Source organism: Mustela nivalis (genome assembly GCF_964662115.1).
Source record: "Mustela nivalis genome assembly, chromosome: 16".
Lineage (NCBI taxonomy): Eukaryota > Metazoa > Chordata > Mammalia > Carnivora > Mustelidae > Mustela > Mustela nivalis.
Genome location: NC_139035.1, coordinates 12,118,228 through 12,406,585, shown reverse-complemented (window position 1 = coordinate 12,406,585; position 288,358 = coordinate 12,118,228). Strand labels below are relative to the sequence as shown.

The following is a 288,358-nucleotide window of genomic DNA, read 5'->3' as shown; positions in this document are numbered from 1 at the left end:
CAGCTATAAGTTATGTGAAATACAAATACAGATCAAACATTTCTGCTGCAAATTTAGCATTTGAACTGAAATGTGCTCTGAATTGAAAAATACATGCTAGATTTAGGGATTTCACATAAAAATGTGAAACATATAATTAACTGCTATTGATCGCACTGTTGAAACACTAATATTTTAGAGGTATTTGGTTAAATATATGCATTATTAAACTTAATTTTACCTCTTTCTTTTTACCTTTTCGCATGACTACCAGAACATTTAAACTTATGCATATGGCTCACATCTGTGGTGTGTATTGTATGTATTTTTTTACTTTCCAGTTTTATTGAGATAAAGTTCATGAACAACGTTGGGTCATTTAAAAAATTTTTTTATTTAAAGATTTTTACTTATTTATTTGACAGACAGAGATCGTAAGTAGGCAGAGCAGCAGGCAGAGAGAGAGAGAGAGAGGGAGGGAGAAGCGGGCTCCCCATTGAGCAGAGAAAATTATCCTAATTTTAGATGGAAAAAACCAAAGTGTGGAGCTGTTAGACAACTTGCCCAAGGTACACAACCAGTATTGCCAGCGACTAGACTGAAATTCAGGCTGCCTGGTTTCAAAGCACAGGTTGTGAAGCCTCTACTCTAATGCAGAGTTGCCCATAAAAATATAATGATCTAGGGGCACCTGGGTGGCTCAAGTCATGATCCCAGGGTCCTAGGATCGAGTCCCACATTGGGCTCCCTGCAGAGCGGGGGAGCCTGCTTCTCCCTCTGCCTCTGCTGCTCCCTCTACCTGTGCGCTAGAGTACTCTCTCTCTCTCAAACAAATAAATAAAATCTTAGCAAAAATGAGGATAATAAGAGTTCTTACCTCGTGGGGGTGGTTACAAGAATACTTAAACTGTGTTTGGCCCATGTGGAATAGCAGCTGCTGTAGTCGTCATGATTATCTATGAACTCTGTGACCTTGAAAGCTCCTTAGCCACAACTTACTAATATCTAAAATAGTGACCACAGGATCTGCATCACAACATATCTTCCTGAACTAATGAGATAACGTATGCAAAATTGCTTGACAGGAGGTAGGTGACCACCGAGTGTTTGGTGGAATCTTCTAGATCTTAGCTGGCATTCAGAAGGCTCTGTAATCTGGCTCAGCTCACCATTCTTAAATTCAATAGTGGGTGTGAAAGCAGGTGCAAACCATCAAGTGCCCTTGAGTTGTTAAATATTATTTTTATTGGGGTGTCTGGGTGGCTTAGTCGGTTAAGCCTCTGCCTTCAGCTCAGGTCATGATCCCAGAGTCCGAAGATCAAGCCCCATATTGGGCTCGCTGCTCAGTGAGAAGCCTGCTTCTCCTGCTCCTCCTACTTGTGATCTCTAGCAAATAAATAAATAAAATCTTTTTAAAAAATAAAAAATAAAACATTATTTTTATTATTCTTTACCATGAAACTCCTTGTGTGAGTATTTGGTCCCTAAACTAGCCTTTCTTGGGGCCTCCTTAATTCTGCCTTTTATCATCTAGACTGAAGGCCCATTCCTCCATGAGGCCCTTAATGTGGACTCCAGTCCCATTATGATCTCTCTCTCCTCTAAATTCCTGAACTATTTCCCACCCATTGTGTACATTTGGCATTTAATCATATCCTATCTTGTATTGTTGTTTAAAGTAATCATGGGTATGTCTCTCTGATCAGGTTAGAGTGTACGTTTTATAATTTGTGCATTCCCCCAATAGCACATGATAATTTTTTCAAGAAATATTTGGTCAATGAGTGGGAACTATTGGAAAAATTATGGGGAATAAAGAGTTCTGATGGGAGAGAGATCCCCGTATCCTGTACAAAGAGTACAATGAAGAGAGGAAGTTTAAAGCAAAACTTTGAGATAAGCATGAAAGAGCCAGACAGAGCTGATATGGGAAGTGAGAAGGGCAGAGGGTGTAGGACACAGCAAAGGTCAGGGAGCAAAGTGGACCTCCACCCTGAAGGACAGTCCTAGAACTCAGGACACAGCTCCTTCTTCCCACAGTCCCTCGGAAAGCTATCTCTAACCACATCCGAATTTAGAAAGTGATACAAGGTCTCATCCCAATCAGTTCTCTTGCCGATTCAGATGGTTTATTCCCAGACCTTCCTTCCTCTTGCCCTGGGAGCGTTCCCCACAGCCGGGTATTTAAGATGTTTGGAAATCCTTCCCTCTGCATGAGTTTTGCTGACCACCTGAAAGTGAATGAGTTCACGTATCCTTTTCTCCTATCGTCCGCACTCACAATTCCCCTGAGGCACTCTTTCAGGAGAAGACACCCTTCTGCCTGGGTCATTGTAAAGTCCAAATACAGTGTCTGTTAGCAGGTGGCCCATAACCACGGCATGAACTAATGTCACATGATTGATTCCTGTTTGGGCCACTGTGGAGGAAAAACACCGTTAATGTGGAGAGAAAAAAGCTGTTGTTCAACCATGACTCATGGATTTAACTCTCAACACAAGGTTCAAGTTTATTTTGCATTCTTGTTGCTCCAAGGTGAGGGTGAACTGGAAAGGAGAAAGGGAGGCAGCATGGTGGGAGTCAGGAAAGGTATGATTCAGGCCTTAACACTAACTTTAGTGTGAGTTTGGGGACCAACTCATTTGGATTTGCAAAATACAGAGGTGCTGTCCCATGTCAAAATTCTGTTATTCTAGGGTTATACTGTTGTCATTAGGTATGATGCATTAATGACAATCATACCTAGAAGGGGATGGACCCTCCCTGGGGAAAAGGGCCAGTCGTCACTGGACTTGGGGAGGTAGAACATCTCAGACCTGGCTACCAGGCTCAGGGACTCATGACTAACAGAGGCCAGCTCACAGGAGGAGGCATCAGACTGTCTTCATCACTTCTTCATGCTTTCTCCATCCACCCAGATACAACCAGTCTCTTTCCCTCTCTTTCTTTCTAACTATTCCCAGCCCCCAAGCTGAAATCTGATTACGTAATTAAGCACTCAGTAAGTGTTCTCCAATGCTGATTTTTAATGAAGTTGGCCAATTCTGCTTCCTGTTTTGAAAGACACAAACCCATTTAAAAAGCTAGTCTGTGCCCCCAATACCCACTGCTTCTTAGAAACCAAATAGGCATTTTAACCATCGGTTTAGAGTAAAAATAATCATATGTAAATAGGTTAAAGTTCTCACAAAAGAGATGGTAGCTGTTAAAAACAGAAAAGCTGGTAGCAGGACAGCATTGTGATGGCAAAATAAAAAACTAGTACCGGTCTGTCGGTCTCTCTCACTCTCTGGTAGATCCTTCCTATTCTTAGTTTGTTCTAGGTTAATGCCAAAAAGATCATGGATATGGTGACTCTTAGAGCCTGCTTTTTTCATGGGATTTTGGAGTGGCACCTAAGAGATAACTGTAAGAACTTTGAAGGCAATTTCCCAACAAATCACTTCTCAGTCTCCTGAGTACCTTTGGAGACCACCTTGGGATGAATTCTAGAAATTCATGTAGAGGCCTTCAAGCTCTACACCAGGCCCACTCATGTTCCTTGGTGGAAGTAGAATCAGGTTGCCCTTCCCAGTCTTTCGGTGTGCACACTGAATAGTACAAAAGGAAAAGAGAGAGAAAGGTTGTAAGAGTAAGGGTGTTGGGAAAAATGGTGGACATTTGCGAGCGTGTTGGAGTTTTTCTCCATAAGCTCTTCTGTTTTCTCACCCTAGATCCGTGACTACCAACCACTGAAGGATTAAACTCTAACACTATTACTTCCCTACTTAAAATCTTTCATCCGCAGGTCATTCACCGCTGTATCCTTGACTTGCCAGTTCAAAGTCCGTCCTGCCTGCGTCTTTAAACTCATTTCTCAACACTCCCTGCCCCACCTTGTGGCTCTCTCCTTTCAGTGCTTCTGCCATCCTGAATTCCCTCTCAGGATGCTCTTTCCCACCTTCTTCGCCTTCCATCTAATGCTTGTTCTTAAAGAGAAGTCAGGTGTCACCATTCTGGATACCCCCTTGAGCTTGGTCTTTCTCCTCTGTTAGCTCTGAGCACCCAGGGAAATCTCCATCATGGTCTTCATTACAGGGTTCTGTAATGACTTCTTCACTTTACCATGTCCCTGACTAGATTGGACCATAAACTCTTTGAAGGGAAGACTATGCATGAACCATCATTGTATTTCTGGTGTCTTGCCCAATTCCATTCATTTACAGAAGATCAGTATGTGTTCAACTAGTTGATTAGGTATCAGTTGGGGATAGAACTATCTCAAACAACCAGTGCCATAGAATTCAGTTGGTTTTGTCTCCAGTTCTCTCCTTGGCACAACCTTAAGCTCTTTGGGCACACTCTGACCTGGGCCCTGTGTCAACACAGACTCACACTCTTTTCTCCATCTAGACTTGGACTTATCAGCTTTGAGGGAGACTCTTTTGGAAATCTGTTTCCTGCTTAAACCCACCTGGTTCTTTCCCCTCATCTCTTTGCCCCCCTCATACGTGTGCTGCTGTATTTTGGGTGCATGTTTCTGAGTCTACTTCTGCTTGCGTACGTATGTTCCCTGCCTCATCCACTCAGGTCAAAGTTTGACAGATGACCATGGCTCTCCACCAAGCCCTCTGCAACGCTGCGTGCAGAGTGCAAGTTGCCTCCTTCAATGCTCCAACACCTGGGACAATTCACAACCCCTATGGTCTGTCACCATCACTGCAAGAGGCCAATTTGTACAGCTTTCCCCCTAGCTCTTCATTTCCAGTGAAATGAAATATACTGATCTCTGTACTAGATCCACACTGAGCTGCTGAGCACTTTCAAGATTTCACTTTTGTTCAGGGATGTTTGGTGAAGTGATATGTCATGACTTCAACAAGCTTAGAACAATGACACAAAACATGATATTTCAACTGGAGTGAAAAACACCTCTAACCATGACTCAATATACCTTTTGGGGGAGAAGGAGTAAATATTGAAGTTTGACCTTTTAGGGATTGGGGATTAGTAGGTCTCTACTACTAGAAAACTATCTTTATATAAGGTGGTAACTCTTGACCATCTATCTGTGGGGTATATGCTTTTATGGCTTACTTCTTAAATTTTCTTTCTTAAAAGAGAAGACTATGTTAAACCACTTTTGTTCTTGTGCAGTGGTGTCCACTTGAGAAATGCTGACCAAAGTTAGGACTACCATCTGTGACCACAGGATGGAATGGGAGTGAACTAGCCCACGAAGGAATCAGAAATGTGACCTTGGCCCTATTACCACTCACCCAAGTAGGAAATGGGCCTAGAGGAGCTTGGCCTGGCAAAGTTGGAGCTTGATGACCACGAACTTGTGAAAGAGTGGACCCTGTGAATGACCAGTTCCAAGTCCCTGTGGCTTCTGGGGCAGTCTGACCCCAGATCCCTGGTCACTGGCTTCCTCCCCAAAATAGTTTCCTATTTGAAATGGTCTTCCCCGCTTCGGCAAGTGGGAAGCTAAATGCCTTTCAAGCAGTGTGTCATGATGGTTAAGAGCAGGGGACAGAGAATGAGGCATATCTAGCCTGCCTCCCAGTGCAGCCACCTGGTTGCTATCTGGTCTCGGGCAGGTAGCTTAGCATCTCTAAACCTTATTCGCTCATGTTTACAAAGGGGATGGTGACAGCACCTACTTCATGTGTGTGCTGGGGGATTAAATGAGAAAAGCCATGTGGGTGCTGAGCCCTGTGCTGGGCGAATGGTTGTACTCCCTCAATGGCAGCTCTTCTACCTATGTTAGTGACATTAAGAACAGTAATGATAAGAAGTCATATTTAAAATGACGAAGGCAAGTCAGGGCCCAGGTCAGCTGTACCCTCAGGTCACCCCCCCACCCCACCCCCCCATCCCGCCCCGGTGGCTCCTGCCTGCCTTCTTCCAAGGTGACCCAGCTTGGCACGGCCGGCTCGGCTCAGGGCTGCTGAGTGAGGTAAGAAATTCGGCCAGGATCAGGCTGCCTGAGCTTGACCCCGCAGCTCCAGCTGCGGGAGGAGGAGCACAAGGGGCAGGGGAGAAGCGGGGAGTTAGTAGGCTGGCCAGGACTCTGGCGAGGAAGTGGGTTTGCGGTGGGGTGAGGGCGGGGTAAAGGGAAGGGAAGGGCAGAGTTTGAGAAGGTTCAGCAGGAAGGAAGGCAGTTGAGAAAAAAAATAATCTACCTTGTGTCTTATTGGCCCCTTGTTATCGTTTTCTGGAAATGAAGAATCAGAAGGAAACCAACACGAGGCTTCTGGGGTGTCTCAAAATATCAGGCCTTTCTCTCTGATGTTTTTGGGGGGAACCACAGGGGGTGTCTCACTAATGTTCTATCCCCAGTTCCAAAGAAGGAAAAAATGGGCTGTGTTTTAAAAAGTGGTCAGACTGTCAGACCAAGGGCTAATGTGCCTTTTTAGCCCAAAAACTCTGGTTGCACAACCCAGTGTTATTTCCACAGGCAGCTGAAGTAATTCTGCTCTTGAAATCCTGCCCTCAGTGACTCTATTTTTTTTCTTGTTTGTTAGCTCAGTGATTAAATAATCATGGCAGAACAGTTCCCCAGTTTTGTGGGGCACGGACCTGGGCGGTCATCAGCAGCTACCACGCGTTTCCAGAACAAGTCCTATGTCCGGGTGCTGGGGGCTGGAGTCATAGAGCTGGTCCCCACCCTCAAGGAGCACCTGGTCTAATGCCCTTCCCCAGCCTTCAGTTAACCAAGCAAGATGCATGTTGGTGCAGACGGAATGACCCACCGGAGCTGTGCCCGAGGGAACCCCGAGAAGGTTCTCCTATCATAACAGGAAGCAAAAGTCACAGGAGAGCAGGATTTCAAAAGCAGGATTTCTTCAGCACCTTGGAAACACCCACTTGCCTGCCCACTGCCCCTCAGTTTCCCCTCTTATCTCTGCTCAATGACTCACTGTTCTAGATCTTTCTCGGACTGGACTTCAGTTTCCAAACTTGAATCAGGCTTTTTGTTGGGGAGGAGGGAAGGAGAAATAAAAGATTTCACCAGTCAACATATATGACTCTAACTCCTCCTTTCCCCCACGAAACGGCTTATCGTTTGGAATAGTTTATTCTTTGAAATATCAGAGCTCAGCGGTTCGTCCTCACCTCACCTTTTGTACATTCCAAACCAACCCTTCATCTTCATCTTCAAAATCAATCTGGGTTCCTCCTCTCTCTTAAAAGGTACCACCATCCACCCAGCTGTTCAAGCTTTGACCCACACCTGCCAGCTTCATAAGTAGGCACCGACAGGGTGGGCGGATTCTTGGTTCGTCTGAAATGTCACTCCACGGGCTCCTCGTCGCAGTCACCCCTGTAGAGTGGCAGCCTTTATCACTTCCTCATGCCTGGACTCAATAACAACCCCTTGCGGGCTTCTCAGCTCACTCCGTGCTGCCCGGTATGTCAAAATTAATTCACCCAGAGCACAGATTTCATCACTCCCTCTGCCGCACAGAAGCCCCTTCGTGGCCTGTGGTGCCAAGTCCAGCCACACATCCAGCCTGGCATAACCCACATTCCTCTGCGGTCCGGCTGCCAACTTCCCCAGACAATCTCCTCACTCCCCAAAAGACACCCACTGCTCCCACCAGGCTGCTTTAATAGGGCGCTCTGTTTGGTGGGGGACAGATGCTAACTCATGGGAAGGGAGAGATGGTGAGAGGCAAAGAGGGGGGAAGTATTCAGCACCATCTCCTCCACCCACCCTTCTAGCCCTTACCATGAGCACCCTCCTGGGAACCACTCCATCTGTGTCTGGCCACTCTTTAAAAAACAAACAAGAAAATCCCAATGCTTTTATCATGGAAATTTCCAAACTTACATGAAAAAAACCCCTTGTGAACCCATTTGCCAGCTCCTATAGCCATCAGTTTTCGCCATATTTTATTTCATGGATCCTCCTTCCATATTTGTAGGGGTGGGGACATTTTAAAGCAAATTCCAGACATTATGTCAATTTATTCCCCAATACTTTTTTTTTTTAACACAGCCGCAATGCCATTCTCGCACCCAATAAAATTGCTAATTCCTTCCTACCATCTACCTCTCAGTCTATATTCAAGTTTCCCAGATTGTCTAAAAAAATCACTTTCAGAGCTGAGTGTATTTAATCAGGTTTCAAACAGCAGTGTACTTTCTCATTGCACTGGCTGGTGTCTGTGAGTTCTCTTTCAACACCTTTTGAACTTTTTCCTCCATGCCATTGACTAAAAAAATCAACAGACCAAGTTCACTGTCCTGTACAATGCCCAACAGTCTAGATTTGGCTGATTTTCTCCTTGTGGTATCATTTACAGACCACTCATTTCTACCCTTATATGTTGCCTTACACCGTCTTTAACCTAACTTTTGTGTGAGTATGCACTGCTACTTCCGGTGCAAGTACAAGCTCCCAAAGAAAAAGTGTGTTTGTGTGTGTGTGTGTGTGTGTATGTATCTGTGCGTTTTGGTTTCAGTGTTATGAAGGGTAGTTCACATATCAGATCCTCAAATAAATACTTGCTAAAATAGCTTTTATTAAGCTCTACTGTCTGCAGAATTGTGTACTGTAGAGAGACATACAGAAAGAAAGAGATTCCTAGCCTTGTGTTTCCTGTGTTGTTAATTACATAAGACAGTGGTTCTCCAACTTGAACAAGCATCAGCATCAACTGAGGGCTTGTCAAAAACCAGGATTGCTGCACTCCAGTCCCAGAGTTCCTGATTCAGTGAGTCTGGGATTGGCCCTGAGAATTTGCATTTCTAACAGACTCCCAGATGATGCTGCTGGACCAGGGAACATTGAGAACCACTGATATCAGATGTGAGCTTCAGAAAATCTTCTACAGTTCCTGGGGCCCGTGATGCAGTTTTGATTCCCAAGGCTGCCTACTTCTGCGACATGGTCGGTGACTTGGGTTTTCTAAACCTTTCAGTGGGGAGGAGCTACTTTGAAGATACATTTTCTGGTGGAGAGGGGTGAGATAAGGGAGCGGACTGTGGATAGAGGAGTGCCTTGCTCACATGGAGGGAAGGATCCACTAGGTCCTGTGAGTCAGGAAGTTTGAGAGGAGCAGGCAGCAGGGGTCTGGACCCTAAAAACCTCAAGCCAGGGGCTCTGCATATAAAATGTATGCATGCAACTTTGTCCTGTACAGGACTGTCACAGGCAGGATGGGGCTGAAGCTTTTTGCTCCTGCTCTTTTTCCAGTGGTGCATCCAGATATGGATGGAAAAGATGCCCTTTGGAAGGAGTGGGGAAAAATGAGAAAACTCAAAGTTTTTTTGTTTTTGTTTTTTTTAAAGATTTGTTTATTTTAAAGAGAGAACAAGAGAGAGTGAGGGGAGAGAGAATCCCAAACAGATTCCCCACTAAGCACAGAGCCCCATGCTCAGTGATACTGAGCTCATGACCGGAGCTGAAATCAAGAGTCGGATGCTTAACTGACTGAGCCACCCAGGCGCCCCAAACTTGAAAGTCTTTTAAGAACATCCTGGAATCAAAATCATTAAATAAAAAAAACCTTGTTACTTTCCCTATTCCAGACTTATGTCTTTTCCCGAAGATAGTAGTGTTTTCTTTATCTCACTCAATAACAGAATAATTTGTGTTATTTCTTTTTGTATCCCTTACCTCATTCTTCAGGGACAGACTCCCTTATCTACCTCTTAAATGTGGGCATTCACCCTGTTCTAGACTTGGCCCTCACCACTTCCCACTATACATCTTCTCCCAGAGAAATATTAGCTACTTCTTTAGCTTCAACTTTCCACCCATATATTCATGGCTCTCCCCAAAATATCTACAGCCTAGACCTTTCTCTTGAGCTCCAGACTGTAACTCCAGCTTCCTGCTAGATGCCTCTAGGTAGATGCTCAGTATGTCCAATCTAATTTGTTTTTTCCATCTCACCATTTATCCCTTCCACTGGCCTTGGAACCCCCATCGTCCAAGATGGGGTCACCATCTCTTGAGTTGTTCAAGCTTGAGATCAGGGAGTTCTCTTCAAATCTTCTCTTTTCCTCACTTGCCCTCTATCTGATCATTCATCAAGCCCTGTCTTTTCACTCCTGCAATGTTTTTTAAAGTTTAGATCCTCCTTGCAATCTCCCCTGCCTTTGACTTAGTTTCAATCCTCATCACCTCTTTGCTAACGAGATGCCTCCTTGCTAAGGAGGCACCACATTCTTACTATGTGCCAGGAGCAGTGCTCAAACACTTAGCTACCTTCTCTGATTTAAGTACAAGTGCCATCCCCGTTTTACAAAACAAGAAAATCAAAAGGCTTAAAGATACTGAGAAACTTGCCCAAGGTCCCCTGCTCACTGGTAAGTGCCCTGTACTGATGTGGGGGAGTGTTAGGTGCATATTGGAAACAACTGGGGAGATTTTAAAGCCTACTCTTTATCCCATCCACATCCCAGACCAATTGAATCAAAACACCAGCTATTTCTACCACTTTCTACCCAGATGTTCATGTCTCTCCCCAAAATATCCCCAGCCCAGACTTATTTCTTGAGTTCCAGGCTCCTTCCTCAGGTGATGCTCCTGGGCAGTGGGGGTTGAGAAACACTGCTTGACTGCCCCTATGCATAACTACTTACCCTGCCCTCCATCCTGCCCCACTTCAAAGCTTCCTCCAGAATGCTCTCTAGCTGTCCTTTCAAAACCCCACCAGGATCATGCTACCCCAGGGCTCCCCTGTGCTGGTGCAATGAAGCAGATACATCTCAGTGGCGCATCCAGACCTCCACGGTCTGACTTCTCATCTGTGAGCTCCCTTCCCTTACTCTCTACTTGCAGCCACACCACACACTTGAGACTTCTAGGACTTCGCACGTGCTGTTTGCTCAGCCTGAAGTGGCCTTTCCTGCTTTTCTCTCCCCCAGCTTAACTCTCTAGCAAAAATGTCATCTCTACAACTTCCCCGGGGTAGTGTTAATGGCTTATCCTTTGTTCTCTTTGTAATTTGCCTCATTACTCTGAGCTGCAATGATTTATTTACACCATGTCTCTTTCAAAAGACTTTGAGTCTCTAGAAGAGCTTTGTCTTGCTCATGTTTACCTGCATGATCTAGCCCGAGTTAGGCACTCAGTAAATGCTGAATGAATGAATGAATGAATGAACCAACTTCAAGACTCTTGCGGTGTAAGCTGCCTCCTGTTGTTGGGCTGTATGGTCAAGAGCAGAGTCTTTGAGTCAGTTGAGACCAAATCCAGGTTCTGCCCCTTGACTAGTTGGTCAGCCACTCCCTAGAGGCTAACTTTATCCCCCCTTTAAGGTTAGTCTCTTCATCTCTGAAATGGGCATTTTGATGGTCCCTGCCTCGCAGAATGGCTCTAAGGGTTCAATGAGATTAGTCCATAGCACTCAGTAATGTCCATTATTATTATTTGCTTAGAAAACAGCTTTCTAGTATATCATTTGATACCACTTATGAAAATTACAACTTTATGTGTGCACGTGTGTATATGTATGTATATACATACATATACATATATTTACATATATGTAAATATATGCATATGTGTGTGTGTGTGTAGAGAGAGAGAATATATAGATATCTGTATCTATATATATAAAGAGAGAGACATGGAAGAATGCTTGCTAAGGTGACATTGAGTGGGTTTTTTCCACTTACATTCTTATTTATTGTTAGACTGTTTTACAATAAATATTGATTTATACACTTAGCCACTTCAACTCTCCAAATACAGACACACACACACACACACACACACACACACAAACACACTCTAACCTATAATACGCATATACAAACCGCTCAAACACACACATTAAACACACAAACCCAAATACTTCCTCAGGAGACAGAAACTCTGAGTCCAGAAGTGACCAGGCGTCGGGCCCGTGGAGAAGGTGCCTATGGAGAGGACGTGCAGAGCTCAGGCCATCTCTGGCTCTCAGCCAGGAGGGAGGGGCGGGCCCTCTGCCAACTGTGGAACCAGGAAGTGACATTCCAGTTCATCCAAGCCTTCAAGTAAACACCCAACCTGGGCGTCTGGAGAGAGTACCCCCCACCCCCTTTATGAAATGTGGCCCCTTGGAGGCACAGCCCAGCTGCACGAGTCTGTTTCTCAGGGTGGAGCAGAGGGGTGAGGAGTGGAGACCTCAAGCCCACGGCGGCACAATGCACAAAGGACAGTCAGGAAGTTTCCAGGGTAGAAAGGAACCAACTAACTGCAGTCAGAAAATGATTTATTTTTATTCCCCAAAGTTCAGGAAATACAAGAGGAACTGGATAGAAGGAGCTCCATCCCACAGTTTAATTGGAAGTTCTTTATTTTTCTACCGAAAGAGAAAACTTGCAATGATTTTTGAACTGGCTTTGATGCTCAAGCCTCAGTCTTGCTGGAGTCTGATAACAGAGGTATTACCCCCTTCAGCCTGCTCCATGTTGACTTGTGTCGTGACCAAGAAAAACCAGGTGTCCCATGGCCTTCAGAAATCAAACTTACTTTCCCGTGGAAGGGAGCAAGTGATGCCAAGTATTAGGACAGAAATGAGGGAAATTTCTGGACCACGGGCAGCTCCAGTGTCTGGCCCCAGGACTGCATTCAGGGTTAGAGTCAGTGTGGGGAGGTCACAGGTCAAGGAAAAGAAGAGGGAATCCCCAGTTCCCTAAAAAGACATGATCTCCGCCCTCAGATATTCACATTGTACTTGGCGAAATGAAAAGGGCACTTAGGAAATAATTAGAAAAAAGTCTCCTATTTCCTTTAACCTTCTATCTCGGGCAGGGTAGACCCTGGGTTCTGAGAAGTTTACAGAAATATGTCACTGACCAGGGCCACCACCATGTGCAGCCACAGATGTCCCACCTCCTTCAACACTTATGCTAAGGATCCCATTCATCACCGACTAAAAGAAGGAGTATAACATGAATGTCCAAAATTTTACTAACTTGCAGCCCTGGTGAGTGAGGACTCCAGCCCTTCCTTTCACAGCCCCAAAGTTCGTTTGTTCCTTCTTTCCTTCCTTTTATTAAGATATCATTTACACACCACAAAATCTACCATTTTCAAGTGCACCGTTTAGTGGATTTTAGTATATTCACAAGGTTTTGCAATCATCACCACTAATTCCAGAATGTCGCCATCACTGAAGAAGGAACTCTGTCCACGAAGCAGTCCCTCTTCTTCCTCTCTTGCCGCAGCCCCCGGCAACCACTAATTCTACTTTCCATCTCCCTGGATTTGCCTGTTTTGCACCTTTCCTGTAAATAGAATCATATACTACGTGGCCTTTTGGACCTGGCTTCTTTCAGTTGTGTTTTCAGGGCTCATCCGTTGGTATCGATGTCTCAATACTTTATTCCTTTTCTCAGCCCTTTCTGGGCATCCCAGATGGTTGTTCCAATGTGCTCAAGCCCAAGTCTGCTCGGGAACTTCTGCCGGGAAGTCACTCGGGAGAAGTGCCTCACAGAGGCCGCCTCTGGCCACTCAGAAGATGTCCTTGTCTCCTCTCGGTAGTGGTATTATCTCCTAGTGTTCTTCAAACTGGAAACTGGTGTTAAATGATCTTCAGTTCCTATCAGCCCTTCCCTCTCTGCACCGGGGCTATACCGTGTGCGGTTTCGGGAACCTGGTCTCCCTCCCTGCCCAGGGGCTGCCCCTGTTCCCCGGGCCTGTAGGAAGACCCCACTCTCAGCTTGTAATGACAGTCTCCTCTCCTGCCCGAAGGAGGGCCTGGCCTGTTCCCTTATCTCTCTCTAGTTCACTCGGATCCTCAAGACCAGGGCGGAAAGGGGCCCAAGACGAAACAAGCACACCCTAAAACAAGAATGGAGGTGAAAGTGACCTTTATGGATGTGTTTCTGGGAAAACCCAGCAGGGGTATGGGAAAGTAGCCTGGGGTATACGTGGAAGCCAAAAAGGGAGGGAAATCCAGGGAGGTCCCACAGAGGGCAAGTGGAGCTCGGTCCTGCTGGGGATCAAGGGTGCAGGCAGACCTTGGAGCAGGTGTTGGTCCCTTGCCCCTGTCAGTCACTTGTGGGGGGGCTGTGTACCTCCCGGGCCCTGAGCTTGCAGGTTCCCCTGGCAAAGGATGTCCTGACAGCCTGAGGGCAGCCCTCTGTGGTGGAGACCCAAGGGCTGGCTCTTAGAAGTGAAAGCACACAGGCTCAGCTACCCTCCTATTCTTTTTTTTTTTTTTTTTTTAAGATTTTATTTATTTGACAGAAAGAGATCACAAGTAGGCAGAGAGACAGGAAGGGAAGCAGGCTCCCCGCAGAGCAGAGAGCCCGATGCAGCGCTCAATCCCAGGACCCTGAAGATCATGACCTGAGCCGAAGGCAGAGGCTTTAACCCACTGAGCCACCCAGGCGCCCCCTTCCCTCCCATTCTTGACAACTCCTTGTCCCCCACACATCAGCGCCACGCACAGGCCATCACAGAGCACCACGCTGAGACTCAGCAGCTGTTAGTTAACAGCTGGATGATAGCTCGGTTGATGGCTCGTCGATCAGCCGGCAGACGAACTTCATTAGAGCCCTCAAAGTAATTTTCTTTACAACCACAAAACCCTTGAAAAAAATAGAGGATATTACACACATCTCTGGCTAACCCTTTGCTGCTTCCAGCACAGATTTTGGGAATGAACGCAGATGAAGGCGACAGCTGCTGGGCTGGGATGTAAGTTTATCAGATGTCAACTAGATTCGGACGTTCAGCGAACTCAGCTTCATGAGGTTCTAGGTGAGGAACTCCACTGTCAACCAAGTGTTCCAAGTCTGATAAGCCAAGGATTCAGGCTCCTGTTGTAACTCCCAGCCTGGGTTCTAGAAGAGTCCCTCTCTGGCATCTGGAATGGGCATCATCTTCCTCGTTGTCTATGTGCACAGAAGCCGAGGGAGCAGCGACCAGGGTCTCTGACTGACTTAGGCATGTTACTGAACCTCATTATTGTTCTGCTTTCTCTGCTGCTTTACCAAAGTCCCAAGGTCAAGGTAAAGATTACATCAGTGGAAGTGAAAGGGCTTTGGGAAACAGACTCACCAAGGTAATGGATTGTTTCTTTGAATGCCTTTTGGCTCTGTAAAAGGAATCTTGGGCAACTGAGAAGAGTTTCAAGGAGTGAAGTCGAGAAACTTCCCTTGAGACCTTGGGGAGGTCTGAATCTCAGTGGGAGGTCACCAGGAGACCAGACCTGGCCTGTGCCCGCCCACTCACTGACCTGTCAGGCTCTAGCACGAGCGCTCAGAAGAAGTCCACCAGGGGCCCCAGCAGCACAAAGATGTAAGGAGAGAAGGCAAAGGAAGACTATAAGATAGGATGTGGGGAAAACGAAGGAAAGTTAACAAGAGAGGGAAGGAGTAGGAAGCAAAGAAGTCAGGGGCAAAGGAGAGACAGGAGGCAGAAGTGGCCATGCTGGAGGGGGGTGGGCACCCTCCGAGGCTGCTCCCCGGATGTCTGCAGCCTGCACTTCCAGGTGCTGGCTCCACGATGGAGGCCACATTCTCCACATCCTTGTCACAGTCCTGCCTCACCCTCTGGCTACCTTCCCACATCATTTGAGGAGGAAGTCCAGGAGGGTCTCCAAGGCAGTATGACCTTGACCCCCCACCCCACCCCACCCCACCCCACCCCACTCGTCCTGCAGGCTTTGGGCAGAAGGTGGTCAGGAGAGTCAGGAAGCTGAAGGTCTGATCTGGGCCGGCAAACAGAGGGCCCTCAGTGAGTGTGCCAGCCTGTAAATTGTCCTTTTGTTTCACAGGCTTTACTGAACACGGTTTAACTTCATGTGACTGTGCTATTTCAGGAGGAGTAAATATTGCCGGCAGTCTGTTTAAAAAGGCCAGTGACCTGAAATGTGTGTGTGTGTGTGTGTGTGTGTGTGTGTTTTCCTTTTCTTTTCCATTTGAATTATCTCCAAAAGACAGGTCTGCCCAAGCACCGTGTTGATTTAATTCCCTGGCTTTTATTTCTAACTTTCCCTTTCTGTCTCGTGATATATGGAGCTGGCAAACAAAGGGAGAAACAAGAAGGGGACAAAGACACAAGCGCTGACCTAGGCCTGAGGGAAGACGGGGAGATGTCCAGGGTGTAGCCCGGAAGAGGGCAGGAGCCATGGGCTCTCTGCTGCCTTCGCTGCTTCCGGAACTGGTTTCTGACCTATAATTACAGCCTCTTTCCTCCGATTTCCTCTGTGAAAATAGCAACATTCAGACTAAGCGCAGAATAGACAAAAGCCCTACGTAAAGGATCAGGGATTTATAAATACAGTTAAAATGATAGGATTGTTACCCACAGCCCCCCACCACCCCCACCCCCCGTCTAGTTCTGCAAGAGTGGGCTGGGAAAGGAGGGCATGGTTCTCGAAACTTGTCTCAGGGCCTAAGCTACCCACACGCACTCTTCCAGGGGCCTTGTCAAGGAGAGGTTTGCTACAGGTTTTTTCTCACTGGTTGTCCATCATTGTAAGAGCAGATGTCTCTTGCCAGATGCATTCTTCTCTCAGGAGTTTTAGGTAGACTTTTTAAGGATTCTCACTCACCATCTGATTGTTCAGGGGGAAGAGGATATCCTTATTTCAGCAAATACCTCCTACTCTTCTGGATTTTCCTCCCAGACAAACACTGTATTCCCATTGGACTTGTCATGTTCTTACAGGGCCCAGCACCCTGGTCCCGGCTTACCCATGCAGGCCCTCCCACAAAGATCTCTTAACTTGGGACAAGTAAGAGATCACCAGGAAAGTTCCTGCCTGGTGATAGAGACTGTCAAGTAGAAATATGGCCATGGAAAGTGGAGTCATCCTGTTGCAGTGAAAGACAATGAAGAAACAGGGTCCAGAGGCAGAGACGAAGGCCTGTCCTCTACTGAAGTCTTTGTTCTCATGGTTCCTAAGGCCTAGCTCCATGTATCCCTGATCTTCGCATAGTTTAGATACTCAACCTTTCCTTGAATTCTGTGAATTAATACATTCCCTTTTTTGCCTCAACCAGTTTAAGTGGGGTTTTTGATGTGTGCAACCAAAACTCTTGACCAATATGATAGCAGCAATGCCAAGAATTCTCCAGGGAAGTTGACAAACCAATATTATCCATGCAGCTCCTCAAAACTGGTTTTGTGAAGAGCTGAGAACAGCGTTTATACCATGCTGACTTTGACTTACTGTCACTATTTCCCAGAAAGATGAGTCTTGGCAAAAAGAGCAACAATACTCCAAGCAGCATTCATGACCCAGCTGCTGAAGAAGAGGAAGGAATCTGGGGACCGGACTTGTGTCGGGGCCTCTGTCTTCATGTGTCATCATGCCTAAGCTTTCCAGAGAGGAGGTTTCCAGAAAAGAGTAGCAGAATTATCTTCCTATCACCCACCACAATGTTTCAGCTCCCACTCTGGGGTCTACTACAGTAGTTAAATCCAACTTCCATGCCTGCCTGTTCATAGAGCCAAAGAATAGTGACTGATCATGGTCAGCATAATGGCCCTTCCTATGCTTAGAGCTGTCACCTCCACCGTAAATGACTGTAGTCCTTTCTGCATCAACAGAGCAGGTGTGACGACCTGGCATGACGGGGTAGAATGTGTCCTGGGCTGGGCATCAAAGACCTGCATTTCAGCTGTGTTTGTGCTACCAGGCACTTAGAAAACTACCTAAGTCCATGGGTCCAATTTCCTCATCTGCTAAATAAGAAATTGGGTTAGATCATCTCTAAACTCCCTTCTTGTTCTCATAAGTCATTATTCAAAGGTAAGTTCCTGGCCTGGAATCTATGAATCAATGAATACTATTTGCTTCCCACCAAAAGCAGGAGGGACAAAGAGGAAAGAGAACAAGACATTCAGACATTTTTTTTCCCCTCATGTTTAAGGTAAGATGAATCTTTTTACAAAATTAGGTTATTTCAACGTACTATTAGATTCTTAACTAATCAAGTTTATTACACAAGAAATACATGTTTCCTATAGAAAATGTAGATCTAAGTAAGTAAAAAGGAAAGAACTTAATCTATAAACCATCCTATCAAAGATAGCCTCAATTAATATTTTGTGTGTGTAAATGAAAAAGCTTTCTGTCCACATATATACATATTTTTATGAAAATAGGATCAGAATATCCATTTTGTTTTTCAAGCTCGTCTTAATGACATACTGAAAACATCTTTCTTTCTATGTTAATAAATATACTTAAATTGATTTTTTTTTTTTAAGATTTTATTTATTTATTTGACAGAGAGAAATCACAAGTAGATGGAGAGGCAGGCAGAGAGAGAGAGGGAAGCAGGCTCTCCGCTGAGCAGAGAGCCCGATGCGGGACTCGATCCCAGGACTCTGAGATCATGACCTGAGCCGAAGGCAGCGGCTTAACCCACTGAGCCACCCAGGCGCCCTTAAATTGATTTTAATTGCATTGATTTTAATAGCTAAATAGCAACCTGTTGTTTGGGTGTACCTTAATTTATTCAACCCATTCTTTATGGCTGGATAATTTTATTTTTTATTATGATAAATAATCATATATATATATATATATTTCATGCATATATATACTTTGTGTGTGTGCGTGTGTGTATGTATATATTTTTTTAAGAGTTCTGAGTGAACAGACAATACAAATGAATATGATTTGGGTTTCAGAACAGCGACATCCTTCCTTGTGGGCTCATGTGTTAGTCAAGTTCTTTTGGGCTTCAGGGAAGCATTTGACTCCTCTGTCCCACATGACCTCCCACCACCCTGGTCACAACCGATTGGACTGGCATTCTCTCCTCCCCAAAAGCAGCCACCTGGAGGCTGGCCAAAGGCCTACGAGGGGCCTGGCAGGAGTCCTGCGTGCTGAGAGGGAGTCCTTTCCTGGGTGCTGCTGGCCAAGCTGAGCAGATTCTCCCTCAGGGCATCGCATGCTTGATGGTTGGGTGACCTCTGTAGGAGGGGCAGGCTCCGGGACAGATCTGTGGGGTAAGCCCCATGCACTGAAGTCACTAGTGCATTCATTTCCTACCACCTGGGAGAAGAAGGAATCTCTTCCCGTGTGATGGCCAGGGTTCACCTTCTCCTGCTCCAGGTAGCTTACGGAGGAGGACGAACATGGTCTTTGCAGCCTGAGATCCCAGGTTTGGATCCCGGCTCTGTACTTCTTACTGTGTGGTCTTAGGCTCCTCTCTTAGCCTCCCTGTTTCTGAGCTTCCACATGTAAAAATAAGGCCAATAAGGTCACCTACAAAAGGTGCCTGTGAAAATGAAACGAGTTAATGTATGTCAAAGCCGTGCGAAGAGTGCCCAGTCCACAACGGGAACGGTTATGACTCCGGCTCTGCTGGTACGTTTACTCTACCTAGACTCTCAGGAATCTTAGGAGTTTACAGGTCACTGATATCTGCAAAGACACAATGATGACTTCAGATATCCTGCTATCATGAGTTTACTCTGGAAGTACTTCTGTTCCTTCCACCAGTTTCCTAACCTCCTTAAGGGCTTGGGCTCTGCCTTAGTTTCCCCCACTCCCCACACAGTGCCTTGTGCAGGGTGAGTGCCCAGTACATGATCAGTTCTGCCATTAAGTGTGAGAGCGTTTTCCAGGCAGCCCCAGCACAGCCAGCTTGGACCAGCGTAGTGGTCAGCCGGGCCAGCTGGCCAGCCAGCCCTCCCCCACCGCAGCCTACCCAGAGCCGCTGTCCCAAGCAGCCACCAGCAGCCCCAGTGGCAAGTAGAATCTTGGTGCTCAGGGCAGAGCTGCAATCTCAAGACCAGAAGTTGTATCTGATTCAGTTTGCAGACTTAGAAAAAACATCCCTGCCAAAGTGACCCAGAGCCTCCTCGCCATGTGCCAGCGCTGACAAAATACGGGGTTACGATCCGTTTGGGGGGTTCCTCCCTCCAGGGACACCTGCTTGTTTCTAGTTGGGGGGTGTCTCTGAGGCTAGAGCCCTGGACAAATAATGGAATGAAGGCACCGACACAGGCCACCAAATGTGGACGTTTAATGTCTGATGCTGAGCAGCTCCTGGAGCCCTGGTTTCCTGTTAGCTGGAGAGAGGCTTAGCTGAGCAGGGCAACTAGAAAGGCAGGAATTCTGGAGGACAGGCAGCAAGTTTAGTACAAAGGTGTTAGGGATTATTCAGCATTTCCCTGTGCCAGCATTAGGCTGGGTGTGTTGTGTAGTATTAATAACAATAACAGTAACAGCTAACACACACATAGCACCTGCCAGCTACCATTCTAAGCATCTCGCACATATTAGCTCATTTAACCATTCCTCCGAGTCATTGGAGTAGGTAGCACGATTAATTCCATTTTACACGCGAGGAAACGGAGGCACAGAGAAGTAACTTCCTTAAGTTCCCACAGCTATTATTCAGTGGCACACCCGGACTCGTACTCCATCCTGCTCTTAAAGCTTTTTGATTAACTGTTAAGTACGATCGTGTATGCACGCGCACATTCAAATCTCAGAGGAACTCGTAATAGCTCATAGGTTAATGTGGACCCATTTTATGGAGAAGGAAACTGAAGCCCAGAGAGGTGAAACATGTTCAGGTCACACAAGCAATAAGGGGTAGATTTCACCCCAGGTCTGTCTGGCCGCATGACGCCTCGACACAGAGAAGACCACGTAAAAGGACAGGAGAATGCTCCGTGGCCTTGGGGAAGGAGGCCACTGAAGACTGAAAGAACTGGAGATGTGACGGTCGGGTCTGCTGGAAGTAGCATCAGGCAGAGCAAAGGAGCCGGCCCTCTGAGTCCTGGCTCTTTGCTGCTTTAGGCCCTACCAACAAGCTTGCTGGGAGAGCGACCCGAAGTCCCATAGCACATCCCTTTTAGAAAGGTGAACCCAGCGGAGCCGAAAACTGGCTCTAAACAAAGCCACATCTCCAAATGGAAGAATCTCGAAGCTTTTCTCACTCTTCATGCTCACTTTCTAAGCCATCTCATTTTTTTTTTTTTTTCTGTTTTTCTCTCCCCGCTGAGTTTTTTCAGTCCCCCTTCAAACGATCTCTGGCTCAAGATCATTAAGATTCTAGAATCACAGAACTGTAGGGAACCTTAGCAGTGATCTAATGTCCTTCGTCAAGGCTTCTCAAGGCAACCGTTGCTTCTCATTGTATGTTTAAACCATTTCTTCCTTAGGGAGAAGACTTGCCCCTTGTTAATGGGACTGAGGACCTGGTTAGTGGTGGAGCTCCTTCAGCCACTTGCCTGGAATCGTGCAATGGAGGCTGATGCCGAAGCTGCTTCGGCTGCCTCTAGAGAGATGGCTTTACCTGCCAGCTCCTTACTATAGGCAGCAGCGGCAGCCAGGTCCTCACCGGGGAGGATTACAGGGTTGAACCCTCCTTTTCCAAATCACAAGGAGGTCAGGGAAGATCACCAGGAACACAGAAATCATAGGCTCAGTTAAGAAATTCACAGATCCTTGGGGTGACTGGGGGGCTCAGTCAGTTAAAACGTCTGCCTTTGGCTCCAGTCGTGGTCCCACGGTCCTGGGATGGAGCACCATGTCGGGCTTCCTGCTCAGGGAGCCTGCTTCTCCCTCTCCCTCTACTGCTCCCCCTGCTAGTGCTCTCTCTCTCTCTCTCAAATAAATAAATAAAATTCTTTAAAAAAAATCCACAGCTCCATAATGGTAATACCGTGAGACTGTACTCACGGATACCCGTATATAGCTTTATACAAGCACAAAGCATCCAGAGACCTCACCAAGGAAGGAACCCAGGAAAAGAAGCAAGGCCTAGAGAAACTGCAGGCCTGGAGGCAGGAGGGTTTATTAGCTGAAGGCAGGTGACATGGGTTTTGCAATTCAACTTTCCCCTTTCTACCTGGGGGAACATAATCTGTGATACACCTTGGCATTCTCAGACTTTGTTCTCACCAGGCAGCTGTGTGATTGGGTGGGTCCCCACACTGAAGAGGAAATGAATGAGTTATATTTTGTAAAGTTATACTTTACAGATTCTTATCTCCTTGTCACCTTATCAGCACCAAGCCTTAACTGATGCCCCAGCTCCTTTCAGATGGCGAGGAGGAGGAGGACAGGTCCAATGGAACGGAGGCTTATGTTGACCTCAGCGTCTCTGGTCCTATTCACTGTGGGGCTGGGTTCCCGGCTATGACACTGCTGAGGCCCTAGGCTCCCAGTGAGGAGAAAGAGCCACGGCACCAACGGGCACTTCAGGACACCGATGACCTTAATTACACGCCAGTTGTCTCTTCATGGAGGCTAACAGCTAGCATTAGATAAGTGTCTGCTAAGCGTCAGGCACTCCGATGACTGCTCCACACGCCTTCCCCTGTGAATCAGTACATAGTTATCCCCATTTTGTAGATGAGGAAACCAGCAGAGGTGAAGTCATTGTGCCAAGGTTGTCCCGTTGTATTGTGATCTCCGCAAGAGAAAAGCCTGCTTTATTATTGCTGCCTCCCAGAACAGTGCTAGGCGTCGAGACGATGTTTAGGAAGAAGTTTTTGAATGGGTGGATGAATAGGGAATAAATGGTGAAGCAGAGAAGACTGTATTTTACAGAAAGGTTTTCCAGGCTGACTGAAAGAACTGTAATAACCCGCAGCTCTTTTAACCTGGCTCCGTGCATTTGCCATTGATTGTCTTCTGTGGGAAGTGTCTTACTACTCTGGGGGTGTGCAAGGTTGGTTGCTAATTTGGGAATGCTTGTGAATCCTGGGCCCAGAGTCATGACCAAGGCTGGTGAGTCATATTCCCCACAGGAGCACCCTACACACTGGCTGTCAGAATAAAGCAGAAGTTGCCATCTCGTCCCCCGCTCTGCCTGTCTCATTTTACCTTCTTGAGATGACGAAGGATGTTCTGCAGAGGGTGGGGTCAGGGTAACAGTAGACTTTGTGATATTCTTGCTCTCTGGAAACCTGAAATTGCACAAGCTCTGTTGGAAGCCTCACATTCCACTGGAAGAGTCTGTCCTCCCCCTAGGATATCAGTGTGACCCTCTAAATGGCTGTGGTATCTTTATCGTAGGCAGTATCTGCGGGAGCTCCGCTAGGCCATTCCAGGCAGGTGCATATAACCTGCCGCCAGGAGACAGTTAGCCTCTGTAACAAAGGACACATTTCCTCATTCCTTACTCAGAGAGGAGTTTAAAAATATAAGTGCCCCCGGGAGAGGAAACACATTGATTCAAAGTCACACAAAGTTGCAAAAAGCTGATGGCAGGCCCTTCTGGGACAGAAAGAAGACAGAATTGGGGGGAATTAAAACCAGGGCAGGAGAGGTTTGGCATCAGAGACTGTTGGGTACTTAAAATACAATCTGGGGCGCCTGGGGGGCTCCATCGGCCTCAATCTTCTGCGTTCGGCTCAGGTCATAACCTCTGAGTCCTGGGTTCGAGTCCCGTGTTGAGCTTCCTGCTCAGTAGGGAGTCTGCCTCCACCCCTTATACAAATAAATTAAATATTTTAAAAAATTCATATACTGACTCGCATTCACATTGTGGGTTATTCAGGCTCCATTGTGTGGCTGGGTCTCTCAGGGGGAGAAATATAAAGCCAGAGAGAAAAGAGAAAAGGTCTTTTTTTTTTTTTTAAAGATTTCATTTATTTATTTGACAGACAGAGATCACAAGTGCGCAGGGAGGCAGGCTCCCGGCCGAGCAGAGAGTCCGATGCAGGGCTCGATCCCAGGACCCTGAAACTGAAGGCAGAGGCTTAACCCACTGAGCCACCCAAGCACCCAAGAAAAGGTCTTTGGCTAAACTCTATCACTTGTTACCTGTGAACAATACTCGGATCAAGTTCTGGTAAACGGTGAGGCTAAAAGTTAGAGATTTTCATTTTCTCTTCCAATATGAACTTTCATAAATTCTGCCATCCTCTTTCTTATAGAGAGCCAAGAGTGTGTATTATCTGGGTGTGTGAAGACACACGGATTCCATGAGTAGCCCCATGACACTCCCAAACAGTTCTGGAGGCTAGAAAGTCCAAGATCAAGGTGATGGCCTACTCAGTTCTTGGTGAGGTCATTCTTCCTAATTTATAGATGGCCACTTTCTCACCATGTCCTCCCATGGCCACTCTTCAGAGTGTGTATGTCAAGAAAGAGCTTTGGTGTCTCTCTCCTCTTCTTCTAAAGGCACCAGTCCCATCATAGGGCCCCACCATCATGTCCTCATCTAACCTAATGACCTCCCAAAGGCCCCACCTCCAAATACCATCACACTGCTGGATTAGGACTTCAGCATAGGAATTTGGTGTGGGACACAGACATTCAGTCCATAACAACTACCAATGTAACAGACTTCAGAGAGCCTCTTTCCAAATCTGTATTTTTCCCCCCTTGAATGATACACTCTTGGCCAATACTAATATTTTTTAAGTATACTAAGACTAAACTAATTAGAGAAATAAAAAAATTAAATATCTTCATAACAACTAGCAGAGCTGTAGAAATGCAATTCATCAGTCCCTAGGGTCTCTCCCCTCCACCACTGCTGGTCAAAGAGGACCTGCACTATTTATTCGTGGTAAGGAAAGCAATTAAGATCAGGGTCTCTAGAGTGAGAATGATCTGGGTTCATTGTGATTCTAGGGCTTCCTACCTATGACCTCTCCAAGCTTTGATTTCCTCATCTATAAGATGGAGGGAATGATAATAACTTCTATCATTATGTACAGTTTTACAGGCATGTGAGGGTTAAATTAAATAATACATGAAATCCCCTTCTGCAGAGCAGACACTAAATATATAATAGCGATTACTATTTTGCTGCGGTTGTTATTCTTGGACACGATACTTAGGTCTTTCTGGCTCATATGTGTTCTTTCTACCATTAGGTTGAGACATCCAAGAAGCAAGAGTTAAGTTTCCCCCAGCAGACTCCCTCTTACCTTCCTGAGTTTATAAAAGGTCTCCTGCTTCCTGTAGCTCATGGAGCAGCCAACGTAGGGTTCTGCCCTTGGACAGCCTAAGAACTAATGTTCTGACGACTGGGTAGAAGGATTCTTCCAGAATCCTGAACTCCTGGTAAAACTTGCAGCACAAGGCTGGCCTTGTTTGCTAGGAGGCCAGGAGATCTTCCCCTCTCCAACCCCCCCGTTCCACTCCGGTGAGCACAGATCTTCATCTATACCTCTTCACCCCGACCTGCCTACTTCCTCGTACATGACACCTCACCCCTGAGCCCACTTCACACACTGGCCTTCAAGGGTGATCTTTCCTTCATTTCAGCTTTCATTTCTGCCAGGATGCCCTGGGGTCTGTCATCCGAGCAGGCATCTTAGAACATACCCAGTACCTCATGGATGTGTCACCTGTATAATTACCAGAGTAGAAGCAGGTGTCATTCCTCCCCTGCCCTCATCATCCTAACCATACCCAGTGACATCAAAATCTGTTGTACGTCTTGGCCCTGGACCCTCCTCCTCCCTGGGCTGATTGCCCATTATGTCTTTTGGAAAGCTTTCTGCCTTCTTCCCCAAGCCAAGGGCGCCTGAATTTACCTCTATCATTACCCACTGCACTGGACTGATTTGTGTCCCTATCTTCCTCCCCCATGAAGCCAAGTTCCCAGAAGGCTGGGGCATGTGATATTCATCTCGGTATCCCCAGCACTTAACATTGTGTTTAAAACATAGTAAGCATGCAATAAATGTTGAAGAAAGAAAAAGGAGGGAAGAAAAAGGTAAGCAAGAAAGAAGAAGAAAGAAAGGATAAGAAAGGATGAGAGGCATAGGATGGAGAAAAGAGTGGGAGGAGGCTGGATTGAAATCTGTGGGATTCCCAGTGGCCCTGAGCATTGACGCTAAACCCCCTCCTCCTCCATATTAAATCTTCCAACTTTTCCCTCCCTGTTAATATAAAAATAGAATGAGTTTATATACACTCATTAAAATAGTTGGCTAAATAATCATGATGGTTCCTGGAGTCCTTGGCCATCAGCAGGCCCTATAAAGGACTCTAGCTGATAGCAGGGCATAAAAGCGTCATCAAACACAAACACTGTCCTTTTTCCTGGTTACAGGCACACAATCCATTCAAAGGTCAAGGTCAGTCACTTGTGTACGTGAGGCCTCTACAGCTGACAAACATTTCCCCATACATCCAGGGAGAGGGGAGAAGGACCAACAAGCTCTTAGGAATTCCCTGCCGGTCATAATAACCTTACAGATGTCTCCACAAATGCAGAGAAGCAGGAGCCCAGAGAGGTAAACAGCAAAACAAAAAAACAGCCAGATAATCATAAAAGTGTCCACATGTGTACACACACAGACACACTCAAGGGAGTTTAACTTTCCTGATACAGTTTTGCTGAAATTAATCATTAAATGGCCCTGTGTACCTTGAATAGAAGCCAACTGCTCAGCCAAGGGAGGTGACAGAGAAGCGTATCAACAGAATCAACCTGGAATGCAGATTAGGCAGTCCACCGGGCAGATAATCTTGAGTTTCTTGCATTAACTTTTGATATCTTGTCTGCCTTTGTCTAATTTAGAATTTTAAAGATGGATTAGGTATGAGATCTGGAGAAAGTTTGCTCTACAAACCTTGGCTTATCCCTGTCAATTGGGTCATTGTTCTCTCTCGACTGAACAGAAATAATAGTTGGACCCTGAAGCCTGAGCTACACTCTGCTGGTTGTGTTTGGAGGACAACTCCTCTTGGCTTTGGGAGCTAATTCATGTGTTCTCTCCTTTCCTCAGAGCATGGCTCCTAATCAACATCATGAAATCTCTGGGTACAAAGAGTGTGTATCATTCACTTTGCGGTCAGGAATTTCATTTCATCAGGGTGGAAATCGTGTGGGTTGGGAGAATTGGAAAAATGAGTGTAGTTGTAGAAAGAGGTAAATAACTATAGATTACTTTTTAAATACTGTCACGTGTTAATCTAGTCCCTGGAGAGAGAGAGAGAGGGAGAGATTAAAGTAGAGTTAGCAGCAAGTCTGACGTGAGCCAACCTAGCACTCGGGCGAGGAAGGCAGGAAATGGGAGAAAGGGACATGAGAAGGAAGAAGGCACATGACACAGCAGAGAACAGTCCTCCCCAAATCCAAGGAGAATGGGGGCGTCCACGAGATCAGGTGGTCCTCCCTCAGGCACCTACCAGGTCTGGATGCAGATGGCTACCTGGGCCCACCTTCTTGCCACTCCTCTATTTTTTCCTCCTTCCCTCCCTGACTCTTCCTTCCATCCACTTTAATTAACCGTCTGCCCATGAGGTACAATGCAGGTCATGGGAAAATGAAGGAAACAAAAGTTCCTAACCTCGAGTTATTGAGTAGGAAGACTAGTAACCAACGCATTTGACAAATCAACAACGCAGTCACATCCCAGCGCCAGTGGGGCCTTGCTGGAAGCTGTGGCCCTTCCCACCTGAGCCCAAGGCAGCCCTCCATGTAGCTGTCTTCAGGAACAATGAGCTTCTCAAACTTCTGCACACCTACAGCTCTAGATGAAAAGAGAACGAGGCATTTCAACTAAACTCAATGTAAGCATGTTGATTGGATCTTGTTGGGGGAAAAAATCCATTAGAAGACATAGAACAGAGGGCCTGGGGGCGCCTGGGTGGCTCAGTGGGTTAAAGCCTCTGCCTTCGGCTCAGGTCATGATCTCAGGGTCCTAGGATCGAGCCCCGCATCGGGCTCTCTGCTCAGCCGGTGGGGAGCCTGCCTCCTCCTCTCTCTCTGCCTGCCTCTCTGCCTACTTGTGATCTCTGTCTGTCAAATAAATAAATAAAATCTTAAAAAAAAAAAAAAAAAAAGAACAGGGGTGCCTGGGTGGCTCATGGGTTAAAGCCTGTGCCTTTGGCTCAGGACATGGTCCCAGGGTCCTAGGATTGGCCCCGCATCGGGCTTTCTGCTTGGCAGGGAGCCTGCTTCCTCCTCTCTCTCTCCCTGTCTCTCTGCCTACTTGTGATCTCCGTCTGTCAAATAAATAAATAAAATCTTAAAAAAAAAAAAAAAAGAAGAACATTTTGGAAAATTTTATGTAGATGGGGAATTAGGTGATTTAGGTGGTTATCATTAATTTTCTTAAGTATAATAAAGACGATTGTGAATATGTAGGAGAACATCCTTATTTTTCAAGAGATAGGTATTGGAGTATTCAGAAGTCATGTCTACATCTTACTTTGAAATGGTTAAGAGAAAAATATATTTTTGTGGCAAAATGTAAACAGCTGTAGAATAAACAATTGTGGAATTAAGGAGACAATGGGAGTGCCAACTGTGCTGTTCTTTCAACTTTTCTACACATTTGAATCCTTCCATGGCAAAAACGATGAGAGGATTCTCACCACTGGTTGGCGGTTTCACTAAGGATTTCAGGAGAATAAAGTCATTTGTGTGTCACTTAGCCAATAAATCCCCACAGGTCACATTTACCATGTACCAGGAAATTCGGAGTAAACATGGGTTTTCTCCTTGAGGCCACACAGCGACATTGCATGACGGGCTTCTCTCTACGGATGGAGCAGGCAACCGAAGCTTGGCGGGAGGAACCGCTTGCTGCCTATCCCACGACCCACAGCTGGTAACTCTCAGTGCCAGATCCCAGCTTGGCTTTGATCTGGGTCCAGACTACCCACTCTTAACTGCTACTCTCCACCCACGGCCTTCTGGGAAACACCTTGACATGCAATGGCTGGGTGAGGTAATGGTGACAGAAATCAGTACCGTGAAGGGCCATCTCTCAACCTGTGAGTACAAACAACCATTGTGAGAGTCTTTCCTGCTTTGATAGACAAGCAGGGCCTCCAGGGGCTGCCAGGGTAGGAGAGCCCATTGGTGAGGGAGCACAGGGCGGAGAAAGAGGGAAGTGGGGAACAGAAGCATGGCTAACCCTACGGACCCACAGCGGTTTGGGGGCAGATTAAAGCTGTTAGGCAGATATTTCTGTCTGGAGCAACAAAGTGTTTCCCGTGTAGTAGAAAAGTCGCTGCAGTCAAGGCCGCTCCACATTACTACTGAAGGCTGGAAAAAAATCAGAACTGAGACATAAAATGATGATTTCTTCCCTAATGGTTTCTTTTTTTCTTTTTTTAAGATTTTATTTGAGGGAGAGCAACAGAGAACATGAACAGACAGAGGGGAGGAGGCAGAGAGAGAAGCAGACTCCCCACTTAGCAGGGAGCCCGATGTGGGCCTCGATCCCAGGACCCCGGGATCATGACCTGAGCCCAAGGCAGATGCTTCACTCAGGCACCCCACTAACAGTTTCTTAATCAAGGTGTCATTATGTCTAAAGTTCCTACTGCTGACCCACCATCCGGGACATGCACTGTGATTTCTGAGAGTGAGGCTGGGCCGTGTTGAGTCATCTTTACCCTCTCACCCCCTTATGACCAGAGCCAGAAAGAGTGGAGGGCAGGCTGTGCCCAGCCTATTGGCGTCTATAGGAATTTCAGCCATGCCTTCACCTTACTTGCCCTCTGCTCCAGTCTCCTGACTAGCCCGTGCACAGGGCAAAGCCACAGCTCCACGCTAGCCTGGCAGACCCACCATGGAGGAAACCCGGGTCAAGTTCTATTTTGCTCTTGGTGTAAGAAATGCAAGAGTTAGAAAAATCATGTAAAAAGTCAAAAGGATGTCAACTTTGCAAACACTGGTCTCCCAGGGATTTGGTATTGGAACAAAAGTTACTTCCTTCTGTGCCCTTTTCATACAGCCAGGCTTTTCCCATGAGGACAGAGGTACCTCAGAACACCTCTGTCTGGAGGGTGTTTCGAGTAACTCAGGACCAACTGTTTATGTAGGGGGCAAAGGGTCTCCTTGGACAGAACTTGGGGGCTGCCTCGGGGAAATTTATTTTGTTTAAACACACATGATTGTGCCAAATGATTTCAGTGCCTGTTTCTAGAAGCTTCACAGTGTTGTGACAATCACAGAGCTTCCCTCAGCCCCGGAACAAGGGCAGCCCACACCGAAGCAGCCCTCGGAAGACAGAGGTGAGGTCAACTCTGATGATTCCTGTGAAGCAGAATCCATTTCAACTGAGGCAAAAAGGAAATCATTTCCCCAAAGGCAGAAGGCTGCGGAAAGGACAGCTAATTTAACAATTCGCAAATGTGGGCGCCTGGGTGGCTCAGTGGGTTAAGCCACTGCCTTCGGCTCAGGTCATGATCTCAGGGTCCTGGGATCGAGTCCCGCATCGGGCTCTCTGCTCAGCAGGGAGCCTGCTTCCTCCTCTCTCTCTCTCTGCCTGTCTGCCTGCCTCTCTGCCTACTCGTGATCTCTGTCTGTCAAATAAATAAATAAATAAAATCTTAAAAAAAACAAAAAAAAACCAATTCGCAAATGAAAGGTGCTCCTAAGGGGAGAAATGGAACAATGGGAAAGTATTTGTTGAAATAAATGGTTTGCATGGGGCATTGCCTCCTCAAGGTCTCCCTCAATTCACCTAGTTCTCTTGCCTTGAACCCAGCTTGCACCCCCTCCCCCAGCTGTGAGCATCCCACTGTTGCTCTTTCTTCCTTGCCTGTAAGCCTCAGTGCCCCCCGCCAACCTACCCACCAACCCCCAGCGCCGGTCCCCATCCTCCGGCTTCTCTGAGCTCCAAGACTCCATTTTCTCAGCGATCTTTCTAAAAGTACGCATGAGCCCCTTCCTCTCCTGCTTCAAACTTGTGGCTGGCCCCAGATCCCCTACATGAAGAAATCCCACACAATCTGGCACGGAAGGCCTTCCGGATCTGTCCCCTGCCCCTTCTCCTAGACTCACCTTCTATCCCACCCGGCATGCTTCTTTTGTTCCAGTTACACAGACTTCCCTAAATTCTCACCCTGTCTTTAATAGGTTGTCTCTATTCATAACCTCTCACTCACCATCCCCCCCATCCAGAATGTCATTCCTCAGTCCACAGACAACACTGAAACTTCAAAACTCTGCTCCAACGTTCCATCCTCAATGGACTCTGCCCAGAACTACCTTCTTTCTCTCTCTTTCTCTTTTTCCACACCCCAGATGCTGTACACACACACACACACACACACACACACTTTCTCTCCATGCCCCCAGGTTCCTTCCCCAGCCACCCAAACATCTCACCCCTTTCCAAGGCTCGGCTCTGTCCTCTGTTCACACACCTGCTGCCCACACAGGCCGTGAGCCCTTCCTTGAGGACAGGGTCCACACCGTGCTCTTCTTTGTGTTTGGTTCTTAGCACAGTGTCAGCTGCCCAGTAAGGACTTCATCATGTGGAAGGAATCTAGACTCTAGATCCTCCCCAGCCAGCAAGGACAGGCTCAAATTATGCCTTGCTTCAGTCTTTCCAGACACCCGACAGGAAACATTCCTGCCTCCTCGGAACCCTGTATCCTATATTGTCTGTAAATTGTTACTTCTCTCATATATATATTCATTCCTATATATAGGAATATATATATCGGAATATATAATAGGAATATATATGAATATATATATGAATATAGGAATTATATATAGGAATTATATATAGGAATATATAATCCTATAATATATTCATATATATATATATATTTAGTATTTGGTAGGATTGAAAATATTTGTCCTTTGAAACTATACTAGGCTCTCAGTACTCCCTTTCTTCCCCGATCCGTCTTTGGTTTTGTTTAGGAAATATTGTTGATTAATTAATTTGTCAGTGGTCCTTTAGGACATCAACACCAATTGTTTCATTAACGTCTCTTCGTTCATAGAGAAAATATAGCCGAAAGACTGACTTCATTTATCCCCTGTTAAGAAGCCCAGCGTTTCCGCAAGCTGAATATTCTGTATTCGGAGGTTGCAGGGAAGCCATGGGCTAATAGAATAAAAAGGCCTGACCCTGGGCCCTGGCCACCTTCTCCATTGTCTGTCCTTCTGCTGGGCCCCTTCCCAGGCTGGGCTGTTTCCCTTCCCAGGGCCAAAGGATTCAGGTTTGCACATTGAAGTCCTCTTTGATTTTTCTGGGGATAATTTTTTAGTGTCTGGTTCTCTGCTGTCCCAATGATGTTTCATCAACAAGGCTGATAGCTCTCTACCTTACCATGGCCCTATGACCCTAAGTGAGGAAATTCATAGATATCGCTTCTCTCAAAGTGACCTTGGAGAATTTTTTTTTTTTTTTTTTTTTTTGTCTCACCATTTCAGAAATTCTAAAAGACATATCTGGGGAAGGAGAAAGCTATGTAGAAGAACTCTTACATAGCTTCCACCTTCCACTTCTCTGTATCACCAGCTCCCTGAAGACACCAGTTGCCTGGAAGCTTTTGGCGAAGGACAGTGGTTTGCTAGACAGTGTTCCTGGGCTGCACTGGCACAACCTCAGAGTGGCCTCAGAGTTGAATCAGACCAATGGGAAAGCAGCTGGTGTCTCTACCACCACTCTCTCTCCAACTCTACGACCCTGGCTTATCCTCTGTAGCCATCCTGACATAAAGTACCCCTCAAAGACTTTGGCGGAGGGCCAAGTATTTGTTAGTTGATAGGAAGGAGTCTGGTTTCCATGTCAGACTTTGGTATAGGCTCCCTCCCACCATCCCTCTTGCCCATACTCTTCACATCTTGCAACGGATGGTGGGTGAGATAGGAATCCAAAACCACACCGCTGTTCAGAGTCAAGCAGTGGCGAGGCATTGAGAGTAAGACGGCAAGGTCTGGGACTACTTGCTGGATAGATGGACACACGTGGGTCCAGGCCAGTCTAGGAAGGCCAACATGACATAATTACCATTAAGCAAAGATGGGCTCAACCTAGTCTCCAAGAATCCAGGAGCTTCTCCTAGGCAGTCAGCCAGAAGGCTAATAGCATCTTGGGGTTTTGACAGGTATGGGACCTCAAGCTGGGGGCCTAGGTCCTGGGGCAGGAAATAAGCTATTGGATCTTATAAAGGGAATGCTGAATGATCAGGCAGGGGCGTGGTTCAAATAGACTAATACAAAGCAGATTGATAACGAGGAATCAAGATACTGAAGTTAAATCTTGCTCACCAGCTGCAGAGCTGCCGTGGTGGTGGGCAACAAGTAGAGAGACTAGAGCCATGCCTGATGCCAGACCTGGGCAAGACTTGAGTTTGCAGGTAGAGTCCTCCCTATTCCAGATGACCAGCACCCTAAGGAGAAGGACCACGTGTGACTCACTCTCCAGTCAGTAAGTGCCTGGCACATAGCAGGTGCTAACTAAACACTCATTGAGTGGATGACCCTTGTGTAGGTTGTTGGGGAGAACAATGATGATGCTAGCACAGCCTTCTTCAATCAGAAAAGCAGAGTTAGTCCCTAGCCTGCAGGGAGCACCATTACCAGAGCTTTGTCTGGACCCTTCCAACTCTAGCCTCTGGACTTATTTTTTTTTTAATTTTTTTTCTGCATAACAGAATTCATTGTTTTTTGCACCACACCCTGTGCTCCATGCAATACGTGCCCTCCTTAATACCCACCACCTGGCTCCCCCAACCTCCCCTGCCCCCGCCCCTTCAAAACCCTCAGATTGTTTTTCAGAGTCCATAGTCTCTCATGGTTCAACTCCCCTTCCAATTTCCTTCAACTCCCATCTCCTCTCCATCTCCCTATGTCCTCCATATTATTTGTTATGCTCCACAAATAAGTGAAACCATATGATATTTGACTCTTTCTGCTTGACTTATTTCGCTCAGCATAACCTCTTCCAGTCCTGTCCATGTTGCTACAAAAGTTGGGTATTAATCCTTTCTGATGAAGGCATAATACTCCATAGTGTATATGGACCACATCTTCCTTATCCATTTGTAGCCTCTGGACTTATTTTAACAAACACTGTAACGCTTGTCTCAGTCCAGCAAAGTCAACTGACTTAATTCTCAACTCTAAGAGGTAGGTTCTTTTATTAGCCCCATTTTATAGGAGACAGAAGCACAGAGAAGTCAAGTAACTTGACCAAGGTTTCTTGGTCAAATGATGGGGTCTGGTAATGAAACCAGGCATTTTGGCTCTAGAGCCTGTGCTCATGTAGACTAGCCTCTAGAGGATCCAGACCCATCACTATCCATGATTTGACATTTAGGTAGTGCCGACCTCTGTGAACTTCCAGAAGCCATTCACTACTCCTGTTAAATATCCTGGTAAGTCTGAGCTGGTGGCAGTGGCTACCAGATGTGGAAATGCTTCCCACTGCCGTAGCATGTCTCTGAAATGCAAATGAGACACAGCTTGGGAAAGCATTGCCTAGTAGAACTCCTCCCTGCTCTGGGCCTGGACTCTATGTCAGGGCCAGCTTCACCTGGCTGGAGGCTGTGCACTCACACAGGTCTCGGCGCTCAGAAGGACCTGCTTGGTGTAACACTCTTCTGTCGCCATCTTGGAATTCCTTACAATTTTTGAACAAGGGTTCTGAGATCGTTACTTGGCACTGAGCTCTACAAATGATGCAGCTGGTCCTGCTTGTGTTTTTATGTGTCCATCAGATTCAACCGGATTTCTTTTCACTCACCCTCCCTTTTTTGCTTGCAGGAATCAGACTCTTACGCATAAATTCAGGGCTCCTGGGTGGCTCAGTCAGTTGAGTGTCCGACTATTGATTTCGGCTCAGGTCATGATCTTGGGGTGCTGGGATGAAGCCACCTGTTGGGCTCTGTGCTGTGTTTGGAACATGCCTGAGATTCTCTCTCTCTCCTTGGTTCTCTGTCTCTCCCCCTGCTCACACACTCTCTAAATAAATTAATAAATTAGATCTTAAAAAAATACATCTGTAAATTCCTCTCATTGTTAGGTGTTAAGAGAGCATGCAGGTCAACTCCAGTTTTTAAGAGTCTCTTATCTTAATCTGCTTCTCCTGAAGCCAATTTGAATTTTTCTCTCATAAGATCTTTGACGCTGATCCTTCCCCCATCCCTCCCACCGTCTCCTCAAACTGAGATCTTAATCTTATAGCTCCCTGCCCACCCAGGAGAGAGATAAAGGACTGAGCCGAGGTGGGCTGTCAGGAAAGAGACACCCTGATTCAAAGGGACCGTCCACAGTGTTACAAGATAAATGGAGGCATAGTAAACTGTTCAGGAGTTTAATGTAAAGATCAATTTGGATTAGGCAGCACCAAACCAGAAGTGGTTAGGAGTGCACCACCAACGGGAGGAAAGATATTTATGGCGAAAAGTACAGAAACAAAGAGAGAAAACTTTTGGATTGGCCTTAGCTTAAAGCCGAGTGGGCTGCTTGTAACTGCTTGTCCTTAAGGTTTTGATTTCTGGTTTGCTTTCACAGGCTGCAGGGGCATTAGAGCCACAGAAGTCTGCTGGCCTCCTTGCTTAATTAATTTGAGAGTAGTCTAGATTTAAAGAGATTTTAGAGACACACTGACCAAACTAATGTGTGCACTTCGTTTAGGTTCTGATTCAAACAAACCGGTTGTAAGAAGATATGTCTTAGATGACCAAGAAACACTGAATACGGACAGGGTATTAAAGGATACTGAGGAATCGTGCTTTTTTTGCAAGTATGCAAAAGGCATTGCGGTTATGTAAGAAAATGCCCTTATTTCTTTTCGAGATGCAAAGTGAATTATTTAGGAGGGTTGTGACATGGTATCTGGGGTTTGCTTTAAGATGCTTTAGAGGAAAGAAGGTTTGGAGAGGGAGGGAGATGAAAGAGCTCTGGAAAGCACTGAAGCTTGTTGACGTTGCAGATGAGGTTTCTTGTACTCTTGTCTTTGTTTATATTTGGAAGTTGTCCTAATAAATAGTTAAACATGAAAGAGAGGAAGAGTGAGAGAGCGCATCTCGACCACAGTGTGCCCAGAAGAGCAGAAGCAGATGTTTACTGTTGTTCTCTTTTCCTGGCTCAGGGGAGTCTGATCTCTGAATGAGCTGTTTTTCATGTGTGTAGATGACTCTCAACTTGACAATGTCCTCCGGAACCTCACCTTCTAGAGCCGGATCCGTGACAGTGGGACTGGCTCTGCTCACCATCCTCCCTCCTTCTCCTGCCTGTTCCCTCTCGTGAGTAAGAGCTTATGAGGATACTAGTATAGCTGGAGCTACAGAGGCTCAAACTTGTGACCTTGACTTACTAGCCTCCTTCCCTCATTTCATCACATCCAAATCCTATTCCTTCCCCGGGCCTCGTTCCCATGCCACCTCCAGTGTGAAGCCTTCTGTAACCACCCGGCCTGGCCTATCTCCCTGTCCTCATCTCCCACAGCAATTACAGTCCAGCATCTAGCATTTAACCCATCTATTTTGTCCCGAGCTGTTCTTGGATAATTTTGCGCAACCCATTCTTCTCTCCCCTGCCTTCTAGCCCGGCAACGTTCAGGGTGGTCTGAACAGCTCTATTCCGCACTGAGACAACAGGACAGCGTTTGTGTGTATGTTTATTCACTCATTCTCCAACCACTGAGCAGCTACTATGTGCTAGGCATGGTGCTAGATGCTGGGGATTTGACACTGAACAAGATAGATCCGGTCTCTGCCCAGCAGTGCTTTCTGTTCAAGGTGAGAAGACATTAATTAAGTTCACAACAAAGTAGTTCCTGACAGTGGTGGTGAGTGCCGTGAAGGCAGCGGTGCTCTGAGTATGCCGAACCGGGGACCTGGCTGGTTTGAAGAGTCAGGGGGGTTCCCCCATAAGGAAGTGACCATAAGAAAGGACTTGAAGGAAATGTAGTAATTAGCCTGGCGAGGAGGTGGGGAGGAGCGTTCCAGGCAGAGGAAACAGCACAGGGGAGGCCCCTGGGGGTGGGGGAGGAGTCTGGCGTTCTAGAAGTCCAGTTTTACTGATACACAGAGACCAAGATTGAACATAAGCGTGCTTCTGGAGTTGAGATGAATTTTTAAGCACATTGGAACTGGGTTCTTATGATCATGTGAAGTAGATTATTGCGTAATAACCTCCCCTTTGTTCTCGTCTCCCTGCATTCATGTCTCTGCAATGTGTTCCTTTCCCACAAGTGGCAGAATCTGTTTCTCTATCTGTTGAATCTGGGCTTGGCTGTATGACCTTATTGGACAAATGGGACACAAGCAAATTTGACAAAGAAGAAGCTCTTGCTGGAACTCTGGATAAGCGTGTGAGCAAGCCTGTTCCTGCCACACTGAGGATAAGAGGGACTATAAGAAAAGAAGCTCTGGCCACACCCTTGGTCCAGCATTCCACTTGAGGGCCCCGGATATATAAGTGAGGCCATCTCAGACCATCTAGCCCCAACCAAACCAGCCCGGACCAGAAGAACCACGCTAACAACCCACAGAATCGTGAACTATAATAAATATGTGTTATTTTACATCACTAGGTTTTGGGGTAGTTCATTATGAAAAGCTAACTGATATATCATCTTTGCAGCTCCCATCTTAGATACGCCTGGCAACCAACTGTTTCCTACATTCAAAGCATTTGTTGGGGGCATGAAAATAATAAAAATTCAAAGGTTACAATCTAGTCGGAGAGATGTCTTACCTGTAAAAAGATAAGTAACACTGCAGTTCAAAATGAGAAATGCTAAGGGAATTCTATCAATAGTGCTATGCGAATAAGGAAGAAGAAGTGATCCCTAAGGCAGAGAAAATTTCTGTAGGAGCTGGAACTTCCACTGGGTCTTAAAGGGCCCTGATTTAATCTTAGGTGATTGGAGAGGAACAAGGGGGGTGGATCTCCAAGACAGAAGAATGCAAACAACATGTTCAGGAAGCCGGTGAGCAGTGTGGTTTGGCCAGAGCATAAAGGAAATCAATGAGAGATAAAGTTGGAAAGGGGGGAGGCCAGGCTGTGGAGAGCTGGAAACCTGGGGTTAGAGGGGATAGGTTTAGCAAATAAGAACACAGGGTGCTCAGCAGTATTCAGGACATAATAATACTAAAAAATGACTTGTTGCTTATTTGAAACTCAAATTTAACTGGAAGTTCTGGTTTTTAATCTGGCCACCCTAGCTAAGGTGGCACTCAGTTGCCTAGAGAAAGAGATAAAATGAGTGAGTAACATGGGCAGGATGTAAGGCAATAGAGTAGGGTGGGGACCATGGCAAAACAGTGAAAGCGCACTTACTCCACTGAGGGGATCAGCTCGAATTTACCCCTGGCCAATTGTTGCCAAGTGAACATGTAGGTCCAACATTTCCAACTCGTCCAATTTTCTCAAGTGAAGTTGAAACTTTGCATTTCTATGTGAAATCTCCTAATTCTTGAACATAAACGAATACTTCCACATTTTAAAAAATCTGTGTGGGCAAACCAAAACATGTCTGCCAGCTGTATCTAGTCAGAGGACCTCTGGTTTCCAATCTCTATTTGAAGTCTCAGATACCTAGTTTCGTTTTATCACGGTAACATATGCCTATAAAAACGTCAAACATCAAAACATTAAGGTGAATGGGAAAGCTTCTCTCCCTCTCCTTTCCTCACATCCTACTCCCTTTCCCCGAGGGAGCCCCTGTCAACAGTCTGGACACACGACGCTAAGGATTTTGAACTTTATAACCTGAAAGCTGGGGTAAAGACAGAATCACAAATTCTAGTAGACCTTTCGAATCGATGTACCAAAAGGTATGTGTGTAAGGAAATGCGCACAAGAATGTTTATGGCTGTGAAAAATTAAAAATGTCCTAATTCCCATTTTAGAGAACTGTATAAATAAACTGTGATATATTCACGACAAAATCCTCTAAAGCAGATGAACTAGGTATTTATGTATCAAATGGACAGATTCTCAAAACCATCAGGGGAGTATAGAAAATACATTACCTAAAATTACTTTCTCTATTTTTATCTGTATTTATCCATCTGTCTGTCCATTGATCGATCAATTGATTGATCTATCCAGTCCAAGTATAAAAATATAAGCCAGATGGAAACCTGTCTAGTTCCCTATAATGATTTCCTATTGCTGCTCTAACTAACTGATACAAACTTAGTAACTGGAAAAACACCGCTCTATTATCTTACACTTCCTAAGGTCAGAAGTCTGCATGGGTCAGCAGGGCTGGGTTCCTTCTGGAGGATCTGGACAGAATCCTTTCCTGTTCCAGCTCCTGGCGGCTGCCCACATTCCTTGGCTCTTGGCCACATCTCCTCAACCTCTGCTTTCATCATCAGGTCTTCGCTGACTCTGACACCCTCTAATAAAGACACTTGTGATTACATTGGACTTGGTTGGATAATCCAGAATAATCTTTCCATCTCAAAATCCGTCATTTAGTTACCTCTGCACATTCCTATTTCCCACGTAAGGTCACATATCCCCAGTTTAGCACATGGATACCTTTGGGGGGCCTTATTCAGCCATGATCATGTTTATCTGGGGAAAGGGGGCAAAGAGGATCGGGGAGACAAACTTAAGAGAACTTCAACTTTGCCAGTTTTTACTTCCTTGCTTTATAAGTCTTCTGAGACAAATATATCAAATTGTAATTTTCCGGTTATGGGTGGGAAGTGTTAGTTACATTGTTCCCTGTGTGTATACTATTCCTGCTATTAATTTTGTTTCAAAATTACCCAAAAAAGCAAAAGGGGGTTAGGAACGGAATGTATTTTCTCCTACTTTATAGCCAAGAAAAGTGTGCTGTGTTACTGTGTGAAACTATAAGGGAAGAATCAAGAAGGAAATGGAAGAAAGAAGGGAAGAAAGGAAAAGAGGAAGGATGGAAGGAAAGGAATGAGGGAGGGAAGGAAAGAAAAAGAAGGAAGGAAGGTTTTTAGATCAGACAGAAGGGGCCAGAGAGAACAGCTAGGCTGGTGGTTGTCTCATAGCCCGGGGAAAGCCTTGCCTGGGACAATACTTCAAGACATTGCTGGGGCCAAGATTGAGGCCTTTGAAGGAAGCCCCTCCTTCTACTCGCCATTATCCCTGCCCCCACCCTCAACCAAGACACATCTGTTTTTATCTGATTTTTAGGATGGCGTTTTATACAACATGTCATCATCCAAAAAGATGTTGAGTAAATACATACAGACACACACACACAGACACACACACACACACACATGCCCGAATACACAATTACACACATGCTTACATACACGATTTGAGAACCACTAACCCGTCCCACCCTGCATTAGTGTGTGATTGGGGAATCAAAATCTGGAAAAGATCAAGTGACTTGAGACCGCATAAAAGGTGTTACTATCTCAGTAAATCTCTTTTCTTTGTGAGTCAGAGACCAGGCTGTTATAAACCCACAGAGGAAAGCCTTAAGATTTTCCAGTAACTGGAATTGTTTTATCTGAACCCGTTTCCTGGAATCCTGGATTCCTAGGACAGGGGTGGGGAGACAATGAAGGAGCGGGTGTTTCTTGAGGAGGAAAGATCCTTTTTCCATCCTCTCTGCTTCCAGAAGAATATAGAAACTGCTGAAAAGAGGGTTATTAGGAAGGGAAGGAAGAGTAATAAATCTTTAAATCTAAAGTTTAATTAAAAAAAATCTGGTTTCCTCAGAGCTCAAGTGGACACAGAGAGTTATTTTCTCCTCTGCCTCCTTTTCTCCTCTTGCTTTTATTAAATATATGTTTTCCTTATTCTGTCTTTCCAAGCCTGCTTTTTGTCTCTCTCTTTTGTTTTACTTTTTTATTATATTTTATTTGATGTGAAAGGATTGGGCTGGAAATCATCCCTCCCAGGCGTGGGTGTGTGTGGTGGGGCCTCCATCCCAGAGGAGACTTCGCCAGCGGCAGAGTGACAGCTGTGTAGCAGTTCAGAGGGTCCGTCAACACAGAGGAGAGCAGAGGAGGCAACCAGTCAGCCCCAGGACACCTGCATGGCAATGTGCTATGCAGCACAGAACACAGAGTGAAGACATCCCCAACTGGGGGCCATCAATCTCAAGCTTCTGAAGAGATTTTTCCCCGCAGCGGTCTAGTAACTTGATGTCTGAGTGAAGAGTTGTATTAAGGTGTTGACCTCAAACCTCAAACCAGTATGTATAGATTAGTTTTGGGTGTATTGAGAGAACTGGTAACTAACATTTTTTGGACCTGTAACTGTTGGGAGACTGCTATTGTCCTGGGCATTTGCAGACTCTAGTGGGACCTGTTGGTGTCCCCACTCAACTTCCATTTCTCCCTATCTTCCTTGCTAACTGAACCCTGATTTTTTTCATCAATTCTTTCCTTTTGAGGGTCAGAGAAAGGTGACCCGTCTCCAATACCAAAGGTAGCTATTAATGGGTCTAAGCTAATTATCATATTTCCATTTCCCTTGATAATGGCTGGCTTAGGAAAGATCACGTGATACAATTCTGTCAGAAATCATCCTAATTGATGTTTATAGTTAGTATTTATCACCTTTTAAAAGAAGATGTTATGTATTTGTTTGAGAGACAGAGAGAGAGCACAGACGGAGAGTGAGATGGAGCAGCAAAGTCCCCAACGAGCAGAGAGTCTGATGTGGGCTTTGACCCCAGCACCTTGAGATCATGATCTGAGCTGAAGGCAGATGCTTAACCAACTGAGCCACCCAGGCGCCCTGCTATCTCCTTTTTTTTTTTTAATAGATTATGGGTTAAGAAATGCATTTAAATTATTACACTTGATAATTAGCTTAGCCCAAATTCAGTATAGTTTTGATTTGATGGAAGAAGATGAAACGAGGCAGCACCTTAACAGCGAGGGCAAAATTTTGTTCGCCAGGGCCTAGTACGGTGCTTGGACATAATAGCCATTTTGAACAAATTAGCCCAGATCCCAGGTTTATTTTTTGCCCTATGCTACTACATTAGAAGTGACAAGTAACTTCTATTTCTTGCAGTATAGTAGGCCAGATATTCTTTAAAAATCCCATCACTACCAAATACATAAATTATCTAAAAATACTTAAAATTTTTTTTAAATTTTTAAAATGTACTGTTGAGCTGATATGCTTGTGTGTGCGTGTGTGTGTGTGTGTGTGTGTGTGTGGACATGCAAACACATGCATACACTCACAAAGAAACAGAAAAACTGAAAGACAAAGAAAAAACAAAAAACAAAAAACAAAGGAATAGCAAATTTAGAGAGGTAAGTGAATATTAAAGCCAGAAGCACCCTGAGGAAAATCTCTCAATTTCTAGCAACCACAGATCCCACAGAAGCTGAAGGCTCAGATCAGAGACTCCAGCTCAAAGCTGGGCTTCTGAAGGGCTGAACCACAGTGTGAGAGGGGCACCTCCAAAGGGACTTAACAATGAACTAGGTGTGTTGGCTTTTGCTCTCAGTTTCGGAGGGAAAAAATGTCTCCTGAGATATGTGTCACCCTAAACCAGCCCTCAACTCAGTCTGGGGTTCAGATTCACCCTACTTGTGTATTCTGGAAATCTCCAATTGAGAACCTCATTTTAATTGATCCTGGGTACTCAGCCATCAGAAAGGATGAATACCTAACTTTGCATCAACATGGATGGGACCGGAGGGGATTATGCTGAGGGAAAAAAGTCAAGCAGAGAGAGTCAATCATCACATGGTTTCGCTTAGTTGTGGAGCATAAGGAATAACGTGGAGGACATTAGGAGAAGGAAAGGAAAAGTGAAGGGGGGGAGATCGGAGGGGAGACGACCCATGGGAGACTGTGGACTCCAGGAAACAGACTGAGGGTTTTGGAGGGGAGGGGGTGGGGGGATGGGTGAGCCTGCTGGTGGGTATTAAGGAGGGCACGTACTGCATGGAGCACTGGGTGTTGTACATAAACAATGAATCATGGAACACTGCATCAAAAATTAATGATGTCCTGTGTGATGACTAACACAACACAATTTTAAAAAACAAGTATTTGATCCTGAGTAGATAGTGATTCCAAGTGCCCAGAAGAAGCAGATGTAAATCCTCGATGGAGGAAAGATACCGCCCTCAGCCAGGCCACAGAGTATTCCATCAGGTAAAGATCTAACAAATATCAGCTCGCAGTTTTCAAAAACAAATCGCTAAACACACAAGGAAATAAAATATCGTGAATGAGAGTCAACAGAAGAATCAGGTTACAAAGACTTCAGATACTGGAATTATCAAAGCAGAATATAAATTAAATATATTTAGTGTCAGTGGAATAAGAGAGAAGTCTTGGGGGTAGAAAAAAGCTGAGAGAAGGAAGAGGATGTTACGCTTGCTTTCGTTTTTTTTTTTTTTTTAAACATAGTTAACATAGTTAACTAAATACTCAAAAGATCCAAGGACATATGCATGTTTTTAAGATTCTAACCATGCAGAATGTAAGGGAATTTGAAATGAGAAAAAGAATTTCCTAAGTGTTAGGGTGCCTGGGTGGCTCAGTGGGTTAAAGCCTCTGCCTTCGGCTCAGGTCATGATCCCAGGGTCCTGGGATCGAGCCCCACCTCGGGCTCTCTGCTCAGCAGGGAGCCTGCTTCTCCCTCTCTCTCTGCCTGCCTCTCTGCCTACTTGTGATCTCTGTCTGTCAAATAAATAAATAAAATCTTAATAAAAAAATCATTTACTAAGTGTCTCCAATAGAAAGCTGTGCATGGTTTCAGGTGTACCCTTTAGGATGATCTGATTCTAGCCTTTCATTGTCTCCGATTTGTTTTACAGCTCTGGGAAGAGTTGAGTGCAGATAGCAAGGCAAAATAATGTTTGTCCATAGACACCGAAGTGAATTCTGGCCAGTGGAGAGACAATATCCCCCTCTCCATGCTAGAAAAACCAGTTTTGCATCCATTTACAAATTCTTTTCAATATTCCTGATCCATAAATGTGTCATCCTTTGGATCCCTTTGAACCAGGTGTAACATCTGCCTCATCCTCTCATGAGTAATGAGTTTAAACAATATTTAATATGTGCTCATTTGATATCTGCAGGAGAGTCACGATTTTCACCTTTTTAAAAAGTCATTCTTAAAATAAGAAGCACAGCAACATAGTGTAAAACATGAAAAGTCTCCTTCCTTTTCAAGCCTTGGAAACCCACTAATAACTTGGTAATCCTGGAGAGCAAGGTGGAGAAAAGGTGGTGACCAGTCAGAGGGCTCCCCTCCTTCTGGGCAGAGTCTACCACTGTCCTAGAGGCTATTCCCAGAGTTAGTTTTGCTCAGTTTTCTTTGGTGTGGGACCCTCTGGGTTCAAGTCATGGCTCTGGCAGTCAACAATCCAATGGCGCACACAGTGTGGCTTTAGAGAATGCCTCTTTTGGGGGTCCTTCACCAGGCTTTCTCATTGGAACCAGCAGGAGTTTATTAAAACACAAGGGCACAGGCCTTGCAGGCCTCGTACTGAATGGAAAATGCTAGAGGCTGGGCAGACTTATTTTCCCAAGAAGGGAGGGGTATCAAACAAGCCACAATTGGCCCCCACCTTGGCTGGCACTGGTTCACCAGAATATTGTTATCTGTGGGGTGCCAAAAATCCAATAAGACCAGGCAATATGGTAGGAAAGGTGCAGGCTTTGAAGCCAGGCAGGGCTGTGATGAAATTCAGGCCCAGTCCCTTGCTGGCTGTGTGACTTTGGGGAAGGTGCTTCATCTCTCTGAGCCTGCTTCCCTGTCTGTGTAGTAGAGATCATTAGAGCTTTCTTTAAGCCTTTGGTGAGGATTAATTTAGGCCCAGTGGCACCTGGTGGTCAGCCAGTATTAGCATCACTTGTCTTCTTAGGATGGAGCTGCATGGAGCTGACATTGAAGGAAACTGCATTTTCTGCACGAGGAAGAGCTGCCATGATGTTGATCAGAGTTCCCGGTGGGTGGGCCACTGAGAATTGGTTCCAGCTCACAGGTGCTTGTAGTAGGGGGGCTGGTGGGGCAGTGACAGGCAGTGTTGGCAGTCAGGAGTGGTTCATTGGCTTCTTCCTTATTAAAAAATAAACTCCTGTCCATTTCCAGAAGCAAGGAGCCTTCATATTAGGTATTCTCTCCCTACAGAACATCCTATCTGGGCTGAATCCTACTGAAGAGAGTGGAGAGCTCTGTGGCTGGTGGTGGTGGTGGTTGGTTGGTGTTCCCTTCAACCCAACCAGGGGAAGAGTCCCTGTGATGTCTCCCTCCATTCACTCCCTGAGTTGCAGTCTTGTTACAAGATAATCTCATTCTCAGCTTTGAATGATGTGAATGACAGATTCACACACATGACACAAAACAAAAAGTAACTCACAGCCAGAAGAAAAGAGGTTCTGAAGCTTCTTTGACCTCATGGAGATCAAAGTCCATGCAATCCTTCCCTCCCTATTTCCCAGATCCCACCTCATCACCCCCGCAGGGTTCCCCATCTGTCCAGGCAAGGAGAAAGCCCTCAAAGGGGAAATCTCCCCCGCAGCTCTTGGGGTCAACCAGCTCAAGATATGGTCAGTCTTTCCCAACATCTTTCTAGCCACATGACATTCTAACGGGGGATACTGGGAACGGGGATGGGATGAGGTGGAGCTTGGAAATCAGTTTCAGTTTCTTTGCTGTTGTGTCTGTGTTATTCACATGATGACTTTTCTTGCTCTGGGGCTCTCACTGACATTTTGCCTTTATGTCTGATCATTGATGCCTCTTGCCTTGTTTCCAAGAGCACACGCACCCCATCTCTGTGTCAGATGTGCAGCAGAAACATCCAGGAACCCCTAGTGGAATGTGAGCTTCTTACCCATCTTATTCCCCTTCACATCCCCAGCACTTAGCATAGTACCCGGCACCAAGATGGTCCTCAGACATGGTGCTGAACCAGTGGCTCCTTACTGCCCTGGAAGTGAGACTCACTTAGAGATGGGCAGCTCTGTTTCTCTAAAAGGTGGTTCTGTCCATCCTAACTGGGCAAGCGGAAAAACAAGAGGTGGTTTCCAGCTTGAAACCATGGTTTCCATGACCTCTAAGCTTCTCCCCCCAGGCAATGCGAAACACTTGGGATTTGGAACCTGAAACCTAAATTCAAGAGACAGACTTCCCACTTACTAACTGCATAAACCTTGGGCCATTTTCTTAAGCCTTCTGGACTTCAGTTTGTTTATTTACTTGTTTCCAGGAAAATACAATAAGAGTTTTCTTTCCTGCTCCATAAGCAGAGAAGTCGTGACAATTACAGAGATAAGGTTTATGAAAATGCTCTATCAAGAAGCATATGGGGACACCTGGGTGGCTTAGTCGGTTGAGTGTCTGACTTTTGATCTCAGCTCAGGTCTATGCTCAGGCTTTGATCTCAGGGTCTTGAGTTTGAGTTCCACAGTGGGTGTGCAACCTATATAACCTATATTATATATATATATATATACATACATATATATATATAAACATATGCATATATACATATATATGCATATAAAATATATATAAAATAAGTATATGAATGACAACTGTTATTTTTTATGAAGTGATTTTACTAGAGGGTTCCAAGTGTCATGGTTCCAAGGTATTAGACACCCATTATACGTCAGGGGTTTCAGTAAGTGCCTAACAGAGAGGCGAAAAAAACACTATGAAGGTGCCCAAAGAAATGAGCCATTCACAGACCGCGCCCAGTCTGGGGGTGTTCTGGATGCTTCTGTTGCTAAAGCACCCCATAACCTTTCATCCTGTGGAGTCTGAACCTGTAAATAACACCCAAGTCATTCTTGTTTTGCTTCAGGACGCCCCCAGGCCGAGTGTGTGAATGGCTCCTTTCTTTATACCAGTACCAATCACCATCTCCGGGAATGCAGACCTTCCTTGACTTATAATGGGGTTACACCCCAATAAACCCAATGTAAGTTGAAAACATCGTAAGTTGAAAATGCATTTAATATATACCTAACCTACTAGACATCATCGCTTAGCCTAGCCTACCTTAAACATGCCCAGAACACTTCCACTAGCCTACAGTTGGCCAACATCATCTAGCATAAAGCCCATTTTATAATAAAGTGATAAACAGCTCATGTAATTGACTGGATACTGTACAGAAAGTGAATAACAGCATGGTCGTCTGGGTACAGAGCGGTTATCAGTGTGCCGGGGGTTTACTCTCGTGATTGTGGCTGATGTTAACATCACGAGAGTACCATATCGAATATTGCTAGCCTGGGGACAAGATCAAAATTCAAAGTATGATTTCTACTGAATGCTTATTGTTTTCTCATCCAAGCTGAACCATCTTAGATCGAGGACCGGCCATACTGAGAAATAACCAAGCATGATCCCAGCGGAAGCCGCGTGTGGCTCACGGACCCTGCGTGATTTCAAGCATCAGAGTCCGTTCTAACAGTAAAAACCACACTGGGGAAAATTAATAGACAAGCAAGGTTGTTGATATTTCCCTCCTCTCCCACTTCAGATCAGATGCTATAGATATGCCAAGTCCTCTGCTGGTAGCCAGCCCCGCTGCGTCCTGGCACTCCCCGCCTCCTTCTTTGCTCTGCGTGTCGTCCCCCACACAGTTTTGCTCCCAGGAGTCTATCAGAAGCAGTGGGTGAGGGAAAAGGAAGAGCAAAGAGAAAAATTAAGAAACTACCACTTTTGTTAGGAAGCAGTGTGCTGTTTTGGATTGAAATTTGTCTGAAAATAGGCCATCCAGCCACGCAGACAATGGTCAATCGTATGTGAGCACCGAAAACTCAGGCAGATCTTATAAACATGGCAGTCAACGTGCACGTAACCCGTGTGTACTTGGAGATGGTGTGAGGAGACCCTAAGCACAGCCTTCATGGTTAAGACGCTGGGATTGAGCACTAGCTCTGCTGATTACTAGTTAGGCGACCTTCTCTATGATTCGTTTCTTCCTCTATAAAATAGGAACAATCCAGTACTTGCCTCATGGACCATTGTGAGAACTGAGGAAAACAGACTCTTCATTATAGTGGCCTGAAGGGAAACAGTGACCCTCATCAGACCGTTTTCCTCTGCTTTCCTCTCCCCTAGTCCATGACTTTCTTCTCCTCTCTCACGGCCACACCTGATTCAATGCAGACTCCTCCTCCCTCAAGGCATCGAGCCCAAAGGACTTGCCCTCTCCTCCTTGTACTGGGCGGGCAGGGGGGGAGCTATGTTCTTGGCTTTGAGACAGATTCTTAAATTGTCTTCTGCAGTTGCAAGTGACTCAGTCGTTGCTTAGAGATTTAATTAACCAGCAATAAGAGGCTTGAAACAGATAGACCTCTAGGGACTTTTGCTCTTCTTTGGTTGGCTGCGAGCAGGGTGAGAATGGAACAGCAAGGAAACTTCCAGAATTTCACTGACCAATATGGTAGCCACAGAAGCTACTGATCGCTTGAAATGTGATTGTCCAAATTCAGATGTGCTGTAAGTATAAAATACATACTGGATTTTGAAGATTTATATGAAAAAAATGCAAATTTCTCAACAATTTTTTATATTGATTGCAAGTTGAAATGATAATATTGTTGACATATTGGCTTTACTTATTTTAGTGTAGCTACTAGAAATTTAAAATTGACCAATGTGGTTGCTGGATACTGCTGTTCATAACTTAATAATGACTAATAACATGTCAGCATTTCTAAAAAGTGACTTTAACGTAAATCTCCTTTTACCTTTATGAAGTAGATATTATTATAACACGTGATCAGATAAGGGCAGCAAGACCACAGTCCATTCTGTGTTTGGACAATCAGTAAACTTGCCTGGTTGGAGCAGATCTAAGCAGATAATCAGATGGAAGAACACTGACTTGGGAATCAAACCTGGCTTCTCATCCTTCCTATAGCATTAAATAGCTGTGTGACTTCCAGTAAATTACTGCCCCTCTCTGAACCTCAGGTTTTACTTGAAAAATAAAGAGACTGGGTAAATTAGAATTTAAAAGTAGGAAATTAGTAGCTGATGGGCCAGATATAGCCACAGATTTGTTTGAGTGTTTTGGCGGACACAGTGTTAGAGAATTTACGTGTTTACATACTTCTAGGTAGGGATCAGGTTCTCCCACTGACCGGGGCTCTGAGCATTCCCTTTGGACTCACAATCCACCAATTTACACACTTTCATTACCTGCCTCAAAAACTAGAAGGCACTTGAGTTTGCAACCCTGGGCTGCAAATTGGTTTTTTTGCACTCTCTAAATGAATAAAAAAAGATTTTAAAATCTTTTTAAAAAGTAAAAAAAAAAGTAAAATCTTTTTTACTCATTTAGAGAAAGCACCCATGTGTGTATATGAGGGTGTGTGCAAGCTGGAGGGTGTGGTAGGCAGAGGGAGAGAGAAAATCCCAAGCAGACTCCAACGAGCACGGAGCCTGAAGCAGGCCTCGATCACAGGACCTCGAAACCATGACCCGAGCTGAAATCAAGAGACAGACTCTTAACCAACTGAGCTACCCAGGCACCCCTTAGTTATAAATTTTAAACTCCAGGTGGAAGAATTCCATGGAAAGACTGCTGACCCTTCCTTCTGTGCATTCTAATGCCACCATTGTTAGAGCTGGGTGGCCTTCAGTAGTGGTCACCAGTCTACTCCAGCCCAAATTTTGACTTCTCCTGCTAGTACTTTTTTTTTTTTTTAATGACATTACCATCTTGAATTTCTAACAAAAACATTATATCTTCCTATAGAATCATAAATATTAATCTAGAAGGAAACTTAAAAAAATAATCTATTCAGGGGTGCCTGGGTGGTTCAGTGGGTTAAAGCCTCTGCCTTCAGCTCAGGTCATGATCCCAGGGTTCTGGGATCGAGTCCTGCATCGGGCTCTCTGCTCAGCAGGAAGCCTGCTTTTCATCCTCTCTTTTTCTGCCTGCCTTCTGCCTACTTGTGATCTCTGCCTGTCAAGTAAATAAATAAAATCTAAAACAAATTAACCTATTCAGGGCAAAACTTTCATTTTATAGAGGAGGAAACCAAAAGAAATTGAAAGCATATAGTGCTTTTATACTTGCGTGTGTCAGTGACTCTCTCATCTGTCTTGGCAAATAAGACAAAAATAAGCTATTTTTAATTAAAATACTATGCAATGCCTTTACATGAAACCCAGGTAGAATTTTCTCCTTGTTCTCCTCCTTCTTTTTTAAATAAAAATTCAATGGGATGGCTGGCTAGGAAAAGAAATAGTAATCTAGAACTGCTTCCCTCCCCTCATGGTTATGCTATATAAGACTTGCAACCCCAAAATAGGTAAATGTAACCCATGCAATGCAAGTACATAGCTGAAGGATTTTAAAGCACTGAAAGAAGCCTTTTTGCAGGAATAATAGCAATTTGGATGCGAGCTACTCCTTCTGCATATTAAACACAAGTCTTTGTGTCTTTCACCTCAGTAGTGTGAGAAAGCAAAATCTGATTTGATAGAGGATTAGGAAAAGACCATAAATAAAAGGGTGTGTTGTTTCCTGAGGGACAATCTTCCTAATGGCGGTCTGCCCAGAAGCCCTTTCTTCTTGGCTGACCCACAGGACCAGGATACGCTGCGTAACCAGACTGAGACCTGGGAGCGTTGGGGAGAGACCACAAAGCGGATGGATGCCTCCAGCCTCCAGACTTGAGCCAGTCCTGACGCTGAAGCCTGACTGGTCAGTGCTGCTGTTGAATAAACACAGTCACGGAAACTACACGTGATCTCTGCATGGAGAAGCTCGAAGTCAGCCATGGAACAGATCCGTCCCAAGCTTAGCCAGTCACAGGCACCGCAGAAGTGTCTGAAGGAATGACCACCCCCCTGTACTGCTTCCAGGCTTCTCTTGCCAGGAGAGTCGTCTCATCTTGGGTACACGGCTGGATTTAGGCAAAGAATAGCTCCTTGTGTTTTTCCCAAACACATCACACATCGTGACCATGACCTCTACTCTCAGAAAGCCAATGTCCAAAAGGCGAAAAGACAGACCTGTTTTTTGTCCACAAAAATATAAACAGGTAAATGCTAGAGGTCGCCTTAGGGATTCAAGGAGGGGGAAGCAAAAAACAGCCTTTGTAAATGGCAAATGCCAATCTAACCAAGCCAAGTTCACAAAAAAAGAAAATTAATAGTAAAATGGTTTGGGGAGATAAAGGTTTTCTCAACCGTCCCTGTCCTTTTCTCCTTTGTCACTTTTTTCTAGCAGGAGGCTCTTAGTTTGCCTGTTTCTCCAACAATTTGTCTTTCAAGATGCCTCAGGGAATCCCACTTCTCTTAAGAAGCTTTCTCTAAGCCTCCAGTCCATAGACTCTCTGCCTTTACCATCTGTACTATTCGTTTGTCACTTGAATATGGCCTTGAGTTGCTTTTTACTATATATTTTTTAAAGATTTTTGTTTATTTGACAGACAGAGATCACAAGCAGGCAGAGAGGCAGGCAGAGAGAGAGAAAGGAAACGAAGCAGGCTCCCCGCCGAGCAGAGAGCCCGATGCGGGGCTCGATCCCAGGACCCTGGGATCCTGACCTGAGCCGAAGGCAGAGACTTTAACCCACTGAGCCACCCAGGCGCCCCGCTTTTTACTATATTTATACACCTGCGCCTCAGCTTCCTGACTTGACTGTAGACCCTTCCCCGGCTGGGTGAAGTGTGAGTGATGAGTCTCGCTGAGCTGAGCGCTGAGCTGGGCAGAGCTCTCGAGAGGAGACCAGGTCAACAGGCCCTCCATCAGCCATGGCCCAGGGCCTCCCTGCTTCCCCTTCCCAGCATGCCCGGGGACACTGCTTCACTGACCACACCAGTTTCCCTTCTTTGTGGCCAGATAGGAACCACATTCACCTGTCCCGCATTTTCCCTCACCAGAGGGCCAAAAAAGAGATGTTTATCTTTTTATTCAAGAGATAAGTTATCAGGGAAACAAAGTATTATCAACTGTTTAGGGAGGTTTATAATAGCAATTGCGGTTATCCAGATTACTAAGATTCTCTCAGAAAACCAAACCTTTCCCTGCTGAACAGAGCTAGACCGTTAAGAAAAACAAAATAAAAATAAATAAAAATAAAACTGAACCAAACAAAAACAGGAAACAAAGAAAAACCTTCCATAGTTTCCTTCTGGAGGTATTTAAAAAACAAAAACAAAAACACAGCAACTTGTGTTTATACAATCCACAAGTTAAGTGCAGGTAGGTTCATAAAATAAGCATTAACAATAAAATTAAGTCTGGGCTGCAGTGTCTCGGTGGCTCTGTTGGTTAAGTGTCGGACTCTCGGTTTGGGTTCAGGGCATGATCTCTGGGTCCTGGAATTGAGCCCCGCGTGGGGCTCCGCGCTCAGTGCAGAGTCGGCTTGAGGTTCTTTCCCTCACCCTCCCCTCCCCTCCTCCCTCTGCTTTTGTATGCGCTCCTGCTCTCTCTCATAAATAAATATTTAAATAAATGAATAAATGAGTGAATGAATGAATGAATGAATAAATAAATAAATAAAATCTTTCAAGAAAAGCTACAATCCAGCCTGAACTGCACACTTAAATGGTTAAGATGGTAAATTTTTTGCTCTGTGCATTTTTACAATTAAAAAACTTAAAAAAGTACAGCCTGCATATAACATCAAGAAGAGGAGCATGTTGAAAATGGACAACGTGAGGGTACAGACCGACGGTTGAAGACAGGTGAAGCTCTTTCAACCTAACTGAAGGCCAAGGGCAGTCAGTATGCAAGCAACACCCCAGGTTAGGTAAGGAGGAAAAATCACCATTAAAATTAAGTATGGTACAAAGTTGGTATAAAGTTAGGCACTTGTTAGGAAATGAAAATTGTCCTTGGAATTCCAATGGGATTGGGCACATAACTAAGTGCTAGATTCATGAGATGGCTGTTTTTATTTATAATTTTCTGCCTTTGAGAAAGAAAATGAGGTGGAGTCGAGAATGATAATAATATTAGTCGACTATGTGACTTCATTCTTTTCCCCCTAAGTTAAAAGTCAGAACATGCCAAGAACATAAAATTCCAGCCAGACCAATGAGATAAGGGACAGAGGAAGGAAATCCTCACTCAGACCGGGTGTCTTTGATGGGCACATCTGCAGAGAAAGTCGAACAGCCCTCCCTGCTCAAGACATTCTTTAAAAAGCTTCCCCATTAAACAAGATGGGATCAGGAGGGAGACAAACCATTGAGACTCCTAATCTCACAAAACAGACTGAGGGTTGCCGGGGGGAGGAGGTCGGGATAGAGTGGCTGGGTGTTGGACACTGGGGAGGGTTTGTGCTATGGTGAGTGCTGTGAATTGTGTAAGCCTGATGATTCACAGACCTGTACCCCTGGGGCAAATAATACATTATATGTTAATTAAAAAAAAAAAGTTTCCCCATTGTTGCAGCATCTCTCAAACGTATCTGACTTGGGAACACTTTTTATACATAAGATATTCAGAAAAATACCTATGGGAGCTCCTGAATGCCATCATAATAATGATGATAATAGCTAGCATTTGCTGATACTTACATGCCAACACTGTTCTAAACACTTTAATATATACTGACACTGGGGTACCTGGGTGGTACAGTTGGTTGTGATCTCAGGGTCCTGGGATTGAACCCTGTGACATGCTCCCTGCTCAGCACAGAGTCTGCTTGCCTCCCTCTCTCCCTGCCCCTCCCCCTGCTCGTGCACTCTCCCGCTCTCTCTAAAATAAATAAACAAATAAATCTTACCTATACTGACATTTATCCTCAAAGCAACCTGCAAGGTAGATATTGTTAATATCTCCCATTTTACAGATGAGGAAACAGAGGCACAAATTGACATGGAGTAAATTGTTCAAGGTCACAGAGCTAGTGAGGGGTCATGTCAGGATTTGAATCAAAGTAAAGTTTGAGTCTAAAGCCTGTGTGGGCCTTAACCACTGTGGAGGACTAAATGACTATGTCCATGATCCCCAAAATCTGTGTGTCGAAGCTCCAGCCCCAATGCGATGGCATTTGGAGATGGGGGGCTTTGGGAGGCAAAGGTTTAGAAGAAGTCATGAGAGTGGGGTCTCCACGATAGGATTACCACCCTTACTAAAAGAAGACATAAGAGAACTCTGTCTCTGTCTGTCTGCCTGTCTCTTCTTTGTCTGTACAAAGAAGAGGTCATGTAAGCACACAATACGATGGAGGCCTCAGAATGAAACCCACCTTGCCAACACCTTGATCTTGGACTTCCAGCTCCAGAACTATGAGAAATGAATTTCTGTTGAATAAGGCACCAATTTATGGTATTAGTTACGGTGGCCCAAGAAGACTAAGACAACCGCTAGACTACATCCTCATTCGGCTCAGCACAGGATTGTAAGGAATGGGTGTGTAATGTTCAGGCCATGAGATATACTGAATAGTATGACAACGAATGCTGAAATAATACACAAGATGCCTTACTGGCGATGATTATAGACTGGTAAGCTCTGCTACCTTCCCTAATCTCCCAGTGAAGCATGCAGGGCCTTGCCTGCCCCTGGGGCTTGCTGGACATACCATTTCTAAAGGCAAGGGGACACTGTAGGGTAAAAAACCATACAAATATGTTCAATATCTTAAAAAAACTCAACACTTACTTTTAGAGTACTTTTAGAGTGACATAAAAATTGCAAAGATAGTACAGAGAGTTCCTGTATACCCCTTGCTCAGTTTCCCCTATTGCTCAGAGGTTATAACTAGCATGGTACATTTTTATAATTAATGAACCGATATTGATACATTATTACTAACTAATGTACATTCTTCATCCAGATGTTCTTAGTTTTTACCAAATGTTCTTTCTGTATACCAGGATCTCATCTAGGATGTCACATTACATCTACTCCTCATGTCCCGAGGCTCCTCTTGGTTATGACTCTTTCCTAGACTTTACTTGTTTCTGATGACCCTGACAGTTTTGAGGTATAGGGTCAGGTATTTTGTAGAATTTTCCTCTCTTGAGATTTGGCGGATGTTTTTCTCATGATTAGGAGAATTATAAGTTTTTAGGAGAAGGAACACAGAGGCCAAGAACAATTTTCACCATATTGTATCAAGGGTATATACTAACAACATGACTTCATCTCTGTTGATGTTGACCTTGATCGCATGAGGTCGTATTTGTCCGATTTCTCCACTGTAAAGTTACTCGCTCTGCCCCTTTCCATACTCTACTCACTGGAAGGAAATTACTAGGCCCAGCCCACACTGGAGGAGTAGGGAGGTACACTTGACCTCCCTGAGAGTGGGGTGTCTCCTTGGCCCTGAGGACGCCTCATCCAGGGAGGAGAGATGCAAATGGAGGAAGCATGTTCCTCGGTACAGGACTATACCAGGGTCCCTCCTGCCTGGGCAGACAGATACCTTTAGGGAAACAGGATGCATTTTATAAGAATCTAATCATTGTCGTGGATAAAATACCAATGGAAGTTAGTACGCATTTGGGGTACACGAAAATAATGTAGGCATAATACAAATTTGAAGGTAGCATCAAGCCCACACCTTGGGAGTTCTTCCGTCGAGTAAGACCAGGTGTCCCAACAGGTGATTGTCACAGCTTTCAGTCCTAGCGGTTACTGTTTTTTTAACCTTCTTGCCCACTCGGGCCCTTCCTGCTTGTGGCTCCCCTGGTGGCCATAGTTCCCGACATGCCGGGTAGGGCTTCCGCTGTGTCTTCTGAGACCCTTCCTTACAGACGCATTTTCTTATTCTTCTTCATCTTTTGTTGTTTCTTCTCACCTGCTTCCCCACACTCTCAGAGCCTTTCTTCTGGCACTTTCTCCAGCAGACCTGCCACTTTTCCGGTCCTATTGCCCTTTGCCGTCAGCCCTCAAGCCAAGCCCGTGCTGCTGGTCCCGCAGCTGCTCCCTCCGGCTCACATGCTCCCGAGGCTCTCACCTTTCCTGCTGCTGGAAAGTGCCCTCCCTGAGGCCTGCCTTCCGTAATGTGCAGGAGTCTTCGGCCAAATCCACACAGCAAGGGAAGCTATTTATGCCTTTCGGAAATCTCATCATTTGGGCAGGAAGTGACCGACTTCCTGGCAAAGAATTCCCAAGAACATCTTCCCAGGGGGAAGAAAGAGAAAACATATCTCTGACGTACATAAATGGTTTCCTTACTTGTCAGGGGCCCTGCCCCAGCCCAGTGATACAGCTCAAGGCTGAAGCGCTCCTGCCGGTGACAGAAGCCCACCCTGTGTGACCCATTTAGGCTTGGGGCCTTGGATGTGGCAAGCGTGTGGCCTCGCCTGAATCAAGCTGAACTTCCTGGGGCTGGAACCCAGTTTCCTATTTACTCTCTCGGCTCCTGTTGATCTTTTCACAGGATGCTGCCAGACGTTGGTTAATGCCTGAAAGTTAATTTTTTGCTACAGCTGAGGATTCAACGTACGTCAGAATGCCGAGTCAAGCAGATCAAGGATGGGGTACGGAGAGGTATGCGAACTTTCTTGTAGAAGAACAGCCCCTCGTGGAGCCAGAAACTACCCTCCCACCCTCCTCCAAGAACATCCATGAAAACCCCCAAAACAAAACAATTTACGGTATTGACTGGAACATACAAGAACTTCGTCTCAGGATTATGTAAGAGATGAAAATAAACTAGGCTCTTTTCAGAGTGACACGATGATGTAAAAGGACCAAAGGGCCAAGAATGAGTGCTCTGTCTCTGGTTGTTGGAGAAGCTGTGAGGGCTCGTTATACTCTAGCAATGACCAAAAGTAAAGTCCCTGCTGACTTTGGTGTCATACTGAGCCTTAATAATAATTTTTTCCCAAATATTTTAGTATAAATTCTAGTAGTCAAAGACGTGCCTCCAGCTGGAAAAGACTAAGAACCACCGCACCACTGCCGTGAACACTCAAGAGCACCAGCCCCAGGGGCCAACTGAAACACGACGGCTGCTCTTTGGGGTAAAATTTCCTCTTCTTGCTGGAACCTTCTTGCCCAGAATTGCTGGCTTCCTGGCAACCCAGAAAGCTTGCTGGTCAAAGATTTTTCTCCTCGGCTTGGTAGTTCCAAGGTATAGTCTAATCAATCTAATTAACTAATTTGTGCCAACATGCAAATGACATTGGTCCCTTCCCTCCATTCACCATACGTTTTTGTGGCAGTCTCAAAAGACCCTATCCCACTAGTGCCTGTGAAGGTGGAAGACTGACATACAACGAGAACTTGTTGAGGCAGATCTTTCTGCACAGGTGTGCTTTGGGACCCTCTTGGTCTCTCCTGGCACACTGGCTGTTCTCTGTATACAAACAGTGCTCACTGTAGCTATGGGCCTGATGGGCTGGCTGACTGATAGACTTCTGGATGACAGATGAAGGTCCAAAGTTGTTTTTCTCAGTGGTGTCTTTTAGGATGGTGTTCAGGAAGATTGTCTTGGAGGAGTGTCTGGTATAGACAGGATTCACACCATAACTCCCTTTCCCCTTGAAAACCTGAAGTGTGGCCCTGGCTGAACCAAGTGGCTTTCCTTCTCCCAAATCAGGAGGTTGGGAGACATACTATTCACCTGTGTCGGTTGAAAAGTTCCATCTATTGTTTTCTATAAGTCCCATTTGTCCTTTCTTTCTTTCCTCCTCTTTGTCTTCTTTTGGATTGATAATTTTTTTTATGATTTCATTTTATTTCCACTATTGGATTATTGGCTATAGCTCTTTAAAAAATTTTTCTGGTGGTTGCTCTCTATGGTTTACAACATACATCTTATCACAATCTACCTTCAAATAACTTTATAATTTTATATCACTTCACATATAGTGAAAGCAACTTACAACAGTTTATTTCCATTTCTTCCCTCCTATCTTTTATGCTGTTGTCATACAGTTCACTCCAAAATTGGCTATAAACCCCAAGATAGACGTTGTAATTATTTTTACATGAATCAATTATTTTTTAAAGAAATTTAAAAGCAGGATAATTTTATTTTATAGTTGTCCTACTCTTTGACATTTCTGGTGCCCTTATTCCTTTGGGTAGACTAAATTTCCATCACCTTCCACCTGAAGAACTCCCTTCAACATGTCTTCTGACAACAGATTCTTTTGGCTTTTCTTTGAAAGTGCATTTATTTTTGATTTTGTTTCTGAGAAGATATTTTCATCAGGTATAGAATTCTAGGTTGATAGTTTTTATTTTCAACATCATAAAGAAGCTCTGCTGTCTCTAACTTGCAAAGTTTCTGACAAGAAGAGTGCTATCATTCTTGTCTTTTGCTCCTCTGTACATTCTTTTTTCCTCTGACTACTTTTAAGATTTTAATTTTTATCACTACCTTCTAGCAATTTATATGGTGTGCCTTCACAGTTTTCTTTGTTTATTCTGCTTGAAATTCATTGATCTGCTTGTATCTATAAGTTTATAGTTTTCAACAATTTAGATAAATTTTTAGCCTTATTTCTTCAAAAATTTTTTCTATTCTCCCTTCTTTCCTGGAACTCAAATTACAGGAATGTTACACTTGATACTGACTCATGGGCAAATGAAGTTTGGTTTTTTTTCCACTTTTTTTTCCTTTGGACTGTTTCTATTGCTATGTCCTTAATTCATTGATTTTTTTTTAAAGATTTTATTTATTTATTTGACAGAGATCACAAGTAGGCAGAGAGGCAGGCAGAGAGAGAGGAGAAAGCAGGCTGAGCAGGGAGTCCGATGTGGGGCTTGATCCCAGGACCCTGGGATCATGACCTGAGCCGAAGGCAGAGGCTTTAACCCACTGAGCCACCCAGGTGCCCCTTCATTAATCTTTTATATTATCTGATCTGTTTTTAATTCCTGTTGGTATATTTTTCCTTTAGGTATTGCATCTTCCATCTCTAGGAACTTTATTTAGATCCTTTTTGCATCTTGCACTTTTCCCTTCATTGTGTTTATGTTTTCTTCTATCTTCCTCAGCATGTGGAGCATATTTACAATAGCTGCATTAATGGTCTTGTCTGCTAACTCCCTCGTTGGCATCATTTCTGGGTCTGTTTCTACTAGCTGATTTTTCTCCTGGTTATGGATAGTATTTCCTTACTTTGATGTATGTGTGGCAAGTTTTGCTTTGTTGTGGGACCTGGTAAATTATATGTGTTGGGTACTGGATTTGTTGCTATCCTTGAAGCAGTGTGCTACTTGTTCTGGCATGAAGTTAAGTTCCTTAGAGTCAGTTTGAGTCCTGCAAGGCTTGCTTTAAGCTTTGTCAGGGGGCTTCCTGAGCAACAGTGAGTTTCGAGCTAAGTTAGCACCACTGTTATGACAATGTCCTCCTGAGGACTCTCCCTGAAGCTGTGTGTGTTATGAGGTCTTTCCACTCTGGCTAAAGGGAACAGAATTCTGTGGGCTCCAGGAATTGGTTATGGGTAGGGGGCGGCTCTTGCTTTCCATTCTTCTGCTCTCCCCTCTATCCACCCTTCCTACCAGCTTCATGTGGGATTCTTTCACAAATGCACGAATCAGTACTCAGCCAAACCCTTGCTCTGTATTCTTTCAGAGCTCTTGCTCTGGGTACGTCTGTCCTCTTGGATACACTGCCTCTCACACTCTAGCCATCTTGGCTTCCCTGAACTCCAACCTCTCAAGTCAGTAAGACCATTAGGCTGTTTGGGTTCTGCCTCCTCACACTGTGTCCTGGAAACTGTCTCCAGCTAGTAAGCTGAGGAAACATTGGACTGACCTTGTTTTTTGTTTTTTGTTTTTCCCTTCTCTAAGGGACCAGAGTCATGTGCTATCATCCAAGGCTTGAAACGATTGTGTCATAGTCTGTCCAGATTTTTAGCTGTTTAAGTTAAGAGAGTAAATACTTGGAGTCCCCATTATTCCATTACAGCCAGAAGTTGGGATATAATGATATAACATATCACATTTTACGTCGTGATGTTTTTACTTAACAGTAGATGTTGGTCATTTTTCCATTTTATCGTATAATTTTGGTAAACATTGTTTTAAACCGTATATGTTCATGTACTTATCAGCTATCAGTTGAGTATGCTCCAGGCTCTGAATAAAGCAATGAACCAAACAGGCAAGAGGTTTTGCCACTGTCACAGAGGTTTTGCTCTAGTGGAGGGAAGACAGGTTAAAGATAAGAAATAAATGAGCAAACCACAGAGTGGTAAGAGCTATAAATCAGGGCAATGTGTCCGAGAGTGACAAGGACGGCTATTGAAGATGGGTGTTTAGGGAAGTCCTCTCTAAGATATGGAACCTAAGCTGTGACTGATTGAGGCCCAGCCTTGGGCAGGGTGTGCCAGGTGGAGGGAACATAGCTATAGGAGCACTGGGGAAGTAGCAGGCCCAGCATGCTGGAGGAACAGAGAGGAGAACCGTTCAGTGAGAGTATAGTGAGCAAGGGGGAAGAGTGGTACCAGATAAAATCAGGGAGAGAGATAGGGACCAAGTCTTTATGGGGCAAAAGATACCATGCAAGCACATAATTTCTTTACTTAGTTATACCATTATATAATGAACATATTTATCCTGTCCTGTTGAAACTTAGTTTTTTACATTTTGAAATGTTTTATCATAAATGACACTGCAGCAAACGATCTTTGTTTTCTCTTTTTTCTTTCTTCTTTCTATAGTTTGTATTCTTTTCATATGGTAACATTCCAGGACTGGAATTAAAGAGTCAGAGGTTTTGTAGTGGAGGCTGTTGATACCCTGGGATCCCTTTTGCAGTCAGAGGAGTCCTTCCTTCAGCCCCTGCAGGGGCTTGACCCACTGGAGCCACCTTCCCGAATGTCTGGGAATGACAACCCTCCACAGCTTACAGGCCAGTGACTCACTAGTATGGGGATATCAAATCATTCACCTCCTTGCCTCCACGCAGGACAAACTGTGATGCCATTTATACTCAGGAGCTCCCAGAAGAACCAGGTTAAGGCCACATTTCTCCTGAAATGACACTCCTGCTTAACTTCTTCCCTTTCCCTATCCTGCTCCCCTCCCTCCTTTCATGCCTCTCCTAGAACACTCTCTCCAAAAGTCACCTGCACATGAATCTGCACATGAGGTCTTCCTCCAAGGGAACTCAACCTGCAACAGGATATGGACCTTCTGAAAATTTCTGACTTACTAAATCCTAATTAAGAATTCTATCTGTAGAGGGGTGCCTGGCTGGCTCAGTCAGAAGAGCGTGTGACTCGATCTCGGGATAGTGGGTTCGAGCCCCACGTTGGGTATGGAGAATACTAATACAAATAAATAAACTTAAAAAAAAAAGAATTCTATTTGTAGAAACACTATCTTCACTGAACACAATATGAAATATACCATTCGTATGAAGGGAATGAAGGAGGTGGGAGGTAAGTATTGAAGGACACTGAAAGGCCCTGAGGTGAAGGACTAATTGTTGCTGATGAAGATTAAGATTCCATCGGCTTTGGACAGGTAAGGAGCACAAGTCTGTGAAGACTTAGGAATAGCCAGACTCAGCCTCAATGAGAGTAGCTCATTTGATGACACCCAGGTGAACTCATTGTCCCTGTTCTCAGCAACAATGAGAGCCTGCCCATCACCTCGCTGGGCCCAGAGCACATATCTTATTTTCCTCTGAAAGAATCTGCCATTTGATCCCAGAGGCCCTCTGGCTTTAGAATAAGATGACAAGAGAACAGAAACACTAAAGCCAGGAATGGGAGCAATGGTCAGAAGAAAGATAGGGACAAGAAGAGAGATGAGAATGAGGGCTCAGACCAGGGAAGGAAAAGTCAGGGCATTCTGACCCTTCAGTCATGATTCTTTTTTCTCTCTCCTCTGTGGATAAAGACAACAGTCCACGAAAAGCTTAGGATCAGCCGTGGCTATCACTCCCCCAACCTCCTCCCCAGCCCCTGCTCCTCTTGCCCACTCCCCCATGTCCCCACCACCTCCCCATCCTTTGAAGAAAGGATCTTGGACAAAGGACCCCATGCAGAGTGTTTAGAAGGACCCTCTTATTGAGAGTCTGGGCAGATTCCAACCTGGCTTCCAAAGTAGATGGTAATTCTACTGCCAAGCATTTCAGAAGAGGCCAAGATCTAGAATCATTAACAAATTCATCCAGACATCAGGAAGCTGAGAAAAGACGATGTGCAGGAAGGCTGGATTCTTGGGCTAGGTTTACCTATGTCAGGGTGAGGACAGCAGGGAGTAAACACAGTAATCCCCCCTTATCCATGGTTTTGCTCACAACAGTTTCAGTCACCCCTTGCCAACTGTGGTCCTGGAGCAACGATCCTCCTTCTGACGTGTCATCAGAAGGTTGGCAGTAGCCTAATTGCAATGTCTGTGTCAGTCCCCTCACTTTATCCCATCACAGAGGCATCTTTTCATTTCACATCATCACAAGTAGGGTGAGCACAGCACAATGAGAGAGTGTGAGAGGATGATCACATCCATATAACTTTCATTACAATGTATTGTTATAATTGTCCAGATTTAGTATTAGTTATTGTTGTTCATCTCTTTCCGTGCTGAATTCATAAACTTCATTAGAGACAAGTATGTGTAGAGTACATATACAGTACATAGAGGGTTTGGTACTATCTGTGGTTGCAGGCATCCACTGGGGGTCTTGGAACAAATCCCCCATGAATAAAGGAGGGCTGTGAAACACATCCGAATACGCCCCTATGTGCTGTACACACAGTCCTTCAGACTCTAACATGGCATGTCCCTTGAGTTGCCCAGATCCATGGATGGGTCTCACTGAGCAAGTCAGAGGTCTAGGAATAACTGAAATTTGCACAGGACTTTACAGCTTCCAAAATACATTCATAAACATTATTATTTAGCAGCGTCTCATCTGTAAGCCCTAACTCTGGTTATGCTGTTGCTTTCATTTCTCCCAATGAGCACATGGGGAGCCAGAGCAGTTAAGAACTTGCCCAAGAACCGGTTGCCAAGAGGCAGCAACCCTTTTCTTCTAAATAAGCATAGTCTGAATCTTGTATAGTTCTCACTCTCTCTGCCTGCTTTGTCCCCCTCTCTGCTCACTGGAGTCTTTCTGCGTCCTGTTGTTCAGGGCTACGGGATCTGATAGCCTAGGGAAGGCACTAGGGAGTTGGCCATTCATGAGTTCCAGAGTCCACTCTCTCTCTCAAGGTCTCTCTGTACTTACTGGATAAGGAGCATTCAAGCCCACCCTTTTTATTTTGGGGTACAGCTCCCAGCTTCCTGGACATAAGAAGAACTTCTTTCCCTCCCTGATTTGCTCCTCTGTGACTCCCAAGATGGCAAGGCCTCTCTACACTGATGGGAACATGGAAAGATGGCAAGACCCGAGAACATACCCTTGGAAGCAACAACAGTGAGCCTAGATAACAGCCTGGATAGGAAGTGAGTGGGGGGGTTCCACTGGCCGTGGTGAATGTTAATTATTTTTTTCTTAACCCTGCCCCACTGGTTGCCCTTTCTTCTGCACCCCCAGAGCTGCCTACCTAACTAATCTGGGAGGACGAAATGCCATTTCTTTCTCTTATTACCCTAAATTAAGTATCATTAGGAAGGTAAACGTTCTGCCTAAAACAAATAAATCACCTCACACAGTCCAGAGAGAGATGTAAATTATGAAAATTTCTATATAATCGGTCTCTTGGGATTATCCACACCACTGTCGATTTCCCTAGCAGGAATAATTGAGAATTAACATACAAAATGGACTCACCTGACGCCCAGAGCCTCGGGGTTTACACTGACTTGCAGACCAGCTGTGAAGCTGCCATGGAAGGAAGTCTGTGGTGATAGCATTTGGAAGGATTTGTCATCCCGAGGAGCATGGTGGTGGTATTTTCAGCATTTGCAAGCTCTGAGTCATAGCAAACATGCTGTGTGGTGGGGATAGACCCAGCTCTGGATTGGATGGCTTCCCAAGGCAGAGTCAACCAACAGGCCCGGGAAGCTCGTTAATCTCTTTGGGGCGTCAGTACCATAGCCAACCCAAGCCATCGGTGAGCGCCAATGCACGGCTAAGATTCCCAGGCTGGGACGTGTGGGGGCAAGACTTGCCCAGAAAAGGATATAGTAGAGCCTCGAGACGAGAGCCCACTCCCCGGCTCCCAGGAACAGAGGCAGCGTAGTCCGGGGAGGGCAATGATGGTAGCAGAGGAGTGGGAGCCGGAAGAGGACGAGTGACGTGTACCCCCTCAGAGGAGTCATGCCTGCCATCCCTTGGCACCGCAAAAGCAAGTCACGCAGCCGTGTCTGTGCCTGCAGTTCTGTTGGCTAACCTGAGAGGTCTCTGGAGGGGGATTCCTGCTTCTCTGGTCAGCAACGCTGAGCACTGAATTTGGAGCAAGAGCCCTACCTCGGGTTTGGAGGCTAAGATACAAGGAAGAAGAGGCGTTTCCCCCTAGGAATTGCTGTGGCAATGCGGGGAGGGTTCTGGGTCAAACGCCAAAGACCCGGGAGGTATCTAGGGGAGGCTGTGCCGGTGCTTTGCCAACTAGCGTTCCGCCCGTCCCTCCCATTCTGCCACTCCAGTTTCCTGGAGGAGATGGGATGAACGCATCCGAATGTACCAACATGAAGCAACAGGAAAGGTAGTGATGGAGTCGGGTCTCCACTTTTCCGTCTTATGCGTGATCTTTGTAGGCCTCAGCAGGCCCGGACCACCGACAGGAGGGCTGAAGCCTGGACACCGCACCCAGAGGGCCTATGTGTGGGAGAAAACAGGTGATTGGAGTCCAAAAGCGCTAGTTACACAGAAGACTGAAAGGAGAAAACGCTATGAAAAGAACTCTTTTTCTCTTACCCGCGGCTGAGAATCTGAGGAGAGACTCTGCTCTTGTTTCGGTCAAGATGTGAACTTTCTGAAGGCTGAGAAGATGATTCAGGTGTTCTCTCTGGAGAGGTGATTGGCGTGGAGAGAGGGGCAGGTGCAGGTGGTTCAGACTGGTTTGGGACTCACTGTCTTATCTATAGTGACGCAGGAAGCCGAGGCCCCGGCCTTCTGTGGGCCCCAATCCTGTGACAGGTTTCGCTATGCAAACTCGCAGGCCATTGCCATGCGGCTGCTCTGACGGGCCTCCGCAACTGCTCCATTAATGTCTCAGGGGAAGATCATTTGGGGGGTCAAGATAGGGAAGGAGGGAGTTCAGGTGTTCTCCAGCTAAGCAGATTCAGCCAGGGCCAGGAAGGTTTTCTAGAAAAGGTGGATTTCAAATCTGCTTGACTGAAAAAAGGAGCTCTCTTCCCTCTCATGCATCATCTACAAATGCTTCTTGTGTACAATGACCTTGTCGGCAGTGGTTGTATATCTTTTAAACATTCAAGTTGGTCAATCTCCTTTGATAGATCGTGGTGAGCTGAGGTGTGGAGGGAGCTCGCACTGCCTGAGGAGGCCGGGTGGCACCCTGACATGTGCTCGGCTTTGTTGCCAGAAAGAGCTGGGCTCCAGCCCTAACCTGGGCCGCTGATGAGTCATGGTTCCTTGAAGAAGTTGCTTGACCTACCTGATTCCACAAGATCCTTGATTATAGAATGGAGACGGTCCCTCCATGAGGAGGGAACTGAGAATTAAATGGGACGGTAGACAGCACCAGGCCAAAAGTAGCTTCAGGCGTTTCATTTCTGTGTGTGTCAGAAGAGTAGTGGGAGGGCAGGACCTGGATGGAGCTCAGTGACAGGTGTGCCCGGTGTAGGGCCTTCCCTGTGCTTTCCTTTAATGGAGTGCCATTTGGAGGGGCGCCAACCTGAACCGAAGTGCCTATCCGAGATGGTAGCTCGTCCAGAGACTCCTCCACATAGAACCAGTGGTGGGTCCGGGATGCGCGAGCTACGCAGCCCATGTCTCAGCACACCCTCTGGCAAACAGGGCCATCCCCAGGAGCCCAGGCTCCGCAGCTGTGCATGGACAACACATGCAACATAGACGTGGGATCAAAGCCCAGAGGTGGTACCTTGGCCCTGCCTGTGGAGTGTCTCCTTGGGACTGATGATAGAGAAATAAAAAATAATATTGAGGGGGACTTATTAGTTAAGATCACACGCACCAACTTTTAGTAAGTACTCTTTCATTTTTCTTCTGACTTTTCAGTATGACTTAGGGGTTCTTGTATGAGGATGTGACCCTCGCAGCTGAGTGTGTCAAGCAGGAAAGAGGAATCCGAAGTCCCAGCTTCCAGCTCCAGCACTTGTAAACCAAGAGAGACCTTGGGTAAATCCTTTCATCTTGCCGAGCTTCAATGATCTCATCTGTAAAACAAGGGGGCTGACAGAGATGTTGTTGGGATCCAATAAAATAAGGAATGTAAAGGCCCTTGATGAACTGGGGGCCAAAGGGATATACATGGTAGCTTGCTTGTGTGTGTCAGATGTCATTGACCTTCTGCTTGAAGCGTCTGTAATTATCGGGTTGACTTCCTGCACTATTTAACATCTGAGACTATTTCCTTTTCGGCTCTTCAATCCCTACCCCAGTCTCCCTCCTCCATCAGCTCAAAAGAACTGAGACCTTGTTGACCCCATTGAGCCTGTGGCAGGTCAGACGTTCCTGAATGGTCATTACGGACTCTTGGGGACAGAAGGGGATGATCCCAACTTGCTGGTGTGAGCAGGAGAGTCTTTTCTCATTGCCCTGCAAACCTTCTCAAGACTTAGGTTGTTCCAGCCTTTCCTTCAAGAGAGGTCAAGAGAAGAAAGAAAAGAAAAGAAAAAGGAAACACGAGAAGACTGAAGAAAAGGGGGCACAGGAGTGTAGGGGTATGGGATGGTAACTGTCATGGCGTCCGAGTTGCTGGACCCACCAACTGTCCATGAAAGTTTTGAATATGACAAATGTTTCATGTAAAGTGTCTCAAGTCCCCTCTCTTTGTCTTGCTCATCAAACACTACCAAGGTTGCAGAAGACAAGGCTATAGCCACATGACATGAAAACTAAGAGGGTGTGCAGTTTCTGGCCATTCTGTGTGAATGTGACTTTATGGTCACTTCCTCATCTTGCTTTTAGCATAAACCACCCTGTCCTACCAGTTTTCTTTCACTAAAAAATAAAACCACTTTTCTGACTATAAAATAATACTTACAGGAAACCTATGTAGGAAATGATAAGAAAAAAAGACTATAATTCCACCATGGCCAACATCTTGGGCGTATCTCCTTTCACAACCACAAAATGTGGGTGATGACACGTATACAATTTTGTGTTTTTTCACTTAATGTTATGCCATGAGAAATTTCCTGTCACGCTGAAATTCTGAGAAAATCATGGATTTTAATGGCTGTAAAATGTCCACACGTATAGATGAATCATAAGTTACCGAACGGATTCCCTATTGTTCAACATTTAGACTGTTTTTATTTTTTTTTCCATTAAAAATAACATAGCTATTAATATCCTTCTACATAAGGGCCCATGCCTCTAATTATTTCCTTAACATAAATTACTAGAAATAGAACCAGTGGGTCAAAAGAGAAGGAATATTTTTAAAAAGTCTTGATGGATGGTGCCAAATTGCCCTCCAGAAAATATGTACTGATTTGTCCTTCCAGGAATAGTGTGTGATAATACTCATTTCCCCACACTACCGACAAGGCTGCATATTATCTGTTTGATATTTATTTTTTTTTTATCATGTCCATTTTAATCTCTGCTCTGTTTTTAAGGTTTTGTTTATTTATTTGAGAGGGAGAGAGAGAAAAGTGTGTGACCTAGAGCACAAGAGCAGGGGAGGGAGAAGCAGGCTCCCCAGTGAGCAGGGCCGAGGAGGGGCTCGAGCCCAGGACCCTGGGATCAGGACCTGAGCCAAAGGCAGACGCTTAACTGACTGAGTCACCCAGGCACCCCTTATCTTTGCTCTTTTAATAAGTGAAATGTAGACATCTATTTTTCATTCATTAATTCACTGAGGTAACAAGAATTACTGGGCATCCATGATTTGTCAAGCACTGTACTCGATGCTGAAGAAAGGAGCTCACAGTCTAATAGAAGGAGTGGGGTATGGGGAGCATACAGGATATTCTGAGAATATTAAGGAGAGAGCTGAAGCCCAGATGGGAGGAATCAAGGAGGGCTTCCTGAAGGAGGTAGTGGCTGACAGGTGTTAGCCATAAATAACATGGTTGAGGGGTTGGGAGTTTCAGGGGCAGAGAGCTGCATCTGCAAAGTTATAGTAGGCAAAGAAAATGTGGTGCTTGGAGGAGTTTCCTACTGCCTTCGCATACCTAGAACTTCGAGAGGGACAGAGAAAATGCAGGAGGTGAGGCCAGAGAACAGGGACACGTAAAGTGAGAATGAAGGTGGCTAGTTTCAGGGTTCATCAGTGTGTGGAGGGACAACCCCCCCAGCATCAATATCCTGCTCTCCAAGCTCTGCATCCCATCCCCTTGTCTAAAGGAAGTCAAGATCATGGCGGAAAATCAATGTTATTTTCAGGGTCTGTTCCCCCAAGTGCTTAGGGGACTCATTATGGAGAACTTCCATTATGGAGAACTTCGTGAACAAGTCTAGGTTATCACCTGCCAGTGGCTAGGCAGGCTGCAATTCTTCAGTCCCAGGCCTTCATGCTTCGACAAGGGTGCCAGCGCGAAGGCGGGAAGATTCGGCCTGTCCTTGGCACAGACGCCTGGTAGTCGGCGGAGCTTTACAGCGTGGACACTGGAGCATCCCTGTAAGGACCAGAGATTCTTGTCGCGGCTCTAGCAAGTGCTCTGGGGAAATGCTCCTATTGGGTGCAGGTCAAATAAGGTTCCATAGCCAGGCTGCTTGACTGCACTGTAATCGCTTTCCAGACGTCCACATAAGCCCCTTTCCTTCCAGGATGCACACATGCTGCCTGAGTGTCCAGTGAGACCAGTTCCAGTGTGAACTTCTGCCACAAACCCAGAATACCATTCCCCCTGGGAACTCTGGTCTCAGTTCCGGATTTGATTCAAGGGGCCAGACACCTTCTCCTCAGGCACCACTCCCTCCCCAGGCCAGTCCATTGGAAGATTAAATCCAGCCAGGAACAATGTCGGACCCTTTCTCATAGGCTGGACTGTTCAACTTCCGTGTAAATCAGTGGGTGCAAATACATACATGGAGGGAAGGGAGTTCTCGAACTGTTGGGATCAAAGGCATTTAAATACCATCTCCTGGTCAGGCAGCACACCTGGCTTTGTTAAGCCACTTCGATTTTATTCTGTACATAAAGAGGATCCAATAAAGTTTTCATATAGTCGATTAGTATACAAATTGCAGTATACTAATATTGTATACACTAATATACTAATTAATGATTAATATCCATAATATACAAAGAGCTCTCAGAAACTGATTTGCAAAGATAAACCTGGTAGAAATGGGTAATAATATGGATATGCAATTCATAGGAGAGAAAATCCAAATGTCCAATAAATACATCTAAAAATACTAATGAAGGGTATTTCAACAGCCCGGGTGGCTCAGTTTGTTAAGCGTCTGCCTTCAGCTGAGGGCATGATCTCAGGGTCCTGGAACTGAGTCCCACATTGGGTTCCCTGCTCAGCAGGGAGTCTGCTTCTCTCTCCCTTTCCCACTCTCTCTGCCTGTGTTCCCTCTCTAGCTGTCTCTATCTCTGTCAAATAAATAAATAAAACCTTAAAAAAATAAAATGCAAATTAAAATTAAAGTAGTAAAGTAATATCGCTTTATACCCTTTGGACTGGTAAACATTAGGAACAGTGACGACACCTGCTACGGATGAAAATGGAGAGGAAATAGATCCTCATAACATTGTTGGATGAGATGTGAATTGCTACAATCTTTTTGGCGATCAGGGGAAGACTATAAAATTTTAATACGTATGTCCTTCAACCCAGCAGTCCCATTGCTAGGAATCCAGTCTGTAGAAATAAATCATAGTACAAAGGCTACAAGTACAAAGGCGTTTATTGCTATACAGTTTGTGGTTAGCAGAACACTGAAAATAAAGTGAACACCCACTTTTAGGGCAATGATCGAATAAATTATAGTGTATACTTACCACGGGGAGTAATGTAGCCATTTAAAAAGTATAGGCTAGATGTATAGTAAATGACTTGGAGGGATTTCCATGACATGTGATTAAGTAGGAAGAGCTCTATGCAAAGGTGTATATGTCCTCTCATCTAATTTGGCTGCTAATCGCAAAACAAGAACCCTAAAAGCTTTGTGTGTTAGTGTGTGTGCGTGCGTGTGTGCGTGCGTGTGTGTGTGTGTGTGTGAATGTGTGTGTGCACCTTTTCCCCTGCCCTGTCTTGCAGAGAGGAGTGGCCAATGAGATATAATGAGATATAATGGGAGCTTGGGGCTGAGTGTTTGGTGAAGTTCTTTTTTAAAATTTTATTTATTTATTTTTATTTTTTTTTAAAGATTTTATTTATTTATTTGACAGAGAGAGATCACAAGTAGATGGAGAGGCAGGCAGAGAGAGAGAGAGGGAAGCAGGCTCCCCGCCGAGCAGAGAGCCCCACGCGGGACTCGATCCCAGGACCCCGAGATCATGACCCGAGCCGAAGGCAGTGGCCCAACCCACCGAGCCACCCAGACGCCTTCTCCTTTACTCCCTCCCTTCCTTCCCTTCTCTCTCTTCTCTCTTTCTCTCTTCTTTCTTCTCTCCTCTGCCTACAGATTTCTTCAACACACAACAACCTCCTCCAGCGGGAAGGAGGTGGCTGGCCACACCCACGATCAAACCCACTTCTAAACTGGCCTTCAGTTGGGGACGCAGGCCCGGCCTCAGCAGGCTTGTCGCAGCAGGGAGCCCAGCGCTGGGGCCTGGACGTCTCTGTCACTTTCCCTGCGGTGAGTCTGGCAGGTGGCTCTTCCTCCAGACCTTTGCCTGCCGGTGCCAGCACGCTGCTCTGCAAAGCGGCAGGTACGCTCTCAGCGGGCAGGTGGGGGTGGTCGCGGAGACTCTGGCTGCCCTGGCTGGTGAGGGACAGGTCGGAATGTCTCCCAGCAGACCATTTCTGTACCGAGCTCCATGATTTGAAGGACTGCATGGCCTTCATGACACGAAGATGGGCGCATTCTTTTCTACCTGCTCTCGTCTGCCAGGCGTGTGGATGTCCTTCGTGGCCACCGCCCCTCCCTCCTTGAAAAGAAGTTCATAAATGGCAATAGGGTTCTTCTCAGACATCAGCACGGCAGCGGCTGCATTGTTTGCCTCAGGGGTGGGGACTGGAAAGCTGACTTCCCCTTTTCTTATCTGAAATAAGGATATGATGGCTGGCGCTTTTACAGCCATTTTATGGCCTTGCAGTTATGACAGTGTGAAAGATTGCAAGGCAGATAGGAACCCGGCTCCCTGGCCACTTTATGGGGCCCTGGACTTCGTATGTGTGAGGATAAACCCTCAAGGGTTGAAACCTCTGTAGCTGGGTCACTGATAGGAGGAGCCAAACACAATATATGATGATGTGAACATGGAGCAAAGGTGTGAAAGCACACACGCGGAGTTCTTAGCATTGATTCACTGCGGTGGGGTAAGGTGCAGGAAGTAAAGAGAGAACAGGAAGGTATGGAAAAATGGAAAAAAGTTGTTGTTTTTTTTTTTTTAAAGTGCCTTCTACTAAAAAAACAAACAAACAAAAAAAGCAACCCAGCACTATGATATTATTGTACAATTAGATGGTCACTCTTCCTGGGCCCTCTTTGTTCCTACTTGAAATTATTCTCCCCTTAGGGCTACCCTGTGGCATCTGAATCCCAGAGAAGGGACAAGATTCAGGCTCTTTTCTCATATGCTTGAGCAACATTCAAAGATTGACGAAGGAATAGAAGTAACTTGGGGTAGTAAGATTTCAGGTGGTCATTTCTTTGTTCCTTATCTTTGAGGATTGTCTTATTTTTCTATTAATGTGTTATTTATATAATCAGGAAAAAACAGCAAAGCTGTTTTCATTGCAGGACAACAAAAAAGACAAAGAGACTGGAGTGAGGCAAGGTTGCAGGCACGGTCCCCTGGGAGGGTATTTTAATAATCTAGGTAAGAAACCATGATGGGCTGGGGTGCCTGGGTGGCTCAGTGGGTCAAAGCCTCTGCCTTCGGCTCAGGTCATGATCCCAGGGTTCTGGGATCGAGCCCCACATCGGGATCTCTGCTCAGCAGGGAGCCTGCTTCCTCCTCTCTCTCTGCCTGCCTCTCTGTCTACTTGTGATCTCTGTCTGTCAAATAAATAAAATCTTTAAAAAAAAAAGAAAGAAATGATGGTGGGCTGAATACAAGTAAGGGCAGTGGAGACAGAGAGATCCTGTTCCCAGCATGAACAGGACACAGTGAATGATTGGAAGAGGAGGAGAAAGCGAGGTTTGTAGCTTCAACAAGGGGACAGAGAGGAATGCCGTTTCCTGGGATGAGGAAGATCTGTGCACACGGAAACCCGCAAATGAGTGGCAAGATTACAAAGTTTTCCAGGACAGTTTGCGCAGTATTCTGTAATGACCATGTACTACCTTTATAATCACAGAAACATGTAAGATGATATTTAACAACAAGAATAACAAAAGTTTTGTGGTTCAAGAAAGGATAAAGAAAGGCCAATAGCTAACGTATGTAAGATTGGTATTTCATGCGCTCCTGATGGGACAGACATTTGCCTGTTCGTGACTTTTGAAAAAGCCTGGAAGGGGTTGAGGGTGGTAATTGTGGCAACAATGCTTCTTGTAGGGCAAGACGGAAGGGAGCCCGAGTGCAGCTTGAAAAATTAGCCTTGGACAGGATATGTCTTCCTGTGATTATGAAGGAAAAAAGTTGTGAGTAGGGATAAATGCAGTAATTCAGGGATGCCTAGTTGGCTCAGCCAACAGAGCGTGCAACTCTTTTTTTTTTTTTTAAACATTTATTTATTTGAGAGAGAGAGAGTGAGCAGGGGAGGGGTAGAGGGAGAGAGAGAGCCTCAAGCAGACTCGGTGCTGAGCACAGACCCCCGACAGGGGGCCTAATTCCTAGACCCCAAGATCACAGCCCAAGCTGAAACCTAGAATCAGGTGCTTAACCAACTGAGCCACCTAGAACATGCAGCTCTTAATCTCAAGGTCATGAGTTTGAGCCCCATGTTGGGTGTAGAGATCACTCTACATAAATAAATATGTAAATAAAATTGTTTTAAAAATGCCACAATTTGTAGGTGCAGAGGCAGGAGATCGAGGAAGTTCATGACTGATAACTTCGATGTCTACTTTTTAAAAAGATTTTATTTATGTATTTATGCGTGTGTGAGAGAGAGAAGAGCACAAGTAGGGGGAGTGACAGGCAGAGGGAGAAGCAGGCTCCCTGATGAGCAAGGAGCCCGATGTGGGACTCAGTCCCAGGACCCGGAGATGGTGACCTGAGCTGAAGGCAGACGCTTAACTGACTGACCACCCCAGGAATCTCAACCTTGATGTCTGTTACTGAAGTGTCTTCTGAGAGGGGAGATTTTGATGAGCCACAGTGAAGAAGGAAACTGACAGCACAGTGGCCCCACACACCCAGCTCTGGATGGACACGTGACTCTGCCGAGGCCCTGACCTATGTTACCTCTCAGGGAACAGATGTATCCACTGTTCTGTTGCACAGTTCTGATGTGTCTGTGCCTTGCTCTGGATCTGTGGTTTCATTGCTTCCCATGTGAATTCTACTCCGTCTCCCTCATATTTACAGAAATCCTACTCAGTCTGCAAGGCCCAGCTCCTTTACTCATTTGTTCAGGTATTAACTGATCCAATTTCCAGTTAGTCTCTCGGAACCGCATCCCTTCGAGGGTCAGGTACTTGCAAAAGCTCCATTTATGCCTTTTCTCTTTGATACCTGTGCTATCTGATCATGAAAGAGTCATTTCAGGACAGAAGCTTGCCTTGAAGTCTGACTTCCTGACGATTTTTGATTGGGGGCCAGTATTATATTCAGTCTTGTATGAGTGTACATGTGCTTCCTCTAGTTCTGCTATTAGGGATTTAATTTACTGGAGGGGAAGCACCTGTAACCCGTTTGGAAAAATGTTTAATGGCAATTCTCCCGGATGTGACCCACTTGACAGTAAAAGTTCCCGTAGAATCACTGTAGCCCAGTTCGTGTGGAGATACAATCAGGCGTTTGGCTGCCTAGTTGGAAATGACTGGGTTCTCCAGAGGACTTCAACTCCGCCATATCTATTCTCTGATTGTTATCAGGATCTCCAGGGCCCCCTCCATCTCCACCACCGCAGCACACCTCCTAACACGTTTTTCTTCCACGCGCTGCATGAAAACTATGGCATATGCTCTGGTGCTCTTAGCATCCAAGGTCCCTCACTTTCCCATTGTATCTTCGTTCCAGGTCACCAGTCTTTAATCAATCCAGGCATCTCTTTTGCTTCTGTGTCAAGGCCACTGAGCCTTTCATCAGGGCCTAGGTTTGGGCCCCAACATGGCCAGCAGGGATTAGAGGGACCTAAGGACAAGGAGTCAGCCCCGACGTCACTGGTAGGAATCAGTGAGGCTGTAGGACCAAGGACTGGTCTTAGAGTAGTCAGGACTTTGGTTATATATAGGTAGATTGAGCAAAAATGTAATATATCGAAGATATTGAAAGCCAATTCTCTCACTGTTAGTGAAGGGAGTGATAAGTATGGAAAAGGGAAATCTAAGATCAACCCTGAAATGCTGGATTGGAATTGGAGGTATTAGTGAAATCTCGTGGTTTTTAATAGATAGATATGGAAATATAGATGTGGATTGTGTATTTATATTTATAGTTATATTTCCTAGCTCTGTCTACTGAGAGGACAGGGGCCTAGAAACAATGAATGACACTCTAGTAGGACACTCTAGTAGGCACACTGACTACTTAGATCCTGATTTATGAATGTCTATCACCTTGCACAAAATGAATCGAGGCATCTTGCTGAAATGGCTGATTTCAGGATAAGGGCAGAGAAGTATAAGATGATCCTGGGCCTGTTATGAAAAGTAACAAAGTACTAACATACCAAAAGGACACAGGAGATAATTTGAAGGGATTCCTACTGACCAAATGGGGAACAATTTGAAGATAAAAGTAATAATAATAATAATAATAATAATAGTAATGATTATAAGTCATTGAATAATAATTCAGTGAGTCCATACAATTGACTTTTAACCAAAAATTAACAATTTGTGTGGCTTGTAACTTATAAAAATAATTGACATTATATAACAATAGCATGAAAGTCAGAAAGAGAGTACTACTATTGTATGTTTCTTACCTTATACATAAAGTGATACAATTTTTAATATTATTTCAAACTATGCCTGTGATAAGTTATGAATGCATATTGTAATTTCTAAAGCAACCACTAAAATAAACAAAACCCTATGAGAAATAGTTAAAATAGAACACAAAAATGTTTTTCTATATACAAAAGAAAGCAGGAAGAGAGGTAAAGAGGAATGGAGAACAGATGGGATAAATTAAAAATAAATAGCAACAGAGTGGACCTAAACCCAGTTGTATCAATAATTACACTAAATATAAGTGGTCTAAACACTACCATTAAAAGATGGTCTGTATAAATAGGGTAGGCTAGGAAAGCATCATTACAAAGGTGACATTGAACAAATACTTGAAGGAAATGAGGGAGGAACAGATGCAGATAACTGGGGTCAGAGTGGTTGCAGACAGAGGACGAACATGTACAAAAGAGATACTGTTTTTAAAAAGAAAGCTGATCAGCAAACATTGCTCAGAGCCGAGACTATTTGGACTCTCAATAACTGAAACATCGAGAAATATTCCTAGGATTATATATTGGTAAGTTATCATGGGCTTCATGCTTCACAGAAATAGCCCTTAAAACATGACTAGTTGGGGCGCCTGGTTGGCTCAGTGGGTTAAGCTTCTGCCTTTGGCTCAGGTCATGATCCCAGGGGCCTGGGGTCGAGTCCCGTATTGGGCTCTCTGCTCAGCAGGGAGCCTGCTTCTCCTCATTTCTCTCTCTGTCTGTCTCTCTGCCTATTTGTGATCTCTCTCTCTGTCAAATAAATAAATAGGCCTTTAAAAAAAAAAAAAAAAACATGACTAGTTCTACTCTCAACCAGGCCTTTTTTTTTTTTTCTTAAAGTTTTTTTTTTTTTTTTTTTTTTTTGAGAGAGAGAGAGTGCATGAGAGAGAGATCACAAGCAGAGGGAAGAGGCAGATGAAGAGCCAGGCTCCCTGCAGGGAGCCCCATGTGGGACTTCATCCCAGGACTCTGGGGACCTGAGCCAAAGGTAGATGACTGAGCCACCCAGAAGCCCCTCAACCAGGTATTTTCTGAGCCACTTATTCTCTGTATTCTGGAGCAAGCCCCATATGGAAAAGGTACTCAGTCAAGCCTTCAAGGTATATGGTGATAATGATCACAGAGTCATGGATTTAGGGATTTGAAGAGAACTCACAGCCCATCTTGTTCCAACCTCATACCTGTAGCATGGTTGACAGATATGAGTTGGAGTCATGCCCAGTGGAATGACCTCACATCTTCTAGGGAGGACTCTGCATCTGAGGAAAGGCTCGATTAGAAGGTTCTTTCTTCAGTGGAACACAAACCTGCTTCACTGTACTTGAATTTTTTCTGCATGTAAGCAATCCTGATGAATGTCTTACCACATCTAGTGAGACACAAAGTAGGAGACTTTCAAGTTGACCATAAGTTTCTTGGCTTTCATCACCTTCACAGGGCCTGTCAAATGGTTTAGATTTCAAAACTTAAACCCTTGGCCTTCACTAAACCTTCCCAGTACCTTCTGTCAAGAGGCTTCCTGGACTTTTGAAGGGAAAGTAAACCAAATGGGAGTTTGTTTCTCATCAGTTAAGTCAAAGTGCTTGCAGAGGCCAGCTGGTCTATTTTTGTCTGTAGGTCATGGATGGTTGCCAAGAATGAGCAGAGGGGTTTGCCTGTTGTAAAGACTAGAGACAGGGGTTGGTGAAGATGGTTACTGATGCAGAAGGAAAGCTCATGAACAGGACTCAGAAACTGGGAACATTGTTGAGATGGCCCTAGCTCCATCTTCAGGCTCAGACCTCTCATTTTTCTCCTCAACTGCATCCTCTTCTCTATGGGCTCAGGACTGCTAAGGGACTCATTTCTCTCCTAACAGAAAGTAGGTCTCAAGCCTTTGGTTGGGCCAGATCTTGTAGTGCCCTCATCTTAATATATGATGCTCTGATTTTTGGTACTCTGAATCCAAAGTGTCCCCTCCATCCTCACTAATGGAGCTCAGCTTTGGCTGGACGCAAAGGCTGGGCGGGAGGACATAGCCATTGGGGGTTGCACTAAATATCGAAGGGAGCCAAGTCAATCCCAGGGACTGTAGACTGACTCAGATTCACAAACTGGGTACAGCCCTGAAAACACCAACTCCATAGGCCCCCGAATGCTGGGGTTTCAGAAGCCATGGGACCAGGTTGAGCTGGTATTAAAGGAAAGCAGTTTGGGACAGGCCAACACAGTGTCCTGAGTTACTTTAACATTTGCACTTTCCTTAAGGGTCTATAGGGAGCCCGGTGTGGGGCTCTGATCCCAGAACCCTGGGATCATGACCTGAGCTGAAGGCAGACGCTTGACGACTGAGCCACCCAGGCACTCCCAGAAAGCTGTCTTTTGAAAATTCCCCAGATGACTCTGGTATCTGGGAGTCATCAGCTTAAAGAGTTGGAGGTCTGGCAGATACCTGTGCTGGGTCTTTTGCCTGCGGGCATCTGGAATTCCTGCCCTCAGCTTTGGGACTGTGCTCACCTTAACTTTCCTCTCATCTACCTTGCTATTTCCCATGACTTGATCACCTGCCTGCCTAGTCTTAGCAGGTCTCAGGGCTGCTGTGAAGAGGAAGTGAGCAAATGTTCAAGACTGCTTAGCATCGAACCTCATACTCTGTAATCATTTAATAAAAGTCCGTTGTTATTATCATCTCTGCTTAAAACTGTATGGTGTACCCAACTGTGTGACTCATTGGCCATGCAATTATATCCCTTAAAGATACTAGAATTAGGTCAACCTGCTACCGCCATTAATCCCTGGAATCTCTCCTCCTCTAGGAAGTTTCCTGTTTGGCCCCACTGGTTTCTCACTTGGTGCCAGTTTGACTTTCTCAGGTTTCCTTTCTTTCTATTCTTTTGGCAGGATCTGGAGCAGGTGTAAGGCCCTTTGTATTTGTTTGGAAACGCTCTTGACTTGTTGGGAGGAGTTGGGCCTCCCACTCATCGTGTTTTGGTGGTTTGTTTCCATTCTTTGTGGTTGTGTTTCTGATTGTGGTACAACTACTTGGAATTGAAATGCAGTTTCTTCGGAGACAGGGGTATTCTGTAGACACAGTGTGAAATTCCTTGGGCTGGGAGGGTCCCCAGAATGTAACACAATATCTCTACTGGTTCTAGAACTACCCGAAGTAGATAGGATCCTACTGTTACAACTAGAACTAGGGTAAATACAGGATTCACTAATTTGTTCATTTTTGTAGCTCATATTTATGAGTACTTTGAATGTGCCAGGCACTGTATTAACACTGACAAGAAAAAGAGGACCCCTACCACTCATTCCAGCCCAGATCCTCTTTGTACCCCCTCCTGTCCATAGATTACAGCATCAACAGTTGAAACTTCACTCATTCACTCACAGTTACTGAACGCCTACTGTGTGCTAGTTCAAGGGTTAAGAGGATATCCAGTAGCTTACTTTTGTCCATGGAGGGTTTGTTCCTAGACCCCCAGTGGATGCCTGAGACTACAGATAATACCAAATCCGGTGCATTCTGGTTTTTCCCATACGGGCACACACCTATGATAAAGTTTAGTTTGTAAGTTAGGCACAAGAAGAGATGAACAACCTCCCCAATAATAAAATAGAACAGATACAACAATATAACTGAACATGATGTGAATGTGGTCTCTCTCTTTCTAACTATGTTGTTGCAACGTCCTCACTTTCCTGTGATGACATGAGATGATAAAATGCCTGTGTGATGAGATGACATGAGGTGAATGGTGTAGGCATTGCAAGGTAGCGCCAGGCCACCACTGACCTTCTGATGAGATGTCAGAAGGAGGATCCTCTGCTTCCAGATCGCGCTTGCCCGAGGGTAACTGAAACTGCGGAAAAGCGAAAAGGCAGATAAGGGGGGGATGACCATAGTTCTGGTCGGCCAGGAGTTCCCAGTGTAGTAAGAAAAGAAGCTCAGAAGCGTGTAATTATCCTGTTTCAAGTCCTGTTTCGCAACAGTGAAATGTACTTATTCTACCAAAAGTTTAGTGCTAAAAAATAGCTAGAAAAGAAATGTGTGCAAAGCACCAGAGCGTAAGAATTCTGTGTGTGGTGCTGTGCTCCTCAGTACAGCAAAAACAGCCTCTGCTTTTATGGAACAGAGTCTGAAAGTGTAAGCTTAAGAGAAATTGGAGGTTCTATCTTGCTTACTACTTACTTAGCAGCTGCGTAACCTTGGTCAAATTACCCTCCCTCTCTGAGCCTCACAACTCTCATCTATAAGACAGAGGAAGTAACACCTACCACATGGATTACTGGGAAGAGTAAATGAGACCTTTTTGTTTTGTTTCATTTCTAAAGAACTTTCCGTTTAGTCCCCTTTTATTCTAATCTACCACCTTTCATAGTGTAGACTGTTGTCCTAGGCTGTGACTTCCCAAGGACCATGACTGTGTCATATTCAGCTTGTTACCTATGGTGGCCATTGCGTGTAGTGGTGACCTCAGTTCACACCTGGGTTAGAGTCCCTCACAACAGCCCCTCCTGCTCCCATCCAGGGACGCTGGCCACCATCCAGGGGCTGGTGGCTCGGTGGGGTGGCACTGGTCCTCAGCCCAGAAGAACAATCTGTGGCCTGGGGGCCTGCAGCAGGAAGCAGCGTGGCCAAGCTTCCAAGTGCCTCACATGCTCCCTCTGTTTTAACCTCCACCCACGCCCAGGTTCTCCACCTCAGCCCCTGCCCGTTCTCTTGCTGTCCATGTTGCACTGCCTTGTCTCTTGGCTGCTGATTTCCTCCCCGACCTGACTGTCCACGCTGGCTCTATGGGCCTCACTGGTACAGCTCTCTCTGCCTCAGAAACCCGTGGTCCCACCGGAGCCATCCCAACTGACTTCTAACTCTCTCACCTGCACTCAGTGCCCTCGTGGATACCTTGCCACTAGTTTTTCTGCCCCAGCTGGACTTCTGTCCTGCCCTGACCCATTCAGCAAACGCGCATTGAGTTCTTCAAGTATGCCAGGTTCTCTGTGCTAGGGAACCCACAGACGAAAGACTCGGTCCTGCCTCGAATGACATCTGTGACGGCTCCTATCTTTTGGAAAAGGGCTGTCCAGCCTCCACAATGAGGTTTTCTTGCCCAGTTTGATGAGAAGACACCAAGATGCCTTCTGGTAGGGCCCTAGAGCAAGCTCTTTTTTATTTTAAAGAGTTTTTATTTATTCATTTGAGAGAGGGAAGAGCTAGTGAAAGCATGAGCAGAGGGAGGGTCAATGAGGGAGGGGGAAGCAGGCTCCCCGCTGAGCAGGGAGCCCAGTGTGGGGCTCGATCCCAGGACCCCGGGATCATGACCTGAGCCGAAGGCAGATGCTTAACCCACTGAGCCACCCAGGCCTCCCGTGTGTGTGTTTTTAAGAGAGGATATGCTATCATTGTTACATAAATATTTTTTGTATAAGAATGCATAAAGAACAAATTATTATGGGCACATCTGGGGAGGAGAACAAGAAGGTACTAGGAAGCTATATTTATTTTATTTTTTAATTATTTTATTTTATTTTATTTTATTTGGAACCTATATTCATTTTAAACTCTACAATGGGTACTTAAGTTACTTTCATAGTAAAAATACAAAGTTGACAGGGTACATATGTTACTCTCATAATAAAAATGCAAATTCATATAAAGTCATGGCAAACCAAATACACTTTAATTAGGAGTTTGCTCCGAGTCTCCCTCTGGTGATAGGGTGGCCTGCCTTCCTCTCCTCACTCACTACCAAGTCTGAATCTGACAAGGAGCACACGAGACGATGGGCCAACAAAACATACAAAGACATAAACACACCAAAATCATACATGATAAAAAAAAATTTCTCTAAGTTTCCAAATGGGACAGTTATAACAGCAGAGGCTAAATTTTCTAGAGATGGGTCTCTCTTAAAAAGGTGTTATTTACTTATTTATTTTGAGGGGGGTCGAGGGACAGAGGGAGGGGGAGAATCTCCAGCAGGTTCCACGCTGAGCGCGGAGCCTGATGCACGGCTTGATATGGGGCTCGATCTCAAGGCCCTGAGATCGCTATCCTGAGACCGTGACCTGAGTTGAAACCAAGAGTCGGATGCTCAACCGACTGAGCCACCCAGGTGCCCTTAGAGAAAGATCTGCAGACTTTGCACTCATATTGGAGGGAGCGGGTGCCCTCTGTATTCTAAAAACTATTGCAGAACAGTAAATTCTTCCTCCCACGCCTTTTTCCTTCTGCGCTGAAAAAGGAGTGCAGTTTAAAGCTTTCCTTCTTAAGATAAGTGTCTTCCAAGAAGGGAAGGGCTGAATTTTAGGTCACTTGTCCACCCACTTCCCGAGAACAGGTCACTTCCTCAGTCCTTATTGTGGACCCCGCCTGAGAGCATGGGGGAAGGACTATTCTTTCGCTCAGTGGCTTGGTCAAATGGCCTTTGAGGGGTCAAGTTTGTCTGGAGACCTGTTGAATTTCCTTGGATTTTTGTTAACCTGAAACTTCTCCCTCAGGGAGAAGGAGGGAACAAAACAACCAGGTCCAAAGATTCGAGAAGGTGGAGATAGTGTTTTTTTAATAGAGAGAATCCCTGTCAGACTCATTCCGTTCCCGCCCTTTTCCTACCTTTCAGGATCACTTAACCTTTCCAGCCTTGGAGAGCTTTCCTTTAACAGTGAGGGGGCAGGAGATGGGGGGAAATGCTAGTAAGTGGCCAGACCCTATAGGGTCTGACCCAGTCTTTCTGCCTCAAAAGCCTGCAGTCTCCTGGCTCATCCCCTCTTCTCCCTGTGGAAATTCAGTGCCCCTTCAGGCTGGGCTTTTCTCAGTTGTAAGCACCACTCCCTCTGCCGTCCAGACTGTTCCACTCTCATCCTTCTCCCTCCCTGCCCGCCCCTCCCCCCTCCGCCCCCTGTTCAACCCCCCCAGCCCCCCCCGCCCCCCCGCTCCCTGTTCAAATACTGCCCCCCTTTGCAGGTTTTCCTTTCAATCCTTTCATGAAGATCTCCCTGAGCGCTGATATTATGCTAAGAAGATACTAGATTTTAAAAACACTTCACAAAGAGTGTGCAAAATATTATTATCACTGATGACCTTATCCAGGGGGCACATTCAAGCTGTAGGCTTAGCGCCGTGGCAGCCTGTGGTGGAAACCGGGCATTCTCCACGTTGGCTTTTCCAAACAGGTGACCTAGAGCAGCAAGGGGGACCGATGGCCTGGTGGGCCAAGAAGCTCTCTAGCTCAGGGTGAGAGAAGCCAGCCCCACTCAGTTTGCTGGCCAGAGGTGCAGGGAGAAAGCAGCCTGTGGTTTGCATGTCAAACCCTAATCTGTTTTGCCTCAAATACGAAGGGCTCATTTTCTAAGAGGAAGTCAGTTCTTGCCACAGCTTACCTGACGCCACCAAAACTCTTGGTTGCTCTCCCTCTCAGAAAACAGCAGGATACAGTGTGGTCGCAGGATAGAATTAGGACATTCATTCAACCAGTTCCTCTGACCAGGGCATTCTGGCTGTCACCATCTGACCCAACCTCTGACCCAGAGGTTCCTGTTTCCAGATTTGTTAGTAGAAAGAGAATTGGGGCTTGAGTGAGAGAATCATGAAATGGTAAGTGGTAGAAGCGAATCGAGGAGAAATCCAACACTCTCTAGGTAAATGAGGCCTAGCGAGATTTTAGAAGTGGTTTCCCAATGTCAATCCTTATATCTGTCTTCTGGTGGTGGGTGGTGGCATAAAAAAAGCATAAAGAAGTGATATTTAAAAAATTAACTATATTTATTCAATTTAAAATAAGTGTCTTTTGTTCTGATACTGTGGTCTTCTCTGTGTTTTTTTGTTTTTTTTTTTGTTTTTTTTAGGATTTAAAGTAATTTTGAATACTCTTAAGGAGTATTACCTACTTGTTTAAAAAAAACATTTGTTTAAAAACATATGTAATGACTGTACATGAAATTCCAAAGTTCAGATCCCGCGGGGTTAGGTAACTTACTAAAGGCCCTATATGTCTAGTCAAGGGCAGTGTTGACTTTGAATTTCTACTACTCATAGTTTTCTTCTAAAGCCACAGAGACACTTCATGTATGACCGGGGGTAAATGATTTACATCCTGAGCTCTGGATTTTGCCATCTGTAAAATGAGGGATAACAAAATCTGCCCTGGGTCACCAAGTATTCATGAGGCAAAAACAAGGTAAGGGAGACAAAGAAGTTTGGAAAGTGAGGTTTTTACGCTGACCAAGGGCTCGGTCAGTCCACTGATTCTTGGGGCCCTGGCTGTGTGGACTATTTGCTTTTAAGCCTCTATTGGTTTCCCAGGGCTGCCGGAACAGGTACCACAAACGGGGGGCTTAGAACAATAAGTTTGAAGCCGTTCTGGAGGCTAGACATCTGATACCGTGGTAGTGGCAGGGTCATACCCGCTCTGAAGCCTCTGGAAGACTGTTCTTCCTTGCCTTGTCCACTGTTGGTGACCCCGGCTGTTCTTTGGCTCCTTCCAGCAGAACACCTTTCTCTGCTTCTGGTTTTCCATGACTGTCTCCTGTCTCTATGACCCTGTCTCTTCACACAGCAGTGTTCTTTTCATGAGGAAGCCAGTCGTGTCACCTGAGTATGACCCCCTGTTAATGTGACTTCATCTCCAATGAGCCTGTTTCCGAACAAGGTCATGGTCTGAGCTCCAAGGAGGTAGGACTTCAACAGGTCTTCTTTGCAGGAGGGAACAACTCAACCCAGAACAAAGACCATCCAGGTACATTTTAATGTGTGGTTTCAGGGGCCCCAGCCTCCCTGACTCTAAGGAAAGCAAATTTCAGTCACCCCACTCTTTCAAAAAGGACCACTATGAGGCAAAAACAGAGGGAAGTAGGAGGTCTGGGGGGAAAGGCTGGAGGCAGTGGTGGAAAATTAAAGCAGCTGGTTAATCAACAAACCGGATCCTTGGCTCCTGAGGGATGGCACACTTTAGAGCACCAAAAGCTTGACCAAGCTTGAAAGCAAATTCCAAGCTGTGCTTACTCCTCAGAGAACCCTTAGTCAGAGTGCTGCTCCCCCGGAACAATCTGCATTGCCAGGGAAAGGTGAAGCTTTCTTAAGTCAACACACTTGGGCCTGAAGCAATATTTGTTTCTGAAGGGTCTGAGCTGGGCCCTGCTCTGCCAGGAGCGGACACACTGGCGGCGGTGGGGGCATGCTGGCCAGTCGGGCCTCGCCAGGCCCTGGGGCCAGTAGAATCAACACCAGCCCTCTTCTTGTCTAGCTGCAAGCCTCCGCTCTCTTCCCAGAGAGTTTTTTTTGTTTTGTTTTTCATTCTGACTCAAAGGTCAAAAGCAGCTGTGTCCAATTCTCCCAAGGACTGGGCCAAAGGAGGACACAGTCACAAGGAAACTCTGCTCAGTTCTTGCAAAGCATTCTCTCTCCATGAAGTTTGTGGACCCTGAGACATGTTCTTGAGGAAGACAGGGCAGCATTCTGGGTTTTGTAGGCCGTTGGCACTTTTGCCTTTGTGGGTTCCTCCCTCCATACAAAAATATTTAAAAATTATGTTTTATATAGTTGGTATAAAGATTAGCATAATTCAGTCTGGATTCTTTTTATATACATCCATTGATTTTATATATATATATATATATACATAGATATGTATATATGTACATATATTTATTTTATATATCCATTGATTATATATATATGTATATATGTACATATATTTATTTTATATATCCATTGATTTTATATATATATATATATATATATATATATATATATATATATTTCTTTTAAAACCAGAAAGATTTAAAAGAAATTAAAATGGAACCATTTTTGTTGGTCCCTAAAATATCGTGGGCCCTTGGCACTGTGCCAACTGTGCCTATGGCTAAGTCAGCTCTGGAGAGAGGCTATGCTATTTTTAAGCATGTGGCAGTGGGTACAGTGAGGGGTGTGTGTCTGTATCTGTGTGTGTGTGTGTGTGTGTGAGAGAGAGAGAGAGAATATGATTTAGATCTAGGAGATGATTTAAAATCAATCCAGTCTGGACACACAGAAATGACCAAAATGACCTCCTGAGGCCCATGTAAGCTGAAGGCATAAGGAAAAGATACCAAGCCCTTTCCCTTTAGAGTCTGGTGCTCCCTTTCCGCCTATGGACCCAGATATATATCCATATCTACCTTGTCAGTGGTTCCCTCACATCCAAGTTCAATATCTGGATACCTTGCCTCACTGTCAGTAGAAAATGTAGAGGTAGATACACAAAACAGGGTGATGAGAAAGGGAGAAAGCCAGAATTGATTACCTGGACTGCTGGTGTTAAACAGGGACCTAGGGCCAGAGATTACTGCATATCAACGCAAAACCCTCCTTGCGGAGGGTCCCCAAAAGCATTGTTCACTGGGACCAGAACTGTTCATGGTTTTGAGCACAAAGCATTTCATCTAACCTAGTCCTTACCTACCTTCTCCTCCATTTAAGAAAGTTGTACTAGTTTTAGTGAGTCTAGGAAGCGCTCACTGAGCCATAAGACTCACCTGTGTATTGGCAAACTTCTGTAAAGGTCCAGGTCCTCCGTATTTTAGGTGTTGCAGGCCTTAATTAACTACTTAATTCTGCTGTTATAATGCAAAAGTAGTCATGGATAGTATGTAAAAAAAAAAAAAAAAAAAAAAAAAGGCCACAGATGTGTTCCAATAAGACTTTATTTACAAAAACAAATGGAGGGCCAGATTTGGCCCGTCTGCCAAACCCTATCTTTTTCTTCCTGACCACATCTGTTCTTTCTTTCCAGAACATTTCTTGAGTGTCTATTATGTGCTATACACTATCAGGGACGTTATTAGGTCTTGTAATATTTAAGGTTTCCTGTTTATGCTTCCTGTTTCTTCAGTGGCATCAAAGTCCCTGTTTCCGTCTGTATCCTCCACGAGGCTTAACGTCGTGCTGAACTGAGCATGGTTCGGCTTCTTGTGATATTCTTTGCTTACATATTTCTCATCTTGAAATCAATGGGGAAAGCATTAGTTAAATTGATTAAAATCCACAAATTTGTATCCGGTCCTCAATTACCTTTCCTTTCAGGTTTCTGCTTTCCTCATGGAGCAACCTCCAGCTCTGGTCTGCAAGGCCCATCCTATGCAGCTTTGCTGGCAGTTCACTACATTCAACACTTGTCAATCAACAAATATTTATTTAGCACCTACTAATATACTCAAGACTACTATTTTTTTAAAGATGCGATCTCTATTCTAAGTGTTTATAAAGTGTGGACATGGGTGGCACACCAAAAAACCACATGTCCCACTAGTGGTAACCTTTTGAAGTCCTTTCCCACATTGACTCTTGGGTTGGCTGGGTGGCTTCCTCAGCCAATAAGATATTAACACACATGAAACAAGTAAGTGTGTAGTTGCATTTTGGAGCTCTTCTTCTTGAAATGCTCCCTTTTAGAACTCAGCCGCCATGCTGTAAGGAAGCCCAGGATAACCTGCTAGAGAGGAGACCATGTGGAGAGGCCCTGGAGAATGAGGCACCATATGGAGGAGAAAGAGAAGGGCCAGCCAGCCTCCAGTGGTTCCAAGCTCCTCCACTGAGGTATCAGACATGTGAATGAAGCCTTCTTGGATCTCCCATCGCAACTGAGCCTCCAGGTGACTGCGGCTATATGAAAGACATGGAGCCAACTGGCAAAAGAACCACCCAACTGATCCCAGTCCATATTGTAGAATTCTGAGTAATCATCATTTAAGTCACTAAATTTTGGTATGGTTTGTAATGCAGCAATAGACACATTAATTGATAACTGATAGGCAGTAATTAGGAAAAGTGTACACATGCCCACACACACATACACAAAAACACCTGCACAGAGAATCTTTTTTTTTTTTTTAATTTATTTGAGAGAGAGTAGGCAGAGAGGCAGGCAGAGAGAGAGAGAAGGAAGCAGACTTCCTGCTGAGCAGAGAGCCTGATGTGGGGCTTGATCCCAGGACCCTGGAATCATGACCTGAGCTGAAGGCAGAGGCTTCAACCCACTGAGCCACCCAGGTGCCCATGCACAGAGAATCTAACCAAGAAGACACACCAGGCCATACCTGCTCGATCAAAGACTTGTATCAGCAACTCATAACCCAAAGACGAGGGCGGGTAAGCCTGGAAAAAACTACTGAGGAAGAGTTCTGGGCCTGAATGACAGATAGGATTTGAATACACGGAAAAGAGCAACCTACGCAAAGAAACAGCAAGAGCAAAGGCTCATCTGTCTCCGGACTACATGCCTTTAAAAGAAGACTTTGAGTGATAAAAGCATCCCTGAGGACAGATTCTAATGATGGACTTCCAGGAAATGTGATGTAAGGAGGCATTTTGGTATGTGGCTGAGGCACCCTCTCGTTTCTCTCAGAACATACACGTGGGTGGCAACCTACTCCACTTACTCATAAAGCCAGCCCTGATAAAAAAATAAGCTATTATAAATTTAGAAAACTCCTAGGGCAAAATCCCCAGAACCCTAGTAGGAGGTCCTCTCTTAGGAGGAATAGTCAGGAACAGTGAAGCTTTCACTATCTATTTTATAAAATGCCCAAATGCAAGGTTTCAGGGTCTTGTTATTATCCATCCTGGTCCATCTTGTTTACTAATAATTTGGTTTCTTGTTTATTATGTACTACCTAATTTTTGAAGGCGAATCGCTTCTCCGCCGGCTGAGTTTTTGGTTTCCTGATGGCAACACCACTGGCTGAGATTCAGAGCTGGGCAATGATCACACTGACTGGAGTTGACTGTTGTCTTCTCTGCAATCCCCACCACAGCAGGAGATCCTCAAAGACAAAGATTTCTTGTGTTTAGTGTTGTGTCTCCAATGCCTACATATTGATTGACATATAGCAAGTGTTCAAAAAACGCATAATGAATTAATGAAAAACCTAGGAATATGAGAACCACAAAACCAGGCACATTAGAATGGAAGATACAACAGGCATAAAAGATTACTAACATTTATTGGCACAACTCTATTCCAGATTCTGTATTAAGCATGGGATGAATCTTTTGTTCGCTCATAGAGTTCAGCAAGTTTTAGTTACACCTGGAGGGGTTTAATTACTTATCTGCATCTAGAATTCAACCGGGCCCCTCTATTCCCAAGTCCATGCTGGGAAGTCCAAGTTCAAGCTCTCCTCTTGGATGTTGAATACTACCCAGCCTCTCCTATTTGAGGGTTCACCGAATAGGGACAAAGATGGAGAAGAGATTGACAGGGGGGCTCCCTCAGAGAACTTTTGCTTGGCCCTCAGGAACTTTTACTTGGCCCTCAGGAAGGAGCTCACTGTGCTGAACTTTTGCTTGGCTGTCATGAAGGAGCTCACTTACCCCGATGTGTGTGCTGAGGACCATTAGGTGCAGACAGATGTCCTCAGAATCTCTGAAGAATTTTCATGGGCACAAGGAGGCAGGAGTTGGCTTTCAGCCTGTGGTGGGAATCAGGGCAAGTCCCTCCCGGGCTGTTCTTTTCTCCTTCAGGACCGAGTTACTGTTCTCTGGAAGGTCTGACAGGCAGGAGAGGGCAGCCAGACCTGCCTACTCCTTGGGCGGGCCATTACAACTTGACTCTATTTCCCCAAGTTTTGTGATTAAGATCTGGAGCTCGGGGTGGGGCAGGGGCTTGGCTTTGGGGATGAAGTCAGTGATGGACATTCGGGCTCACAAAGAACAGGGTGGAGCTGGGGTGACTCAGGCGGCGGCACCCAATGTGGGTCAGCCTTTGGCAGGGAAGGGCAGAGCTGAGGAGTGTCTAACTGTATCCCTGTACCTGCAGCTTTGCAGACACCATTTGTCAGCTGCAGTGCGATAAGTGAACCTGTGGCTTGGTCTCCAATGGTCTGGGCTCAAATCCTAGCATGGCCATTTACTCTCCCGATGGCCCTGGCAAAATCATTTAAATTTTCAGTGTTTGTTTCCCCTTTACAGCATGGGACTGAAATGCTAGGTTGCAGTGACAAATAAATAGGAAAGCATGCTGAACATCTGTTCACCTTCTCTCTGTCCTGCTGGCCCCATCAATCCCCAGAACCTTAAAGGTGAGCTGTGTCAGGCAGGGCCACGTAATGCCTCTTATGTGTCCCTTTTGCCTTCCTTGGTTGCTTCTTCCATAAAAAAATACTAAAAATTTTATGGCTACATTGGTATAAAGAGGGATATAATTCAAACTGGGCTTATTATCATATAGTCATTATTATTATAATCATTTTCCTCTGATTCTAACAGAAATTAACATTATAATTTTGTGGGTCCCTAAAAGTATCACGGGCTCTCAGCATCAGGCCATAAGCTATTCCTGCAGGCGTGGGTCTCTTCCTTGTTCCTGAAATCTTTGAGTCTCATTGTAACCAAAATGGTTCAGGACAGTGAATTCACAATGGAAGAGATATTTTCCCCCTGAGATCCCCTGGGTCGGTGAGGGTGTGTGTGTTGGACGTGACTGTGGGTATTTCTGCAGTGGGCTTGTGTGTCTGTGCCTCACGGTGTAGCTGTTTTGGAGTGGAGGCAGGGAGTGTGAAAGCCTAAATTATAAAGTGCCTGAAATTTCATTCATTCATCCAACAAATTTTTTTTTTTTTTTGGAGCATTTATCACATGACAAGCCCTGTTATAGGAGCTGGAGATACAGTACAACCATCAAAAAAGACCAAGTCCCGGGGTACCTGGGTGGCTCAGTGGGTTAAGCCTCTGCCTTCTGCTCAGGTCATGATCCCAGGGTCCTGGGATCGAGCCCCACATCGGGCTCTCTGCTCAGTAGGGAGCCTGCTTCCTCCTCTTTCCTGTCCCCTGCTCTGCCTATTTCTGATCTCTCTCTATCAAATAAATAAAATCTTAAAAAAAAAAAAAAAAGAATAGTTGTTCCTTAAAAAAAAAAAAAAAAAAAAAAGACCAAGTCCCTGTCTTCATGAAGCTTACCTTCCAGGGGAGGGAAAGAGACAAGAAACCAAAAAACTACGTCAGGTGACAAGTGTTAAGCAAGGTGTGTAGGGAGAACCAGTGGTGCTAAGGTGAGAGTGGAGTGTCTGTTACACAGATGATCTGGAAACACATCTTTGGTAAGGTAATATTGGAGCAGAGCCTCTAAGGAAGTAAGGAATGGAGCCGTGTGGCTATTTGGGGGACCAGCATTCCAGGAAGAATGAAAGGCATGTACAGGGCATCCGGGTTAGTGCAGTTGGTTAAGTGAATGACTCTTGGTTTTGTTCAATTTGTGGTCTCAAGGTCGTGAGATCGAGCCCCACATTGACTGCACATAGCATGGAATCTGCTTGGGATTCTCTCTCCTTCTCCACCTCCTCATGCTTGTGCTCTCTTTCTCAAATAAATAAATAAATAATTCTTTTTAAAAAAAGATAAAAAAGAAAAAACAGAAAGGCAAGTACAGAGACCCTGTCGCAGGAGGCTTCTCAGTGAGCTTGAGAAACAGAATAGAGGCCAGAGTCTGGAGCGGTGCGGCAGGAGATAAAGTCAGGCAGCGCAGGGCCAGATCATGCAGGGCTTTGCAGGCTGTTGTAATGACTCTAGCTTGTAGTCCAAGTGTGATGAGAAGCCTCTAGATGAATTTGTTGGAGGAGGGTCATGATTTGGCTTAGCTCTTAATAGTATCAGTTAGCTGCTTGCATGGAATAGATGGGAGGAGGCCAGCCCAGAAGCAGGGAGGCCAGGCCAGGTAGGAGACAATTTATACGGATGTGGACCAGAAGGTTAGCAGTGGGTGATGCTGGGAAGTGGTCAAAGTGGGGATATGAAGGTAAAGCCAATAAGATCGGCTGGTTATTAAGATGTCGGGGGAACCCGAAAAAGAGAGGAGTCAAGGAAAACAGGTGAAGAAAGGATTCTAAGAGTTTTAGTTTGAATGAGTTAATTTGAGATTATTTTCTTTCTTTCATTTTTTTGTTGCTGTTAGTCACCATTACAATACATCATTCATTTTGGATGTCGTGTTCCATGATTCATTGTGTAACACTAGGGCTCCATGCAATCCGTGCCTTCCTCGTCCCCATCTCAGACTGAAGCTCTGGCCAGGGCTTTGTAGCCCCCCAGGGACCAGTCTTTGCATGTGGGCTGCAAAAAAGGGGATGCAAAAATGAACCAAGGAAGCTCCTGTTAGCTGACAATTTTGTCCAGAGAGGGACAGAGCTGTGGGTCATCAACAGGCAACACTCATGGGTACTGAGTGAATGCATGTCTTAGTCCCGGAGGGGGGATCTGGATGCCACCTCACAGTATCTCCTACAGGCCACCTTGTGTGCTGTTCAAATCCACTCCATCTGGGAACAATTTCTCCAAAACTGTAATTGGTCTGTTTCCTTGGGGAATTTATGGAAGGTTTGTGGGATTAACTAGCCACACCTCTCTTTGTCTTCACTACTGTAGCTAGTCTTGAGGCCACAATTAATACCCATCATCCTCTCCTGTACTATCCATTCAAGAGTCCCTTCATCACTGGCTGCACCTTTGCTGCTCCAAGTGGCTCACCTCGTGCTGTGACGCAGACCCTCATCCCTAAGGGATATGAGCAGTGGGTCACCATACCCTTCCCAGATTAAGGTGGCTGCACTTTTCCATTTACCTTTATAATCAGGAGAGGGAGTATTAAGAGACATCCCAGTAGATCACATGAGTGCCAAAGATATTCTTCATTGCTTCCAGAGTGTAACACGACACCCTGAAGATTACGGTTGATCACCTTGGCCAATGTGGTGATCCTTTTTCTGTCTTTTAGTCTCCTGGCATGAGGAGCCTGAAGTGACCAGGCAGTAGCTGTGGCTTAAAGCTTACCGGAACTCCTACTGTACCTCCTCCTGGTGGAAGCCTTCTCACTTTGGGAACCAGGGCTTCTAGATCCACAAAGCCACAAGTTGTCACGGCTGGAAGCACCAATTCCCCAAGGAGGTCACTGAAGTGGTGGTGAATGTGTCTTCCTCTTGGTTCCTGGACCTCTGTATTCCACCCATTAGAGACACAGTACTGTATAATGGTTGTTGTTCAGGATGAGATCGCATCCTGGGGGACAACAACACAATTTCGCGGTGTATCAATTCCAAATTGGTGCCTCAGCTGTATCTTAAAGCAGCCACTTTGGCCCTCTATCAGGCCAGCAGCATCTGGGTATGAGATAGGACGAGGGATCCCTTGGTCATGTGCCCACTCCCATATCTCCTTCACTGAAAAGTGAGGCCCATGGTCTGAGGCAAGGTCACATTTGATCCCATGTCAGTGAATCTAGTGTTCTATAAGACTTTGGATTGTGGTGTTGGCTCAGGCTCCACAGGCAGCAAATCCAGACATGAAATACCAACCAGGAATATGTTGTTTTTAAATTAAATCTTTATTTGATAATTGGAAATACACAAGTGGTTGTGAAAATTAAGAGATCCTATGGACACTTTTACCCAGTTTCCCTCAATGGTACATCTTGCCAAACTATAGTGTAATGTCACAATTGGGACGTCAACACCGATACAACTCCGGTTGCTCCCATTTTACTTGTACTCATTTGCGTGTGTGTGGTTGGTCACATGCACTTAATTCTATACAATGTTATCACCCACGTGGGTTTGTATACCTACTGCCATAGTCAAGATACAGAACTGGTCCATCCCCATAAGGATTCCTGTATTGGTCTTTTATAACCATAGCTGCCTCCCGCTTCCTTCCCTCATCCCTAATGCTGGACAACCATGAATCTGTTCTCCATTTCTAAAAATTATGCCATTTCAAAAGTGTTTTATAAACCGTATTTTACGGTATCTAAGTTTTAGGAATTGGCTTTTTTTTATCACTCAGTGTAATTCCCTGAAGATTCATCCAAGACCCATTCATCAATAGTTCATTCTTTTTGTTGCTGAATATTCCATGGTACGAATACACCACAGTTTGTTTAACTATTTATTCACTGGAGGACATCTGGGCTGTTTTCATATTTTTTTAAGTTGTAATAAATAAACCTTCTTTGAATATTTGTGTATAGGTGTTTGTGTGAACATAAGTCTTAATTTCTCTGGCATAAATGGCCAAGAGTATAATTGCTGGGTCATTCGGTAATTATATATTCGGTTTTATTAAAAAAAACTACCAAACTGTTTTCCAGTGCAGCTGGACCATTTTATAGTCTCCCCAGCAATGTGTGAGGGATCCAGTTTTTCTACATCCTCACCAGCTTTTGATGTCACAATTTTTTATTTTAGTAAGTATGTAGTGATATCTCATTGTGTCTTTAATTTGTATTTCTCTGATGGCCAGTGATATTGAACATCTTTCTATGTGCTTATTTGTGTCTGTGTATCTTTTTCAGTGTAATGTCCATTCCCGTTTTTGCCCGTTTTATAACTGGATTTTTTAACTGTAGAGTTTTAAGATTTTTATATATGTATATTTTCAGATACCAGTTCTCTGTCAGACATACGTTTAGCAAATATTTTCTCCCAATTATTGTTTGTTTTTAAGTCATCTTTGTAGGGGCTTTCACTGAAGAAAAGTCTTACATCTTGATGAGGTCAAATTTATCAATTTTTCCTTATGAGTCATGCTTTTGGCTTCAAGTCAAAAAACTCTTTGCCTGGTTCTAGATCCCAAAGATTTTCTCCTGTTTTTTTTTTTTTTTTTTTTTTTAAATTGTTATTAGTTTTATAGCTTTACATTTTACATGTAAGCTCGTGATCCATTTTGAGGTAATGCATGAGGATATGCATATGAATTTGAGTTAAGGATACATCTTAATGCCGGTCAAACTGGTGTTTCCTCTTCCAAAGTGAGTAAATTCCAGTGTAATCAACTTGCCCCAAGTGGCTGGCTTCTGTCCTTGAAGGGTGGTTTCATGGCACTTGTTCTCTGGTGGCCCTAAATATTTGGCAAAATACTTCACACTTCATTCTTACTTCCACAGGTCTATCCACCTGCCTCTCCCTCAGACTTCCCCATCCCTTATCTTTTAAGCTTTGTCCTTCCCAGGGCCCAGACCAATATGGCCAAGTTATTCATCACTACCTAGATATTTTTTTTTTTTAAGATTTTATTTATTTATTTTACAGAGAGAGATCACAAGTAGACAGAGAGGCAGGCAGAGAGAAAAAGAGAGGGAAGCAGGCTCCCTGCTGAGCAGAGAGCCCGATGCAGGAATCGATCCCAGGACCCTGAGATCATGACCTGAGCCGAAGGCAGTTGCCTAACCCACTGAGCCACCCAGGCACCCCTTTACCACAGGCTATTTATCTTTTCTTACAAGAGAATGACAGGTGCATGGAAGCTCTATCCATTATGAAGGTTTCCCCTCACCACTGTTTTTCAGGGCTGCCCCTGGATGGGCTGTAATGCAGCACAGTCCGCTTGTGGTATGACCCATCTGTGACCCAACCTTGGCTTCTTCCTCCTCTATCAGCTGATCATAAGAGACCCACCTCATGTCTCCAAGTAGGAGCTGAGGGAAATGTGGTAGTTGACACTGCTATCTGGAAGCTACATAGCTTTTCCAATCTAGCCTCAAAGTCAATACAGTATCACCACCTTGTTCAATTAGTAGAAACAGCAAACCTTCCCAGATTAAAGAACAAAAGAAAAGAAAAAAAAATCAGACTCTCCTTCTTGATGTGGGTGTAGCAACTCACATTGTAGAAGAGCATGTGGTATGGGAGATCCTGGGTCATCTTTGGAAAATACAATCTGCCACAAGGTCTCTCTATTCTGGCTGGAAAAAACTTGAATGATTCCCAGCCCTGCATGAGTCCTAGGAATTTTTCAGCTTATAGCTCCCAGGAATTAGTCTTTCCCTAGTGATTTTTCTCCGTCTGGTCTTGTGAAGTATTATCCTGTGCGTAGACAGGCGGGTGTTCATCCAAAGAGTCAACTCCTCATCCAGAGCTCCTTCTCCATGTATCTCCTTCCTTTTTGGCATTTATCCAGCAAATTTTAGCTCCCTCGGCTTCCCCCAAACTCTAATTGGCCTCCTCAGTTCAGCAAGACCACTGGTATCTGTTATGGTTTTCCCAAACAATCTATAAAAAAACAACAGTTCCATAAAGGAGGCTGAGTAATCTGAAAATTTCCTCCACAATTGAAGGTTATCTGTTTCCCTTCCCTCAGGGACCACAGTCCTATTCTGCCTCCCGTCCAATGGCTAAAAATAGTTGCTTCATACCTTTGATCCAGTTTTTTGGTTGGCTATGGTGAGAGAGTACTTTCCATTTTTTCACGGGTGGAAGCAGAGCCTGAATATATTTTGAAGATAAGGTCGATGGGATTTGATGAGGAGTTGGACATAGGTTGTGAGAAAAAGAGGGATATACATCAAGGATGACTCTAAGTTTTTTGGCCTGAAGCTGGAAGGGTGGCATTGCTATAACCTGAGGTTAGATCAGAATTGGGGTTGGGGGAGTAAGTTAGGAATTTAGCTTTAAAAATGTTAAACCTAAATACCTATGAAACAGCCAAGTGAGGCTGTCAACTTCTCAGTTGGATATAAGAGTCAGATGTTCAGGCTGGAGATTGGGCTAGAAATACATAATTGGAAATTGTCTCTGCATAGATGGTATTAGAAGCCATGGTTCTGAATGAGATTACCAAGGAAGAAAGTGTAGATAGAAAAGTGAAGTCCAAGGACTGAGACCTGGGACACTCCAATAGTAAATATTTAAGGAGACGGAGAGGATCCCCGGAGTTGTTTGTGCTAACTTTCCCTCTCCTCTGTCCCTATGCTCTCTTACTGATTTGCTGGCTCTGACTTCTGTTGACCTGTGTTGTCCTGTGGCCATCCTAGTCTAGGTCTGACAGATCAGTTCCAGGATTGACAATGGGCCTCAGAAACTGCTCTAGCCAATCCACGTCCTCAGAATCCTCTGGCATTGTTTGAGATCCACCTGGCTCCATCAGGACTGACTCCTGCCAAAGTATAGAGTAGGAATAAGGTGAATGGCTCAGGACTTCCAGAGTGAGCGGTTCCTGGGCCATAACCCCTTATCATCTCTGATAGTACCTTGCATTGAAAGCTCAGAAGAACAGGGAAAGAGCAGATAGATAATTCTAGACCAAGCCAGTTTCTTCTGCCAAAGATTCTGTCCTGCACAATATTGCTGTGTGGGCAAATTTGGTAGTGGTATTCTATGCTATTGGCCTCAAAACACTAAGTGTATATGCTTCAAATATCTTTAATTTCCCCATAACAAAATTATTATTGACTGGATAATAGTAATCAATATTAACATCATTCATCTAGCCACATGTGAAAGGATTAGATAATTTTATCACAGTATTATTTATACAAATAAACAAAAATTAATAAAAATATTAGAAATAACCTACAATAACTAATAATAGGAGACAAAATAAGTGGTACACCCATAATAAACACATATTAAAATAATTTTGCAGATATGGGAAGATGCTTATAATATATTGTTGGTTTAAACTTATTTTTTTTCCCAGAGGGGGAGAGGAGAGGAGGGGCAGAGGAAGTAAGAGAATCCTAAGCAGGCTTCAGCCTCAAGCCTGACACAGGGCTCCAACCCACAACCGTGGGATCACAACCAGAGCTGAAATCAAAATCGGATGCTTAACCGACTGAGTCATCAGATGGCCTGATTTAAACATTTTAACAAGGCAGTACAGTGTGGTGTTTAAAAGCACTTTCAAATAAACAGATTTAAAGAGAACACCCTACCTTGAACTCTAACAACTAATGGCTACGTAGAGAAGGATGCCAAGGAAACTGAGCAAGATCAGGGTCAAGGATATAAGAAAATCATCGTGTCATAGAAGGCAGGGGAATATTTTTTTTTTTAAAGAAAAAAGGAATGGTCATTCAACCATTCAATAGAGTTAAATGCTGAAGAGGCAAGATGACAAAAAGATGACCACCGTATTGACCATGATGACCACTGATGACCATGGCCAGAAGCTGTTCCAGCAGAATAATGAGAGTAAAAGCCAGACTGGGGTGGGCTGAAGAGTCCATGGGAGATGAGGGAGTAGAACTATTTTAAGGAATTAGATGTGTAGGGGAAGAAGGCAGAAGGCCACAGATAGAGGATGTATGTTCAGGGATCCTTTTTTCTTCAGAGAGACAGGAGTTTGTTAAAATAACCACAAGATGGATACAGTAGGGAGGGAAAGACTGGATACACAAGAGCAAGACCGGATCAATTACAGATGAAATTCATCAAAAAGGGGGGTGAGGATAGGCTATAACCTACAAGTGGGAGAACTGCTCTTGGTTCGTTAGTGGGAGGAGGGAGTCTTCAACCGCAGCAGGAAGCAAGAAGGGTGAATGCATGGGTAGGTTTAAACATTTGGTAACACAAAGGAAGGACTCAATGACGACTTGTGTGGAGGGCATCAGAGGGGTCAGGGGAGTAGGGAAGGTTTGAAGCCATTGATAGGAGTTGATAGGATTGTGAGTTGACCAGAGACAAGGAGTAAATTTTCAACCACCCTTTTGTCCCGTGTGGGACTGGTGATCCTGAATTGGGGTGGAACCCATCTCCCCGACAGTGAGACTTTCTTCAGTAGTATTTTGTTGCTTGGGTGCAGGCAAGAAGGAAGAAGACAGAATGGTTCATCTGTGGTTGGGGCTTAGCCATAAAGGACATGGAAATGTTTCCCTCCTGCTTGCGGGGTTGGGTGGGTGGAGATGAGCCCCAGCTCTTCCCCAGAGGGAAGGGGAAAGAGGGTAGTTCCTCTGTCCCCACTAAATGAGTTGCTCCGAAGTCCACCTTCCAAACTTCCTGTCCCTGGGAAAGCCTGTCCTTTGTTAGCCTGACAGATTCCCCCACGTAGAGCTCAGCCTCCCATATGCTCTTTGCTGTTTCTACAGGCTTGTCAAGAACAATCCCTTTCGGTTTTCAGAGAGGTCTTTTTATACGTGCTGCTTCTTGATCTGTACTGTGCTTGTGAGTGCATGGGAGGAACAGGGCTTGACTCCCTGAGGAAGGTCACCGTTAAGCTCTAGTGAGGACAAAATAGCCTTCTTTAATGCTCCACTCGCTTGATACTCTGGTGCCAACACTTCCTATAAGAAGCCACGGGGCTTCTCTTTCCTCTGGCCCTTTGCTTCTGCGGAGAGCCAAACAGAATGGAGCCACTTACTTTCCTCAGGTCTCAGCTTCTTACCCAAGGAGAAGAAAGAGGGCAGCTAAGTTATAATTTGTGCATGTGTCACATTCCTAACCTGGTTGCCGGGCCAGGGCTGGCACTGGGAAGGGAAGGGCTGGCGGAATGGAAGGGGTGAGGGAATCAGGTTCCAGCTCCCGCACAAGCCTCAGCTGTGACTACTGCTGCTTAGAGAACAGAGGGGAGAGGGCGAACACAAGGTGAACCACTGTTGGCTCTGCTGAAGAGTGGACGAAGTTCCCCAAGAAGACTGGCTTTGGGAACAGGCTGGCCTGGGAAGAAAAACTGCCCTCCCGCCCCAGAAAAAGGCCACGTGTGTTTCCTATGTGTCTTTGCTCCCTCCGAGCAGAGGAACCTCGTTTAAATAGGCCAGTTGACAAACTGGGAGGTCACTTGTCATTTCTGGCCCTGTTACTTCATCCACAACGTGAGAGCAGAAAGGGATGAGATCCAAGACTCTTTCTGACTATAAATCTGATATATTCTGGGTATAAATCTGATTGAACCGGAATGACATCAAATTTTCATTGTTTTATGAGCACTGGATCCCGAGGTCTTAACATATATTGGATGATATACACGGAGTCCCAGCTCTAGTCCCAGCAATGGTCTCAGAGGCAGGGATCAGGGGAGAGAGAATAATTTAGGAGGGCTCCACCCTGAAGAACATGTTGCAACCCATGGCTCTGACTCTCCCTTTTTAGGCCTTTTCAGTTTCCTCAACTGTAAAATGAGGTTCTGAGCCTAGAAGACCTATAAAATGCTGTTCTGATTTTCTGGGTTCCATGTCTCCGTCTTCAGGTAATTTTGAGCCCCAGTGGACAAAGACAGTGTCCTTACTGAACTATTTGTGGGGCATGTGTGCGGAGCTATAGTGGAACATGATCCCTATCTCAAGGAGCTCACAATGGGTTTTTAAAACTGCTAAGCCACACACATAAGAAAGTATAGTATAACACGCAGTATCATTCATGGCTAAATGTGTAACCGCAGACACCGCAGGCTGGCTCTCTCTGGGCACACTCATGCTACAGGTGGGAGGAGCCACAATTACAGCTTGCTTCTCCCACAGCCTCCTTCTACTTCAGCTCTCAAAAGGGGATTTGTGGGGGTCAGACTGCTGGGTTCAGTTCTGGCTCTGCCACTTGCAAACGCTGGGGAAGCTACTCAACTTTTGTAAGCTGTAAAGCCAGTTTCCTGGTCTTCAGGATGGGGTTAATAAAAGGACTCCCTTGCCATGTTGTTGTAAAGATTATATGAATTCTCAATAACTGGGTATAGAGAAAATGCACCTCAACATAATAAAGGCCATATATAATAAGGCCATATATAATAAGCACACAGGTAATACACTCAACAGTGAAAAGCCGAAAGCTTTTTCTTTAAGATGAATAGGGCAAGGATGCCCACTCTTACTACTTTAATTTAACATACTGTTAGAAGTCCCAGTCAGAGGCACCTGGGTGGCTCAGTGGGTTAGAGTCTCTGCCTTCAGCTCAGGTCATGTTCCCAGGGTCCTGGGATCGAGCCCTGCATCAGGCTCTCCTCAGTGGGGAGCCTGCTTCCTCCTCTCTCTCTGCCTGCCTACTTGTGATCTCTATCTGTCAAATAAATAAATAAAATCTTAAAAAAAAAAAAAAAAAAAAGAAGTCCCAGTCAGAGCAATCAAGTGAGAAAAAGAAATAAAAAGACCTCTGAATCAGAAAGAAAGAAGTAAAAATGTCTCTATTGACAGATGACATGATATTATTTATAGAAACCCCAATGACTCCACCAAAAAATCTCCAAGAATAAACAAATTCAATAAAGATGTAGGACACATAATCAATATACAAAAATCAGTTGTGTTTCTATACACTAGCAACGATCAGAGGGAAATTAAGAAAACAACCCCATTTACAGTTGCATTGAAAGAATATAATACCAAGGAATAAATTTAACCAAGGAGGTGAATGATTTGCACGCTGTAAACTATAAAATACTGATGAAAGAAATCAAAGACATAAATAAATTGAAAGATATTCCATGTTCATGGATTCGAAGAATTAATATTATTAAAATGTCCATACTGCCCAAGGCAAGCTACAGATTCAATGCAATCCCTATCAAAATTCCAATGGAGTATTTCACAAAAATAGAACAAACAATCCTAAAATTTGTATAGAACCACAGAAGACTCCAAATAGTCAAAGAAATGTTGTAAAAGAAGAATAAAGCTGAACTTCCTGATTTCAAACAAAATTACAGAGCTATAGTAATCAGAAACAGTATGGTATTGGCATGAAAACAGACGCTGAGTTCAATGGGAACAGAATAGAGAGCCCAGAGATAAACCTAGGCATATATGGTTAATCACTTTTCAACAAAAGACCCAAGGATATATGGTGGAGGAAAGGGCAGACTCTTCAATAAATGGTGCTAGGAAAACTAGGCAGCCCCATGCAAAAGAATGAAACTAGACTCATATTTTACACTATACACAAACACCAATTCAAACAGAGACTTAAACATAAAACCTGAAACCATAGAAGTGCTAGAAGAAAACATAGGGGCTAAGTTCTTTTATATCAGTCTTGGCAATGATTTCTTTGGATTTGACATTAGAAGCAAAGTCAACAAAAGCAAAAATAGGTAAGTGGAACTACATCAAACTAAAAGCTTCTGTATAGCAAAGGAAACCATAAACAAAATGAAAAGGCAACCTACTGAACATAAAATATTTGCAAATCATATATAAGGAGTTAATATCCAAATACATTATACAACTCAATCATACAACTCATACATCATACAACTCAATAGCAAAAAACCCCCCAAACAATTCAATTAAAAAATGGTCAGAGGAACTGAATAGACATTTTTCCCAAAGAAGACAGACAGATAGCCAATAGGTACATGAAAAAGTACTGAACGCCACTAATTATCAGAGAAATGCAAATCAAAACCACAATGAGCTACCAGCTCACACCTTTACTGTTAGAATGGCTATCATCAAAAAGACGAGAGATAACACATGTTGGTGAGAAAACAGAATCCTTGTATACTGTTGATGGGAAGGTAGTGTTGTAGCCACTATAGAAAATATAGAGGTGCTTCAAAAAATTAAAAAATAGAACTCCCATTTGACTCAGCAATTCCACTGCTGGACATTTATTCAAAAGAAGTGAAAACAGGACCTTGAAGCATTATTTGCACTCCCATTTTCATTGCAGCACTATTCACAATCTTCAAGGTGTGGAAATGATAAAAGTGTCCATCAACAGATGAATGGATAAAGACGTGAGATACACACACACACAATGGAATACTACTCTGTCATAGGAAAAAGGAAATCTGGCAACATGGATGGACCTTGAGGGCATTTTGCTAAGGGAAAAAAGTGAGATGTAGAAAGACAAAAACTGCAGAATCTAAAAACTAAAAAAAAAAAAAAAAAAAAAAGAAAGAAAGAAAAAAGAAAAAAAAATCTAAAAACTAAAAAAAAAAAAGAGGAAAAAAGTCAAAGTCATAGAAACCACTTTTCTATGGTTTGCCAGAGGCCTGTGAAAGAAAATTTCCCCTAGTGTAATGATAATGTCTCCCTGATGCAGTGATGCCCACGCCTGTCACAGAGAGACAGGTGGCAGTGATGGAGGAGCCCACTCCTGTAGCCATCACTGGTTTGGTTCTTAGACTGGCACAAACCAGAGGCATGCAGGCAGGGGGTGGGTCAAGTAAAAGGGGCAGAATTCCCATTGGATTCTAACCACTGCTGTGCTGTAGAGTTCCTGAGTTCACCGCAAACCACTCAAACCTGTTGGACCCCAATTCCTTTATTTCTTAGGGGTATTTAATACAAAAAGAGAAAACTTGAGTTCCTAAGAAGAAATCCCAGGAAATTAACAGGGTTTACTTTTTAAGAAAAGGGGGAAGTATAGAGGAAGTCAAGGTATTAATGGGGATTCATTTAGAGTCGAGACTTGGGAGGCCTTGAATGGATCTAACGGAGGTTGGAGGGTTTAAGGCAACCAGATTTACAATAAAAGAGCCACAGCATCTCCAGGGCAGAGTCTTAGGACGTATCTGCTCAGTAGCAACTAACCCAAAGGGTTGTCCAAAGGCCCTTCAGGGCCCATTAGTTCAAGTTGTTAAAGCCCTGTGCTGATGGGATCACAGGTGTGACCTCTGTGTACATGTGACTGTCCCCACATTAGACTGAGTCCTCGCCCCAGTAGTCGCACATGTACTCACCATGGACACAACGGAGAGTACAGGTGAATCCCTACCTTTGGAATTTAGCTCAGTAGTTGCCAGTCAGTAGTCGCACATGTACTCACCATGGACACAATGGGAGAGTATAGGTGAATTCCTTTGGAATTTAGCTCAAAGTACACTTGGCTCAAACTCCACATGTTGATACCTTAGGTTTGGTGCGGTGTTTGTATGGTGTCCTGCATGTCACTGGCATTTCATTGTCATTTTGAAAAAACATGTGAGCAGCAAGAGAAGACAGGATTCTCCTCTGAGGGCCATTAAGCTGAGGCACTAGCATAGTGGGTTGACCAGTTGGCCTGCCTGGCAATTCTCCTTCAGGAACTCGGTACTCAGAATTCTTGATCTTTGAGGAAACCACAGCGTTCTTCTTTCTTGAGGGCTCCCTGGGCATCTCAGCCAGGCCTGTGGGGCTGGTCACCCAGGCTCACAGTGAGAGCTGTATCTGAGCTCAGGCATGCAGAACTAGAGGGCTGGGCCTGTGATGGCAGGTCCCAAAATAAGGTGCCAAGCCCTACTTCTCACTTTCCCCTTGTGCCCTGTGAGATGCTGGCACTGCCTTCGGAGCCATTACTCAGCAGCCAGAATGTACAGAAATAGGCCTGGTGCACTGACCCAGCAGGTCACAGTTCTTTCCTCTGGCAGAGTCCTGTCCTGAGGTGGTAGGCCCAGGCAGAGCTGTGTGGGGATGTGACCTGGCCTCCCACTCTCACTTCCTGTCAGGCAGTAATCTTACCAGAGGACTGGGCTTTACTTAACTGTTTCTAGGCCACTGAACATATATCTCCTTGCCTCTGGGCTCTACAGTACATTAACCGGTGAACTCACTTCCTTACCTTCCCCACCTTTTCCACACACACTCTTCACACCTGCTTACCCTAAATGAAAACCTGACCTGCCTTGTCTCCCTGCCCTCTCCAGAGGCTGCTTCTCTACTTTCCCCGGTTTTCAAGGTCAGAACAACCTGGCATGGAGTTTCCTTTGTTTTCCCTAAACCATGCTTCTCCACCCCTCTTGAGCACGCCACCCCACGGACTGGCCACCTTGTCCATTCAACTGTTTACTGATTTTTTTGGCATTCTCTTATCCTCCTCAGTGGCTTAACTCCTGTCTCACAGCTTTCCTGGCCACTTCATCCCTGAGAGGCAAAGAGACCCTCCAAATATTCTGGATTCACGTCATTTTGAAAACTACAAATGATTAAATTCTGCCCAACCCATCACTCACTGTGATGAACAGAATTTGAACATGGGCATCAGAATGGCACGTCACCTCAAATTCTCACAGCCCTACTTGGACTACAACCTACTTAATTTCTTTCTAACTGTCAAGGTATTTCTTCCTCATCTGTTCACCCTCCCCACAATCTCTCGCTTCCTCCACGTCCAGTCTGGATCTACTGGTCCACCATTTCCAAGATGCTCATGGATCCCTTTCTTTATTCTTCCCTGGGTCCTTTCTTGCTGATTTCCTATCTTGGCTAATCTCTAACTCAGATTTCTTTGCCTCTCCTCCCAGATTATGGAGCTCTGCTGGAAATTTTTAATTTCTGTGCTGCCTGAGCCCTCGACAAACCATACTGTTAAGATCCTGTGTGTCTCTCTTCCCCACCATTTGTTCTCTCTCTCTTTTTTTTTAAAGATTTTATTTATTTATTTGACAGACAGAGATCACAGGTAGGCAAAGAGGCAGCCAGAGAGAGAGGAAGGGAAGCAGGCTCCCTGCTGAGCAGAGAGCCCGATGCAGAGCTTGATCCCAGGACCCTGGGATCATGATGGGAGCTGAAGGCGGAGGCTTTAACCCACTGAGCCACCCAGGCGCCCCCTGACCATCTCTTTCTAAAATGACTCCTTCTCACTCACTTCTATCACTTCTTATTTCTTTTTTATTATTGTTTTTAAAAAATTTTTTAGAGATTTTATTTATTCATTTGAGAGAGAGAGAGCACGAGAAGGGGAGAGAGGCAGAGGAGAAAGCAGACTCTCCACACAGCAGGGGGCTGCGGGGCTTGGTCCCAGGAACCTGGGACCATGACCCAAGCTGAAGGCACATGCCCAGCCATCTGAGCCACCCAGGTGCCCCCGACTTATTTCTTTAATCACCCCCAAAATGTTGGCTTTTCTCCATATGTTCTCCCAGCAGCACTGGCATGGCTTGGGAACTTGTTAGAAATGTAGATTTTCAGGTTCCACCTCAGACTCCCTGAATCAATAAACAATGGGGATATTCGCTCAAGTTTGAGAACCACTGTGCCACACATTTTCTCTGGCTAATCTCTATGAGCTCCCCTTTTAACCATTCTTTTCCCACGTAGTACTCCAAAAATTCTTTCCACTCCGGACCACTCCCCAGAGCTCCAGTTGTACTCATACAACTACCTATGGGGCATCTCCACTGGTGGTCCGTTAGGGATCTCTCTGGAAAATAACTTCTCAAAATCCTATCATTTCTGTATCCGCTTTCCCCAAATGATACCACCGTTTCCCAGTTGGCAGTGCCAGGATCCTGGATTCACAATTCCTCGTTAACCCACCAAAGAAAACACGAGTGTGCCATTTCAGGAGCAGCTCTCCCATCGGCAGTGTCCTCTAATCGGCACCATCATTATTTTCCTGCAGTCCCATCCTCCTCACCGCTTGGATTACTAGTGTCCTTCTAATTGGGTCACCGAAGTCTGGTCCGTTTCCAGACTTCTCGACCCTCCACATTGCTACCAGAATCATCTAAAATAAAAATTGGATTGGGCTTATCCCCTGCTTAGTCATTCAGTGGCTGTCCAAGGCCTTTGAGGTAAAGTTCAAACTCAGTATGGTGGCACCGTAGGAGTGTTCCTGCCCTGACCCCTGCTTGCCTCTCGGCCTCAACTCCTGCTGAGTCTTTATGTGCTCTCTCTGCTCCCACTCTAACAGGAAACTGGAACTACTTCAAGAGTTCCTCAGTCAGACACTCTTTCTCATACCCTCAAACTGTTGTTCATGCTATTTTGCTAGTTCCTTTGTGAGGAATGTCCTTCCTTCACTTACCATCTGGAAAACGTTCTTCTCTAGGGCTTGGCTCAGTCAGCTTTGGCACGAACCCCCCCACCCCCACCCCTGGATGTGCATGTTCACTTTGGTGTGCGCCCACAGCCCCCATGTCATGTCTTCATCAGAACCCTTATGACACTGTGCTCTGCCCTGTGCTAGGCAACTGGGAGCAGCTTGAGCACAGGCCTGTATGTTAACTTTATTTAGTGCAATGCCTGACACACAGTAGGTATTCAGCAATAGCTGCTTAGTAAGAAAGACTGCTCTCTTTTTTTTTTTGAAATGCATCTACTGCTGTTTCCTGACTGCACCATCCTTTCATTCCCAGTTTAGCCTCATGACGCTATGAAAAAAGCTCTTGAGAAGGACAAAGATGTGGCTTTATGTCTCATTTTAACTTAGTCTGCCCCAGCGAACCACTTGTTTCTCAAAAACTTCTCTTCCCCAAGTTCCTCAACTGATACTTTTTGAATTCTCTTTACTTTATGGTCTGCATCCGCACTGACTCCCCTCCTTCTCCAGGGTTGTTACAACTGCTCTACATTACAGAGGGTGGCTGGTGGTGCTGGTAGCTGGCTCGCTGGGAGAAAAAGGCCCTGATTTGTGGCTTTTGTTTATTCCATAATGCAAAGACTCTCATCAGGATCAATTTCAAGCTACCAGCATTTTAACGACCAGCTCACAAAATGCCCGAGTATTTCATAACTGGCTCTCATGAACATACCATTGGGTATGGAGAAACGAGTAAGACTAGTTTGACATCTAGGAGGATACAATCTGGTGGAAGGAATATGGAAATAATTAGAAGACAAATGTGATAAGCACTACTGACAGCATTTAAACAAGGCACCAGGCATGGGGCTGAGTGAAAGGCTTAATTAGGAAAACCTGTTAATACCTCCTATGGGAAGGTAGGAGGGTTTGAACTGAACCTTAAAAATGGTATGTAGAGGGGCACCTGGGTGGCTCAGTGGGTTAAAGCCTCTGCCTTCGGCTCAGGTCATGATCCCGGGGTCCTGGGATCTAAGCCCCGTATCGGGCTCTCTACTCAGCAAGGAGCCTGCTTCCTCCTCTCTCTCTGCCTGCCTTTCTGCCTCCTTGTGATCTCTGTCAAATAAATAAATAAAATCTTTTTAAAAAAATGGTATGTAGAGGAATGGCTGTAGACCATTAAGACTGGGGTGCAAAGAATGCGGGGTACAGAATGGATTCTGCCACTAGTTTTGTGACCTTAGTCAAATTGGTTAACTTTCCTAGGACAGTTTCTGCATCTTGAAAATAAGAATTTTACTTCCACAGCCCATTCTGCTTGGATTTGATGATGGTCCTTGGGAAAAGAAAAATATGAGTGGGGGAGTAAGGAAAAAGGAAGAAATACGCTTAGTGTGAAGCTTTTAGGAGGCCAAATGCTATAGGAATCTCTCTTCTAACTGGTCCTCCCTACTAACTTCTGGCTTAGTCCCCATTATGAAAATCCAACCCCATGTCTGAATGATTGTGTGGTTTGCTGAAAGCTCAGTTCTTGTCTTTTTACCTGAATGAGTATAGTGAATCCTAATAGTATATGTGGATGCAAGTCAGCTCATTCTTCTGTGTTGAGGGAACAGAGGATTTTCCTTTTCCCTTAGAAAGTATTAAAAAAGATCCCACAAACTTCCCTAGTATTTATTCCATTTGAATAACTGTTATTATCTAATCTATCTAGAATTTCCCCATCCTTGCTTCTTGCCTAATCTTCTCTCAAGAACTATCTGATCTTCATTCCTTTTCAAAAACATTTAAAAAATCATGAATCATAAAAGATAGAAATGTGCATAAAACATAAATGTAAGACATAATTATAAAGCAAACACCCATGCAACCACCAATACTGATTCAGGAAGTCTTCCCTGTGTTATTCCCTGAGTATGACCTTCCAGGAGGGATCCACTATCTTGATTTATTGTGATAATGATCTTTGTTTGCCTTTTACCACCCATGTATGTATACTTCAATCCTACTTCCATATTGCATTTTTCATTAACATTTGTTATGAAGAGAACCATACTGTATGCGTTCCCTTGTTTCTTGCTTCTTTTGTTCACCACTCTAACCTTCATACATGTTGTGTGTAGCTATTCTTTTTTTTTAAAGGATTTTATTTATTTATTTGACAGCGAGAGAGAGATCACGAGCAGGCAGAGGCAGGCAAAGAGCGAGGAGGAAGCAGACTCCCCGCTGAGCAGAGAGCCCGATGGGGGGCTCGATCCTAGGACCCTAAGATCACGATCTGAGCCAAAGGTAGAGACTTTAACCCACTGAGCCCCCCAGGCGCCCCATAGTTTATTCTTTTTCATTTCATGGTTACACAGTGTTCTACCATGAGTATTTCAGTTCACCAAATCAACTGTAGCTGGATACTGGCATTGTTTCCAGTCTTTGGGCAGTATCAACAATGCTGCTCTGAACATCTCCCTCGTGCCCAGCATATGTGAGCTTCCCAAGGGTACAGAGGTTAGAATCATTAGGTCTCAGGGTATATACATCCTGATCTCCATTCTTCATTCTTTCCCCAACATTAGTGAGCAAGACTTTTTTTCTTTTCTGAAGAATTTTAACTTCTATGCCTTTGTTCCTGTTTTCCTAGACTTCAATCATCTTTGTTAATCTTACGTTCCTATAACACACATAATCATTACTGATTCTAGCTTCTAGCTCTGTATATCACCTTCCTCCAGTAGTTGTGAATGGTGCCCACTCCAAGTAACATTACTTCATTTATTACTCAAAGAGGAAATGTATTTGGAACATTTTGAGAGTTCTTCTTGTGTGAATGTGTGCAAAACAGAAATCCTGCATTTGATTATTAATAGAGGGCCAGGGATAACTTCTTTCTTTGAGGCATTATAAGTATAGGAATTAAGACTATGGGCTTTGAGTCAGACCAAATCCGTAAGCTGCTGGCTGTGTCCTTAGGCTAATTACCTACTTCTTTGTGTTTTAGTTTCCTCATCTGTCAAAATGTGGATAACAAATTATATCCACCCATAGGGTTATTGTGTGTATTACATAAAACAATCTACAAGTTCGATCAAAAGAGGTTTGTTAACTTGGTCTTTAGGGAGAAAGACATGGAAAGACAGGCTTTCAAAATGCTTACAGGTTATGTAGTGAGGACATATATTATGAGTTTGTCGCCGGTGTTTATACTGAGCCTAAACACTTTTTCCACTCCTCTTTCTGGAACAGCTGGTTAGGACAGGTAAATGTGATGTTGCCAAGGGCCACAGAATGGAGTGAAGTGAATTGGTCTATTTGGGAATCAAATCCACAACTGGCTTTAATTACCATTCAACTGAGTTCAGTGGGCAACATAACATGAAAAAAGGAGAAAGCGAATGGGACTAGAAATACTGTCAAACAAGAAAGCAAGAGGACACTATAGAATAGCTCAAATTAACAAGCTGCTTTAAATGGCATCCTCTCTTTTTGAAATTTATTGTGCAGGAGAGTTGGCTGTAACAGAAAGCATTCCTAATCATCAAAAAACCACAATCTAATTTTCCTTATCCTCCTGACTCTCCATGTATAATTCTAGACTTTGTTGCTTACATATCCTGGTTTTAGGATATAGTTTTCCACAGCTAGAAACTTAATTATAGGTTCAGCACTTCAAGGCCAATACCTAATTGCCTAATTAGGGAGCTGAAAAATGTTTAGTATAACCACCCTCCTTCCTACCCCTACCCTGAAGTTATTAATGTTCACTTCAAATTGTTTACTAGTCAACCCTTGTGAAAATACTGGTTTTGGGACTCTGAGTCTCTTAGTCCTACATAAAGCTATCTGAATTCAATAAGGCTTTTGAGGAAGCAGCATTTCCAGCTTGACATTAACTGGTAGGCCAAATAATGACCCATTATAGAGACAAAAATGCTTACTGGAATTTAATTTTAATTATTTCAGTTCCTGTACAACTGTTTATTTCACAGTTACACATAATAAACTCTATTATGCTTCTTATTGAAGATTCTTGGAAAATTTTGAGTGCATGGTAGGTTATGGAAAAAAAGGTGGAAGAGAAAAAGGGGAAGAATGGTTCTGAAGGATTATTGAATGATGTGGTGTGACAGTACTTGCCGACTTCATGTCAACATGGCAAGGCCAGATGATTTATTTATAGTTTACTTTTCAGTAACATTTATTATCTGGTAGTATATTGCTGGGGGAAGGGCTGATTTTTATAATTATTTTACCTTTACTCTATGACTTGAAAAATGAGTAGGCTGATAACAGGAAAACAAAAAGCCACCCTTAACATCTTCATTTGAATTGATAGTTTTGGCACCAACCCAGGCGGAGGGCTGAGCATGGTGGGATTATCTGTTTGCAGAGGTGCTGATGCCAGCTCCTAATAAGAGAACGCCACATTCTGTAAATCCCCGTAAATTTGGAAACCAGGATCTGAACAGTAGCAGTGGCAGCATAATTTGGTGCTCAGATGCTAAGCGAAACCCCAGTGTTGCGTTTGTCTGCCAAAGTGTCAAAGAAAGCCCCATGGCTGGTATTTTGGCACTGATGTGTGACACTGATAACAGGTAATAGTGGCATCAAAAAAGAAGCCCAGGGAAGAATCTCATTAAGTGAGAAAAAAGAATCTTGGGTCTACGCATTACTTCTCAACCAAATGTATGAATCTTGCATCCTACAAAATCAGTTACTAAGAGAGCAACGTGGCCTGCTTTGCGCTTCATCTCATGTGCTGACTCACTGGCCATGGAACATAACAGCCTAACAAGCGATCAAGAGTTGGCCCTGAAGGCCAGCCAGCTGCAGCTTCCTCCCCAAAGGTGAACACACATTAAACAATGTAGCTGAGCTGGGACAGCAGTCAGGAAATGGGAGGGTGGGCTCCCTGGGAGCCAATACTTTGCTTGCTTTGGTGTCTAGGATACAGATTTGCAAATTATAACCTCTCTGAATACTGGCTGAGACCACAGATGAAATAACCTCTGTAATCTTAATGTGTGCTTGGTAGGTAAGAATCATGAATCTCCAACACCTGCAGAACTGGAGTTATTTTTGTTTTCATTTTGTTTTTCTAAAGGTCTACTTGCTCCTTTTGTAAAGTAGGACTGGGACTCAGGCAACATCGAGGGGAAAAAAAAGTTTCCCACACCTTTGAGGACCATGGCTCTAGTGGAACAGGGTGAGTGAACAGGAGTGAGTGAATGAACAAGAATGAGTTAGAACTAAAAAGTTAGACCTTTATGCCTACTTATCAAATAACGATAGAATCCCTTCTTTCCCTATCTTGAGACTAATAGCTAACAGTAATTGTTCAATAAATGTGGCTAGTATGTGCCAGGCACTGTCCTAAGAGCTATATTCGTGCGATAACCACACAATCCCATTTTATAAATGAGAAAACTGATTCTCAAGAGAGGTTAAGGAACTTGCCCAGGGCCACACAGCTAGGGCTTGGATTCAAGGCTAGGCAGTCTGGGTATAAAGGTCATGCTTTTAACTATTATTCATAATATTGTAAAGAATATAATAAAAACATGCACGAGAAAGTCATTTTACTTTGAAAATTTCCGGAGCTCTAAGCAGCTATTGAATGAAGTTCCTGGAAGGAAGAGTCTGCATTGCATCTAGACAGCACTTTTGCTACATTAATAGCTGCTCTCAAACAGCATCTCTCAAAGGGCTTGAAAATCTGATCTTTGCCTATTTCTTTCAAATGCTGACTTTACCCATCGAAGCACCATAGATAAAGTGACTCCTTTGACAACAAAAACTAGAGAGAAGAACTCTGCAGACCAGGTGCCTCACACAGGGCTTGGCACCCAGGTGATGAATAAAATGGTGACTGCATTGAAAGCCTTCCAATCAAAGGCATTTTGAAATGTGGTATTCATAGTTCACAAAATGGCTTGAATACAAATTATTTAGAATGTCAAAACAGGAAGGGGCATGTGGCAAGTTAAGGAAATTGAGGAGAAATAAAGTATAAATGGAATACTAAACCTTTAAAATTCAAAATAAAAAACCTGGTTATATATCCTTGAAATCCTCTTTCTTGGCTTAGCCGGGAAATAGAGGGATAAGCTTTGGGGATGGAACAAGCCTATTCTTTAATAATATAATACTTCTTATTTGTGTACTATGAACTTGCTGTAAGCCTACTGATCTGAACAAGCTACTTAATATGCTCAGGAGATTTTTTTTTTAAGATTTTTTTATTTGACAGAGAGAGAGATCACAAGTAGGCAGAGCAGTGGGCAGAGAGAGAGGGGGGAAAGCAGGCTCCCTGTTCAACAGGGAGCCTGACATAGGGCTCGATCCCAGGACCCTGAGACCATGACCGGAGCCGAAGGCAGAGGCTTTACCCACTGAGCCACCCAGGCGCCCCTGCTCAGGTGATATTTTGAAAAGGTTGACTTTCCCCTATATCATTCCCTAACGACCCTTGTGGTTTTTAGCAGGCACTCAAACATAGCTCAGAAATAAAACAGGTTTTTCTACCACTTTAGACAATGAAATGGATCCCTTATCACAAGCTGGGCCTGTATTCCTAGCATCGGATCTAATGAGGCATTAGACTCACCTCATGTCCAACATATTGTTGTGTCTGGCCTCCCTATAACTTTCAACCAGTACCTAAAGGGCTAATGCATAAAGCAGGGTTTTCCGTAATTCCCAAGAATTTAAAGACTGGTTATTTCATGATGTGGCTTGATCCAAACCTGGGGCAGCCAAAGAATCTCCTATGAAGACCTGTTGAGTAGTGAGACTTGCTGAGCAAGAGCTCACGGGGCCCACATTCAGCCCTTTAACTGCCTTAAGGAGGACAACAACTCGGTCTTCCCAGCATGACATTCTCACCCCGTCTCTCTTCTGCGGCACATCTGTAAAATGTGCGCGCTACCTAGCTGTGGAACTGATTCTATGAGACTCCTTGGCCTTTGCTTTAAGAGCAGTGTGAAAGGAAGTCCAGACCCTCTTGGGACTAAGAAAAGCAGAGAAACAGACCCGAGAGGGGCAGTTTGTCTGCTGTGATAGGCTCTCAAAAAGCACATGTTGCCCTGATATGTGACCTGTACAAGATCATGACATAGGCTATTCTAAGCTGGGGGATAGAGCAACATGCACACACAAACTTTTAGGAAGTTATCTCCAGGCATCCATATTGCACAGCTGAGGATTTAAAAAATGATTCCTATACAGGGTGTTCCAAAAGTCTTAGTGAAGTTTTAAGCTATTGGGGCTGGAGATGGGGTGGTGAACTGAACTTGCCCTCTGCCAATCCTGCAGGGGTAGCTACAGATGGTCTTGATTTATCATCAGTTAAATGGGCAGCCCAGATTAAAGGAAACATTTTAAAGGACTAATTAGTCAACCCTCACAAAAGTAAATTAAGGGCCTGTGTTGAAACAGCCAAAGGAAACTCTAATACAGCACTGTAGCAATAACGCTTGGAGTGTATTCAAATGGAAAAGCTTGGGCTGGAAATACTTGTTTAGAAAAAGAACTACATCACTCCACCCTACTTCATCAAGTAATCCAAGCCATCTTAAACACTCCAGGTCTGACCAAGCAAGACGTATTTTATTAAAACCTCTTTCAGCTTGAACTAGATCATATCCTTGGGAATAAACAATTTTACTCAATGAAGAAGTAGAAAGTATTCTTGATTACTACTATAGTTCTTTTGTGTAGACTGCTTCTAGGTTAATGCAAAAAGCTCAGAAAAGGATGTCGGATAAGGTAAAAGGCTTTATTATTCAGGATCAGCTCAAAGTCTGACACTGACAGAGGCAGGAATAATTATTATCTCATTACATTTGACCTTTGGCACCCATTTGAAGTACTAGTTTTCCAAGTGGGACATGTTACAGCCAGTACACTCTCAGCACAGTTTCTGTCAGCCACATTTACCCCAATTTTACTCAGCAGAGCTGTTAGGAGATGTTCAAGGATACAAAGAATATAATACCTACTTTAGCTTTTCCCCACCCCACCCCTCTGGCTTTCAAAGCAAGAGATAAGTAGCATTATTAGCAGATATGGTCATAAATAACACCTTTCCACAGCCTAACATTAAAAAATCAAACACCAATTATAAGCAGAGTTTCTAAATATTCAGTTAATGCTGTGGAGTGCTTTGTTTCAAAAACAGCAATTCTGTGGCTTCTCTTTATTTCACTCCTTGCATAAAACCAAGGAGAATCCATGTTTAATTTAGATACGTAGTTCTGGTTGGTACAAGCTTAACTTAGAGGAATCAAAGGAATTAAAATTTGTCATTAAGAAAAGATTTTTAAATTATGACAAAAATATGAATAAAATCTACATATTTCTTAGGGATATGGATAAAACGAATCAAGTTTCATGATTGTTAGGGGATTCCCTTCCAAGGACATAGTACATAGAGGGTACACGGAGCTTGTGTCTCTGAGGTTATAAAGGGGAAAAGTAGAAAACAACAGTTCATTTCAAGGTGATTGATATGTAACTGCTGACTAAAGGGAAGATGTTCAAAATATTTTGCACATTATTAACTTAGAATCAATCTAAACATCTTCTATATTAAATATTTAGAGAAATTTCCAGGACTTTTCAGCTCAGGGCTATACTAGAAGGTTACTATTTTTTATGTATATGAAGAGAATCCAAAAAATGAAGCTAAAGCCAAAAATTATTTTTTAGGTTCTGGATTTTCAGTTCGGAGCTATGTTCTTTTATTAAAATATCAGTAAGAAATTATTACTTTTTCTTAAATTCAATGACTTACATTTTTAAAAAGTTGCAGCCCCTAGAGAATTGAATTCAAGTTGAATTCAAACCCCAACTTGAATGTATGACTATTGATTTTATAAATATCTTTGTCTAATAAATGGCAAAAATTATAACCTCTTATAGAACACGATGTTGAGTTGGTACCATAGTAAATTGCTTAGTGAAAACAGAAGACCTTAAGTCTCATGTGAGAGATTATATTTGGGGGAAAAAAGACAAGTAAAGTTTCTAGTGTTATTCTCCTAGTTTCTCCAAAGAGTTGATAGTTATCACTGCTCTTAAAATAAAGATGATTTTAACTTAAGAGACTGTATTTTAACACTGAACACTGAATCAAGATAAATGCACTTATCTGAATATCACATTTTTACACATACTAAAAAAACAAAACAAAAAACTCCCAAAAGTGTAGTGAAAAGATTATATAAATTTTAAATGAAACTATATTTGAGGCAGCACAGAACCAGAGGTCCCGAGCAGACTTCTTCAGCAACCGGCCTTCACAGACAGCCTCCTGCTGTGACCCGCAGATACTTTCCACTGTGCACCCTCAGTCTCAGAGTAACAAGAGACAAGTCTTGCTTTCTGTCTCTACGAACTAGGATGTCATTATTGTAGAGAAGAGGCATAATTTAAAAAGTGAAGACTACTCATTCAAAAAGTTACAGAGTGATAAACTTACTTTATGGAATTAAACACAGCATTCATCCCAAGGAAGCTGCATATAAGCTATGGTAGTAGAACCAGAGCAGGTAAACTTCAGAGTTGAAAGGATTTTCTCTGAAAATTTAAAAAAAAAACAAAACACAAAAAACAAAAAAGAAAGGTAGCTTTCTTAAAGATTAGAGTTATAGAATCATTCTGTTGTACTTTTTGTCTTGTTTTAATGGGCCAAAGTTCAGTTAACTCACTCAGATTAGAATCTATAATTCTGTTGACTGTTCGGGACTGCAGTAGTCATCTTGGGATTTTCTATGGAAGTATGTACAGATTTTCCTCATGGAGCTGGGAGTAATAGTGACCTGGAAAAAGAAAGTTTAGATTTCAGAGATTTTCTAAGATAAAACTCAGCTGTTAACTTCAACAAGTTATCACTAAAAGGCATTTTAAATTAATGTCTAGAAATTTGATTATTTAGTCAGTGAGCTTTCAGTCCCAAATATTCTGATGGCAATGTGTCTTCTGGCTGATCTGTACTGAATTTAATAAAAACTGAATAGGTAGTACACAAGGATGGAAGGGAGAGATTTTTTCATGTGAATGGAAAATATTCACCAGTTAAACCTTCTAGTAGGAACCAAAGGTTATAATAACCCTCCTCCTTGAAATAAATGAGCGAATTGGGGCGCCTGGGTGGCTCAGTGGGTTAAAGACTCTGCCTTCAGCTCAGGTCATGATCCCAGGGTCCTGGTATGGAGCCCTGCATCAGGCTCTCTGCTCAGCTTGGGGGCGAGGGGAGCCTGCTTTCTCCTCTCTGCCTACTTGTGATCTCTGTCTGTCAAATAAATAAATAAATCTTAAAAAAAAAAAAGAAATGAGTAACCCCCCCCCCAAATTTACAAATGGAATAGTGATTCAAATGGCAGCTGCTACTTTCTTCAGAAGAAATGACATTATCATCATGCACATAAAGCAGAAAATTCTTTTAAAGAAACGTTAGCTTCAAAGACTGAAATTATAAAACCAGAAATGTATGAGACCAGCACACTATTTTTGAAAGCCTTTAAAATTAACACATTAGTGAAAACAATTTTTCACTGAAATTATTTTTCTGCTAACATACAGCTGAGAACAGTTCCTCTGGAAAAAAATAAGAAATTTGATTAGGGGTAAAAAAACAGGTACAGTGATAATTTTGAAAGAAGAAAGACTCCTTAGAGCTAGTTTTCTTTTTTCTTAATGTTCTGTAGCAAGTCTTGGTTGGAGCTTGTGTTTGAAGTAATCTTGAAAATATTTCTGGTTTATTTTTCCTCTAATTATTGGATAGGCTTCATGACAGTAGGAGGGGAAAATGAACACTTATTAAACTAGAATTGGCCTGAGGATATCTTGCCTTTGCCTTTTAGATTCTTGGAGTGAATTTTAATCATTCTACCGTCTTCTTAACACAGAGCAAGAGCTACTATGAAGCACAGCAGAACCTCCCTTAACCCATCTCACCTTAACTTGCAAACTGATTACCTAATGATTTTTAGTTTTTAATGACTGGTGCCCATACCCACCCAATGCTCTTAGCTACTTCCCCCACCACCATGAATAATGAGTCACTTGCTTTCCAAGGTTCACAAACCTATTTTCTGCCAGAGTACATGTTTTTGAAATTGCTTAACTTAAATTTATGCCAGTCAATGAAATGAGTCCTAAATAGGTAAGTAAAACTAAGGTGAATGTTTTAAAAGTATAGACAGAGGCGAATTGCCAAAAATACTGGTGTGAGCAAGATGACTGTAAATAAGATTGGAGAAAATCATAAAAACTTAGAAGGTTTCTACATTGAAATTGCTTTGTAAGTGTCTAAGTTTCACTGTATTTTAAATAATCATAAACTGTAATTACAAACTGGAAATCTATTTATGGATTTTGGCAACTTGCCCACAAATGTCAGCTTTATCTATAAAAAGGAAGGGAATCCATAAAAAGTGGTGGCCAGGGGCTGGGGTGGGGTGGGGAGGGAATAATATCACACAGTGAAGAGGGAAGATATCTTGGAATTGACATGCTAGAGGATGATGAAGGCTTTGAAGAGTCAAGCAACAGGGTTAAGGGTTATAGGCCTTGACAAAAGTTTTTTTTTTTTTTTAAATTAATTAATTTATTTGAAAGAGAGGGAGAGCGAGTGAGAGTACGCACCCTCAAGTGCAGGGTGAGTGGGGGCGGGGGAAGGGGCAGGGGAAGGAAGACTCCCTGCTCAGCTGGCAGCCAGGAGGGCTGGATCTCACAACCTGCCCCGTAATCAAGAGTCAGAAGCTAATGGGAAGAGCCACTCAGGCGCCCCCAGACTTGGACAGAAGGCATTTTGATGGGAGTAAATAGGGTTGCTAGATAATAAAATACAGCAACACCCAGTTACATTTGAATTTCAAATAACTTTTTAGTATAAGGAATTTTTAGTATAAATATGTCCCATGCAATATTTGTCTCAAATTTTTATGTGCTAAATCTGGCAACCCTAGGTATAAATAGATTTACTGGGGGGAAAAAAAAAAGAAAGAAAAGAAAAGGAAAAAGAAGGCATCCTGACTTCTGAGAAGGGATTTGTGTCTGACCTTTCAGAAAGAAGTTAGGGAATGTATCTTCTCACTGGCCACTTTCAAGTTAGGAAATGCATCTTCCCATCACCGCCAACTTACCGGGCCTGGAGAAGTCTTTCCACTCTGTCTCCTGGAATTGGGGGTCTGGGAGGATGGACTTCGTGGAGACGAATTTTCAGCCTTCCGTTTGGCTGCCATGGCCAGTAACCAGTTTTTATTCTCTGGGGAGCTATTCTCTTTGCCTACCACCTCAGACCCCTCTCCACAAGATCCCAAAGGAAGAGGTAGTGTTCCGCAGCTTTCAGAAGCATAAGGACTGGCGGGAGAAGGAGGCTCTGAGATACTCATACTAGCTCCTTCAATCTTGCTTGGTTTGGCAGGACCTAGAGAGTCCTTACCAAGGTCTTCCTGGTTACCAGCAAGGCAACAGAGATCCAAGTGAAGCTTTTCAACTGGGTCATCAAGCTCCGTCACACAGTTGCAACTCTTTACACACTTCTGTTTCACACTCTCCAGACAACTTGAGTCTAGCCTCCTCTTTACTCGATTTCTAGACTCTGAGCAAGCCACTGCTTGGGATGATTTCAGACTCACAGGAATGAGGGCTTTTCTTGGAGATGTGATCTTGGTCTCAGAAGCGGGTGGCGTGATGGGCGGTGATGAGGATGGTGTTCGGGTCATCCAGTTTCTAATGGACATCTTGAAGGATGAGGGTGGCTTCGGAGAGACGGAGGAGACAGAGCCTCTTCTGCTGATAGGAGACCGGGCTTTGGCAGGAGGGGTTTTAATAGAGAATGTAGGAGTATTTGAAGGAAGAGGGAGGTCTCCTGCACAGCTTGGAGCACAAGCTGCTGATGATGGGGAAGAAATGGATGGACTGCTCCTTACTCTGGGAGCTTTGGCAGGAGTATTCTGGCTACTTGTCACTGTCACTGAAAAAAAAAAAGAGTCACAAAAATCAGAGGTGAAAGTCAGAAAATTCCTGAATTCTCATCAAGGAAAATTATAACTAACTTACTCATACAGAAATGGTTTTCCAAGTGATTAGGTTATATAAATCATTGGATTCTTACCAGACCCTTGCAACATTTTCCTTCCCCTTTCCTAACTGCCCTCCTCCCAACCACTGTTGTAAAACATAGACAATCTAGAAAACACAGAAAAACTAAAAAAAAAATTTAAATGAGTCCAGGTAAACCACTTTTAATATTTTTTTCTATACTTGTGCATGTGATATATACATTATATATGTCAAATTTTTTCTATATGAAACAAGACTATAATGTATATACTAATTGTATGTAATGTATTTGCTAACCTTCTACTAAGCATACCATGAATATTTTGCACATTAATATAAATTTATATTATCATTTTTAATAGCTTCAAGTATTCTAAGGTAACAGTAAGACATTCAGGTTGTTAATGATATTTTGTTTTCATATGTAAAGTTGTCATTAGGATTCCTGTATATACTTTTGAGCAATGCTAGGGCAAAGAGGCACCACACAATGGCTCCCAAACAGAAGTACTGGTCTAAAATTTGGCACATTGATTTACTGTTGACTTGAACCCAACGTTTTACCTCCTCTACTTCAGCTTCCCTATCTGTTAAATGGAAAGATTTTAATCTCCACAAAAAACAATCCCATCAATTACTCATTGAGGTTATTAGGCCTCACTTGGTTTTCCATCTTAACTTATGAATGGCTACTTTCCACTAGCCAAAGAATGTCAAAGAACATTTCAGAAGCTAAATGCTTTCTCTTAGTAAAGCAAATCAAACCGGGATAGAACTCTTCTCTATGTCCTGTCTCTTGTTTACAAGAAACAACAAGTACTTTAGGCAAATTCTTTAAAAACTTCATGCTTCTTCCCCCTTAGGCCCCACCACAGACAACTCTGTATTTTCTTACTTTCCTTCTGAGCTTTTTAGATTGCTGAAATAGTGTTCCTACCTCCAATAACAAGGAAAGGTCATCAGTTTATTTTCTAAGCCACAAACTCTTTGAATTATAACTCTGATATTTAATTCAGTTTACCGAATTTTATTCATATGCAATTGAATTTAGAATGAGCTGACATAAAAATACAATCTCTCTTTTAGTTAGAATACAGATTTACAAGCATTAATTTCAGGAATTTAGTTATCCTATATGTTCTACCCCGTGCTTTTTACTAATAAAGCAGTTTTGTCTTGAGATAGAGAAATTCTACAAACTGACTTTTACCTGAACTTTTCCCATCAACCATATTTTTAGAAATCGCCAAAGTGATACCACTCCTTCAATAAATCATTCCTGGGAACCCCCCCCCTTTTTTAAAGATTTTATTTATTTGACAGACAGAGATCACAAGTAGGCAGAGAGGCAGGCAGAGAGAGAGAGGAGGAAGCAGCCTCCCTGAGGAGCAGAGAGCCCAATGTGGGGCTCGATCCCAGGATGCTGGGATCATGTCCTGAGTGGAAGACAGAGGCTTTAACCCACTGAGCCACCCAGGCACCCCAAGGAAAACCCCATTTTTGTCGTAACATGATATATAAGGGAAGTTAGTGACAGGACCTGTCCCTAAAGCATCTGGTCATTGTTCTCATACTCATGTTCTAAAGCTCGATTACTATTACTTCAGGAGGACAAAAATTTTTCCATTTTTTCACTCCTCAGAGCAGGTCAACAGTCACCACACAGCCCCTATAGTCATTAGTTCTATTAAAGTGGGCTGAAGGATATGGTTAAGGCAGAAAGTCCTAAAATAGTATGGGTTTTACAATATGCAGGTTCTAAGACAGGATTAGGGGAGAAGGAAAAAGCTGGGCCAGGGCAGCTGGGGTTGGGACCACACAGATAGCTAAATTTCTGATACTCGAGCAGTAGACATCTGAAGTATTTACTGAAGGTCAGCGGGGTATCTGATGTGGTGGAAAGCTAGGGCATTTCTCTTTCTTTAGGATGTTAGAATGAAGGAAGGATTGGACAATGGGGGCTCAAAGAGAAGATTTTATTAACTTGGAAGGTTAACAAAACTCTACGACAAATTTAAATCTTTAAAAAAAAAACAGTAACTATTTAGATAATAAAAGTTGATGGTAAAAAAACAAAACAAAACAAAACAAAAAACACAACAAACAGGTAACAGAAGGGAATAAGGTGAAAAGTCAAAAGTCCTCTTTTTAATCTTCTCATTTTACTCATGTTCTTGTGCAACCCACAATTTTCTATATGCCTGTTAGTGCACACAAAGGTATATCATACCTTAAAAACCCAACAATGGATTATTACACACATAATTGTTACACATAATGGATTATTACAGACACATTCTGCAATTCGCCCTTTTCTCTTAAAAGTGTTATCTTTTTCTCTGTATCTCCTCACGTACATTAGATGCACTGCATTCTTTTTAACAGCTATTTGGTACATCACTATATTGGCGCATCGATTTAACACGACAGGCCCATCTAGCACATCATCTACTGACTCTCCGCTGACCCTAAGCACTGCACAAGATCTGATGACCCAGTAGCATAAACCTGTATTACTATCCTAAAAGCTTCCTGAAAGTCAGCTCCTTTGAGGAATTAGAGGAGAGCTTACGAATAATCAGTCACTTTGCAGCTCCTTTCTTATAAAAGTTTGCCATCTGGCCTCACCTCACCTTTTCAGTCATATCATGTACTCTGCTACTCTGGGATCCTGTTGCAGGAGACTACTCACTGCTTCCTGAATAAGCTGCACCCTGTCACATCTCTGTCTTTGTTCATGTGGCTTTCTTGCCAAGCCTGTCCCTTCTTGGCCAGGCAAAAATTCTCATGTTTCAAGCTCTGATGACATCGGTAACTTCATTGTTACACAATTCACAAACTCCTTTCATTGTGTAGAATTCACAAACTTCTTTCCTCCTCTCCCACAGTAAGTAGGTTCCTTTTGTTTATATAGCTAGGAGCAGTGTTAATAATGTGCCAAAGCTTTTATATCTGCCTCCTGGACTAGATTGGGAGCACTTAGGGGCAGGTGATGATGGTTTACTCATTTTTTTTAAGTCTAGTGTCCCTATAGCACCCAGCAAGGAATTATTAAACAATTTTTATTAAATGTCATTACTTCTGAGACAGATGATGGTGAGGTACCAGGCATCAAAAAACAGACTCTAAGAATTCTGCTGACTGGTGAGAGTATAGCAAGCACATGAGATAGAACAGGTAAGGTTTCCTTCTCTTTACGATAAGGACAATCATCTTTGTCACTCAATAATGCCTAGACCAGAGGTTCTCAATCCTGACTACATATAAGAATTACTTGGAGCTTTAGAAAAATACAGGTACTTGGTCCCCATCCCAGACCTACTGAACAATCACTGGGGATACACAAACTTTTAAAAAGCTCCACCACTGGTTACGATGCACAGCTGGGGCTGAGAACCCTTCACCTTGACAGTGCTGAGATTGCTGGCTGAAACGGTGAAACAATAATAAGTGACAGAGCAGGTGCTGGCTGGGAAAAGTAGGGCAGAGGGAAAAGGGGCTGTGCCTTCAGTTTAAAGCCTTCTGGCTGGTGTGCTAAAAGGGCCAAGGAGAAGATATGAAGCCTAGGACAGCAGTGAAGGTTTGGGGTGGCAATTAGAGTCAGGAAAGCAGAGGACCATAACTTTCAAAATGGAAGTGTGATTAGCGGCAGCCTATCTGTTGCTGGAAGCTGGGTTACAGGGATGAATAGCCAATGTACCAGCCTTTGGCTTTCACGTGGGGTTGCTGCTCTGTAGAGCTCTTCAAGAGAACTCTAGCAGCATCCAGAAATAGAAAAATCTAGGTATAACTCTTGGTCAGGTTTTTTCTTTTCTTTTCTTCTTCTTTTTTTTTTTTTTTTCCCCAATATTTATTTATTAGAGAGAGAGAGCACACAAGCGGGAGAGCAGCAGAGGGAGGGGGGAAGCACTCCCCGCTGAGCAGGGAGCCCAACGTGGGACTCAATTCCAGCACCCTGGGATCATGACCTGAGCCAAATGCAGATGCCTGACCAATGAGCCACCAAGTGCCCCCCTTGCTCGGGTCTTTGCTTTCTTATGTTGAGTCCTAAAGGAGGCAGTAGGGCAGAGTGCTTCTAAGCATGGGCTCTAAACCCAGACTGCAAATGTTTAAATTCTGGTTCTACTGCAACTTGACGGCTGTGTGACCTTAGGCAAGTCCAGCTTCCTTGAGCTTCAGTTTTGGTTGTTTGGCGAACTAAGTAAGGTAATCCATGTGGGTCTCTAGAATGATTGTACTCAATAATGGCTAAAGGTTGTTGTTGCTATTATATAGTCCAAATTTGGATCAACATGTATAAATTCTTTTGTGACTTGGCTTCCAAAATTAAATAATTAATGACACACTAAAAATACTTAGTTAAGCAACTCATTTTTCATTAATATTCTTAAAATGGTTACTGCAATTAACACAGAAATGCCACCCCTGAGCATCTATTTTAATGGGATGGGGGAATCCTTAATTCAGAAAACAATTTTCACGAAATATTGGAAACACAATATACAACTACAAGAGAGTAGCTAAACTACGGAACATTTACTCAGTGGACTATTTTAAATAATTTTGCTATAAGATAACATAGAAAGTGCTTAGGACATAAGTTCAGTGAAAGCAACCTCAAGAAATCCAAATGTATTTACAGTACAAACATGATTCCGTTAATAAGAATCTCTCTGTGGAAAAGGAGGAAAAATCTCAAAAAATAAAGTGTCAAAATTGTGAGTGGTGGAAACACTGATGGCTGTTTCCTCATATGATTCTTCTCTTTTTCATTTCCCAAAATTAGGGAGAGATAAGTAACTATAAAGTCAAGGCAGCAAATAGACATCCATGTTCCTGGATCACAAGACTTCACACATCATTAAGGTGGCAATATTCCCCAAGCTGATCTAGAGATCTGATGCAATCCATATCAAAATCCTAGAGGACTATTTTGCAGAAATTGACAAGCTGGTTCTAAAATGTGTATAGAACTACATGAGGACAAGAATAGTCAAAATAACCTTGAAAATGAAAACCAGGGGACTCAGCCTTTCTGATTTCCAAACCTGCTACAAAGCTATGGTAATCAAGACAATGTGGTATCAGCATAAGTACAGACATATGCATCAATGGAACAGAAACGAGAATCTAGAATAAACCCTTACATTTATGGTCAACTAAAGTTTTGACAAAGGTGTGAAAACAATTTATGGGGTATAGTCTTTTTTAAAAAAATGATTACCAAGAAACCAGGATATCCACGTGTAAGAGTGAATTTTGATCCTTACCTCATATCATACACAAAAATAAACAACACAACGGACCAGAGGGCCTTAAAACTAAAAAACTCATAGAATAAAATATAGGAGTAAATCTTTGTGACCTTGAGTTAAGCAATGGTTTCTTAGATATAACATCAAAAACACAAATGACAAAGGAAAAGACAGATAAATTAAATTTCATCAAAATTAGAAATTTTTTTTGTCAAAACAAAAAAAAACCATTAAGCAAGTAAAAAGACAACCTATAGAATAAGATAAAATATTTTCAAATCACTGTATGACAAGGGACTTATGTCTAGAGTATATAAAGAATACTTTTAACTCAACATTAAAAAAGACAAATAAATTTAATTTGCCCAATAAAATACGGGCAAAGAATGTGCAGAAGCATTCTTCCAAAGAAAATATACAGATGGCAAATAGGCACCTGAGAAAATGCTCTATGTCATTAACCGTGAGGGGAATTAAAATCTAAACCACAATGGGATACCACTTCACATTTACTAGGAGGGCTATACTTAAGACAGGGCTATACTTAAGAGCTAGTAAGGATATTAGGACATTGGAATCTTCATTTCTGATGTTGAAAAAACTCTAGGATCAGATTGTGTTGATGACGCTCTGAATGCCCTAAAGACCACTGCACTCTGTACTCTAAATGGGTAGACTTGTGATATACGAGTATATATTGACAAGGCTCTAATAAAAAGCCTCAAAGGGGAAGAAAAGTATAGGAAATAAAAAGTAAAAGCAGTTTACCATCTAACTCCATTCTGAATAGAAAAAAAAATACTAACTCTTGATCAAACAAAAATTATGATCTTGTATTGGAAAGACAGGGGAATGGGGAGCGTGCAGGGATTTGGAGTGGTGGAGATCCAGAGGGCTAAACCCTCCTCACCCATATTAAAAGGTCAACAGATAACGTTGAACACTGCACCAAAACAAAACCCCAAAGAAACAGAAATGCACAAATATTATTTAGAGATGTACATATCAAAGAATCAACTAAAACATTTGACAGTGGCTACCCCTGAAAAAGGGGAACTGTGGGGCAGGGTGCCTGGGGGCTGTTTTTTTTATCTTATTCACTGCTGTAGGACTAGTTGACCTATTAAACTATGATACAAATAAAAAAACATTTTTTTAAAAGAGGAAAAACTAAAAACCAAAAATAAAAGCATCAAAGGTTTTACTGAAGTAGACTCAGAATAAAAGACCCCTCTGGAGTCCAGTTCTGCTTATAACAACTTGTAAGAGACTAAGTAAGTAAGTCGTTAGAAATATGAGTATATACTCGGTCTCACCTTCAACTCCCCATTACCTTAGGCCTTGATGGCTAATGTAAAATCAATCCTTAAGCTTGAATTTCAAGCTTATTACTATGTACCTATTGATAGAAAACATCGGAATCCCCTCTGGCTGGCTCGGTGCTTGGAAGACTTTTGCTCTTGGTGCACTGTTCCACTCTTCAACACTGTCTCTGTCAGTTCATGGTTATTACAAAATCCACATACATGATCCTTCCAATACTTTGCTTGCTCAGTCTCTGCCTCCTTCTACATAGCTTTGTCCTTTCACTCACTCAAGCCCCTTATTTCTTGACCTTACTACTACCAACCTGCAAATCCTCCATTTTCTCAATGTCAATCACCCCCTATTTTCCAGCTCACTTCCGAGCAATTCCAAATTCCAATTCCAAAATTCCTTCATCCTCTGGGGATCCTCAATTTATTCACCTTCCCACTTCAATATGGTCCCCTAAGTGCCACTATATCCTCATTTCCCTCCTCCCCCAGTTTCATTCCTACAGTTCATTACAGTCATCCTCTCTTACCTACCCTCAACTCCCTTGCCCCCCACCCTCACTTCACACTCGTGGACTGAAGCCACATCCCTTAAACTCCCCACCTACAGTGTACTTGTACCTGGGCAGCAGACACACAACCACGCTGACTTTGCAACTTTCAACTCATGGCTACCAGCCTCCAGTTGACCCACTGCCCAATAACCATATCTCCCCAGTCCCTTACTCTTCTTTTCTCTGTATGACTCATGTCAGACTTTCTTATCTCTCCTTGGATCTCAACCACCTCCTTCCCTATCTTTATTTTCACTTGAAGATCCTGATTCCTATCTCACTAAGAGAAGCTATCAACTTCCACAGGTTCTGAACATCCCACCTACTTCACTGTATTTATATTTTCTACCTTTTCTCTAATTACTATGGATGACTTTCCACACCCCTGGCAAAGGCCTACCCTTTTACTTGTAAATTTGTTCTCACACTTGAGAACATTGCTCCAGCAAATCTCCTTGCATCAAGTCCCACCCCCCCCATAGGATCCTTCCAGTCACACACAAAATGCTGTTAATACAAAGCAAAAAACAAATTGCAACACTGCTTCTTCCTCAGCTACCACTTCATTTCTCTCCTTTCTAGCAAAACTCCTTGGAAGAGCCCTCTATTCTTGTAGTCTCCAAGTTCTCTTCTCTGATCCTCCTTAACACCCATTAGACACTGACACTCTGCCAACTGCTTTCATTAAAAGTCACCGAATAAGCCTGATAGTGCCAAATCCAAAGGCCAATTTTTAGCCCTTGTCTTACATGGAGTTCTAAAAACATTTGACCAAATTCATCCCTCTCTCCATTATTTACTGGGCTTCCAGGATACAATATTCTCCTGGTTTTTCTCTTTTTCTGGTTGTGTCTGCTCTTTCACCCCTCCAATCTCTAAACAATGGGGTGTTCCAAGGCTCAGAACCCAGACCTATCCTCTTTTCTTAGCTATAGCTTCCTTCACCTACATGTTGTTGAATCCCAAATTTATAGCTCTAGGCTCAAACTGCAGAATTAAACATCTAACTACCTCTCTGACATCTTCATTTGAATGTCTAATAATCATATCAAACAACATATCCAAATGGAGCTTTAGCTATTCCCTCCCAAACCTGTTTCTTCTGCAGTGATTCCTGTCTAGGTTAACAGCAATTCCATTCTTCCAGCTTCTCAAGTCCTAAACTCTGAAGTTATCCTCAGTAACTCCCTTACATTCCATATCTGATTCCACATTATATTTACAATATATCCAGAACTTGAAGACTTCTTACCATATCTTTTGCTACCCCTCTGTTCAAGTCACCATCATTGCTTCCTAGATTATTTCAAAGGAGTTCAAAATTAGCTTCCAGCTTTTACACTGATCCCTTTATAATTTGTTTTCAACACAGGAGTAAAAATAATCAAGTTAGGAAAATTCAGATCATGATACTCCTCTATTTAAAACCCTGCAATAGCTTTTTAATATGTCAGAATAAAAGCCCAAATCATATAAGAACCTCATTTTCCACTACTATTCCCGTCCCTCTCGTTAGCTTGCTCTAGCCACGGGGGCTCTAACCACATTAGCCTCCTTGAGGAACAAAAATATATCAGGCCTACTCCTGCTTACGGGCTTCCGTGCTTGCTGTTTTATCTGCCTGGAATGTTCTTCAAAATGTCCACATGGCTCCCTGTTTCACTTCCCTTACTCAAACGTCATCTAAACATTGAGGCCTCCCTGAGCACCTAATTTTCCAGTGTTCCTTTTTTCATAAGTATTTATAGTTACCTGACATAGTACATATTTTCTTTAATTGTTCCTCTGCCTCTCATACTAATCTGTAATCTTCATTTACATTTTTGGGATTTTTTATTCTTTTGTTCATTGCTAAATCTTCAGCAACTTAGAGCCGTGCCTAGCACATCATAGGTGTTCAATAAATACTTTGAAAATAAGTGATCCACCACTATATTCCAGTGCCTCTTGTAGATGATAAACATAGTAGTGCTCAGAAGATATTTATTGAAAAGAATGTAAAGAAAGATGGTGCTTTCCTTTAAAAATATATCAAGTAAGACCAAATTTAGCTTATCACTCTGCATTGCAGAATGAAACCAATCAAACCATAAGCAACTTAGAAAAATGCATGGGATCCTTACCTAGGTCAGCTCTGGCTTCCTTTTTCTTCTGAGAGGCCCAGCCCACTAAGGAGAGTTTATCTCCTCCTGACTTCTCCTCTAAGCCTCTATTCAAGCGCCAGATTTTCAGTGTATTGTCATCAGAGCAGGTAGCAATCTAATGAGAATCAGGAAGGAAGTTAAGAAGTTTCAATCAAAGATTTATAACAAAGTAAAAAGTAGATCTTAAGAACCCATGACTAGAGAATTATTTTGTGTGATATACCAGGATGTAGAAAATGAGATCTAAAAAATCATACACTTCATCCCTCGCTTTCAGGAATCACTCCAAATTTCCATAGGACTGTATTTTCTTTATAATTCTGATGGTATGTCTTCTGTTACCAATCACATCTTACCTGACCTAAAGCCCTACTATAAAATCAGGTTCCTTTCGTTTTACTCTCAAAAACCTGGGCAAGTCATTATCTTCATCACTTTCTATATAATTATGAAATATAATATAATTATGACACCCTTTTTTATTTCCTCTCTTAAATGATAAACCGTATATGCCACCAACATTCAATTTCTACCACTTTCTTCTGAATTCTACATGTTCTGGCTTACTGTTAAAGTAATGGGATCATTTCCAAGATCAGGCTTAGTCTGTGACTCTAGTAAGCTGTGACAAGTAGAATGAAACCATTCTTTGAGATTCTTTTTCAGATAGGTAAAGGAGCAATCTGGGAAAACAACAAGTTCACTAGGCTGAAAGAAGTTAAAAATAACCTTTGCCCCTTTAAAAATATCTGACCATTCCCGATCTTGGTCCCAAGCCTTTTATGGCAGAGAAAGTCCAGCTTGAAGAGCTTGTGGCAAATGGCCACTGGTACCAGAGCTGTTCCCCAGCATTTGTTTATATAATTTCTCTATTTCAGTCACTGAAGAGAGAGAAAAAAAAGAACACACGTTCTCTTAAGTCTTGGCCCCCAAGAGACTGGCAACTTTTTCCTTTCCTTACTGGGAGGCCAAAAGAAGACACACATATTTAACTGCTCAAGAAGAAATGCCTGGAATCCCCAGTTACTCGATGGTCTATTAACAAGAATTATTTCCAGAGCACCTACTGAGAGTGTAACAATTTACATTTTTTATGTTTTTTAATTCTCACAATGTAAAAAGCCTTGAACTCCAATAATCTCATCTACAAAATAAGAAAGAATAAAATTATTTGCCCAAGGTCACCACAATTAAGTGGCAGAGCTAGAAGTGAAAATTTTTCTAATTTCAAAGGCTAGATTTTAAAACCATATTTTTACCTTCTTAACTTTAGGCTAGGAACAAAGTTATTTAAAAAATAATTTTTTTTAAAGAAGTGGTTATTAGATTAGTATAGGTAAACAGCCTTGTCACTACCTATGAGTCTTTTCTGTGCATACCTAGATAAGGGCAATATATGATAATTGAAAAAAGGGAACATAATTAAGTGAGTAATTGAAAAACTCTCTAAATTCTACAAAGATACAAAACTCCATGTTAAAAGCAGATTATTTCACTGGGAGGTACATGGAACCTCAGAAGAAAAAGGTCAGTGGGATGTAATTATTGGTGATTAAAGCAATGAGTTAAAAAAAAAAATCTATAGGGCTGACCACAAAAATGGTTATACAGATATAGAAACAAAAAGAAATCCATAGCAGTACTGGAAAGCTAGCAGGGATGCCATGAATAGACTAGACCATAAGAAGTTTCTAGAAGATAAGAAACAGATGGGAACAAAACCTCAAAACGTCATAAATGAAAGTGGAGATATCCACAGAAGTGGTATTTCTTGTAAACACCAAATAACCCAAAGACCAGAGGCAGTAGGGGCTGAGAGAATGAGTGGAACTTGGGCCAGTATTTATGAAATCCCTACATGTACACAAAGTTTATGTTTCTTGCCTTTTTACATTTCAGGTATTTTATTTGTCTTTAAGTATCATTGTCAAAAAAATTTTTAAGTGAGAAATGTCTAAAACATCTTGGAGCTACTCATATAGGGTAGCCATAGATAACCTACCATATTACAACTTCACAGTAAGCACTGTTTAGGCATGTGAAAACTAAATTTGACTGTGAAGAACAGTCAAGATGTTAACAACCTTTAACATGCCATGTTGATAGTATGTAGAAAGTTAATAAAACTAGTTTTCCATCTTAGATTTTCAGATGAAATTTAATTACATTAAAAACTTAACTATGTTTAGGAAAGGAATTATTCTAGGGAATCAAGAAATCCATTCTAATCTCGCCATTTGCAATGACATGGTTGGAACTAGAGGGTATTATGCTAAGAGAAACAAGTCAATCAGAAAGATAATTATCATACGATCTCATTTATACATGGAGTTTAAGAAACAAAACAGGATCATAGGGGAAGAGAGGAAAAAATAAAACAAGGTGATATCAGAGAGGGAAACAAATCATAAGGGACTCTTAATCATAAGAAACAGAGGGTTGCTGGAGGGGAGGGGGATAGGGTAACTGGGTGATGGACATTAAGGAGGGTATGTGATGTAATGAGCACAGGTATTATATAACACTGATGAGTCAGTCACTGATCTCTACCTCTGAAACCAATAATATATATTATTAATTAACTGAGTTTAAATTTTTTTAAATATCCATTTTTATTCCTTAGTGTAAGTTTCTCTATTGCTAAAGAAAATATGAGTATGTATGGTTAATGCAGACATAGATCCTGGATGGCCTCTAGATCTTTCAATCCCTAAAAATAAAAGTCTGTGTAACTCTCAAACTAACTTGGGAAAATCTACAGATCTGTGATCTATTTTTTAAACCAATGACAGAGATTTATTTACAAACCTTTGTGAAGTCTGATGGACACCAGCACACAGATGTGACCTCTTGAGAGTGACCTTGGAGCACAGTAGGAGGATGCCAGGGTGTGGAGACCTATCACACCACCAAAAAAGAAAAAAAGTAAGTCAGCAGAGCAGTATTAGGTCTCTCAGATAGAGCCTTTGAATCTCTCCACATTTGTGTCTTACAGAGTTGTTACCAAAGATCTCTAGGTATACCTAGTTATAGCTCAGAAAAGAGTCCTAGTGTGCAATAAAAGTATTTCTGTCATTAACCTGAGAAAACAGAATGAAAGTAGCCAAAATCAGTTAATAATAATCAACTTAAATACCAGGGGCAGGTCTTACTTCAATTCAAGACTATATAGCAACATATATTTTGACTGAAATTCAAGCATGACATTATTCCTCACCCCTTAGCTGGAAAACTTTCTATAAGATTAGGGTTCAGCTGCTAGGTAGTGTGAATTTCAATGGAGTCCTGTTTTTATATAGCCTAGACATTTTCAGATCTTTTCTAATCAGCTACTTCCAGGAACACTACATTAAATACATCCTGAAGGCATCTCGGACATACTACCAGTTCTCTGGCAACAAGGGGACAGTCTTTCACCCAAAAGACTCACCGATTTTTACCACAGTCCCTAAAGTTATACCCCCTCATTTTGAAGGAATATAAACCATATACTTATACATGGCACTTCGGTATCTTTTTTTGGGAAAAAAGAAATCCTCTAAAATTTCATTTTGGTAGATTTGTTTAAAGAAATCTTAAGTTTTCAATTAAGTACTGCCACATCTTAATGAATCAAGAAGGGTCATATTGTGCAGTAGTATACACATGACAAAGGATCAGACTTTCCCTCTCACTATATGCCACTAGTGATGCATTTGACAGTTGACTCATTCAAGAGTTGTCAAACCCTTTCAGAGGCCATGGGAATTAATCAGCACAATATGGCATATAAACTCACGTAACTATTATTAGCACGTGTTTGAAAAGAGACATTATTCTCTTTTCATTTTCCGGAGGCTCTGCATCATTGCTCATCTGTATGAAGAAAGTGGAGGCGACTCTGGAAAGAATATTTGCAGAGAATGACTAAGAAAACTTAATAGATGCCTTCAACTGTAGTGAAGAGAGTCAACACACTGATTCACAAGGTCATCCAACTCAGTTATATTACTACTCCTCTCTTGGGTTAAATGGCACATGTAATGATTCTAAAAGCAAAAGAAGAGAAAGAGCAGAGTCTAATTTGCCTTGCTGGGTTAATTAGAGTTTAACAGAAAAAGCTTTTTTCCTGAGTATTATCTAAAAGGATCTCACTTTCTGCCTCCTACAATGGCACAGAGAACAATAACTCTTTCTCTCACAAGGTAGCATATTTTAGAAAAGACTTTCAAGATAGTCTCTAAGTATTTCAGGAGCCACAGAAATTCTCCTTCCTCCTGCATTTGGGATGGCCCCAGCCTATTAAGTTTCTCTTCACTCAAGACCCAAGCAGGTCTGCTAGCCCCAAATTAAAAGGGTGAGAAAATCCCAGTGTCCTCTTGACCGACCCTCCCTGGTAGCAACACGTTCTTCTACTCCACTGGTTTACTCTGCTTGTGGCCTTTAGCCTGTCATTTCAAGATATTGCTTCTTCTTCAATTTTCTAGGCATTACAATACCCAAGGGAACCTAAACATGTATATAAAGGATTAAAATAAATTTCAAGAAAAACCATCACATCCGCCAACAGGGTATATCCACATTTTTGCATTTATCTATAGGATCTAAGAGAAAAAAATAAAAGACCCCTTGGAAAAACTTTTTACAAACTGATAATAAGGTAGGAATAATAATGACAATAAAAGTCAGCATTTGTTGAGTCAGATGCTTAGTATAGCATTAAAGTAAGGGGAAGTTAAAAGTTAAACAGAATTATTATATGACCCAGCAATTTTTCTAAAGATCTACTCATTCATTTGAGAGAGAGATTGAGAGAGTGCATGTGCATGTGAGTGGGGGGCCAGGAGGATAAGATAGGGAGAGAGAGAATCTCAAGCAGACTCCCTGCCCAGCAAGGAGCCCAATGTGGGGCTCAATTCCATGACCCTGAGATCACCACCTGAGCTGAAATCAAGAGTTGGATGCTCAACCGACTGAGCCATGTAGGTGTCCCAGGATGCAGCAATTCTGTTCTTAGGTATACACACAGAAATATATGTTCAAACATATATATATATATATGTTCAAATATATGTTCAAACAGAAACTTACACATGAATGCTCATTGTGGCTTTATTTATAAAGCCAAAATGTGGAATAATTCACATGTCCACCAACTAATAAAAGGATAAATAAAATGTGGTCTATCCATATGATGGATATCCAACCATAAAAAGGAATGAAGTATTGATACGCGCAACAACACAACAAATCTGGAAAACATGTTCATTCACTGAAATAAGCCAGACATAAAAGATCACATATTGTCAAAATCCATTTATAGGATATGTCCAGAATAGGCAAATCCAAAGATAGAACATGGGTTAGTGGTTGCCAGGGCGTGAGGGCAGGGGAGAATGAAGAGAGACTCTTCAAGGGCAGTGTTTCTTTCTGGAGTAATGAAAATGTTTGGGAATGAGACAGTGGTGATGGCTATTCAAAATCAACTGTACATTTAAAAACAACTATAATGATGAATTTTATATTATGTGAATTCTATCTCAATTAAAAAAAAGGAGTGGAGGGAAAGGCATATTGTGGGCTGAAATGAGTACTAATCCCCAGCAAGTTTGTATGAGTGGTAGTTACAGGAGCTTTCACAATTTTAGGACTATTGGAGCATGGCATAGTATACGTGTTGACTATTTCAAAGAAGATGAATTTCCCCTAGTGAAGCTCAACTTGTTTATAAATCCTCCATTTTTATTCAAATAAGTTTTTATTTATTGTCACCTCATTATGATAAAACATTACCATAATTTCACTTTTTAAAAAGATTATTTATTTGAAAGAGAGAGAGAGAGAGAGATGACAAGTGGGCAGAGGCAGGCAGAGAGAGAAGGGGAAGCAGGCTCCCTGCTGAGCAGAGAGCCCCATGCAGGGCTCAATCCCAAGCCCATGAGACCATGACCTGAGCCAAAGGCAGAGGCTTAACCCACTGAGCCACCCAGGTACCCCTAATTTCTTTTTTTTTAAAACCTCCCTCTACTTTTAACCCACTGAGCCACTCAGGCGCCCACCTCCCTCTACTTTTAAATAGAAGAAACTATTAAGTCCAAGAGACATTTACACCTATGCATTCTGAAGATGGTCAAAACACAGAAAACTGTCCTCTCTTACATATTTTAGTTGTTTTTTTTTTTTTAATATTTTATTTATTTGACAGAGAGAGATCACAAGTAGGCAGAGAGGCAGGCAGAGAGAGAGGAGGAAGCAGGCACCCTGCCGAGCAGAGAGCCCGATGTGGGACTCGATCCCAGGACCCTGAGATCATGACCTGAGCCAAAGGCAGCGGCTTAACCCACTGAGCCACCCAGGCGCCCCTATATTTTAGTTGTTATACAGACTTTAATTCAAGACACTAAGAATCCCCAAGTTAAAACTCTTACAACTATGAAGGTTACTACTAGAAATAATTGGCTCTAAGCTACACATCTAATACAACATTCTGTATCCTTAAATGTGCAAAAAAGATCAGCAACTTTCCTCAAAAAATCCTCTTACTCTGCCCAGGCAGAAACCAAATCTCATCTTTATTTCTGCCATGAGATCATTTACACTTCCTAAAGTGTCAGGCTCAATGTTTCGCCAGTCAGCGGTAGAATGACTGTGCCAAATGAGTTTATTTATAACCACTTCAATACTATTCAGTGGCTATAACAGAAATCAACCAGGGAAGGGAAGGGGGTAGGTAAGGGTGGGACAAAGGATAAGAAATGAAAAAGAAAAATATTTATTAACTCTTTTTATTTTTAACTCTTGGTCCTTAGTATCAGTGAGTCTAACTATATTACATCTCCCTTTTGCCGAGCAGTGGTAAAGATTAAAAGGCCATTCTCTTCTGTCTTGAGATCTCTTTTCTTTCATAACTCTTAATAACGCCTGATTCTTGGTAACTCTTTTCTTTCACTCTGTTTTCTTGTGCCCATGGGCTTTTTAGCATAGGAAAAACCCCAACACTTGAGAGATTCTGACCTTTTGGAAACATGGCAGAGCTATAACTTAACAGCGTGATACTCAGCTTGCATGGAATGGTTTTTAAACTACACCCCCACTGTTCTTCTTCATCATGGAAAAGAGAAACTGAGCCACCTCACTAGGCAAATTCAATTTTAGGAGCAGTAAGCTTGCCAGGATCTCAAATATCAGAGCCTGCACACAGAGTTATGTGTGGACAGCAGGAGAACATCATGTCTGAACCACATCATTCAGCACTGACATGTGACCCAACTGAGGAATTTAAAAAGGGTCACCCATGTATGTGATAGCCACTGACTGGATGTCTGAAAATGGGTTACTAACAAGAGCCAAGTCTCTTTACTGCATGTCTTTAGAGAGAGAAACTATACCTCAACCCTCATTCCATGAAACAAACAAACAAAAAGCCTTTGTACTATAGAAGATAGCTAGAGAGAAACTTTCAGTTGATAATAAAACTGTCTCTGCATACACATGCAAACACATTTATGTAGAATATATAATCATATGCATAATTATGTATACATAACTAAAAGTTGATTTTAAATGATTTCCTTAAATGATCAGTGCAGGGCTATTTTTTCCATAATCTTTTTTTTAAAGAAATTATTTTTAAAGAATTAAAAAACTTAAAATGATACAGACTTTGATAGAATAAAATCTTCCTACTTAGTTGAGAGCCATAGTAAAAAAAGGGATGAAAAGATAGTGAGAGAAGTTATGCTGAGTGAAATAATCAAGCAGAGAAAGTCAATTATCATATGGTTTCACTTATTTGTGGAACATAAGGAATAGCATGGAGGACATTAAGAGAAGGAAGGGAAAAATGAAGGGGGAATCAGAGGGGGAGACGAACCATGAGAGACTCTGGACTCCAAGAAACTGAGGGTTTTAGAGGGTGGGGGGATGGGTTGGGCCAGTGATGGATATTAAGAAGGGTTATACATAAACAATGATTCTTGGAATACTACAACAAAAACTAATGGCGTACTGTATGGTGACTAACAGAACATAATAAAGAAGAAAAAGGAAAGACAGTGAGAGAAGGAGAAAGGAAGAACAAAAAGATAGTAAAATAAGAAGCATTTAGACCAAATTTGAAACTCAAAATTTAAAATATAAGAACAAAGCATTAATGTTAGTAACGTATATCATTAAAGTTTAAAACTCAAGTCAGAAAATTTTATAGACAAGAAACTAGGTACAAACTTTCACGGGATCAGAGTCTCAGGTATATATTTTATAAGCAAATTTTCATTTTAAAAATATAACACATGAAAGAACTGTGCTTATAGAAAGAGACCAAGTACAACACAAAAGTATCTTGCATAGAACAATGTCTCCACCATGTGACCATCTAGGATATAATCACTAAAAACTCTTAAGTTAGTGTTGTATTTTTGCACCTCTAGGTACACAGAGAAGTCACTTTAAGTATGTCCTCCAGGACCAGGCGAAATTAAACAGAATTATGCTTCATACTTGACAGGTTCTATCTCATCCTAAGCCAACATTAAAGATAACGACTTTCTAGAGGTTGGCAGGACTAGTAACGATATGATTTCCTCTTGAAAAGGGATTTGATAACATTGAACCTATGAATCTATCAAGTTTTAGACATTATGACTCTAAAATCCAAAATGTGGGGCACCTGGATAGCTTAGTTGGTTAGGCATCCACCTCTCAATTTCAGGTCAAATCATGATCTTGTAGGGCACTGCACTCAGCATAGAGCTGCTTGTCCCTCTCCCTCTGCTCCCCCCTCTGCTCACTTGCTTTCTCTCTCTAGTAAATAAATTTTAAAAATAACAAAGAATAAAATCCATAGTGTGTGAACTCTGATCGTCCCAATTCATTAGTGTCAAGGACATTTATGGTATCACAGGGCAATCTAGAAGATAATTAATTTCTAGCCCTTGGAAAACTACGCCATAATGCTCTTATGTCTCTGAACTCCCAGACATTTCTATAATTAATTAGTCCCACAAGAGCTATTTTTCAGTTGTCAGCAAGTGCTCCTTGTGTGATATTTCAGTTTTCTCCACTGAACCTCATATGGACAAATTTAAATTTCTTAGCTTACAGTAGTCACTTTAGGAATCACTGTTATTTAAGTAAAAAAAAAAAGAAAATAAATAAACTTGTGAACAGGAACAGAATCTGTCAAGTAAGTTAAGTAATGCCATTAAATACATAATAAAACTGATAAAAGTAGTCACATCTATTCTAGTAACCTTAAGACTGGCCACTTATAAGAGAGTAAAGAATACAATTACCATACAAATATTTTTTAGTGTTTTGTGCAAGATATTATGGTTGATTTGGGCATAGGATCCTGGGAATTAAAATATATTTTGAATGAAGAGCTTGAAAACTCAGGGCAGAAAGATAATCCAACATATTTTTCCAGGAAACACGACAAAGTAGTTAAGGTTCTCTCTAAGCTTCTGAATTCTCAATTTTCTGATAATCTGTGAAACTGCTGGAGTACATGGATGATCTATTTCTGAGAAGCTCTGGGCATGAAAGTATGATATATGTGTCAGAGCGAGGTCTGGCTGTGTTAAGAAGGAAGAAGCAACTTTTACTGAACATCTAATGTAGAAAAAGTTAATAGTATGCATTTATGTTAAACTTACTCATCTGAGAAGAAATATTTGTAATACTTAGTTCTCACATTTGTGAGGGAAGTTTGGTAACTTACCTTCCAGATGTAGGCAGCTTCATCACTTGAGCCACTGACTAAAAACTGGTCATCTGGACTAAGACTTGATTTAACATAAAAGGTGGAGTTCTGATGTCCATTGAAGATAGCCACTGTCAGAGGAAAAAAACCAAACAAACACATATTACTTGATTCTTGTTATTTCTAGTGTTCACTTAAATGCAGACACTATACATGTCCTAACAAGGTTTATTAGTGTATTAACTACTGAATATTGAAACAGATAGTCAAGTTTTATTCACTAAGTTAAAGGGAACTGGACATTGGCAAAAAGTTATAAAGTCTCAGAAAAAAGTTTTTATATTAAATCCAATCTCATGATCTAAGCCCAGATATTTGGTATGGAGCTGGCTATGGAAAAGAAAGTGACGGAAAACATTCTTAAGGAGAAGAATGCAACCAGGGTCCACTCTTTTAGTAAATGCTTTCATTAGGCCCTCTTTTCCCATAGTAGCATAGGGCTTTCTCTGTTGAGTAATACATTGGTCCTCTTCCTCTTAGACTTCAAATACTGAGGGTAAATTTCATATTTTATTCTTTCCTCACTAGACCTCACAGTGCTTTGAAAAGAGATTTCCAAACATCTGTTGCATGAATAGGTAAGAATCAGTGGAAAGAGTTAAGATTTATGGATAGCTCATTTGGGATGTAGGAATCAGTTAATCAATTTACTTATTTTTTTATTGTGGGAATTTTTTAATCCAAAACTTTAAGAAGGCTGAAAAGAAGGAGCTAGTGGGGTAAACTATATGTTTGTATGTAAGATACACCAACTAGGTTAGGGTTAGCCTTTAGGTTTATTTAGACTTCTTAATATCTGTAACAAAAGGGCAAGCAATCCAGTCTAGCACAATGTGCTTGATGAGTTCTTCTATCCTAAGAAGACCAAAACCTGAGGCTTCTGGTACCAGAATACTAATAGGAAATACAAGAAAAAAATCTCAGTTTTTGAAGAATTTAGGGATACATTTAAGCAGAGGGAAAGAAGTTCACTCTAATCTTCAACAGAAAGGAAGTAAGAATTATCAAGGGACATAATAGCTTTCCTTCAGTGCTCACAGAAATCTTTTCCTTTTGCCAGAACAAAACTGGAAAAAGACTTTATTTTTAGCTTTTCAAGAAAAAGCCTACATATCAAATACTCTCCACACCAATGCTTCCACTGTAGATATTAAGCAGAACATGAATCAATTCAGATGCACATTTTTATCTACTATGATAGGTAAATCCCCACAAAATAAATAGGCTCCTTTGCTCTGAATACAACTGTAAAACTATAATCGTTTATCTTTCTTAACTCTAACTATGAATGGAAAACTACAGACCAAATTTCCCACTAGACCTGTAAGTATTTATTGCCCTCTGCTGGTCTACTCAAGTACACTGTAAATGCTTCAAAGCATTCAAAAAATCCTAAAACCTGTATTGGCTTTGATTAGTTCAACTTTATCTTTCTTTGATAATTTGTACTCTAAAAATGCTTCAGTGAATTGCTTTAGAGTCATCCTTATGAACATCACTTAGTATAATAAAACACTGTAAATTAAAAGTATAGGAAATAAAGTATTAAGCCCAGGACCCTTTCTGAAATTTGAAGAAGATAAGCAATTACCCAATGTCAGACACTGTCACTCAGTCTCTAAAGAACGTATCTACCTACCTACCTACCTATCTATAGGAGCCAACAAAATAATTTTGGGAGCACAGGAAAAAGGTTACTAAATTTTTAGTAATGTAGCTTTGGGCATATTTGTTTGACTAATCTCAAGACTCCCTTTTGGGCCAGACTACAAAAAAAAAAAAAAAAGACACAGAAAGAATTCTTGTACATTTATTTGATAATATAATTAGGATTATGCTTTTATCTTTTGGAGAAAGATTCTGAAAAGTGTATTTTATATGACTATCTAAATTAGAAGCTGTTTAAGTTCTGATTCCATTCAGAAAACAGCAAAACAAATTATAAACTCCTTCCCTTTTCCAAATACCCTTGCTATTATTTAGACAACACCAGACCTAATCTAGGACATTGGAAATACCAACTGTGAAGCTGTCACAGAACTCAAACTCCTAATACTGGCTTAGGGCAGTCTTTGGAAAGTTCTGTAAGAGCCTAGTTAAGTTCTATACTATTTCAAGGTTTCTTATTTATCAGCACATCTTACTTTAGTGGGAAGTAGGTAGCTTTAGGGGTTATGGAACCTGTCTGTTTCTGACAGAGCTATACCTTAGCAAGAACGAGGTTGCTAATATATAGCTTGCCTAAGTAATTGAAAATGTTCTTAAAATTATGTAACCCCCCCAAATCTTAGAGTATGGCTGAGAAACCTGCATTTATTTTTTTTAAAGTGCCATGTATCAACTTTAAACACCAGATTCCAATTTTAATTTTCTTGAAGGGAAAAAAAAAAAAGATGAGGCTGGGGAAAACTAGAGATAAAATGGACACTGCCCAACATTAAGGCTGAAGTAGATAAAAACCTATCTAGGGACTTAAAAAATTCAGCCCCCTAATTTTAACAAATAACCCCCGAACAAGACAAAAACTGAGAACAGCCTTCTATAGCTTATAAAACTTGAGACATTTCTAAATATAGTCAAAGGGACATAATTTCAGGAAAGACTCAATGTTAAAATACAGTTAAGTCACCATATACAGCAGGATTCTGTTTACTTGTGAAATATCACAAGGAAAATACACCCAGGAAAATATCACTGGAACTAATCAAAGATGCCAAAGCCCTCCTATGTCTTAAAAAATTTGGTTCAGAAAAAAAGATCAATAAAATTATCATTAACAAAAATCTCTGCATTAGTTTCTGGGCAAGAGATTTTATTTTATTTTATTTTATTTTTCCAGGGTAGAGATTTTAAATGGGTAAGATCTTACCTGGAGAAGTCTTTAATCCGGTCATATTGAACATGTAGATATTGTCATCTGTGCAGTTAGCGAACAGAGTAGATCCCGTGGAATCCAAAATCAGACTTGAGTATCCTAGAAAAAGGAAACTTTAGTTAGCATGTCCTGATTACAGCAAGTAGAACTGAAGTGACAATGTTGAAGAAAGAAGATCATTCCACAAGATTATCAGAATTCTTCTTCCTCCAAATATATACAAACCAAAAATATTCTGAGTTTTTAACTTCTGAATTTCCAGCAGACACAACCACATGTTAATTTCAAGTCTATGTTGCTGAAAACTAGCTTGATATTTATTTTAAAATTGTAACAAAAATTCACAGGGTATTAAAAGGCTTACCTAGTTTTCGAGTGCTGCTACCTGGGTACAAGAAAGACTTGGATGCTATGGGTTCCTGTCGATAAGCAGTATAATTCTTACGTAAATCCCATATTTTGATTACCCTAAAAACCAAGGTAAAGAAAGTTATTTTGTAGCCAATCCCCAACTCCAACCAGTTTCAACTACATTGAACTTCATGAAATAACTTTTAATCTAACTCCTCTGGCACATCAACCAGATATAACGAGGATATCTCACTGGGAAACAGATTGAACTATCTCATACTATAGTTTCCAATGTCAGGCTAACAACTCAGGCAAAACGGAAACAGATGTGATCTGACCTAGCGATGGGTTACCTTGAGTTTACTTCAAGGGAGCGGAAAAGGAAGATGAAGGTTGGGTTCTGATGGTCATTGTTTCATTGTTTTCAGAAAAAAAAAAAAAAAAAAAAAAAAGGCAAAACAAATGCTTCCCAAGCCTTTAACACTCTGCATGTAACCTCTAACATTGTAAGTAACAAGCTCTGTCCCTTTGGTTTTATCACTATATGTAACTCCTTAAGTAATCTGGTCTAAACAACTTTTCCTGTGAAATAAAGTATTTTCTCATTTCGTCTATTGGTATCATTGTCTTAATCCTCAACACGTAGTTCCTTTTTTTTTTTTTTAAAGATTTTATTTATTTATTTGAGGGAGAATGAGTGAGAGAGCATGAGAGAGGAGAAGGTCAGAGGGAGAAGCAGACTCCCCAAGGAGCTGAGAGCCCGATGCGGGACTCGATCCTGGAAGTCCAGGATCGTGACCTGAGCCAAGGCAGTTGCTCAACCAATTGAGTCACCCAGGTACCCCGTAGTTCCTTTTCTAAAAAAGATGTTATTTATTTATTTATTTATTTACTCCATTTATTTATTTTTAGAGAGAAAGAGTGAGTGAGAGCAGGGAGAGGGGCAGGGGGAGAGAAAGAATTCCAAGCAGACTCCCTGCTGAACAAGAGCCCTAACTCAGGGCTCGATTTCACCTCAACCTGAGATCATGACCTTAGTGGAAAATAAGAGTAGGTTACCTAACCAACTGAGGCACCCAGGCACCTCCTCAACATCTAGTTTATTGGCAACATGAAAACACAAGCTTAGTCTGAAAGGGCACTACCGTTGGAAACAAACAACAGGATTTGGTCCACAGATGAGTTTTAGTGTCCAAAAGACACAAAAGAAGTCCTAGTTCATTAAACCATCATGTTTTTAAATTAGTTTCAAAGGGAGGGATGTCTTGAGATGTATCATAAGCAAATAAGCAAAGAAGTGTGCTTAAAAAACGCCCAGAGAATTATTTATTGTAACAAAGCAACCAATGAAGTACCACAAACTTATTTGGAAGCCAAACATTCATACCAATCACAGATGGCAGGTATATGAAAGTCATTGGACCTTAATATCAATATAGTTAGATCACTCCCCAAAATGCCCGTAATATACCCAGAAAATGAGATTTCTTCTTTTAGGGTATTACTAAACCTGAGAAGATAAAAATCCAAAATAATAGAAATTTTATTCCTCAAAAGCTTAAATTAGACTGCATGTACAAGTGAGCCACCCACCCAGATTCTCGACAATAGCAGCAGCAGCCAATACTGCTCCCGTGTGCTAGATAATGTGCTAATTTTATTACCTCATTTATTACTTCATAATACCAACATGGATTACCTCATTTAATTATTTGAGCAAGGGTCCTAACTAGATATTTTTCATTGTGATCTGTAGTTCCTCTTCTCAGCTGGATATTCACTACGTGGAAAGTTAAAAGCATACATATTCGATTATAATGGGACTAGGTGACTTCCCTATCACAGTTTATGAAAGAGATCTCATCAAAAGAACCACGAAATAAAGGCTCTTACCCATCCACAGCTCCCGCTGAGACTAATGTATTCTCATCTTGAAAGAGGACCACAGTAACACTCTGTTGGAAATCCTGACAGCACAAGGCAGAAAAAGAAGAAAGTCCTATTTTCAGTATCATAATCTTCACCATCAAGAGACCAAGGTGCTAAAATGATGGCTTCCCCCCACCCAAATTCTGAGTTAAGACTAAATCTTCCCTCACCAATAATCCTAAGTCAGATATTTATACTGACCAAGAAGTAATTTTAGCATGAAAATGACCTAAATATCACTGAAGTATAGTACATAGTGTCGACTTTGACTTACACTCAAAAAACAAACAGGTAAATAAAAGATTTGTCTAAAACCTACTCGTTTCTACTTAGAATCAGTCCTACTAATACGCTATGTCTTTGTAGGAGACTCGTTTAACTTTCTTGTGCCTGTTTCATCTACAGAATGTCACCACCTACCAACACTGTTGCATAGGAGTATCTGAAGAATTACTGATGAAAGATGATTATGCGTTCCGAAAAATTTAAAGGAGCTCAATGGAATTTCATCTCCTAATTGCTGTTAATGAGTTTTCCTGGCTCAGAATCTGATTGTCTGAAATGATATTCATTTTAACTCCATCTGGCCTCCAAAACCCACTGTTAATCCTGTCAGTTTCCACTCATGTCTGTGTCCTATTCTTGGTATGCAATTATAAGTCCTAACGTTTTTAATAAACATACTTCTCCAACATACTAATTTGGATCTTACAGACCAGGAATTTTAGAAAAATAAACACATTAAAGTAAAAGCCATGGTGATTTTTTTAAAAGAAAGAAGATGTACAATGGGCAATGTTTAATTTTTAGTACAAGATGCTAGAGAGACATAATATTCTATCTAAATGTTTCAATATATTTAAATATTTTGGCGACGGTTTATAAAAATATTAAAAACTCAAAAATTTCCTATAGTTTGTGTATTGTAAAAAACAGGGATTACCTCCCCTTATAGAAAATTGTATCATGGTATTTAATATGCTTCTTCAAACTATCACCGCTTTCCTAATAAATTATGTTGTAGACATATAAATTATGTCTACATAATTATGTTGCACATAATTATGTCTACAATAAATTATGTTGTACACATGGAGATCTCTATAGATGAAGCTCAGGAAGATGAACTCTAAATATGCTGCCAGGTGACCATGTTATACACTAGAGTTCGAAAACTACTACTGTAGGTATTGAGCAGTAAATAATAAACCACTGAATAAAGACTCTCATTCACTTAATCTATAGCTCCTATTTAATGCCCAACAAGTTACCTAAAATGAGATCCCATCCTTTTTTTAAAAAATTAGTTAATTAACTTATTTTTGAAGATTTTATTTATTTATTTGACAGACGGAGATCACAAGTAGGCAGAGAAGCAGGCAGAGAGAGAGAGGAGGAAGCAGGCTCCCCGCTGAGCAGAAAGCCTGATGCGGGGCTCGATCCCAGGACCCTGAGATCATGACCCGAGCCGAAGGCAGAGGCTTTAACCCACTGCGCCACCCAGGCGCCCCAAATGAGATCCCATCCTACTACATGTAAGATCTGCACACATGTACACAGCTCTAAAACCTTACCACAGAAGGAGCAAGTCCTTTAGAATTCTGTTTCTTCTTAGGTTTTGAGGGAGTTTGCTTGTCTAAAGTATTGTGAGCTCCACTGATTTGATTCACTTGTCTATAAAATCCATCTGAAAGATATTCCAAGCAAACTGATTTAGGTTTCAGACCTTTATTCCTATGCTGAATGTAACATTTACACATAAGATTTCAGAATTAATTATATTCTTAACAGTAAAATTAGAAGCCAGCAGAACTACTGCATTACATTTTTTGGTGCCATTATGATGTATACAAGAGAAATAAGCATATGGATATTTATAGTAGATTTATTCCTAACTGCCAAAACGTGGAGGCAATCAAGATGTCCTTCAGGAGAGGAAAGTAGGAATAAACTGCGGTTTATCCAGATAAAATGGCACATTGTTCAATGGTAAAAAGAAATGAGCTACCAAGCCATGAAAAGATAAGGGGGAACCTTAAATACATTATTAAGTGAAAGAAGCCAATCTCAAAAGACTACATACTGTATGATTCCAACTATATGACTTTCTGGAAAAGGTAAAATGTTGGAAACAGTAAAAATAATCAGTGGTTGTCAGGAGCTGTGGGGGTGGGTAGGAAAAGATGAGCATAGGAGATTTTTAGTGTTGTGAAACTACTCTGTATACTATAATGTAGACACATGTCATTACACGTTTGTCAAAACCAATAAAATGTGCAATACCAAGAGTTAACCCTACTACAAAGTACACTGGGTACTTTGGGACGTTGGGACATTGGGTGCTTATGGTGTATCAGTGCCAGTGCTTCAATTTTAACAAATGTCCAACTCTGCCATGGGATGATAATAGTGGGAAAGCCTGTGGAGATAGAGAGTACATTAAAACTCGAAGCACTCTCTATATTTTCTGCTCAATTTTGCCATGCATCTAAAACTGCTCTGAAAAATAGTCCATTAAAAATAAATTATTTTTTAAAAAGATTTTATTTATTTATTTGACAGACAGAGATCACAAGTAGGCAGAGAGGCAGGCAGAAAGAGAGGAAGGGAAGCAGGCTCCCTGCTGAGCAGAGAGCCCGATGCTGCTTGATCCCAGGACTCAGGGATCATGACCTGAGCTGAAGGCAGAGCTTTAACCCACTGAGCCACCTGGGCACCCCTAAAAAGAAATTATTTTTAAAAAAGGAAGTAGGCAGTGAGATGATCACTGCATTCTGCTTAATGACATCATTGGGGTAATGTGAGCATAATTATGTTTAATTTAATCCAGTTCTTTAAAGTTAAATAACTTTTTAGAAGATCGTTTACCACCAAGCCCATGTACTAATAATCCCAATTCTATCAATAAATGGCACAGTTCAGAAGACAACATGAGGTAAATACAGAGGGCAATACTTGCAACAATCACAGTAATCCTGAGAATTGGAACAGTCAGCAGAAGAAGTTGGGGATTATGAGCATGTGCCCCCTGCCCCCTGGTGGTAACTAGATGAAATCGCCAACTCATTAGCTAAGCATAAGGTGATCCCACATGTATTAAAATTAAAATGGAACTAGGCTACCTTTTTTGTTGCACCTGGTGTCCCAGACCATAATGTTTCCATCTCTTCCACCTGTACAGAAGACAGCTATGGGGAAATAAATAGTTTATCAAGAAGTTAATAAAACCAGGCCAATAATGCATGCATTTCATTTACGTTTCCTAGAGCATCTATTCCATGGTTAAGTATTGTAATTGGCAATTAAAAATGAAACAATTTATGGCTCAACAACAAATAAGAGAAAACATAGCAGTGAAGGGAAAGAATTATAAAGAACTCAAAATACTTACGCTCTAGAGAATAATCCCTCTGTAAATATTCTTAACACCACATAAAATACTACATGAAGTACACATATGGAAAGAATAATGAAAAAGCAATAACGAAAATATACTGAGAGTTTACTAAGTGCTATACACTATCCCATGTGCTTTATATACATTATCTCAATTCTTATTATTAACCCTATTAGGTGGGTATTATTATTCTCATTTTATAGATAAGAAAACCAAGACATAGAGAGGATAAGTGACTTATAAAGGTATTCCTAGAAGAATAAATCCAGAGCCCACTCGCCAAATCTCCAAGTTTTATGGTCTTCTGTATAAAAGTATGTATAATCCAAACAAAACGGAGAAAAAGGATGCCTCTAGGGATGGAAAGAGAGCAAAGAGACTGAAGAAGGAAAAATAGGGGAACTTCAATTTATCTGTAATGTTTTATTCTTTAAAACAAAATGAAAAAAACCTTGCTTCATATGTGGAAGAGTGAGTACTTACGAAACCAATCTATCTGCATGAGCTCAAAAACTCTGGACAAAATAGAAAAATCAACTACCTGAGGCTCTTTAGAAACTGAACAAAAACATTCAATTTTTGGAGGGAAGTCAATACCTGAAGCAAGTGATTGGTCTCGGCTAATTTACTGGCTTTTGCAGTTTTACCTTGAAGGCAGCCACAGTTGCAGCATTAGTACCAGGCAACTAAGATGCCAATACAGAACCTGCCATCTTTCAAGTCAGAGGAACAAGGAAAACCAGACTGAGGCAACAAGAGCTGCCAGAGCCAGAGTGAGGGGAACCCTGGAGAGAGCCAGAGAAAGGCTAACTCTAACATTGTTTTAAAGTTAGCACAGGTCTCTGGTTGACCCCTGAACCATCTATGCAAGGGAAAATCAAAAGAGGCTTGTAACTAAGGCTTAAATTAAAGAACTAAATTGAGATCTGACCTCTCTGTAGGTCTGACAGTCTGCAATTTGACTTTTACTGAGTTAATTCCCTGTTAAAACAAAAACATTGGAAAGCCTGAGTGGCTCGGTCAGTTAAGCAGTTGCCTTCAGCTCAGGTCATGATCCCAGGGTCCTGGGACTGAGTCTTACATCAAGCTCCTTGCTCAGTGGGGAGCCTGCTCTCCCTCTGCCTGCTGCTCCCTCTGCTGTGCTTGCTCTCTCTCTCTCACAAATAGTTAAATAATAAAATGTTCAAAAAACAAAACAAAACAAACAAAAAAAAAACAACAGATGAAAGTCCAGAGAATAAAAACGACTTTGCCCAAGAGTTTAGAGGCAGAAACAGGAATAAAATACAGGGGTTCTATGTATGATTGTAAAAATGTGTCCTGTACAAAGGCATTTGGCTAAAGATCTAAAATCTAATCTGTGTTTACCAACCAAACTATGTGGCCATGAGGGTAGTGTCCAACCAGGCAATTCATCCTAGAACACTTACAGACTACTAGGAGCCGTGATAAAAGCTACCAGCCCCAATTTCTAATTCAATGCTTTTTCTACTAGACCATATCAGCATAGATTTACTGTATAAAATTTTAAAAATTAAGCAAACAGAAAAAAAGATAGTGCTTTCTTTTACTGTTATCCTTTAAATAAATTTACCTTTAGTAAGGTTAATTTTCATGCTCTTGTATTATTTTTAGAAACTCAGAGTCAACTCTGCCACAGTAGTAAACTAGAACATAACCATATCTAACTTCATATAATACACATGTTAATGAAAACTTATGGGGAGATGCAGAGATAAAAACTATGCCATATATTCTTCAATGTTCCACTCTCAAAAGCAACCAGTCAATTAAAATTGACCTTTTTGGAGTCCAGATCAGCTCACCAACTCAGTTTAATATTTCTGAGTGCTCATGTGAATAAATGAAAATGTTTGTTTTAAAAATAGAGTATTTCTTAATGATAAAGAAGACTGCAAAGTTTGTCCAGTTATTGAGATTAAGGCCAGATTAATTCAGCCACTTCTTTAAGATGAATGTTTGTTGGTCTATTTGTAAAAAAAAAAAATTATTCAGCGAGAAACTAATGGAGGAAGGAGAAAAGAAATGAGGAGATAATTCAGACACTCCTGTTTTTCCCTAGTGTTATAGTACTGTGCTGTACTATATCATTCTTTAAGTCTTCCTTCTCCATTATAATAGTAAAATAAATACAGAAAGATCAATTATGAGTAAATAATAGTTGAAAATATACTAGGGAATTGGGCCACTTAAAGTAATTAAATGGTAAGTTTTTAGGTGAGAATCATGTCCATTTTAACAGGTTTCCCACTCCAGCGTCACACTCCACTTAATTAAGATTTTACTAAGAGAGTTAAAGTAACTCATTTACAAATAGAGTTAATCAGTGTTCAGTACAGGGTTTTGACTTTAAAAGACACTCAAAGTTGGACAGAGGTATTATAGCTATTTATAAATGTTTACCTTATCTGCAGGATTATAGAAAAAAATTATCTGAAGATTCTTAACTTACAGGGACAGGCTGGAGATAATATCCATAAGAATGGGACCAAAAGTCAGCTTAATTTCATGGAGGATTTTGGTCATGAGACTCTCAGTCTCAAAGTAGGGAAAGTAGCAACTCTGACACCGGAAAGGGTGGAAACCATCAAAGCTTCTTATTAACTCACCGTAAAGGAGATTAAGGACATGAAAGAGAATAGGCACAGACCTACCTTTCTCAAACTTAGAAAAGGCAACTGACTTAAGGCTGCACTGATGACCCTTGCACGTTCCAATCAGCTCACCAGCTTTTACATCCCAAAATTTGGCTGTTTGGTCACCTGCTGCTGTAACCTTTCAAAATATAAGGTATCATAATTTAATAAACCAATGCTTTATCAATATTTAACCAGATTCCAATAAAATGAAAGTCACTTACAAGTTTAAGTTCACCAGGAACCCAGGCCAGGTCAAAGACAGCATTCCAGTGAGCCATCCATTCTAAACAAAAAAAATGGTGAATGTGAAATGTCTAGACTATGTTCAGGGGTAGCCTTGTTAATAGCAGTTTGAATTTCTTAAAAGCTACAGTGAAAAAATAAGTCGTCAGTGCCCTGTCATCCATGGGTCAAGAGAACTTGTATACTCACAGAACTTACATATTTCCTTCACTCTTGCAGAGAACTATCACTTGATATCAAATTCCTTTTCATGAGGTGACTAGTAATATATTCTCCAAAATGGAATCTGTCTGAAATATTCTCCAGTTCAAAAATCTTCATCATGCTCTCTGAATGGAATCTGAAGTAGTTTGACATTTAAGGTTCTGCATGCTTTGGCCTTTATCTCTGTTGCAAGGTTTATCTTTGTCTCCACATACCTTATTCCAACCAACTGGATCCCTCTCCATTCCATAATTATAGCCTATGCTTTCTTATCTCTAGGCCTTGGCTAATGCTGTCCTTTCCACCTGGCATATCCTATTCTATCTTCACAGGTTTAAATACCACAGTCCCACTTAAATATTCTCTTCATGAAAAATTGTCCTTGCAAACTTTACCACATGAGAGCTCTCCTTTTGACACCCATGGCATTTTTTGGGTACATCTTTATCATTTATAGCCTGTTTTACTTATTTCCACACTTGAAATAACTAGTTCCAGATTATTAGCTTCTTAAGATCAGTATAAATTTGCCTTATATAAGAAAGATGCTTGGTCAACATAAATATTTTAAAGTAATGTTTCCTCCAACCACATTAAGTGTAAAAGATTTAACTTTTTAAAAGAAGAACTGTTTTTAATCCTAAACTGTATTTTTTTTTCAACTTTCAGTGAAAGTATTGCCATATTTACATTATTGCCAGAAGAGCCATCTACCATTTTCTTTTAACCTGGTCCCTAAATAGACTTCATCAGAAGTGAATATAATTGGAAATATATTCAAATAACAATTTACTTGAAGATTTATGAATTTAAAATAATGTTAAAACAAAAATTTTAGGTCTAGACTTACCTTTGACACACTTCTTTCTAGAGGCTTGTGATTCTGTGTTGTACAATCTAACGAAGCCTTCTTCATTGGCAACTGCTAGTATATGCTCCATATTGGGAGCTAAATAAGAAATAAAGAATACATAAAGAATAACACAAAAATTTTAAAGCTGAGCATAAAGCTATAAAAACAATACAATACAAATTAACTGAAAGCTACAAGTTAAATACAAAGAATCTGAAGAGGGAAGATGATTCTATCCAAATAGCATTTGATTATGGTATTTGAGAGGTAATTTGAATTAAAGATTTCTTAAAATTGCCTTAATATCTAATTCAGTAAATGACTCAAAATCACCAAAATTATCTCAGATAATCTCTTATTTAGAGAAGAGTAGTACTTAAATAAAACAATAGTGACACTGACCAATGGCAAAGAAAAGCACACGATATAGACCACCAGTAGGCTGAGTCTATTAGTTAAATTTCCTTTTCATACCCCTTTACTTTTCCCCTCTCAAACTATTAACAGTGGGGACAAGTACTCCATTTCTGTTCATATGTTCCCCAGTGCATTACAGAGAGATTCCATCAGACCAAAAGGTATATCCATTGGGCAAAACAGTTTTCGTGATGGTTGAACCTTTGCAATCCTTTCCCAGTATCCGTTAAAAAGAAAAGAACAAAAAATGCTATAATAGTCTTATACTTTAGAGGAAATAAATAATTATGCATAGAGATTTTTAAAAGTCTTATTTCATAAGTCAGAAAACAGCTATTAGAAAAACTCTACCATCTATCTAACCTACTTTTTCTTGAAAGGGGTATGTCCCAGTATATATTTTTTTTAAGTAAGACATAGATCATTTCTGAGCAAGCCTAGGTTAGGTAGTAATTCTCTTACCAGAAGAGAAGGTACATCCAAAAGGAGGAACTGGGGCTCCTGTTTCTCCATAAGAAGTGTGCTCATCATTACAGTTGCACTGATAACCAGTTAGAAGGGACTGTAGAGGGTACTGGGAAGACCATCCTAAAGTAAGACATAATTCTTTATAGATTTCAATATATCATCACATTTCAATATTTTTAACAAGTGCAGAGGTAAATATTTGTTTTTAAAAGCTTTATATATTTTATGTAAGTCCACTCACTATTCAGGGTCCTCTAAAATAGTTTCTGGTATTTTCCTAAGGGGTCCTAAGGTAGAAATAAAAAGCACTCTCAACTTCTGGTGAGGTACAGCTTTGGGCTTACCATCTAAAATGGACTCTTGCTGGTACACTGAAGATTTTAAGAAACAAGTGGCCTTTGTACATTAAAAAAGATCTTACCCCTCCTACACCCTTTGGTGACCAAGTATAAAACACAACCACAAAAGACTACCATAACCATTAAAACTGCCATTCTCTTCAATTAACATTTCGTTTCCAGAGTTTCTAAATCAAATTCTTTAATTACCTGCAACATCATATATAATCCAATGGTCAAAGAGTTAAAGGAAATAATGAATGTAAATTTACCTGCCTAGCTACTAAAATATTCACAAGTAAATTCTAACTTCACTTCTTTTTCCAATACTGAAATTCTAGGATTCTTTTTTTTTAAGTTTTTTCTTTTAAATAAAGATTTTATTTATTTATTTGGCAGACAGAGATCATAAGTAGGTAGAGAGACAGGCAGAGAGAGAGAGAGGAGGAAGCAGGCTCCCTGCGAAGCAGAGAGCCCGATGATGGGCTCAATCCCAGGACCCTGGGATCATGACCTGAGCCGAAGGCAGAGGCTTTAACCCACTGAGCCACCCAGGCGCCCCTGAAATTCTAGGATTCTAAAATGTCAACAAGTCACAGTATCTTAAACTATATTAGAGCAATTTTAAAGTGAGGCATTATGTACCCACCCCTAGAGTACAATCAATTAAGCCCGGGTTAGTAATACGGTCAGGGAAGTCTTTAGAGTAGGTGAAATCAAACACGTCAAGAGATGAGTTAAGTCTTCACTGAATATACAAGAGAGAGGAAGAAATTCAGGGTAGAGGGAGCATTTATTCTGCTTGGGTCAGAGATCAAATGGGCACTATGGTCCTAAATAAATAGTAAGCCATCTTCAAAGATTTGTTCTATTATTTAGATATATAGGTCAACACATTTTAAATATATAAAAGAAACATTAAATAAATGGTTACTGAGAACTAAATGTTTATTAAGCATCAGAGGAAACAATGAAGTTACAATCTATTGAGAGCTGTTTAAATAATAAACTTCCACACTTTAGGGTACTTTCAATAATCACATTTCATCAAGAATACTCTTTGGAGAAGACATCTAAGTCTGATATAGCCTCAGACAATTCTAGCTTTGATGTTCCTAGAGATAACCTGAAGGAATCAGTACAAAAGAGGCAAAGAATACAATCCAGATTTAGTAATTATTCCTGGGGGAGTATTACCTCAAGGCCAGGTACTGTGTAAACAAGCTATTAAAAGATCACTAAAGAAAGAATAAAATATATTGTAGAGTTCCATCTACAGTTCCATCTACAAATATCCATTTACAGAATGAATTTTAAAACAAAACCTCTGTATATATACACTTGTGGTTTGGGAATAAAAATCATAATAAGCTAGTGATTGCAACATACAAATTCAAAAGGACCAAATCTGGGAAATTTCAGGTAGAACTGAACATGATAAACTTTGGATACCTAATTCTTTACAATTAAGCTGACTCCTTCAACTCTACCTCACTGCTTCCTGACTAACATTCAAACACCAACAAACAGCCTAACATGGCTTAATAACTTATCCCCATCTACCCCTCCATTTCTGTAGTCCCTACAACACACAGTTGTGGACTGATATCTTGAGCAAGTTTTAGATACGTACTGTGCTATACAGTTTCCAACATGAACAAGTAATACTTCCCCCCGTAACACTCATTTGGAAAAGCCTATTATCTCCTCAATGTACAATTTAAGCCCCTGGGATTACACACCAATTTTCCAAAGAGTATCCAAAACCCAAAGACATGAGTTTTCAGATAATCAGTTGATACAGGTACATTTCTACTACTGATCTGAGAAGGTTGAGGTTCTTTTTCCTCCTCTCCCTTCATCACTGCTTTTCCTCCACTTTTCAAAAGAAAGGCATTTCCCTGCCCCAATCTTATACCTTGCATTGATCCAAGGTACAAAAACTTCTGGGACTCCAATTAAAAGACAATAGGATAATTCCTTTAATAAAGGCATCATAAACAGCAAAATCCATCTCTTTAAAAGATACACTTCCAATAAAATTTTACTTTTTGCTTCATTTATTTATCAAAATTAAGTCTATATTGTTTTGACCATTTGCATACTAGTAATCCTAACAATTCAATTCAGAGGAAACTCTGACACTTAGAGCCTTATGATTAAAGAAAATACTGAGTTTATTTTTTTCACAGAGAAGTATGACAGCGTGATCAATAAGGATTGAAAATAACTTTTAAACTTAGACTGAAATCATATTAGGATAAATTCTGTGGGAAAAATAAAGTGGAAATAAAATCAAGGGAGAAAAAGCCACTAGAGCTGACCCTCAAACACAGGTCTGAACTGTGTGAGTCCATTTATCTGTGGATTTTTTCCCCACAAATACAGTAATGTATCTGTATTTTCTCTTCTTTATGATTTTCTTAGTAACATTTCCTTTTCTCTAGCTTTATTGTAAGAATACAGTATATAACATGTGTAACATAAAAAGTACGGGTTAATTGACTATTTATGTTATTGGTAAAGCTTCCTTCCAATCAACAGGAGGCTATTTGTAAAGTTTGGGGAGAGTCAAAGTTATAGGTGATTTTTGACTGTATGGGGTTTGGTGACTCTAGCCCCTATGCTGTTCAAGTTTGAAATTTACATTGAAAATCTGGCATTTAAAGAGTTTGTTCATATTTTTAAAAAATGATTGTTATGATCATCAAATCACTATAATGTTCATATTCTATTAGATAAATTTTAAATGACATAGCATTTTTATTTAAAAATTTTATTAAGGTTAAACCTATGATAAAAACTTCCAGATAACAACTTAAAAATAAATAGAAGAGTAATCAGATTTCTACTTTAGAAAGATTGTTGGCAATAATGTGGAGAATAAACAGGAGAGAAGGAAACTAAGAGGCCACTTGGGAGCCTTGTTATAATAGACAAGTAGTTATTAGGACCCAAACTAGGGAAATGAAATGGTAAGCATAGAACAGATCCAAGTTATAGTGATGAGGCAAAATCAGTGGGGACAGAAAGAGGACAGACTCAAGGGATTTTAAGGGACTTTTAAGGGAACTTTCTATATCTTGAGGAAAACAGAGGAATTTTGATTGACTCAGGCTAGGAAGACTAGTTTAAAATAATGGGACCACTTCCAAAAGTAGGTCATCTATAGCAGGTTTGGGGAAAAAGTGAGTGCAGTTTTGAGTACTTGAGTTTGAGATGTTTGTGGCACTGACCTGCTGGATGGTCACGCGGCTTTTATAGGAATAGGTGTAAAGTATAGGGAATGGAAGGTTGCAAGTAGTAGTGGAAGATGCCCTGGTTGTGGTTCATCCATGAGTAGGGAGAAGGAGAAAAGGGGCCTAGAGTGGAACACCAACATGGAAGGAGAAAGAAGATGGTCCTATAAGGTTCACTGCATAATCTACACCACGGAATGAATTTCAGTGTCTGATACATAACAATAAATGAGTATTTGTAAATGAGAGAGAAGGGGGAAGTAGACAGAAAGATTGGAGAATTAGGAGAATATCTGTTACAAAATAGAGGCTAAGTATAAACAGCTTGCCCCTGGTCTTGCAGGCCCCTGGTCTTGCAGGCCGTAAGGAATGAAGCTGGAATTAAACCTCTGGCAGTTTAATTCCAAGACAGATCTCAATCACTAGGCACTACTGCCAGTCGTGACAGAGCACAGAAAAGTCACCCAAGCAAGTTTCCAGCAGAGTCAGAGAGGGGCATTTAGAATATAATCAGAAGGATTATCCGGGGGGAAGTAGGGGAGAACGGATATAAAGCTCCAGTTGGAGGCAGGAAGTTGTGCGACTACTCCTCAGTCCACTTCTCCATATCCTCTTCCCAGACCTTTGCCTTAACATAAAAAGTTCCCTTCTCAGATTCTTTTTTGTTTTCCACACGGTTTCAAAGAAAAAGAAGACCTAGTCCGTTTTTAAATGAACGAGGTTTCATTTGTATCCAGCCTCAGTCTGGGTTGTAACTCCCACCTCAGAAACGTACCAGGTTTCAGGTCGATGACACCCAAACCTAAACTCAAAGCTCCCACCGCCCGTCGTTTTACCTTAAGGATGTTTTAACCTCAAGAACCGTAGCGAGGAAGTCGGATTTCCACATACTATGGAAATATCCCCCAAATCATACCGTTACAGTGAAAAACAAAACAAACATAACGTTTTGATCCCATTTCTGTAAATAACAATACATAGTACCTTGGCCCTGAGAGTAATCTACTTTAATCGATCACGAGTGGTTATCTCTGGGGGCTGCGGTTATGGGCATTTTTCACCCTGTACTTTCGTATTTTTACGCACATGCAGTAATCAGGGGGAACATTTTTCGGACCATGCTGGAAGCAGATGTTGTCTTCTCGGCTGGAATGAGTTCCTTAATAGCGGATCACACTCCCAAGTATATCTAAGCGAATAGTAGGGCTCACTAAAGTTCTACAACAAACTAATCAATGAATCGACAAATCAGTCAGCGAACACGAGTCCTGACGATCTCACAAAGCTGTGGAGCCGCGCGCACACACACAAATGCACGCATTTTCCAGTTACTGTGCAACACTGAAGCCGTAAAGAAGGCCGGTCGATTCGACTCTCTTCCCTCCGTCAGCCCACATTACGATTTAAAAAATCCCGATTACGATTAAAAGTGTCCCAAGGGCAAGAAAGCGCAGCTTGTTTCAGCAGTCCTCGCTAACACGAGCTCACTCCGGCCATGGGAGAAGTCGGGGGCTGGGAAACAGAGTTGGAGTCGGCCTTGGTCCGCCGCGTTGTTCGGGGGAGGCGAAGCCCGCCAGCGAGAAGAAGCGGTTAGGGCCGTTACTCACCATTTCTCGGGACGCCGAACTGGGGCTGGCGGAGCACCGAATTGAAGAGCATCTGGGCCAGAGGAAAAGGTTCAACTGACAGAAAAGCCGTGAAAATGCCCCCCAGCTTCAGCAAAAATCGTATCTTGCGCCCCTCAGAACACGACTAGTTATTGCCTCCAACTCCCGCCACTGTAAGCCCCGGCCACCAAACTCCCCGCCAAACTGACGTCACGCCGTCTGATTGGCTCCCGCGGCGGCGTCCGGGCGCCTCCGAGTCACTTCCCCCTTCCAATCCCCGCCTCCTTTTCTCCGAGCCGCGGGAACCCAGGGTTCAGGAGCTCCCTGAGCGCCTGCGCGGGGGGCCGCAGAGGCGCTGGCGAACGGCGGGGTGACCAGGACGCATGCGTAACAGGGCTTGACAGAGCGCGGAGGAAAAATCCGCGAGAAGGTGGTGGAAGAAGATGGCGGTGCTGGGGCAGAGTTTGCAATCTTTTTAAATAGGCTAGTCGAGTGACTATTCGGGTCATGGCGTCAAACTCAACTAAATCTTTCCTGGCAGATGCCGGCTATGGCGAACAGGAGCTGGATGCTAACTCTGCCCTTATGGAATTAGACAAAGGTATTCGAAAGAGCGGGCTGAGCGGGTGAAACGGGCGTGGGGGGCAATGGCGCCACCAGGCGGTGGCAGCCGTCAGTCAGGCGCATGCGCCTAGCTTCCCGGGGCGGGGGCGAGGGCGGGGGCGAGGGCGGGCACCTATGCTTTCCGAGAGTCCAGAGCATTTGCAGGTTTGGGAGATTGCAGGAAAATTGCAGCGTTGCTATTTTGGCTTTGCACCAGCTGAATAAGTAGAGAGCTCCAGTGACAGGCCGTGTTTGACCGCTTGAGGGCACAGTCCCCCGATTTTCCAAGCAGTTTGTAAAAATGCTACATTAAATTGTGAAATTATTTGTCAGTAGGTTCAGATGAAACAAGGTCTTCATCAAGAGTGCTGAAGAATAATCTTGCACCCACTTTATAACGATGTATTTTATTTCTGTAACTTACCTACGGGTTACTAGACATTAAATACGACCAAGAAAATCCGAAAAGCGTAGCTCCTCTTTTGTATAAATTCCACGAGTTCTGTTTTCCTTTGGGAGGAGGGGTGGGAGGTGTAGGGCTGCTTGGTGTAGTGAAAGGAGCTGGGACTTAGACTGAGTCGAATTCTAGTGCCACCGATTTTATGATCATGGACAGGTCACCCAACTTCACCCAACCGTGTCTTTTTTGTCTGCAAAGTAGATCCAGTACCATTGAGCTAGCAGGACTGTTGTAATATTAAGCGATATAATTGTATGCAAAAGAATCCATTATTAAATGCTGAAACAGATATGCTTTCTTAGATAAGGCTATGGAAGGCAGATGCGAATATTTGACAGTAAAGAACTCAAGTACTTAACCTTTGTTTCAGTGATTTTTATTGAATGGGGGAAACATTTGCCACGTGGTATAGTTAATTCTTCATTAACTAGAACCAATATATAATACATTGAGAATTGGGACTACAGATTAGAAGGATCTGTCTTTAAGTCCACTTTGAGCCGGTTCCCAGCTAACTTTTTTGGGATTTCATTTTCTTGTTTTCTAATCTGTAAACATTTCTAGTGGGTAGGTCTAGGTAAGAGTTTCTCAGACTTTTTAAAAAGCTTTTAACTCCTTTTGATTAACATAAAAATGTCACAACACTCCAATGAGATATTCCTTTGGTTGAGTCACTTAGTGCATCCCCTTCAGTCAAGAAAATAATGTTCAACTTTTTACTTTCTCTTACCAAAGCTGTAGGGCTTTTCCCCTATGAAATATAAAATTATAATATTAAATGTGTTTTTTAAACACTGCATAACCTTTTCCTTTCCAGTCTGGAAATTTCTTCCTTTTTCCCCAGAGAGAGTTGCAGGTCCACATGTCTAATAACTCCACCAAATCGAAAGACATTTTCTACCACTCTGGGCCATGTGGGGTTACATCATAATGATGGTGAGATGGGTTGGAGAGCAAAGGTCAGGATCAGACTCTGAGATGTCAGAAAATCTAGAATTGTTTAATTCCTAAAAATTTGCTATTGTGTTAAGGAAAAAAACCCCACAATTTTTGCTTCTTAGAAGTTGAAATAGAAACATTTCAGAACTGTAAGAAATAAATGGATGGCCATTGAGTGTTTAAGTAGAAACCAGCTGTCAGTCATAGGTGTTAAGTGGTCACTTTCAGTTCTCCCAGGTGAGTATTTCCCAGGTAATTCTCAGGCTCAGAAAGAAAATTTAAATAATATAAGAACAAAATTTTTGTTCTTTTTCACCTCATCATGCTATATACCTTTTAAAGCTGTTAAGAAATTAGATTTCAGGGGCGCCTGGGTGGCTCAGAGGGTTAAGCCTCTGCCTTCGGCTCGGGTCATGATCTCGGTCCTGGGATCAAGCCCTGCATCGGGCTCTCTGCTCAGCGGGCAGCTGCTTCCCTCCTCTCTCTGCCTGCCTCTCTGCCTACTTGTGATCTCTGTCAAATAAATAAATAAAATCTTAAAAAAAAAAAAAGAAATTAGATTCCAGAAATAGCCAGTTTCATTAGAATATAGTTCAGTATTTTAACTATTGAGTCATTTCATGCTTTATCTGTTAAAATATTTTTGTTTTATGAGTGGAAGTTCGTAGGATCAGAAGGCTACAAGTTCTAACTTTCTTTTAAATTCTAGAACATCTAGATGGGAGTTTCCCAAAGTGCATTCCAAGGAATACTGTTTCTGAAGTATTTTAATAGGAGTTTCTTACTCCCATAGCCTCTCTTCCTGTTTTTTCCACCCTCCCTCCTACACATACAGACACTTACATCCATACATCTGACTTACTTACTCAGGGTTTGTACTAGAGAAACAGCAACAAAACAAAACAAAGCTCTTGCCTCTATAGAACTTACCTTTTGGACAGAGAAAACAGGCAGCAAGCAAATATAGTATGCATATATTTTGACAAGTAGTGATAACATTCTGTAGAGAAAAATGAAACTAATGAAAGGGGCTAGAAAAAACTGGGTGTGAGATTGGGGTTGGTTTGTTATCTTATATAGGATAGTCAGGAAAGGTCTCACTGGTCAAATAGAGGAACAGCAAGTGCAAAGGTCCTGAGGTTGGAGCCTGTTTTGCGTGCCGGAGTAGAATGATAGACATTGAAGATAAAAAGATAACCAGAAGCCAGTTCATGTAGGGCAGTACAAGTCATTGAAAGTCTGGTCTTAGTTCTGAGTGAAATGGGACACTGTGGAGGATTTTCAGCAGTGCTTTGGCATAGCTGACTTAACATTGAGAAGATCAATTTGGCTGTTGTGTTGAGGCTACATTGACACGGAGGGCCAGAGATGAAAGTAGGGAAACTAGTAAGGATGTAATTGTAACAATCCGGGGAGGAAAATAGTGGCTTGGGCCAAGCTGGTTTTAGTGAAGGTGTGTGAAATGCTGAGGTTCCGGATATATTTTAAAGGTAGAGCCAATAAGATTTGCTAATGAATATGCTGAGAATGTGAGAATTAGCGGTCAGGAAAAATTTAGAGGTTTTGGTCTGATCTAGAAGTATATATTGCCATTTACTGAGTGAATGAAAGTGAAATCAGTTTGGGACTGCTAAATTTGAGATATCTCTTAGTCATCCAAATGGAGGTGTTGAGTAGGCAGTAACAGATGTGTACAGATGTGACGAACTGCATTGTAAAGTAACAACTAGCGTCCTAAGATACACACTTGGGAAATGTCATTTATAACCTGTTGCGTTTTGTTCTGAGCCTTTTGAAGAAGCATGCCAGTAAGCTATTTGTTTCTGATCTGTCTAGGAATAAATGGATGCTGTTTTGAAGCTGAGTCAAGTCCATTCCTTCAGGCTGTAGTTAACTGCAACACAGGAAAATAATCACGTGATAGCCATTTATTCATCCAGCAGATATTTGCGGATCACCTACTTTGTGTTAGTCACCGTACTCAGAGTTGGGGCTTTATTAGTGAACAAAACAGCTTTAAGAAGAAAGCAGGGCTAGATGAAATATGGCTTTGTTGGTCAGGACAAGAAGTTTGGATTTTATGCCAAGTGCTTCGAGAAGACACAAAGTCTTTAAGCAGAGGATTGATTTGGATTGGTTTATATTTTTATAGATCACTCTAGCTGCTACATAGAGGTCTTTCTATCCCCTTTTTAGAGTTTTAAGCAGATAATCATGCTGACTGAGTTTCTGTGAAGACTAAGCATATAGAGTTAAGTGTTACAATCAGGTATGACTTCTATTTATCTGACACATTTAATAATATGGATAATCATTAATGTAGGCATTGTAAAGGACATATCTGACATAAATTAGTCAGTGTAACTTTTTCACTAGTGTTTAAGTTCTGCATAGTCTAAACTGACTGAAGATGTCCTGATGATTTAGGGAAACCTATGCAAGATCTCCTTCACCCTGAGTGAAAAGGAGTCTCCCTTAAATGACGTCACTCAGCCTCTCTCATTCCTGTGAGGTTGCCTGAAAGGGTGAGGTGAAAGAGTGAGACAGGGAAGGGAGTGGTTCCCTTTCTTGCCCTAGGGCTATGGGAAGGGAGGAAATACAGATGGAGTTGTACTTGAGGTGTCGGGGAACTTACTGCTGCAGGAAAAGTGTGATGGGGTGTTCAATGAAAGATTAAAATATAAAATGGAAAATTGATAAAAATCAGGACAACTCTGTATTCTCCATATTTCCCCTCACTTATCCTAAAACGTGAATTTTCAGACTGTGAAAGAGACCAGTGATTGCTATTATAGGATCCATATTGGGACAGATGTGGTTGGTGTTAGGATGAACAAATAGGAAGCTTTGGAAGTATCTTCATACCCCCTAAAGAGAGAGGCCTCTGCAGCGTGGTCTGTACAGGTGACTAATTCCATCCCATAAGTGACTGATTCACAGGTGGACAGGTGACCCAAGAATTCTCAAGAATCTGTGCCACCAGACCGTATTTTGTCTGACAGTGTCAAGAAGTGGACCTGTAAGGTCACGTGGAATTGACAGTCTTAACATCTCAACTCCTGATGGGTGATCACTGGATGGGTCATGAGCTAGTCCAAAAACCCAAGGCCCTTTTTCAGTTCTTACTGAAATCCACAGACTCATTTTTATAGATGGCTGAGAGCTACTGTCTTGTAACTTACAAAATAAATTGTTAAATATTCCTGAAAGTATATAAACTAATTTGTTAATGATTCTAAATCAGTGTTCTGTGTGCGTGTCATACAATATTACACACATTCCACCATGTGCAGTTATAATTTGTGAAATTCGGGTGAAGGGTGTTTTATTATTATCAGTTGAGTTGACTATCATCTCAGTTTTTTCTATTCCTGCTTTTTAAATATAATTTTCTGAGACTTGCCATTATTGATTTACTAAGTGATGGGTTGTAAGGTTACCTTATAATGTGTGGTGCTTATCTGTGTTGGTATTTTTCCTGCTCTTACCCCCATTTTTTTTAAAGATTTGATTTATTTATTTGACAGACAGATTACAAGTAGGCAGAGAGGCAGTCAGAGGAGGAAGCAGGCTTCCTGCTGAGCAGAGAGCCCGATGTGGGGCTCAATCCCAGGACCTTGGGATCATGACCTGAGCCGAAGGCAGAGGCTTTAACCCACTGAACCACCCAGGTGCCCCCTTACCCGCATTTTTATTGAGTACACTTTAAGATCTATATGTTTTATGGTTATTCTTTGAGTCATCCTCACTCCTTAGCTGAAGCAAATGTGTGTAACAAACTCTCCTAGAATGTGCTTGTAAGGTAATGTGCATTAGCAGTGTTCTTCGTAATGGTACTCGTCATGGTGGTGGTCACTTAGCATCTTGTGATCACTCCTCCTGTGCTTGAGGAATGACCCACATTATACATCCACCTCACTAGGGTGGAAGCAAAAGCTCACCTTCCTGGCTTCCTTTTCAAGAACATAGGATATGACCTTAGCCCTGCCGTTCAGACAGACCTCCTCTGGGCTCTGCTCAGCAGTTCAGCAGTGTGAGAAGGCATAGTTGGAGAGCACGGTCACAGTTCTGTGCCCTGGCAGCCACGGCAGCTATGATGTTTCTAGGGGACAGTAGCAGCAATGGCTACAGGGTTCCTGGGTGTCAGTAGAGCTGATTTTAGCATCACCCGGTGTTTCCTAGCAACAGGACTTATCATCTAATCAGTCTGGCAGGGTGATATTAGGTGTTCTTAGATATTTAGCCTTGAAGCTGTTTGTTAGGTTTTTAATAAACTCATGACCAGCCAGCAGCTATGTTGCTTGAAGCTAAGAATCCTGGCTGATATATGTTACCTGGAAGTGTGTATTGTTTTGAAAACTTGATTACTGTACATAACAGTCCCCGAGTTTACCATCATTTAGTTATTCTCCCTCAGTTCCCTAGAATTTGTCTTTTCCTCAGAATTACATCACTCTAAAATCGTCATTTAAATATCCCTTTTAAAATCTTAACCTCTGTCCTCTCGTTAGTTACTTTCTCGAGATGTATTTTAGCATAATCGTTCAGGACCACAGGCTCTGGAGCCAGATTGCCCAGATGTGAATCCCATGTCTGCCATTTACTGGCTATTGTTCTTAGGCACGTTGCATAATCAGTCTTTGCCTGTGTCTATCATCTTTAAAATGGGAATAATAATGGTACCTAACTTCTAGGATTGCAGTGAGAGTTTAATTCATGTAAAGTGCTTCGTAGCATGGCACAGGATATGAGCCATCCCCATCATCATGAGTAACTGCTATATTGATTATTCTTGACTTTCATTCAGACCTCCGTACATTCACTGTCTCCTTTGCCCTACCCCTCAGACTCCTGCTGTTGTTTCCTCTGTATCAAGCTTCGATTTCATGGTGCCACATTTTATTAACTTCATTAACTTTCTTACCTGCACTTAATTTTATTTACTTTTTTAAAAAGATTTTATTTACTCACTTGAGAGAGAGATAGCAATAGCAATGGGAGGGACAGAAGGAGAAACAGACTCCCCTCGGAGTAAGAAGCCTGGTGTGAGGGCCAATCCCAGGACCCCGGGATCATGACGTAAGCCAAAAGCAGACACTTAACCAACTGAGCCACCCAGGTGCCCCCTTGCCAGAATCATCCAAGATTCTCTTTTAGTTATGTGTGCCCAAAGGCAGCCAAAAATTGCTAGAGAAAGATTGTAGGGTACGTGGCTATTATCAGAAATGATTGCAAACCCAAATGGGCCTTCAACACAGACCCGTAATACTACAGTGTTTCTTTGGTCAAGACTCCCACCTTCTTTTTTTTTTTTTTTTTTAATATTTTATTTGTTTATTTGACAGCTAGAGAGAGAGCACAAGTAAGCAGAGTGGCAGGGAGATGGGGAGAGAGAGAAGCAGGCTCTCTGCTGAGAGCCTGATGTGGGGCTCGATCCCAGGACCCTGGAATCATGACCCGAGCCGAAGGCAGCCGCTTAACCAACTGAGCCACCCGGGCGCCCCAAGACTCCCACCTTCTTTAGTGACATTTCAGATCTTTAAAATTTTCAAAACTAGAAATTCCGGGTTTTCGGTGACATCTCACTTCATTTTTAAAATTTGCCAATTAATTCAGAGCCTTTAAGAAACATTGTTATCTAGGGACACCTGGGTGGCTCAGTTGGTTAAACGGCTGCCTTTGGCTCAGTTCATGATCCCAGCGTCCTGGGATCGAGTCCCACATCTGGCTCCTTGCTCAGCAGGGAGCCTCCTTCTCCCTCTGCCTCTGCCTACCACTCTGTCCGCCTGTGCTCCCTCTCTAACAACAACAACAACAAAAAAAGAAACATTGTAATCTATCAGATGAAATTTGTCTGAGGGCCAAATTCAGTAAACTATTAGCTTTCTAACTCCAGTATAGGCAGGACCATTAAATAAAAGGGAAATGGTAGAGGATAGCTTAAGGCTCTTTAAGTTCCTGCCTCCTCAAAGTAGCTAAACAGATCCCTGGGCGCTAGCCTCAGATTTGGTAGGTTTGGGTAGAAGTCTGGCAAAGGTATATTTGAAAAGTTTTACAAATGTTTCTGATGCAGAAGCAGAGCTGAAAGCCACTAGCCTAGCAAAATGTTCTGCACATATTAAGTGCTTAAACAGTCTAGAATAATAAATTTCACTGCTGTCAAATGAAATTTGAATGAATAAGCAATTTACAGACAACCTATTTTAGTTCTCCCTAGCCTACTTGCATGTTGCAACTGATTTAAGCACTGTTTAATTACAGGCACTGAAAAGAAAGAGAGCTCTGTTTCTTTGGTGGGAGAATACAAAGAAAGATGTAGAAACAGCAGTTGCATCCCTGTACCTTAATTTCTGGTTTTAGAACAAGATCTGACTGTGCTGAGTGCCTGTTTTCAGGTGCTTGCCTTATTCTAGAATTGAAATTGGCTCAAAGCAAACAAGATGGGTACATAGCACCCCAGCCTAGGATTCTTGCTAAATCCTAGGTCTTAATATATTTCTTTCTTCTCTGGCACCTTAACTTCTGTCCCTCAGAGCCAGTCTTGCTTCTTGTTTCTTTTTCCTAAAGCTGTTGTTAAGCAAGAAATTTACTATTCTTTAACTTTATCAGCCCTGTTATAGGAATGAGGGTCTATTTTATCTTAAGGAAGTAAAATTTGACAGTATTAGAGAAATCAAAACATTTCTCTGGCCAGATTCAAAATTATCTTTGGTATACTTTAAGTCATCATATTTAAACCAATGAATGTGGTCTGTGATTGTGTTTTTTAAGGGAAAGTGAAACATCATATTCTGTCAGCCAAACACCCTCTGCATGGGCTGCCTCCTGCTTTACCTTTTTCATCCCAACCAAGGTTAATTCATTACAAACAGAACTTTACTCCCTTCCGCATCACCAACTACAGGCAGCAAGAGGAGGAAACCAGTCCGATGACTGTGGATTGTCCCACAGATTCCTGCCGCGCGCGCACACACACACACACACACACACACCTGTTCCTTTGTTTCCTCACCTCCATCCTCAGACTTGGCCCTTCTTCTCCCCTTCCCTTTTGTCCTTACTGCCCTGTGTGTGTGTCCTGTGACCCCTTTGTCAAGTCAGGTCTTTAGAAAAGCTTTTAAAGCTCCGTGAGCCACTGCCAGTTACCTACATTTCCATTGGCACCATGTTTGGTTGGAAACCGACTCCAGGAGCTTTAGTGGCAGTTTTTCTGTGTATGGAGGTGGTGGGTGGAGGAAGAAAGGAGCAGGCAGAGAAGGGCTGTGTTGTAAATATCTCAGTTAGAAACTTGAATTAATTTTCCCATAGGAACATTTACTATAAGTGGTTATTGGATTCTGGAATATGATGAGTGCTGATAGTGCTGTTTTTTTTCCTGCAAGGAAATATATTCCAAGTACCAAATAACCAATGTGAATGCATTTACGGAACTCAAACCTTTAATAAGTTGTAGGAATTGCCTGTGCAGATTTACTCTGTGCTTGTCTTTTGTATTGAAACATAGTGACAATCAATAAAGAGTCCTCAGATGAGTATTTCCTTTGTCATTTTTTAAGAGTGAGCAGAGTTTATTGAACAGAATATTCTAGGACACTTATTCTTGTATGAATATGGATATAATTAGCATTTTATAAGTGCTAAAATACTAAAAAATATTTGAAACTTACGCTCTTAATGCCATACCGTGATATTTATTCTAAATGAGTATTTTTTAGGGATTGAATGTTATCTTTGGTTGTTGGGGTTTTTTTACATTTTTAAAGTCAGATTTATTTAGGTATAATTTATAGATAATAAAATGGATACAGTCATGAAACCACAACCATAGTCAAGACACAGAACATTTTCTTCACCCCAAAACTTTGCCTGTATTCCTTTGCAGTCTAATTTCTTTCTCTAGCCCCTGACAACCACCGATCTATTAACACTCTGTCTCAAAGTTTTGCCTTTTCTCGATTGTCCTATAAAATAGCCATGCAGTATTATAGTCTTTTTTGGGTCTGACTTCTTTTACTTAGCACAGTGCTTTTGAGATCTACCCTGTTGTTGCAGGAATCTGCAACTGTTTCCTTTTCATTGCGCATTGTATGGTTCTACCACAGTTTGTTCTTTCACCAGTTGATGGACATTTGGGTGGTTTCCAGTTTGGGACTCTTACCTGGGTGTGAGCATTTGAATACAAATCTTTGTATGGACATAAGTTCTCAAAGCACTTGGATAAATATTTAGAAGGATTGTTGATTTTTAGTTATTTTTATAAAAAACAGCCAAACTGTTTTCCAAAGAAATGTATAGTTTTGCATTCCCACCAACAATACATGAGAGTTGCAGTTGCTCCGTATCCTCCTGAGTACTTGGTATGTCATTCTTAAAAATTGTTTGCCCTTCTAGTGGGTATGTAATGGTATCGTAATGTAGTTTTTCATTTATATTTCTCTGATGACCAGCAATGTTGAACATTTGTTAACTTCCATGTATTTCCATGTATATGAAGAAATTCATATTTCTTTTTTAATGAAATTTCTCTTCAAATCTCACCCATTTCAAAAATCTTGTGGAGGCACGAGAAGTGTGGACGCTGCCTGTGGAGGTATTGGTGGAGTCTGGAGTCGTGGGTTGTGAATTCACCCAAGGCAGAATGAAGGAGACAGTAGTTCACTGAATATGGCAGAGGAGACTGTGAGGCGGCAGTGCTGGAGGGGGAGTGTGGCGTAGTGGGGGAAGTGAGCAGGCGTGGGAACTATGGGATTTTCCTTTTTTGGTACCTCTGCCTGATTGTAATCCCATCAGTCAGCTAGGGCTTACGGATATTCTGAGGTGGGTCGTTCAGCTCAGTGGTCACTTTACCTTACTCAGTTTCCACTGCTCAAGCCTGTGGCCTAAAAGCGGCCTTCCACATCGTCCTTTATGATAGGTGTTCTGTAAATATTTTCTTCTGGTATGTGGCTTGTCTTTTCATTCTCTCCGCAGTGTCTTTTGAAGAGCAGAAGTTTTTAATTTTGATGGAGCTTCTCACTTTTTTATTTTATGACTTACGCTTTTTGTGTTTTATCTAAGATTCTTTGCTTAACCCATGCTCATAAAGATTTCCTGTGTATTTTCTTTTTATGGTTTATAATTTTAGCTAAATAATTTTAGCTACATTTGGGTCTGTGGTTCATTTTGAGTTCATTTTTGTGTATGGTGCAAATAAAGGATCGAGGTTTTATTTATTTATTTTTTTGCTTATGGATTTCCACTCATTCCAAGATCTTTTGTTAAAAAGAGTATCCTTTCTTGTGTGTGTTGAGTTTGAGAAGTTCTTTATAGATTCTGGGTATCAACCTTTTGTCTGTACTGTCATTTGCAAATACCGTCTCCCATTCTGTGGGTTGCCTCTTTCTTTTGTTGACCGTTTCCTTTGCTGTGCAGAACTTTTGATCTTGATGAAGTCCCAAAAGTTCATTTTCGCTTTTGTTTCCTTTTCCTTTGCCTTTGGAGACATATCTTGAAAGAAGTTGCTGTGGCTGATATCAAAGAGGTTACTGCCTATGTTCTCCTCTAGGATTCTGATGGATTCCTGTCTCACTTGAGGTCTTTTATCCATTTCGAGTTTATCTTTGTGTACGATGTAAGAGAATGGTCGAGTTTCATTCTTCTACATATAGCTGTCCAATTTTCCCAGCACCATTTATTGAAGAGACTCTCTTTTTTTCCACTGTATATTTTTTCCTGCTTTGTCGAAGATTATTTGACCATAGAATTGAGGGTCCATATCTGGGCTCTCTACTCTGTTCCACTAGTCTATGTGTCTGTTTTTATGCTAGTATCATGCTGTCTTGGTGATCACAGCTTTGTGGTAAAGCTTGAAATCAGGTAACGTGATGACTCTCGTTTTATTTTTGTTTTTCAACATTTCCTTAGCAATTCAGGGTCTCTTCTGATTCCATACAAATTTTAGGATTATTTGCTCCAGCTCTTTTGAAAATTACCGGTGGAATTTTGATCAGAATGGCATTAAAAGTATAGATTGCTCTAGGCAGTATAGACATTTTGACAATGTTTATTCTCCCAATCCAAGAGCACGGAATGGTCTTCCAACTTTTTGTGTCTTCTTCAGTTTCTTTCATGAGTGTTCTGTGGTTCCTCGAGTACAGATCCTTTACCTCTTTGGTTAGGTTTATTCCCAGGTATCTTATGGTTCTTGGTGCTATAGTAAATGGAATCGATTCTCTAATTTCCCTTTCTGTATTTTCATGGTTAGTGTATAAGAAAGCCACTGATTTCTGTATATTGACTTTGTATCCTGCCACGTTACTGAATTGCTGCATGAGTTCTAGTAGCTTGGGGGTGGAGTCTTTTGAGTTCTCCATATAAAGAATCATGTCATCTGCGAAGAGAGAGAGTTTGACTTCTTCATTGCCAATTTGAATACCTTTTATTTCTCTTTGTTGTCTGATTGCTGTTGCTAGGACTTCTAATACTATGTTGAACAAGAGGGGTGAGAGTGGGCATCCTTGTCATGTTCCTGATCTCAACTGGAAGACTGCGAGCTTTTTCCCATTGAGGATGATATTTGCTGTGGGTCTTTCATAGATAGATTTTATGAAGTTCAGAAATGTTCCCTCTATCCCTATACTTTGAAGGCATGGGAACAGATACTGGATTTTTTCAAATGCTTTTTCTGTATCAATTGAGAGGATCATGTGGTTCTTCTCTCTTCTCTTACTGATTTGTTCTATCACGTTGATTGATTTGCGAATATTGAACCATCCTTGTAACCCAGGAATGAATCCCACCTGGTCATGGTGGATAATCTTTTTAATGTGCTGTTGGATCCTGTTTGCTAGGATCTTGTTGAGAATCTTAGCATCCATATTCATCAGTGATATTGGTCTGAAATTCTCCTTTTTGGTGTGGTCTTTGCCTGGTTTGGGGATCAGGGTAATGCTGGCTTCACAAAATAGATAATCATATAAAAAAATGGGCAGAAGATATAAACAGACACTTCTCCAGTGAAGACATACAAATGGCTATCAGGCACATGAAAAAATGTTCATCATCACTGGCCATCGGGGAGATTCAAGTTAAAACCACATTGAGATACCACCTTACACCAGTTAGAATGGCCAAAATTAGCAAGACAGGAAACAGCGTGTATTGGAGAGGATGTGGAGAAAGGGGAACCCTCTTACACTGTTGGTGGGAATGCAAGTTGGTGCAGCCACTTTGGAGAACAGTGTGGAGATTCCTCAAGAAATTAAAAATAGAGCTTCCCTATGACTCTGCAATTGCACTCCTGGGTATTTACCCCAAAGATACAGATGTCGTGAAAGGAAGGGCCATCTGTACCCCCAATGTTGATAGCAGCAATGGCCACAGTTGCCAGACTGTGGAAGGAACCAAGATGCCTTTCAACGGACAAATGGATAAGGAAGTAGTGGTCCATATACACTATGGAGTATTATGCCTCCATCAGAAAGGATGAATAGCCAACTTTTGTATCAACATGGACGGGACTGGCAGAGATGATGCTGAGTGAAATAAGTCAAGCAGAGAGGAGTCAATTATCATATGGTTTCACTTATTTGTGGAGCATAACAAATAGCATGTTAGACATGGGGAGTTAGGAGAAGGGAGTTGAGGGAAATTGGAAGGGGAGGTGAACCATGAGAGACTATGGACTCTGAAAAACAACTGGAGGGTTTTGAATGGGTGGGGTGGGGGTGGGAAGTTGGGGGAACCAGGTGGTGGGTAATAGGGAGGGCAGGTATTGCATGGAGCACTGGGTGTGGTACAAAAAACAATGAATACTGTTATGCTAAAAAAAAAAAAAAAGAGTATCCGTTCCCTATTGAATTATCTTGGCCCCTTTGTTAGGCCATTGGTTTGAGACCTTTCTTCTTTCCTAATATTAAGTACCTGATGTTATTAATGTTTCTTCAAGAACTGCATCGGCCACATCACACAGATTTTGCTTTCGTTTTCATTCAGTTTAAGAGATTTTTCTGATTTCCCTTTCACCTATGGCTCATTTAGAAGTTGTTCCATTTCCAAATATTTGGGCATTTTCTAGCTATTTTTCCTCCTAGCAATTTCTGATTTAATTCCACTATGGTCAGAGAACATAACAAAGTATGGTTTCAGTCCTTTTAAATTTGCTGAGATTGATTTTATGGCCCCAAGTATCCTTAAAATACTCAACCTTTTTTTGGAAAAAAAAAAAAATCGTATTTTCTTTTCATTATCTTATATCTCAAGTAGCAGTTTACCAAATTACTATTTAATAGGCCGTATTTTGTTGGTTTTTTTTTAAAGCTCATGAATTACAGTGGTACCTCACCTAATCATGAATGACTATTATTTTATGGCTGTGGGATGCCATGTGGGTATTTGCTATTTCAGTCTTCTTGTAGCTACAGGTTTCTAAGCTGTTCTCCCATTTTCGTGCTTTTCATAGGTCTAAGATCCGGCAAACTTGGTGAACAGTGTGAAGCAGTTGTTCGCTTTCCCAGGCTCTTCCAGAAGTATCCATTCCCTATTCTCATCAATTCTGCATTCCTAAAGTTAGCAGATGTTTTCAGAGTTGGGTAAGTCTTTTTAAAGCCTCAGTGTCCTAAATTACTTTGCTCAGATTTCTCTCTTTGTGATGCTGTGGTCTTTATTGTTTTTGCCCTTCTGGACTTCCACATGGTTAGTGACCATTTTAGTGGATGTATGGGGCAGTCTGCAAAACTTTTTGGTGTGAAGTATAATGGCATTTTAAGCAGAAATGAAGTGGCAAGTCAGAGGATTTATTTCTTTGGGGAACAGAATAAATCCAATTAAGATAATCTTAATGTATATATTATTGCATCTTTTGGAAGTATCTGTGGTTTGCACATTGTTCTGAAAAGTTCCTGATTTAGTAACTTATAATGCAAGATTACATGTTATTATGAAGGGGCTGAAACATGGAAAGACTGGATAAATACCTTTTAGATTTTTTTTTCTCCCCACCAGTCCCTCTCCTGCTTCTTCCCACTGTTTTCCATGCACTTGTGTGTTTTTATACACACCAAGTCAGACTTGAAGAAGAGATGGTTAGAATTAGCTTGAGGGTGGAGGAAGATCATCTGACCTCTTGGCCTTGGTCATAAATGATGGAGGAGATTTAATTCATCCCTAGGGCTTTTCTTTCTGTCACTGCCATCTTGGTGTCCTGCAGCAGGACTGCAGACATCACTGACTGCTTATGCTTCGTATTCTAAGTGTAGGCTTCATGCCTCCAAACACCATACGATTCCTACTTGGAGCCCCCGTTTTCTCTAAGTACGTCAGCAGAGCAGTGTCTCCAAACTCTGACTCCTGCTGGCTCTCACATGATCTCTGATCTTGAGTGTGTTATTTTGGCCCCACATGCCTTTCTGATACCTAAGTGTGTGTTCCTTTGTGTTCTCCTTTCCGGAATATATGCTTAGAGGTCTTGGCCTTGGCTTTAACCTTTCTCATCCTTCCTTCTAATACATGTCTGAGGATGTCAGATAACATCCAGGCAACTGATAAAATAGGACACATTGGAAAGGAATGAAGCTGGAATTAGTTCTGTCCACTGTGGGAGGAGAGAGAGACAGAGCTGTAAATGCTGAGTTACAGGACATCTACTATCCCCTGTAACAGACTTGAGTTTTTTATTTCCTTTCAAATGTATTGTAAATGTTTGCTAAGACAGTTCTGTCAGTTCATACTTTGACCAAGATTGCATACCTGCTGACCACAACCTAGTTAGCCTGGTCTGTTAGCTTTATTACTTCTGATTTGCTAGGCATAAAATGGTACTTCATTGCTGTTCTAATTAGCATTTTATAAATAACGTGAGGTTGAATATTTTGCCATAGGTCTCATTTATTTTCTTTACTACAAATTTTCTATTTATTTGCTTCCTTAGTTTTTGTCTTTTATATGATTTTCTTTAATGCAAATCCTCAAACATAGTAAATTTTTGTGAGTAATGTCTGTATTTGATTAGATGAAGACGCGAAGGGGTAATGGGGACATTTATTTCACAGATCTGTAATAACACGTGTAACTAACGTTTACTGAGCTCTTTCTGTGCATCCAGTGCTGTTCTCGTTTTCATGTGTGAGTTAAGTACTGTGATCAGCATTAGATAATTGAGGATACTGAATTGAGCAAAGAAGTTAAACTTGTCACAGTGATAATACGGTCCGAGAGAGAAACAGAGCCAAGATACCAGTCTTGGCAGTTGGTCACCAGAGTCTGTGATATATTACCTTTCTGACAGTTTGAACATTTGTGTTTATTGTACATAATAAATTTAAAATACCTGGATGAGCAGTATGCACAACATGAGAAAATTACTGTTTTTAAGAAGACTGTCAGACATTTGAAAAGGGTTTCTTATGTTTTGTTTTGGCATTTCAGGTACGCTAACAAGTGCAAAAGCAAAAACTTGAGAATCCCTCTTTCAACATGGTGAAGTAATCAGATATGCTAACCACTCCCAGAAGCATGTCATCTGCAGATCTGGCCATTTCTCTTCCTTTTTGATCTGTGCACTTTCCATTTCTTCTTCTTAGTGCACTAGCTTGAACTTCCAGCGAAATGTTCTATAAGAGTAATGAGAGGCCTTTTTGCCTTGTCTCCAGGATTCTGGGGAAAGCATTCATTCTTTTGCCACTTAAATATAATACTAGCTATATACAGGCTTTTGGCTTGTATTCTTTATCAAGTTAAAGCAGTTTTCTTCTATTCCAAGTTTGATTAGTCATGGATGAGTTATTGAACTTTGTTCATTGTTTTTTCTGCATTGATAGGATCATGTAACTTCTTTAGCTTATTAATGTTATGAATTACATTGCTTAATTTTTTTATATTAAACCAGCCTGGTCTTCCTGGATTAAAAACAGTAACACCAACAACAAAAACCAAAGTATAGGCTTCAGCTCTTTTAATGATGAGAAATAATAAGAGATTGAAAAACATGGGCCTGTTGCTAAAATTTAACGTTGTTTTGGTTGCTTTGATTCCTAATTAAATATTACTTTCCTAAAGTGGTCTAATTTACTTTATCTCTGGTTCTTCACAGAAACAATTTCCTGAGACTGTGTGTTCTTAAAGTTACTCAACAAAGTGAGAAGCATTTGGAGAAGATTCTGAATGTGGATGAATTTGTGAAGAGAATTTTCTCTGTGATTCATAGTAACGATCCTGTAGCAAGAGCCATCACACTCCGGTATACTCTGTTGCTATAATGAATCACCAAAGATTGTTTGAGTTGCAGTTATGTACTCAAAAAGGGCAATATGTTTTCTTTTTTCATTTTGAATGTTAAGAATTTGTTTTTTCAATCAAGACTCCAGGCAGAAGTATGGTAACCACCCCAATCTATACCTGCTCTTCTGATACCACCTAGGATACTGTTTTGGTTGTGAATTATTGCCTAACTTGTGTTTGAAATGTACCTTTTTGTAGGTTGACATTCTGATCAGCTAACTGGGGTCTGAATCTAGCTTAGCCTCAGCTCATTTTGAACTCTTACCTTCCTGATCTTGTTCTGTTTCATGTTGGTTTTTCTATTCACTCTTGGCTGTGTGCTCATTTTTATATGCAGTAACTTATATTTGAACTCCTTGGAGAATGCCAGATGGAACCACTGTAGTTTCTCCAGCCTTTTCTTCTCTTTCCTGTAATCTAAAAACATTTTTTTTTTTTTTTAAGATTTTATTTATTTGAGAGAGAGAGAGAAGGGGAGCAGGGGTAGGGGCCGAAAGACGGGAGAGAGAGAATCTCAGGCAGACTCCTCACTGAGTGGAAGCCCAATGCAGGGCTTGATCCCATGATCCTGAGATCATGACCTGAGCCGGAATGATGAGTGGGATGCTTAACTGACTGAGCCTTCCAAGCATCTGCCCCCCACCGCGCATATTTTTGTTTAATTTTGCCAGCATTTCATATTGTAAGCCTTATATTCAGCTTGAACCATGTTGTCTTTTTAGGTCTGCTATCTATAGAATGAATGTGTAATTTTTAGACTTTTGAAATTCACTTTCCTAAATTTTAGGGCTCACATCTGACTTGCCTTGTTCAGAAGTGAACCTTCTTTTTAATCATGAAGTCTAGGATGTCACCACTTCTCTCTACTTTCTCATCAAGAGCCAGGTCTTCCCTCTTGTGCAGAATTAAGTGCTTTTGTAATTCCTCTGCCTTTTGAGTGATTAAATTATGAGCAGAATGTAATATTTTAAAGTCAGTTAATTGATTTTATCTTTTAAAAACTATATATAATAGAACAGAATTAAATTTAAAGATAGTTTACCTTTTGATTCAGCAAATTCACTTCCCGGAATTTTTTTCTATAAATCATTTCTAGAAGTTGGTGAATATAGGTATACAGATGATCATAGTATCTTTTTTGTAAGAAGTGAAAAATTGGGGCAAAACTGTGTATTAAAAGGGGAATAACTTATGGGCCACTGTATAACTTTTAAAGAATGAAGTAAGTATGTATTTAACACAGAGATATTAAGGGGCACCAGGATGGTGCAGTTGGTTGAGCATCCGACTCTTGGTTTCAGTTCAGGCTATAGCTCAGGCTGATGAGATTGATTCTCTTTGGGCTCTGTGCTCAGCATGGATTCTGCTTTCTGAAGGGAAATGTTCTCTCTTCCTCTACCCCTCCCACTTGTGCGCTCTCTCCCTCAAATAAATAAATAAATCTTGAAAAAAAAGTAGTCAAGTGACGTCTGTTTTTAACTCATTTTTATCCATAATATTAATATATGTGTTTATATAGGCTCAGGAAAGAATATGGAGGCATATATAACTGTTAACAGTGATTATTTGTGGGAGGGGTTATTGGGCTATGCATCACAAGAGAGTTCTCTGTGTGGTTTTGCAATGTTTGAATTATTTTCCACAAGCATAGGTTTTTTTATTTGTTTTTTTTTTTAATCAGAAGACAAAAATAATAGAATTTAGCTAGTGGAATGATTCTATAAATGATTTAGAGCTAGTTTGAGTGTTTTAAGAAGAATATAGATTAATATTTGAATATTTCATTCATTTTGCTCTTTCTAAGTCATGGCAACTGGGCTTTGCCACAATTCTTCATTGAAGAACTATTGCTGTCAATAAAATGAGAGTTCTAGAAAGCTTCCAGAAATATTTATTTATTTAGGAAAAGCACTTTAAAGGAAAATAATCAGATTGAAATTATATTTTTCAACATTAACATTTGATGCAAAAAATATTAAAAGAAACTTGAATTGGGGCACCTGGGTGGCTCAGTCAGTTAGGCGTCTGAGTTTGGCCCAACTTGTGATCTCGTGGTCCTGGGATTGAGTCCCATGTCTAGCTCCCTGCTCAGTGGGAAGTCTGCTTGTCCTTCTCCCTCTGCCCACTTGCCTTGTGCACACACACACACACACACACTCTCTCTCTCTCTCTCTCTTTCTCTCAAATAAATAAATAAAATTGTAAAAAAGAAATTTGAGCTAAGAATGTTGAGTCCAATTAACACTTAAAACATAGTACGGGGTGCCTAGCTGACTCAGTTGGTGGAGCATGTGACTCTTGATTTTGGGATTGTAAGTTGAAACCCCTGTTTGGGGTAGAGATAACTTAAAGATAAAATCTTAAAAATAAATAAATAATAAATAAAATGTAGTGCAGTTAATAAGATCCTTAGATATACAAGGCTTTAGATGGTTTTGTCAAATAAAGAGGGACATGTTTTAAAAACATTCTTGGTGTAGTTATTTTAGGAAGAGGAAAAAACTTGAAGATCAGGAATGGGGGTGATCAGGGTTTTGTAAAGCTTGCAGAATTATAAAGTAAATATCAAATACCAAAAAAATGTATTTGTAACAACTCAAACTAAAATTCTAATACCAAATTTTGATATGAGAGTATCAAACCCTTCTCACAAAAATAGAACATTTTTGAGTAGCCTTAAAATTTTTTTCCATGATTTCATTTTTTTCATGATACAAAAAATGACTTAAAATGAAAAAGTATTTTTTAGTTTAATATATTATTTAACGTTATATTATAAATTTTTGAAATTTATAAAGGTGTAAAGAAAACCAATTTTGCCATTAAAAAAGTAATAAGGACTGGGGTACCTAGGTGGCTTAGTGGGTTAAAGCCTCTGCCTTCGGCTCAGGTCATGATCTCAGGGTCTAGGGATCGAACCCCACATGGGGCTCTCTGCAGTCAAATGCTCTGCCACTGAGCTATACCCCTTCATTGGGCTCTCTGCTTAGCAGGGAGCTTCCCTCTCTCTCTGCCTGCCTCTCTGCCTACTTGTGATTTCTCTCTCTGTCCAATAAATAAATAAAATCTTTTTAAAAAGTAGTAAGTGTCATTTGCTACCTTAATCATGTAAGAAAGAACATGATTTGTCAAAAAAATTTTATTTTTATTTTTTAAAGAATAAAAATATTTACTTTTCTTTTTTTAAGATTGCTCTTACGAAGCCAGAAGCCGTTGCTCTTCTGATTTTTTCTCATTACATAGATAAAATTTTTGTCTGTTTTCAAATTTCATATAAGTGGGCTCATACAGTGGGTATCCTTTTGTGTAAGACTTCTTTCACTCAGTGTTTTTGAGCGTAATCTACTTTGTGTGTCAGTAATTTGGTTCTTTGTATTGCTGAGTAGTTTTTCATTGTGTGACTGTGAATCTATCTGTTCTTCTTCTGATGAATGCCTAGGCTGCTTCCAGTTTGGGGATATTATAAATAATAAAGTTGTTGTGAAGACTTGTGAACATGCTTCCCTTTCTGCCAGATATATATGTAGGAGTGAAACTGCTGAATCATGGGGTAGGCGTGTATTTAATTTTTAAGAAACTGCCAGGCCTCTTTCCCAAGTGGGTTTAAACATAATTTTTTCTGACCAACAGTATGTGAGCTCTGGTAGCTTCACCCTTTTGCCAGCCTTTGGTGTTGTCTGTCTTCTTCGTTTTAGCCATTCTAATGAGGTGTATAATGGTTTTGATTTACATTTCCCTAACGGTAAGGATCACGTTCTCATGTACCATTTGAAGACAGTTTCTTCTATCTCTTTTTGGGAAGAACTGTTTGAATTGTTTGCCTGTTTTCTTTCATTAGGTTGCTTAGATTTTATGATGTTACTTGGCTTTTTTATTACAGAATTGTAAGATTTCTTGATATATTCTAAATACCAGCCCTTTGTCAGATATATGCTTTACAAATCATATTTAAAGATAGAAACTTCTTTCAGGGCCTGAAAACCATGAACGGAATGACTACCATTTTTATACTCTTCCTTAAGTTATGTATTAACATTAGTGTTTCTTATGTTTCTAAAATAACATATGCCTCAGAATAAAGATCATTCCAAAGTGGGTAAGTGTCAAAACCAGCCCTGATGCTGGCAATGGATTTAAAAAAAAAAAGTCCATTTTTTGAAATTCGATTTGAGAAGCAGGGACCTGTTGAGCTGAAGAGAAGTTTGGCTGGGTGTATGGGGAGAACTCTCTGGTCCCAATTCACATTCTGATGAGTTGACATTTCACAAATTCTTTCCTTGATGTAAAGCAAGAGAAGTGATACCAGCTCTAATGGAGTCACTTATTTCCTATATGGTGAAAGATTTCCTTATTTCCAAAAAAAAAAAGTTTTCTGGTCACTATAGAAATATAAGAATCTGGCTATTAAAATCTGTCTTTGAAAATTACAAAGCACGTAAGTGAAGAAATGAATATTCCTTCTATCATGAAATACTTGACTACAATACTTTTTTTAATAAAAAAGATATGATACAGAACAATCTTAATGTTTTATAGGAACATGATTTTTCATTGAGGAGCATTGTAATAGCACGATGAAAAATGAGTCTGTTAAGGAGAAAAACAAAGTCTACAAAGAAAAGATGTTACTGATAAATGATAGATCAACATTAGGTACTCTTGAGTACCCATTGTTTAGAAAATTTGGTATTTGTTTTTAGGAAAATAGATCAAAGTGGGACCTCTGATCTCAAGGAGCTTGCTTTCTGGAAGAATGTATTAATAAGATTACAACATATGAAGGAGAGCAAAAAGTGGTGCCTCTCAAACACTAAGGAGTTCTTAGAGTCAGAATGATTTAAACTTAAAGAAGAGAAAAGACAAGGAAGAGATGATATTTTAAAGGTGTTTTCTTTTTTTACCCATTACTTTAGACTTTGTAATTGAAACAAGTGGAAGAAGAAGCTGGGAGGTATTCATAGTGTTTGAAATGTAGTGCTATAAATTATTTATAATATTATCAGAAACATTTTCATAAAGTAGTGACAAATGGGATTATGCCTTTTTTTGCCTTTTTATATTTAAATTTAAATAAACTGTTAATCAAAATGTGTTGATACTAGCCTAATCTAATCTTTCCTTATATAAACTATTACATTATAAGCTGTTTATTTCTTTGGAAAAATATAACTCTTCTAATTTCAAAACCTCATTTTCAAATTGAATACAAATGACATAGTTAGCCCATTTTAGTATTTTGTTTGGTATAAACTCAAATACTTACATCCAATCAAATCTCCATAAGGTAGTTAGGTGGTGACACGTCAAGTTGGAAAGTTACTTAGGACACTGACCAAGGAAGGTTGTCACTGTAGGAACTCTGTTTTGTTTACCGCAGCATTTTGCAGCCCTCAACAATCCATGCCTTTCTGCTGAAAACATCTTTTCAGGCTTTATCTTATGTAATTTATGTTACAAACAACAGATTTTTTTTTCCTTTTCCAAATTTTTCATTTATCATAAAGTAGACTGTTTTTCCAGAATGCTACCGTCCTCATCCTTGCAATTCTGAAATGAGGCCCAGGGAGTGTCCTCTGCCTTTGTTCTCTTGATGTTGGAGACAGATTTGAAAACCATAGTATCAGTATTTACTGTTATAGAAAAAAAGACTGGGAGTCTTACCTTTTTTACTTTCTGGATCTGCTTAAAAGCAAAAATGTTGTTTTCCTAAAATGGACTTACATATAGAACATTGGAAAATTGATATTTTGATGCTTTAATAATTGAGAAGTTTCTGGGCTCTGTTTGGTAACTGGGAGTTACTTCAGGATGGTAATTTTCAATTTTGCTTATATAAGATAAACCATGTTAATTATTCTGACATATCAGTGTGAAAAGTGTTTAGAATTTGAGTCCTTGCTTGATTCCTAAAGTTGATGTTTCATTAACCCGAGATTTAAGGGATTATCTGCAAATTTTACTTTGGGCAATCTAGGCTTTGCCTTGCTTCTTCTTCTCTTGATTTTTTGCTTATTGTATTTCTATTCTTCTTGGATTTCTGTCTCCGTAGGATGTTAGGAAGCCTGGCATCAATAATTCCTGAGAGGAAGAATGCTCATCATAGTATTCGTCAGAGTCTGGACTCACATGATAATGTGGAAGTTGAAGCTGCCGTTTTTGCTGCTGCAAACTTCTCTGCGCAGTCAAAGTAAGCATCAGCCTTTTAATCATTTGTCTTCCCAAGAAGAGGTTTTGAAGGAATAACTCATCAATATACATAAACACTAAGTGAAAAATGTAAATGGCAAGGTGTTTTTTCCAAGAGGGTTTACGTCCTGTTGGGGAAACAGAACTTCAGTACGTAAAACAGAACGCTTAGGTAAGTATGTTAGCATTGACTACACATGAAATAAGAATTTCCAGAAGGACAAATCCGTGTAGATTACCTCAGTTAGGGAAGGCTTCATTGTGAATCAGTTTTGTCTGCTGAGGCACCCTTTCCAAACATACATGGTTCTAATGCTGAATTTTTGCTTTCTTACTGTCTTCTCAAGGTTAGCTTTTTGGCGTTAGAGCTGTGTAATGGTTTGGCAAAGATAGTAATTCGAGCTGAAACCAGTTTCACATATTGGGGATGTCATATCCTATACTATTATATTGCAGAACAATTTGTTTTCTTGGATGCAGTACTGACCATGGTTCTGTTGCTATGTTTGACTTGTTTGGCTCCCCTATCTAAAAATATAAATTATCCCCTTCACTGACAGATAGCAAACTAGCATTGCTTTCTGGAGGGCATTTTGGTAGTATGCATCTGCCTTAAACGTGATCATTTTTTTATCCACCATGTGGACCTAGAAAATCCACTTCTGAGAACTTATCCGGAGGAATCAGCAATGTGTACTGATACTTATTTGCAAGTATGCTAGTTGTAGTGTTATAAAAACAACAAAAAAAATTAGTAAGAACCTAACTTCTAACCAGTGTGCTTAGATAAATATGATCATACAGTGAAATATTATGTCAGCTCTTAACAAGTATATTTTAGAAGTATATTTGGAAACAGGTTACATCATAGCTTATAAGACCTTACAGAATATATTTTTTAAAGAAACAGGTATTTGTATTGATGAAATATAAAAAAGACAAAGGATATATATATCAAAATCCCGTGTCTGGGTGATAAGATGGTACCTTATTTTTATTTTTAATTTTTTAATAAACTTCTTTGTATCCTGTCAGGAGCAAGTTTGAGCTTTAGAATCAGATGATGTAATTTTTAAAATAAAAAAAGATAGCTTTTCCATTAAGAATCTCTACTAAATTTGAATAAAAGTTAGAACAGTTTATCACCAACTTTCTTTCTTCAGATTTTAATTATATGCATATTCATCTCTTCAGCTGCTCCTGTTAAACCTTCAGAATCCCAGGATTACTCACTGGGAAAAGAGAATGGAGAATAGAAAGCATGTAATTTTTTTAATGCACTGCTCAAAATTAGTAGGTGTAGCAGTGAGTGAGGAAGAGAAATACTGAATAAACACAGTCCTATTTGTGCTTTTGAAAACTGGTGTTTTTTTTCTTATTGAGAGTCCTCACTATCGAGAGAACTTTTTTTTTTTAAGATTTTTATGTATTTATTTGAGAGACAGAGATCACAAGTAGGCAGAGGCAGGCGGAGAGAGACGGAGAAGCAGGCTCCCCGCTGAGCAGAGAGCCCAATGTGGGGCTCAATCCCAGAACCCCGAGATCATGACCTGAGCCAAAGGCAGAGGCCTTAACCCACTGAGCCACCCAGACGCCCCGAGAGAACTTTTTAAAAATTGTTTTTATTGGATGGGAATTATATCTAGTGAGCAGTTATCTGATTATTACTGTCAAGGTGTCAGTACTTTATAATCTGCTTAAGTAAACTTGCATTTCCTGAGGCTCCAAAAATAATTTTCTAAATTTACTTTCTAAATTCAGATGATAAATTAATAATTTAGTGATTATATTTTATTTAATGAGAATCATTTTTGGTTCAGGTTCTCTTATGTTATCATCAGAAGCTAATTTTACTAGTTGTGGAATTTCTGATCTGTTTTGGAAAAGATTAAGACTAAGTAACATAGAAACATGATTCTCCGCTTATAGAATTGATGACCAATAAACATTTAAGTTAATAGTTTACATAGAAGCAGTTTTGAACAGGTTTCAGTGTGATATAATTTGTGACATTTAAAAATACCAAATTAGTGTAATAGGAAAGAATGAAGGGCATAGCAAAATGTATCAGAGTATAAAAATTAACTAATTGTATAATGAACTGTATCTTTTTGAGATTAGCATTTACCTCTTCTGAAATGCTGACCCGACTGGAGAAATCAAGTATCTTGACCAATACTGATGGGTTTTTGTCTTAGTATCTCTCTCAGTTTTGGATCTTAAACAAATTAGAGCAACTAGCAAATTAAGACCTTAAGAATTTATTTAATACTGTTCTCCTTTTGTCTGTTAGCATAATCACATCTAACTTGTTCTTAAAAAGGTTAAGATTTTACATATTTAAAGAGAGTCCCTATGTCACAAAGCAGGAGTTGGAAACCCAAATGCCTTCAGAAACTGTGGAAGCATTGTTATTGAGAGAGGAGCCCTCTAGCGGCCAGTGCCAAACGGAACAGCACACTGGCAGTGTAAAAGTGGTGGCTGCTTAATTCTTCACCCCAGCTGATTGTGACAGAGCAGGAATGTATGCCCAGTGTTGTCAGGGCTGACTTCTTTGGAGGGAGCAGGTGTGGCATGGGTGGAAGCTAGAAAATCTGATTATTCTGTTTATAGTCTTATTATCATATGAAACTCTATATTCACATACATTCTTAATATTGACATTAAGGATTTTTAAAAATAGTATTAGACAAAGAAAAGAAAGAAAACTGCAGCCTTCTGATTTGCAGTTTATTGGCCCTGAAGGCCCATAACAGATTTTTGTTGAGTTGCATAAAATTTATTTATGCAATTTATTGAGTTGCATAAAGTTAGAGTTACTGAAGAAGTGCTTATTGAATATCTGCCATGTGTAGATGGTATTCTCAGCTCCCAGGAGGACAGGGGTGGAGAAGATAAAAGCCTTGTTTTATCATAGTTTCAGGTGTGTGTGAATGTTATGAAAAAATAAAACAACTTTGTGATAAAAATAATACAGTTTCATCGTTGTGATAGTGAACCAAGTAAGCTGCTTTAAGGAGAGTGATCAGGGAAGGCCTCTCTAACCAGGTAACATTTGAGCTGAAACCAAGTGTTGAAAAGGCAGCAGGTTAGAGGAAGAATATTCTAAGAAGAAAGAATAACAAGTATGAGAGCACGCTGATAGGTGAATGAGTCGTTTATACACACCTGATAAACCTCTTATACCTAAAAGGCGTTTGTAACCTAACTTTTTCTTATCAAGTATGAAACTGATACCTTAGAAAAGTAGTTTTCAGACTGTATGGCATCTTTATACTTTTCATTATTGAAGTCCTCATGGAGCTATTTTTGCTCACATGGACTATATCGATAGATTAGAGTATTAGAAATTTAAATGGCTACATTTTAAAAATACATGTTCATTTTTAAAATAACAATTCTCTAAATATGTTAATGTAAAAACAAGCATTTTTGTGAGATGAGTAGCGTTGTTGTTGTTTTTATATTTTCCAACTCTCATGGCTGGCTGGATTCTTACGTGTTTCTGTATTCAACATTTCTGTTGCAGTATGTTACAATAAAATATATGAAGCAAATCCAGCCTCACACAGACATACAGTTGGAAAAGAGAAGAGTATTTTTAAAGGCTTTATAAGGAGTTATGGATATTTTTCTTTGATGTTATCCAAAAACTAGACAAGTGGTGGTTTCTTAAAGGTTAATTGTAGTGTGGACTCTAAAATTATATCCATGAACTTGTACTATAGTACACTGAAATCTTTCGGAATCTTTTATCCATGTGTGGTTTTATAATCTCTGCATTGGCCTTTTTGGAAACATTGGTTCACTGCATTCTTCAGGTCTTCCAAACGTCGACCCATTTCATTGTATCATATCAAAGGATGATATCAAAGGATCCCATTTGTTACTTGCCACCAGTCTTATCAGGAAATTCTTCAGATATTAAGTTGTCAAGCTCATGATGATAGATATGTTTTCTGAAATTCTAATTTTTGCTTAGAAACTGAGATCGGCAAAAAGTTTTCCTAGTTATTTTCCATGAACTGACAAGCCAACTTTACTCATCTTTTGAGAAAATGTCTGCCAAATAGCCAAGTCTGAATAACTGTGAGGTTTCATGGGGAAAAAATGACTAGTACATCTTATAACTCTAATAATTACATGGCACTTTTCCTGGAGACAACCACTGTGTACCTGATGTGTGGCTTCTGTTTTGTCAGAGAATAATAAAAAGACATTTGCTTACAGGTTGAAATTCAATAAAATTAGTAATTTTTACTGTTTTATCAAGGACATTTGTAAGTGCATCTGGCTTCCTTCCTTCCTTCCCTTTTAGTGTGAGTGCACAGTGGTAAAGAATGCAATGACTGCTCGGACAGTTGGACACTGCCTTGGTTCTTGCTAAGGTGACAGCAATTTTAATCATTGTTTTGCTACCAGTGGTGAAGATAGTAGCTTGATGTTCCAGGAAAACCATGAGGTTTTAAAAAACGTTACTCGCTTTGAAAATTTCAGCACAGCTACAAATTGTTGCTGAGAATTCAAATAAATGATGATGCTCTCTTGTTAGGTGATGCTCATACAAGCAAAAGAGCACATCTAGCCATGTTTGTAGATTTTCCATTTGTGCGGCAGAGATAAAATTCTGCAGGTGAGCTATTGAGTCTTCATGTTTGCAGCTATATCTTGTAAGTTACTTAATAAGTTACTCTAATGCTGAAAAGTGGCAGTGCCTTTATCTCTAGTACTGACTTTCCACGCGGGTATTCAGGTGGTCAGCTGCAGAACTTCCTCATCTGTTTCGTGCGCTTTTCCAGCCAGTGCATTACGATAACTTACCCTCTTAAGATTGCTAGTTTAAAAATCAGTATTTTGCTTTTAAAGAGCACATTTGAAATAGGCTTTTTTTTTTTTTAAATTCTAAATAATTAGTCTCAAAATGAAGCTTTAAGTTAACTGGTACCATGTAATACTTTCTGAAATGTCTCATTTTATAAGGCACAATAAGCCAAATTCTTAACATCTGAAAAATCGAAGGATAGCTTTAGTCATATTTTTTTTTAAGTTTTGCTTTTCTTTAGAATAGATTCTTTACTTCCATGAATTAGGAAACTCTCTGATATGTCAGTTTTATCTTTTTTAGCATCTTTAGACCTAGACAGTACAGCTGTGTGTTCAGAAGATGAGTCTTCTAAACTCTTTGTCAAGCCAGTGATTCATTTTTAAGTATATATAAAAAAAAACCTTAGCAAGTAAACTTCATTTGGAATAAAATATTGTTAAATTCTTAAAAGGCAATTTTAGATAAAATCTTAGAAAAATCTTTCAGAATTCTTTTGCAAAACATGGCAATGTGTACTTCCCGATACATTTCTCTATAAGCATAAGGAAAACTTAAGGATTTTGAAATAATGTATTGGATGATAATGAGGTTATAGAAATAATAGTAGTTATGTCAAATACAGTAAAAGCACAGGAGAAGAGTTGAGAACTGAGTTAATCTCAGAAAATATATTTGTATACTAAACCTGAACCTACTACCTTAGAAAATTCTAGGAAACACAAGAATGCACAATGAGGGCTCCTGGGTGGCTCAGTGGGTTAAGCCGCTGCCTTCGGCTCAGGTCATGATCCCAGGATGCTGGGATCGAGCCCCACATCGGGCTCTGCTTCAGAGGGAGCCTGCTTCCTCCTCTCTCTCTCTGCCTGCTTCTCTGCCTACTTCTGATCTCTGTCTGTCAAATAAATAAAATCTTAAAAAAAAAAAAAGAAAATGACAAAAAATATCTTAATGGCAGAAAATATTTTATGTAGACATCCATTGAACTAGTGAGGGGAAGTATTTCATATCTTATATATCATTTAACATGGCTAAATGAGCCAAGCTTGATCATCTTGTCTGTATTATATTTCCTTAAATATAATGTATCTTATCCCAAATATTCATGTTATTAGTAACTTTTGCAGCACTCAGTGTCGTTTTTATTGGGTCAGAATGAAAAGCAGCACCTTGGAAAACACTTTACACATACATAATATAAAAAAACAATCGCCAACATTAAATAGTTTGGCTTTTGGTAAGAGTCTGCCCATATTTCCTACGTCATACTTAGTCTATTTTTCTAAAATGTAGACTATTCAAGATATATTTTATTGCTAAAATAATTAGCTTATGGTGTTAAAAGCTTTTTCTTAATTAAAAGCACATCCCAAAATATCATAGATTGAGATAATGACCTTGAATCTTTCAGACAGTGTCACTCAGTGAAGCAAACTGCGGCAGCACCCTTAAATCAGAGCATCTTGTCTTGAATACTGCTTGGAAGTGGTGTTGGTGTGAGCCCATTTGCTGGTGGGAGTTTTGCTTTCAGTTGCATTTCTTACCCTACCCCCAGTACCTGATGTTTGGAATATGAGTTACGATTTGAAGTATTATGTTTCTCCTTTGTTGATTGTGTTCTATTTATGTCCTTAGAAAACTTAGGCAAGTATAATTTTTTTGGTTTTCAAGTTTCTGCTCTTCTCTCTTTCCAAAGGGATTTTGCTGTAGGAATCTGTAACAAAATCAGTGAGATGATTCAAGGTATGTATGTTTCATTCAGTATTATGAAGTGACTTATTGGGATTTGTGTTAATATTAATAGCTCTTAACATTAACTACTTATTTATTATGTGCTTGTCACTGTTCTATTCACTTATTCACTCCAATAATATTAAGCATCTTCTAAGTGCCAAAATTGTTCTGGGTGCTTAGGATACAGTAGTGAACAAAACAGAGTCCTAGCCCTAATGTAACCTACATTCTGGTGGCAGAAATGGGGGAAGGGGTGGCAGTAGACAAATAAAAATAAAGCAATTGCTATGGAGAAAAACAAGGTTAAAAGGATGGAGTCCCCTGAGTAGAGTCCGCACCCCGAGGTGGAAGGGGGCACTTTATATTTTGTATATGTTGATGAAGGAAGGCCTCTAGTGAAGTGATATTTGTGTGAGAAATACAGATATTTAGGTGAAGAGCACTCTGATCTGGGAGAGCAGAGGGCTGTTAGAAGCTCTGGCGCTGTCTCCGTGCTCTGTTAATGTTCCTCCAGTGTCTTCCAGTTCCAAGTAAACTCAGATCCAAATTCCTTACCATAGCCTTCAAGGCTCTACTTTTCAAATCTCATCTTCCATGCTATGCTTCGCGTGTATTGGCCCCACTTACGCCTGTCCTGGTCCTTAAAGGGAACCCTGGGGCTCCAGCACTGCGCAGCTCAGAGAACACCACCTTCTTTGTATATTTCTATGAGGCATTCCTGTGAACTGTGCAACTTGGCACACTTGGCTGGGCAATACTGTTATGTCTGTTTTACAAAAGAGGAAATAGAGCCACATTAGAATTACTTGAAAACCAAGATCCAGTGGTTGAGCTCTATCCTGTTCTCCTTTCCTTTGTCCTTTTTTTTCTCCGCCAAAAAAGGGCTCTCCTGCAGAAAGCTGTCATTTAAGGGAACGCTCATTCACTGGGGATCACGCTCATTCACTGGGGACCACTCATTCATTGAGCAGTTTCTATTGACCACTGGCTCTATTGGGCAAGAGCACAGCAGGAAATAGATGTCATGCTCAAATTAAAATAATCCAAGGAGGGTTGAAGGAAGGAACAATTACAAAGGTGTAAGCAAGACGAACCGTAGGGGATAATGTATCCAAGGGTGCAGAGAGGAAATAGTTCCCAGAAACTTGGAGTCGTGTGCAGGGGCCACTGAAAACTTGACCTTCAGTGGGATAGGACCTGATGTGACCCCACAGAGAAGGATCCAGAGAATAAATACTCTGTCCTCTTTCTTCTCCCTCCCATCCCCTGCTGGGGCACTTCACTGGCTAAACCCAAACAGTGAGCAAATAGCAAGGGAGTGGATGGAAGCTGGAGAGGTGAGCCTCCTGACGTGCTGGACTGTTGTCTGTTGGGCGATGGTTATTTGAGTATTTTGAAATGTAAGAATGTATTGATTTGTACACCCAAGACTCGTTATTGTTTAAGTTCCAGCTATAAAAAATTTGAAGCGAAAGAACAGGAACACGGGGGCTGAAAGAGAAAGGGGAAAGTACAGGAGAGGTAGTGAGGAGGGCCAGTGGAGGAAGAATGGAGCCCAAGATAAGGAAATGGTGGGGGAGTTTGAGGAATAAAGTATCCTTACACTGAATTTTAAGTTGCTTGTGTTTCTGCAAAGTAAAGCTCTTGAATGTCTCTGAACCAGTAACAATGTCTGTGAACACGGAGAATTCCATGGATTGCTGGGTGGAGCACAGATTTGCCGAGGAAGAAGGAAGGGACAGGACACAGGAGTCTGCCGTGGGCAAAGGCCTAAGTAGGGAGAATACTGACGAGACTTTTGTGATAATCCAGTCTAGAGATGGTGGTGGAAGTGGGCCAGTGTGATAGCAGTGGAAGCAGAATGGCATAGTCAGATTTGGGTTATATTTTAAAGATAGAACCTAAAAGCTTTGCTAATAAATTTGGATGTGGGGTATGAGAAAAGGTAATCAATAAAGACTCCAGGGTCAGAGGAGTGATAATGATGAGGCTGTCATATACTGAAATGGGGAAAATTGCAGTTTTGTGGTGAAGGTCAGAAGTTCTCTTTGGCCCTAATTACAGAATGCTTCTAACTGTGCATTGCAAGGGAGGTGACCAGGAGGTCATACGATTTCTGTTATCTGAAGATCAGGGGCAGGGTAGAGGGGTACGAGGTCGTCTTTAGCGTATAGCTGAGAATGGAAGCCATGGGATGATATCACTTCACTCAGGAAAGGCATTGAGAGTGAGAAGAAAATTTATTACCATCCCCAAGGAACACCAGAAATTATAGTGTGGGTAAAAGAGATGAATACAAAGAGATTGAAAAGAAATAGCCAGAGGAAGAACAAAAACCAGGAAGAAAGAGTTTCAAAGACAGGATGGTCCCCAGTGTCAAATGCATTTGGTACCTTAAGGGACAAAATACTAGTAACATAAGCACCACATGTATGACTAAGGCGGGAAAACCAGGGAGTCAATACTCTGACCTCATTTTTCTACCTGCCATCTCCGGTGGCTCTCTGGTTTGGCCAGACTTAAATAGAGGCCAGATAGCAAGGGAGTTTGTTGATGTAAACCACCCCTGGATACTGAAACTTTCTTACATATTTACATTAACAGTTACTTCACAGTGGTGAAGCAGTGGTCTGCAGAGTATAAATTAGCTTTTGGCTTATACCCAGTGAAGAATGACTGACAGTTTTTTGTTCTCTGTGATCACAAAGGCATGTTGTAGAAGAAAAGAGTTTTTTGTTTGTGTAGCTCCAGTGTTGTCAGTAAAAGATGCATTGGAGTTCATCTCCATGGAGTCCCATCTGTGTAGGCAATGAAAAAAGGCATTGCTACCCAAAGTTCAGAGAACCTCAGAAACCCTCCACGTATAGTCTGTTCACATCCAGATCTTGACTTAGTGTTGAAGGAAATAAGTAAAATTGTAAATATAATTGTAGCCATTGAGTATGTGCATATGTAGGTGTATGTGTACTTGTATATACATATCTTTTTAGCATGCCATGAGAAGGAATAGACAGCAAATATGACTTTGTTCTAGCGTGCCTTTTCAACGAATTATCTCCTGTCAGCCTGTCGCCTTGTAGTCACTGAAAAACTAATGTTAAGATAAATGCTTTTGAGGGAAAAAAAAAACTATTAAACTTAATTGAGTTAGCTCTAGTATAATTATCTTTAATGTCATAAACGTAACTTTAGCATACTTTTTGTTTTTAAATCGTCCATGTTGCTAATTGAATCACTTTTTTTTTTAAAGATTTTATTTATTTATTTGAGAGAGAGAGAGATTATGAGCAGGGGGTAAGGGGAGAGGGAGAAGCAGACTCCCCACCATGCAGGGATCCCTGATAGCGGCCTCCATCCCCAGACCCTGGGATCGTGACCTGAGCCCAAGGCAGACGCTTAACCGACAGAGCTGCCCAGGCATCCCTAATTGAATTCCTTTTAAATGTGAAATGTTACCAAGGTGACAGTCAGGAGTCTGTCCCTAACAATTCCTCTGTGTCCAGGTTTGGCCACACCAGTAGACTTGAAACTGAAGTTAATCCCCATCCTCCAGCACATGCACCACGATGCGATCCTGGCATCGAGCGCCCGGCAGCTGTTGCAGCAGCTGGTCACGTCCTACCCCTCCACCAAGATGGTGATTGTCTCTCTGCACACCTTTACTCTGCTTGCGGCTTCGTCTTTGGTTGATACGCCAAAGCAGGTAATTTCAGTTTTCTTTAAATTGCCTTTTCTTCGGTAAACTATTGCATATTAAGTATAAACTTAAAAAAAAAAAGTAACCATAAGCTTTGATCATTTTAAGGTGCCTTCCCTGATAAAGATTGCTTTCATTTTCTTTTGCCTGCTTTTTTCTGTTCTGTATTCATAGTTCTAATTCTTGGGAGCCTTTTAGGAACAAAAGGTGGAGGGGGTGGTGCGTGGCAGAGTGTGGGGTTGGCAGGAGAGAAAAGAAAGAATCGAGTATTCAAAGCCAGGTCCTACGCTAGAACCTTACAGGTTAAGGAATAGTATATTTTTATGCATGAAGAGAAAGTGGCCCAAACATGGACACATGGCTAAGAAGTGACAGGGCTGTGATTGAAAGGGAGGGGAGTCCTGTCTCAAATCTAAAAGTTTTACTAAATTGTACTACACATCCCTGATGGTAATTTCAGTGACAGTACTGTTCATGAATGCCTTTTTTTTTTTTTCCCCATAGATTCAGCTTCTGTTGCAGTATCTGAAGAATGACCCTAGGAAAGCAGTAAAGAGACTTGCTATTCAAGATCTGAAATTACTTGCCAATAAAACGCCACACACCTGGAGTAGGGAAAACATTCAGGTCTGTAGAACTTTGAACATTAATATTTTATAGAGAAAAATAATACAACAAGTAAAAAATCATTTTACTTTACGCTTTTTGTATCATCTTTGTCATCTTTTAAATGTTTGAATATGAAAAGTAATTAAGGGTATTGTTGATATTTGTGGCAGATGTTGTTTTTTAAAGTGGCAAAGTAAATAAGGAGAACTTTTATCCTTTCATGTTTTAGTTTCTTTTAGTGAGTTAGACTTGCTTCTCAGTTTCTTAAGAATTTTCCCATAGCAGCACTAAGGCTGATTATAGAAGTCCAGTGAAATCATTTATTTAATTCATGTCTCCTTTACTCACTTTAGGGAGAACAGTTGGTGCTGACGGTGATTTATTAGAGAGAAGGTGCTGGAAGTGTAACTCAGCAAAGTATATTTTTCCTTTTCATGGAGAGGAAGGACAGTCTTAAAGTTATCTTTTGTAAATACAAGAGCAGGTCTCAATCTCTAGACAAGTAATGTGGCGTCTTTTATAGCATTTTTTCCAGGTTAAGTTAATGTTGAAATTTGTTTTTTCTCAGAACAGGTTTTTGTTTGTTTTATCCATTACTGCTAACAGATGCAACATTTTCTAAAAAATGCTTTTTAAAGTGAAATGGAAGATTGTTAGAAGTTGACCTTTATTTTCATGGTTTTTATTACCTCTTGGTGTCATTATAGCTACCGTACAACAAAAACCTTTGAATTTCAGATTATGAAACTAAAAGCTGCTGTGTTAATTGGTTTTTTTGCAGTTTTCTAAACATATTTCAGTATATTGTGATTGATAGTCACAAATATCCCAAGAGATAAGCAGCTGTTAGTGTTTGCATTTAGTAGATGAACAAATTAGGGTTCAGAGAGATTTAATATGCTTAAAAGAGCTTCCTAAGAGGACTTAATTAAGATTTTAATTAAGAGAGCTCTGTCCTCTAATGCTTTTTCTACTAAATAGTACAGTCTTTCCGAGAAGAGAATGTACTCAGCCACCGGAGGGAACCGAATCTGGTGAAGGCACTAGATCACCCCTTCTCATTTTTCTCCTTATTGTATGACAGCTCACACATGCATAAAAGTATGTAAAATAAATATTTAATAGTTCGAATAATTGTAAATGAAAACAAGGTAGCCACCATCCCACTAGAAACAGAACACTGAAGGTTCACAGAAGCCTGCCACCTTCCTTGGCATGGTCCTCCCTCATCAGAATCGTAAAGCCAGCCTAAAGGAAACCACTATTTTGACTTCTGCGATGATCATTTCTTCACTCTTTATTGTTTTACCACCTATATATGCTTCCCTAAAAAATAGTGTTTGCTTTTTCTTTGTATTTCTTGTGCTTAACATTATACTGATGAGACTCATACATGTAGTTGCATGTTTTTTCCCTTTAACTGCTGTGTAGTATTCCATTATTATATGGAATGGACTACAGTTTACCTGCTCTTCGTGGGTTATTTCCAACGTGCAGCTCTTGCAAACAGTGCTGCTACAAGCATTTTTCAGTTTATCTCCTGGCATTTATGTGCAAGAGTTTCTTTATATGCTTAAAGAGTGAAATTGCTGACTTAGAGGATATGTGTATTTTCAGCTTTACCGGGTAAATTCAAGCTGTGTTCCAAAGTGACTGAACCAATATAGATTCCAAATAAAGAGACTACCTATTGAACTACGTCCTTAGATTACATTTTTACCAGTTTAGAAGTTGTAGTTTTAATTTTTATTTCCTTGATTACTAAAGAAGTTGAATATTCTTTTAATTGTTTATTGATGATTTGGATTTCCTTGTTTGTGACATGGTTCTTCCAGTCTTCTTTTTCTGTGGATTTGTAGTCATTCTTTGTATATTCTGGATACTTGCACTTCAGTGGCCATTGGCAGGCTCTATAAATTTCAGAAGCAGCTGATCAAGTTTCACATAAAAAAAGTTGCTAATTTCAATGGGATTCCATTGAATGGAAAGATAATTTGTAACAAGTTGATATCTTTACAATGTTAAGTCTTCTAATGCATGAACATGCTATATCATTTCTTTAGATCACTGTTCTACAGCTTTTGCTTTCCTCTCTTTTGTCTGATGTTAATGTAGTTACTTTAGTTTTCTCCTGGGTGTGTCTGTGTGATAGATTTTCAACGTTTTAGGGGCACCTGGGTGGCTCAGTCGGCTACAGGTCTGCCTTTGGCTCAGGTCATGCTCTTGGGGCCCTGGGATCAAGCCCCACATCAGGCTTCCTACTCATCGGGGAGTCTGCTACTTCTGCTTCCCCCACCCCCCGTCACTCATGTTCTCTCTTTCTCTCAAATACATGATAAAATCTTAAAAAAAAAAAAAAAAGATTATCATTGTTTTACTTCCCATCTTTCTTTAATGCATCTTTATGTTTCCATTATGTCCTATGTCAGTTCTGCTGTACAGACCTTATAATACGTCACTCATTTATAACCCTCCAAACTCTTATGTATTCTTATCATGTACCTTAATTCTGTCTTCAAACAATTTTGTTTTATAAATTCCTTGATCATTTGGACCTTCCACTGTCTTCACTCTTCTTGCATCTCAGGCTTTCTCTCTGGGATACTTTTCCTTCTGTCTCTGGAAAGTCCTTTAGTGAGGGTCTGTGGTGGTAAGCTCTCCCTGTATATACTTGTCTTAAAATGTCTTTATTTTGCCCTCAATCTTGAAAGACACTTTTCTCTGGGAGTAGAATGCCCAGGACATCGAGGCTACCATTCTAACTGTCTACGGATTTCCATTATTACTGCTGAGAATAGCAGTGCTCTTTTGAAGAAATTTTTTTTCCTGCTTTAAAATTTTTCTCTTTGACGTTCTGCCCTATGAACCATCTGATTATAGATTTCTATTTAAACTCTCTAGACTATCGATTTCTCGTGAATCTTAAGATTGGTGCTTTTCAGTGGTTCTGGGAAATTGTCAGCCATAATTTTTCTCAGATATTGCCTTTCCTCCTGACTCTCCACTTAGATACATGCTGGCCCTTCTGTCAATCCCCCAAGTTCCTTATATTCTTTTTTCTATCTTTCCATCTCTTCAGGCTGTGTTGTGGATACTTCTCCTGTTTTAGTTCAATAACTATTTCTCGAGCTTATCTAAAGTCTTTGCAGTTGTATCTCTGCTCTTGATTTCTGTTGGCCCTCTTCCGTAGTACCCTTTTTCCTCACATACTTGGCAGTTCTTTTACCTTGAGCTACTCCTTTTCCCTGGAAAAGTGTGTGTGGGAATTCTCTGACGAAGAATTTCTCTAGAGAAGGCTTGGATTAGCTTCTGGTAGGTGGAGAGGCTGGATAGTGATACATACTGGAGAGAAAAAGTCAAGAAAGAGGATGAGTGAGTGTGAAAGGTGGAGGCTGCCATGTTGCACGAGGCGGTCAGGGGAGCTCTCACTTAGAAGTGGGCACTTGAGCAAGGACCTAAAGGAGGGACCAGCAACTCCACGAGCCTCTGAAAGAAGAACATTACCAGCAGAGAGAATAGCAAGAAAGGTCCTGAGGTGAGAGCATTCCTGAGGGTGAGGTCACCATGACTATGAGGGGAGCGGAGTCAGAGGTGCTGGAGGATGGATGGAGCAGCTTGCGGATCATTTAGGGCCATTATTATTTCTTAATTGAAATATAATTGACATATAACACTGTACAGCATGTTGACATGATACACTTACATATTGTAATATGATTGCCATTGTAGTGATAATTAGCACCCTATTACATTGCATAATTATCATTTCTTAATTTTAATGGTTGGAATAGTTAAGTTCTAGAGTCTTGGCAAGTTTGATGATTATCATACAATATTGTTGTCCATATTCGCTCTAATACACATTAGATCTCCAGGACTTACTACTCGTAAGTTTGTACCCTTAAACAACATCTGTCTTATCCCCCCACCATCCCAAGTCAGACAGAGAAAGACAAATAGTGTATGATATCACTTACTCATGGAATCTGAAAAGGCCAAAATTATGAAAGCAAAGAGTAAAATAGTGGTTACCAGGGGTCGGGAGCCTGGAGGGCAGAGGACATTAGTAACTTGTTCCGAAAGAGTCTCTCTGACTTAGATGTACTGAGACTAGATTGCAGGGACATAAGGTCAGAAACATAGAAAAACATTTGGGAGGTGACTGTATAAGTCCAATTAGAAAATACCATGGTTATCTGAACCCGGGGAAGCAGAGAAAATAGCAGGGAGAAGTGGAAATATTCTGGATATATTTGAAAGGCAAAGCTGACAGATTTACTGGCAAATTATTCACAGAGTATAAGAGAAAGAAAGGATGATTCAAGGTTTTTGGCTTTAACCAATTTACTTGGAATGGTAAGATTCTGTGAAGCTTATTTCTTGAAGATCAGGAGTTCGGTTCTGACCAAATAAAGTTTACGGAGTCAGACGTCCAAGTGGAGGTGTCAAGGAGTTGGAGTTTAATGAACAGATCTAGATGAAGTTGTAAACATGAGAGTCATCAGATTATAGGTGGTATTTAAAATCATGAGACTGGATGAGTCACCTAGGGAGAGAGAATAAATGAGAAAATTCAGGGAATGATGAAATGAGAAGTAACTAGCAAAACAGCTTGATAAGAAGCAGCCAGTGAGGTAGGAGACAAGTGGAGATAGTTTTACAGGAAGATGGCTGCAGTCCATCGTGTGAGATACTGCCGTGTATTTGTATTCTCCAGGACATGAGGACTGTAATTCGCCTTTGCATTTAGCAGAATGAAGTCATTGGTGACCTGCATGAGGAGAGTTTTATTGGAGTATTGTGAGTACGAGACTGTTGGGAAAAACAGGAGAGAGATCAGAGACAGTAAATACACAAGGAGTTCTGCTTTACGACGTCCGTCAGAGAAAGACAGATATCATTTGATTTCACTCATGTGGAATTTGAGAAACAAAACAAAGGGTCATATGGGGAGAAACAGGGAGAGGCAAACCAGGAAATTCTCTTAACTGTAAAGCACAGACTGATAGGGGCGGCTGGGGGGCTCAGCTGTTTCAGCATCTGCCTTTGGTTGAGATCATGATCTCAGGGTCCTGGGATGGAGCCCCAAGTCAGGCTCCGTACTCATGCAGGGATTCTGCTTCTCCCTCTTCCTCTGCCTCTTCCCCTCGCCATACCCTGCACTTGTGCTCACTTGCTCCTCTCTCTCTCTCTCTCTCTCACACAGCTAAATAAATAAAATCTTTGAAAAAAATAAAACTGATGGTTACTAGGGAGAAGGTGAGGGCGGGTTGAATAGGTGATGGGGAGGAAGGGGGGCACTTGCTGTGCTGAGCGCCGGTGATAGATGGAAGTGCTGAATCACGAAATCGGACACCTGAAACTAATATTAACACTACATGTTAACTAACTGGAATTTAAGTAAAAACTAATAAAAAATAACGGAATTCTTCTTTAAAGAGCAAAGAACTGAGATTGTATTGCTAAAGTATACCTTGTCTCTTTGCCTTTTGTTTTTATCATGGGAAGAATTTAAAGAAACATAGAAATGCCATTAGACTAGGGGAATAGAGGACTGCCAGAGAGTTAAGGGATTTGAGTGGAGCTATGTATAGACATACGGTGTCTGGTATATACATAAAAATGCTTTTTTAAGAGTAGCTCTAATTAAAGGTAACATTATTCTACAGTTTTCCTTGTTGTATACTTTGGCAGATTGTAGGGTTGTGGTAGTGCTATCTTAGTAAAACGAATTGGGGGCTTTCTCTTTCTATGTTCTGGAACGGTAAATAGCTTTGATGTAGAAATTTTCTGTCTCCTGAAGATATTGCTTAAAATGTGTTATAAGTCCATCTGAACCTGGAACTTTCTCAGGGATAGTATTTTGAGAATATTTCCAATTACTTACATGGATGTGGCCCTATAAAAGTTTTCCACCTCTTCTTGAACCAGTTTTGATAATATTTTCCACTTAATTCACTTCTCAGATTCATTAGTATCAATATAGAGAAGCTTTATACTTTTTTGGTATTTTTGTGTTTGAAATTTTATTTTCATTTTTTTCTTACTGTTTATGTTTATATCTCCATTTTCTTAATTAGACTTTGCAGAAGCATGGCTTTCTTGTCTTTTTTAAGTGCTTGAACGCTTATTTTTATTCTTATTTAATAATGAAAGCACTTAAGGCAATTAATTTTCCCCTTAGTGCGGATTGCCCACTTTTCCATAAATTGTCTTCTAGTGCTCTCATTGCCCTTAACTTGAAATGCATTTTTCAAAAATATTTTATTTATTTATCTGAGAGAGACAGAGATAGTGAGAGAGAGCACAAGGGGGAAAGGGGAGAGAAGCAGACTCCCCGCTGAGCAGGCAGCCCGATGAGGGGCTGGATTCCAGGACGCTGGGATCATGACCTGAGCCAAAGGCAGACGCTTAACCAACTGAGCCACCCAGGTGCCCCCGAAATGCATTTCTTAATAATCAGATTTATTGTGGTATAATTTATTTTCAGAAACCTTTCTAGGTATACTGGTCAGTGAGTTCTGACAAATGTCTGTAGTTGTGGAACCACCACCACAAATGAGATACAGGACATTTTCCTCACCCCAAAAGTGAGGAAAATGTCCTATATTCCTTCAGCCTCCTCTGCAGTCCGTCCTTTCCCCAACCCCTAAGAGCCACCAATCTGATTTCTGTCCTTGTAATAGTGCCCTTCTAGAGTGTAAATGAAATCATACAGTGTATAGCCTTTTAGGTCTGACTTTTACTTTGCACAGTTCTTTGATATTCATCCATGTTGTTGCATTAAGCAGTAATTCATTCCTTTTTTTATGCTAAGTGGTATCCCAGTGTATGGACATGCGACAGTTTGTTTATTCATTCACAAGTTGACGAACATTTAGATTTGATACTATAAATCAACCTACTATGGTACAGGTCTTTTGGAGACATTTCTTGCGTCAGTACCTAGGAGTTTTAACTGCTGTGTTGTATGGTAGATGAATGTATTACTCACTTCGTAAGAAACTGCCAAACTGTTTTCCATAATGACTATACCATTTTACATACTCACTAGCAGTATATGAGAATTCTAGTTCTCTGTCCTTCCTAGCACTTTGTATTCAATAAGTGTATTGTGATATCTCATCATGGTTTTAATTTGCATTTCCTTAATGACTAATGATATTGAGTATCTTATAGGCTTTTCATCTGTATCTCATTAGTGAAGTGCTTATTCTAATCTCTTTTGCATTTTTTGGGGGGGGTTGTCTTATTGTTACTGCGTTCTTTATATATTCTGGATACAAATATTTTGTTGGCTGTGTATTTTGTAAGAATTTCTTACTAGTATGTGCCTTTACTATAGTATCTTCTGGAGAGTGAATTTCTTTTACTTTGATGAGATTTAGTTTTGCCCCCCCCCCCATTTTAGGGGGTGTTTTATCTAGGAACTCTTTACAGAACCAAAAGTCACAAGATTTTGCCATGTGTTTTCTTCCAGAAGTTTTGTACTTGTGGTTTCATATTTAACTCTATGTGATCCTTTTTAAGTTGACTGTTATATATAGTACAAGGTAGGAATTGAGTTGTATTTAGATAGCCAGTTGTTCCAGCAACATTTGTTGAAAGGACTGTCCTTTCTTCATTGAATTACCGTAACATCTTTGTTGAAAATCATTTGACTGTATCTATGTAAGTCTATTTTTGAGTTATATTGTTTCTTTGATCGGTATGTCTATTCTTTTTTTTTTTTTAAGATTTTATTTATTTATTTGACAGAGAGAGATCACAAGTAGGCAGAGAGGCAGGCAGAGAGAGTGAGGAGGAAGCAGGCTCCCTGCTGAGCAGAGAGTCTGATGCAGGACTTGATCCCAGGACCCTGAGATCATGACCTGAGCCGAAGGCAGTGGCTTAACCCACTGAGCCACCCAGGCACCCTGTATGTCTACTCTTAAGTGAGTAGCACACGGCCTTTTTTTTTTTAAAGTAGTCTCTACACTCAGCATGGGGTTCTAACTTAGGACCATGAGATCAAGAGTCGTATACTCCTCCAACTGAGCCAGCCAGGTGCTCCAGCAGCACACCATCTTGATAACAACTGTAGCTTTATAGTAAGTCTTAGAATCAGATGATGTAAGTCCTTTTCCTTTGTATTTATCAAAATTATTTTGGATATCCTAGGTCTTTTGCATTTTCATACAAAGCTTAGAATCAGTTAGTCAGCTTCTGCAAAAAAGCTTGCTAGGATTTTGATTGGTATTTGTATCTATAGATTAGTTCAGAAAGAACTGACATCCTAACAGGATTGAGTTTTCTGATCCATGAACATGGTATATCTCTCCATTTATTTAGGTCTTCCTCAGTTTCTCATCAGCAGTTTTTAGTGTTCAGCATACAACTCTTGTACACATTCCATTAGATTTATTCATAAGTATTTCATGGTTTTTAGCAGTATTGTAAATGATTGTTTTTTTAATTTCCAGGAGAGCAATTTTGACCCTGAAGTTAATTTTTTTCGTCTTTACTCATACTGAGATGTAATTGACACACATCCTTGCATAAGTTTAAGAAATAGAGCATAATGGTTTGATTTACATTTGTTGTGAAATAACTGCTGCAGTAAGCATAAGTTAGCATCTGTCATTTCATATAGGTACAATAAAAAGAAACAAATTTTGTTATGATCAGAACTCTTAATATTTATTCTCTTAACTTTCCCATATATCACACAGCAGTGTTAACTATAGTCACCATTTTGTACATTACATCCCTAGTACTTATAACTGGAAATATCTGTTTTTGAAGTGATTCGTTTTTTGTATTCATGGAATTTTTGTTGTTGCCAACCTTTTATTATTAATTTTTAATTTTAAAGTTTCTTTGTGGCCCATATAGGAATACTTCTTAAAAATACAGTTTGACCTTTGAACAACATGTGTTTGAAATCTTATACATGGATTTTTTTTTAATAAATACTATACAATACTGCAAATATATTTTCCCTATGACTTTCTTAGTAACGCTTTCCTTTCTCTAAGTTAATTTATTATAAGTATGTTATACATATAAGTATGTTATACATATAACCTCCAAAATATGTGTTAACTAACTGTTTATGTTTAATGGGTAAGGATTCCAGTTAGCAATAGTCTATTAGTAATTAAGTTTTGGGGGAGTCCAAAGTTATATACAGATTTTCAACTGTACAGGGAGTTGGCACCCTAACCCCTATGTAATTCAAGGGTTAGCTATCGTTCAAAGGTCAGCTGTAGTTTGAAGAAATTGAAAAGAAGGTATATTTTCTATATAATTATATCACATATGTTATATGTAATATAACATGTTGGTAAATATGTACTATATAATGTGTTATATATCATGTGTATGTATTATACCAATATTGTATATTACTAATATTATTTCAATATAAAGTTATGTTGAATCTACTTTATTGATGATAGTACTCACATATGCTGTCTTAAATTAGTTTTTTTCTATTTTTGATCTGTGAGGTTTTGATGTTTATTAGCGTCTCCTACCAGTTTGTATTTAGCCATTTTAATTTAGAAATTTTAATACTCTTTTTTTCACAAATAGAACTCTTACTAATATGAAGAAATCCTCTCTTCCTGTTTTACGGTTTTTGCCTCAGGTTCTTTATGTATCATTAACATTGTTACATGTTTATTTTTGTTTGCATGTATTTATTAGGTCTGCCGATTTTATTATCCTTAACCTTTCTCTGTCATTTAGGTTTCATCCTTATAAATAGCATCCAGTTAGAGTTACCTCCTTAGACTTAATCTGAGTCTTTTTAAATAGTTAACATAGCTTATTTGCATTTACTGATATACCTGATGGTTCTTACTTCTTCCTCCATTAACTTTGTGCTGTTTTTATACATTCTTTGTGTTTCCTTTCTTCTATTACTTCCCTTTGTTACCTTGATTGTTTTCTTTATTCTTTTACTCTCTGGTAAATTTAAAAAAATTTACATGCTAATTAAACTTTTGTTTTTACTTTACCTTTCTCTATACTCAGTGTATATTAATCTAGGAGCTTGAGTATCTCTATTAAGCCTGAATAGTGTGGCCCTTGAAATGTCACAAATGTTAGTAGATCTGAACCTCCTCTTTTCTTCTGCCCTTTACTCTTTTCTCCCCTTATATCTTATTAAAACAATCTACAATTTAATGATCAATTGTCTTTTTTTTTATTTTTAGTGCTATGCAGTGGTTTCTTCTTTGTGATAAATTTTTTCATAATATATGCACTGAACTTCATAACCACATTAACGGTGACTTAAATGTTAAATGTTCTTTTGATTTCACAGCTTACTAGTATTTCTTTTTTTTTTGTTTTCTTTTAAGATTTTGTTTTTATTTGACAGATAAAGATCACAAGTAGGGAGAGAGACGGGCAGAGAGAGAGGGGGCTCCATCCCAGGACCCTGAGATCATGACTTGAGCTAAAGGCAGAGGCTTAACCCACTGAGCCACCCTTACTAATATTTCTTCATTAAACCACATCTTCTCTTGAGTTTTTTATTCTGATTTATCTTTTCTGTAACTTTTTTCCTTTGGTTAATTCTAATAGAAAAAAAAAAGATTTTTTAATATTTGCCTCTCTCACAAAGAATTTTTTTGTGTACCTGTAACCTGAGCATATTGATCTTATTTAAATAGATGTGGTCAAATAATCATTACTTCAGAACCTAGATATATTTTTGAAAATATTGAAATAGAGCAGAGGAAAACAGTGCTAATGATAAAACCTTAACAAGATAATAGTTTTTTTATTTCAAATTTGAATTCAACTCACAGTTACCAAGAGTAATTATTTTTCTTCTAAAGTTCCTTCCTTCTTCCTTCCTTTCTCTCAGCCAATCTTATCCACCGCTAATTGATCTTTGAGTTTTGGTGTTACAAGAGTAATTGTGTCTTTTTCATTGCTACTTTTACGGTGTTTTGGTAGGCATTATAATTTCCATGTGGAATTATACCTTCTAGATTTAAAGAAAATACTTTGATTCAGAATGTTAAAAACCCAAAATGAAGGCCTAATATAGTACATTATTATTAAAGTAGTCAAAAACAGAATAACTTCAAAGGAACAAAAATATTTTCTCATGTATTTATAGTTTTGTTTGGATTTTTTTATGCCTTACATAAATATGCATTTCAGTTGGTGATAATTTATATCAATAGTTTATATTATTCTGATGTTGTAGTCTTATCTGAAGAAGTTGATTTATACAACCTGTCTGTTCCAAAGTGAAAGATTATCTGCTCTGGATATTTTCAAAGGCATAACTTTATTTTTGGCTTTGTATCTCTGGAGAGTTCTGTTTTGTACCTTACCTAAGACTAGGAGGAATGACAAGTTAAGCCTAAGAATTAGTTCTTTTAATCACCTTTTTCTTTGTGGGTTAGTACAATGGAAACAGAAAATTTAGGGGGGTTATATTTCTGACAGAGTACTTTTAAACATAACATTTTTCTGTACCTTAAAGATTATAAGCTTTTTGCTATGCTTTTCTAGAACGCATCCCTGGTGGCCAGTCCATTCTAGGGTAGAGGAGAAGCCCCTATTTAGGAACTGACCCAGAAAACAGTAATTCAGGACAGAGCTTCAGTTGAACAGTGAGGTAAGCCAGCCTGGAGAGAGAAATGCAGACCAAATAGTCAGTGAGAAAGAACATGGTAGTGAGTGAGAAAGGGGGCTGTATTTGGAGAGTTCGATTTTCCCTTTTTATGAATATAAAAAGTGGACCTGGTAAGACAGTTTTGTAATAGATCATGTCCTTGGAACAGAAATGAGCCAGATTTCCTCGTTGAAACAGGATTGACATGCTATCTCTGGGGAACTTTGTGATGTGCTCTGTTAAGCTAACTGATATGAATTAACAAACCTTGAAATCAGTATGTATTTACTGAGAACATTTTAGGTACCCAATACTGCTGAGTGACAAGAAATTAGAAGATAACATGGTAAATGATTTTATCAAAAATTTCTCTAACAACTTTCTCTCAATTTTTTAAAAGGTAAAATTCTTTTTGCTTTTTAAAAATTATTAATACTGTTATCATAAATGTCTCATGTACGCTTTCTTGATTATCCCAAAAGGTTAAATATCTCTTAATACACAGAACACTCTATGACATAATTTTGAATACTTACAAATACAAGACATAGTCCTTAACTTCTGGGGCTATTTGGCTGAGGATTTTATTCCTAAATATAAGCTAATTAACAGCATAAGGCAGGATAATTTCAGCAGTAAGACATAGGTAAATGGAAATGGCTTAAGTATTTGAATAAATAAATAAGACTATGATATTACTTAAACACAATCACTCTTTTAAAAACTGCTTTCTTTTGCACTTCAAAACCAGCCTCTGTGTCTGCATTTCTTTCTTTGCCCTTCACTCTTTCTTTAATACACTGGCCTTTACATCTGTTCCGCTACTTTTGCTTAGGCATTTCACACGACACCAGTGTTCTTAGTGCTAAATCCAGAGGCTTGTCTGCCATTGTCATCTTTCCTTTTAGTGTGCTTGTACTGTGAGCCTTACCCATTCTCTGGTTTCTTTGCACTAAACGGTCCTCTCTCATTTCTTCCACTGCCAGAACTGCATCCTGTCTTGACTCCCATGGCCCCTTCTCTTCAAAATTGCGTCTTTGAGTTGAGTCTAGGTGCTTCCGCCCATTTACTCTCGGCCGCTCTGACGCCGTCCCCTCCCATCAGTGTGGGCGTTCTCCAGCAATCTGGTCCTTCTCCCTGCGCTTCTGAACTGCTCTTGTGGGCAGTAGCTTGTGGGGCTTGCAAAGCCCTTTGACTCTCAGGAGCTTTTCCACTTGTATTTTATTTTAAAAGTATTTTTTGTGCCCACATGTTCATGTGTCAGAATTCAAAAGCTGCAAAAAGATATATATCATCAAGTATTTCCCACTTACTTTTCTGCCATCCACTTACTCCTTTGCCCAGTGGCAAACCAATGCCTAATTTCTTACACGTTTTTCCAGAGATGTTTTATATGAAAACAACAGTTCTGCAGGGTGTCTGGATAGCTTAGCCGGTTAAGTGTCCGTCCAGCTTGTGATTTCCGCTCAGGTCATGATCTCTTGGGTCACGCACTTAAACCGTGTCAGGCTTCGCACTTAGTGGGAGTCTGCTTAAGGTTCTCTTCCCTCTGTCTCTCTCCCCACTCACACACTTTCTCTCTCAAATAAATAAACCTTTAAAAAAAAAAAAAAGAAAAGAAAGAAAGAAAACAATTCTGTATAAATCTTTACCCCCATTTTATAGACAAAGAAGTTGAGACTCAGGGATTTCAGTCATCGGCATTGGCTCAGATCACAGAGATGGTCCGTGGCAGAGCCAGAATTCTGATGTGAGTCTTCCAGTTAAAAATCTCTTACATGTCAGATTCCAAATGCCTGGTAGATATTTCTTCTCGGATTTCATATTTTTTCCTATTTCTGTCCTTCCTCTGAAATTAGCTTATCCCCATAATTCTCAGTCTTCATAAATGGAATCAACATTCTCTGGTCATCAGGTTTGAAATTTTGTAATAGCCACTGAGTCCTTCTTGTTGATTCCCTCATAGGTCGTTAGTTTCAAAATGCCTCTCATGTTCACCCTCTACTCTCCATGCTGAGCCTTAAACTGTAGCTCAGGCCATTGTCCATCAACGCCTGCCTGGATTACTGCCCTGGGCTGTAGGTTGGCTGCTTGGCCCTCACCTGTTTATCTTCCCTCACGCTTTCAGTAATGTTATTCCTCTCTAGTGGCGTCCTTTTTCCTTTCCCATTAAGCTTAAATTACTCTGCCTAACTTCTAGGGTCATCTTTAATTTGGCCTAATCTTCCCTATTCAGTGTTTCTCTCTCTTAGCCTTCATCCCTTTTGGACATAACTCTTGTTAGGCCACAAGTAAATACTCCATATTCTGGGGTGTTAATTTAGCGGGGCAGTTATGTGACCATTTATATGACATGTCCCAAGAGTAGATGTGCAGGATAAGGCAAGAGTCACCAGAGCACGTATCCATAGTTGTCGTTACTGAAAGAAACATGAGCATCTTGTTTCTGGTAATTCTTCAGACCGCATTAGTCAGGAGTAGAGTGGATGATCCGAAATGGGGGAGAAGAGACAGTACATTCACTTACATACAAAATAGATTGCCATTCTCTGTTACTTAAAAAAAAAAAAAAAAAACATATAATATTTGTATCTCTACATGAAACAAAGTATAGTGGATGTTCTGCTTGTGTGGACTGAATAGTACATAATTTCCAATGGGCTTAATAAAAAAAAATTAGTCATGAGGGACGCCTGGGTGGTTCAGTCAGTTAGGCATCTGCCTTTGGCATCCTGCGATCGAGTCCTATATCAGACTTCTACTCAGCAGGGAGCCTGCTTCTCCCTCTGCCTGCCACTCCCTCTGTGCTTGTTCTCTCACTTTCTCTCTCTCACTCTCTCTCTGGAAATAAATTTTTTAAAAAAGCAAAGCACATTAAAAAAAAAAATCAGTCATGATGACTTTTTTTAAAAATAGACTTTATTCTTCAGAATGGGTGTAAATTTACAGAAAAATAGAAAGGTTGGTACAGAGGGTTGCTGCACATCCCACACCCAATTTCTCCTGTCGTTGGCCTTTGACATTAGTGTAGCAACATGTGTTAAAATTAATAAACCAGTGGTGGTGCATCATTATTATTAACCAAAGTTCATCCTTTGTTCTGGTTGCTTTAGTTTTTTACTTAGGGTCCTTTTTCGATTCCAGGATCCCATCTAGGAAACTGCATTATATTTCGCTAACAAGTCTCCTGAGAGTCTTCTTGGCTGTGGCAGTTTGACTGTAGTTTTTTATTATGGGCAAAAAGATGGATTTTTCTAAAAGCTGGAACACTTAAAACAAGTGGACAGTTTTAAGGTGTTTCAACTTCTGTGTTTCCTTTTCTTCTGTTTTCCAGGCGCTCTGTGAATGTGCCCTCCAGACTCCTTATGACAGCCTGAAACTCGGGATGCTGTCTGTCCTTTCCACACTGTCGGGGACCATTGCCATCAAACATTACTTCAGCATAGCTTCAGGTAAGGAGAAGAAAGGAGAGGACATATGGATAATGTGCTTTTCTCCTGTTGATGGTTCTGGTGGTTTCTTCTGTAAAGCCTTAGAATCCAGAACAGTTTCAGTCTTGTACTCTGTTTATATGCCAGTGACTTATCTGCGAATGATTTCTTCACTAATGCCTGTGGTCATAACATTTTGCATCCTCGATCACAATTCAAGGGTATTTTCTTTTCTAGATTTGCCCTGTTTTGAATTATATGTACATGAGACAATATTTTCGAGGCTACTTAACGTAGCTTGTTTGCTTTGGTATGTCTCTGAGTCAAAGTGCCCTTTGGATTTAAGTACATTTCAAAGGCCAGATGGTGGCGAATTTTAAAAGCAAATGTCACAAGCCTTCTTTTAGGTGTATGTTATCCCTTTGGAAAACGATTAAAATAAAACTTTACCCCAGTTCGATAACACTTTCCTGGTTGCCCGTTACGGATGGGTTAGCTTCCAAGTGCCTTTATTACACTTGATCTTCGCCAAAAGGCCGAGAAGCGATCAAAGTGCCTTTGTTAATGTCCAGCGAGGAGCTTGCCTACCTAACAGACACGGCTGAAGTGTTCTGTTTTGTTTTAATGTGGGTTTTGTGGGCTCTCTATTGCTTCCTGTTTTAGTCCATTAATTTGAATTGAGGTAGTTAAACAACTGCAGTGTCCCTTTGTCCTTTTTATGGCTTCACAGCATGTGAGCTTGCTGGGTAAAGGGAATTCCCTCTCTCTGTTTAAGGCCTGATAGGAAGATGAAAAGACCTGGTACTCTGTTTGCCAGGCCTCCCTGCCAGCGAGGGTCCCACGTGTGGCCTGGACTCAGCTGCCATGTCATACCACAGGCTGAACTGAGAGCCAGTAATGATAAGAAGTAGGGGAGTGGGAGACTTCATTCTAGTGCTAGAGCAGTGACTGGGGCCGCATGTTTCCGGGGCCTCCTGTAGCGGTGGGCATCTGCTCTGTCACGGAACCTCTGGCAGTGACATGGCGGAATCAGCACAGTGGTGGTAGTGCCTTCACTGAACTAGTTCTATGCGTGGTTTGGGCTGTGATCTCGGTCGCTTTTCCTGTCATTTTCTGAACTTAGTTTTCTAGCCTTTCCAGTAATTCTGTGAGGTATTTCTGTGTCATTTATCTACTGCTTTGCAATAAGTCACCTCAAAACTTAGTGGCTGAAGGGACACATCAGTGGCTCAGTCGGTTAAGCATCTGTCTTTAGCTCCTGTCATGATCCCAGGGTCCTGGGACTGAGTCCCACATCAGGCTTCTTGCTCCGAGGAGAGCCTGCTGCTCCCTCTGCCACTCCCCCACTTGTGCACTTTCTCTCTAACAAATAAATAAATAAACTATTAAAAAAACAAAACAAAACTTAGTGCCTTAAAACCATCACCGTTATATTTGCTCTGATTCTGCATATCAGCAATTTTGACTGATCTCAGCTGGGTCCTTCTCCCAATCTCACGTGGGCTTTTACTTGTAAGACTGCAGTCATCTGGAACCTTGACCATTCTGGATGGTCTAGGGGGTCTCATTCACCTGCTGGAGGTTGGAAATCTTCCAGCAGAGCACCTTGGTTCTCCTCCTCCTGACTCAGCAGGCTGGCTTGGCCTTGTTTATGTCATGGTCTCAGGATTCTAGCAGCAGTCAAACGAAGGCAAGCCACCAGCGGCCCATGAGCACTTCTTAGTCTTTTGCTTGCACATTTCTTAATGTCTCAATAGCCAGAGCAAGTGACATGGCCAAGCCCAGGTAAGTGGAGACATAAACACCTCTTGAGGCAAGGAATGAGAAAATTGCACTGCAAAGGGGCATGCCTACAAGTCACGGGATGTATTATCACAGCCCTTTTTATCAACAATCTATCATATACCCATTGTACTTTTGAAGAATTCTTCTGCATAAATCAGTCAGTCTCATTTTCTCAGCTTATAGTTACTATCCTTGACTGATGTCCTACTTTAAAAGAAGCTGCAGGAGTATTAATTATATCTTATAATTTATAAGTGTCTTCCCAAGGAAAGTCTCACTGCTTCTGTACAAGTAGCCTTTCAAGTAAAGCACATTGAAAGTTTATAAGTATTAAAATTCAGGCTTACGGGGCGCCTGGGTGGCTCAGTGGGTTAAAGCCTCTGCCTTCGGCTCGGGTCATGATCTTAGGGTCCTGGGATCGAGTTCCACATCGGGCTCTCTGCTCTGCAGGGAGCCTGCTTCCTCCCCTCTCTCTCTCTGCCTGCCTTTCTGCCTACTTGTGATAGCTCTCTCTCTGTCAAATAAATAAAATCTTTAAAAAAAAAAAAATTGAGGCTTACAAAGTTTCAACGATATGTCCAAAGTCACATGCTTAATGACATGCCTTAGTCTAGATCTGAACCCAAAGGTTCTAACCCAGTGTTCTTTTTTATACTAAACGGGCCTAGAAGCAGAATGACTTTCTTTTTCTTTATTTTCTAATTCCAGAGTCATTTGCAAGCCTTTGTCAGGTTGTAATATTCAAGCACTCTTGAGCTTTGTCCTTTTATTGAATTTTAAATTTTATTAAATTGCAGTTTGTATATGGAATTAAGCAAAAGGCTTAAATAACCAGACTAGGTAATGTTCACAAGAAATGAAAGTCAAGGATTTTCCAAAATTAGATTTTCCCTTAGGCAAAAGTGTGTTTTCATTGATTTGATTTTTTCAATATAAGCAAGATCATTTATAAGACAAACTTAAATTTAGTGTCTAAATTATCTCTAACAAATGTCTCTTAAGCATATAAGTTGTTCAGTATTACACATACCTTAGAAAAATGCCCTTCCCCCAAAAACCCCACTAAAATACTTTACCAGTCCGTCAGATTGGCACATTCACAAGTTTGATAACATGCTTTTTGACAGTGGTAGCTGAACAGCCATTCATTCATTGTTGGTGGGGTTGTGAATTATTAAATGTCTGCATAGGTGATTTGGAAGTATTCATCAAAATTACCAATGACCCAGAAATTCCAGTTCTAGGAGTTGAACCTACTAGTATAGTCACACACTTGAGAAATGACAGAGGTATAAGGTTATTCATAGCATCATAGTATGTAATATCGAAACATTGTCTATCAGCAGAGATGTAGTAGAATAAAAAGAAATCCATCAATAGGGATCTCATTAAAGAAATTATGATATACAACTACAATAGAAGTCAGTATAATTTATTAAAGAATATACGGCATGGAATAATCTACATGATATGTTTAGAGGGCAATAAAAAAAGATATAAAACTGTGGAAAAAGGAAAAAGAAATTGAGAATGTGTGCTTGCAAATATACAGACTCTGGAATAATACACAAGATGCTGATAACATTGGGTGCATGAGGAAGACTTCTCACTCCCTGACTTTTCTAGCTTTTTCTACTATTTATTGAACCTTTAGAACCAAGTGAATTTATCTGAGTAAATAATTTTTAAATAAAATTAAAAATAGTTTTGTCCCTAAAACAGTAAACATAAAAAAATGCTGCAAAAATATTTTTAAAGACAGAATATTGGCTACTATCTACTTACTGTGATTATGTGTGAATTTTAAAATTTTGAATTTTTCTGATTTTTTTTCCAAATTTTCTATGTTGAGTCTTCATAGAAAGAAAGAAAAATGCATGTTGCAAAACATGTTTGTAAATCTATTAATGAGTCTATATTGTTCAGAGCACACAGGCAAGACAAAGAATGGAGGAAATATAATTTCTGCAGTCTTGAGAAAGCTTTTCTAATTTTTTTTCTATTTTAAAAACACGAGGTTTACCTTAGCTAATACTTTCATGTTAAACTGGGAAACACATGTCCCCCACTGCCTGGGATGGTCTTGGTTTATGCCTGTTGTAATTAGGAATTAGATCCCCTTCAGCCTCAAAAAATATGTTCATCTTTGGTGTGAGAGACAAGGTTGAAATCGATGGTAGTCGTGGAAAAATAAGCAAGAATGGAAGAAGGAAAGCAGGAACAAGAGACTCTGCTAAAAGGCTGAAAAGCTTTAATCTCCTGATTCTTCTCAAAGTTCATTCACTTATACCAGAGATCACAAAATGTATTAGTTGTGCCCTGTGCTTTATACCGGGAGAGCTTCTCTACTATAAATACAAATGTTCACAACGTAAACATTACATTACAGAATTTCAAGTGTGAATTTTGAAAGTTGTACAGGGACACCTGGGTGGCTCAGGGATTAAGCCTCTGCCTTCTGCCCAGGTCATGATCCCGGGGTGGGCTCTCTGCTCAGCAGGGTGCCTTCTTCTTCCTCCCCTGCTCAGTCCTGTGTGCAGACTCTCTGTCCATCCCGCTCTCAAATAAATAAAATCTTTTTTTTAATATTTTATTTATTTATTTGATAGAGATCACAAGTAGGCAGAGAGGCAGGCAGAGAGAGAGGGAAGAAGCAGTCTCCCTGCCGAGCAGAGAGCCCGATGTGGGGCTCCATCCTAGGACCCTGCGATCATGACCTGAGCTGAAGGCAGAGGCTTTAACCCACTGAGCCACCCAGGCACCCCTAAATAAAATCTTTTAAAAAATAAAAATAAAAAGTTGCAATTTATATCATAGAACTTGAAGTATAAAGCACAGGGCACAACTAATACATTTTGTGATCTCAGGGGCAAGATGCTTAAAATCCTAGTTATGCCCTACCCCTACCCCTGGGCTTCAATTTCTTCTGTAAAAATACGGCATTGAATCACGTGATCCCAGAATCATTTCCAGTTCTAAAATCATTAATTTTGGGGGCCGCTGGCTGGCTCAGGCAGTTAAGCATCTGCCTTCGGCTCAGTTCATGATCCCGGCGTCCCGGGATCGAGCCCCACATTGGGCTCCCTGCTCAGCAGAGAGCCTGCTTCTCCCTCTGCTCCTTACCCTGCTTGTGCTCTTTCTCCCGCACGCTCTCTCTCAAATACATAAACTCTTTTATAAATAAATAAATAAATAAAATCATGAATTCTGTGTAAACCCTTTGCAATATAACTATCTGCCAGCCATTGAGGTGGGAAAAGCAAACTTAAAATTTTTACTTCTCATTTTCTTTCCTCTCTTGAAGGTAAGTTTTATCTGATAAGAGGCCTAAAAGTGACATCCATTTTAATGAGAATCCGTTTGCACTCCCAAGATACAGTCTTTAGGTTTTTTTGGCTTTGCTATGTTCATTGGTCAGTTTTTATTAATATTTTGTGGGAAAGCCCTATATTATTTTAGATCCTAATCAGTATAGACTATTAAGACATACCCTATTCTAAGTTCCTTGACAGAAGAAATAGGAATGATGGTTTATGTGGCTGACAGAGTAAAAGTAGATGGAGTACAGATTTTCTCTTGAAAATGAGAACAATGAACCTATACATTGAACTGCTTTTGAACTTTGTAAGTGAGTTAAGTCTGTGCTACTTTTCCCTTCTTGTTTAGGAAATGTGGGTTCTGCCCCCAGATCCTCTGACTTGGTCAGATTAGCCCAAGAGTGCTGTTACCATAATAACAGGGGCATTGCAGCTCATGGAGTACGAGTCCTAACTAACATAACAGTCTCTTGTCAAGAAAAAGGTAAGTTTGATCAGGACAGATACTGTGTATAAACTTTTGGATTGAAGTTTGGGTGGAATGTGTGTGTGTGTGTGGAATCCCTCCTTTTTAGCACATACGCTCTTATCTACTGGTTGCCTCCTAAAGTCTTAGAGCAGGTTTTCTCAAAACTACTTAATCCTATGAAAAATAAAAGTATATATATATGAGGGCCTTGGGATTGGGATTGGGAAATGGAAAGGTTTCATGGAGTGTTGCCCATTTCCTCCCAGTGCTTCACTTTGCACGCATGGTGCTATGCGTAGGGAGTGCTTATGAGTGCCCTGTGGTGTGAAAATTGGTTCACATGTACAAAAACCTGGAAAATTAAAAAATACCTTAAGTTATCAAGGGGCTTAAGTAACAAATAGTTTGACCTAGAGGCAAATGAATTAACAGAGTAATATGAATTAAATTTGCCTAGAATTTGTCTCTAGGTATTTAAAACATCAAGCTGATTGGTGTAATTTAGGATGTGAATAGAAAATAATGCTTATATTTTATTGTATTCCTAATATTTTTGACCTAAAGGCTTGAATACGTTCAAGCTGGTATTCAAAAACAGAAATGCATTTTGGATGTTTCTTCTGTTCCGGTGTTCATTTTGATCTCCATTAAGGATCATAAGTGGGGAATCTTATCCCCACAGACATCAGCACTACTTATTCCTAGTACCTGTTTTTTTTCTAGCACTCTGACCTTCACTAGACTTAACACTGTCAAGTCCTACACTAACTCAGGTGACATTTCTTTAAAATTGTTCTTGAAATGCTCATTCTTATTTGAATAATTAAACCTGTTTTATTTTTTATATAGTAATGAGTATTTTCTACCATGTAACATAGAAAACTGTGTGTTCTCAAAACTCATATATATTGACGTTAATATGGTTAATATATTCAGAATTTTCTAGAACTTCTAGAGAAATGTTAGCCCTAAGGTAGTAGAAAGATGCTATAGGACTGCTATTACATAGAGACACCTTAAGGGATTTGTTCTTTGTGGTCTGACTTAAAACATTAATAAGGTTATGCAGGGTTTTCATTACTTCCTAAAAGGGTTTCAGTTTTCATTAGAAGGTTACACTATAGGTGAAAGTGAACAAGCATAATTTATGTCTAGTTAGGAAGATTAAAAATTTATATCTTGTTAGGAAGATTTATGTCTGGTTAGGAAGGTAATACATGGTTTGCTGTTCCTAGTATTTTCCTCATCTAAGCTGGGGACACTATTTTCACTTATGTTTTATTTATACCTTTGTGGCTTTAGCTCTTGATTTAATGTGGGTATACATACCTTTTATTTTAATATTAGTTTTGGGTGTACAACATAATGATTTGATATTTGCATATATTGTGAAATGATCACCACAGTCTAGTTTAACATCAGTCACCATACATAGTTATAAAATTATTTTCTTGTGATGAAAACTTTCAAGATCTACTCTCTTAACTTTCAAATATGAGTTACAGATTTATGAATCGTACTTGCCATGCTATGTTCATTTTATAACCAGAAGTTTGCACCTCTCAACTCCTTTCTCCCAGTTTGCCTACCACCTGCTTCTGGCAATGACCAGTCTGTTCTCTATACCCTGAGCTCAGTTTTTATTTGCTTGTATGTTTTAGATTCCTCATGTAGGTGAAATCATATGGTATATGTCATCTTCTTGTCTGACTTATTTCACTCAGCATAATGCCTTCAAGATTGATCCATGTTGTCTCAAATGGCAGGTTTTCCTTCTTTCTATGGCTGAGTAATAATCCTTTGTGTATCAGTACCACATTTTCTTGATCCATTCACCCACTGGTGGACTCCTAAGTTGTTTCCATATCTTGGCAATTACAAATAATGCTGTAACGAACATGGGGTTGTGTATGTCTTTGTGAGTTAGTATTTTCGTCTTCTTTGGGCAGATACCCGGAAGTGGAATTGCTGGGTCATATGGCAGTTCTGTGTTTAGTTTTCTGGGGAGCCTCTACACCGTCTTCCATAGCAGCTGCCTCATTTTGCATCCGCACCATCAGTGCACAAGGTTCCCTTTTCTCCACATCCTTGCCGGCTTGTTACTTCTTGTCTTTTTGATAATAGCCGTTCTAACAGGTATGAGGTGATACCTCGTGGTCGTTTTGATTTGCATTTCCCTGGTGATGGGTGATGTTGAGCATTTTTTCATGTACCTATTGGCATTTGGAGATCTTCTTAAGAAAAATGTCTCTTCGGGTCCTCTGCCCAGTTTTTAATTGGATGGATTTTTTTTTTGCTATTGACTCATATGAGTTCTTTATATATTTGGGGTATTAACCCGTACCAGATACATGATTTGCAAATATTTTCTTCCATTTTCATTTTGTTGATGGTTTCCTTTGCTGTGCAGAAGCCTTTTAGTTTGATAAAATGTATATATTTTTGGAATCGTCAGTAAAGTAGTGGAAAAACAGAAGTCCGAAGATAGCCTTTACATTTCAGAAGTAATGGCACATGTACTTTTTCAAGGTTAGCTTTACACATGACATAGTTTCTTATATCTTCGACTCCTTAATGTTTTCTCCTTCTAAGTGCATGTGTATGTGTATTTAATCTTCTCTCCTTGACCGCTGTAAACCGTAGTGTTTTTTTTCTAGACCTTTTGGCACTGGAACAGGATGCTGTCTTTGGCCTGGAATCCCTTCTGGTACTTTGTAGTCAAGATGATAGTCCAGGTGCTCAAGCCACTTTAAAGGTGAAAATATCACTTATTTTAATATAATGCCTATTTTTATTGAATAAATTAGGGATTGGCAATCTCTCTGTAAAGGACCAGATAGTAAATATTTTAAGTTTTATAGGCTGTATACTCTTTGTCACAACTACTCAATTCTGCAGTTGTAGGACAAAGCAGCCGTTGGCAGTGGGTCAAGGGAACATATAGGCAGCGTGGTGGTGTGGGAGTAAAACTTTATTATAAAACGAGGCCGGAGTTGGCCAAAGGGCAGTGCTTTGTCAACCCCAGCTCAAACAAACATTTACCCTTGATCTTCACTTTCCAAACTATCCCATTGACCGTTGTTTTTCCAAAGGATAGACAAAGTAAAAATCTGAGCTTTGGCCTGAGTCAACAGTGTTTATTAAGTTGTAGTAAATACATATGAAAGTTCTGGACAATATAAACCAAAGGGAAATGGGCAGAGCTCCTGTACTTTACGAAGTTCATAATCTGAGGTGACACTGACAGGAGATATTTAAGATTTATTATAACATTTTTATTATATTTAAAATACTAGAGATATTTAAGACTTTAAGAAATGAAATGAGATTACTCTTATTGGAGTGAGATATGAAATATAATTTGTAATCGTAAAAAATTAAGAAGAGTGGGATCAGTGTGATTTGAAGGAAGTCATAACTTCGTTTTAGCATGTTAAAGGAAGGTTTGATGTCATACTGATGAAGAGTAAAGATATTAAGACCATTCAATAAAAACTGGTAAGAGGTGGGAAGTAGGCAATATGTGTTTGGCAAGTGATTCATCCCCAGAATCCCTTTGGAATCATAATACATTTACTTAAAAATTTAAAAAAGAGAAAGAGGGAAGGAAAACAAACCAGACCCTTTCCTCACCAATTGTAGGTGTCATGAAACACTGGACTCTGCGCAGTGGGACATACATGGATGGTCACGGGGTCCCGGTGTCAGAGCGGTTCCCCATCTGGAGGATACTGACGTTTATCTGAAGGCCTAGAGTAGGAAGCAGAATGCACTAAGTTCCTTGGTAGTACAAACAGAAGTGCAGTTCTAACGAGAGGACAGTTGGGAGTGATGCCTTTCAACTGAGGATATTAGCGAAGATTTGTAAAGGAGATGTCATCTGAGTGAAGTCTTGGAAGATGGCATAGAATTTCACCATTGAGGAAAGACGATTTCAACCCAGGGGAACCACTGTCACAAAAGGCATGAAAACAGAAATGTACTTGTTTTGTTGGAAGAATTGTGAATAATCCACTGTGGCTAGATGACGTAAACTATAAGACTAGAAAAATAGTTTGCAGCGCTGTCATGGAGGATTTCAGACATCATGCCAAGGAACTTTGTTTTGTTTCTGTAGGTAGTGAGGAGATATTAAAATTTTAAAGTAATGGGCATGCTGTGACCTTCTTTGTAATTGTTGTTATTTAAATGTGTCTATTATATGCCGAACTTTGTTGACAACTTGTATATGTATATACATTTCTTTCCTTCCTTACAAAAACGCATCTAGTGGAATTTCCCCCCTTTACTACTCATGAGGGGATTAAGATCCAGAAAGATAAAATAACTTGTTGAAAGCTATCTAGTTAATCAAGGGCAAGCTGATCTTTAACTCTGGATCAGTCAGATTCTGAAGACATCATTATGTCTTCATAACTTAACCTGAAAGCTACATGGCTGTAGTGTGAAGGGTGGGCCTTTCTTTTTAAGAGACTGGAATTAGGAAGAGATTTATATGTGGTAGAGAGAATGGAAAGGACGTGGATATTGAAGACTGGACAAAAGCGGAAATGACTAGAGGTAGCCGTCAGTTGGCTATGTAAAAGTGAGAGAACTTCTGGTTTCTAGTTCTGATGGCTGGGATATTAGCTGATGCCATTAATTGGCATCTGGTTCTAAAGCCAGTTGGTTTTTTTTTTTTTAATTTCAGATGAGAAGTAAGAAAATTAGAAGCTTATTCCCTAGCTCTGTGTGCTTAAGAGTCACTTGGGACACCTTTTTGACTTAGTTTTTTTAACTTCAAACTATCAATAACTCAAATACTTAAAAAAAAAAAGCTAATTCATTAAGTTTTGAATAGGTAGTGTCTGAGAATCTATATTTTTACTAACATCATGGGTGATGCTGGCATAGGTAAGTTTACAAACCATATTGTAGAAGCAATTTTCGAAAAGCCGTGGAAGTGCAGGATGGTGCCGTCCCATCTGGCATGTATTTTGCCTCTTCACCATTGTGATTTTCTCTTCAAGTCTTTTTTTTTTTTTTTAATAGTTTTAGATTGAAATGAGTGGTTAGTATACAGTCCTGACTTACTTTCATTTTAAACATGGTGCATTTTTAGATTTTAGTAAGATTCAATATGCCATGTGTTCCTTATGAAGGAAAATGTTATGCCTACAAAAAGACCTTTCCTTGATTTTTCCTAATAACTGTACAGAGTTCTTTCTTTAAAGCTTCAGTTAATACCTTCAGGGTATAACTGGTCCATTTTCTATTCAATGTGCAGATTGCTCTAAATTGTATGGTGAAGTTGGCCAAGGGCAGGCCTCATCTTAGCCAGTCGGTGGTTGAGACCTTGTTGACCCAGCTGCATAGTGCCCAGGATGCTGCCCGGATCCTGATGTGCCATTGCCTGGCGGCTATTGCCATGCAGCTGCCGGTGCTGGGTGACGGCATGCTTGGGGACCTCATGGAACTCTACAAGGTGATCGGACGATCAGCCACAGACAAACAACAAGAACTTCTGGTAAAGAGCCACTTTTTGAACCTACTGGGATTGAATAGTTCTGGTTTAGTGGGAATTACTTTAGGAATTCAGTACTGTTTCATTTTACTTAAAAAGATTAAAGTAATTGGGATATTTGGGTGGCACAGTCGATTAGACATTTGACTCTCGATTTTGGCCCAGGTTATGATCTCAGGGTCATGAAATCAAGCCCTCTGTCAGGCACCAAGCTCATTGCTCAGTCTGCTTGAGATTCTCTGCTTCTCCCTCTGCCCCTCCCCATGCTCACTCTCTCAAATAAGCAAATCTTTAAAAAAAAAAAAGACGACTACTAAGGGGATTGTGTATGATCAAGAGTATGCTGAAGTCAGAATAGAACTGGAACCATGAGCTTTTGACTGTTTCCACCTTTGATTTACAAGGTTCTGTTTAGTTCACATCTAAAACTGCCTTATTCCTAAGCCCTGTCAAGTCGGGTTAGTGTATGAAGTGAAAATAAAATTTTTTCTTTCTTGTACAAAGCAAATAATGAACTAAACCCTGTTTTATACTTTCAAAAATGTAAGTTAAAGACCTAACAATTGACAGCCACCATAAATTAGCCCAAATTGCTTTTTTTCCAATTCAGGACCTCTTTAGCTTTTATAATCCAGTTTAGATTTCCGGATAGTCCTGGGGCTAGGAAAGGTGCGTGCTTAGAAACAGAAGGCTCAGAAGCTGTATAATAAGGTTTGGTTGAAAGTTCTCCAAGGCTGAGAGTAGGTTTCATTCTAAATAAGCAGAAATGAGATATAAGCCTTAAGGTGGCCACTCCATATTGTGGTCATCCGAATGTAGGGCTTGCAGGAAAACGAAATGAGAGTTCTTCCTCAAGCCCGTTTTGTATTTTATCCTCCAGGGGGCGTTGTATAAAAGAGTGCTCCCATCTCATTCCTGTCTTGAATGTTGCCCTGATGACCAAGTGGCAGTGGTCATGGGAATGACATCATACAGTTTTCACAATATATATGGACCTTTGTATGTATCAGCCTCAGAATCCTATTAAGTTTATTTCTTTTGGTTTTTTTATTGAAATGGTATTTTATTGAAGTTTATTTTTTAATTGAAACGGCATTTTCAACTAGTATTCTTTATCCCCCTTTTCTTAGTACTGTTATTAAACAGTTTTAAATTGTGAAACATAATATTCAAAAAACATAAGGAATAATATGAAAACATTTGCACCCATCACCTAGCTTAAAGGGAAAAATGTCCCCAGTCTAGTTAAATCGTACCTTCCTATGTACCTCCCTTACAGTATCTTCTTCCTTCTTCCAGAAGTAACCACTATCCTGAATTTGATGTTCATCTTTCCCATGCATGTTTTACATTTACTAGCTTAGAATATATCCTAAGTAATAAGCAGTATTATTTTGCATATCTTTAACTTTATATAAATGTTTCCTTGCTACATGAAATCTTTTGCATGTTGTCTCTTTGCCTATTTTGTGTGAATCATCTAGACAGAGAAGTGTACCTCTAGTTTACCCATTTCTCTACTATAAAATATTTTATCGTGTGATTATATCATAATTTATGTACCTATATTTATGGGCATTGTTTCTAATTATTTCCTATTGTAAACAATGTTCTGAGCAATGGAGTAAATTGCTTAGTGACCTCAAAGTAGAAAATTAATAAATGTCAAAGGAAAACAAATTTGATGGGCTCTAGTTTTTGTCGCATTTTGGGTAAAGTCATCTGTGACATTGGATAAAATTACATGTTTCCTTTATTTCTCTTACTTCTCGCTCAATGTTAGGTGAGTTTGGCCACTGTGATTTTTGTGGCCAGTCAGAAAGCACTATCTGCTGAAGTAAAGGCAGTAATTAAGCAGCAGCTTGAAAGTGTCTCCAATGGATGGACTGTTTACCGAATCGCCAGACAAGCATCCAGAATGGTACGTGTTATCCTTCTCTACGACCCAGGTTGGTGAAAATGGCAAACCTTAGATTGTGTGATTCTTACCCCTAGTCAAAACTGCAAATAAATACGGAACTATGTTTTAGTCATGGGATTGAAAGATGATAGTAAAAGAACCTAGTTCTTAACTTTTCTCACTTCACAATGGTATGTGTATTGTTATGGGACAAGTTCTACAGGATTCCAAAAATATGAGCTCTTTCTGGCTGAAGGTTATAGTGCCACTTCGTTTTGCCCTATGCTCTCATATCCACAGTTGCCTCCCACCCGCCACTTCTGTCCTCAAATATCAGAACCCCACATCTTTCTTCCCCACTCTCCCCAGTTTAGTCAGTTTTACATGGGGACGGGGGCAAGTTTTGGTATGCTGTTCCTTTCTCAGCCATGTGGAAAGCCTACCAATTTTTATTTTGTTTGAGAGGAAATACAGAGCTTGGGTAATATAGAAATCCTTTGGTTATAAGTCCACATAGCAAAGTTTGGGAAGCATTATTCTAGGTATTGTAATGCATGTTCTCGTTTTACCTCGTTTCTCAGATAGTGGGGGAGCTGTATTGGCAGGACCGTTCTTTGTTATACCCAACACCCCCAAGCGTCCAGGTGCTGCGGGGTACTTAGCATCCCTGGCCCCCAGGCCTTCCGTGGCACTCACATTCCCCCCACCAGCTTCCCTCCCCAGTCATTCAGGAGGCAGGGGCGGTGCTTCTGCTTCTGATAATCACTTCCGGGAACTTGCTGGATTTCCCCGCCCGTCCCAGCCCCACTGACTAGCTCATACAGAGTGACATACACTAAGTGTTCACACTTTCTGTAGTTTGAACTGAAATTCTAGACTTGAGTTATAGTGAATTCCATTTATTTTCTCTTTGGAACTGTTTTAGAAAAGAACTAAAGGCATTCTGTTACATAAAAGCAGCTCAGCATATTTTCTCTGAAGAAATACTTAGACCGAGTCTTTAAAAATTACATAATATGAGGAATGGTTGTTAAAATTTATCCAAGCATTTGAGTTTGTCTTTCAGCTGCCTCATCAGCTAATTCAAGTATAAGAACCTCATCATGTGCCCACCCCGTCCTTTTCAGGGTAACCATGACATGGCCCGAGAGCTTTATCAGAGTTTGCTGACTCAGGTTGCCTCGGAACATTTCTACTTCTGGCTGAATAGTCTGAAGGAGTTCTCACATGCAGAACAGTGCCTCACCGGGTTGCAGGAGGAGAACTATAGTTCAGCACTTTCTTGCATTGCTGAGTCTTTAAAATTCTACCACAAAGGGATTGCTTCCCTAACAGTAAGTCCTCTTGATTCTCCTTTGGTGATGATGACTTGCATGAGAAAGGTCTTGCCTTTTTTTGTGGGTTATTCTGTTTGAACTACCTGGACAAATCCGCTGATAAGTATATTTAACAATATTAAATAATAGGACGTGGTGATAAATCCTTAACCCTTCCCCCACTTTTTCATATTTGTAAATTGATGAAAGTTTATCGTTTTATTTTTATCAACTAGCAGGTCCACATATGAGGTGGATTACTGAATCCATGCAGAAAGGTTAGGTAGAAGATAGGATGTTCCCTTTCCAGATTCCTGTTTATAAGAGGTATTGGGTCCCATCATATGTAAGCCCCACCACAACCCATTTCATGCCTGGCCGCTACTCACTAAGAAGCTAGAGTTTTTGTAGATAAAGAAGTTGTCAAGGATGCTAGTGTCCCACTTTTTACCACTCTGTGATATCCTCCTATTCTCAATTAACAGTCAGCCAGCTACTATTCTTGTTTTCTCTGCCAGGAGACCAAAGGGGTTGCAAGAAGGGTAGACCTACATTAACATTTCTTATGTTTCCTTGGAATTAGTTATATTCTGAAGTAAGAACCTACCAAGATGAGCATTTTCTGTATTAATGCAAAGATTTATTTTCCCCTTTAAAGTAGAGTTTATGGGGCGCCTGGGTGGCTTACTTGTTAAGCATCTGCCTTTGGCTCAGATCATTATCCCAGGGACCTGGGATCCAGCCCCGCATCAGGCTCCCTGCCCAGTGGGGAAGCCTGCTTCTCCCCCTCAAACTACCCCCTGCTTGTGTTCCCTCTCTTTCTGTCTCTCTCTCTGATAAATAAATAAAATCTATAAATAAATAAATGAATAAATGGAGTAATGACACCTTCATTTAAAAAAAAAGAGTTTATATAATCAACATTAAACATTTTATAAGTATTGTCACACAGCTTTTAAAATTGTGTATATTTAGATGGAACCATAAAACTTTTGGTACCTGTTTATATGCATTTATCCCATAATCTAAAATATTTTTAGTGGTGGCCATCCCAAAAGAAATGCTCTGAAGTAGAATAAAGAATAAACAGATGTCACAAAAGAGACAATATTCAGAATGCCGTTGGTACGTATCTTTGAAGTGTAATTTTTTTTTTTGGCTAGGACTGATCAGCTGCTATTTTAAAATAGGGGCATAGGAATGGCTTCTCTCCATCTTAAAGGGTAGCATTGACTATTGTGATTCTTTCCTCTTGATTATTCTGGGAAAAGAGTGTTGCTGCCTACATCAGGCTAATAAATGCCTCAGAAAATCAAAAGGTACAATTATTGGTTGCAATCAGTAGAATTATTTCATTTTCTAGATCACGTGGAGCAGAAAATTGTTATCATTCAGTACAGTAGATGGTTGGAGCTCTGAAACAAGCCCGTAGAGCAGTGAAGCAGATAGAATTAGTATTATGAAAACCCTGTTGCATATTTAATAGTGTTCTAATGATTTGTGTGGTATGTGTATTAATGAGGCTTGGCAGTGATTAAAGACTGAATTCTGACATAGAAAGAAAGTACTCAGTTGACAGAAGTCTCTTGTCTTGATCTCTCTTCTGCTGTTAACATATTATGACCTAAGGCAGGTGACTGGGCCTTACATCATCTCCTTTTGAAACGGAATTCTTTTATTCAGCAGACTATAAGCACTTACTGTGTTCCAGACACTGCTTTGTGGGGTGCGGGGGGGGGGGGGACTAGGATAGAGAGGAAAGCAGTATGATTGTTACAGTCATTTGGAATTTATGACATTTCTGATTGTACTATACTATAAGGGTCTTTTAAATCATTTTTTTAAGGGTCTTTTAATCATTCATTTGGCAAGTATGGATTTGCAGTAGCCTTGTGTCTTTGTAACTGAGAAGATATGAGCATGGACTGACCTTCTACTCCTGCCCCATGAATGACCCAACGTGAGATTGTACAGCTGCGAGAATTCTGCTTTTTACCTGCATCAGCCAAAGTAAACAGAAGTTCAGGTTCTGTGCTTATGGGGGCCCCAGAGTAACACTGGGTGTCTAATCTCCCAACAGTAATTAATGATAGAGTTACCTTGCTTCTTAAGAATAGATATTGTGAAAGGTATTTTAGTTTTCTGTGCTGTGTAACAAATCACCACAAAATTAGCAACCTAAGACAACACCCACCCCGCTCTTTTATTTGAAAGAGAAGGAAGAGAGAGACGGGGAGCACAGGAGCAGGGGGAGGAGCAGAGGGAGACGGACAAGCAAGACTCCACGCTGAGCACAGAGCACGTCATGACGCTGCATCCCACGACCCTGAGATCGGGACCTGAGCTGAAATCCAGAGTCCAGTGCTTAACTGACTGAGCCACCCAGGCGCCGCAGACAGCCCCCATTTATTATTTCATAGTGTCCTCCTGAGCCAGAGGTCCAGGCGTGGCTTAGCTGGGTCCTCTGCTCACCTTGTCAGAGATGCGGTCACAGCGTCATCTGGGGCCAGTCTTGTCTGAGGCTCAAGGACATGCAGGGTCCTCTTCTGAACTCATGTTGGCAGAATTTATTTCCTCACAGCTTCAGAGTTTGGGGAAGCTTCAAGGCCTGCAGGAAAATCTCTCCTTCAAGACTGTCTTCCAGTGGGTTCACCTGATTAGGAGAGATTGAGCCAGAAAAATCTCCCTTTTGATTGATACAAAGTCACTTCATTAAGGATCTAAATTATATCCCCTAATTCATCACCTTTGCTGTATTCCATTGGTTAGAAACAAGTTACAGGTGTCATCCGCTTTCAGATTACTGAAGATGTGGATACCGGGGGATGTGAATCAGAGGAACCATCTTAGCATTCTGCCTATAGTGGTGGATTGCTAATTGTATTTATTTTATTTTATTTTTTAAAAGATTTTATTTATTTGAGAGAGAGCTGGGAGTGGGGGAGGGCAGGTATGTAGGCCGAGAGGAATAAGCAGACCCCCATCGAGCGCAGAGTCCTTCCTAGGGCTCGATCCCAGGACCCTGAGATCATGACTGAGCCGAAGTCAGATGCTTAACTGAGCCACCCACGTGCCCCATTTTTATTCATTTTAAAATAGTAAATATGTAGGACATCTCCATATATAGTGTAGAGGGTATATTAAAAAAATACAACAAATATCCAAGTATACCTAGTATCTTTAGGAAATGGGGCATGACCGGAGCGCCTGGGTGGCTCAGTGGTTTGGGCTGCTGCCTTTGGCTCAGGTCATGATCTCAGGGTCCTGGGATCGAGCCCCGCATCGGGCTCCCTGCTCCGCAGGAAGCCTGCTTCCCTCTCTCTCTCTCTCTGCCTGCCTCTCTGCCTACTTGTGATCTCCGTCTTTCAAATAAATAAATAAAATTAAAAAAAAAAAAAAAAGAAATGGGGCGTGACCATTGCCTCTAAAACCCATGCATATTCCTCCTTGTTTGTCTTCCATTTCCTACCGCACAAAGGTAATCACCATCCTGAATCTTGTGCACCGTTCCCTTGCCTTTCTTTATAATTTTAACATGCATTTTTAGAACTCTGAACAAGGTACTGTTTTATGTTGTTTTTGAATTCTATATAAAAGAATCATATTTTTCTTCAACTTGCTTTAATTATCTAAATTATGTTCTCAAGATTCATTTATCGTGTTGCATGAAGCTGTAGGTCAGTTTTACTGCTCTTTATTCTTCCATTATTTAAATATACATCAGTGTATTTGCCCATTCTATTGTTGATGGAAGTTTTAATTTTCCCAGGTTTTTGCTATTCAAAACAGTACTGGTATGACCATTCTTGTACATATCTTTTGATACACATATGTAAAGCTTTTTCTAGGACAGTGATTCTCAACGGCGTATGATTCTGCCCTTCCAGAGGACATTTGGCAATGTCTAGAGACATTTTTGGTTATCATGATTTGTCGTGGCGTTACTGGCATTTAGTGGGTACAGGCCAGAGATGCTGCTAAATGCCCAGCAAGTGCAGGACCATTCCCCTCACCCAAGAATTATTCGGTTCAACATGTAACTGGTATACTGAGAGTGAAAACCCTTTTCTAGGGCAGTAGACCTCAATCAAAGCTGTTTATCTGTTTCTTGCTCCAATTTAGAAGTGTGTCGGGGTGTCTCTCTTCGTCACAGGGTAAGGGGGACTGCTGTTGGCTTTAATGTTGGATGTCTCATTGGAGAAGTTGTCTAATTTGGGTTAGTGGCTAAAGATGCTTCATCTCCTGAAATGCCCAGGACACTCCTGTGTCTGCTAAGAGACACTGCTCTGTATACTACCTGGGAGTGGAATGGCAAGGTTACGTCCACCCCAGTTGACTAGCTAATACCAGGCGGCTTTCTACAGTGGTTTACAAATTTATACCCCTCCCGGCAGTAGATAAGAGTTCCTGCCACTCCCCATTTACCCCCTCACTTGCTGTGTTATAGACATTCTGACTGACATTTCTCAAATTACTAATTCAATTAAACAGTTTATTTATTTATTAGATATAATTGACATAAAACATACTGGTTTCAGGTATACAGCACTGTGATCCAGTATTTGTAGATATTGTGAGTTGATCACTACAATAAGTCTAGTTAATATCTGCCACCATACATAGTTAGAAAAGATTTTTATGCTGAGGACTTTTAAGATCCACTCTCTTGGCGCCTTTCAGACATTTACTACAGGATTAACTATATTCATATACTATATACTACATCCCCATGATCTGTTTATTTTATAGCTGGAAGTTTTTAGTTTTGACCCCCTTCACCCATTTCACCCACCCACCATCTCCCCTCTCCCCTTCCCCCCTACCCCACCACTTCTGGCCACCTCAGATCTGCTCTCTATCTATGAGCTTGGAGATTTTTTGGTTTTTTATTCCACATATAAGGGAGATCACACGGATTTTGTCTTTGTCTGAACTTGCCATAATGTCCTCAAGTCCATCTTTTATGTTGCAGAAGGCAAAGTTTCACTGTTTTATGGCTGAATAATACTTCATTGCATATACATACCACATTGTCTCTCTCCATTCATCGTTGATCAACACTTAGGTTGTTTCCATACCTATTGTGAATAATGCTGCAGCGAACCTGGGGATGTGTATGTCTTTCAGAGAATGGTTTTTATTCTTCAGATAAATACCCAGATGCGGAATTGCTGGATCACTGGATCATGAGGTAGTTCTGTTTTCAGTTTTCTGAGGAACCTCCATACTCCTCAGGGGCTGCCAGCAGTGCGCCGGAGTTCCCTCTGCTCCACATTCTCGACAACGCTTACTTGTTCTGGTCTTTTTGATGATGGCCTTTCTAACAGGATAGGGCTGTGATTTGCATTTCCCTGATGATTATTGATCTTGAGCATCTTTTCATGTACCTGTTGGCTATCTTTATGTCTTGGGGAAAAAACTCTAGTCAGATCTAGCGCTAATTTTATAATCAGATTGCTGTTTGTTTTTTTGTTGTTGAGTTAGTAGGAGTTCTTTACATTTTTTGGATAGTAGCCCCTTATCAGATAAAGGACTTACAAATATTTTCTCTTATTCAATAGTTGCTTTTTCATTTTCTTGAAATAGTTAAACATTTTTTTTTTCATTTTGGCCGTTTGTATTTTGGCTTTTTTCTGTTAACTGAAGTTTTTTCATTTTCCTAGCAGATTGTTTGTCTTATTGATTTAAATTTTTATTTTATTCATTTATTTGACAGAGATCACAAGTAGGCAGAGAGGCAGGCAGAGAGAGGAAGGGAAGCAGGCTCCCTGCGGAGCAGAGAGCCCAGTGCGGGACTCAATCCCAGGTCCCTGGGTCATGACCTGAGCGGAAGGCAGAGGCTTTAACCAATGAGCCACCCAGGCGCCCCTGTCTTGATGATTTATACGAGTTCCTTATGTGTTCTGGATACTAATTTTTGTAGGTTATATGAGTTGCAAATACCATCTACTTTTGTAGCTTCCCCCCCACCATTTTCTATCTTTTGATGAATAGCCATTCTTAGTAGTCTAAGACATAGTGGTCTTATTGGTCTTTCTTCCTTATGATTTCTGTTTTTTAAGAAATTTTTCCCGAGTGCATGCTCCCTTCACCTTCTCCCCAGATGTAAGCACTATTTCGATCTCTAAAACTATAGATTAGTCTTGCCCTGTTGCTTATCATTAGTTAGGGAATCATGCAGTATTCTTGTGATTCTAGCTTGTTTTGCTCAACTTTCTGTTTGTGTGAGTCATTCATTTTGTGGTCCTTATTGCCTGTTGCGGTAGTTCATTCATTTTCATTGCTCTGTGATACTCTTGATGACTGACTGTTCAAGCAATCTGTTTATCCGTTTTCATCACTGGGGAACATTTGGGTTATTTCCAGGTTGGGACTATTCAGAGTAATTTGTGAACTCTCTTAACGCACATCTTTTGGTATAAGTGCTCATTTCTTCTGGATGGTAGTGCTGTGTCATGGCATACACTTGGGTTCAGCTTTGATAAATACTTTGATAAATACTGCCAAAAGTTGCCCATAAAGACTGCCAAAAACTGCCCATTTGGCAGTTTCCAGCTTACACTCTTACCATTATGAATGCCTTTTGGGGTTCATAGTGCTTCTTGAATCTGTGGCTTGATAACTTTGATCAGTTTTGAAACATATGGTCGTTGTCTCTAGCTATTGCTTCTGTCCCTTTCTTGCTCATTTGGGACTCCAAATACTGTGATGTTAACTCTCTGTACCATGTCTCTTTTATCTCTTACATTCTCTTCTGCCTCTACCATCTTTTTATCTCTCTATTCTTTTTTTTTTTAAGATTTTTTTTTTTTTTATTTGACAGAGAGCTCACAAGTAGGCAGATAGGGGGAAGCAGGCTCCCTGCTGAGCAGAGAACCTGATGTGGGGCTCGATCCCAGGACCCCGAGACTAGGACTTGAGCCAAAGGCAGAGGCTTAACCCACTAAGCCACCCAGGTGCCCTTATCTCTCTATTCTTAACTCTTAATTTTTTTTCTTTTCTTCTGACTTAATTTCCACTTCAGTAATTCTTTTTATTTATTTATTTATTTATTTTAAGTGGGCGGGGGCAGAGGGAGAGAGAGAATCTCAAGCAAACTCTACTTTGAGCGCAGAGCCTGTTGTGGGGCTCATGGGGCTAGACTCTTGAGATCATGACCTGAGCCAAAACTGAGAGTCGACCCTTAACTGATGGAGACATCCAGACACTCCCCACTTCAATAACTTACATTGTGTCTAATCTGCTGTCAAACCCATTCATTAAGTTCTTAATTTCACTTATTGTGGGGGTTTTTCAGTTCCAGAATTTCCATTTGGTTATTTTATATTTTCCAGTTCTCTGCCAGGATTCTCTGTCCTGTCATTTAATTTCTTTTAGCATATTAATCCTAGTTATTTTAAAATTTGTATCTTATGTTCTGTTTTCTGGATCTACTGTGGTTTGTATCTTTGACTTTTTTCCCCCCAACTTGCTTTGGAGAATTTTGTCTTTCTTGTGTGCTTTGTTATTTTTTTAATTTGGCTTTGGACAATGTGGATGAAAATTATAGTGATTACATCATCCAGAACCTTATGTATCTTCTTTTGCCTTTGGCAGGCAGGCTAAGATCCAACCAAGTACTGAACTGACTTAAGCAAGGCTTCAGTCTTGGGAGGGCCAGTGTGTTTTTGGGCTCTCCTGACTCCTAGGACGCAGCCCTTTGAGGTTATAGCCAAAAGTCTGAAGTGCTTCCTCAGCCTCCCTCCTCGTCTTAAGAGACTGCTGAAACTTCTGCTCAGCTTCTCAGACTCTCAGGAGCAGCTTTCAAGTTAGCAAACATCTCAAGGGAGAAAATGTCACCAAATGTCAGTCTTACCTCCTCGCATTTCCTATCTTACCATGATTTTTGGCTTCGAAATCCTTTTTGCCTTAATAAGCTCTTCGGTGCTTTCAAATTTATGTTCTTAATATTGTCAACAGTTTTCACAGCTGTTGTTAGTAGGAGGGCTGGTTTAAAATGGTCTAGTCCACGATTGCTTGGCTTATTCTTTCAAAATCTGCAATTATACTAAGTAAAATGAGCCAGTTGCAAGAAGGCAAATACTATGTGATTCCACTTTTATGAGATATCTAAAGAAGTCAGATTTATAGTAACAAAAGTAGAATGATGGTTATCGGTTTACATTATGGTTTACTCTTGGTTGGTGTGTGTTCTTTCCCACTGTGTGTGCTCGAACACACACACACACACACACACACACACACACACTTTTTTTTAACTGAGCTCATCAGGTAAATTTCTTTTTAGCCATGTTGATTTCTTTAGGTAGCTCCATTTAGAAAAATGGATATGTACTACAAGTCAGAAGTTCCGTGCAATAGCATCATAAGCGTGTCTAACAAAGATTTAACTTTGGGGCGCCTGGGTGGCTCAGTCAGTTTAGCATCCATCTCTTGAATTCAGCTCAGGTGGTGATCTCAAGGTCATGAGACCCAGCCCTGCATCAAGCCCTGCATCAGGTTCTGCTCTCAGTGGCAGTCTACTTGAGATTCTCTCTCTCTGGTCCTGCCCCCCACTTGCATGCATACGCTCACACTCTCTCCCTCAAATAATAATAAATAAATCTTGAGGGGGGGGAAAAACGATTTAACTTTATATGTTTAGAGGAAAAGAAAGAAAGAACGAACAAGAAAAAAATGGAAGGAAAGGGGAAAATAGTTATTTACATAATGGGGAAGCAAAATAGCAATCCAAATAGTAGGGGTAGTTCTTCTCAATTAGCTGATAACCCAGAACAAGCATTAGGGAGAGCTCTGAGTTTGTTGCTCCTTCACCTGCCTGTGTTGAATTCATTGAAAATAATTCCTCCCTGAGAAAGTTCAAGGATGATTCTGATCACATACGGGTTTTGTTTTACCTGCTAACCTTAGATTTCCAACCTGTGTTTACACTTTAGCTTCAATACAAAGAAAAGTAAATAATATCCTTTTTCTTTCTCATTGGCAGTATTCATAACAGCCATAATCTAAACTTTATTTCTTAGACATTTTCTTCTACAGACATTATTACATTTTAAAGTCTTCGATAGGACAAATCTATCTCCTCCATGTTCTTTTGAACACGTGTACTCTCTCTAGCCTTGCTTTCCTTCAGTATTACACGATCAAGACGCACAGTCACTTTCAGAGTTTCCCTCTTACGTCATCAATAAGATACTCAAAAATAAATCCAGAGTTGCAGTAAATCTCCCTCATTATAACTACATCTTGCTTCTCTTTCAGTTTTGTAGTGTGTTAGGACAAGACGGCCGGGTTTTTTGTCTGGTCGGATGGTCTGTAGTGTATTTATACAACAGTCCTGTATACACCTCCTTGTATCCCTGACTGTTGTAAAGTCACTGACAAGCAATAAAGTAAAAATAGCGAGTAGCAGCTTACAGGGCAGAAGAGGGGCAGTCTACCTTCTTAGAAGAGCAATTAAATCTCCAAGGAATTAAAAGCAATTAGAAGCAATTAAAGTGTTCTCTTTAATCTCCTGGTCTGTGCTGTTTCATGACTAGAACAGGCATCCTGAAAGTGTGAAAATCACAGAATTCAGTATTTCGAATACAATTATTACCTCTAGCTCATACAACTGTATTTATGTGTAGCATATATATATATATGTGTAGCATATATATATATATATATATATCAATCATTGGGGGCTTTGTAATTTGAGAAGGATACTAGAGCAGGTGAATGTTCTTATAAAGGATATAGGGAGTAGCTAATTATTTCGCAGAGTAAAATATGGGTGCTACCAAATAACACAACTTACCATAAGGTCAATATGTGGTACTTGGCCAAATGGTAATACCATAACCAACTTCTGGAAACCCAAAGTCAAATGGCCTTGCTCTCCGGCTAAAAGAATAGTGTTAAGTAGCATTTGAGGCGCAAAGGGCATCAGCATGTTTTAAGCTCGTCCTGCAGGAGAAGAAAATTGTTTTCACCATTTCCATTTATGTTAGTTCAGCAGATTTTTGGTACGCCTTTTGTTGAAAGCACCATGCTAGGATCTCTGCTGGAGTAGTTGCTGAGTAGATAAAGGTGGTCCTAGCTCTCTGCCACACCAGCTTGACTTACATTCCTTGCCCCATCGGCCTAGCTGATGCTGCTCTTTTGCTATCCCAGACTCAGCCCTGGCGCCTCTCCTCCTCGCTGAAACTTATTTGTGCGTTATAAGCTGTTCTTCCTTGGTAGCCTCTCCGTGTGTGTGTCTGCTCAGAAATTCTTTTTAAAATTAATCTGGGCTCAAAGTGGAAAACTACAGCCATGAGGCAACACGTGACTGTCAACCACTGTATTTCTCCCGTCCTTAGATTTCTTTCCTCCCCCCTCCCAGCTTTGAAAAATCCTGTCAGTGATTCCAGTGATGAGAATTTCAGGTTAGAAAGGTAGGAAGCTGGTGATGAAGGGGGTTTTGGAAGACTGATGATGTCCTTGAAGTGTCCCTCAAATGATTTCTTACTGGTGATAATCTAGCCAACCCAGGTGCCGTGGGGTCTTCGCGAGTGTAGGGCGTAAGGAACCTGAATATGGATGAGACGTAGTCTTTCACAGCTGATGCTAATAAGTTTATCTTTCTAATACTTCGTTGTTTCTCTTATAATTAGGTGTTTGTCCATCCGTGTTAGAGCTACTGCTCTTTTTCACAGACGGAGACGACGAATACTTTGTATGGTACCATCTGGCTGTTCTATTTACTTTTGTCTTATATTTATCTTTTTTTCCCCCCCAGGCTGCCAGTACACCACTGAATCCTTTAAGTTTTCAGTGTGAATTTGTAAAACTCAGGATTGACCTTCTACAAGCCTTCTCTCAACTTATCTGTACTTGTAATAGCCTCAAGACAAGCCCCCCACCGGCAATTGCCACAACAATTGCCATGACCTTAGGGAATGACCTTCAGAGGTGTGGTCGCATCTCCAATCAGGTGTGTCTTCACTTTATTTTCTGTGCAGTTTTTATTTACACTTTAGAGGTTTTTGAGGTTAGTCGTGAGATGAAAAATCCTGAAATTTCAAAATCAGCTGCTTGACTAATGGACATTAACCATCAGATGCTTAACTCATCTGTATTGCCAAAAATAGCCTTGATGTTTTATTAGAATGACAAAATGACTGATGATGTCTCACTGGATTCTACATATTTATAACTATTTTCATTGTTTTAGTGTTTTAATTGAAACTAAAAAAAGCAGGGCTTTTTGTTTCTGTATGTCACGTGTATTATTACTATAATTTTGTGAACCTTTAGAATTTCATTTCCCATCTTAATTTTATTTAACAAAGTTTATAAGCATGAATGGAATGGAAATGGGAAGCATTGAACTACTTTTTGGATTTGATTGTTTGAGGATAGTTTTTTTTTTTTTATGTTTGGTTTCTGTGGTATATCATTGTATAATAATGATAGCATGTTCCTTGTAATTGATCTTTTCCCTCTTTTTAGATGAAACAGTCCATGGAAGAATTCCGAAGCCTTGCTTCTCGATATGGGGATCTCTATCAGGCGTCTTTTGATGCTGATTCGGCAACATTGAGGAATGTGGAACTGTATCCTAAGCTGCTTCAGTGTTTGTCGTTCTCTGGAAGTATTCTTTTAAACATAGAGTAAATGCTCTAGATATGCTTAACTGAAAATATGTATGTTTAGATAAGCCTATAAATTTATTATAATTAATAACTTCTCTTTTGAAATCTAGTATAAGTGGTTTAATTAATTTTACTTTTTAACTTCAACTGGACTTATTTTAAAAAGTGGGTGACTCCGTGGTCATCTTTCTCCACCACTAGGACGAGCCTCCCAAACCCAGGTCCCACCAGTGTTGCATACTTTGTGCTCGCTTGATCTACACCGGAGAAGGCAACACATTTTCCCACCAGAAAACCATTCTCTCTTTTGTTACCTCTGTCGTCTTCATGGTGAATACCCTGGTTCCTGTCACCTTCCATTCGTGATCTCTAGGTGCAGTCGTCACTCTGGTTTCTTAAGTCCTCCTCTTTGAGTTCTTCATATTTTATTAGCAGCCTCAAATCCTTTTTGAAAGGAGAGAAGAGATACATTGTTTTTAAGTTGTGGAAACTATCAATCAGTAGTTGTCTAACTATCAATCACTTTAGTTCTCTAAGTAAAAACCTAGCGAATGCTATGGACCCTTTCCTCTACAGAATGCATTTCTGCACACCCGGCACATTTACATCGTCCCGGGAGGGTTACCAGATCCCTGGAGCCCCCAGCTTCAGAATCTCTGGGGTAACTTCAGACCATTTTTATCGTCGTTGCTTTTAACTTTTATCACTGAAACTCCTCCATCGGAGCAGAGGAGAAGAGTTTCTGTGATTGAATCACAGAGCCTGCTGCTTGGTTCCCCCTTCCCACATTAGGCAGCCTCTGAAGTAGAATTTAAAAATCACTATTATAAACAACATATATCCCTTAAAAAGGAAAAAGAAATCATGAAGTCTCAAACTACTTGATTTGATAATATATGGTTTCCATAACTAAAAATATAGTCTGCATTTTGACTTGATATTCCGGTAATATAAAATCTACGTGGATTTCGCTGTTTTCTTGTATAACCTTAACACTAACCCAGACAGCAGCAGAGCTGTTTACTGATATCTCATGCAATAGAAGCCCTGATTTTGGACCCAGAATCAGCAAGGTATTTCTAATAATAGTTTACATTAAAGTATACTTTCCAGTGTTACATTACCTAGTCATCACAACATGTGTTTTAGAAGAAATATTGTATGTATTTTGGGAGAGGTTTTATGGAAGAACAGAGAAGAGGGACTTTGTTACTATTTGCCTGAGGTCACACACCTAGTGACAAAACTTGTTTTTTCTGATTCCATGGCTTATTTACCTCTGCCTTTTTTTTTTTTTTGAAAAGATCTTTTTATTTATTTTAGAGAGAAGGGAGAAAGGGTCTCAAACAGACTCCCCCACCAAGTGTGGACCCTGAGGCGGGGCTCAATCTCAGGACTCCCGAGATCCAGACCTGAGCTGAAATCAAGAGTAGGACACTTAACTGACTGAGCCACCCAGGTGCCCCACTGCCTCTTATTTTTAAAACATTGACTTGGAAAAAATAGCTGGGAAGAAATTCTTTGAATTTGAATATTTTATTCTTTTATACTATAACTAAATTTTGGTGTGAAAAATTGGGTTAATAATTAAGCTTGAATTTTTTATTCTTTGATTTCTTAAAAAGATATTCTTTTTTTGCTTTATTAATATTCTTCTTTCCTATTAACTAATTATTCAAAATATTTTATTAAAGAATGATCCTTTTTTTTTTCCCATTACAATTCTGTTTTGGAATGTGCATTTTCAACTGTCTATAATCCAGTTTAGTAAGGCCCGTGGTTCCAAGGTCAGCTTTCTCAAAGAGAATATAATCAAACCAGAGATTTCTCTACCCTAAAGCATTGACTCATAATTTCTTTTCAGGACAATAGGAGGATCCTTGCTTCTGTTTTAAAGTTCTGCCTACTCTCAGACTAGGCCACTTGGCTATCTTTGTCTGCATTCAGCCAGTCCATTTTAATATAATATTTGCTTGTTTTTCCTTTTATCCTGTTTTCATCAGTGTTCATTTTCTCTCCAGACTTGCAGTGCTTATTTAAAAACAAAACAAAACCAAAAAACCCTTCCTTTTAAGTTTCAAAATGTTCTTAAACCTCCATGTACTTTATAGAATCCTTGCCAGTTAATTGATGCTTCAAGGATCACACCATTTCTACTGTGACATACTCAATTACTTCTTAGCACCCAGATGTCATTGTACTATTGATTGGCTTAATAAGTATAAATAAGTGTTTTTCTTGACTGACTTTTTACCGGAATGGGTGCATAGTCAGCAGGGATGCGGTGAAGGGAGTTCCCCCGCCAGCTTACACTTGCTACTCTCTCACTCTCAGTGCTTCCTGCCACCTTTCTTCACTCCTCTCCTTCCCCTCTCATCCTCCAAACCTGTTCCCTTAGCCTCTGCCCTTCATAGCAGGGAAAAACTGGAGAGGAAAGCTTGCACCTTGAAGGAATGTTCTTTGGGTTTCGTCCTCAATAGTATACAACCCCAGAGTGTGGCGGATTCCTTCTAAAACTTCTGTTCTTGATGTTATATTCTGCACTTTCCAAATAAATACTAGCAGCTAAGAAACCTCAAGAGTGAGGCATAATGTTAGTATTTCACTAATCTGTCCATCTTTTTCATAGCCTGGGAGCTTTTTGAGGGGAAGAGACCTTGTTTTCTTATCTCTGGCACCTAACATCGTGCCTAAGCCAGTAACAATAAATAAGGATTAGGACAGGGCAAATGTTTATAATTATGAATATGATTGCCTCATCCCAACCTTTTAGAATTATCAAAAAGAAGTTGTCCATTGCATTTGTCTACTGTAGCTTTTTATTTGCTCTGTATGCTTCCTTTGTGCTTAATCTTTGCGATACTGCCTAAAAGGTAAGGGAACAATTTGCAACGGTGACACAGTAACTAAAACCTGGATAAAACATATACATTAACTCTTTTCCGATGATGTTGGGCAATAGGAAACTCAGGAATGTAATCCTTCAGAGGAGGGAAATAAGTAAGGTAAACCCTACAGGAGTCTTCACGTTCCTCTCCCTGGAGGCACTTTTTAGACTGCCTCTCAGGGAGGAGTAACCAAAGCAGAACCTGGCGGTCTTGCTTAGTTGAAGAGATAGGGATCAGGGTTCAAGGAACCAGAAGAAGCCAGATTTTGCAGGACAGAGTACAGGAGAGAGGAAGATGCTTTCCCAGGAAAGAGTTCCAGAAATTTCACAGGCTACGAATCTTCGGCTGAATGCTAAGGTACACATACGTAAGGTGCAACTCCGCAAGGCCAGGCAAAAAACTACAAGGGAAAGAGTAATTACGAGGAAGCTGTAAGCTGAACAGAGCTCATACATGTAAGCTCACACATACTATAAGCTCCCAGAGCCCACACGTGTCTGAGAAATGTTCGAGTTCCAACTAGCCAAATGGAGAGACCTTTTTAAACACTGAGAGCATTCAGAAGAAACACCAGAAGGGTCAAGAAGACATAATTCTAAATATTTATGTACAAAGTAACAGATCTTCCAAATATATGAAGCAAAAACTGAAAAAGAAAAAAAGCAAAGCAGAACTGAAAGAAAAATAAATCCATGATTACAAAGTTCCCAACATTTCCCTCTGAACAATTGATAGGACAACTTGTCAGAAAATTTCTTAAGATATGGAAGACTTTAACAACACCACCAATTATTTTTATTTAATTGACATGTATTTACCAACAGCAGCACACCTGTTCTTTTCAAGTGCATTTAGAACATTTAATGAGATAAACCACATGCTAGGATAGAAAGCAAATCTCAAATTTTAAAGCATTGAAATCATATAGAATATGTTATCTGACAAATTAGAATGGACTAACAAAAATGATCTCTAGAAAATCCCCACATATTTAGAATTAAATAAGACTACTGAATAACCCAGTTGGTCAAGAAATCAGAAGGGAAATTAGAAAATATGTTAAGCTGAATGAAAATGAGAAAACCACCTATCAAAACTCGTGGGATGCAGCTAAAGCAGAGCTTAGAGAAAAATTGATAGCTTTAGATGTTTTTGTTTTGTTTTATAACAGAAAAAGAAATTTTAAAATCAGTGATCTAAATTTCTGCCTTACCTGAATCTAGAAAAAGAAAGCAAATTAAGCTCAAAATAATTTGAATGAAAGAAATAACAAAAATATAAACAATAATCAGTGCGTGAGAAATAAATAGTGAGAAAACCAGTGAAATTCAAGTCTGGTTCTTTGAAAAGATCAATAAAACTCATAATACTAGCTAGTCTGAGCAGTAAAGGAACATGAATTACCAATATCAGAAGTCAAGTAAGAGTACCAATCCAAACCATGTAGCTATTAAAAGCCTTAATGAGGGAATAACAATAGCTCTTCATGAACACAGGTATAAAGATCTTTAAAAAAGCATGTAGAAATTGAATCCAGGAATATACAAAAGATAGTACATCAAGACCAAGTAGGTTTTATCCCAGGAATACCAGGTTAACAATAGGAGATCAAACAGTGTAACTCACCATATTGCAGAATAAAGGAGAAAAGCTGAAGTGGAGGACTTAACAAACATTTCAAGTTTTACTATAAAGCTATAGTGATTAAGACAATGCAGTATTGGCTTGATTGTAGAATAATAGAGAGCCCAAAATATGGAGAGACCACTGACATATGTAAACATTTGATTTTTGACCATGGTACCAAGATAATTCAATAGGGAAAGGATAATTTTTTTCAATGAGTGATGCTAGGATAGCTAGTTTATCTATATGGGGGGCAGAAAGTCTTGACCTTGCCTCACACCATACAGAAAAATTAATTCTGAATATATCATAGACCAAAATATAAAAAATAAAACTGTAAACTTTCTGGAAGACTACCTTGGAGAAAGTCTTCATAACGTGGAGGTCAGTAGAGATTTCTTGGGATACAAATAGCAGTTACCAGAAGATAAAAATTTGCTAAATTGAACTTCAATTTTTAAATTTCTGCTGTTTGGAAGATGCCATTAAGAAAATGAAAAGACAGGTCACAGATGGGGAGAAAATATTATCAAATATATTCTTTCAGAGGACTTATATTCAGGATATTAAGAACACACAACCCAAGATAATGCAGTTTTTACAAATTGACAGATTTGTACAGATGTTTCAAAAAAGGAGATCTGCTAATGTCCGATAAGCAAACAATGCTTAACATCATTAGGCGTATGAGAAATGCAAATTAAAATCACAATGAGATACCTCCGAACACCCAATAAAATGGCTAAAATTAAAAAGACCTTCAGTATCCAGTATTAGGGTGTGGAGGAGCTTGACTTCCTACCATTTGGGGAATACAAAATGATTCAGCTCAGCCACTTTGGGAAACTGTTGGCAGTTATCGTATGACAAGTACATATTTCCACGTAGAAATGTAATGTAAAATTTCATTGCAGCTTAATTTGTAATAACAGAAACTAAAGATCCAGATGCCTCTCAACAGGTGAATGGATAAACTCATACGTCCATTACATCCATACGATGGAATACTACTCAGCAATAAAGATGAACGACCTATTGATACATGCAAAACACATGAATGACACTCAAAAACATGCTGTGAAGGAAACCAGACACAAAATACTGCATGCTTTGGGATTCTTTTTATATGAAATAACAGGAAACATCCCATTTATAGTGATAGAAAACACACCTATGGTTGCATTGGGTCAGAAGTGGGAATTGACTAGAAGGGGTAGGTGTGTTCCTAAGCTTTTATAACCTATATCTCAACGAAGTATATTTTTTAAGTAAATGAATCTTTATAGGTAGGGCAGTGTATTCTGAATTTAGACCCTCTTAGTAGCAGATGTAAAAGACTTAAATTTCTTTATGCTTTGTGTGTAGAGTTTTTCTTAGAGTCATATAAATGAGGTTCAGGTCTTGTCTTATTGGAGCTTGAGATACAGTACAGAGCAGGGAGCAAAGCTTTGGATCCAAGCAGTTATGAACATGATGAATCCTTTAGCATTCACTGTAGCTGTAGAAACATGTGCCTAGAATTTCATCTCCCTGAGCCACATGTGCGTGGACTACAGGTAATTAAGGATGCCTGTCTCCTGGAGTGCTTGTGACAGTTACAGGGAATAACCTGTATAAGGTACCTAGGGGCAGTCCCTTCATGGTGCTTTGTAACACACACAGTAGGTGTTAAAAGGGTAATAAGAGAAGAATAAGAACAGTCTGATGCCCGGTGTGGCTGAATTACCTATATTGCGTTTGCAAGTATTGCCGTGGAAGTTTAGTTAGAACACAAAAGCTTTGCTTTCTTTTCTCACTTAGAAATACTTTCAGAAATACTTTTTGGGATGTGAAGCAGTAGAGGAAGAAGGAGGAAATCTAGGTCAAACTTTCCCAGCGTGTTCTATGTGCTCACTTTCCCCTGAACATTCCCGCACAATCCCTGTCCGTTCTGGATTCGTGCCATCTCCACAGCCCTGAGCGCCCACCCCACTTCTCTCCACATCTTATCTGACCTGCTTGCTCAGTGGTTTGTTCAGGATCCATCTCTTCCATGGCATTCCCCACTCCCCCCACATCCTGATCTTTTATTTATATATCTTCACTGGTTACGTGGCCTTAGCCTATGGGCTTTATGCTGCTGGTTACCTTTTCAAATGTCTTGGGTCTCCTTCACCTCATGGCAGAGGCAAGGGTTAAGTATTTTTCTACTACCTAACAACCAAAGTGATTAGCCTTACATAATTTGAAGTCAGGTCTGGGTGTGAAATTCCGGGCTTGATACTTACTAGTTACGTGACTGAAAGCAAGTCACTTAACATCTTTAAGCCTTAGTTGGCTCATCTGTAAAATGGGAACAGCAGTGCCTACGTCGTTATTTTACCAAATAAATGAGAATATGTAGAAAGTGTCTAACATGTTTAGACATTAAGATGGTGACTCTTTTGGTTGATTAATTGCTACTGATGTGACCTCAGTTTCCAGGAATCTGGGTCTGCTGGAGCTGCGCATGCGGACAGCGAATATGAGCGGAGAATGATGTCTGTGTACAATCGCGTCTTGGAGGAAGTGGACTCACTCGATCGGAAATGCACCCCTGTTTCTTACATGGCAAGTAACGTTTGTTTCATTGAGTTTTTATGACACAGACGTGGGTTTTTATCCAACTCGGGCACTTTCTAACTCTGTGACTTCAGTCAGTTCACCTGTCTGCTGGTTTTTTCCATGCCGGTTTTGTAACAAACAGGGCTCCTCTCATACCTGGCTGTCAGCGTCGCCGTCCATGGCGGTGCTTGGCACCTCTGCAGCCGCTGCACACTTAGAGGAATGGGTCAAATCTCCTCCTGCAGAACACAGAGAAGACTTCTTCTCCTCCCCCGCCCCTTTTTAACAGTTTAGCTGAAATTGCAATAGTTGTCAACCCTGGCTACACACTAGAATCACTTTGGAACCTTTTTAAAAAAATACGTCAGTACCCAGGCCGCACTCCAGATCAGTTAACTCTGAATCCTTGCAGTTGAGGGCCAGACGTTAGTATGTTTCAAGACTCCCAGGTGATGCTGTCCTGCCACGGGGTTGAGAACCACAGGCCCGTGAAACAAAGAACGGGCTCATTGTCTACCTGGTGATGAATCACTTCTGCCAGGGGATGCCACCGATGTCCTTTGGCGCACTGCTTCCCCTTTGGCCTGCTGAATCTCTGCAGCCTTGGGGCGTGGGGAGCTCTTGTTCCTTCTTCAGTCTTTTCCACCACAGGACAGACTGACGCACACTCACCCAGATTTTCTCCTCCCTGTCTGGGCATTCCCCCGTGTCTTAAGTCAGCTCGGGCTCCTGTACGAAAATCCCTCTAGACTGGATGGCTTGAACAATAGACACTTCTTTCTCCTAATTGTGGGGGCTGGAAAGTCCAGAATCAAGGTGGCAGTTGGTCTGGTCCTGGTGAGAACCCTCTGCCCTCTTCCACCCGTTCCCCCTTCTCACTGTGCCCTCAGACCAGGGAGACAAAGGGAGCTCTGGTCACTTTTTTTCTTCTAAGGACAGTAATCCGATCATGGGACCCCACCTCTAATTACCAACACACTGGGAGCTAAGACTTCAAAATAAGAGTTGGGAGAATACAGAAGTTCGGTCCCTAAGACCAGGTCTGGGGACTCACACCCTGGGGATTCGTCCCGCTCTGCTGGATGCTGATATCCCCCCGCAGCTTCTTCTGGCTCCTGCACTTCTCGCTCTGTCCTCTCACCTTTTCTCAGGTGTGTCAGAAGAAATTGACAAGGTGTGTTGCAGAAGAGTTAGATCAGATTTCAGGACAGGAACTTTCCTGGACATACCGCTTTCCACATACGATGGTCAATACATATTTGCTGAACTGAATCAACAGGGGTAGTTTGACATTGAGATTTGGTTGCTACGGGACAGAGTAAAGATAATCTTTGAAGGAGATAAACACATCTGTGCAAGACATTGATTAAATATCACAAAATACAAAGGCTGGAAAGTGCCAGATTCAACAAAGAAGAGAGTGCTGGTGTCTGCTAGTCCTCTCCTGCTGGTTTACTAACCATAGCATGGGACTTCGGGTCTCCAGACGCTTCCTGTATGGTCATCTGCTGCTGATGTGGAGGTGTGCCCCAGGTGCCTGCGGCCCGAGGCTGTCCACACTGTCCCTGTAATTGTAAAATCTGCATCCATTCTTTTGAAAAAGAGAATGGTGCCTTTTTGCCAGGGAATAGCCTAAGGTCACTTGTGGTCGGCTTTAGTCCATCCTTGAAAGAGGTGTCTCTCTTGGCATCAGACTTCCACCCCTCGTAGGATGTCCCTGCAAGTGCTTCCCAGATCCCTTGTTGCAGGAGGATGAATAATGTTGAGTTGGCAGTTAAACCTGAAGAAAGAGATACAACGTGTTGGAATCTATGTTGTGGTTTTCTCAAGTAACAGATCTGCCATTATTATGGACCTATTGGACACAAAGTGTTCAGCACCGTGAAACCAGTAAGGGTGGGATCTTCCTGTGTGCAGCCTTCATGCCCAACTGTTCAAAACTGTTTACAACATAGGCAACTGGGGGCCACCCTGCTTGGCGTCAGGAGCTTGGAAGGGCAGGCCGCAGGGTAGAGCGGTTCTCACCCTAAGGTGCTTTGGGGCTGCTAATGGGGAAGTAGACTGAGGAGGGGAGGGTTGACCAACTGGAATAGTTCTGGGTCCCCCAGAGTTACATGTGTTCTGACGGCGCTGTAGTTTTTCATCTGCTAAGCTGGTGAATCGTTGATGAAATAGAACCAAATAGAACCAAATAGTCATTGAACGAAGAGACAACCTAGGTTCTAGTTCCAGCTTGTCCCCTTGCCGTCTGGGTGACCTGTGTCATCAGCAAAATTGAGGATTGGCCTGGGTGACCTCTGTAGTATCTCTGATGGTGTCACGGGTGATACTCATCTCCACTCATCAAGTTGGATACAGTAAATAGGTACATTTTATATACCTGTGTCAGCCGTACCTCAATAAAGTGGTTTTAAATAGATAAATGGGTGTAATATCTTAGAACTCTTAAAAGTGGTTTTAAATAGATAAATGGGTGTAATATCTTAGAACTCTTAAACGCTAGTTGTATAACTCCGTTTACTAAGTCTCAAAGGATTCATTGTGTGATTCTCTTCTTCAGCTTTTCTGGGAGTTTCAAAACTCAGTTAAGTTTGTGAAATGGATTTTTGAAGTAAGGTCCTCTTACTGAAATTTCAGAGTTCTGTGGAGCTGAACTGTATAGTTGTTCTTACTCAGAATTCCAATAAGTTTCCACCATCGCTCATTCTCCGGGGACCCCTGGCCACAAGGACAGGGAAGCCACCCTCTGGATATGGGAGGGAAGAACAAGGCAGCAAGGCTCCCTGTGGGGTTTGGTGTTAGGCCTCAGATATCAGTGTGCTGGCTTCCTTATCATATGTTCTCGATCCTACTTTACCGTAAGAAAGTGACCCTATATTATAGTATCTAAGCTAATTATATAATACTATACCTAATAGCTCTAATGCTACAGAAATGCACAATATGTGCATTATTTGGCCTGCAAGATTTTCTCCTACATTACACTTTTTATTAAATGTACTTAAAAATAAAGTAAAAATTGGGACGCCTGGGTGGCTCAGTTGGTTGGACGACTGCCTTCGGCTCAGGTCATGATCCTGGATTCCGGGGATCGAGTCCCGCATCGGGCTCCCAGCTCCATGGGGAGTCTGCTTCTCTCTCTGACCGTCTCCTCGCTCATGCTCTCTCTCACTGTCTCTCTCTCAAATAAATAAAATATTTTTTAAAATAATAAATAAATAAATAAATAAAAATAAAGTGAAAATCTGCAGTTGTACTCCTTGACATGAATGATTTGGCAAACATTTGGGTGTTCTGCCCGTTTCCTGATGGGTATGCACCTTTGCAATATTCTTCAAAAGACCATTTGTACTTTTTAAACTTCATCCTGAAAGTACCATTTGTTGATGAAATTTGGAAATTTATTTTCATTTGACTTAGTTTCTTTTTTCCCTCCCAGCATACAGCATGCCTCTGCGATGCCATCATTTCCTTGCTGAAAGTTCCTCTTTCGTTTCAGAGATATTTTTTCCAGAAACTGCAGTCTACCAGCATCAAGGTAACGCTACCAAAATACAGAGGTTAATATAGATTAAAAACCCAGTTACCTTCTGGAATACATGGGCTATAGCTCAGCTTCAGGATCTTACCTTTGGTTTTGATAAAACGGGCACCCTTTAGTTAAAAGTTTTTTATACCTTTATCAAGTGGTTTGGTGAAGGTAATGGGATTTGGGAGTTAAATAAGCCCTTTCCTTCCTTACGCGCCAGTGCCCAGCGGGCGGGGTAGACAGGGATTTGGCTACCTGCAGCTCTGCCCCTTGTCTCCAAGAATAATTTGAGAGGTTTTCTTTCTTTTTTTTTTTAAATATTTTTATTTATTTATTTATTTATTTATTTATTTTTATTTACTTGACAGACAGAGATCATAAGTAGGCAGAGAGAGGGAGGGGGAAGCAGGCTCCCTGCTGAGCAGAGAGCCCAGGGCTGGATCCCAGGACCTGGAGATCAGGACCTGAGCCAAAAGCAGACTTAACAGACTGAGCCACGCAGGCATCCGGATAGGTTTTCCTCACCGTCCTCAAGGATCTTGAGCTAAGTTCGCGTCTGATTGGGCTCTTCAGACTCTATTTAGAATAATTCGGTCTGGCAAAATGTTACCAGTCCTACCTCCAGAGCGCTTTTGTCTGTGAGTATCGCGTTTTGAGGAGCTGGCCAATGAGAAGAGCTAGTATTTGAAAATATTTGAGCCACTCCAAATTCAAAAGCTCTTTTTGATTCAGAGAATGGAATTGTTGGAAGAGGTGGAAAACTAGCCTCCAGGAGATTTCCTGAATTATCCCTCTGTCAGTAAATGTCTTCATTGCACTTTTGCATATCCTTTTGAATGCTTCTGGTTGTAAATAACAGAGTATTACATCTCAGAATGACCTGGGTAATAAGGAAAATTGATTCTCTTAGATAAGAGGTCTTCGGGTAGGATGTGCGTGGGGTTGACTGACGCAGTGTTCAGCATCGTCAAAAAGACCCACCTCTTCCATCTTTTCATTCAGCAGAGTTTGGGCTTTCTGTAATTTAAAGGTATTTGGGATTTTTAATACGTTCTTAAATAAAAACTAATGAGAAGTTAAAATGTCATTTGGTTCATTTGTGCAAATTGACTTTTATCCCACTGTGACTTGATCGTACATGTAATTCTTGAATTTTAAATTCACTTGCCCTTGAATTTAGCCTTTTTAACATTATGTAAGACCAAAGAGACAGCAGCTAGATAAGAAAATTTACATAGCGCATTTTCCTGCTAGAATTGGTTCATTGTCAAAGAAATGCCCCACTGCAGAAACGGGGAAGACTAGGGCCTTCACTGTTTTCTGTTATCCTCACACAGAACTGGGGTTTGGGGTAGAAGACACAGTGGTATTTAGCAGTGACATTAGGGAGAAGGAACCCTTGACCTGAAAGGTGCATTTGTTTGGTTGTCCCAGCGGTCAGGTCCTTAGCTGTGTAACGCTGTATGTAACCTGTAGACAAAAATCAGCACAAGCATTTGCTGGAAGAAAGCTTGCTCTTGCTTGTGAGCATTGATCTTCATGTTGGTCTTCCAGCTGGCTCTGTCACCATCGCCCCGCAACCCTGCAGAGCCCATCGCTGTCCAGAATAACCAGCAGCTGGCGCTAAAGGTAGAGGGAGTGGTTCAACACGGATCTAAACCAGGACTGTTCCGCAAAATTCAGTCCGTCTGTCTGAATGTTTCTTCCACACTACAGAGTAAATCCGGACAAGACTACAAGGTAATTTAGAAAAGAGGCACAGTTGTGATGTGGATTTTATCACCTCATTCATGGAAGTTTTCCAGTCGTTTTCATGGTTAAGCAGATTGCAATTAAACCTCCAAAGGGGAGACATGTGGACATAAATTAAAAGCACATATTGGGGTTTGAGGGGCTGATAAATAATACCTCTCTTTTCTCTGCTTGAACCAGTTGATAGAGAGCATCCAGGCAGACAGAGATTAAAATATGAGTCTTACTGTTCAGTGATGGGAAAACCTAGCTCAGGTGCCTGGCAACCAGGAGCTCCTCGCCTTGTACCTCTGAATTGAATTTTCCCACCCAGCCTCAGCCTCTGCACATAAGAGCCTGCCCCTGTAAAATCAACGGCAGGGAGGAGCATCCTGATGTCAAGAGAAGGGAAAGAGAAGGTCTTAGCTCCCCATGCTCAGTTCCTACCCAAAACCTTAGCAGTCAGTAGAATTCACCTCCTCCCCTGGAGACCAGTGTTGTCCATCTCATGAAAAGTCCCTCCACATGACGGGGAAACATCAAGAGTAGGGAATTAGTGCCTCCCTAATTCCCCTCCCCCCAAAACACACATCTAATTATTTCTCTCTATTTTAAGTGGATATTAGCATTCTCTAAAGAAAAGAGGTACACAGCATTGACAGACAACGGTCAGATAAAGTACAATCTTTCCTTAAAGGTGTAACTCTAGGAATTTGCTGCTTTGACAGAGCATGATGTAGATAACCATAAGTCATGCTTGCTTTGTTATCCAAGGCCAAGGTGCTAAATACTATGGCATACCAGTATTCCAAATGCAGAACACTCCTTCCTTTAGACATCTCTTTCTAGTTCTTTGGTGGTTTATTCACAGAAAATATAGCAAGGGAACAAGTACACAATTGTATGAACAGAGTTGTTCAAATGCCCAGATTGCTTATGTCCAGGTTTACTGTGGGCATACTTGAACTGAGCTCCATAATAAGGAAGGGAATATTAGTAAAGATATAAAAAGAGAACATTTTATTCTCTTTGGTGGTTTTGGTGGTTTCAGGCTAAAAAGCCACGAGAAGGTGTGGTTTTTTCTTTGGTAACTTTCTCTCCCTTCTTTGCCAGCACTGATAAGGCTCAGGCTTCATTCTTTTGCTCTCTTCGACGCCTGTAACACAGACTGTGGTGCCCTATGTAGCCCCATGTAGCAAAGATGTGATGAATGATGAAAAAAGTCACTTCCTGTATGTAGAGTCCAAGTGTTGTGTTTGGGCGATCCTTATTGTCATGGAAGGTCGTGGTGAGAATTTACCTAATTAACCTACCCGTGTCTGCAGCTATCTCCTCATTTAGGGTTGCAAGAACAGTGATTCTCTTTTTTTCTTGTATACAGTGATTTCTACTGTTAAGAAAATACCATTCAAGCCAGTCTTTTGCTTATTAACTTACCTCTCGAGGCATTGTGTAAAGTCAGGAAGCCAGTAGAATAAATCATACGGTACAAGGTTCGTCATGTTATTTGCAGTGAGTTTTCCACTTGAAATCATCACCTATTCAGTGATCAGGTTGCTTAGGCCTATTTCTGGTCCTTTTAAGGAAGTTCCTGGCTGGTAGGCATATTCTTTAGGGACATAAAAACCCTACAGAAGTTGTACAAACAAAACAGGGCCTAATAATTCTAAGATCTCGAATTGGTCAGTGACTTCATCTCATCAACGTTATAGGTGAATGTCTCTCTGGAAAACTGACCTCATGATATGCTCATTTAGTCACAGAGCTTTAGGGCATGTTTATGTCATTGATTGTGCAACAAAAACACACACATAACCTAGAGCAATCCGGCCAAATAGTCATTAGGGTTACCTTTATATGCGTTCCAGAATCAGTATCTTTCTTGGCATGCTTCACCTTGGGTACAGGTCAGGGTGTACCAGCAGGTGCTACTCTGTTCCTTGAAGGCCAGAGACATGGGTGTCTAGCTAAGTAAGTGAACAGGCCCATGAACTTGTGTTTTATGATACATTGTGCCTCCAGTCTGAATAAGATACTATTAGGTAAGCACAGCACAAGTTCTAGAAATGTGTGAAAGGAGGTAGGAAAGATTGCATCACTGAAGCAGTGTCAGATCAGGCTAGGTAAGAGGAAGAACTCTAACTTGTATTTAACTAGTGTTGGGTTCTTTTTCAATGTCTTAGATTTTAAACTCCCTGAAAGAGGTGATTACACCCTGTTTCCTCAGAATCTGTCTTCACAGACAGATTGGGGTGGAGTAAGCAAGTGTAGGAAAGGAAAATTTTCTCTCCCACTGTCTTAGGGTCTCCACCCAGGCCCAAGACTAAACTGACTTTGAGGCAGATGAACATAAGAAAGGTGTACACATTTCTTCGAATGGTACACGGACATGGGAATCTTGTCCCATGGGACAGTGGAAACCCAAAGAAGGGGACAATTTCCATTGGGACAATGGAAACCCAAAGAAGTGACCAGAGCAGAAAGCTTATGTGAATTTCAGACAAAGAAAGGGTAAATTTGTGAAGACAGAAGACGAAAGGGTTGAGGGGCAGTAAGCCAGGGAAGTGACTGGGAGCGAGGCGGGGAAGAGCAGGGGTGGAGGTTGGGGGCACCTGGGGGAGGTAGGGGTCATGGGAGTTTATTTGTGGGGTGCATTTCAGCGTTGACTGCCAGCTTCTAGTGATGAGGATGTTCTCCTCTTCTTGGTACCGAGAACGGCACCTTTCTCATGGCAGATTTTATGGCCTGTTTGAGGTAAAAATGGGGAGGTCAGAGCCATTCCTCCATCTGCTGTTTCTCCAGTGCCTTTAGCTTGAAATAATGTGCCAGTGCAGCATATTATGAGGTGGCATGTCCAGAGCTCCTTCACAGGGAAGAAAGGGCGGCATATGGGGGTGGGGAAGCAGGGGGAGAGGCTCGTTCTACTCAGTGATAGTGAGGGCAGGATCGCTTAATACTCAAGAGTGTCCGCTCTGGAGTTAGCCTGTCTGGGTTCAGATGCCATCCTCACCTCTCATCAGCTGTGTGACCTTGGAGAAATTACTTAAGCTCTCTGCCTCAGTTTCCTCATCTATAATGCAAGGGTAAAAATGGTACCTAAACCTCTTGGTTGTTTGCAGGGATTAAGTAAGTACTTGGTATGGGGCTTGGCTCACAGTAAGCACTGAGCGAATATTAGCTATTATTATCATTTAACATTTTTTTCATTCCAGATACCCATCGACAATATGACCAATGAGATGGAGCAGAGGGTTGAACCTCATAACGATTACTTCAGTACTCAGTTTCTGTTGAACTTTGCCATCCTTGGAACACACAACATTACAGTGGAATCTTCCGTGAAAGACGCCAATGGTATTGTGTGGAAGACAGGTCCCAGAACTACCATATTTGTAAAATCCTTGGAAGACCCTTATTCCCAGCAAATTCGCCTACAGCAGCAGCAAGCCCAGCAGCCATTACAACAGCAGCAACAACGAAATGCCTACTCTCGGTTTTAGCCACATGAAGGATGCGCTCCTGGCTTTCTAGGAATCGTTCAAATGGGCAAAAACAATTTGATTTTTCATATGGATTCAGATATAAAAGTTAGAATATGGAGTTTGTTTATTCATTGCTTTCTATAATGTAATACTCGGGGCGGGGGGAAGAAAGGGGTTTATTTTTCTTTAGAAATTTAATTTGAGAAATAACTGGGCTCCTAGCCAACAAGATTTTTTGTCCTTGTTCCTTCTTAAACCAAGTCCCTTATCATCTGTTTGACATTTTCATTGTTTTATTTTTGTTTTTCTGTTGCTGAGCCTCATCTTTCTTGTTCAAGAAAAGTCGTGTGTCGGGATCACTGAGTTAATAGATTTGACTCCCTGTGCATCAAAATACATCAACTCACCACCTGGCACAGACCTCTCACTCTGAGCCAGGCGTCGGGAAGTTCTAACCGGTCAATACAAAGTTGACCTGCGGCCACAGAAAACGAGTTCTCCCCTGGATGGACTTCACTGTGTCCCCCGAAATCCATTTTCTGGATTTTGAGAGCATGCAGTCTCGCCGAATTGAAACATCCTGCTATATTATTTCAACTACTTACCTGTCTTTTCTATGCTAATGCAATCTTAATTTATTGATTTAGTATTTTATTGACCCCCCAAAAACAGCTAACAATTACATGCAAAAATTGGAGATTAATCATTTGTTTTTTCTAGTATGTATGTGGTTTTATTTATAGTGTAGACTTTTTACACTATTTCCAAGAGTGAAAAAACTCACATTTACTATCTTAATGTTTTAAATTAGAAGAGCAGATCTTTTGATAGGTTTGGTTTCTTTTTGGCAAGTTATGTAATTCTAGAGTTGATAGTCTAGAAAGAACAGCCTCTTTGTAACACAACCTCGATTAGTTGGGATGCTCAGGGAATAGAAGTTTTCTGGTCAGTCAGAAAACCCCTTTTTTTCAATTTCAATACTGGTTGGAAACCATTCTAAAATATAATAGTAATAAACTTTCTTACCTTAACACGGTATACTAGATGTAATTTACCTGTTCATTCTCATCTGGGTCATTCAGTGCTTGGGATCATGGTTTTCTAAACATCAGGGATCACAGGGCTGCGCACGATGATGATACGGACAGTTTGGGCTGTAAGCAGATCTTAGGATGAAGCAGGGTACATTCCCTGGAGGCTTTCTTTTTAAATAAATCTCTCATTTTCTTTGCTTCTGTTTTGCCTTTTTTTTTTCTTTAAAGTCAACATTAGCTCAAAGGAAAAAAAAAAAAATGAATTAGTTTTTCTTTTTTCCTTGTCATGTTGCCTCCAGTGGTGAGAAATGGTTGGCAACTCAGATTCCTCTGAGATTGCTGGGCTCCATGAGCTCTTGTCCCAGCAAAACACCCTCTGCTGCCATTGGCCAGAACACGGTCATAAAACATGGAAGTCCACAGAGTCCGCTGAGGATGACATCCCTTTAAATGCAGCCCAGTTGTACACAGTGCACGATATGGACAGCTGTGACAGCATCTGGAAACATGGGCCCAAGGAGGAATTGCCAACATGGTGCGGAGGAGGTATGCAGAACCCCTTTCCTGCTCACCAGGCATGGAAAAAACTGGACCAGAAAGCACAGGTTGTACTCTGATGAATTAACTCTGTGACCCCGGGCAAGTTACTTTATCTCTCTAGAGTAGTTTCTTTGTAAAATGACTGAATTAGACAGGATCTCTTGACTCCAATCTAGAGTTTTATCGGGTGACTAAAAGACCAAAAAAAGAGCTCTTAAATGGGGGGTGGAGGGGTACATTTTTTAAAAATTCAGTGTCTGTTTTCAGAATGAAATTTTATAATGTCGATTTCAGGTTTCTGGTACTGTTTTAAGACAGAATTCCCAAGAAAAGAAGCAAATCTTGTAAACCACCAATTCTCCCCCAGTTCCCTTTGAGACCTTCCCAGATTTTATGTTCTTAAAAGACGTTTTTGATAGCTACAGTTATAAACTCTTTGACTTGGTGTTCTGGATGGCTCCTGGCACAAACTTGGAAAGGAATTATTAATAAAAATAAATCCAAGTAGTTCAGAGTAGGAAAATAACTCCTGAAGGGGGAAAAAAAGAAAAAGGCTATTTTAATTGAGAATGTCATTAGATCCAGGATTGGAACTCTGATTTTATGTTTGGTATAATGTCTACTACATTCTTGGCATCAGCTGCTAAGCAATTATTTGAGGTAAAGGGAAATTACATTTATAATTTCAACACTACAGTAATGAATGAAAAGAAAAAGAAATACTCAGGGAAAGATGAAGGAAAGAAAGACATACTGATCGTGAAGTGAACATGTCCCCTGAACTTAGAGATACGGATCATAAAAGGGGTTGGCTGATTGATTCCAGAAGACGGGGCTAATTTTTCTCAGTGTTTAGCAGCTTTGCAATATAGCCCGGTGGCTCAGAGCACAGCCGCTGGAGCCACACTGTCTGGATCCAAATCCAAGCTCTAACTCTGTGACCTTGGGCAAGCGACTTGATATCTCTATGCCTCAATTTCCTTATTCCTAAAATTAGGAAAGGCGTGAGGATTAAGTGAGGTGATACATGGAAAGCATTTAACATGCTCCTTGCACATAGTAAACAGATACAGGAGCTTGCTGGCATTGTTACTATTATATCCTTCCTAATACCGTTTTTCACAGGGTTAGGTTAATTCTTAATGGTGGCATTTTATTTATTCACAATAAAAGTTACTGCTAGTCCGCTACTAAACACACATTTTAGCTATCTTCCTCTCATTTCCGATTTGGGTATGTCAAATAATAACAAAATTAACATAATGTTGACCAATACAAAATGGAATTTCTGTCTACAACCAGTATCATAAATCCTATTAAAATATTTAATACCTATGTACATAGAAAATTATGAAAATACTTTCTAAAGCTGCTGATGGTCTTCAGTAGTGATAGTGATAGTACATTAACTATTTAGAAATTAAAGTACTGTTCTATTCCCGTTTAGCCTAAGAGATCTTGTGATATGACCTTTGTAGCTCAGATTAACCGAGGTGGCAGATAATGTGCAACGGGAAACACTAAGTCACTTTTCACATAATGTATGGTTCCCAGAAGAACCAAACAACCAAACCAAGATCCTCAGACTAGGGTCCCAGAGATGTCAGTTTAAGTTCTATATTTATAAGACTCACTTGCCGTGGATCCTTAGATCAGTCCCTTGGTCCTCCTTGCCAGTAGCTGCCAGCCTTGAGAATAAGAGGGTCCTGCCACTTGTTACGTAGCATATATGCAGCACTTGTCCAAGAGAACTTTATGTGATGGTGGCAATGTCCTAAGTCTGACTGGCCAATATAGCCACTAGCCCTGCGTAGCTATTGTGTGTCTAAAATATGGCTAATGTGACTGAATCTTTTATTTACTTATAGTTCAGTTAAACTTAAATAGACTTGGATGGCTACCCCCTGCAGAATTAGGACAGTGCAAGAGTGAGAAGAAATGAGATTCACTACTCCCTTAGGACCTAGGTAACCTTAAATAGATTTCTAGATAAGACATCTGCATTGGAATTCTTTGGTTCACCAAAGGGTTCATTTGAAAGACTGTAAATGACAAGGAAGGTATTTGGGGTTTGTGGGTTTGCTTTGCTTCCAGTAATAACTCTGTTGCTCAACCAAACACCTGACCTGTTCTTTCTGTAATTCACCCTTGGATTTAGCCTTTGACAGTCACCAACATGACTGTCCAAAAGTCCGGTAAATGGGCTTAGATCTCTCAACAGCCGGAGGTTACAGGAGGTTACGGTCTTCCTTTCCATTGCTTGCCCGAGAACATAGAGACCTGTAACACCATGGGCGGAGTATTTTATTGGCTTGGCTGGAGCGAGGCCATTATTACTCTGTACTATCTCCCGGTCTAAAGTATTCATTCTATGAGTAGTTTAATTTGTAATTGCCACTGGGATTTAAACAGAATGAGTCATAGTTTTCTCCTTAAATAGTATACCAAGACTGGAAGCCATTGATACCCACTTTCTAATGAAGAATGCTAAGTGATATAAATTTACTTTTTTCAAGTCTACCGCAGGTACAAAGCATTTTTCAGTCTTTATCTTTTCCCTTATCTTCCTGCTTATTTGCCAATCTCTCCCGAAGCAATTCTGTCCTGCACAGTCAAGTTTGTTGTGCAATAATTGTTCTCTGTTTAGATCTGGTTAAAGATTGAAACATGGTAAAATGAGTTTGGGGATTATCTTCCTGTCAGGTCCTGTCTACAAGGTCTAGCTTTTGTCTTATAATACTTAGCGGACAAACTGAGACTAAAAATATTTTAATTGTTTATAGAGAATTATTTTTAGCAAATTATAAAGGTGAAATAGTACACATTCACTTGGTATTAGAAAATCAATCAGTCAGCAAAATGAACATCTCCTCTACCCTCAAAAGACATGATGGGTTAAAATCAGTTTTATGGAGGAAAAGTATTCTCTACTTCACCTTTTGGTTTTCTGGGGAGATTTCCTTTGTGGATTTTGATGAAGCTTATTTATGGCTATGAAGCAAAAATATTTCAAATAGAAAACTAAGACAACATAGAGCTAAATTAGACTGAAGAATTTTGAGAAGGTATCCATGTTTCTGAGGCCATGGAAGGTGAGAATAGGCCATGCTGCCTCAAGTCCCGCCTCCCCCCGAGCAGTGAAGGTAATGATGCCTTTTGCCTGTGTCCTCTCACTCGGAGATGAGCAAAGTGATGACAAAGGGTTAACACCTGCAGCCCCCACCTTGCGTTCCCCTCCCCACCCTCACACACCAGGCAAAGGCAGATACCATGTGATTAGGAGAGTCCGGTCTGGAGTCCCCACCACACGCGCGTGGACGCATGCGGACTGTACACATACAATGACAAGAGTCGATGAGAAACCTATTGTGCAAATGCAAGTGGGGGAGAAGGCTTCCTGCTCTGAGCCCCACACAGTGCCGGGCTCCGAGCTGGGGTGGGAAATACAAAAGGAATCTTGACAGGGAGATCCCTCGGGCAACGTGTAGTCTACTGACAGGAAAAGGGGGGAAAAAAAAAACTTGTACAGAATGTGGAGAAAGCTTTATAAAAGCTATTGACAGAGCCCAAAATATGCCATTTCTAAAATTCTAATAGCATCTGCCCTTGTACATAACAGGCCAGGCTCTTAGGTAATTAGAAAATGGCCATCATTTGGCATTTCCTCCTTTTGCAGCACTCGGAAGAGCAAGTGTTCCTTCCTTCTCAGAGGGCCTCTAATCAGGGACAATTGGGCACCTACTTCTTGGAAGCCAGAGAGGAACAAAAGAGCATTTGGAAAAAAAGATACACCCCTGAAGTGTGAAGTCAACATTGGGCCTTGAGGAGATAGGAGCTTACACTCCAAAAGAATTAAATATTGTCTCACGTTGCAGAAGCTACTGCTGCTTCTAGCCAGGCCGCTGGATGATACAAACCTCCAATGTCACATTTCAAGGTATCAGGGCCTTGGGGAGAAATGACTGTAATCACAGAATCACTTAAGCAACATCAGATCTATCCTACTTAGTGGTTACAGCGTCCCCTGGGATGCTCAAAAGCATATTAGCCCGGCTAGAATCGTCTCTCAGGGAGTGAGCTCATCAGGAATCTCTCCTTGAGGGCCCTTGACACAGGAGAGGGCCCGTGAGTCTATCCTAAGCCCTACCTCTCCCTCCTTCCTCCCCCGAGCAGCTGACCAGGAGCAGCTGACGGAAAGCACTTTTCCTTCACCCTGAGCTCTAGCCGTACCTCAGCAGACACCACGGGGCTCTCTGCTCAGTCAGCAGCATCCGTCTGAGTTACCGCTCGTGAGTTTGGACAGATTCCCCAGACCTGCACCCAAGGTACAGCTAACAAGGACACAATTTTAAAAACGGATGACGCTTTTTATTCATTCACCAAATATTTATTGAACACATGCGCTTTGTCAGGAGCTGAGGGCGCGGTGCCGGTCAAGCTCCTTGGGCTGGTAGCCATTTGCTTGTGCACAGGAACTTGGGAGGCAGCTTCCGAGGTGGCAGATCCAGGAAAGCAGGAGAAGAAGGGGTTTGGACAGGACTGTCCAGGCTAGAGTCACTGCTGTTTGCAGTGTGGCCCTTCAAGAAAGCGCTCAGCCTGATCCCTGGCCCTTTTGTGTCTACCATCTTCACAGGACACCAAGTGCTTCCTTATTCCCAACCTGAACCCCTTACAGCAACGGACCCCCTGCCTCAGTTCCCTGTGCTTGAGGGAAATGGAAAACTCCCCAAAACCATGGTCATAGGGAAACCACTCTGTTCCCAGCACAGTCTCCCTTGACCCCAGCCGTGCCACACTGAAAAGCGCTTCCGTCGCTCAGAGCCAGGCAGAAACATCCTCGCCATGACTCCTCCAAGCAGGTGTGACAGCTGGAATCCCTCCATGATCAGCAGCAAGCCCAGCCTCACGTACAGCGGTCTGCGGCCTGACCTCCGGCGGAGGCACACATGTGGACAGATGGTGGCGAAAGTCATCTTGTGCCTTCCATGGGAAGAGACAACTCGCTCCACTGTCCCACGCCCCACACCAACCCCCCCGCCTCTTCGGAGTCTCTTGTTTCCTAACATCTCACAGAGATGAGAAGATGAGATAAGAAGCCTTGGCTTCTTCCATCTGTGAAATGGGGCTAAGGACTCTCCTGCTGAAGAGTCGTGAGCTGAATGTCATCGTGTCTGCACCAAGCCTGCTGCTTCGCAAGGACCCACCAGTTGTCGGTTGTCTTCTGCCTCTGTGGTGGGGTGGCCAGCGTGACCTGGTGGCCCAGGGGATGGCAGGAAAAGAAACCTCGGCCTCGAGAAATCATGATGTCTCAGACCATCTCTGCCTTAAAGGAAGATGCTGTCCCCAGGCGTCTGAGGACCTGAAGGTACTAGAATGTGTTAGACTCACAAGCAATGTATTACTCTCTTGGGAGGGGAGCAGTCCCATTCACCAGCGTCCCTGTCAGCACCGTCTTTGAGTGCCACCTCCCAGCGGTGGGGGGTGGGGGAGGCAGTGAGGGGAGAACAAAACACAAGTGTCACCAGCGCAGTGAGCCAACCCAGGCTTCTCTGTCATTCTTTTTGAGTTACTCAGCATCTGCATAAGAAGCGGGCTTATAGCCAACCTCCATCCCTGCCCTCAGATCTATTGGCCACAAGCCCCTCAATTCAGTGGACACTTTCTACCTGACTGAACATAACTATTTTCCCACTGATGAGACTTAACCATTTTCCCCCAAATGCAGAATACGAGGTAAGGAGACTTAAAATGGAGACCTTTAGGTTGGCTAGAAGGAAGAACTTAGTGAACTGTGAAATAATTAAGGACAGGGGCTTTTGGACCCTGTGAGCTGTGCTGTCCAACCACAGGGGTGCGTTTGCCAACGGCCTCTCTGGCGGCAGAGGGATGGACTGTCTGACCTCTCGGCCCCATTCCCTCAGCGGGAGCTCCTGCCCGAGGCAGGCTCCCTGGGTGAGGGCTCTGCCTGGGAGAGGGGGTGCGGCCTTTCTCCCCACCACACACACACACACACACACGCACACACACGCACACACACACACGGCCCCCAGACAGGGCTCAGGCAGTGCGGCTGCAGACATTATCCAGTAACCCTGCCTGACTTGTGGCCTTAGAGCCCACGCCTCTGGCCGTTGCCCAGAAAGACAAGGGAACAGAGAAGCGGGGGCAGGGGTGCGGGGTCCGGCCTGCCGGCCGAGAAGAGAGTGCTGGTGAAGAGGTTCAGTTTCCTCTCACCTTCTGAGTGTGTGTCTGTGTGTGTGTTTCAGATAAGTGTCCACGCAGGGACAGGCGCTGTCCTACTTTTGAGGGAGGGCACTGTCCTTCGCAGTGTTCCCTCCGGCCCGTCCCACCACCATCCGTGTTCACAGCCTCATTATGTCTTCCGGGATGTCACCTTCGCTTCCTCTTTTCCTTGCTGCCCATTTCTGTGTCCTCTGAGTAATCCTTCCTTCCCAACTCACTCTCATCTGGTCCAAAAAAAAAAAAAAATTTTTTTTTTTTTTACGATTTATTTATTTATTTATTTATTATTTGACGGAGCGAGAGATCACAAGTAGGCAGAGCAGCAGGCAGAGAGAGAGAGAAGAAGCAGGCTCCCCGCTGAGCAGAGAGGCGGATGCGGGGCTCAATCCCAGGACTCTGGGATCATGACCCAAGCCGAAGGCAGAGGCCCAACCCACTGAGCCACCCAGGCGCCCCTGGTCCAAAACTTTTTATTCCGACTGGGTCCCCAAAACAGCTCAAATTCTTCAAGGTATCATTGAAGACCCTCCCCAGGGAGACGCCAGCCCAGCAGCCCCACGGGCCTCACCCCTCCCCACACTTCGGCGCACATCCCAGTCTGTGGGAAAACTAGCTTGCGGACATCCCCGGAGCTCCGTCTGCACATTCTCACCGTCATGGCTTTGTTCATGTTTTCCCTCCACTTGACTCCTTCTCTCTCCATCACGGCAACGTCCGTCCGTCCCTCCCATGCTCAGATTCTCCAGCCGGACACAGGAGTCAGGATTCCTGCCTGGCCTGCATTGTACTCCTCTGGTGTGAAGCAATCAGGCTGCCTGGCCCTTGGGGTCAGCGTGAAGGTGGACGCATGGTGGCTAATGTGACTGTGTCCCACTGATGAGAACAAATGACTCCCTCCCCTCCCCCACCTTCCATTGGCCTCTGGCTCTTCTCCGGCCTCCGGCACTGGTTCTTTACATCCCTGCATAGAGCGGCCCTATCTGACCCGCCGGCTGACCCCATGTTCGCCTTGGCGACGAGAGGTGTGGCGCGTGCTTTCTCCTGTTCCGAGCTCTGAGCAGTGTAATGGTGGCAGCCCAGCCTACTGGCATAGCGAGACCCAGCGGAGGCCCAGAGCAGAGCTCAGGCTTCAATCCGAGGCCTGACGCAAGAGGGAATGGACCAGTACCTCGAGCTTGCAAGGAATAAAAGAAAAACAAATGTTTCTGAGAGACAGCGCTCAAGCCAGTGGCTGGCAGGGCATGGGGTGGTGGGAGGAGCCGGGAGGGGCCGGTGGAGAGGGAGAGAACCCTACGCAGCCTCCACGCCCAGCACGGATCCCGACACGGAGCTCCCTCTCCCAACCCTGAGGTCCTGACCTGAGCCAAAATCAGGAGTCAGACGTTTAACCGACTGAGCCACCCAGGTGCCCTGAAAAAAAGTTTTTAAAAGACCCTTTCGGTTCCCCTGTTTCCCGGCAGCTTCTCCCCTGCCCATCCCCCTCCCTCCCCTTTCTCTCTCTCTGCCTGTCTTCCAGGGACTGCCTGAGTGCTTGTCACAGGCAGGGCCCCACAGCAGGAGGGCCTGTGCTCTCAGCAAGCTTTTGGGGGCTGGTGGTCATCTATGTCAGGGTGATAAGGGTTTGTCCACAGGGCTGAGGGCTAGCTGAGGGGCCGGCACGGCACGGAGGGAAGACCGAGCAGCACACTGCGTTATTTTTCTCATTGGCGGAGGAGGTATTTCAGTGCTGTGGGAGGTGAAGGGGACGATGGAAGGAACCCAGGGAGAAAAGGCCAGGAGAGGAAGCCAGAGGTGGCCTTTGGTTTCCTACCACTCCAGTCCAGCCTGACCCCAGAGCCCACGACTCTTTAGACTCACACAGTTCAAGTCGGATGCTTTCACTCCTGTACCCGTCGTCCACTAGATGGCTGGGCAGCTCACACTTCCCCCTCGCACCTCCATGTGCTTTTCCCAGAGTTGTCTCCACACGCTTGGGACAACAGGACCTTGCTCTAGGTGGCTGGCCCTGGCACAGGTAACATCCAGGGCCATCCGAAGCCAGTTTTTTTTTTGCTACAGAGAAGAAGACAACCCAGCTGAGCTCCTGTCCAAGGTGCCCTGAGCTGCCCTTGTGTCTTACAACACAGCGAAATGTTTATCGTTGTGCTTCTCTTTTGGACACTCCCCAGTACATAATCTCTCCCTAGTCCACAATGCCCTGAGGAGTGGAGGGGTAACACTAACAATCGGCCAAAGGAAGATATCAAGAATAAAAAGAGACGGAGTGTGGGCTACAAAAATAGAACAGGAAAGCCCAGGCCACTTTTGACAGTGGTTCCCTGAACCCCATGCATTTCACACGTCCGGGCCTCTGCACACACTTGGCCTTCAGCACGCAATGTTCTCCTCCCTACAGCTCTGCCTCGCAAGTTCAGTCTGTCTCTAAAGATTTACCCACTTGGAAAGTCCTTCTCTCCAAAAACCTTTCCCCGAAAGCCCGACAGAGCTGGGCGCCACCCCAGCCTTCTGGTCTCCTCTCTGTTACAGCACTCAGCTTCTTACAGCTCCCCACTTATCTGTCTCCTCCTCTGTCTAGGCTGTAAACATCCAAAGGAGGGGATTTGAAGTTCATCTTTGCATTCCTGGTGCCTGGCACATAGAAGGCAGTCGATCAAGTTTACTGACTTTAAGAACTCAAATGACCGGGGCTCCCAGGTGGCTCAGTGGGTTAAAGCCTCTGCCTTCAACTCAGGTCATGATCTCAGTGTCCTGGGATCGAGCCCCACATCAGGCTCTCTCTGCTCAGCAGGGAGCCTGTTTCCCTTCTCTCTCTCTGCCTACTTGTGATCTCTGTCTGTCAAATAAATAAATAACATCTTAAAAAAAAAGAATTAAAATGACCTAGCCATGACAGCTTCTGGCCTTGGGAGCTTAGCCATGGAGAACAGATTATAAACCCAAGAGCTCATGCCCAGCCAGCAGGCACTTCCAGTTTTCAGTCCTCAACTCAATAGATCAGCGGCCCAGGGGACCCTAAGCCGACTGAAAGGGCCTATCACCCCCGCCATGCCCTCGGGCAGCCTGACAAGAGTGTAGTCTCTGCTGCAGTGACAGGCTTCCTAAACGAGCAGCGTGACCCAGGCCCTCCACTCTCTGGTGGGGGCCGGACCTGGCCTTGGAACCTTTGTGACCAAGGTGAGGCTCTGTCATCCCTGTCCCTGGGCTTTCGTATCTCCGTCTGCCATGTGGCGGCGGGTCTTAATTAGAAAGCTCTTAGAGATTCCTGAAAGGACTGTCACTGTACAGCTGCACAAAGGATATTATGTCGCAGAAGTGTAAGAGCACAGCAAATAATGGAAACCAGGAATAATAAGGGCACTTATTCCCAGAAGCACATTGATTTAAACCACAAAAGCTCCTTGGAACACGGCTTGAGCATTGTAAAAGCCTAAGCCATCAACAACCCCTGTGGGAGGGGAGCCCATGCCAGGCAGCTGCTGGAGAGTTCATTTGGTTGCTGTTGGCAGGCCAGTTTGGTCCCTCAGGTGTTCTCGCGTCAGTGACATTTCCCTGCTGTAGTGAGCCCAGCCTACTGGCTGGGTTCTGGAGAGAAACAACCATTACTTGCACAACGCTGGTATAGAGATGCAGAGAACTGGCCTTAGCACAGTTCGGTTGACTTTTCCTTCTATGTATGATGAACATGGGTCTCCAGATAATGGAGACTCCGTCACCGCTTCTGCTTCTAAAATCTACGTTGCACCAATACCATCTGGTCACACCTTGACCCCAGCTGTTGCTACCCTGGTCAGTAACTTTGGGAAACCATTGGATGCGTTGTATCCGCGGAAAATAAAGCCTCTCTGCCTACTTGTGATCTTTCTCTCTGTCAAATAAATAAAATATTTAAAAAAAAAAAAGTATAGGGCGCCTGGGTGGCTCAGTGGGTCAAAGCCTCTGCCTTCAGCTCAGGTCATGATCCCAGGGTCGTGGGATCGAGTCCCGCATTGGGATCTCTGCTCAGCAGGGAGCCTGCTTTCCCATCTCCTCTGCCTGCCTCTCTGCCTACTTGTGATCTCTGTCAAATAAATGAATAATAATCTTCAAAAACAAAAAAGTACATTTATCAAATGTGGTTTAATATGACAAAAATCAGAAACAATATAATGATTTATCAATAGGAATTGATCAAATTACACAAACTCCATAAAATAAAATTATATGTAACTATTAAGATTGATGAGGGTGATGTACATTTTTGATGGCCATGGACATATGTTCGCTATAGATCCTTGAGTAAAAAAAAACTCAGGTTATGAAACAGTATGGTTTTTCTTTAAAGATTTTATTTATTTGCGAGAGAGAGAGAGAGAGTATGTGTGTGTGTGTGTGTGTGTGTACACGAGCAGAGGGAGGGGCAGACTCCCCGCTGACCAGGAAGCCTAACACTCCCAGGATGCTGGAATCATGACCCGAGCGAGCCTAAGGCAGATGCTTAACCAACAGAGCCACACCCAAGCGCTCCTCTTTTTTTTTTTTTTTAAAGATTAATTTCATTTATTTTGAAGAGAGAGAAAGAGAGTGAGCTGGGGGAAGAACAGAGGGAGAGAGAGAGAGTCTCAAGCAGACTCCATGCTGGATGCAGAGCCCAACTTGAAACTCCATCCCACCACCCTAAGGTCATGACCTGAGCCAAAACTAAGAGTTGGACATTAACCAACTGAGCCACCCAGACATCTCTGATCTCATGTTCTTAAAACTATGTATTTTCAAATACAGGTGCATAAGTGAGAGTCTGGGAAGTCTATCAAAATATTAATAAGGTGGGGGTGCCTGGGTGGTTCCGTGGATCAGGTAGCTGACTTTGATTTTGGCTCAGGTCATGATCTCAAGGTCTTGGGATCTGGCCCTGCAGCGGGGTCCACACTCAGAGTCTGCTTGAGGATTCTCTCTCTCTCTTTCTCTCTCCTTCTGCCCCTCCCCCCTCAAATAAGTAAATCTTTTAAAAATATTAATAAGGTGGCTCTTTCTAAATGGTACATGAAATTCCTTTAAAAAAATGAAAAGGTTTTTTTTTTTGTTGTTGTTGTTTGTTTTTTGTTTTTTAAGTAGGCCACAGTACAGAAACAAATTCATCTCAGCTGCTGACTTTCCAAGACACGACAAAGAGGCATGGAAAAAGAACTTAAGAATATATTTTCTTACCACTGAAATCCTAAAACGCGAATGGAACTCCCCCAAAGTGCAAGGCCTGCTTACATCACGGACATATTTAGTGTAGCAAATACAAGTTTACAAAAACATTTTTTACGCTCTCTGGGTCTTCTCTCCTCTCCTCTGTCCAAACGCTTTCTGAGATTTTACAGCAGGGAAGGCGCTTGAATGTTTAAGATCTTCAGCTGCAGCCACACTTGCGTATGTGTCAACATTCCATGGCTGTTTACCAGAGCAAGGCCGCCCGGAGGGCAGGAACGAGGCACTGGCCGAGGGTCACCTGATGTGAGGTGCAGGGGGGTGGGTTTCTACACCCCGAATGCTCTTAGCCTCTGGGACTCCAGCCTTGACTCTGCGCCCTTCCCCACCTCACCAAGACCATTCCCCGGTCCTTCTGGAAGGACTTTAGGTGGCCAGTACAGGCCATTGACAGCCTCTTCAGACAGGAGACTATTTACCTGGAAGCACTCACTGAAGGACTCTAGCAACCATTTCCTCGGGGGCAAGACGTCACACTCCACACCTACTGCCTTCTGTTCAGGTTCCTAACCCTGCTTATTCTCAGCTCTTTCCAGAGCCTCTCCACTCTCTGTGTCCCTAAAGCTGGTTTGAAAGCTCAGCATGTCAGTCTGGCCCCTGGAGAGGGGGTGCTTGATGTGTACCCACAAATGTCAGGCCCCCGTTTCTCTCTGCACCTTTTCCTAACTGTGTGTCTGCTGTGGGGTTCCAGAGCTGGGACATGGGTGGGAGGCCTGAGGGCAGAGAACGGCACTAATGTCTTTCACAGGAATTTCTCCATTCACCTTGTTGTCGTTGTTGCTAAAGCACATGTACTCCTCTCAGGGCTACTTGCTTCCTAAATCATAACACAATGTCTCAACACAAAGACAGATAAATGAAAAGCACAAGTAGAGTTTTAATATTGTTTGCCCCAGAAACATGCAAATTTGTTGTTTTTGTCGATATAGTCAGTCAAATTCATTCAACTACAGCAACGTTCGTTGAGTGCCTGAAGAGGGTCAGGGATGGTTAGGCCTGTGAGAAATACGAAGGTTAAGTTCATTCTTGCCTCCCACAGGCTTCTAAAAGAACTCAAAATATGACATAAAATACAAGCTTTTATTGTATTTTATTGTAATAGCATGGAGGTGCAGAAAGCAACAGGGGGCAAAGATTAATTCACTTCCAGATTCTATATGTTTATTCCTGAGAACCACCGACTTTTCTGATTCTCTCACTCTGTGTGTGTGTGTGTGTGTGTGTATGGACTTCCCCTCCAGAGGGTCTGCCATTAATAGGCCTGCCTCCCCCAGACAAGCTCTTTTCTTTGTGTCTCTATATTTCAAATTCCAAATTCCTGGAAGAGAGAACCTGAGCAGGTCATAGCATAAATAATGGTGGCCTGGACCCCCCAAGAGTTGCGGTGAGCATGTGTGTTTGAAGAGGGTTGGGGTGTTGGGGTCCATTATCAAAGGAACAAGACTGAGACAAAGTGAAAGTTTTGTAGAGCTTTATTCTATGCCAAGCGTTAGAAGTCAGACTGACCGGCCAGGGCCACCTCCAAAGAGAGCGACCCTGTCCTGATCTCGCAGGCTGGTTATAGGGCATAACTGCAGACCCAAGGTATGTGACTTCTATTGTTAAGGCGTTTACTCCCGGAATCGATACCTAGAACCATACCAGGAACTACTGGGGCGTTTATTCCCGGAATGAAGTCCGTGGATGTAAACAACAATATGGCTACCTTGGCAATATGGAGTTGCTCTGGCTAAGCAGGCCCTAATAGTTAAGCAGGTTTTAACATTAAATTGGCCCTAACAGGGGGAGGTTGAACTGTACCCAGAAAAGAGCAACTGAGCAGATAGCCAACCCAGCGTATGTCTACAACAATTCTGAAATGTGTAATATCCTTTCTTAGAAGAGTGTCTTCAAGTCACTAAAATGTGAAATGCAAAAGGCACAGACGTGACCAAATATTGCCTTCATAGTTTACATTGGTTTATAAATTCCATATTTCCCTCCCCGATGGTAAAAAGGATCATGTAAGCTCACTGTCCTGTGATCGTACAGTCAGATGTCTAGGTGCTTTTTCCCATAAAGTGTGCTACCCTTAGGTACTATATTAGGTACTGTAAGGATCACATATCCCGATTCTAAGTCATTCACTTAGGAAACTACATACTACAACTACCTACTGGTACAAAGTGACTTTGCTTGAGGAATCTACAGCCTAGGGTAGGAATCCATGATACATGGTATCAAAGTGATAGAAGCCATAAGAAATTAAAATCCATCTTGTCTTTTAACTCCTTGCCTGTCCTAGAGAGTACATGCAAGAAATACCGATTTCCAAATACGTAAGTTTCCTTAACTGGGTCATAGTTGGCCACTCCAGCAGCAGGCCCAGGAGCAAATATTCATTGCAAGTCTACACTGTGCAGAGCCTCCGTTATACTTTTGGGGACATCAGAGAAAAGTACTTGGGGAAAAGCTGACAGTCTCCTGCAAGAGATGGGTGCATGGACGAGCGGCTCCAGAATTTCCGTACAGGAAGGACTTAGGCCCCTTGTTAGTTGGAAAGGGGAGGCCTTGGGGGACCCAGCTTGCTGTGTTTGCACAGAATTTCCTGGAAACATCAAATGTTCATGACAAAATAAGAGGTGAGTGTGGGAGTGGGATGAGGTGCTGAGGGAGTTGAAGAGGGGTTGGCTAAAGCCTCCCAACCCTGTTCCTGAAATCAGCACTAGGCCTAGGTAAAACTGCATCCTACCTGTAGGAAAGGAATATTGAAACATGTAACAAGGAAACATGCAAACAAGAGTTAGGCAACATGACCTCTGGTACCAGCTTTACCCCCTAATGACTAGGGCAAGTCATTTTCCTCTCTGGGCTGCAGCTGGGCTCTGCTGTTTTATCCATGATAACCCATGGACAGGGAGGACAGATGGGGACATGTGTGACATGTAGCAGAACCAAACAGTCCTTTATTTTTTTTAAGATTTATTTATTTATGTATCTGAGAGAGAGTATACACGAGCAAGGGGGGGGGAGAGGCAGAGGGAGAAGGAGAAGCAGACTCCCCACTGAGCAGGGAGCCCTATATGGGACTCAATCCCAGGATCCTGGGACGATGACCTGAGCTGAAGGCAGATGCTTAACTGAGTGAGCCCCGCAGGTGCCCAGAACTCTTGTCAAGAGTTGTTAAAGTTAAAGGCCATTGCTTACCTATTAAGAAATCCAACCTTGATTTTAATGGCTGGGCATAATTCACCCAGGAGCCCAAATACCCCGAGAAGTTATACTATGGGGAATGTATGGAGACAAGAAAAGGAAGAGGAGAGAATAACTAAATCTGCATGACTGAAAGAGAATTGCAGTGTTGAATCATAAATTTACCCAACCAACCACTTATATGAGATGATATATGATCTATAATATGACATATGTGCCAGCATGATATAATACTTTGGCTTCCAATTCCCTTCTTACCAGAAAGCTAGAAAACACCCCTAAACAAGTATGACTGAGGGGCAGGTATCGAGGTCTAGGGTTATACATGGCAAGAGAACAGAGGTTGCAGTCTCTCCGTGTCTGGCATCCCAGATCTTACCAGCTGTGCCACTTGAGATCCATGACTTGAAACTGCTGGACCTCAAGTCCCTCATCTGTAAATTCGAGGTAGCACAGCCTAGCTCACAGAGTTGTTGCGAAGATTACACGTTACCACGGCACACACTAGATGTTCAGTGCTGGTCTTCTCTCCCATTTTCCAAGTTTTCCCATGATTCCCTTGCTGTTCACATCTCATGTCAACTGGAAAACAGTATCCTTTTTAAAATTTAGGATGCCTAACTCTATATGAAGAAACTTCTGCTGGCTGGACACTTGTTCCAGCTCTTGGACAGAGCCCCAACAGCGGCACGAACCACCATCCCCTGCCTCTGTCTGCAGTGATGGCATGGTGCTACATGGCCACAGGGCCCCAGCTGGAAGGCTTGACGGAGCCAGAGGGAGCCACCAGAATTAAGGATAACCCCTAAGGTTGCTTCAGGTCTAAGATACCACGATTTTAAAATTTAAAATTTTAAAAATTTTTCTCCGTTCACTTCATCGACCCAGGTAGGCTCGCGGAGGCCTAGAGAGGCCAGCTGACTCAACAGAGTTTGCATATTGAGCAGCGGCTGGGCAGGGATTAGGAGTTCTGGCCTTTGAGCCATTATCACAAAGCTGGAAGAGACCTTGAGCCCATCCCAGTGGAAAAGGCAGACCCATGCATGCAGGGTTCAATGGGCCAACGGCATGCCATGTTGATTTTTTTAAAAGATTCCTTGGTAATTTTCAACTCAAACAGTTTTTAATATGTTAATTCATTTTATAAATATGTATTTGGCATTTACTATAGAAACCACACAGTACCCATTAAAGCTTCCATTTCCTCTTCTAACGCCATCTCCTACGCGGAAATCAGGAGTGGGAGGCTCTGGGCAGGACACCCCGACATTTGCCTTAGCTGGATGCCAGTGAGTGTAAACCCTCCAGGTAGTCTGCTGTCTTGTGACTAGAATGGAGAGCAGGAAGTAGTGTGAAGCTGAGTCAGACAGAGGTCAGAGGGAAATGTGGCTTGAGACAGCAAATAACACAATGGTAAGGTGAGCAGGAATGGGGTCGGATCCGCCCACAAAGCCATGGAGGAGATGTGAAAAGAAGAAGGGGATATAGTGACCAGACAGGAGGAGAATTACAGAGGTAGAAGGACTGAGTGTGGGCATGAAGCAAAGAAAGGAAGCAGGAAGCTTCTGTGTCTGGGTCCACCCAATACCACTTGTATGAGTCAGAATTAAACTCTGGAAGCAGAACTACTGTGAGTATTACAGAATACGGAATTTAATATATTAGCTCTTTCACAAATGGGGCAGATGCTGGGGAATCAAGTATCTGGAAGGAGTTGTTGAAAGATCACAGAAGTCACAACAAGCACCAGTGGGGCCCAACGAAGTGGAATTTACAGAAAATAAGGCAGGTCCCGCTGTGAAATGGGGTCACCCAGGGATCCTAGTAAAGAATCTTTAGAAGAATGTTGGCTGGCTCTTTGCAGCTACTGTCTCTGTGAGTTCGCCACAAAGTGTCTGAGAGCGGGCTGGCAGTCCCAGAGAGCGGGGAAGAGTGGGGACACATAGGAGACCGGCTGCATCTCTCGGCACCTCACCAGCCCCAGCCAACAGTGGCCGTCAGGGCATGATGGTGGCTCCTTCGTGGCTGTCTTCCATATCTCAGGCCGCTTCCTTTCAGACCACTCTGACCAGGGTCATCATGGACAAGGGGTGCTGGGAAGCATAATTCCCAGCATAACCAAGGTGACCCCCCAGCAATTCCACACTCTGATCAAAGACACAGGAATGCGCTCCTTTCTGAGACTCTCAGACCTTCACATTTTTGAACTTTCAAAAAAGTACACGGTAGAGAGGAATGTCCAAGTGTTTCTGTTCAGGATTCTGGGTTGCAAGTGACAGAGATTCTAAAACAAATAGACTTACGTTAAAAAAAAAAGAGGCTTTGCGGGGGGGAAATCTTGGGGCAGCTCAAAGACTCAAAAGAACAGTTGCCAGATAATGCTGGGACAGTCAGACAAAACAGACCCCATAAAAACATCCTCTCTTTCCTTGTTTTGTTTTCTCTCTCTCACAGCCTCATTGCTGCACAGCGGCCTCATCCTTCCCACCATTTTCCCGAGGCAGCTCTGGTGTCACAGTCACATAGCAACTTTACCGGAAAGGAAAGATAGTTTCCCCACCAGCTTCATTTTTTAAAATCCTTGATTATTTTTTTAAATCAGTCCTTGGATAATCCCCAATTATCCAATTGCTGCGGATAGGTGAGTACAATGTTATTTTGGGTAAGCCAGGTCACAGGTCTACACCTGTGGCCCTAGAGAAACAGGCCAGTGTACTCTGATCAGCAGCCCAGAACCACATGGAGAAAGAAAGGAGTTCTCCCAAGGAAGGAAGCTCCCTCCACAGAAGAGGGAAAAGAGGTGTCAGGCAGACAAAAGTAACAAGTGTCTATCTTTGTGTCTCAGGGACTGAATGAAATGTTCCCCCAAATTCATTCTTCACAGGATCATGTTCTTTAACATGATAGCCACTGCAGCAAGGTTCTGACCGCACTCCACTGGTATTCCAAGCTACAAGGAAGGACATACTTTGTGAGGGTGATTATCAGGTGTTAACAATCATCTCAGAGACCTAGTGATTGAACAGTTCGCTCAGAGCCATTCAATTACTGACGCTGACAGTATATCCCCAGGGAATGCATTAGCAGTCTGGTTTATAGATCGCCCTGTGGAGATTTGGGCTACCATGAATCCATTTTCCAGGTCTTAATCAGATGGTTTTCCTGGACCTGAAAGAACAGACCAGGGCCAGGGTGCTTACTCAGAGGCATTACTTGGAATCTGACTTCAGCATGGAGGCGGGTTGAGATGATTCACAGTGGGGGGGGGGGGGCATGTGTACTTCAAGGTAAAAGAAGTGTCATTGTAGCAATAGATATCTTTTCTGGGAAGAGGAAACGGATCTGAGATTAGGGTTTGGGGTGCTCTGAAAAAGAATTTCTTTTTAAGTTTTTATTTATTTTTGAGAGAGAGAGAAATCGTGAGCACAAGAGGTGGGGGAGGAGCAGAGGGAGAAGCAGACCCCCGGGTGAGTAGGGAGCCAGATGCAGAACTCAATCCCAGCACTTTGGGATCATGATCTGAGCTGAAGGCAGATGCTTAACTGACTGAGCCACCCAGGTGCCCAAAGGTAGGCAATTTCATTGTTCTTTAGGTTGTCCTTTAGCTATCCACCTGAATCAGATAATCTAAGACTACTTTTTGGCTAATAATGTCATTTATTTTTACTCTCCTATTTGTCTTTTATACTTTGTCAGTGGTTTCCGCACTTAGAGATGCATCAAAATCATTCTTGAAGCTTTTCAAAAAGTTCCCAGGCACTGGGTCCCAGCCCCAAGCCCCCCCTACTCCCCATCTCAAATTCCATGGAGGATTCCAGGGCACAGGCAGGATGAAAAACAGCTCCCCATGCTGCAGAATGCTCTCCATCTTTCACAAAGATTTTGAAACCCCAGGCAAGGCAAGGCTGGGAGAGAATATGGTAGTTAAATGGCTTTTTAAAGGTCAGAATATAGTAGTTAAATGGCATTTTTAAAGTCATTGTAAGGGCTGGAACCAGGTGGGCTGGAACCTAGATTCTTTTGTTTCTGGGGCCCATCAAAAAGGGTACCTAGGGCTTGGTCTTGACCCCCTAACTATGGAGGAGCAGCAGGTAAGAGACTAATAAGGATAGGTCCATTTCTGTATGTATTCAATCGAAGTAATACTCTTAGGTAGTATCCAGAAACAAGCACCTCCCACAGGCAAAGCCTTCCCAAATGTACCATCTGTGGAGTCCTTTTTTCTTTTCCTGCTCTGGCAAATACTGATGTGCCACCTTTGGAAAGCTGCTTGGCCTCACTGTTTCTTGGTTTTCTCATTTATACAATGAGAATGTTGGATTTGGGTTCCTTCTGCTCTTATCCTAGATTGTTATATCTTTTTTTTTTTTTTAAGATTTTACTTATTTGAGAGAGAGAGAGCAGGAGAGAAAGCACAAGCAGGGAAGAGGGGGAGAGGGAGAGGGAGAAGCAGACTCCCCACCTAGCAGGGAGCCTGGGATCATGACCTGGCTGAAGGCAGATGCTTAACCAGCGGAGCCAACCAGGTGCCCTAGATTGTTACAGGTTTTCAGTGAAGAGCCTTTGGACATGATGTGATTGTAAAAGGCTAAGAAGAGCTATTTTCTTAATGTCTGTTGATATCTTGTCCTTGTCCATTGGACAAAGCCTTTTATGTTGTAATGCAGTATAAGAACAAGCTTAAAATCTGATGAACGCAGGCACCTGGGTGGCTCAGTGGGTTAAAGCCTCTGCCTTCAGCTCTGATCCCAGGGTCCCAGGATGGGGCCCCCGCATAGGGCTTTCTGCTCAGCAGGGAGCCTGCTTCTCCTCTCTCTCTCTCTCTCTCTCTGCCTACTTGTGATCTCTGTTGTCAAATAAATAAATAACTTTTAAAATCTTTTTTTAAAAAATCTGGTGAACGCTGGAAAAGATGCGTTATGACTCAGTCTCATTCAAGTGAAAAAATGAAGATGATTGACAGGATAGAGAGGGGGAAGGGTGCAGAACAGAAAGCAGGGAAGCTATAAATCCATGAAGAGGAGTGGGGTGTTAGGGCTGGAAGTGATAAAAGAGATGGGTGGCAGCAGCAAATGTGGCTGATTTATTCCTGTTTATTTCCTGACATAGGTAGGTCCTAGATGGATTATTGGATGGCAGTTTAAACTCTGATCCCTTACTTTTGCCCTCACCCTCCTGAAAGACCTCAAGCTTCTTCCTCCTCAGATTTATCCACTACCGCAAACCCAACAGCCATGAAATAGACATGCGTGTGTTAAATGAACAAAACATTTATATTGGCCCTCGCCAGAGCTCAAGGAGGACCCCAAAGGCTAAGAAGGGAATACAAAGAGAGACACAAACCCGTAAGAATGGTGTCAGAAAGGTCAAAGCCCCTACAAAGGTTGGGGGGAGATTGCCACGGCAATGTTCACAAATGAGAAAGAGACAGAAGAGCCATTCAGTTCCTAAGTGCTTGCTCTCCTGGTACCATTGGAGACATGGCCAAGTCTCTGAATATCCAGGCAGAGCTCAGGGTCTGGCACACAGTAGGAGCACAATAAAAGTCTGTTCAACGAATGGAGAATAAATGGGAGGAGGATGAAGGGGAGAGCGCTCTTGAACAGAGACCCCAGGATGTTTGGAAAGATAATGAGGGAAGAATCTGTGCTATCAAATCAATCCAAATCAAGAGCAAAAGGTCACTGTAGTAATCAGCTCCTTAAGAAATAGAGTGAGATGGAGATTGGGCAAGTGATGGGAGCTGAAACAGGCAGAGGGAGGAACTGAACTAAGAGGCAGACACAACACAAATCTCCGGTCCACCCCAAGGCCGGCTCACCCTGGAGGCTAGAGACGAGAGGGCGTGGTCTTCGTATTTCCTCATCAGCCAGTCATCGGATGCAGGTACACTACTGGAGATGTGACCTTGGATTAGCTGTGAACTGTCAGCAGCCAGCACTCCCAAGAGCTGAGGGAATGAGTGACTCAGTCTTGAAGAAGGGATGTGTGGGCCCACACAGCACCCTCTAAATAACCTAACCTCCTCATTCTACAGGTGAAAAAAGTCTAGAGATGAAATCATGTAACTGGCTAAGAACAGAGCCAGGACATGCATCACAGTGATAAACAGTATTCCTACAGTGTACATGAGATTTGGGAAGGGATTTCATATTGATAAGAAGAAGGAAGGGAGGTTAGGCTCAATGACTCCCAAATCTAGCTGCCCTCAGAATCATGTGCTGCTATTAGAATGCAGATTCCTGGGCCCCATCTTCAGAGAGTCTCTTACTGGAGGGTCTGGGTCAAGGCCTGAGAATCTGCAATTTTAACAAGTGCCCACGTGATTTTATGTGGCACATCTCCCAGGCTGAGCTTGGGAACGAGTAGCTGAGACAATGAAACATTGGTGAATAATCTATACTTAAAGAATATTGTTAAGTGATGTTTCTGGAAGGAGATCTCAGCTGGGTCCAAGGCGGCTCACTGCCGAACTCTGATCTATTCAACAAATTCTATCGACTTGAAGACTTTAGGAGGATATATATCCAATTAAGAGAGTCCTGCAACTGCAAGAGATTGTTAATACTTTGATGGGTGATCGCATTGAGATTTCAACAGATTCCAACATGTGGCCCTTAAGTATGATTTTGTAGACTGATAATTATTGACATTGAAAGTTGCTTATAATATCTAAAATGAGAGAAAACAGCAGAGAGGCAGTGGGGTATGATGGATTAGAGCACAGACTCTGGAACCTAACGGACTTCATGGGCTCAAATCTCAGCCTATCGCTTACTCACCCTGCGGCCCAGAGCAAGTTTCTTACTTCCCTGTGTCTCAGTTTCCTCATCTGTAAAATGGGAACGGTAGTATATAATTCAGAACTTGCCTCATAGGATTATTGTGAGGATTATGTGGGTAAACATGTATAAAGGATTAATAACCTTGTCTAGAAAATGCTGTAGAAACATCTGTTGTCATCATGTGTAATTGTTTATCTATTGTTGCTGTAAAAAACTACCCCCAAACTTAGCGGTTTCAAATGAGAATTTATTACGCCTTGCTTGGTGGATCGTTGTGCATTACTTGGTACTGGCTGAGGCTCTAGGCTCATTGAAAGGTCCAAAAGGACTGCATTCACGTAGTTGATAGCTGATACTGGCTACCGTCTGGGAGCTCTGTGGTGTTTTCAGTCACAGGCCACAGTGGATCCTCTCCGTGTGGCTGGTTAGGCTTCTGCACGTGGTGGTTGGGCTCCAAGGAGAATCTTCCAAGAGATAAAGGCAGAAGCTGAGATCTCCTAAGGCCCGCCTTGGCGGTTACCCAACCACTACCCCATCTACATTCTATGGGTTAAAACCAGACTCAGGCCCAGCCCAGACCCCAAGATACCACCCATCAATGAGAGGAGCCACGGGAATTAGCAGCCATCTTTACCCTACCATAGAGGTTTAACCCCATGTTTGTCAAAGTATGCATACACTTGGGTGTTTATGCACAGAAAATGATGGCTGGAAGAGTGCATACCAAAATGTAAACAACACTTATTATCTTTAAGAGGAAGGGTTAACATATGATGATTATTTTCTTATTTATCCTTTCATGTTTTGCTTTTTTCTCCCTGGATTTTCCATAATAATGTATGCTACATTTATTAAAAAGAGTAATTTCCATAAATTGAAAAAAATAGATGGAGATTTAAAAACTAATATGAGCCGGGCGCCTGGGTGGCTCAGTGGGTTAAGCCACTGCCTTAGGCTCGGGTGGTGATCTCAGGATCCTGGGATCGAGTCCCAAGTCGGGCTTTCTGCTCGGCGGGGAGCCTGCTTCCCTCTCTCTCTCTCTCTGCCTGCCTCTCTGCCTACTTGTGATCTCTCTCAGTCAAATAAATAAATAAAATATTTTTTAAAAAAACAACTAATATAAGCCAAAATTGTGGTAGTTCAGTCAAGAGAAGAAGGAGGAGGAGGAGAAGAAGAAAAGAGGAAAGGAAGGAAGGAAGGAATGAAAGAAAGAAAGAGAGAGAAAGAAAAAGAACGGAAGGCACTAGCTTAAATATACACAGCCTTAGTAAAACCATAGCAGCTAGATCCTAGAACAAAGGTCCTAATCCCACTCTCCTCAGCAATCAAACCACACTGGAGTGTTACATGCAGTGCTGGATTCTGAATTCTAAGAAAGATTCACAAAGGGAAACAATACATCAAGATGTGAAAGGGAAGCCAAAGGTCTATAAACTGTTTCTTTTGGAGAAGGATTTAAGGATACTTGGGTTGAAAAGAAGAGGCTTAGTGGGGTCATGATACAGTGAACTGGGCCCTCACTCCAGATGCAGGAGAATCGCCATGGGAAGAGGCATTAGTTCTGGTCCTACAGAAGCAGGAACGTTTAATGGAAGTGACACAAAGGCAGATGTGAGATTCTTCGTGCAAAGAACTTTCTAAGTTGTAAAAGAATAAAGCTGGAATGAGCTTCCTAGGAAGGCAATAAGCTCCCTGTTCAAGCACAGACCAGAGGCCATGTCTCAGAGCTCCTCCTGTCTTGAGGAGCTGTCTGACCTAGAATCCCTACCAATTTCCTTCCAAATTCCAGGCTGTATGACAAGTCGGCTCACATGGGAGAGGAAATAAAACACATGACCATTTATTTATTTAGGAAACTTCAGCCTTATCCTGGCTGAAGGCAATGACCCCAAATGAAGGAGTTCTTGACATTCCTCTAACGAGTCTATAATATTGATGTTGCACTTGCTATGAAAACTTGATAAGTCAACAAAGCACCAAGCGAGCCCTGGATGCATAGCAATGTCCAGGGCATGAAGACGTGGTCTCTTGGACCACAGGCTTGAAGTTTAATAAAGAAGAAAGACATAAAAACCACATAGATTTAACATTCCTAAATAGAGTCGTTACAGATGAGTACCTGTGGGGAGTGGCAGGGACCCCAAATCCCCAAATGTAAATGACTGATTTGTAACAGCGAAGACAGCTTGGGGCGGGGGGAACTTTAATTTGTCACTAAGAGGTGAGAAATAAGAGACTGGGTATGGGGGGAGGCCAAGGAAGAGAGGCCTCTCCCCGTATCTTTACATTCATGTGATCCGCTCTGGTGGAGGACAGAAGGCTGCATGCCTGACTCTTGGGTTAGGCTTCCCTAAAAATAGGTCACATTCTATCCTTATCAACTAATGTAATTATAACCACCTCCATTTACTAAGGACCTACTATATGGTAGTTGCTTCACATATATTAACTCATCGAATCAATTCTATAACCAGGTAAAGCAATGACTATAATTTTCAGGGATTGGGGCCCAAGGACATGAGGAGTCATGGCTAGCCTCCTTTGGGGTGCTTGCCTAACTCCCATGAACCCTGTGTTTCCTCAGCACCTGTGTGTTCAGCATGAACTCTGCTCTCCTGTCCTACTCGAGTCTGAACCCTCCCCCAGGCATCTGGAACTGTGTGCAAAGAGATGCAGGCTTTCCAAGAACTGGGAGCTGTAACATAGAAACAAGGATGTCGTGGGTGGTCATCTTCTGTTATGGTGAGACAGAGAGCAGGATAGACAGACAGACAGACAGACAGGGAAATCAGGTGCCCAAAGAGAAAGAGGGAGAGTGCATCACACAATTCCTGGGGATAGTCACCCATTTTCCTGGTCCTATTCCTTCCTGGGACCTGGATGCCTTCCTGCCCTCTAAGATGAAGGGACAGCCCTGTATCTTTATGTCACATTGGCCCTTTTCACTTATGCTGGCTTGAAGGTCTATTACTTGCAACCAAGAAGTCGTTAACTGGTACAACTATTTTGTCCAGTTAATGAAGGAGCCAGGCTTCCAACTTGGGTTCATCCACGGGGATCTCCCAGCTCCTTCCGCTCTGCCCCAGAGTGGCGGTGTTGGAGTCACACTTCCTCAAAGAAGGTTGGGTGGGACAGTTTGCTCTCTGGTTCCAGGTGGTTTCTGCACCAATGGGGTGTCATGTGTCTGATAACCAGCTCCCCTCATGAGGGCCAGGGGCCGCCCCCCAGCAGTCCCACTGGCTCATACAGGTAGGAGCTCCCGTCATCACATCATTCCCCAGAACGCGCACCTTTCATAAAGCTGTCGCTTTCTGGGTTTTAACGGCATATCCGGGGAAACAGATGCTTGGGGAACTTGGATTTCTGAGGCCCCAGGGGCTACCCCAGCCCTTCAGACCCTGTGCTTGCTCCCCGCACGCTGCTGCTTTCACCCTTCCTACCCTTTCTGGAAAGCCTCTTCTTGGCTCTACCACAGACTTTCTACCTCTTTGGAAACACCTGAACCTTGTACTGCTGTCTGTGATAGCTCTGATGACACCTTCCTGCTTCATTGGCCAGGTGGCTGGTCTCCTGCATCTAGCTGTGGGGGCAGGGTCTGTGTCCTCTTTGTCTTGGTGTCCCCAGTCCCCGTCACCACAGATGGCCCATGGTTTGTGCTCTGTACTTGTGAAGAGAATGACTGAATGAATAAACTCATCTTTAAACAAACTCATTTCTTTCCTAGACTCATTTCAGTCACGGTCTCTTCGTGCTGACCTACTGACTATGTTGTGTTTTACTTCACGAATACTGTGTCTTTTAAGACAAATTTTCCCTCCCTGGTTGATCTTTGTCCACCAGAAGGGCTGTGAAGCAAAAGCCTTCCTCCCACTCTCCTCATCCCCAGCACAAGGCTTTACAATGGGTTCAATTTGTGGGAGGTTGTGTTTTATGTTTGTGTTACAGAGCTCAAAATAATGATCCACAGGGAGTTTCTCAGATGGCGAGTTTTTACTGTCCTGTCCTTTTCCCCTCTTCTGCTTGTGGGCTCAGGCTCTCTTCTGACAGTGGACAAAGTTCAATACTGGGCTTTGGATTCAACATGAATGACCTTTGGCTTAGGCAGCCCAGACAGGAATTCACTCAAACATCCAGAAATAGAGACATCTGCTTAATTTCCCATTGAACCTGGAAAAATCCATCACATCACATTCCTGAACTTTCCAACGGGACTGAACAGAACACACACGAACCTGAGTGGCCTTTGGGAGATCACATCTGTCCCCGCCAGGGGGGAAATGGCTGCATGCAGCGCGGTGGGTGGTCTCCCCTCAGGGGGGCCATGTGCACCTGCCTGCGCCCCCAGCTGCTGCAGCTCCGACAGGCTGTGGTCCCCTTCCAGGACAAGGCAGAGACAGTGACTTCTGAAGATGGAACTGGAGCAGACAGTTATTGAGGCTAGACAGGAGAGCAGGACGAGAAGAAGCTGGGCAGCCAGGAGAGGGCTTAGGGAGTAGGAAGAAGCTTGTCGGGGGGTTACACTGACAACCATGGTGTTCAGGGTTTACTGCCTCAGTGGGCAATCCTGAACGCTTTGGTGGTGTCCCTGCCTTGCCCTCTGAGTCTTTGGGTTCTCCGGGAGGCCACGACCCCCTCTGCCATTAGGGATCACACCACCTTCTTTCGGGGGAACCAGGACAGCCCCTGGAGAGAAATTAACACGACAGAAGTGAGGACAACTGATAGCCAAGTAGGGAAACTGCCCACTTTATACCAGGCACTATTGTAGGCTCTTCATTTCTCTTTCTTCCTTTCTCCCTTTCTTTCCCTCTGTCTTTCTTTTCTAAGAGCCTACCTATGAAATTTTAGACATCTTCAATTAGTACTAATGAGCCCTGTACAGTTAATTTCCTTTTGCTACATCTGGCTTGCTGGAAATTATTTAAAATCTCAAGGCCCCACTGTTTCAGCAAGATGCTTGTGACACTGTTCAGCTTTCCAGCTAATAATCTACATGAGAGGAGAATTCCCTTCTGTATTTCTGATCTTTCCTGTGGCTCTGATTTTACGATCAATATCTGTAATTTCATTCTATTCTCAGAGCAGAAAAGTAACTTGAAGACTTGAGATGGAAATCTGGGGGATAGTAGAACTGACTGCCGAAGTCTGCTCTTTGCTTTATGCCTGTCACTTCTCCTGGCCTTCCTGATGTTATGGCCAAGTGGCTAAATGCCTTCCAAAGAAATGTGAGCAGAAGCACTGTGTGCCACCGCCCAGCCTGTACCTTAAGACCAGGGTGTGCCTCCTCCTTGTTCTTTCCCCTCTTCCCACACACTGGGGTCCAATAAGGTCATGACTTCACTTTGACCCTGCAGACAACATCAAGGCCAAGGAGATGGAGAAGCAAGATGGAAGAAACTTGGATCCCTAATGTCAGGTGCAGCAGAGCCCCCCACTGCCTGGAAACTCAGCCTGGACTGCTACCTCAGAAAGAACTAAACTGTTCTTAAATCTGTCTTCTTTAAGGTGCAAGATTATTGATGGGTCTCTTTGTTAGAGCAACCTACCCAGACCCTAACTGAAACAAAAATTTGTGTCCAAAGTATAGCATTGCTGTTATAAAAAAACCCAAATACGTGGCATTGGCTTAGCAGTTGGGAGGTAAGAAAATTAATATGGTTTACTAGAAAGCCAGTGTCCTTGCTATCATGAGGTTAAAACATTTGACAAGACCGTTACATGCGATTATTTGAAAGACCAATTGCCTAAGCCCTTGACTCCAGAGGAAGCAGTTGCATAAAACCATGTTGTTAGTGTTTGCTGGCTGCTCCTTCCTGCTTTTTAGTAAGATATTACAGCAAAGTTCTGGCAAAAATCGGTCAGATTGCCAAGTACCCAGAAATATGGATCCAGAAATACAGATTTTCACAGAGTTAGAAAAGTCAATTTCTTCTCTACCCAAAATCAGAGGAGATGACTATAGCTGTCCAGAGCAGTTTCCAAAGGTCAATTAAAATTTCTCAGCTGAACTAAGAGGCAGGCCTGTGGCAAAGATGAGGGTCGAAGGATTTGCCCTGAAGTCTGTCATTTCAGATGGACTCAAGACAGACACCGTTGAAATGAGAGAGTGAGCTACTGGTTGATCAAGGTAGTAAAGAAATAAAGCAGCTTTATGAACTATGTTCAGAAAAGAGCTTTGGGAGTGGTGACTGATTCATGAAACTGACTGAAGCTTTCTCAGTTCTTAGGAACTTACATTGCCAAAGAAATTAAAAGTCTCATTCAAAAAAAAAAAAAAAGTCTTTAAGACATAAAGAATCCCTGGCCTTGAGCCCTAACATCTGCACCAGCAGGAAGCCAGATGTGAAATTTGCATGGCTCCAGAGGGGGCTTAATCCAGAGTCCACTTCAAATGTTGCAAGAAGGCAAAGCCAGCAGCCATGAAGGACAACATACATTCCCCTTTTACACTCTACCACCTCCTGCCAGCTTGGGATTAACCATGGTGTTGCATGTAGCCATTGGTCATTCATTTTCATTGCCAAATAGTATTTGTAAGAATAAACCATAATTTAGTCATTCGTTTCTGGATATTTAGGCTGTTTCCATTGGTTGCTATCATGTTATGAACCTTCTCTTACGTATCTCTTGGTACACATGTGGACAGATTTCTCTAAGGAATATTCTTAGGAGAGCAATTAGTGGGTCATTAGGTTCTCAATAAGGCCAAACTCTTTCATAGTAATTGTGCCAATTATAGTCCTTCCTGCAGTGTATTTGTGTTCCCTTTGTTTGATACCCTTGTCTACATGTTATTTTTGTGTTATTTTTGTGTTTTTGGATATTCCAATTTTGCCTAACTGGTAGAGGTATAATGTTGTTGTTGGGGTTTAATTCACATTTCCTAATTACTAATGAGGCTGAATATCTTTTCATATTATTTATTGGCCATTTGGATTTTCCCTTTTGTGCCTATTCAAAACTTTTGGATAGAGCTATTGGGTTGTCCATCTCTTTCACATTAAATTTTAGGAATTCTTTTAGATAACAATCATTACATAATGTTGCGAATATTTTCTCCCACTATGGAGCTCACCTTTATACTCACTATCTGGTCTCTTGGTGATCAGAAGTACTTAATTTTAATGAAAGCTTAATTTTTTCATTCCTCAGTCTGTATCTCTCTATCTATGGTTCATATTCAGAATCTCTGAGAAATGATCTAATTAGTTGCCCAAGCACAGTATACCATAATATGACTGGGTGATACTCTAATGCCTTTCCATTTCCTAGGTTCTAGGCAGCCTATAGATGTTTGTGTTAGATCAGTGCCTATCTCTGGCCCTATTTACTCTCCCTAAGGTAAGGGAGTGCCATATAAAACAACGAATGAGGGGTGCCTGGCGGGCTCAGTTGGAAGAGCATATGACCTTTACCTCAGGTTGTGAGTTTGAGCCCCACGTTGGCTGGGTCTAGAGATCACTTAAATAAACTTAAAAGAATAAAACAATAAATGATGGGGACAGGTGGAAATTAGACAAAGCTAGTTAACAACGACAACTTACCCTAAAAGGTGATTTGAAGATGGCTGATTGATTAGATGATGGTGATTCCAAAGTTAGCACTGGGAAGTAATAAACTTAAAACTTCATGGAAGTATGTTGAAATAACTACAATTGCAATCTAATACATGCCAGACCAGAGTCTAGAAAAGGAGAGTCAATGAGTTCAGATTTGCCAGTGTTCATCAAGGAATTTCCAAGAGAGAGCAGGACGCAATACACAACATTCTTGTCACTTCAGGAGCTGTTTCAGTTTTAGAAGATAATTATTTGGGACACCTGGGTGGTTCAGTCAATTAAGCACCCAACTCTTGGTTTTGGCTCAGGTCATGATCTCAGAGGGGGTTCTGAGATCAGCCAGGCCTGTGGCTCCGTGTTCCGTGTGGAATCTGCTTGAGATTCTTTCTCTTCCTCTCCCTGTCCCTTCCCCCCACCTCTCTAAGAAATAAAAATTAAAAACCAGCTATTCAAACCAGAAGCTTAGATGAGGAGGGGAGCTGATAGGGACTCGTAGGAGGAACACTGCTCTGCAAACAAGATTTAGACAGTCAGAAGGGAACCATACTAGAAGCATGGGTTTAGCCAACCCAGCAAGCATTTATTGAGTGTCTGCTAGACGACAGATACTGTGGAGGATACAGAGATAAGTTGATAAGAAGATCAATATCCTGTACCATTTAGGCCTGGTTACGCTGCAAGTCCCAGAGAACTAGGCTCCAATGTAATGAGCAACTTTTTTCTTTGGCTCATGTATATAGAAGTTCAGAAGTTCAGTGTAATTCAGTGTGGCTCCTGGGTCACCTGCCCTCTGTGTCCTGATCTCATCTTCAGCTCAGCTTCCCCCTTTGCAGTACAGCTCTTCTAGACACCAGAGCTTCCCAAAGAGAGGAAAGCTTTTTACCAAGGTTCCTTTAGAGAAGCAAAGATGCTCCCCCGCCCCCCATCACCCCGCCCAAAAGCACCCAGCAAAGTTCATCTCATTTTTCATTGGCCCAACTGGGTCACATGCTCCTCCCAAAACCAATGCCCTGTGAGAGAACTGTCCTGCACTGATCCATTCAGAAACAAACGCTAGCCTAAACCAATGGTCTTTGCAAGCGACCTGCGATTCCGTCCAGGCAATAAAACCCCGTCTTTTTAGCAGAGGTGAAGGCGAGGCGCTGGAGGCGCTGGAGGAGGAGTTATCCTTCCCCAAAGGTAATGGGCCAGAGAGTTAATACCTGAGGAAAAACCAGGTTACTTCGGAGAAATGGCGCCAAGGATGCTTCGCCATCTTGCAGTCTCAATCTGCGAGTTTAAGGCAGAAGAAGGGGTGTCACCTGCTCATCATGAAAAGTGACAGGAGAGACACAAAGTGCTATGGGAGACTGGAGAAGGCCACTAACGGCACCCGAGGGTTCAAGGAGCTGCGTCACGACAGACGCCAAGGGGGTCGGATCCAGCGCCCAGGAGGGCAAGTGATGTTCTGAGGAGGGAGGTGGGAAATTAGTTCGATTGACAGTAACAGTCAAAATTTGAATGAAAACGGGGAAAATATAGTTGGAAGCTCCTCAAGAAAAAGCCGTGTAGACATCCTCCTCCGGAGTATTCGGGGCGGCGTTCTCCGGAGGAAGCCGGAGACCAGGCGCTGCTGTGAGGCATCACAGGGCAGCAGGGGTGGTGCGTGTGACGCGCTGGTACTCGGTGACCTCTCAGGGTCCTGTCTGTCTCTGGTCCAGACCTATAAATAGAGCAGCAGCCAAGGTCGCTGAGGGCTTCGTGGGCGTCACTCTCCGCCGCGTGCCTGACAGGCATTGGCTGGTTCCAGCTTCACAGCCGCGCCCCAGAGGGAGTTTCCCCTGGGACGCGCGAAGAAACTGAGGCACAGAAAGCTGCAGAGTTCTCCTGAGGAAATGGTTAAATGGGAATGAGCAAAAACCCACAAACCAAAAACGAGTCAGTCTTGACAATGTCCAGATCGAAAGTCCGCACTTAACCACAGGGCACGGGACTGTTCCCCGGGCCCTGCCGGCTGAAACTTGAAACTTGAGAGGGGCAACGAGGGCTTTAGAAACAATGAGAAAAATTACCTTTGTTTTGTGACCTTTAAACCGCTGTGTCAAAACATTTAAAAATTCTCTGTCGGTTGTAAATGTATTGAGAAATGGGGAAAAAAATAGTAAAGCTGATGTTTATTTAGTACACCGCAATTTCAGACATTAGACACGTTGGATATAAAAGTATTTTATTTCTGAGGCGCCTGGGCGGCTCAGTCAGTTAAGCGATGGACTCTTGACTTCCTCTCAGGTCATGATCTCAGGGTCATGAGCTGGAACTCCTTTTCAGGCCCTGCGCTCAAAGGGGAGTTTGCTGGAGATTCTCTCTCTCGCCCTCTCCCTCATCCCCTCCCCCCAATAAAGTATTTTATTTCTTTGTAGAAGAATAAATCAAGAGTAGTTTGAACAGTGCTTGCCTTCTCCTCACATCACATATGATACAGACAGCATTTTTCCTTTTTTAAATTTTAATTTTATTTATTTATTATTTGACAGAGATCACAAGTAGGCAGAGAGGCAGGGAGAGAGAGAGGAGGAAGCAGACTCCCCGCTGAGCAGAGAGCCGGATGCAGGGCTTGATCCCAGGATCCTGGAATTATGACCTGAGCCGAACGAAGGCAGAGGCTTTAACCCACTGAGCCACCCAGACGCCCAAAACAGCATTTTTCTAATGCCTGGGCTAGCTGTCATATTTCTTTCTAAGTTTGGATCAGCTTCCAATGTCTTATCATTTGAACTTTCAAAGTTGTGAAACTCCTCCAAGAGTGCCTTCAATACAAAAATTTTTCCTGCTGTCCCTTCCTCTCAGATGCCATCATCCTTTTCGTCACAACCCCTTATGTCCCTGCCTTTGCCTTCCCTGAGTTCCTCCGGTTCTATCTGCAGTCCCGAATGGTGACACTGCCAACATCTCCACGGTTGGCTGTCCCTCTAGAATTCCATTTCCATTCAGCTCGAATTTCACTTTTCACTTGCAATGTTACTGCTTTTCATTTCTCTGGTGCATTTTCACTTCTGTTGGCCAAGTTTCTCTTTTGATTATCCGTTTCTCTAAAATGGCCTATGGGTTTATTCCTGGGGGACAAGGAGGCAACCCAGCACCTGCCTTCCTGTCTGCTTGTGAGCAACAGATAGGCAGTGACCGATAACCAACCGATGGTCTTGAAGAGCAGGGATGTGACAGATCACTGTGCGTGATGTGCGTTGGGTTTTTATGCAGGGATCTGCGCACTGAAGAGCTGGCCAGGGAGCTGGTGCTGTATGTAATTACTCATGGTGAATATACCGCAGGAACTGAAATTCGAATCGTGTTGTGGAGGGGCTGTTGTTATCCAACGAAACCCTGGCAACTGCAATCCATGCGTATCAGAGCTGTGCATAGTGAGGACTGCTTGTACGTGCGAGGCAGGGCAACTACATAATAAAGCTCCACATATCCATCATCTAGCATCAACAGTTATGAACTTATGATCAACCTCATTTTCTGCAAGACTGCACTCCCTGCCTTATTTTGAAGAAAATCCCAGGCATTTGATCATTCCATACCTAAATATTTCTATTTGTAATTCAAAATGGCATTGGAACTTGAGCTCTTAACAATTATACTCTATAGCTTCCTGGGAAAGGGAGTAGACCAAGAGAAATGGAGTAACACATGAACTGTATTTGCTTTTTTCATCTTGACAACAGCCTTGTGAAATAGTACTGTCTTCATTTTTTCCGATGAGGAAACTGAGGCACAGAGGAGCTAAATCACTTGTCCAAGATCATACAGTGAGTGAGAAACTGAGTCAGGCTTTATATTCCGATCTCCTAATTCCACATCCTATCTTCTTTTCTGTACAGCACAACTGTCTGGGAGGGTGTCCTGAAACTCCCTTCATCGACTTTCTCCTGTGCCCAACCTCCTGTCAGCCCCCAGCCATGGCCAAGAACTCAGGAAACCATAGATCACCTCCTTCTCTCTGAACCCCCCTGGGCGTATGCTTCCAGTGCAAAACACAGACAATCAGCAAGGACTCAGGACAAATCCTGGTGCAGATGTTGACTTTTCCCAATCCCGGGGACATGGTTTCCACTGGCACTGAATCATCCCAGGGCCAACTTGCTACATGCTCAGGAGCCTTGGTCCATCAACAACCCTTCCTCCACAGGTGTCTTCTCTGCGACGGACTCAAAGCAAAGCCTCAGGAAGCGGGTTACTGGAGGAAAACATGATAGGCCCTCCAGCCCCAGGCCTCATCTGAGACTGAGTTAAGCCACTCTCTGCTTCAGGCTTGGACACTTCAGCTCTTGAAGGCAGCACTCCCTGTGCTGAGCCTCTGGCAAGGGAAGGAACACCGCCTTAAGTCCTCTGCTACGGTGGCAACAGCAGAGCAGAGAAAAAGCAGGAGGAGGGGAAGGAGGAGAACAAGAAAAAGAAACCCGGCCAATCTGTGTGTTGGCACCCATCAGAATTAGGGGCAGGGTTCTAATTCTGATGGGATCCCTTAAGCACCAAGATGGTAGGCCTTATCATAGCCTCTCTGCTCACTTTTCCTTTCTCGACTACTACAGCTTTCTGATTTTCCTTCCATTCCAAAATAAAAGCATATTTTCTCTCTGGCTTTCCAAGGGAGCTAAGCCAGGTAGGCTCCTTTGCGTTTTGCTACAGCTTGCCAACAGTCCCAGAAGTAACTTCGGGTGTGGCTGGGACAAAAGTACGTAAGAAAGGAGGTAGGAGACACCAAGAACAGAGGGATGGGAAGTTGCCAAAAAAGGGAAGACATGGCCAGGCTCATTGGAACATCTATTTTGGTACCTGGTCCTGTTGCCTTTACATATAGCATCCTGCTGATTGAAATAGATGGTTGATATTTTGTCTGACCAAGTTCAGCTCCCCCAGTCTCAATTCTTATTTTTGGTAACAGCATTTAGAAAGACCCTTTCCTTTGGGGATTTCCTCTCCCCCTGCACCAGAATCTCCTGGTGGGCCAATACAAACCCCTCCCGCCCTCCCACAAAGGTGGGCATACAACCCAGATATGGCTAATCAGAGACTTCTTTGGGCTTATGTATACTGATATGGAGAAAGAACTATCCTCTTTCCCTCTGGGTTGCTAAACAGAAATTAATGAAAACAAAGTTATTTACAACCATTGCCCCCACTTGTATGGAGGAAGCTCATTTATAGTAGGATAAAATGAGGGCAATCACAGAAAACAACAGAGTTGATTGTGTGTGTGTGTGTGTGTGTGTGTGTGTGAGAGAGAGAGAGAGAGAGAGAGAGAAAAGAGAATGATTGAGATAGGGATCTTTTTTTTTTTTAAGATTTTATTTATTTATTTGACAGAGAGAGAGAGAGATCACAAACAGGCAGAGAGGCAAGCAGAGGGGGAGGAGGAAGCAGGCTCCCCGCTGAGCAGAGCCGGATGTGGAGATAGGGATCTTTATCTGGCCTTTGCCCATCCATCTATCTGTTTATGAGTAAAGATTGGGAAGTCATCAGAAACTACTTTAGTCTCTGGATTAAATCATAATGTAAACTATCTTTGCGTACCATTACTTGTCCAAAAATCATTTATTTCGTCAATCACTAGTGGAGCCAAGATTCACTCCAGGTTTCCCAGTCCTCTGGTTCTGTGGCTGGCCCTCTGCCAATCTGCCTCCTAAAGATGGGTAAAACCTGGTCCTGCCCCAAAGAAACAAAGTCTGTAAGGATGTTAGATCTTTCTAAACCACTACAAAGCCCAACACAACACTGTAACAGATACAAATAAAATTTAGTGGGTCCACAGGGGGGTAAATATTTGAAACCACGATAGTGCCTCAAGTCAGCCCAGGGCCCACTCTGGAGGATTCCTGAATACTTGGATGCCCAAAGGAACCCTAAAGTAAGTCTGCCTCCTCAGGTCACTTTGGACCTTCACGGACACTGGGCATTTACTGATGTGCAACCAGCAGTTACCACTGCCCTGAACAGAAACTTAACTTCTTTGAACTGTGGCCCGTACATGCAGAGCTCAGCATTGTCTGTGACTCTGCCAATCATATGTACAGTTTACAGTTACCCTGAAACCTTTGCTCTGAAGTTTGCCCCATCCCACGCCCAGTCACTACTCTGCTGCCTGGTCAGTACAGCTGCATTACTTCCTGCTATAACCACAGTGAGCGTGCGGCTGAGTAGAGTTTGGAGAAAGGTAAGTGTGGATATTTATTTTTCAGGCATTTACCGAGGGAAATGAATGTGCATATGCCATTTACAAGCTATTTGCAAAATGTGCAGTAAATGTAGAGTCTAAAGAGTCTAAAGCGGTGGTTTTCAACCTTTTCTTTTTCCTCCTTCAATTTATGCTGGGCAAAATAGTCCATAGCCCAATAACCCTTTCCTTTCCCATGTACTAATGGAAAAATAATTCAAGAATATTATTGAGGGGCCATTGCAAGGTATATTTTGGGAGATTAAGTGTACATGTGCTTTACCAGTTGGGACATAAAGGATTCATATTCAAATTGCAATGCATAATTGTCTTTATGTGTAATTACTGGAAAATTAAAAGTCAAAAAATACAGTTGGAGCAAATATGCAACACTGGTTATTTTAACCAAACAAATCATAACTAACTTGATAGTGATGAAGCTAAGTTAACAGCAAATTATAATTAAAAGTCAGAATGGCCACACTTGAAGACATTGACTCACACATGGTGACACAGAGGAATGACAAAGCGCCATCCGGAGAATGTCATCCAGAGAATGTGGGCGAGGTTCCACCAGAACTTTCCCTGGAAGCCAGACTTCTTGGAGGAATATTAAATTAGAATCCTCAATAAAATCTTGTAACTCATTGATTCTGGTTTATGAATTCCAAATTATATTAACCTTTTATAATTCCCTTAGCATGCTATTAGTAAATAGGTCTTAGAGGTCCATAAAAGTGAGCATATGGATTTGTAAATAGTTTGTCCCAAAGGACTAAAGAGAAAACTAAATTTCTTGGGTCAGTTTGAGGCCCACCAGGTGTGCCTTGAGTAGTCTTTGAGAACCACTGGGTGGAAGGTTCTGGAACACAAATGAATTGCTATTTGCAGGAGACTTAGACCAAGGCAGGAGTGAGATATGAGAGGCAGGGTCATTTATTCCAACCTTCTTGCCTTCTACAATAAGAGTTATGCCAGGACCTCAGGAGAAAGCAGAGCATTTCAACCTGACACGGCTAGTTGAGTTAGCTTGGAGGTCAATATGATTTGGAAATTTTCACACTAGTTAATTAAAAAGAGCAACCTCCTCAAAGCCATGAAAATGGATGTTGGCAACTCACAGAGTTATGCTATTTTATTTGTGACTAAAAATTAAATGAACGAAAAATTAGAAGTAGTCTGCCAGAAAACCTGGCAGGACTGGTCTCCAGAGGAGACAATGCATTGTTTTTCTACCTCAGAAAAGAATATTTCATAATTGTAGCACTTTCAACCTTTCAGAATACTTTTCCACGTTACCTAATCTTTAGTGAGGACGTGTAATTTCTGAGGTGACCTCTTTATTTCCCCTTTTCTCACTATTCTCATTCCTTCTTGGATTCACATTACCTCTTAATCTATCCACTCTCTTGTTATTTCTGCCTGGTTTCTTAGCTTTAGCAGCTTGCCCAGGCCTTGCTTAGTCTGGATTTTTCAGGGTTTCTCGGAGTTAAAGAGGTGACTAATCCTGGAATCAAAATCTAGTTCAACCTAGATTTGTCAGGTCCTTTAAAAAAAATTCTTTTTGGCTTTTCAAGTGAGTCAAGTAGAACCTTTCATGTAATGTGCCTTCGGTCCTGGATAGATGATCCTAGATAATTAGGCTTATGAATTGCAAGTGATCATGGATGGCGTGGGTCGTCTTGTACCTTTAGCCTTCGAGCTGGTCAGCACCAGCTTCCATGTATCTTGGTGGTGGTATGCGAAGTTCAGTAATTTTGGGGGTGTTGTGTGTAGACCTGTGTCCTTCGCCTCCCACTGTCACCACAATTCATATGTTGGACCTTTATCCCCAGTACTTCAGAATGTAGCCTTATTTGGAGACTGGGTCTTTAAAGAGGTAATCAAGTTAAAATGAGGGTATAAGGGGCACCTGGGTGGCTCAGTGGGTTAAAGCCTCTGCCTTCAGCTCAGGTCATGATCCCAGGGTCCTGGGATCGAGCCCCTCATCGGGCTCTCTGCTCAGTGGGGAGCCTGCTTCCTCCTCTCTCTCTCTGCCTGCCTCTCTGCCTACTTATGATTTGTCTGTCAAATAAATAAATTAAAATCTTAAAAAAAAATGAGGATATAAGAGTGCCCCCCTGCCAGTATGATTGGGGTCATCATGAAAACAAGAAATCTGGACACAGAGACAGACTCAGATAGAGGGATGGCGAGGCTGAGATGTGAGAAGGCAGTTATCTACAAGTCAAGGAGAGAGGCCAAGAGCAGCTTCCATCAGAGCCCTCGGGAGGAGCCAGCCCAGCTGAGGCTGTGATCTAGCCCCCAGAACTATGAGACAATACATTTCTATTGTTTAAGCCATTAAGTGGTGCTTTTTATGGCAGCAACAGAGACCAGGAGACTAATTTTGCCCACCTCTTCGTGGGATTATTTTAAGATTTGAATCAGCTAATAGATGTAAGAGCGCTTTGAAATAGTTAAAATCACAATGAAGATGAAAGGGATTGGTAAAAACAGAGTAGCACTCCCTAGCTACCCTATTTTTTTTTTAAGATTTTATTTATTTATTTGACAGAGAAATCACAAGTAGATGGAAAGGCAGGCAGAGAGAAAGAGAGGGAAGCAGGCTCCCTGCTGAGCGGAGAGCCCGATGCGGGACTCGATCCCAGGACTCTGAGATCATGACTTGAGCAGAAGGCAGCGGCTTAACCCACTGAGCCACCCAGGCGCCCCACCTAGCTACCCTATTTAAAACTACCATTTTTCAAAGTCACCCGTTTAGGGTGCCTGAGTGGGTCAGTCGATTAAGTGGCTGCTTTTGGCTCAAGTCATGACCCCAGGGCCCTGGGATGGAGCCCCACATGGGGCTCCCTGCTCAGCGGGGAGTCTGCTTCTCCCTCTCCTTCTGCCCCTCCCCCTGCTTGTGCTCTCTGCACTCATGGAGGAGTCTCCTTGAGTTTCTCTCTCTCTCCCTCTACCTCTTCCCCCGCTCTCTCTCTCTCTCTCTCTTTGTCAAATAAATAATAAAATCTTAAAAAATAAGTCACCCCTTACATGCAATTTATTTTTCTCTGTATAACTCTTAGCACCTTATGACATAGTATATAGTTTACTTATTTGATTATAGTCTGTTTCTTCCCACAAGTATGAACTTTTTATTTTGTTCATTGCTGTCTCCCCAGCACCTAGAACTTGGCCTGGCATGTGGCAGGTCTCCAAACATACTTGTTGGATGAATCATAAATGAATATTCGCATCCACTCATCTTCATCAAGCTACTGCTGACTAATCCTTTAAGACGAAGGAAGAGGCGTCTCCTCCCTTAGGAAATCTCCCAAGGTCATTCTCCTCGTCCTTAGTTTGGGGCTCCTTGTCCATCCTCTTAAATGGGTAATTCCATCACCCTGACCACATCATACTTCCACACTCCCTCACTGTGGGTTCTTGAAAGTAGGATTCACTAAAATGTATGTATCCTGTATCCCAAGAAGATAGCTCTGAACCTGAACCTTAGTGGGCTCTCCATACCTGATTGTTGAATGAGCAGGTAACTGGGGAGAGAGGGAAGGGCAGAGAAGTTTCCAAATTGGCTCACTAGGATAGCACATACTGGTGAAGTTATGGAGAAAAGGGAACCTTTGAGCACTGCTGGTGAGAACGTAATTTGGTGCAGCCACTATGGAAAACATTATGAAGGATCCTCAAGAAATTACAAATAGAACTACCATATCATCCAGTAAGCCCATTTCTGGATATATATCCAATGGAGATGATATCACTATCTTGGAGAGACATCTGTTTTCTCCTGTTTGTTGTAGCTTCATTTTCAATAACTAGGATATGAAAACAACATTTTAAGTATCCATCTATGGATGTATGGATAATGAAGATATTGTGTGTGTGTGTATGTGTGTGTGTGTGTGTGTCTAATTATTCTTATGTATATATATCATATATGTATATAATGAAATACTACTCAGTCATAAAAAAGAAAGAAATCTTGCCATTTGTAACAACACGGTTGAACCTAGAGGGTGTTATGCTAAGTGAAATAATTTGGTCAGAGAAAGACAAATATTGCATGTTCTCACTTGTATGTAGAACCTAAAAAAACCAAACTCACAGAGACAGAGAGTATGGGGTCTGAGGACTGGGGAAAGTGAGTAGACATTGGCCAGAGTACAAACTTACAGCTCTAAAACGAAGAAGTGGTGACTATGGTTAACAAAACTGTATTTTATATTTGAAAGTTGCTAGGCGACGAAATCTGCAATGTTCTTACCACAGTCACAACAACAAAATGGTAATGATGTGAGGCAATAGATGTGCTAACTAATCTTGTGGTGATCATCCCGTAATATGCATATGGATCAAATCATCGCATGATGCACCTTAAACTTAACACAATGTTGTATTTCAATTACATCTTAATAAAGCTGGCGGGGGGAGGATCAGAAAAAAGAAGAAGGAGCTCACTAGGGTGTGGACCTTGTAGCCTAGGCTGTACCCATGAGCAGTCAACAGGAGTGAGCCCCCCAAAAAATGCCACCCTCACGTGCTGTTTTGGGGGCCCCAGAGAAGACAACAAGTTAACTGTGACATGGGCCATGAGGAGGGCCTCATGGATTTGAAATAAAAGAAATTATATTAAAATCAGTTAAGCAGAATAGAGCTATGCAAAGCCACTTCAAAGACCAAAAAATAAAAGTCTCCGGGAAACACAAAATAGAAGTCCTGTCTGATGAATATATGAACATAACAGAACAGAATGAATTCCCCTGGGACTGGAATGAGGGGTGGGAGTTGCCAACCTAGAACGTCTCGTTAGGAAAGG

The 288,358-nt window shown here is 41.8% G+C and overlaps 2 protein-coding genes and 1 long non-coding RNA gene across 9 annotated transcripts in view; 2 read left to right on the top strand and 1 right to left on the bottom strand.

The window, feature by feature from the left end:
• LOC309849650 overlaps window positions 1-37,101 on the top strand; it is a 56,269-nt gene extending 19,168 nt beyond the window's left edge. Inside the window, exons 2-4 of one of the 2 annotated variants that reach the window (XR_014303809.1) lie at window positions 35,660-35,813; window positions 36,115-36,308; window positions 36,765-37,101. This is a non-coding gene — a long non-coding RNA (uncharacterized lncRNA). The remainder of the gene's footprint in view (window positions 1-35,659; window positions 35,814-36,114; window positions 36,309-36,764) is intronic. The other variant, XR_014303808.1, reaches the window with a different exon arrangement.
• Window positions 37,102-91,985: 54,884 nt separating this feature from the next.
• Window positions 91,986-155,882, bottom strand: DTL (denticleless E3 ubiquitin protein ligase homolog). 5 transcript variants are annotated; one of them, XM_082702398.1, is made up of 16 exons: window positions 155,656-155,882; window positions 150,466-150,591; window positions 149,584-149,682; window positions 148,508-148,569; window positions 148,302-148,422; window positions 145,352-145,417; window positions 143,804-143,916; window positions 142,194-142,267; window positions 140,314-140,417; window positions 139,944-140,048; window positions 137,033-137,145; window positions 130,141-130,230; window positions 127,312-127,447; window positions 117,142-117,974; window positions 114,703-114,813; window positions 91,986-93,473 (listed from the first exon to the last, which is right to left on the bottom strand). In XM_082702398.1, the coding sequence occupies exons 1-15, from the start codon at window positions 155,705-155,707 to the stop codon at window positions 114,715-114,717; spliced, it is 2,193 nt and encodes a 730-aa protein (XP_082558524.1). In that variant the 5' UTR covers window positions 155,708-155,882; the 3' UTR covers window positions 91,986-93,473; window positions 114,703-114,714. The 5 variants fall into 5 exon arrangements, with proteins under 5 accessions (XP_082558524.1, XP_082558523.1, XP_082558526.1 ...); XM_082702397.1 differs by lacking the exon at window positions 91,986-93,473 and adding an exon at window positions 112,751-114,571; XM_082702400.1 differs by lacking the exon at window positions 91,986-93,473 and adding an exon at window positions 112,751-114,571 and having other exon boundaries at window positions 155,135-155,875.
• A 66-nt stretch (window positions 155,883-155,948) lies between these two features.
• Window positions 155,949-247,993, top strand: INTS7 (integrator complex subunit 7). 2 transcript variants are annotated; one of them, XM_082702394.1, is made up of 20 exons: window positions 155,949-156,256; window positions 170,097-170,226; window positions 172,725-172,871; window positions 178,962-179,099; window positions 185,617-185,663; window positions 189,158-189,357; window positions 189,856-189,978; window positions 204,918-205,035; window positions 210,466-210,600; window positions 213,243-213,340; window positions 215,852-216,091; window positions 217,872-218,009; window positions 219,116-219,322; window positions 230,067-230,261; window positions 230,780-230,883; window positions 231,927-231,995; window positions 237,893-238,025; window positions 241,459-241,557; window positions 243,103-243,288; window positions 246,492-247,993. In XM_082702394.1, the coding sequence occupies exons 1-20, from the start codon at window positions 156,163-156,165 to the stop codon at window positions 246,777-246,779; spliced, it is 2,889 nt and encodes a 962-aa protein (XP_082558520.1). In that variant the 5' UTR covers window positions 155,949-156,162; the 3' UTR covers window positions 246,780-247,993. The 2 variants fall into 2 exon arrangements, with proteins under 2 accessions (XP_082558520.1, XP_082558521.1); XM_082702395.1 differs by lacking the exons at window positions 155,949-156,256; window positions 170,097-170,226; window positions 172,725-172,871 and adding an exon at window positions 176,386-176,462.
• Window positions 247,994-288,358: the final 40,365 nt, after the last annotated feature.

Excerpts from the sequence above, each read along its gene's own strand:
- DTL (XM_082702398.1), bottom strand. The coding sequence starts at position 155,707 with ATGCTCTTCAATTCGGTGCTCCGCCAGCCCCAGTTCGGCGTCCCGAGA. Across the intron at positions 145,418-148,301 it reads CTTTTCTAAGTTTGAGAAAG|CTGTCTTCTGTACAGGTGGA; the intron begins GTAGGTCTGTGC and ends ATTTCCCCATAG. Across the intron at positions 142,268-143,803 it reads AAGGACTTGCTCCTTCTGTG|GATTTCCAACAGAGTGTTAC; the intron begins GTAAGGTTTTAG and ends TTGTGCTGTCAG.
- INTS7 (XM_082702394.1), top strand. The coding sequence starts at position 156,163 with ATGGCGTCAAACTCAACTAAATCTTTCCTGGCAGATGCCGGCTATGGC. Across the intron at positions 216,092-217,871 it reads ACAAACAACAAGAACTTCTG|GTGAGTTTGGCCACTGTGAT; the intron begins GTAAAGAGCCAC and ends GCTCAATGTTAG. Across the intron at positions 219,323-230,066 it reads AAGGGATTGCTTCCCTAACA|GCTGCCAGTACACCACTGAA; the intron begins GTAAGTCCTCTT and ends TTTCCCCCCCAG.